This window comes from Falco peregrinus, chromosome 3 (genome assembly GCF_023634155.1).
Source record: "Falco peregrinus isolate bFalPer1 chromosome 3, bFalPer1.pri, whole genome shotgun sequence".
Classification (NCBI taxonomy): domain Eukaryota; kingdom Metazoa; phylum Chordata; class Aves; order Falconiformes; family Falconidae; genus Falco; species Falco peregrinus.
In genome coordinates, this window is record NC_073723.1 from 40,812,846 (window position 1) to 41,101,203 (window position 288,358).

General features: G+C 40.2%; 3 protein-coding genes and 1 long non-coding RNA gene across 9 annotated transcripts; 3 read left to right on the forward strand and 1 right to left on the reverse strand.

Annotated features, from left to right (window-relative positions):
• The first annotated feature begins 11,837 nt into the window (after positions 1 to 11,837).
• STAU2 (staufen double-stranded RNA binding protein 2) lies at positions 11,838 to 189,063 on the forward strand. Of its 5 annotated transcripts, none has more exons than XM_005229883.4 (15): positions 11,838 to 11,980; positions 32,294 to 32,501; positions 33,612 to 33,742; positions 38,073 to 38,232; positions 40,536 to 40,671; positions 70,469 to 70,628; positions 75,668 to 75,775; positions 81,692 to 81,904; positions 85,526 to 85,663; positions 88,890 to 89,021; positions 93,093 to 93,153; positions 106,534 to 106,841; positions 125,679 to 125,792; positions 187,017 to 187,105; positions 187,953 to 189,063. In XM_005229883.4, the coding sequence occupies exons 2-15, from the start codon at positions 32,303 to 32,305 to the stop codon at positions 188,044 to 188,046; spliced, it is 2,043 nt and encodes a 680-aa protein (XP_005229940.1). In that variant the 5' UTR covers positions 11,838 to 11,980; positions 32,294 to 32,302; the 3' UTR covers positions 188,047 to 189,063. The 5 variants fall into 5 exon arrangements, with proteins under 5 accessions (XP_005229940.1, XP_055656838.1, XP_055656836.1 ...); XM_055800861.1 differs by lacking the exon at positions 11,838 to 11,980 and adding an exon at positions 12,596 to 12,708; XM_055800863.1 differs by lacking the exons at positions 187,017 to 187,105; positions 187,953 to 189,063 and adding an exon at positions 127,972 to 131,761.
• A 5,327-nt stretch (positions 189,064 to 194,390) lies between these two features.
• LOC129784229 (uncharacterized) lies at positions 194,391 to 208,917 on the forward strand. Its single transcript, XR_008746695.1, has 3 exons — positions 194,391 to 197,858; positions 202,361 to 206,097; positions 206,885 to 208,917. It is a non-coding gene; the product is annotated as an uncharacterized LOC129784229 (long non-coding RNA).
• A 19,010-nt stretch (positions 208,918 to 227,927) lies between these two features.
• On the reverse strand, positions 227,928 to 254,967 carry RDH10 (retinol dehydrogenase 10). 2 transcript variants are annotated; one of them, XM_055800814.1, is made up of 7 exons: positions 254,246 to 254,967; positions 253,486 to 253,718; positions 233,229 to 233,327; positions 231,699 to 231,844; positions 231,240 to 231,371; positions 229,177 to 229,329; positions 227,928 to 228,380 (listed from the first exon to the last, which is right to left on the reverse strand). In XM_055800814.1, exons 1-6 carry the CDS (start codon positions 254,532 to 254,534, stop codon positions 229,206 to 229,208), a joined length of 1,023 nt encoding a protein of 340 aa, XP_055656789.1. In that variant the 5' UTR covers positions 254,535 to 254,967; the 3' UTR covers positions 227,928 to 228,380; positions 229,177 to 229,205. The 2 variants fall into 2 exon arrangements, with proteins under 2 accessions (XP_055656789.1, XP_055656788.1); XM_055800813.1 differs by having other exon boundaries at positions 227,928 to 229,329; positions 254,246 to 254,964.
• Positions 254,968 to 256,558: 1,591 nt separating this feature from the next.
• On the forward strand, positions 256,559 to 263,788 carry RPL7 (ribosomal protein L7). The gene is made up of 7 exons (XM_055800816.1): positions 256,559 to 256,714; positions 257,595 to 257,697; positions 258,173 to 258,339; positions 258,957 to 259,094; positions 259,454 to 259,563; positions 260,674 to 260,884; positions 263,726 to 263,788. The coding sequence occupies exons 1-6, from the start codon at positions 256,701 to 256,703 to the stop codon at positions 260,880 to 260,882; spliced, it is 741 nt and encodes a 246-aa protein (XP_055656791.1). The 5' UTR covers positions 256,559 to 256,700; the 3' UTR covers positions 260,883 to 260,884; positions 263,726 to 263,788.
• The last annotated feature ends 24,570 nt before the right edge of the window (positions 263,789 to 288,358 follow it).

The following is a 288,358-nucleotide window of genomic DNA, read 5'->3' on the forward strand; positions in this document are numbered from 1 at the left end:
AAACTAGTTACTTTTAATCCAGATCACTCAATCCAGTTTGGATTTGCTTTCATAAGTAGTGGGACCTGAACAGCTGAGTGTTGAACTGGATAAGGAGAATTAAGCTGCCTTGGTCATACTCGGTCTTCAGCTGCAGCTATACAGCAGGGTGGGGAGAGCGACTTGGGATTTGGTTTGTATGCCAAGTAGTTGTTGGCCTGGTGTTTCCAGGTTTTACATGAACTTTCCAAACCGTCAGGCTTTAAAGTACCTTAATAAAATTGGAAGAGTGGAAATATGAGCTGACTTTTACTATATTAAAATATAATTCAGAAATACAAATTTGAAAATACTTTGCCACTGCTTTTATTTCATTTTATTGATGATAAATGCAGGATGTTCTGTTCATTGGCCATATGTTTTTTCCTCCTGATTTTAAGTACTTTTAAAAGTAGCGTTGGAGGGGGTTTGAGCAATTGATTCAACTTAATAAATTCTTTCTGGAGCTACTTAAAGTGAGGCTTTTTAAAATTACAAAGCAAGAGCATTTTCAGTAACTTTGCAGTTTCAAAGTAATTGCTGTTATAAAGTGGCTTCCTTGAAACCGATGTGGGTTTCATTCAGATAATTATTTTGTATTTAAAAACCAAACTAAATGCACTATCAATTGACCAGGCAGTGTATGACATCGGTGTAGAGATCAGATTTATAAGCCTCTGTCCACAGTCTTTTTAGTATAATACTCCACAGGAGCATTTAAGACTTGTGTCAGTGATAGTAGGTTAGACTGTATTTAGCACCCTTAAATTTATAGATATATATGCTATCTGCAAGCGTGACTTTGTCTTTTGAAGTGTCGTTTTTCTCTTGACTTCTGCTCGTGGAAGAGCAGCTTACAAGAGACTGATTTTCTGGGATAGGAATCAGTGAAGAACCAAAACCAATAATGGTAGTCTCAAAGAAAGATGTAACAATCTGAAATCCCATTACACTGACCACAGTTGTTTCCCTTGTGCTGGTCTGCTTTTGGTATTTAAATCTCCACGATAAGATCTTAAAACTTAACGTCTTGCCCACAACAGGTAGGAACCTGTTCTCTTGGAGCCCTTTAGAGTGTTTTCTGCCAAGTAGGTCAGGGTTAAATCTGTTCAGGTGAACATTCTGGACCCTTCCTCATCCCTGGAGTGCTAATGTACTTCTCCAGGGCATTTTATCTTTGAAGATAAAATCAAGCAGGGTTCCTCCTGTTCAGCGTCTTCTCTTAGTTTACTGCTACTGAAAAGGAGGAATATGTACTCCTCCTTCCTTTTCAGCCTCATGATTCACATTCCTACCTTGCATCTAGTTTTATTAGCTTTATTGACTACACTGAGATGATTTAGCATGTTAAATCAGTAGGAAACTGTCTTGAGAAGAAAAAGTGAAAATATTTCTTAACCAGCAAATCAAGTCAACTTGCTGGATAATTAAGAGTTTCAGAGGTAGTGCAAGAAATGAAAAGGATTCTGCAGCTGGAGTTTGAGAGGTGATGGCTGAAACCTGATCTGTGTCTTTAGACTTTTCTGCATAATGTAGAGTGCTAGTAGAAACCTTGTTTTATGCAAAAGCTGCATTATGTGCTATAAGAAGCCTGGGAGCTGGAGGTCTGGACTCCCTATGACAGTCTCAGTAGGGGATTCTGTCTGTTGTAACTGTTTTCTAGTCAAAATTTTGAAGTTGTTCCAAAGCCTTGGAGTGATCTATTACCTCTCCATTTAGATGCCTTGAGTTTCTATGCCCAGAATATTTTTGGTTGACTTTTTGGGTATTGTTTCTTCAAAATAGCAAGGTTGCTAATCATTGCTCTGTGTGGATATTTTTGGTTAAGTTTTTATCAGACCAGCATTGTCAAACCTTCATCAAATACAGAGTTACAGAGTCGGTGAAGCTGCTCAGAAAATGCCCAGTTATTTTCCAAATGGCAGGCAATTATTATGCTACAAATCAAATATTCTTGAGATTAGATAGGAAGCCAAATGTGGTGCAGTCATCTTCTAATACAGAAAACACTTGAGACAAATCTCAGATACAGATCTCATTTGTGTGCGTAAAGAACAGGACCTTTGCACTGTGGTAGGAGGTTTTCAAGATAAAACCGCACTATTCCTTGTCTTACCCCTTCCTCTGAAGGGCTTGTTCAAAAGATGGATGAAATCTGGTGGTTTTGATCTCTGTTGTTTGTACTGAGTCAGTAAAGAGTGTGTGATAGCTGTCATTCTGACCGGTGATGAAGGATGAATAGCTCTTATTCATGTCTCCAGAAAACATCCTTACCTGTATTTCAACTGCACAAAATAAAGTACGTATGTAGACAATTTACTGAAGGTTAGTACTCTGAAAGTAGCAGTATAGGAAGTACAGATCACTAAGTAAACAAGTCACAAAGACTGATAAAGCACCCAATCTCCAGATGATTTAGAGTGTATTGAGCCTGAAGTCTTGATCTGCATAAGGATTTAAATTTAGGAGGAAAAAAGAAATTGGGGGCATCACCTTGCACTAATGTGTTCTGTATCACGCTGAGTTTTGGACTGTAACTCTTTTTCAGTCTCTTAAATATCTGTGCATTATCATATGCCTCATGGGGTAACTTCTGTCTCCAGCATCATGCTGGAGTAACAGACTAATTCAGCTTCCTTGAACAAGTAGTAGTCCGGGCAGTCCTGTGTTGGGAATGATCTTCCAAGCGCTCCTGCAAATTGTGTTGACTTAACACAGTGAGGATGCCATATGGAGATAAGCTATGGATATGGAGATATAACATATATGGAGATAATACAGTGGGGTGGGAGGGAGAAATGAAAGGGGGAGCCACTAGTTCTTGAGGGTAAGTCGACAGATTTCTGAAGATTCTCAGAGAATGGTGGTGCAGTGGGTTTTTTGTCGCTTTTTGTGTGTGTGTGTGTGTTTTTGTTTTTATGAAGAGCACATCAATAATTGCACTGAGCTGTAATTCTGATGTTACGAAGTTCCTCGAAAATGGAAGAGGGCAAATGCAGTGTAACTATGGTCATGATGCAACTGAACGATCAAGGTCCTGTATGAAAACCAGGGTCAGAGTTTGTTGGGATATGCTATACAAAGAAAAACCACTGGTCCAATCAGACTTTACAACTGAGAGGATGGATAGCCCTCTCCATGAGCTGAGGTAATAGGTTTCTTTTTGCCTTTGCAATAATGTTTCCAGAAGCCCTAGTAAACTCGGAGCAAAGCAGACTTCATACTGTGCCTGAAGAGGTTCTGAAGTCTTTCAGGTGAGAAATAGCCTTGGTATGGTACTTTGCTATGTGTCTCCGTAATTCTGAAAGTTCCTTCTGTGAGCTTCCTTGCTTTCCTTAGTCTGTAGGAATAGAAGAAATCATATCTGGATATTACTCGTATCATCTTGGTATGTCAGGTACTTGTAGGGAATGCTATATAGAAAAGCTTGTGATGCGTCTCCATAAAAACTTCTCTGAGTACTTACACTCATCTGAATGCCTCATCTACTTCTATACTTTCACCATCACCTACTTTTTAATGTTGGGTGTTTAAACTCATTTCTGTGCAACACTTTGAAAGTAAGCATTGTAAAGGCTTATCATTTGGATGTTGATACGAATCGCCATTTAATCTGGAAGGCAAGTTTCCTTATGTTAGTGACCGTAGCATGCAATATAGTAAGGTTTAGGTGTTCCTGAATAATTTCTGAGATATAAATCCATCTAAACGTTTTCTCCAGTATTGGGTGTACCTGGGTAAGTATGACAAGAGTTGTCTTGTGCTAGCCAGCCCAGTCTGGAGCATCCCTCACATTTAATGTCTCGGGATTCTATCTGATTGGAAAATCTGTGGTGATCTCTGCAGAAGCTGATTCCATACTGTGGTGTGAGATGGCTTTCTATGCTTTTCAAGGCAGATATTAATGTACCTTCCTTGATTTTGAGTGAAGGGTCCTGTCACTGTTAGGAGTTTGTTACAAGGTAAAGCTTTTTTTTTAATTGAATTTTTGATCTTAAATTTACAAAGTATTATTCCAGCATTTGGTCTCTGGAAAGGAGTCCTCCTGCATGGTCTGCACCAGAAAGCTGCTTCTGTCTTACAGCTTTATTTCTTGTTTTGGTCTCCATGATAGTTTTATGTGTAGGTACATACTAAAGATGGTTAATAAATCTTGCTTAGGCCATGCATTAATCAGGGTTGATTTTAGTGTACATCCACACTGATATGTATGTTCTATTTTTTACCATCCTTAATACAGTATTAAGGACATTATTATTTATAGCTTTTCATTTAAAATGCAGGTTTCCATCAACTTTTATGTTTTCATTCTTTGTTTTCTTAAAAGCAAAGATAATGCATTAAAAAATAATCTGGAGAAAAGGAAGTGAGATTTTTCTGCTGTGTGTCTTGAAGTGGAAATTTACAGGCAGCCTCCCTCCAAATTTGGAATTTATAAATTTATAATCTGTTTTTTTCTGTTTAATTTTTTCTTTTATCAACTGTGTATATGAAATAATAATATACTGAGTTCCGTAGTGAACTATGGGTGTAGTGAGGATGCTGATTAGAAAATCTTGGGATGATTTTCATTTATCTGTAAAGACTCAGTGCCTTGTAGATTGCTTATGTTTTTGTCTTAATATGGCTTTGAAGAATGAAAACTTTTTCAGACATGGGGATGTTTTGCTAAATTCTCTGAAGGCACTTGTGTACTGTACTTGTTTAAACTTCCAGAGAAATTGAACAATGTATCTGTCAATACACATTCCCTTTTTAAGAATTTTTAATTGTTGTTCAGGTAGTAGGTTGGTACTATTCTCTCATTAAATCAGCACTGAACGTCTCAAAATATGTGGGTGTTTATTCTTGCTTTAATTGTCAAATTTAGCAATTTTCAACTGTCACAAAAATAATGCTTTTGGCAAATTATTGGATGAGTGGGAAAAGTCTGGCTCATCGAAGTGCTATACAGTAACATTTCTGTAGAGACATCCAGTTAGTGCATTTGTGTTAATTCTCAAAATATTCTAGAACTCCTGTAACCCCCAAACTCCCATTGCCCTGGCATAGCTAGCACATAATTGCAAACTGATTTGGTGACGATGCAAGATAAGGTTGTGTTTGTTTTTTATTAATGAGATAATGTTGTGTTGACTGTTCATTTAAGAAAAAACTGTAGAAGTTTGAACTGCTGCAAAATGTACTGTTGATTTTATTACACCTTCATACAGTAATAAAATAGTCCAGCTGTTTTTGTCAATTACATACATGACAATATTTGTGCTTCATTACTGCCAGTTAATAATTTTATTAGCAGTCGTTGTTCCCCCCAATATTTACTAAGGGTTGGGGACTTAATTTTGACGGGATGGACAGTGAAATGATCTGAAGCCAAACAGCTTTAACCAGCTTCATCTAACAAGTATTATTTGTCTCTTTCAGAATACATTCTTATGCTATTATTTCACTGTCGTCCTGTGAAAAAGTTGCAGTGCTAATTGCTATAACATGCATAATATACAGCAAACTTCTTGCATGGTAGACTCACTTAGAAATGGCTACTTTATAGGTGAAACATAGTTAAATTGCATTTGGTATCAGTATAAAATGCATAGATTCTGTATTTTCAACTGATGGAATACCTACTGCTCACTCAGTAACACTTAACATGTTTTGAAGCTGTATGTTGCTGCTGTCCCTCAAATTGGCACGCACCTAGTTGCTCTAAGAGCTGTCACTTAGAAAATTGGGCAAACTGAGGCTGAAGCTAGTGTATGCTGGCAGGAGATAGTACTAATGGCAAATTGGAGGCATTGGTAATCCTCTAAAACAAACATCATTTGAGTGACAGTGCTGCTGGCTGTCCTTGGTTTTAGTGTTTCCATTCATGAGATTCTATATTTACAAGCACATTTAAGCAATGCTTTAGTGTTGTTCCTATTGACTATGATAAGCTCTTTATGTCGTTTACTGATTCGTGTTTACAGTACTAGTAACTTCTGAAGCTTTTTTTTTCAGGAGGTGGAAGGGGGGGGGCGGGGGTGAACCCTTTTTCTGTATGTAAAGCCTCCATAATGCTGTGTACAGAGAATTTCTTTCTCTTTTTCTGCTTGCTCTTTGACTTCATTTATATCCAAGATAGTTCTTGTTCAAAGAGAACAATCATTTAAAAGTGTAGTTATTTAATAAAGGTTTAATTTACTGTATAATTTTATAATCTTGCCCAATTGCCCTAAGTAATTTTTTTTACTTCTACAAAATGGTAGAAATACAAGTCCTTCCAACTTGTTGCATTTTTTCCACTATCCTGCAATAAAAGGATTATTTTAGGAGGATTAGGCTTTATTTGCCATGTATTCCCTACCACACCAGGGTAGTTAAGATAGTGAAGTACACAGCATGTTTTGTAGCAGTGTAACTTACATAGTTGAATGGAAAAGCAAATGAATTGTGCAGAATGGAAAACGCCTTTCTACTGATTTAATTCTCTCCAGACTGTGTCCTTTTACATCTACTTAACAGTATCGGGTACATTTAATGCCAGTACAAGAATGGGTTTGGCAATGAGTGAAATATTCAATTTTCATGTCCAACACTGGCCTTAAGTTACTTCAAGATTTAGAAGGCTTATCCCGCTTTCTCCCATGACTAGTCCATGTGACCTAGTCTGTTGCAGTCTGCTACTTGAAAAGTTGTCAATAGGTTTGATTAGGGACAATCTCTCACCAGCACAACTGTGCCCATAAATGTACCTGGTATCGACACCGAAGTAGAGACAGACCAGTGCTGTTGCTGGTATAGCTTCAGTTGTGTTCGAAGTGTGTTGCTGTAATCTGTGCCTGCAGCAAGAGGCACTAATGAGAATCCAAAGCATTTCAAGATAGGTGTGATGATCTGGTACAGTACTATCAATGAAAATAGAATCGTGTCTGGACTTGTTTGAAGGCCTTTCTATGTAGTCACACTGCTATCAGTAAAGCAAATCCCAAACAAAAAAAAACAAAAAACAAAACAAAACAAACCCAGGCTTGTAAACAGGAATTTAATCTTACAGAATCTATTGCTCCTTTGGACTGTAATTATACTTTGGCTTTCTCATATTTCTCTCTGGGGCAAAGCCAGTGTATTCTCATGAAGTAGCAAAGCCCAGTAATGCAGAAATGGGCCATTTCTAAATGTCTGTGTGCTTTGTAATGGAAAACCAATATGCCGTGCTCTTCAGGTTGGTAGTTCTGTTGTTATTCTTGCTAATTCATCAAACTGTAGTTAGACTTGCCTTCACTGCCTGTAGTAATGAGTTTTGAAGCCCTGATTGACCTGAATTGTCTGGGTTTTCTTCTAAAATTCTGTAATCTGTGTTCTGCAGGAGTAATCCAAACCTAGGTCTTTCTAAATCTGGAAAACGCGTAGGAAATAGGAGGAGTTTCCCGCATTCAACATAGATGATGAACTTGCATGTATTAACTGTGCATACACACACACACAGGTTTATACAGTTAACTATGCATGCAAACTAGATGGGCATAAATACGCATAATCACATTTTCTGTAGTTGTAAGGAGGCGGGATGACAGTACAGAAAGTTCTTACAGTTCCTTGTGTTGCAAATAAATAGAAAATCATGGAAATAGCTGACACACAACCAGTCATGTTGTTGTAACCCAAAACAAATGAAATGTGCAAATTAAAACTAGAGACTTATGGCTGGTTTTTGTGCGGTTTGCGATACAGGAACAAGGGTAATGAATAATACGGAGCTTCCTGAATGAGTAATGCAACTGCTAATATTTACTATAAAATAATATTAGTATAATTTTTAAATTTCACTAGTATTATTAAAAGAGTAAAGCCTTTATTTAGACAAGGCTTTACTATTTCCAGCACTGATGTATGAGAGCAATTGGAGCAGGGAAATAGTAATTCTACCTGCAAAGCAATCTGAATTTGGGTCAGTGGGCCACCAAATGAAGAAATGGCTTTGATACCTTGATAAGAGACCTAGATGTAAGCTGATAGTTGCAAAATCAGCATATCAGTTTGGTTGGATTCACTTTGGTGTTCTAAAAAAATTATACTTGCTAAAGGAGGCGAGGTCAATTATTAAACTCTTCTTATCTCAGCCCATGGTTTTACCTTTTTCCAATTCTCTTCCCCATCCCACCGGGGTATTTAGTTGCTGGCTGAGGTTAAACCACGACAAGGTTGCACAATGTCCTTATACTAACAGTAATTTGAAGTGACGGAAAAAGTGGAATGTATGCTGACAAGCGCAAATTCTAGTTCACTTCATCTAGATTCTTGAAGTGGTTGTGTGATTCACCTGGTTTAGGGAACTTATATTTTAGACATGAATCATGAAAGATAATGTGTTACATGACTTTTTAAAGTTCAGTGCTTGTGAATCTTCACTGGAGCATAAAGAATAAATGCGTTTCCATTACCTGAGAAAACTCAGGTTTGTTGTATCTTGGTTTGTTCTTGTCTCTCATTCTATATACTACATAAGGTGATGAATTGTTTTAGTCACTTGTATGACATGCTTGTAGTCAAAAATCTACTTTCATAGTCTTGGTTCTGCACCTGTAATTGGGGAGAGCAGTGGTCTGATTAGGCTTAGGCTTATTAATAATACTGGGTTTAATAAAATACAATCCCAAACTCCTGGCCTTTTGCTTTTCCAATAGCTTTTAGTTACCGGGAAAATACTATTTAAAAAATTAAGCAACCCACTCTTCTGGCATTAAGCTGTTAGAGGCTTTCATTCTGTGGACTATGACTAATGTAAGTAATGCATTATCCACTTGCTATTTGTATATTATGGACACTCTGTATTAGCTTAATTAGTCTTTCAACTTTAGTATCAAAATATCATCTAAGTTCTTTAATATACATTTTAAAAGCACAACAACTTTTTAAAACCCTTGGAACACATTGCTGGAAGAGGTAAAATCCCTGTCCTTGGAGATTTTCAAAAGTAGTCTGAGCAAGCTGCAAACTCTGAAGTCAGATCCAGCTTTAAATTTGGTCCTGCTTTGAGGGGGCAGGGAGGGTGGTAGAGCAGTTGGTCTTCAGAGGTCCTTTCCAACCAATTTTTCTGTTTCTAATATATTCATTTAAAGGCAGGGTCCTGGTTCTGTGGTTCTGTCAATCTCAGTCTTGCTAAATACATCGCTGTGCATTTTCTTTGAGGATTTTTTTTTTGTTTTGTTGCACTACTAGTGTGTATTGAAGGGTGGAAACTCATTTGAGGTTTTTTAAAAAAATGCAATTCTAATAATGTTTATCAGTAAAAACTAAAATACTTTGATTTTTCCAAGTCAACTTGAAAGTGCCCATTTTTTCTGACTCTGAGGTTAAACATGACAATGCCAAGTGTCTGCAAGTGTCCTGCACTCATGTATACAGATCAAATGGAATTACTCTGTATCCTTTCCCTCAGTTAAACATTTGTGCAGGCATTTAGGCATTAGTGTGGCTTTTTTTTCCCCCTTCCTCTTGTTTTCAGACAGCGTACTGAATTAACTAGTAACAACTTGCCCGACAATGTGGTTTCAGTGGGTAAGCCATGAAACTCCCATTGTGTACTAGGGGAGTAGAGTGGATGAGTATATACAAATTATTTATCTAATTTTCAAAATTTGAGAAGATTTTAGGTTCTATTAAATTGCTCTGGCTGGAGATACTGATTAGCCTTTATCCCATATCTCAACAGTAGGAGGAAAAAACCAAAACAAAGGTACAGTAAATGTAAAGAGTGGCTAGTAATGCAACTTAATTCTGCATATATGTAAAGCTCCAGCAGAACACTATCACAGACTTAAAATTATGATAAAATATTTGATCCTTTTTTTATACCTGAACAAAATTAGACCCAAAAGTCATCAGTGTATTTAAAATTATATGTATATACTAAGTTTTTGAACACAATTTGGTTTTTTGTATTCAGTTTTCTTTCAGCTATGTGCCTTCTGCCACGTAAAAGGTATATTAAGATACGAGATTCTTCTGAGTTGATACATAATACTTCAACATATGTTTTAAACTAAGATTTTTAGCTTTGTAGCAATAGCATTATTATAAAAATGCTAGGTATTGAAATAATAGGACAGACTAGAGGCTTGTTGGAATTATATTTATCTATTGCAGAAAGTTCGGAAAATCCCCCTTGTAACCTCATGCTGACACTCATTGAATGCATTTTTCTGCTGGGTACACTGACACTTAAGTATATGCTATACTGTGTGGTTGTTCTTCAAACTTCTAACAGTAAGTAAAGTAAAAATAAAATTTGATGTAAATAAAAAAAACCCCACAAACTTTTGTAGATGACATTATTGTGATTCAGCACTTGAATGAACTTTACTTACGCAAGAACTTGTAGTAGACTTACGAGAAGTACTTGCATTATTATCCATTGCTAAATTATATCAGAAGAATACATAAGAAATGGTGTACTTCTGTGCTCAGTTCTTAAAAAAAGTTCTTAAAAGGGGTAAGGAATCTCAGAAACAGAAAACTAAACAGAGGAGGAATGAGAAGGGGAAGATGACAAGCTACCACGGCTGAATACAGGGTATGTATAAAACTGTCTTAGCCAATGTTGGGTTTCCCGGAGTGTGTTTAAACAAGTTGTAAATGTCCTGTTAGTGTTCTGTTAGTATGAATAAAACCTTGCTATCACTTAGATACTCATGATACAGCAAACACTTCTGCAAAGTGTTGTTATCTGTGTTTGGGGTGTGAATTGTCTACAATATATAAGCTTACTACCAAAATTCACCTGGTTTATGTGCTGTACGAGTGTGTCTCTACCATGAGTGCTTGGGAATCCTGTTGAGCTACATCTTCATCTTTTTTTTGCTTAGTTTTCATATTGATCCACCGCTTGGTTTCAGGTCTTCGTTTTAAAAAAGACAAATCATCTCATGGTATAACAGATACTGGAGGAAATACGAGCTCTCAATTCCTTCTGATCTTGGCTTAAATAGCTGCTGTTTTTCGAATTACATTTGCTGTATCAAATGTTCTAACTCTCATAGCTATCATTAAAATACAATTGCCCTAGTAAAAAGATACAGGCATCTTTAAAGGAAATAAAAAAAAAATACCTGGTTTTGTTTCTAAGCCTGGGGAGTTTTGTTACTGCAGTCTTGCAAATCAGGTAGGGAATTGGTTGCTTCAGGTTCTGATGCTTCTACCTGGCTTTATCATGGATTTAGAAATTCCTGCTTTGTCTCACTTGGCAAATAATTAGTTGAGCCAATCAAAAAAGCAGATTTTTACAAACTAAATTAGGTGGCTTGTGGATTAAACTTGCAAGCCTTCTGTTTTTAATGACCAATAAAGTTTCTATTACTTTGAGATAAAGAACTTGAATATTCTTTTTAAAGCTAAAGATGATAAATTTGATATGTGCCCATTTTATTCTTTAAATTAGAAATTAAAAGGAAGACTTCACGAAACTATTTAGCCTTCAATCTCAGTTTGTGTATCCCCAAATCTAAGTGCTTTTATTTTTTTTTTTTAATTATTTTTTTTCTGTTGCCTAGCTCTGCCTTCTGTAGGGGACATGTAAAAAAAAACCTTGAAGAGGGCAAGGAGAAAAAGACCTTCCGCTGGCGGAACCCCGGGGGGTGTTGGGTGGGAGGGCACGGACTGGGGCTGTCCCAGCAGCGGGACCCCGGCCCCTCCGGGCGGGGGGTGGAGTGGGGGGGCGGCGCGGGCCCCCGGGGCTGCGGCCCCTGTGCCTGCGGCCTCGCCGGCTGCCTGCGGGGCAGCGCCCGGCCGCCGCGTCAGCTACCCGCCCGTCACCGCCCCGGGGGGAACGTGGTCTGACCGAACGCCTGCACTGGACGTTTTGCCATAAATCCCGAGGTTGTGCCCTGCTGCGGGAGCCGCCGTCTCAGAGGGGGAAGGAGCTGAGCTCGGAACTACGCCGGGGCGTTCCGGTGCGACGTAGAGCGAGATGAGCGACACTGGGGTGCGTGCGTGTGTGTGTGGGATAAATCCGGCTCTCTGTTATACTGTCTTGTTTACCCGCCTCTCCCTCTATTACTGCAAGCCTTTATTTTCTTTTTGCTTGCCTTAAGCCGCGCTGTTTCGCTCCTTCACGGCTTAATCTCTTTAGAGAGCAAGAACCGCCCGCCTCCAGCGCCGGCAGCGGCTGTCGGGAAACAGGCAGCAGCGGTTAGAAAACACGAGCAGCGCGGAGGCGAGAAGCTTGCCTGGCTGTTTCCAACACGCAGCAGCGCCGGGGCTCCCGTCGCGCCCAGCTGCCGGCAGCGCCCCGGCGGGGGAAGGGGAGCCCGGGGAGCCCCGGGCCCCGCTGGGGCGGCGGGCGGAGCGGGGGCCGCAGGGCCCCGCGTCGCCGCTGGGGGCGCTGCGCGCCGCCTCGCCGGGCCGGGAAAGGGACGCGGACGGGGCCATTCGTGCCGCGGGAGCGGGGGGGGAGCGAGGCCCAGGCGCGGCGCCGGGAGCCCTCCGCGGGCGGCGGGGCGCGGCGGGGGCGGCGGCGGAGAGGCGGGGGGGGGGCGGCGGGGGGCGGCGGGCGGCGCTGAGGCGGCGAGGAGGGGCGGCGGCGGCGGGAGGGCGCGGGGGGGGGGGCGGAGTGGTTGGGGCCGGCGGCGGCCGCGGCGGCGGCGGCGGGGGTCAGTTCTCTTTAGTGTTTGCCGATGTTGGAGGCGCCTCCAAAGTGTCCCCGGGAAGCAGGTAACCGGGCCCGCCGGGCGGCCCCGCGCCCCGCCGCCGGTCGGGGAGGTCGCGGGACGGGGGGAGCCGGCCGGAGGGGAGGGGGCTGCTTCAGCCATCATGTCCGAGTCCCCGTCCCGTCTTCCTCCTCCTCCCGCCGGTGCAGCGGCTCCCGGGGCGAGGGCTCCGCCGGCCCCTCGGCGCCCTCCACCTCCCCGGGGCCCGGCAGGCGCTTCTGCGCCACGGCACTGCCGGCTCGCTGGGCTCCGCTCCGGCGGGGGGCAGCGGTGCCAGAGGCATCGACCCCGCCATCCGGCCCGGGGCCGCCGCCCGCGCCCGGCCACCCGCCGAGGGGTGGAGGAGGCGGGTGGGGGCACAGGTGGGCCGCCCCAGCGCCGCCGCCTCCGGGGGCCGCGGAAGGCCCCCGCCGCCGCTCAGCTCCCCCCGCCCAACCCGAGTCTGGCCGCTGGCAGCGGCCGTTGCGCCAAGGCCGGGCCGCGGCCGTGCCGTGCCGTGCGGTGGGGCTGGGCTCGGCGGGGAGCGCGCCGGGCCTGCCCTGCCTCGGACCTCGGGAAGTAGTTGGGTGCGACCTGAACTTGCTCCTCGTCCTTTGGCCCGCCCCGGCCCGCCGTGCTGCCCCGGGCCCGGCGGCGGCGGGCAGAGGTGCGCGGCCTCGGGGGCGCTGGGTGGCAGCCGGCCGCCGCGGGGCGGGGGGCGCTGGGTATTCCTCGCCCGGCCCCCGGCGCGGACCTGGCAGCTCGGCCGCCGTCCTTTCCTGCGCCGTGGTTAGCCGCCCTCGCCATGCACGTCTTGTACAGCCCCCAGACTTCGGACAGGGCCCGAAACTTTGCCGGCAGGACCGGGCTCCCCCGCTCCCAAAATGGATGTCGGCGTCTCTTCCACAAAGCGATGGGCAGCGGGGCCGTTTGCCGGCCTTCGCCCGGCACGGGGGCGCCGGGGCTGGCGTCGAGGTGGGGGTGCGACCCGGGGGGGCACCGCTGTTAAATGGCGTAGCTCAGGCGGCAGGCAGCATTTTCCCAGTGTTCAGGTCTCTGCTAGGAGAAAGTTATCTCAGTCGCAGCCAGGCCTGGAAGTGTCGGCCATGCTCTCCTGGGAAAGCCGAGGCTGCTTGGGGTGTGCTGGGAGGGTGAATCCCACAGAGGAGCTGCTTGGCTGGTAGTGCTCAGGGTCCCACCTGCCAAGCCTGCGATACCCGAGTGAAAAATTTCCCCACAGTGCATCTGCCCGGTGTTGCCTTACGGCCAGCAAGTCGTTTCTGTGGATATCGAGACATAAGCTTCTCGGGCCCTGCATGGAATGCTCCCTGCGCAACTACCATGGTACTAAAAAAAAGTTCATGGTATGCAAAAGGGTAGATGAAGTGTTGCTGTTGCAGCCCTTCTCTGCGTGAAATGTTGTCTTGAACAGTAGTGAGGAGCATGCATGAATAACCGTGGCATTGCAAGGCACAAGTAAGACTATTTCCTCTGGCATTGAGCTGCTGTAAGCAAGCAAACCTTGCTGTATCTTGCTTACATTACTAGTAGCATCGAGCTATGCAGGAGTAAGGTCTTCCTGAGCTGTGCGGTAATTCCATGTTAGCAATCTACACCGGTGTAGTAATGTTAATGTATTTAAGCCACTTACTAAGTACAGGGAGGTTCTGTACAGGCTTTGTTGTGACATTGCTGCCTATATAAACAGTGTCAGGCTGACAGATTTCTGAATGACTTTTTTTTTCTAGAAAGCCAGCAGCAGCACGAGATTTCCCACTGCTGAACCTTGGCTTTGCCCTGAAAAAACTCCTGGAGACAGATTTCTGGCTTGCCTGTCATTGCTAAGATTCCTGTTGGTGGCAACTAGGAACAGGATTGACACCACCTGCTTGCTCATAGTTTTGAGGGGAAGGGACAGATCAGATTTTCTTTGCTTTGAAGAGAACTTTTCAGTAATGTTGCTTAGCTTTAGCAGAAGTCATATAGCTTGGGTTTGGTTCAGGCTGTAGTCTGGAGGCCAACATCTTTATATATCTTGTTGCCAGTTTAAGCTACCTCATTCTCCAAGAATTATGTCAAAACAATAATAAATTTGAATAATCTTACATCCTGAATTATGAAAGTAGGTTGTAAAGGAACTTCCTAAGTTTGCTTGCAGAAAAACCTGATCAGAAGTGTTTTAATGACTTGACCAAGTTTAAATAAACACTTAACTTGATCAGCCCCTTCCTTGTGGGCAAATATCAAGCTTGATTTTCCTACACAGTTATATAAACAAAGCTCCACTGTAATGCTCGTTCACGTTGGTGTGAATGTGGGAAGTGAATCAGATAGTCTTGTGTTTTATTTGTAAAGTGTCATGAAAAATGACCTTGGGAAGGTTAGGCAACAGGCTGTAGTAAGGCAGATCCTGTGATTCCAAGACTGCTTCTCCAACCACTAGGAAAGGTGCACCTGTCATGCTCTATCTAGACTGTTTTGACTTGCCCAAAATATGTGGCTATTGATTTGTCGGTCTTTGAAAAGACTGAAGAAACTCTCATCAATTATGTCCAGTCCTTCAGCCCAAAATACATCTTATAATACCATATCATTGGAGAGCGAGCCTTATAAAGTGTGCAGATTTTAGTGTCAGACTTCTTTGGTGTATACTTTGTAAATGCATGTATACGTGGGCACAGCTTTGCTCCCATTGGAGAGTCAAGTATCTCCTTCCTCACGTGGGTCACACTGATGTGGTGGGGCAGGACCTAACTGCTTTTTTCAGGATAACCTAACAATTTGACTTCTGTTAATAGGCTACTGAAGCTTCACTTCTCCTTCCCTTTTCCTTCCCTTGCTTACATTGATTTCCTATCAGCAGTAGCGAGATGTATAAGATAAGAGTTAGGCCTGTCTTTTGCCAGAACCAATTATTTTGCATTTCAGATCTTTGGGTCATGCATAGCCTGTATTTTTCACAACAGTTCTTCAATTTCTGTCTCTTTCCAAAAAGAGGAAGAGAAACAAGGGCAGAGAATGGCTCTCTTAAAGCTGCTGTAGGTACTGATGTCAAAATCTACATGGGAAACGGGGAATCCCTGCTACCCCTTTCTCCCTTCACACTTCTTGGCCGTTTCTGTTGCTGTTTTCACCATGTCAATGCTTGTGAATACACCCATGGAGGGGTCTGGGCTGCTGGAGGCCCTGCCTGGGGCTCTCACCCCACCACCCCTCTTTTGTCTGCTTGCTCTTCCTGACGGGTACCATACACGTGGTCTCTGAAACCTGCAGGTCGGAAGGATAAGGCAGGGGGTTCCATTTGGTTGACGGGCATATAAAGCATAAGTCTGGGGTCCTGCAAAGGCAGGTCAGGGAATGGGGCTCGCAGTTTTGCTCAGGGAGGAGAGGATATGTGTGGTGCAAGGCAGGGAAATAGAATTGGTGAGAGCACATGGCAAAGTCTGGGAAGAGAGGAAATGGAACCTGTGTATAACATAGCTTATATATATATGTATAAGTCAAAGGCTTTGTGTTTAGGAGGTCTGCTCATTGTCAGCAACCAGTCATGATCAGCATTATCCAAAGTATGTTTGCATTAAAAGATCAAGAGTTCAGTAAAAATCTGAGAGATGTCTTGTCAGGCGTTGTTCTGGAAACTATTTAGAATAAAAAAATGGCTTGTCACAACTCCTAATCTAAAAATGAATTTTGAAAAACCATCTGTGATAGTGTAATACTAAAGTCACATGCATGTCTGTAGCTGCTGAAGTTTGTTCATACTTCATCTCAACAGCAACTGTTTTGTCTTTTTTTTTTGTTTTGTTTTGTTTTTTTTTTTTTAAGCTGGTAGTATTTGGAAAGTTTCCCAGTAGTGAAATCTGTACTCCAGGGTCACAGTGTGCTCACCTGTGACATACTGCATCTTTCCTTTCGCTTTAGTCAACTATGCTTCTGCGTAGGTCATCACTAGTATGTTACAAATTTATTGACACTTAACCAAATAAAACCAGACTATGAATTCTAATTTTTTTTTCCTGACCAATAACACTTTTTTTCACACAGTAAATTATTTAATTTTGTGACTCCGCTATATTTCTGTATCCCCATAATCTTCTGATCTGGTGGCCATTAAACTGATGGGGGAGGGGGCTCTTTTTAGGTTAGTTAGACATCGGGGTTTGAGCACAGATTCCCATTGATGTTGGGGGAGGTCCCCAGTGATAGCCAGTGGCCAAGTATTATGGTGAGTATGGTTAACCTGCTATCTGTAGTTTCTGGGAAAGGGCAGCTTGCTAAGATGTTTACCATAGCACCACACACTCAAAGGGTATGTTTACAGTCTCATCTTATCCTGAAAACTTCCAAACAATCGTGCTGGCAGTGATCATGCTTCCAGTTTTGCTGCTTGCCAGCTTTGAGGAAGCTGTTTGCCTCCAAGCTGAAGGAAACTTTTTTTGAGCATAGGAGACCCGATTTTCTGGGGAAGTTTCTTGCAATGGAAATGGTCACCTGTTGGAACAAGAAGAGTTCTTTAAGAGTCAAATAACTTAATTTTTATTGCTATTCTTAGTTTCTTATTTTTGGCAGCTGCTACATACTTGTAGTTTCCAGTTTCTTATACAGTAACCCCAGTTAAAAAAATTAGTGTTATACAAATATAAGGAAATTTCAATATACTGAACATGCAGATTGATGTCAGTACCTGCAGTTCTCCGGGTAAGTAACTGGGTGTAAGCGACAGAGAACTTCTTCCATGTCACCCAGAGGACACATCCAAACAGCTGATACATGTTGAAGGGAAGAAATCAAGATACATTGTTCCTAAGGTGAAAATGCAGAGCTGATAGGAGCAATGTTGGGTCAATTTGTAGCATATCCAGTTGTAGCAATAGAAATAATGAAATAACAAAGTCTGTAGGAGCTTTGGCTTTGTTAGACAAGATAAGGACAAGAAATAATCTAAAATACCTTGTTGAAAAGGGATGTGTTCTTTTTTTATTTGTTTCAATTCTCGCCCCGCCCCCCCCCCCCCCCCCCCCCCCCCCGATCCTTTTTCAGTCCTAGATACTGGGTTGCAGGGCTTTTTCCTTTCCAGACTCTGGAAAATATTTTCTCTGCTTACTGTTTCAGTCTTCTGTACCTGATAGTACTTAAACCTGCCTGCTTCAGACTGTGTTTCATCTGTGGTGGCAATGTCCCTTGAATGGACATCGCCAGTGGGTATTTTGCTTAAGAGTATACACCCAAGAGACATTCCTTTTGTACCTGTTTAAGGCCTGGGAATCTTAATGAATGATTCTAGATGGATTTTCTTGAAAACCCTTCTGACCCTTTTATAGTTCAGTGCAGCACACTTACTAGTCTTTTATGAAATAGATATGCTTTCAGCTTCTGCATGGCAACTAAGGCTGTCTGTCCGTGCAAGGGGATGAGAAGCTTATCCTGGATCAGGAAGCAGGTAAAGCTCACCCTAGTTTCTCAGAGACATCTCTCAGCATTCTCTCTTAGCTGAATCCATGGGGTTAAATATGGGATTTGACCTCTTTGGAAAGAAGAATGATCTGCATCTTCTTTTCTTCGCCCCTCTTCAGCTGAATGGTCTTTTATCTCTTAGATCCTTAAACAAGTGAAAAGTCATTCAAGATTGCCAAGGCTGGATCCCATTTCCATGGACTTGATGGAGTTGTCATTCTGGATGTGGACATGCAGGCAACCATAGGTATTTGCCAGATCCCAGGAGGATAATTAATAAAGCACTTTTCTTCAGCTGTTATATTACAAGACTCTTCTGAAACTGACCATTCCACAAACTACTGTCAGTGGCAACTCACCAGAGAAGGTGGTTTTGGGGGGCCTTTTTCATGTGACCATTAAACTATACCTAAAACTTTGACTTTCTTTTTCTGGTTCTGTTCACATCCCACTGCAGTGGGAGCCCCGTGATACTTTGTAACATACACCTTCATTACAGGTAGATAGGAGAGCAAACTGCTGCTGTAGCTGGTGAAATGGATCTTGTAATACTATAGCTTTAATACCATGCTTCAAGTATTTTAAAAGACATGCAAGCAACCCATTCTGGATCTGATTTTTTTTTTTTTTTTTGTCACAGTAGTACTTTGAACCGTTTCAAGGCTTTTAAGCCAACTCTGCTCGTTAGGAATTTTGACATCTAGCACCAAAAAAGAGGCAGTTTTATTTGCTGTCATTGCAGATACTGCCTGGTACTGTTTACCTTTGCTGATGCACCCCATAGCTGACAGGAGCAAGGGAGACATAGTTACCATCAAAGTAATATGCCTGATATACCCACAAGATAAGGCACAGCAGAACACTGCAGGTGAACAGGCTTAGCCGAGACAGTTCTTGTTCCAGGGCCTGCTCTGCTTTTCAGATGTGGGTGTCTGCTATTGCATGGGATTGTAGACCTCTGCTCCACAGCTCTAGGGTCTGCACTTCTACCCAGATTTCTGCTGTGTGTCATCACAATTGAGATGTTGGGTGGCCTTTGGGCTAAGAGTACTATTTCCCTTCGTTAGTGAGGAGCATCCTTTTTTGCAGGAGGTGAGACTGTATTAGGTGTATATATGTAGCCAAATAGCACATGTTACGCTGGAGATCCTAGAAAATGGGGCTCTTCCCTTCTAAAGTGTTTTTTGTTTTTTTTATTTTAGATTTGAAGGTAGGGAATGGGAGTCTTAGCTCAGTAATGAACAGAAGTTCTAGCTCCCTGCAAGTTCAGAAGCAAGTTTGTTCTTTCACTCTAGTTTAGGGTGGTTCCAGTGTAAAAAAAATATCTGTATTCACCCTGCTGAAGCTAATGTCCTTGGAGTCCTAAAAGTACAGTAAATGATAAGAAAGACATTCCTTTAAATGGCAGCTCAGTGTGTCATCCATCCATATTGTCTCCAGGTAGTTGTGAGCTTATGCTGTTGCAAACAGTGTTGCAATTCCTCGTATATGCAAACATCTTTTTCACTTTCACTCATTTCTAGGTGCCGCTTTCTTTTATTTGAATCATTTCATGTTACCACTGAGTCAGATTGCACTTTTAGCCAGTTGTCCTTTGTTTTATTTCTGACTCTTTATCTGTGTAAAAATACTTGAAAGAATTCCAGATTTTACTTCAGTTTGTTTACATTTTTTGCTCTAGTAGTTATAACTCCCTTTGGTCTGGGGAAACAAGTTATTCTGAGTCATCAACTGTATGGATGAAGATCTCTTATTTGCTGTTTTATGATATATCCTGCTTGGTACTCCTAACCACTAGTACATAAGGAGTTGGAGGAAAAAGTCTGGTTTTGTCATGCTGGTTCTGTACCCTCGCAGCATGCTCAGTTTGAACCAAATCTCCTTTTACTAGTACTCTTCCTTTCTGTTGTTGGTTGTTAGTTTAGTGTCCTTGCTGATTCAACTCCAGAAATTAACCTTTTGCCATCCTACCAGATGCGTGTAGTCTCTCTGCTGCAGAGATGTGTGCTTAATGTGTGAAAATTTGTAATGTTTAGCTAATGTTTAGTACTGGTGATGGATCCAGTAGGTTTTCTTCAGTGCTTTCTGCTTTTGTTAACTCTGAAAGGATCTATAAGTATGCCACTAGGATTTTTTGCCTCTTCCTGGGTTGTCAAGATCTTCTATAATCTGTAGCTTCTTCCAAAGATAAATAATTTCTCTATGTTTCATCACACAACTTCATAATTTCTGTCCAAAGCATGGGCTTGCTGCAAGGAATCAATAGGCAATTACTGTCCTTTAGTACTTTGCTAAGTTGATGATTCTTTTCATTCTCAGGATACTTGAGGAGTGCCTTGATATGCTGCTAGCTGCATGTGGCTGGAATCAGTTAGCTCAGTTCCCTTTGGTGTTCTCTTCAACTCTTCCAGGTGCATGTCTCTTCCCATCTTGTTTGTTGGAGTCCAGTGTTAGTGGCCCCAGGTCACCACGGGCTACATATGATCTGTCTACTTCCTTAATTTTTGGAATCCTTGTTTTCATTGTTGTCGAGCTGGGCCCATGTCATCACTTTTGCACCAGTTCATGACCTTGCCCCCAAACATAACATCTCTAAACTGTTTTCTCCAGTTGAAAACATGGGTTTTGTGCTTTTCTTCAGTCAGAAAACTTGGTATGCCAAATCCAGTATTCAGTAATTATTTTGCCTTTATTTGTCAACTGAGAAGAGCTGCACTTAAAACAGGGAGGAGGCTCTTTCAACTTCTTGTGGAACTGATCTGACAAGGTGCTTTATGACTGTGGGCAGAGGTCCCATTCTGTCCCCCAATGAGCAGGGAGTTAGTCTCATGAGCTGTATGTCAAAACTGTCTTACATCTAAGCATCGTAAAACGTGTCTATGGGAGAGCTGAGAGAAGGGAGAACTCCAGGAGTGATTCATGAACAGGAGATGTTCATTTGACCCCAGCTGTGTCTGGGAACTGTAACTTCTTGGAAGCTGTATGAGACTTCAAGGTGGGCATTCATCACTCCAGCTGTGAAATACTGTTTTGTTTAAATACACTTGTGGAGAACAAACAAACAAAAAAAAAAAAGGTGCACAAAACAGAATTTTGTCAACTTCTAACAACAGAGCAGAACGCCCACTGCTTTGTCCACTGAAACCACCTTCTCTGAGGATCTGGTAGCTGTTAATGATAGGGGAGTGACTACAGTACGAGGAGGGGTAGTAGCAGGAGCTGTGACTTTGCAAAGAAAAAGGCATGTTTCTGCTACTTCACCAAACTCTGTTACTTGAAATGATACGAGAAGTAGTTTGTCACAGGCAGTCAAGGAAAACAGAGATAATTTTCTGAATTCCATTAATAATATGCAGTTTCTAGTTAGGGAATAGAATTACTAGTTGCTAGCACAAATTGAAAAAAATACAGCTTGTAGAAATATATATAAGACAAATTTTAATATACTAATTAAATAAGAAGCTGGACTCTTGGAAGGAGCTCTGATTAGAGTCCGATATCACAAATAAGGAACCAATTACAGCTTTGATGCAAACGAGTCTGTAGTGGCAGTGTGTCAAGTCTGAGTCATGTTTTTTTCATTTACTTACTTAATCCCTGTCTGCACTTTTAAGCAGATGATTGATTGTTAAACTAGTGGCTTAGGCTTCCCTTCTTTTCATCTACTTTTCTTCATGAAAAGCTTAGTAACTGATTTTTGTTTAACCTAAGGTGAATGTGGTTTACCTGCCTATCATCTGCAGTAAGATAGTACGGTAACCGCTGTATGCGATGGCAACCAATAACCATTTCAATATAACACTTCGAGTCTCAGTGGAATATTTTGCACTCAAATGACTTATGCCAGAAAGTAAAAAAAAAAAAAAAAAAAAAAAAAAATTTTCTAATAATTCATTCCACATTTTTCTAATCTCAGCTTCTGTGTTCACAGTTTCTGAAGTCACTAAATTAATTAGTTGTCTCCTTGAACCTTTCTGATATGTTTTGTGTGGGTAAATTTTGAGGTGGCCCTGGAAATTCAGCTCAATTTCTGTCAGTGTTGCAGAATCTCTCTTGGTTGTCCTACTCTCCTTTCTCTAAGGACTGGTGGACCAGGTGAGGTAATCTTGTCAAAAACATTAGATACAACTGTGTATCACAGAGTATCTGGGGAGATACAAGTTTTCAGTTTTCAAGAAGTCATAGATAGTTTGCAGTCACCATAAGGAAGAGGTCTAAAGAGTTACAATACTGGATAGCCAGCTTTTGTCCTTTGTTGTTGCTCCCAGTTGCAGTAAATGAGTACAAAGAAGGACATTACCCTCTTGTGTTAGGGATTGCCTGTGATGTCCTGCCACTGATCTGTAAGACTGTATAGACATCTGTAAGCAAGTTTTTTGGATACACCTCAAACCGTGATGGGTTTTGGATGTAGAAGGCCTTCCACAAAGAAGGCTCTAGTGACCACTTTGCCGTTTCACAGAGGAGTTTCACGTTTTCTTCTCTGCAGTAATTCAGGGTATCCTCGTGGGGTCAAACTGACGGTTGTGTCTGAACCAATGCTCTGTTGGATGGTTTGGAGTCTTTTCTGGGCATAAAATTTGTGGTAGTGTGAGAACTGGGTTAGCTCATATCAGCTGTTGGAAACTTCCACATGTCTTTTACCATTTTCTCTGTTTTCTGGACAGCAACAATAAATTGAGACAAACTTTCTGATGAGTTTATCTTTTTAAGGTAGCAAGCTTTTATATAAAACAGCCTAATTCCCCCCTCCCCCCCCTTGGGCTTTAGGTTATAAGTAGGTTGAAAAGTGTTGAGATGCCCAACTGGGTATTTCTGGTGCACCAGATTGGCTTTCCTTTTCTTTTATTTTTTTTTCTGGTATTGAAATCTTTGAGTTGATAATCTGATAGATCTCCTTTGTCATTTCAAATTGGAGTTTTGTAATTAAGCTTCCCAAACTGCCCTTGTGCCAAGCAGCTGTCCCCATGAAGTGTTTGCTCTGGTTGCAGACTGTCTTCTCTAAGGGATTTCTGTGTTTCCAATTGTTTTGTTTCAGCCTTTGCTTTAGTGATCTTTGGTGTCGGTGAAGTTGTTTTGTGAGAGTAGCAATCCTTTTTTCCATCATGGTTTAAGATTAGCAGTAATAAAGTTTCTCTGCTTAGGACCTCTGTTTCATGTCTGCCTGTGAAGTCTCCACTTAAGATTTCTAGCGGCTGCCCAGTGTACACAGGACCTGACTATAATTTCTCTGTTTGAAGAGAAAATTGGCTGTGTGTACAGGCTGGGATCATTCTGTTTTGCTGTACGTGGTAAGATACACTGTAGCCCAAGTTGATTCTTTCTCAGCTTTTTCATGTTGGCCTCGCTGTTGCCAGGGCTGCAAGGGAAGAGTTGCATTCCTGCCTGTCAATATGCTCCATTTTCTGTTAAGTTTCTCATTAAAAGTTTTTAGGCTCTTGCATATGCAAGAGTTTGATTCTGTAATTGTGTAGGTTTTAATAAGGTCCATGGTTGTTTATTTGTCTAAGACAGGTTTGGTGGTAGACTTTGGCTAGGCTTCAGTTGCCTGTATTACGGCATCCAGTGCGGTTTGTGACACTAAGTTATCCTGTCAAGTCTTCAGCTGCCATTCAGCTGCGTGGTTTAGCTAATCCTAAATTAGAAGCCTACTTGATCACCTTGAATAACTGCCTGGGTCCACTGGCTGTATTGACTAGTGGTGTAACACATTTGTTTTAACACATACATTATTGCCATTTCATTGCCTTTTCATGCTGGGGTTTATCTGACCCATCTGCCACATGCAGTGTCAGGTGTGGCATGGGTCTTCTGACAGAGGATTTCTGCTTGTTGGAGCAGCAGCTGATGGAATGTGCAGGTATCCAGATACGATACCTTAGGACATCTCAGATGGCACTGGTAAACCATGAGTAGACTACTGATGTCCATACTGTATTTCCTTTTACTTTGGTGGTAGTTTAGGCACCTTGCCTATATTTGGGAACCTAAACTATAGATGTCTAATCCTTACGTGAATCCTCATATCTTGCTGTACGGTGTATGGGTAACTGTTTTGGTGTGAGTACACTGTGCATGTAGATGGCCTTGTAGATCATGTTTTTCATATTAGTTACTTGTCTTTTGCTGTAGTGGCTTAAACAATTTACTACATCCAAAATACCTGCTTATTATATTTGCTGTGGGACATATGCAGTGTATTTCAAGTTGTATGAATCTTGATTGCATGGGGAAGCCTTTTCTGTCCTATCCCCCTTGCTAGCACATCATAATTAAACGGCAACAAAAATCCTCACTATTGGCCATTTTATTCATTGAGAAAATCTTAGGTTTTAGTCTTTGATTCCATAATTAGTTACCTTATTTGTCTGCTTTGGTTTTGTTTGGAAATTTTCCTTTCTTTTCAAAATTGCACAAAGCTATTGTAAAGAGAGTTGTTAGAGAAGGATGGGTGACAGATGTAAATAGTATGTAATGGTATTCTGGTCATTGATTCAGAGACTCATGCTTCGTGTAGCATCTCGGATCAACATAGTATTAGAAAATAGGGAACCAATACAGTTTCTTGCAAAAGAAGTCTGCAAGGTAAAGCAGTTTCTAGCTCAGCCTTCTGAGTCTTAAGTCCTTTTTTTACTTGTTTGTTTTAATGTGCTTGTCCTGTGTAGTAATTAAGAAGGGAAGCTGAGATGACTGCTGTTTGAAGAAGTGGCTGAAAAGTATTATGAGTGCAGATTTTTAATCTGTTCAATTTCCTACTTGATTTTTTTTTTCCTCAAAAATACCTTCCTGTCTGTCCTCAGAGACCTTACTGATTGTATATAGGAGTTTTACAAAGGCTGTTCCTCTCTGGATGATCATATCCTTACAAAAACAACATTTGTTTTCTGAAAGTGCGACGGCAATTAATGTTCTGACCTGGTGTTCACTGCAGCTGCCTGGCCCTGCCTTGCCTTCCCAGGGGTTGATCTGCAACACTGTCCTGACTGTCCTGCTCCAGTTCAAGAGCAGAGGAGGCCGCCTGTAAGGAGCTGTGGTTTTCAGTCAGTCCTCAGGTACTGGGTTTAGTGCTGAGCACGTAGGGAAACTTTTTTGTAAGCCTTGCAGCTACTTGGTTTTTGAGTATTAGTCATTAGTCCCTAATACTCTCTGTCAATTCACCTTCCTTTTTGTGTGCATTTTTGTCTTTGGTTGTAAATTATTTTATCAAAATAACCAAAATAGAGTTAATTATCATTTCCCCACCCCCATACTTCAGGAAAGTAAAATGCTTATAAGGCCTGACTTCAGACTTCACTTGCTTGTCATGTATTACTTTGGTGTTAATTAGCTGCTAGCTATGTCCAGATTTCCACTGAAATTAAGATACACTAGTATAAGGCACTGTAAAACAAACCCCAACAAAAAACAAACAAACAAACAAAAAAACCCCACCAAGCATGCCCAGAAACAGGCCACAGGTTTCTGAAGATGAGGGAGGGATGAGATGGTGAGTTTTGTGTGGAACTCTGCAGGAGCTGAACTTCAGCGTATGGTTTGACAGCGAAGCTAAGCTGGTTAACAGGAGTTGAAAGAGCTAATTCCTTGCACCCACTTCAGGTCAGGAGTTTATTGCCTTCCCTCTGCAGGCACGGATGCTTCTCTGATCTTCCCCCTTACCCACATGTGAGCTTGTTCAGTGAGGTAAATGGACAGAAAAATACTAGCTTTTTGCTGTAGGGGAGAAAGGACACAGGATTGTCCCTTGCTGTGGCAGTAAGTCATTATATTGGTTAAGGCTGTTGGCAAGCAACCCCCCTGGTAAGGCAAAGAGTAACAAAGTGATGGAGGAGAACTGGGGAGGACAAACAGTGGAGTCTAGCAGTACCATAGAATATATGTGGGTCCTGTGTGATTTCATGTGTAGTTTCTCAATTTTGCCTATATAAAATGTATAAACAAGATACATTTTGTTAATAATTCTAGATAACAGTCTGCTGACTGTTGCTTCAAGTCATGCTCTTGCTAAACTGCTACTGTGTGCTTATGTCATTACTTGATTTTGTAGAACAAAAAAGATTGAATTAACAGCTGCTCTAAAGGTAATGTAGATCTGTGTGTTTTCTGTCGTCCCTAAATAAGCTGCTAGAAATAACACAGTAAAAAGGAATTACAGAAAGCTTAGGACTTCTCTAGTACTTCTTATAATAATGTACATATGTATAAATACTTACCGTAAATGTGAGAACTGGCACACAAGAAATACATTTTACCTTCTGGCAGTTGTGTATGCTTATGTGTAACTGAGCGAGTGAAGTAATATCAGAATAGAAGGGGAATGGAGAGTTTAATGGAATTTTAAGGCTAAAGCTGAACCCAAACCTTCCATAGTTAGGAAGCTGTTAACTCTATTAGGGTTCTGTGACTTGAAACTTTTACAGAAGGATCGCATTAACAAGGTGCTAACAAAAGCAAGGGTTTGTCTGGAAGAAAACCTTGAGATGCTGCCTGCTTAGACCCTGCCCCCAGTCTATTGTAATGCTGTTCCTGAACCTTTCAATATTTTCATTAATGATGTGGATGAAACAGTACACTTATTAAATTTGTGGATGCTATAAAGCAGGCTTAGAGGAGACTAAATATTTTAGAACTAGAATTAGTCTTCAACGTGATCTTGAAAAATTGAAATTGTCTTTTAGCCTTTTTTTTTTTTAATAAGAGGATTCAAGGAAGGCAAGAACAAAGTCTCATTAGCTGCAGAACAGTCAGATTCACAAACAGCACAGGCTAGAAACTTGCTGGGTAGCAGTTCTGCAGAAAAGGAGCTGGGATCATTATGTGATACTGTTGTGAAAACCAGGCACTGATTAGAATGTATAAGCAGAAGTATTGGGTATATGAGATACAAAATATGTCAAGTAATTTTTCTCACTCAGCAGTGGCTGGCCTTCAGTTGTTAGCTTTGCAAAGCACTTCACAAATACGTAGTACTTGCTGTGTGTTGCGTACTTGTACACAGACTAGATTTGGTACGTTGGGTTGTATGACGGAGCAGTGTGAAAGTGTGGTAACACCCTCCTGCAGACAGACATTTTCATTTTCTGCACAGATGAAGTCTAGTCTTCTGTTTTGGCTGTTCAGGTCATTAGTTTCTCTGACTGTTGGTTTTTCATACAGCTACTTGTGTTTCAAGTCAGGTATTGCTTTTTAAATTTTTCCATGTTGTGAAAGTGTGTTTAACTTGAACGCTCGTTTGTTTTCCACATTCTGTGCTATCTTACCTACTTTATCTGTCTTTATTTATTCAATTACTGTGACATATTCTTAGAATCATTTCACCTGAGCATTTATTTCATATCTTATGTCGTAAAATCTAAGGACACAAAGTGATTCATGTTCCAGAAAAGTACAAGAAATTACAATAATCAGAAAAAACAAGAGTAATTCTTTACATTGTATGGTACTTTTTGGCATGACACAAGTGTTCTGCATCTGTGAAAACAACTAAATTAATGCTTGTGTTTGGTTTGCATGGCAAGGTTTTGGTGTCAGGGAGGCTACAGGGGTGGCTTCTATGAGAAGCTGCTAGAAGCTTCCCATATGCCTGATAGAGCCAGTGCCAGCCAGCTCCAAGGTGGACCCACAGCTGGCCAAGGCCAAGCCCATCAGCAGTGGTGGTAGTGCCTCTGGGATAATGTATTTAAGAAGGGGAAAAAGATACTGTGCAACAGCAACTGCAGCTGGAGAGAGGAGTGAGAACATGTGAGAGAAGCGACTCTGCAGACACCCAGGTCAGTGCAGAAGGAGGCAGGAGGGGCTCCAGGGCCAGAGCAGAGGTTCCCCTGCAGCCCATGGTGAAGCCCACGGTGAGGCAGGCTGTCCTGCAGCACATGGAGGACCCCACACCAGAGCAGGTGGATGCCTGAAGGAGGCTGTGACCTGTGGGGAGCCCAGGCTGGGGCAGGTTTGCTGGCCAGGCTTGTGGCCCTGTGGGTGACCACGCTGAATCTGTCCATTCCTGAAGGACTACATCCTGTGGAAGGGACCCACACTGGAGCAGTTCATGAAGAACTGCAGCCCATGGGAAGGACTCAGGTTGGAGAAGATTGTGGAGGACTGTCTCCATGGGAGGAAACCCATGCTGGAGCAGGGGGAAGTGTGAGGAGGAAGGAGCAGCAGAGACAGCGTGTGAGGGACTGACCGTAACCCCCATTCCCTGTCCCCCTGCGCTGCTGGTGGGGAGGAGGGGGAGAAATCGGGAGGGAAGTTGCGCCTGGGAAGAAGGGAGGGGTGGGGGGAAGGTGTGTTTAACATTTGGTTTTATTTCTCAGTATCCTACTCTGATTTGATTGCTAACAAATTAAACTAATTTCCCCAAGTTCAGTCTGTTTTGCCCATGACAGTAATAGCTGAGGGATCTCCCTGTCCTTATCTCGAGCCAGGAGCCTTTTGTTGTATTTTCTGTCCCCTGTCCAGCCGAGGAGGGGAGCGACAGAGCGGCTTTGGGGGCGCCTGGCATCCAGCCAGGGTCAGCTGATTACAGTGTTGTGTTTCTAGACTTAGAAGAAAAATGAATGCAATATTGGACAGCAATATTTTCACTTTGAAATGTGAGGCAGTTTTGTTCAGTTGTTTTAATAGGAGTTTGTTTTGTTTTGGTTATTTTTATTGAGAGGAAAATTCACAGCTTATACATAGTTTAAAAAGACAGTTAATACCTACTGTTTAATGAAACCCCTGTATGCCTATGTACAAATTGCTTTCAAAAGCAGAAGTGAAGTAAAATGCAATTATAGTATATTTACATCCTTTAAATGCCTGGTGTAGCATTTCTAATACAGCTGTGCGGTTTAGAGTAAGAGGTGAAAAAATAATGCAGCATTTCAGAAGGCGCCATAAGCTCTAGAATAGAACTACAGAAATGGCAGCACTGTGACTTGCAGGCTTTGACTGGGTAGACATGTATGTGATTAAGACTGCAAGAAATGTCATTGCTGTGGTGTCTCAGCATGGCAGCTGGCTGCTCAATAAAGACACAAAGCTGGCAGCCACAGCTGCGCAGTCCAGCTTTCTCGGAGAGATCTAAGCCTCTGTAACCTCTGCCGAGCGTCGAGGGAAACTCCTGCGGAGACACTGGGGTGCAGTGGATTCCTAGTTGTGAGATGGGTTAGCCACCTGAAATGAGGTGTGGGGGCTTTTCTAATTGTATTTGCCACATCCTAAATTAACAGTTCCTTTTGTAAATGCCAGATTTTTCAAGAACATCCATGTAGAAGATTTAAAAACATTTTGATTACATAACTGCATTTCATCTCTGACCAGCTTAGTGAAATCTCTCTCCCCCAAGTCCTACATTTGGTTGTGTAGTAGCAAACTGGTCTGTGCTCATGGCTGGAAGGCCGCGAAATGTTTTTGCTTCACTTATGTACCAGTAAGTTATACTATTATATATGTAAAAATGTAAAGAAAAGATGCATCATGTAGGTTTTGTCCCCTTTTTGTCATGACATCAAAGATTATTTGCTTGTTGGTGTGAAGATGACATCACAGCACTATATCAACTATATTCTCTCTGTTGTCTCTCTCTATTAGTTCATTTTTAGAACTGATTACAAATTTATTGTTCCGTATCTCATGTACTTAAGAGTTAGTCCCTACAAGTATAATTACCTCCTGGGCATCTTTGTTTATACAGATTAATTTACAAAATAGGTATAGTTTCCTGTAGGAGTTCTGCACCTTTAGATGTATAAGAAAACCCCAGTACCTAATGGGTGATGATTCTATTTTGATTTCACAGTTTAATTTCCTTTGTACTTTACTGTAGGACAAAGAGTGTCTTTGTTCTCCTAAATTTTATCTTGTTCATTTTTACAGTTCGTTGATACTAATATCAAACTGATTTTTTAATTCTTAATAGAAAAGGATCAATACTACAGTTTCTCCCTTTAGCACAGCAACACTATAGAACATATTTTATTTGCTTGTTAGGAAGTTCTGCTTTCTTGAAAAGAAGAATAAACTTTCAAAATACTGGAAGCTGAAAAGGATAATTCATAACTGGCAGGGTCTGAGAATAGGTGTTTGGTAGTACCTCATACAGTACTGTATGAGTGATGGCATTCCCGTACTCATATTTAACTGCTGAAATGTAAATACTCTAAGGATTTTCTTAAACTTTTAATTTTTGTGATGACTTTCTATATTGTCGGTTTAATTTTGAAGGTGTTTAATATATATGGCACGATTCTGCCATGTTTACGTGACTAATGTTTACAGTTAAGAAACTTTCTAAATTCATTCTGATATATACCAATATATTTACAATCAGTAGTATAGCAAAGAATTCTATAGTTACACACATTCTCAGTCTTTCAGATAGGCCCTTCTAACAATACTGCACTACTGTATGACATTTGCTGTTAAGTCACAGTAGGATTTTTAAAGTCTGAATTTAGTCCATATTTTTGAGCACATGAAGTACTGGAATACATCTCAGCTGATTGCATATGTATTTTTAAAATCTGTCACTATTAGCATTTTACTTATGATCCTTATGAAAAGGGCAAGTGATTGCATCTCAGCTTCATTTTTAATTTTTTTACATTTGCCTTTCCGGAGCTTTAAATCTGTTGTCTGTCTTTCCTCAGTAATAAAAACGGCATTCTAGTCTGAACCTTTTCTCCAAAGCACAGTCACAATAATAGGATTTATTATTTTCATTGTACTAGTGCAACTGTGCTAAAGTAGTTGCACTGTGTGGTGTACTGAGTAATTTGGGATCTCAATCCAACAATACTGTCCATCTGAGTAGAGATACTTGGATTTTTTTAACAGATCTGGGGAGGGGGGCGGGGCAGAAATACTGATGTAATCAGAATGTTTTATATTGTTGTACTTGTTTCAATAAGACCTTTGTTAGAAAGTTCTTCAGGTGTTGGATGGCATTTTTGCTTAGGAAGACAGAATTACCGCAGCAGAAGTAGCAAAGAGCTTACTAGTAAGGGTGCTGCTCGTGACGGAGGAGGGCTGGGCTCCTGTCCTCCTCTGCCTCAGCCAGAGGGACCAGAGATGCTGGTGAGAGAGATCCCAGTCCTCGGGCTGCTTGTTGACTGCTATGGTGTTTGCTTTTATCTGCTCTGTACAGATCATATCATGCCTATGAACCCTAAAAAATACAGTGTACGTTCATGTTACTGAATAAAATACATCACCCTGTTTGGTCCTGATGCTAAAAGGAGAAGCCCAAGACTTTTCCCTGGAGGACTGAGAATGACTTCCTCTTTGCTTATTTGAGTGGATTGCCTAGGGTGCTTGCTGGCCTCTGAACTGCTTCCACGTGGTTTTTGCGGGAGTTCTTTGTCAGTAGCCAAAACTTTGCCAAGGAGCATACTTTCAGTGAATAGTATGAAGGAGCTGTGCCCAGCCCCTGGTTTGTTTATGAGTGTAAACTTAGTCAGAGAACATGTATTGGTAATAAAGAAACTCATCTGGGCAGATGGAGAGAGATAATTAGTACCTAGCATATTCCAGGTAAATGCTTTAGGCACTGGGTTAGAAGCTGATTTAAGAAATTCTGGTACCTGTGCTAGTAATTTGTAGGATTGAAATGCTCCACCTGTTGACTGGATAAACAGTGATTTTTTCAGAACTTGTTATTTGGTGGGGTTTTTTAGTTGTTTGTTTTCTCATCTTACTTTTTCTCTTTTCTAGTTTGGTAGCAGGCAGAAAAAAGTAGGGATTTTCTCTTGTGGGCTTATTTGGTATTTTGTGTGCACTTTACTGAAAAACTATGGGAAAAGATTGCTGTGGCAGTTTGTTGCAAAGACATCCTCTGCTGAAGAAATTGGCAGGTGCTAATCTCATCTGCAGAATAATTATATGGAATTTTATTCTAGGATAATCATTCTTCCTGCTGTATTTCAGGCAGGGTCACCCCACAGCTGAGCAACAGAACTTGGAGTCAGGGCATGTGGATTTGCTCTGGTCATGTTCTTTGACTGTGAGCTCTGTTTCTCTGTGTATCTGTTTGGAAGTAATGTTTGCCAGGGGTGTGACTTCTGTGGGTAGTTTTGTGACCCAGGTCTAGGAGCAAAAATAAGATCTGTTGTTAATATCACTACCATCATTTGACATGCAAAATGCAAAGTTCCCTGCTTACAATATTTTGTTTATTGCAGTGATAGGCAATGGCACAAGTTAAGATGCAGACTACAGCAAACCTGTCTGGCCCTACCATGTCTCCTATGGTGCTACCCCTACCAGTTACAACTACAAATACGCTGGGTCTGCCGTCCTCAATGAATGGATCCATTTCGGAATCAGCTGCCAGCTGTAGCAGTCCTACGGCTGGCCTTGTAGATCCTGCGCCTTCTAGCAACTCACCGGGTAAGTTGGTCCAAGTATATTTTCTTTGGTCTTCAAATGAACCTTTTTGATGACTCATTAATTAAAAAAAAATTAAAAAAATTTGGCTTTAATGAGGATTAAAATAAACAAAAAAATCTCATAGAAAACTATTTTGGCTACATAGGCTGTTTACTAAGCTAAGTTTCTTTAACTGAGCTCAGACTTACAGTGAAGTGTTGGTCAATGATATAAAAGCTCAGAAAAGAACATGTCTGTTTTGTCAAATTCTGAGTGTATCTTTTACAGAGAAGTTTTAGTGGTGCAGGAAGGTCTCCAAGTGTATTTCTCTTCCCTAGAACAGAATGTCTTCAGACTGCTTGGCAGTATTTGGTGTTTCCTTTGTAGCCTAATAAATGCTGTAGTTCCTATGCTGAACTGGGTATAAAATACAGAAACGTTATCCTAAAAAATTAAGCACAAAATGACTGTGGTTTAGGGATAAATACAATTACATTGAAAAAGAAATAGCAGAAAGTTAAAAAATAGTAAAGCAGTATACATGAAGTAAGTTGTCTAAGAAAAGCAGAACAAAATCCTTAAAGGGGGAGAAAAGGTGTTTGGGAGCGCTCTGAGAGTGACTTCACTGTTGTGAGAAAAGTCCAAAACACTGGGAAGAAGCAGGGAGAGGCAAGTGGGGACCACAGGGTTTCATCTGCTATATTTATCTTACAACTCTTATACTATCCACTTCCTCAAAGTGTTGAGAAAGCATTCTGAAAGAGTAGTGAATTCCTGGTACCAGTGTATTCCTGATGAGTAAACTTTGGTGATGTAGAAAATGTAGCATATGTGTATGTCCTTCTACACTGTTATCTTTTATAGAGGCATTTTGGAAAGAAATAGTTGTATTTTTTTAAAATTGCATGTAATCAGAACGGTTTTGTTAACCATTTACAGTGGTTATTGTAAAATGCTTATTCTCATATGATTAATATATAAATGGTTTAAAACATTGTATTTAGCATGTGGAAAAATTATTTTTTAGCTGAAGTATTTTCTTTTCTAAGCATGCTGCTGCTTTTGCAAAGCTTTGCGAAGTGCTGAGGAATACATTTCTCCACAAAAACTTTACAGACTCTTTATTTACAGCTCCTCTCCAAGATAACATGGCAAACCCCAAAGAGAAAACTCCAATGTGTCTGGTAAATGAGTTAGCCCGTTTCAATAGAATTCAACCCCAGTATAAGCTTCTGAATGAAAGAGGGCCTGCTCATGCCAAGGTAAGGTCACAGTTCCAGGTGATGAGCCATACCTTAAATGCTGAACAGATAATGTCATGGTCTGGATGAGTGCGCTTGTCAAACACAGCCCCATTTCTAGTGTAAGGGGTTTCTCACTGTTCTTTATTTTGCTTGCTTTTTTTTTTTTTAACACTTTCAGAAAGTGTGTATTTATGTTGAAGCCCTTTAGATCATTTTGTACCTTACCTTGACTTCCACCTTTGAGTTGATATTTGTTGGCCTATATAAAGACCTTGTGACATTCTTTCCAGGGTATCACCACCCTTTTTTAATCATGATGGAGCATTTGCTTTTTAAGCTGCATGAAACCTTCTCCCCAGTCAGCATTCATCTGATAAACTCACCTCTGCATTTGTGTCATGGTAGTGCAGATGACAACAGAGCTAGTTTGTGTCATTTTTTTAAAGTACTTACTGATACAATTCTCTGTAAAGTTAATTGCATTGATACCGTATCTTTGGATCTTGCGTTATAGGGCACAAACTTCTATACTGTTCTTTCCTTTAAATTCTGTGCATCTTTAAGATTCATGGTGATACTAAGATTCCTGATACGATTATAGCATTAAAGTTTCTACTGAGCTGACAGTTAATTCTGGTCAGTTCTCATACCAATTTGGACATCCAACTTAATTTCATAAGTACAAATCAGGGTGCTTTTGGATGATGGGGAACACAGAGGGATATTCTCATAATAATTTTCAGACATAATTTTGAATTTCTTCTCTAGTTAGGAGCAATCTGGGGGAGGAGAAGAAAACATGAAAACTCAGAGAGAGGCAATGGCATAGTTAATAGCTGCTTTATACTCAGTATTTATAGAGTGGCAAAATTGCATAGGACAGTGGGGTCACGCTGCAGATCAGTAACAGTTTCAGCTAGTCATGGGCTGTGTCGCAGCCGTTGCCCCTTGTTTCTCAGTTGCACATTCTGTTGTGAGCTGGCACAGAGTTGATGCAAATCACTGACCTTCTGGTCTGGCTGGTGTTCATGCATCCTTTGTGCTGGTGGAAATGATGTCAGCAGGTGCAGGGCTGCTGAGAATCGGCAAGCTTTTAGGATCCCTCATTACAAATGGAAATTGAAGTGCTCTTCTTCCTGGAGGCGTTTGGCACCACAGGATACACTGGTTGGTGGGGTTTAGGTTGCGACATGTTACATCTGTTGTGCTTTCTGTAACTTTTCACTGTTGTGTTGTATATTTATTTTGCTACCTTTTTTCCATTATTGTGAGACAGGAAGTGCTTTGGTTGTACCAAAAGGTGTGGTTTTGGCTGCTCCTGTTCCTCAGCCATAAAGGGATTTGAGTTACACTGCATTCATACTATACATTAAATTCTAGCAGTACAAGAAATAGTTCACATATATTTGTTATTACTTTTAAAGGAATTAATGTAATTGAAATTACTTGAGCCTGTATTGGCTGCACTTTTGAAAGCCAGATTTTCAATGGATTTCTTAATTTTTCAGTTTTTCAATTTACCTCTTATTATTTTTAATTGCACTCATAGTGGTCAAAAAAAAGATACGTATGTGATCTGTGTACTCAGAAGAATATTAAATCTGATTTTGACCTGTGCAGCAAACGAGAAGAACAAAGGAGGGAAAAGGATGAAGAACAAGACCTATAAAAAGCAGAGAAATTATTACGATTGTTAGGAGTTTACTATTAATGTTTTCCTAGCAATATGATGACATACCTGATATAACTTATGGAACAGAGCTGAGTTTGTCCTAGAAAGCATGACCTGAAGGATGTAATGCTGCTGCTGCTGGTGGTGTTTGCTATTTAAGGATTATCGCGTGTTGCTTTCTTCCTATACATACTTGTTCCTGTCCACTAGTGGTTTTCGTGATTTTCAGAGACGTGCTCTACAAGACAGCTGTCTGTGTTGTGACCACAAATGCTAGTAAATTTCTATATCCTTTTTTCTAGTTGTCTCTGGAAAGTAAGTTTTGACAACTGGAGTGACATGGGAAACTAGGAACAGTGGAGCTAGGGGAGAATTGATGGCTCCTGACAGTGTAGTTAGGATTTCTAGGAGTCTGCCCTCCAGGTGCATTTTTTATCATAAGTAAAACCAGAAAGTCTTTGTTAGCATAAACTACGTTTTTGAGTACGTTAGTCAGATTGATTATTTCTTCTGTGCTTCTATGTCAATGGCATCTCAGGAGACAAGTTTAAAAGAAGCAGTGGCAAAAGAAAGTGGATGGTGGTACAGAGAAGAGGGAAAAGGGTAAGGGATATAGCACTTCAGAAGTCTGGGAAGGAGGAAAGTTCTACATGCAGAAAAAGTGAGGAGGAAAGACTTTCCAGAGCCAAGGGTGACTGACCTTATGAAGACAGCGGAGTGAAAACAAGCACAAAGTACAGTGGCCTTTGCATTTCTGCTCTCTAGCCATCAGGTAAATTAGGTTGGATGTAAGGAATAAAACATTGCTCGGAAAGTTGGTGAGAAATGCCTCTCATTCCATAGCAGAACTGGCAATCCGGTGTTGCAGATCTTGAGTACTTCATTGGCTGCTCCAGATTTTGGTTTAAGGCAGTTTTATTCCTTGAACTAAATTCCCACCTACTACTGTGTGTGGGTTTTGCAGGAGTTTTTTTTGTCAGGTGGGCAAAGTGAGAAGGTTAGAGCTCTGGCTATAGAAATTTATTGAGCAAGCCCTTTATTATCTTGAATTCCTGTTTATTGCTCTAAGTGCTAAGAGGACGGTTATAGGTAGATAAATAGCCGTTATTCATATTTTTATTTAAATTAATGATATTATTCTCCTATGAAAATACTACACTGATAACTGTCTTATAAAATATAATATATATAAACTTCAGATCCAGAAATCAAATTTCAGTTCTTCTAGTAATCAGGATGTATGTTTATAGATGATTTATATAATTACAGTTATTTAGCTCTAATACCCAGCTTAGCTTTCAGGTGGGGATAGGGTTTGACAAAGTGCTGTCTCTGAGGAAATTGTCATGACTGCTGTGGAAAAAACAACATGGCGATAGGAACTGTGATACGGGTACTTGGCACTGTACTTCTGAAAATTACAGTATTCCAAAACTCAAGCCTGTAATTGAGACACAAGTAAATATTTATAGCATTCAGTCCATATGCACTGTATGCGTGTGTATAGGGCTGAGTTGGGAGGCACATACATACTTGTGTTTAAAGGCTTGTTTGCCAGTACATGCTAAATGAAAATACACGTAAAGGCAAATTTAAAGTTTGCCCATCTCTAGATACCTGGTCCTGAATCTAGCTAGTTTAAATAATTTTAACAATTATAGAGCAAATAACTATCACAATAAAAATTTTACTTTATATGCTGCTCACACTAATATGTAGATTTCTTTATGTTGCCTCAAGTCAGTCAGTTTTCTGAGGTAGGTATATCTTAGTTTACGGTGCGCACCTGACTATTAAATCCTGCCTTATACGTATGGAATTGATATGGAAAAGACCTTGAGTTGTTACCCTTTCTCCTCTCATTCTTAGATGCTCAAATTTAAACAGAATGTGTATGTATCGTACAGAAGATAGACTCTAATATCTCAAATATGCATTGAGTTTTATCTTCACAAGTCACACAGCATGGATACTGCAGATTTGAAAATGTATATGGTTTTTATCAGTAGTCCATTTCTGACCTCTGAATTTTTACAGTTCTGTCTTCACTATAGAAGCCACATTAAAGAACTGCAGTTTCATTCAAAAAGATAATACTTCTTTTCTTTCTTACTTTGTATTTTTGAACATATGTGAGTTGTGACTCAGCCCTAACAATACACATAGTTTTCAGAAATTGGATTGTGTGAGAAGTTCTTGCACTGGGTAAAAGTATTTGGGCCAAATTCTCCACCTCCTTGAAGAGTGTGCAGTCATTTATAGCTGTTCAGAATTATTACAAAATTATCGGTTATTTTTAATAGCATTGTTTACCTGTTTTCTACAGTTAAACAAAGCGACTAAATGCATTCAAATGTGTGAGGAAATGAGGTCTTAACCGACCAGTATATAGTCTTCCAAGAGCAGAGGATCAGCTTACAGTTATTATTACTTGGTTTAAATATTATTCTGTTCTTTGGTAGTTGACGTTAACATTATGCTACTTTGTCACTTGTAAGGCCAGATATTGGCCACTGATAGACTCACTGATGTCTGTAAGGATCAGATGTGTTATCTGGGAGTTGAATATAATGAAAAGAGAGCATGGTTTCTCTTCAGCCCTGGAAGTTTCTATACAGGTTGGTCTAATCCACAGTGATAATTTTGCTAGGGTTTACCTGTTCTTTGTCTTTGAAGATGTTCACAGTGCAGCTGACTCTGGGAGAACAGACTTGGGAAGCTGAAGGAAGTAGTATTAAAAAGGCCCAGCATGCTGCTGCTAGCAAAGCATTGAATGAAACTACCCTTCCCAAACCAACGCCTAGACCACCCAAAAATAATGTTAACAATAATCCAGGTATGACATTTTCTTCTGTGTGTTAAATCTTGTTGAAGTATTGGAATATTATACCACTAATAAAGACATTTTAAAAGGTGTAAGTTAAGTTGGAGGATGAGAATCAACATAGCTGTCTTATAGGTATGATAGTATAATGAAGAACCCCTAGTGAGTTTGCTCGGGAGAATTTTTAACGTGAATACCAAAAATGGTTGAACTGTAACTTAATGTATTATTTAGATAAGGCTCAGATGTATACAAAGTGATTGGATGTGATCAACAGTGGAAAGATGGGACAAAACCAGATTGAACTGACCATTATTACCATAGTAAAGCATTTTTCCCAAAGAGTTATTTTAGCTAACTTTCTAGTGAAATTGGAAATTTTATCCAGTCCAATCCTGTGAAATCACATCTGTTATGTAAATAAAAGGTCAGGATTTGGCATGAGAACTTGTGCAGGTATTTCCTGCATCGTGAGTTTTCCTTCACAGCAACCTGTGCTTTTGAAAAGCTTTCAGATGGCTTTAGAAACTCTTGTTTGAATAATAGAATTTATATTGGTGTCTTTACATCCTTCATTTTGAGGTGTTACCTGTGAGTTCCCTTCTATGTGTGCAATACCTTTTGAGATACACACCTCAGCCATGTGCTCAGTGATCTGTTCTGTCTTGTTAAAATAAATAAAAAAGAATTCCTAACTGTATTTCAAACTAATATAAAAGAAAGCAAACAGTGAGAAAAAAGTAATCTTTTTCTTTTTTACACTTCTTTTCCCTTCTTCCCTTTTTATTTCCCTCTGCTCCTCCCCCCTCCCTTTTTAAAAAAAGTCATCTTTAGCCACTTTCTTAAAATAGAGTAATTTTGCAGTTAATCTTCTCTATGTTGGAAAAAAAACCTGGAGTAATTTTGCTTTAGAGCTTGTATTATCCTGAGCATTAGCCATTAAGGATTGTTGGAGAGGGGTGCGGTAGTATTCTCTTGCTCCTCTGGATATCAATACATTGCTTCTCCAGACCCAGGACACTGGTTTTGCCCTGTGTCCTTCACAGTCACTGTGACTTTGGCTGTTAAGAAAGCAGGAGGGTCAGACCTCTATATAAAGAGATGCTGGGTTTGATTTTTGTCATCGCAGAGAATCTCTCCACTTGTAGATTTTTTTTTTTTGGCTTTGAGCGTATTCTTAAAGGGAAAAGCTGATAACAAAAGAAATAAGCTTTAAGGGAATTCATTAAAAAATTGTGTCACTTAACACTGTAATTTTGCTCTAAGAAATGTGTATTGTATATGCACAGATGTTTCTCATCAAAATGGCATTTTGCATTTTTACTATATAGTTGAATTCATAGTCATTCTTTGCTGTGGAAAATATAAAAATTGATGTTGATAGAAGTTTTTGAGTAAGTATTGCATAAATTTTTTCGTCATTTGTTATATAAAACCTCAATGGCTGACTGGTAAATTCATCATAGCTGTTTTAAGGCTAGATTCATTTGAACCTCTTATGAAAATATTTTGAGAAAATATTAACTGCTTTTAATTGGAATGTACATTTAACTTATTTAGGATTTTCTTACAACAGTACGAGTGGGGAATACAGTAGCTGAACATTTTTATTTTAAAAACTAAAACAAAGTCATAGTGTAGCTTTTTATTTGGCATTTTGGAGACCATGCAAGTGGGCAAGTGCTGGCTGCTTTTCTATTTTTGTATTCTATCACCAGTAGACGGCTGTAGTGACACTGATTTCCAGTAGTATTTTCAGCTTTTTACATCATTCTTGTTAGATCATTAGTTTTTAGTCATGGTCTCAAGTTTTCAAGTCTTGCAAATAACACATTTTTTTCTGACTTGTTGTAAGATTACCACATGACTGCAGTAATGCCTATTACTGTTTGCTTGTTTCAGTGCCTCTTTGCTGTATTTGTGTTTTTATTAAATGGTATTCAGCAGGATGAGATATTCTTTTATCTTTATAATTTCAGTAAGCGTCATAACGTATTATAAGCAGTTTGGAAAGATGAAGAACCAACTTGATTATAGCACTAACTTTCTCTTTCATACGTGAAGACTAATCTACTGGAACTGTATAGAGAATGCATTGAGATAAAGTTTAAATGTTCTTTTTCATTGCTTGTGATTAAGTTGGCATCTGTATTCCTGTCTTTTAGAGAAAACGAAGTGTCATTCAAGTTGTTTATTTTTTATTTAAGGCAAAATAATACTATGCAGCACTCTCTTTGCTGCTTATCTCAGTCCTGCTTGTGTGTTTTGCAGTGTTTGTGGTTTAAGTGCCTTACATGTATTTTCGGTTTTTGCAGGCAGTATAACTCCAACAGTGGAGCTGAATGGTCTGGCTATGAAAAGAGGAGAGCCTGCCATCTACAGGCCATTAGATCCAAAACCAATTCCCAATTATAGAGCAAATTATAATTTCCGGGGCATGTACAATCAGAGGTTTGTACTTTTTCTATTCTTTGATGTTTATCCTTTGCTTATCAATGTGTTCTAAATCTTTATGAACTTCCTAGGTTATTTCAGGGTAAAATAAAACTAACATTTTTACAAAAGAGAGTCTCTGCAACCTTATTTAGAAACACACAGGATTTCCTTCTAAAAGAATACAGGTGCCCTAAGCATGTCACAAGGAATAAAGACATGTAAACCAACTGTTTCTATTTTTTTAATGTATATACTGGAGTTACAGTCTACAGCCGTGGCAGTGAGGAGGCAGAACATTTTAACTCCAGAGAGAGGTTTTGCTTTTCTATGCTGTGCTGTCATGTGATTTAGAATCTGTATCATTAAAAATGAAGCATTCTTTTCTAAGAAAAAAAATGGATATAAAATTAGGAAGGCTGCATTTTGAAAATTGGCTGGAAACCATTCTCAGGTTGCCATTTTTTTAACCATTCTGCCTGGTCAGCTTTCTGAATTCCTTAATCCTCAGTGTTTGGTTAGGAAAAATCCTTTATTTCACAGTTTATAAACCTATATGCAGAGAGCCCTCTATCAGTTCTGTCATTACTGTAGTAAGTTGGAGTAATTGTTGAGAAGATGGTATTCAAAATTTTGTTTGTAACAAGTTCTTAAAGATTAAAATAAATCAAAAATTTAAGTGGGTGGAACTGTTTTCTTAACTGACCATCCAAATACTTGATGCTTCAATTTGTTCTAAATTTTTGAAACATCTTCATCTTTGGTATTGTAGTACTTTGGTATTTGTAGTGCAGATAGAAAAACTGTTCTAGCTCATCCTGAATTAAATGTAATTTGTATCTAATGCAACAGTCTGAGATAAACTTAAGGTAATATATATATGTGTTAATTTGCAATCCCAAGAGCTTCTTTCTCCTTATTTTTTTCTCCATTTTTCCTTCTTTTTCTTGCAGAACAACTATATTAGAACAGGTCCTTTGGAGCTCCAAAAGTTATTGAGTGTAATCTGTAAAATAAGAAAAAAAAAAACCAAAACAAAACAAGTCAGGAATTTCTAACAGCATGTTTTTCTCCATGGAAAATGTTTACTTTTTTGTAAAGGTTTGATTAATGGATTTCCTATAAATTTTCATGCATCGCATAGTTATCAAAAAGAATGAGGTTATTAGCTTGGAAGAAGTGTTTTGGTTCAAAATTACTCTTCTATTAAAAATTGAATTTATAGCAATGTTTAAAAATTAAGGAGTTTGAAATGAAAATGCAGCATTTCAGTGTTGTATAAGGAAAGTTTCAGCCAATTTAATCTTACTTTCCTTTTCACCTGATTTTTAAATCATGATAATGTTAGAGTTTTAACATTTCATTCTGTTGTTTTTTAAATAGCAACAATACCTAGATCCGTAAAAGATAAACAAACATAACCTGAAAAAAGTCTTTCATTACTCTACAGAACAGTGCCTGTTTATTGTATACCTGTGTTATATTTCTAGTCACTGCTGACCTGAGTCTCTGCTTACCTCTGCCGTGGTTTAAACAGCTAAGTATGGCGCCTGAAATTATTTTTCTTAAAATTTAGAAATCCTACATTTATTTGATTTGTTTTTATAGTGAGATTAGTTCGACTAAGGTAAAAAGGCTAGGCTGGAAAAAGCGTAAGCTAGTAAAAACCATGAAATGGGGAAATCTGGAATCTGAACTTAGTTACTGAAACATACTTGTTGGAGTAAGTACCAAAATACTTAGCAGTTGCTAACTTCTAAGATTTTATTTATTTTCATACAAAATGTTTAGTACGTCTAGTGCAATTTTTACATTTGCTTCTTTGGGAGCTTGCTTTCATGGGACCCGTGCTCCCATGTTAGGGTAAAATGATACCTGAACTTTATTTCTCTGAGTGTATTAGGTAGTCAAGGGCATTTGATATTTCTGATCACAAAACAAAGAGGCGGGGTGGGCCAGAAGGCCAGAATCTGTGCTTGCCTGATTCATCGTGCTTATTTGAGTGAGCACAGCTGCCAGTGGAGGATGGCCAATAATACTGCAGCTAGTAAACAGATAAATAACTAAAACTAAGTAGTAAATAACTGGATATGCGTGTCTGTCTGCATAAACACATGCCCCCTGTGCATATAGCAGCTCACACACAAATTCCAGAGTAAAGAGGAAACAGAAGAATGATGCCATATAGTACTGGTTTGGGACTACTTTTGTTTTAGAAATAATTGTTCATCACCTTGTTTTGCATTGGGAGGTGCTGGTCTGTTATGATCCCAGTAAGAAAGGCACTTAGACTCTGCAAGGTATCATTTAAAATGCTACTTACTAGAGCTGACAGTGTAAGAAGAGAATAGCACAGACAATCTTCCACCCCTTCAGATGCTGGGAGCCCTGAGCAGTGTAGCATCGAACAGGACTACGACCATGTGCAGCGTGCCACGTAGACCTCGGCTGCAGCAGAGATTCTCCCCTTCTCAGTCATTCACAGTCTTACAGGATTTTCTTACAAGGAGACAGCTCTTGTTGCAGTGATCAGAACAGGAACGATGTTCACCTGAGACCTTGCTGCGCGGTTAGGTAAAGGCAGGGCCCCACGGGTGGCACGGCGCGGGAGCCGCTTGCAGCGGGTCAGTGCTGCAGCCAGGCAGTTCGTGCCGCTCAGCCCTGCCCTGCGAGCCGTGCTGGGCACAGGCCCCGCGGCACGCTGCAGCGCGGCTCACGCTGGCTCGCTGTGGGCCGCTGGCTCCTCAACGCAGGATCCTTCCCCTCTGCCAGCTGGGATCGCTGTGCACCTCCTACCCACCCTCACCTCACCGGAGGGAAGCCTGCGACCAGATTCTGGATCTGTTCTAATAGCGAGCGAAGTCCCAAGTATGAAGCACATACTGTAGTACTGTATTATTTTCCTGTGATATGTTACATTTATTATCTTCTACTGCCATGTTTTATTTAGCATTCATTTGCTGATTTTTAGCAGTTGGGCAGCAGAATAGAAGTGTTATTGGAATTCCGAAATAACTGTAGCCCACGTAGATTGTTTAAAAACAAGATTTGAAAAATAATGTAGGTAATATGCTGTAATCAGTATTTTTCATTTTCATCAGTTTCTGACTGTAGATTATTATCTGTTATTAAAACAGATCCAATTTACTTAACATATTTTGTAAGCTGTTTTTGTCTTTTATACTGTATCTAGATTTCCTTTACTGATCTTCATTTAAAAAAATGTACTTTTCAAATAGGTGAAGATACAGATTAAGATTAGGAGACTGTGTTTGGGAATTTTGGTTCTGGTAAAATGAATGGTTTGAGGAAACAATAAAGTGTTAAGTTCATCCTAGGGCATATCTTTAGACCAGTTGAGCCTAGTGTTTCAAGGGGCACAAAAGATCCTTTTCAGTAATTCAGGGAAGTCTGAGAGCTACTATTTGTATGCAAAGTTGAGGGCTAGCTTCCGTGTGGGCTAAGGTGATTTGTGTTGAGGTGGTGAAGTGATTCCTCCTTCCTTTGTCCCCAGCCTTTGTGTCCCTGCGAGTTTCCTGGCTCCAGCACTGGGAGTTGAGCAGCTCAGAAATGCATCAGTCCTGTGGAGGGGAGAGGAGGGAAGAAGTTAGTCCTAGACTTACAACTGTGCTTAAACACATCCTCCCCTAGTCACACAAGAGCTTGTGCCCTCACCAGAGAGGGGCCAGGAATGTGTGTTTGGAAGTTAAAGGCACTTCAGGTTGATCTAAGCCTGTGACGAGCTACACTCTCACATGCAGTAGAGCATATTTATACGGGCAGTGTGTTGCAGAGAGGATGTTGAAACAGGTTTACATGCAAGGTGCAAAGATCCATTTGCAACCTCTGCAGCTGATGGCGTAAATTGATACCGAGGGTGAAAATTACTTTCGTAGAAAAAAAAGAAAGCAAACAAGTGAGAGGGGAAAAAAGGGAAAGGGGAAATGTTTTCCCAGTGGCCAGCTTGGAAGGGAAGTGGTGGGGTCTTCCAGAGGAGTGTCCTCCTCTGAGTGTCCTTCCCCATGCAGCAAGTGTTCCCCACAACACCTTCCCATAGTAATTCTGTGGTTTTCATGAGGACCTGCTGAAGCTCCCTGTTGCTTGTTCCTGCTTATGGTGCTGGTAGTGCTGCACCAGGGCCAGTGTTGAACACTGGCTGTCTGTTGAGCTTTGTGCATGCATATTGTTGTGCTCAGTGATGTATATCAAAAGCTGCTGCCAAGGGACAGGGAAAGGACAGGAGAGAAGGGCTATGGTGCCGTACAGATGCAGTCCTGACAATGTGTTGGTATTTGCAGGTGAAGGGCCTTAAGGAGAACAGCGCGGGGAGAACACCAAGGGAAAAATACAGCAAGAGAAACTCTGGTAAACACTGGTCAGGCAGCTTAGGTGAAGGGTTACAGAGCTGCAAGTGGAAGGCAGGCACGAAATGCAAAACTGTTAGGCAGAGGTTAGGGCATTTAGGGCAGTGTCTAGTGCCAGGTACGCTTAACGATTAGCCTTGTAACTCTTCCTGTGCTAAGATAGGAGTGCAGGGCAAGTCTGCTCCCGCCTTGGGGGAGCTAGGTAGACAGTCCAGCCTGGGAGTGTGTGGGGTGTGGATGTATTAACTTGGCTCTTCACTCAAGTTAGCGAATGCAATACTTGCTAGATTGGTAACAGGGTTGGGTCATTGCCATTACAATGCATCTCAACCCGAGCTGAAAAACTGTGTGATGCTGAGCTGAATCATGTGCAGTTATCAGCTTAGATCTCTGGTACGTTGGGTATCTGTATACTGCTGTCCATTTCACAATATAGATCAGAACTTCAAACTTTTTTCATCATACTATGAGACAGCTTGGGAGTCCGCTCTGGATTTAATTATTCAAGTAAAATTTATGCAAGTTCGGTGCTAGGAATCTTGATGGCCTCTGGTAAGGCAGAGCATTTAAAAAACCCATCAGCCCTGAATTCAGCCATGTTAGACAACTTTTTTATTTAGGAAAGGTTTCTATATTACTACTAGGGATTATAATAAAGGAAAAAACCACCTGTTTTGGCACTTAAAATTTACCAGTTGTGTACTACTTATTTAAAGCCTCATAAGCTAGAGTTCTGAGCAATTTTGCAACAAAGGGATGTGAGGACCTTTCAGTTAAGAAAAGCTGGAAATGGTGAATGTTGCAATTTATATAGCTTTATTTATGTAAGAGCTTTACAGACTGACTCTGGGGAAGGAGGTGCTGATGCTTTCAGGGACTGTTTGCTAACTGATGTAGGTTTTGTGTTTGTCAGCACATTTGGCACAGTTCAGTAGAACTGGCACAATACTAAGAGGCTAAACCTTGGAACAGTGGGTCAGGTTTGAGAAAGATTGGCAGAGCTGCGTATGAAACATGCGTAGTACTCATATCTATAGCCAGTGCTAGAACCCCTACTCCCTCGTATACCTGAGTGTGCAGTTGGCTTAAATCATGTTTAAAAAAAATTTAAAAATGGCTGTTCAAATTAGAGCAACTAAACAATGAAATAAGGTAATGATTCTGACTACGGGGTCATCCAGCTTGCCTTGTTGCCATTGAATGCTGGTTTATTTTATTTTAATTTACGTTTTTTCTTCAGTTAGAATTGATGAGAATAATTCCTGAAGTTTAATTGTCCTGCAGTATTTTCAATTATAGAATGTCTGTAAGCCACAAAACAGAAATGGTATCTTGCAGACTTACCTAAACTAAGTGTTTTCAGCTAAGAAATAAAACTACTAGAGACTGAACAGCAGCTTTTGATGTTTTAGTATGGAAAGTAGTGTTTAAGAGATCACAAAACTCAACCTTTGTTTTTTGGGAGAATTCAGAAGTTATTTGCTTATTATAGAAAGTTCCTTAAAATGTCTCACCACAATCTAGAGAGCTTGAAAAACCTTTATTTTTTTTAAAAAAAAGCTTTCAAAATTAAAACCACTTGTGAAGTATAAGAACAAAGAAAATACAAAACAATGACAAGCTAGAAAAGGGAAATAAAGTAATTGAAGCAGTTTCTTGCTTGGTTTTGAGGAATTTGGATGGTGTCATGCAAAGTGGTAGTGTCCCTGGGATAACCTACTGCTTCTGTGCACTTCGACAGTTTCTGCTGCACTGAGCCTTCATGTTAATTTTGTGTATGGTTGCTTCTTCCTGCGTGCATATTGTATACTACCGACTAAGGAGAAAACTATCAATCACCTTGTTCTCAGTGCATGGGAGGAAAGTGCACAGACCATTCCTCCTTTTCTTTTTCTTCACAGCCCTGCCATTCTGAGCACATACTTCTTTGATGTTAGTGAATGCTTGTTTAGAGTGCTGTTTGCAAGACCAAACTCAGAGAAATAGAGAAGCAGCATATTCTTGCCTCTTCTGGAGCCAGCCAAGCTGCCTGGCCACAAAGCACAGGGCATCACCCTACGTGGGCATGTATTTCCTACTTATCGGGTAGGTAGCTCCCGTGCTGGGTACTGAGCTGATGCATGGACTGTTTGCTTATGTATATCAGCCCCGTGCACCAGTGCCCTAAATACTGAATGAGCCCTTTAGAGATGAGGTATAGTAAAAGGAAGTTTGTGGACCAGTCTTTGGCCAACTATATCTGCAACTGCCAGCTTCATAGTGGACTAACATGTTCTCCAATCTAATGATTGAAAAGAGAATAGACTGGTGCAATTATTAGATAAATTACTTAAATTGGCAGATCAGATTAATGAAAGATTGTATGGTGAAAGAATGGAATAAAATGAAAAGTTTGGGGTTTTTATGATTGCAGAGTTAAAGATTAAGTATGTGCATCAAAGGGATCAGATTTGAAGCTAGTGTTGACATGAGTGCTTAGCAATGTAATCAAAATCCTCACCCAATTTCATTTGTTTCAGAAAAGTTACATAGTTCTATGAGGAAAGAAAAGAAAATTACCAGAACAGCTATAGAAGCCAAATATTGAAGTGAATGGGTTGCATTGCAGGAAACAATGTAAAATCTGTTGAGACTGTCCCCAGAAGTACACCTACAATTATACAACCCAGTTACCTAATTTACAGAAAGAGAATGAAGTCTGAAAATGTCCTGGCCTTTAGAAGTCCTTCTGCGCTGCCTGAGCACCCTCTTTACCTTCTGGCAGGAGACCTCTGTCTGCATGGAGAACATCCATTTAAAGCACAAATACTACAGTGTGTCATGTAAAGGGTTGTTGGATCTGAAAGATTTTGATCTGGTATTGATTAGATCAGCTGTAGCCTGGAAAAGGTGAAGTCTTTCCATGACTCTAGGCACGTGATTAGCCTATTATTTGTTGCTGGATTCCAGTTATCAAGTCTTTCTGCAACAGAGGAGGATTTTATGCACAGCTGTGTACAAAGCAGATTTTTTTTTTTTTCCCCAAGCACGTGTACTGTGGCAGATGTGAGGAACATAAGTTGCCTAACCATAGGCCTCTAGTGCTGTTTGAGACATTGTAGGGTGTTTGAGACATGCACATGGGGCCGGTGGATTTGGTAGAAGACCTAGAGGAGACCTTTACTAGAGTCGCAGCTGAAGGGCAGGCAAGATACCCTAGAGAATTTCAAATGGCTCCATGTAGCTAAGTTTAGGCAGCTGAAGGAATCCCTAAAGGTGGGTTTCAATCATCATACCATTTCATGTAGTCCACCAAGACTCCATGGGAAACTTGTGCTTTTCATGGATCAGTCCTGTGTCACATCATGTGCGTGTCTTAGGTTCACGACTACATCTCAGATGGTGCAGTGTGCCTGTGTTTAGGCAGCTAGATGCTGCTCTTTATAGTGCTGATGGGATTCAAAGCCAAGCTCATGTGCCTCAGATAGCCTCTGCTAGTGCTCTAGAAGCCCAGTCTCCCATTATAACCAGTGGAATGTCTAGTCAGAGCAGGCACTGGTGCAGAGTGCTGTTTGTCATGTCATAAACATGTCGTAAACTAGGATGTTTACATTTTGTATGGATCTCTCCAGAGCTTCACTCTAATAGTAACTTAGCTTCTACACATTAACTACCTACCTATATTTAGGCATCTAAATCTGAGAGTTAATCCTAAGAATGTTGATTTGCAATAGTTTTATGAGTGCTATAGTGGGAGTCATCTGACTATTGCAGCGGGAGGACTGTAAAAAGAAAAATCTCTCCCTGGAGAGAGAGAGGGAGAGAAAAGTATCAGAAGAACAAACTCTTTAGGGACATATATTGATAGTCACAGTTCTACAGAGAGGCAGGCATGCAAGTACTGAAATGCTTTTGGTTGAACAAACGAGTATTTTGCTGCAGAAAGCTGTTAGGCTGTTGACACCAGTGCTCTCACGCCCCAGGTGAAGCAGGCCTTCAGTGAAGCCTGTTGCCTTAAGCTGAATTAGTCACAGCAGAATAAACCCCTTAGGAGCAGTGTGGGGTGGCACTGGGATTTTTACCTTGCTAACAGTTGTCAGCTTCAGACTTCAGCCATAGGGGTATGACGTCCGTCCCCTAAAAAGGCCATAAAGTCAGAGGTGCTTTGCCGGCATTTCCAGTCAGTGTTGCAAAGTTTTGTCCTTAAAATTTGCGTTGTATGGATTAAGAGGTGTAGTGATAAAATGCTTACTGGCTGACTTTGAGAAAACTCCTTTCTACATTCCTTGCCCTCCTCCCACCTTCTGGACAAATGGACAAAAACTCTTTTGAGAGAAATATAAAAACTACTTGGAAACAGAAATTAAGAGTTTGGTTAGAATAGGTTATATCTCCTTAAATATACTGTCATTGCATTCTGAACAACAGATGGATTTCAGAAAGTTAAAATTTTGGGAAAGAAAGAATAGTCCTAAGAGTAATGCAGATAATTGTTCAGATTAGCCATTTAGTTGTTCAGCTGGAAATGACTGTTTTAGACCATTAGATGGCAGCATGAATTTGTGTTTTGGTGCAAGAATTTCACAGCAGAAGCACACTTTCAAAAGTTGCCTTTTTCTATTCTGAAGCTTTTCATTGCTTCAAAGTGTTGTAATTCCAGCATAATTAATTTAAACCAGATTTGCTGCAATGTTTTGTCTCATCATTTTCTTCTCCTATAATGATCGAGGTTGTAACACAATAACTTCAACGGCTTTTTCCCTTTTTTATGTAAATCTAGTGCGAGTAAAAGGTGGCAGTTTGTCAGCAATGAAAATTGAAGTGTTTGGTTTATCCACACAAAGACAGCAAGAATTCTGCGTTTCACTATATTATTTCATTACTCAGGTTTGACTTAAAAGGCATTTCCTTAAAGGTAAGGCTTCAGCTTGGCCACCAAACCTGTTCATATTGATAAAGCTTTCTTATGATTTGAACAGTTGAAGGGATTGAGATTGCCAGCTGATGGTTGATTCAGTTTTGTACTTTACCAGTTGAGATAGGATTTAGATCATATCTTAAAGCAAGGTCTTGTATATCACACTGTTATTAGCCTGCTAGTGTGTCAACATTGTGGTGTAATAATCCATTCATGGGCTTTTAAATGAATTCTTTGTGTTCATCTTTTGCATGCTGCATTTCACTTCCCGTGGCCTGTTTGTTCCCACTCATTGTCTGCCTCCCACACAGGCATATTGTTATAAGGAAAGTGTTGAGTACAGCTGTGCTAGGATTTTTCTTAGCTAGTGTTTGTTTCTAGGAAAGGAAAAGGGAGAAAGTCAGTCCATTTCCTGTTGGTTTCAAACAGCAGAAACATCTGTTTGTCTTAAGATAGTTTTTCCCAAAAGAACAGTGGCAAGGGAGCTTGCAGGTGATGAGCTTTGCCATTGCCAGTAGCTATCAGTTTAGACAATAGTGATTAGTATGGTTGGCTTAAAAAAATATAAAAATTCCTTAAATGACAGAGGATATTTATTCCTGCAATAAAATTTTTGACAGCTAATGTTTAATTTCTACAGTGTTTTAAATCATAAAAGTACATAGAGCATCTGGGATAAGAATCTATAGACACCATTAAATTCTGTCCAGAATTGGTTTTTCTGCGGTCTTCTCACCCTGTTACAGTGAATTTCTACATTGCTCACAAAATGGTGTTAGGCAATATGTCCTGGTACAGCGTGCATGTAATCCTTCCAACAAATAAATCCTATTGCTACCACCCACTGCATTAATTGGTGCATTTAACCTATCGGGGATCAATGAAGTATATACTCTTAAGTGTATTTACAATATTACATTGAACAGCTGTTAAAATAATGTTAAGTAGACTAAAAATCAAGCTGTCAGAATAGAGAACAAGCTTTGTGGGTAGTATTCCCCAGACAGTGTCTGTTTGTTCTCCAAGTCAATGCACTTACCTGGTATCATAAAAGTCTTTTTAGCCTTAGCTATGGAGCATCTAGATGCTTCATCACTCTTCGTTCCTAAAATGTGATACATAAGGCATGACATTTTGCATTATTGTGGTGTTCTAAACTGTATTCACTCAAGACTGAGCAGTTTTATCATGGAACGTTTTGGGTTGGAAGGGACCTTAAAGTTGATCTAGTTCCAACTAAAAGCTGCTTTTATTTTAATCGTACAATGGTTTTGGTTGGAAGGGACATTACAGATCATCTAGTTCCACCCACCCTGCCATGGGCAGGGACACCTTCCACCAGACCAGGTTGCTCAAAGCCCCATCCAGCCTGGCCTTGAACACTTCCAGGGATGGGGCATCCACAGCTTCTCTGGGCAACCTGTTCCAGTGTCTAACCACACTCATAGTGAACAATTTCTTCTTTGTATGTAATCTAAATCTACCCTTTTGCAGTTTAAAGCTGTTACTTTTCTGTCCTATCACTACATGCCCTTGTAAAAAGTCCTTCTCCAGCTTTCTTGTAGGCCCCTGTTTAGGTACTGGAAGGCTGCTATATGGTCTCCCTGGAGACTTCTCAAGCCTGAACAACCCCAACTCTCAGCCTGTCTTTATAGGAGAGGTGCCCCAGCCCACGGCTCATCTTTGTGGCCCTCCTCTAGGCTCGATCCAACAAGTCCATGTCATTCTTTGGGGACCACAGACCTGAACGCAGTGGTGGGGTCTTATGAGAGTGGAGTAAAGGGGAAGAATTGCCTCCCTTGACCTGCTAGCCACACTTGTTTTGATGCAGCCCAGGATTCAGTTGGCTTTCTGGGCTGCAAGTGCTTGTTGCTGGGTCGTGTTGAGCTTTTCATCCACCAACACCCCCAAGCCCTTCTCCTCAGGGCTGCGCTTAGTCCATTCTCTGCTCAGCCTGTGTTTGTGCTTGGGATTGCCCAGACCCACGTGCAGGACCTTGCATTTGGCCTTGAACTTCATGAGGTTTGCACAGACCCATCTCTCAAGCCTGTCAAAGTCCCTCTAGATGGCATCCCTTCCCTCCAGTGTGTTGACCGCACCACACAGCTTGGTGTTGTCAGCAGACTGACCTTGTGGCCCTATTTATGGAGTAGCTCCTAAGCCCTAGTACTTTATTCTTCTCTTAATTCATATTTTTCTTAATTTTATTTCAGGATATAGTGACCTCCCCAGACCACTTGCTTTCTTGCTCTGTCTCCTAAGAGGATGGCTCTTTCCTTTGTGGTCCTTGGCTCACATTCTGGCTATTTCTTCTGAAGCTTCCTTTAGTGGACAGGGTTCTTTTTCTTTCAGTTTTCAATTTCCTCAGATCTGTCTCTGTTCTGGAGTGGGTACATCTGGCTCCAGATCTATCTCTCCAAGTTTCAGCCATGACTTCTTGTTTTCATTTAGGCCAAAAGCATATACATGTGAAATACAGATCCTCCTCATCTTTGGTTTCACAGCGTGTGTCTTTCAGCACTGCTCTTCCACTTGAGAGACTTTCTGTAAACCTTCTGATTCAAAGATCTTCAGAGGCAACAGCCTGCTGCAGCACCTTGAGAATCTTTTCAGTCTGTGGGCTTGGCAGCTCCCCAGGTGTCCTTTCTCTAGACAAGGCAGCTTGACTTTCAGGATATGGACAGAAGACTGGTGTTGCAGGAGCAAGAACATTTTGGATGCGTGTGTTTCTTTCCACAGTTAGCTTTTTATTCACCCTTATCTTTTTCCTGTACTTCTGCTAAACTGTGGATATTTCAGTTGAGAGCCCTGTGGGATAACGGGTCTAATGGAAGCAAGCCTGCGTGGCCTCCTTTCTTGTTATGACCTTTCTGCTGTGTCCAGAACCTGAACATCAGTTACCAGTAAAAATACATTCTCTTTCCTTTGCCTGCTTTTTTGGTAATGACACAGGTGAGCTGCTGTTAGAACTCAAAACATTAGTTTCAGAGGCTGTCATAATTTTCCTGAGGGAAGCAAGCAGAAAGGTTAGTGGCTAATTTTTAAAGTTTCTAAGTCAGTAAGATCTGACTGGAACGGTACTCTCTTCTAGTCCAAGTTCTTTGTCCCTTTTGAACTCAAAGTTCTGCCACAGATTGAGGAAGTATTAAAGTTTCTCAAGAAAATTTTTCAAGATTCTTCTTTGACAATATATGGAGTCTGAATGCAGACTCCATTTCTCACCAGCAACCACTGTATTATAGTTTCTCTTCAGGTCTTGTGTACAGTAGTGACTTCGGTGGCTGTTTGTGTTCTGTGAAAGAAAGTACAGTTAACATCTCTTCTGAAATGCTAACTCCCAGGACCTTCTGAAAACCTGTTTGCCATTTTTGATTATTTTAAAGAGCAGTGCCAGTTTAAGTTGGCTATTGTAACAGAAAGGATAGTTGCACTTACAGCATCAGATACTTTGGCACCATGATTTGTTTGAATGATTTGTTTCACTGAAATGGGGCTGAATCCTCCAGTGATCAAAAGGGAAATAATTTCTGGAAAAAAAAAACCCCAACCCAAAACCCTCTTAGCTTTGAGGCTTGTTTCCATGGCAGAAGAGGAGAAAGTGGAGTCTAATCACCTTACTGGTTTAGGTTCAAGCCTGATATTAGTGTTAGTGAAACAGAAATGGGAATTCTTAAGGAGGTGGACATCAGCAGCTAGCCTTAGTTCTGTTCGGTAAAGGTAATCTCTATACTGACCTTGTTTACTAAGTCAAAAGTCTTAATAACCATTTCAGATGGGCATACGATCAACAGAAAGAGATTAAATTCTTTAGAAGGGAGAGGCAAGGAGGGACAGGCAGTGGATAGCCTAACATAAAGGTTAGGGAGTGTTTTGACTGTCTAGAGCTTAATGATTGTGACGATAGATAGGGTTGAGTGTTTATGGGTGAGAATCAGAAGGAAGGCCAACAAGGCAAATATCATGGTGGGAGTCTGTTACAGACCACCCAACCAGGATGAAGAGGCAGATGAAATTTTCTACAATCAGCTGAGAGAAGTCTCACAATTGCTAGCCCTTGTTCTCATGGGGGACTTCAACTTACCAGATGTCTGCTGGAAATACAACACGGCAGAAACAGTCTCAGAGATTCCTGAAGCGTGTGGCAGATAACTTCCTGACACAGATGGTGGGTGAGCCAACCAGGGAAGGTGCCCCACTAGACCTGTTGTTTGTGAACAGAGAAGGAATTGTAGGTGATGTGATGGTTAGAGACCATCTTGGGCATAGCAATCACAAAATTATAGAGTTTTTGATTCTTGGACAAGTAAGGAGAGGGGGTGGCAGAACTGTCACCTTGGATTTGCAGAGGGCAGAGTTTGGCCTGCTTGGGAACCTGGTTGATGGAGTCCTTTGGGAGGCAGTTCTGAAGGGCAAAGGAGTCCAGGAAGGCTGGACATTCTTCAAGAAGGAAATCTGAAAGGCACAGGAGCAGGCTGTCCCCCCGTGCTGAAAGCCAAGCTGGTGGGAAATCAGGCAGCCCTGGCCGAACAGAGAGCTTTGGCTGGAACTCAGGAAGAGAGGGACAGTTTATGGCCTTTGGAGGAACGGGCAGGCCACTCGGAAGGACTACGGGGATGTCATGAGGTCATGCAGGGAGAAAATTAGAAGGGCCAAAGCCCAACTAGAGCTTAATTTGGCTACTGCTGTAGAGGACGATTAAAAATGTTTCTGTAAATAAATTAGCGACAGAAGGAGGGCTAAGGAGAATCTCCATCCTTTATTGGATGTGGGGTAAACACAGTGACAAAGGATGAGGAGAAGGCTGAGGCACTTAATGCTTCTTTGCCTCTGTTTTTTGTAGTAAGACCAGTTGTTTCTGGCATACCCATCCCCCTGGGCAGGAAGACAGGGATGGGGAGCAGAATGAAGCCCCACTAATCCAAGGGGAAATGGTCAGCAACCTGCAACACCACTTAGACACACACCAGTCTATGGGGCTGGATGGGATCCACTCAGGGGTACTGAGGGAGGAGGTGGAAGTGCTTCACCGAGCCACTTCCCATCATTTATCAGCAGTCCTAGCTCACTGGGGAGGTCCCAGTTGACTGGAGGTTAGCCAGTGTGACGCCCACCTACAAGAAAGCCCAGAAGGAGGCTCTGGGGAAGTACAGGCCTGTCAGCCTGATCTCAGTGCTGGGGAAGATTATGGAGCAGGTCATCTTGACTGCCATCATGCAACATGTACAGGTGATCAACAACCAGGAGATCAGGCCCAGCCAGCATGGGTTTATGAAAGGCCGGTCCTGACTGACTCACCTGATCTCCTTCTGTGACAAGGTGACCCGCCTAGTGGATGAGGGAAAGGCTGTGGATGTTGTCTACCTAGACTTTATTAAAGCCTTTGACACCGTTCCCCACAACATTCTCCTGGAGAAACTGGCTGCTCGTGGCTTGGATGGGTGTACTCTACGCTGGGTAAGAAAGCTGGCTGGATGGCCAAGCCCAGAGAGTGGTGGTGACTGGAGTCACATCCAGCTGGTGACCAGTCACGGGTGGTGTTCCCAGGGCCCAGTGTCGGGGCCAGTCCTGTTTAATATTTTTATCAATGATCTGGATGGGGGGATTGAGTGCACTCTCAACGAGTTTGCAGGTGACAGCAAGCTGGGTGGGAATGTCGATCTGCTTGAGGGCAGGAGGCTCTGCAGAGGGATCTGGACAGGCTGGACCGATGGGCCCAGGCCGAGTGTGTGAGGTTCAACCAGGCTCAGTGCCGGGTCCTGCACCTGGGTCACACCAACCCCACGCAGCGCTACAGGCTGGGGCAGAGCAGCTGGGAAGCTGCCCAGAGGAAAAGGACCTGGGGGTGCTGGTCGACAGCCGGCTGAACGTGAGCCAGCAGTGTGCCCAGGTGGCCAGGAAGGCCAACAGCCCCCTGGCTTGTGTCAGAAACCGTGTGGCCAGCAGGACCAGGGCAGTGACCGTCCCCCTGCACTGGGCACTGGTGAGGCCGCCCCTCGAATGCCGTGTTCAGGTTTGGGCCCCTCACTGCAGGAGGGACATTGAGGGGCTGGAGCGTGTCCAGAGATGGGCAGCGAAGCTGGTGGAGGGGCTGGAGCACAAGGCTTATGAGGGGCGGCTGGGGGGACTGGGGTTGTGTAGCCTGGAGAAAAGGAGGCTTGGGGGGGGACCTTGTTGCTCTCTACCACTGCATGAAAAGAGACTGTACAAAGTGGCTGTTGGTCTCTTTACTCAAGTAACAGGTTATAGGACAAGAGGAAACAGCCTCAAGTCACACCAGGGGAGGTTTACATGGCATGCTAGGAAAATTTTTTTCACTAAAAGGGCTGTCAAGCACTGGAACAGGCTGCCCAAGGAAGTGGTTGATTCACCATCCCTGGAGGTATTCAAAAGACGTGTAGATGTGGTGTTTAGGAACTTGGTTTAGTGGTGGACTTAGCAGTGCTAGGTTAATGGTTGGACTTGATCATCTAAGATGTCTTTTCCAATCTAAACAATTCTATTATTCTATTCTAACAGTCCTTGGTATCTCTATCCTCTAAGTATTTTTTTTAATTTTTTTTTTTTTTTTTTTAGTCTCTGCTTTCTGGAATAAAATTCCACACCACATTACAAACATTTCCTACCTTTTAGCAAGTCTACTACCTTATATTCTAGTATATTGATCTAACATGATCTTTTTTCTGTATGAATATTCAGTACTAAATTGTATTCAGTGGGCCAACTGAAACAAGTCGCTGTGCATTGGTGACCACTACTACTGCACTCTCATCGCCTCACTTATACATTTTTATTAGCAATTATTTTATATTTACTTGTCAGTCATTGGTGTAATTCCATTATGCCCGTTAACGTTTGAAAAGTGAAGAGTATTATGTTTGCTCTTCATGAATAAGCTTCCCAAGAAAATCTGTTCTTTTTATGGTTTCAAGTAGAAAGGAATCCGAGCGCTGAAAGACTTTACCACTCATCCTTTTGGTTTCTGACCTTTTTGCCTCTTCCAAACTTCACAATGATTGATTAACAGACGCCTTCCCTAGCCCTCACGGGTGTGGGTAAAGCTTCCGTTGTAAGACCATCCCTGTTGTTTTCATCATCCTGATAGGTACCGCACAGGGCAATACAAAATGCCCTCCCTTTCCGATTGACCAAGGTCTCATTATCTGACGTTTCATTTCTTTGCAAATCTGATGGCACAGGTGGGAAGATCTCTAGACAGAAGCTGTAGTATGTGATAGTACATTTTCAGAGGATGCAGGAATGATAACTGGTAAGGTAGGAGAGTGTGCATCCTCAGTTAACTGCACTCAGCTGCTGAGAGGTGGCTTGTTAAGACAGAATTAAGTGTGGTTTTTCAGTCATTTAATTGCCAAGTTTAAAACGATAGGTTACATTTTTTACTCAGGATAATGCAATTTAATGCTTGTATGTTTAGATTCCTCCAAGTGGGAGCAGAATGTAGCCCAATATACACTAGTTATTTCAATTTAAGTTAATTTGGATGGTGAGAATCGCTCTGTAAGCTTTCTTGGGCTGTTTTCCTTTGTGGACTTTTAGGTTAATTAAGTCATGTGATGTCCTAGGCCTGAGATGATTTTATTAGTAACATTTTTATTAGCATTATATTACCAGTATAAATATATGATAAAATTAAATGTGTGCAGTACTTCATTCCCATTTGCTTAGTCTCTGGGCTGGCAAGTGACATGATTTTTTTTTTTTTTTACATGAGTTTCTTGTGTAGAAAGAAAATGATATTGTAGTCAGATACGCAACATTGTTTATGTTCTTTTACTGTAATAGATATTTGGACGGCATTCTCAGTAACCACTCTGCATGCTTGTAAAGATTAGTGAGTAATACAGTTCATGGGAAATTTTATGAGCTGAAGTAGATAAGAGTTTGAGATGTTTGTTTTCTGGATGTCTGCTTTAACCTCTAAGTATACAGTGTACATCACAGCTTCATTATGTTTTCCCTTCTGTTCTTATTGTACTTGTTTTTATGTCACAGAAAAGAACATTTTCTTTTTCCTTGTATTTATCTTTTCCTCCCCCCTAGGCCCATCTCCATTTCAGCATTGTCCACTTGACATTTTCCAATGCCTTAAACTCTGGATGTAGTATTCCTGGTATGTTCTTGTATTAGTTATATGTTTTTGCGGTCAAGAATAAGTTGAAGTTCTGTTGACCATTTTCATTACTTAGTTGTTCAGTTGATAGATAAAAACATTTCTTCAGAGGTATGTAACATTTTGTTCTGTGCTCTCTTCTTGAATATGATTGTTGTTTTTCACTTGTTGTTTATACCTTAGTCTCTGACGTATTCCGATCCTTTAATTGCCAAGTTTAATTGCCAAGTTTAATTTCCAAGTACTTTGGAAGGTTCATCTTATAATCCTTTTTTCCCGAGGTTTTTTCCTTTTACTTCTTTGTAGCCCTCCCTTCCCCCCCATATCTCTTGCACTAGTTTTATTTTGTTTTAAAAAAAAGGTATTCAGGCTGGTTTTGAGACCCTTGTGGCACTTTGAAAAGTGCTTCTTCTAAACTTTAAGGTTTTAGACTGAAGGAGAGAGAGCGATAAAAGTGGAAGCAGAGATCTGAACTTACTATGCCTGGAAGCATCTCTCTGTAACTAGTATTACGTTGCTGGCCCAGTGTGTTTGCTGTATTACTTGTTAGCTTAATCCGTGACTGTTAAAGTATTTAACTTATAATGTCTGTAGCTTTCAGTTGGTTTCTTATAATTACTTTTGATGAGCAACTGTTTTTTACTTGTCAATGTACATATTTACTGCAAATAGTAAACAAAGTAGTGGTATGTGCAGGGAGTAAATAGTGAAGTATTTATTTCAGTCAAATGTCTGTATTGAGCAACTTGGAATTCAGACATACAATGATGTGGCAATATTATCGTCTTGTCATCACAAATTCTCCTGGGAAGATTCCATGTTAAATAATGTTACATTAAACCAAATCCCCCTCCCTTTTGTTTTTTACTCAGGAAAGTTTCAACTTGTGATCATGAAAACATGAGTCGATTTTTTTGATTAAGTTACTCATACTGCTTGAAGGAACTGCATAGTCTCTAGCCCGGGAAAAGAAGGGGAAAAAAAAACAGGGAATCATAATTAAACTTCATTAAATATTCACAGACTAAGCACAAAGTTTAAAAGAATGTATAAATAAAGAAATGAAGTAGAGAAGGATAAAAATTAACACAAAGTTACTCTGTACTAAAGGTAGATTGTTTCTAACTAATGTGTTAACCTTAAATGTTATGTGTCAACTTATTTTGTAGGTAAAGAGAGTAAAGCAGATGTTATATTTGTGTTATATTTGTTATATTTGTTATATTTTATAGCTTTAGATAAGGACACTGTTTTCATTAGGTAGGAAATAGGGATTTGTAAAAGAAATGCAAGGTGGGAAAGGAGAAAAAAATAGTCAGCGGTATTAAAGTCAAACTTGGAGGAAGATTATTAAGTACAGTTCTTTCAATCTTAGAATCAACTTTTAAAATTTTTTTTGTTAAAGGTGCTTGTACAAAATGTAGGGAAAAGTTCATGGGATGTAGAAGGTATCATCGCTACACAGGAAGATCAAAATATCCAGGAAGAGTTGGATGATCATGAGGACTGACACATTAGGAATGGGATGAGACTAGACTTTCCAGTATAAAATGTAAGACTTAAGACTGTAGGCACTAGTAGTACTGACTCTGTTGTCACCTGAGGGTTATTCAGTTGGAAATCACAGAACAGGAATGTTGTCTAATACTATTAATTATTTGCAAGGTAAACTAAGAACAGCTAATGTGATTGAACCAGAGGAGAGGCAAATGTGATTTTTTAGGTATGTTAAATGAGAAATTTCTGGTAAAGATATATAAATTGCTATTACACAGTACAATGTTAGCCTTTCATATGGTAAATTGTCTACCATTCTTAACTCTTACATTTAAGAGCAGGAGCAAGTGTAGGGAAAGGCTGTGAAGGATTGTGAGGATAGTGGGTAACCTTTTATACGGCAGACTTCGAAAATACTGTGACTTGTTCCCTTGCAGAGCAAAGGCTGAGAGGGAATGGGAAAGCTCACCTTGGAGGGTAAACATAACATAAAAGTAAATGAACTGTGTAAGTCAAAGGATAGTATTGACACAAAACAGATTGTAAAAGTATAGCCAAGCTGAACAGTAGGAGATTCTTAAGTATCAGCTCAGCTTCCTAGATCATCCTCCCAAAAGAACTGGAAGCAAGTACTCTGTTTTCTAATAGACCTCAACAGGTGAAGATGACTATGCAGTTGCCTCCTGGATCTTGTCTGTTTAATGCAGGATTTGCTCACATTCTTACATCTGATATAGAGAAGGTTTGGGGTTTCTGTGTCTTGAAATAAGAAGCAACTTTGTTACATTTTCTCATTTTTAAAAAAAAAAATTAACAGATGTTTTTGAATCCCTTTCTGTTAATATGTTTTCATCACATGGTTGTTCTTTACAGTTTTTCCATAGTCAATTAAACATTCTATTGCATAGGGGTTTCCTACAACTAGGTCAAAATTGGTTTAATAAACTGATCATAGCAAATGCTATATAGAGATAAAATATTGAATCATTCAGAATTAGTTAATTTTCAAATTTTAAAGATTTGGATTATAGTTTTAAACCATTTTTCAAATGAAGGATAACCTGGGACAAGTGTACATATTTTTTGTGGGTTTTAGGTCTCATCCTTGTAGCTGAGGGGAGGTCAACATTAGAAAGGTAAAAACAATAACAAGCTATATAAATAAGTCAGCTGAATAGAAATCTCAGAAAACTACGTGTCTAGTAAAGGATGTCTGTGATTAAAAAAATGTGACATAGTGCTTTGTCTTGCTTGTGTTACATTAAGAATGTTTTTGGAGGATGTGAAGGTAATCTAGAAGAGGACAGACAGACTGATTCAAAGGTAATGGACTACAGCTCTTAAAAGGAGTACTTGGAAAGGAGAGCCTCTTTGTTCCCAGGTGGTGTTGTGGACCTGCTGAAAGAAGCAGAAGGTGGACTGTATGAAGACAAAAGTGGCTATACTGGATGTTTCCTTCTTCAAAGCATAGAACTCACATCTGTTAGAAATGCACGTGGCTAATGGACTGCTTAGAAAAATAGGCCATGGCCTGGGAACAGCTGCATTAGACAACTTGCTCCCCTAGAGAAATTTCAAATGTTAGGAGAAAAAGTGTTCACAGCAAATGCTGTTTCCTACTCCCCTGCGTGGTCTGTGGCTCTATTCCTCCACTCGCAAAGCTCACAGCATTTTCCTGGTTAAGCAGTGTCAGCAGGGCTGCCAGTTTGACTGAGTTGATACGGAAAAGGAGCCGGAGGGAAGAAGTGCAGAGAAATGACCCTTTCAGCACAGAGCTGGCATCTGAAGAATTACTTTACTGTGCCATGTTGTATCTCATATTTTAGTTGTCTTCATCTTGGCCAAAACGGGCCCTGTTCCTCATCACTTTGTATTATGAAATGGGAATAGCGTAATACTTGCTCTAACATTTGTGTAGTGGGGAAGTAATTGGGTTGATTTGTTCTTTTTTTATGTAGGTGAAGAATACACTGGCCATTAGAATTTAGACAAAACCTCTCTGGAGTTTTTAACAGTGAAAAGGGGGCTAAATCTAAATAAACTTCTTGGTTTCCGTGAGCTGCAGCTTGCACTTGTTTTTTTCCCCCCTTCTATGAATAAAGTAACAATATTTATCAGAAACATTTATGCCATTGAGGAATCCAGAGAAATGTAGGATATGCAGTATGAACACATAACGTATGTACTAATACTTTATTTGTCTTTGTGTGTGTGGATTTGATGGCCAAAAAGGAAGAGGCCCCAAGGGCTCCTTAGTATGCAATTAATATTTTGGCTAGAAAAGCAGCAGATTGTTTCAGTATGCTTACATGTTATGACATCATATTCCAGTAAAATTATAATGAACAGAATTTTTGTTTGTCTCTGTGGCAAACCAAAATGAGTTTTCTAATTGTCAACAGACCTTGGTGATTTATTTAATTATAGTGGCGCCTGCTCACACCAACTTAGTTAAGGTCTGTCAGCATTTCTGTTATGAACCCCTATTTTCAGGGGTTTATAACTAGTTGTAAATATTTGCTCATTGCTGAAACTTGGCATTCAAGGTCACAGTCATAGAGCAAATACCCTTTTCCAGGTTGACTATTCTAAAGTGATATCAATAGCATTAACTAAAAAGTAGATTTCTGATGCTATGAAACTTAGAGGGAATAAAGAGAACCTGCTTTTCAGGCCTCTTATTTGAGGGATCTTCTTAAGAATCTCAAATGTCCAGAAGAGCCAGAGGAAAGTTGTTTTAATAGGTTATACATAACTAGTTGTTAAAGCATTACCCTTTATCACTTTTTTTTTCTTCCAGTTTCTTCACATGTCCTTTTGCTGTCTTCTGGTCTTGTAATCTGTCATTTGGCTGTGTCTTGTCAGCTTATGTTCTGAGGAGTGTGCCAGTATCATCTGGGAATCTTTTTTACATCTCAATTTTCTGCAAAGGAAAATCCTAGCCTTTGTAGCTGCTGTGTAGAATGCAGGGAGATGCATATTCTTTAAATGTAGGTATTTTTACAACTTTCAGAAAATTAATGAGTCGCTATGTGAAGCGTTGCTGTAGGAAGTCCTGACTTTATCAGTTCTGTGGCTGAACGGAGCAAGAGAGGGCTGAGGAGTGCAGGACTGACATGTAGGGGTTCTTGTGATGGAAAATATTGTGCTGATATGTTATTGCATAATAATCAGTAAATTCTATATAGATATTCCAAAGATTGTTAATGTGTTCAGTCCTTTTTAGTAACTCAAATGTGATATATTGAGAAAGTCTGTTAATGATGACTGGCAGATATATCATCTTAACTTTGTATGGGTTTGTTCCTTACACGAGTGTGCATCTTCAGGATGCAGAATAATTCCATATTAAAACTCAATGTAATGGTTGCACTGTAGTTTCAGACTGTAATATTATGATTACTTGTAAGGCTTTTGTTAATGCAGTCTCTGTCCTCACCACTGGAAAGAGGAGGATGTTTTCTTTCTCTTTGACACGCTCCATATTGTAGAAAAGCCAATATCCTCACAGATTTAGTCCATTTTCTGAGGATTTCAGGTGCTCCTTTGCATTTTCCTGGGAATGTTCACATTATCAGTACTCTGTTAAATCTGCTTGAGGCCAAGCAGAGCAAGAAAAGTTTAATCAAAACCATGTAAAAGTCTAATCATTGTGCCAATGCCAAAGACCCGCATGAGGCTCTAGAGCCACAGGCTGAATATCATTTTTCCATATTATCACATAAATAGTTCCCTAAACACTCTTTAAAAGAAAAGGTGGGGAGGGAAAATGTGAGGGCCTGTTGTGGGATCTGAGTTTATAAAGTGGATTAAGGTTCATGTGCTTTCTTCCTTTGCATGTAACAGAGAGAAAGATAGGTCTAACAACTCAACAAGAAGCGGGAACTTCTGATGGATGTTGTATTTTCCCTCAGTCTAGGTAGCTGCTAACAGCATTTCCACCTTTCTTTTTATTCAGAGGACTGTGAAGTAGTGAGCTGGGATGTGCTGTCAAGGTCCCTACTGCTTTTGCGTGACAGAGCTTATCCTGTGCTAAGTTGCAGCTAACACAAGCAGCCAACAGATGCAGTGATTTCCATGCTGTAGTTCTAGGTCTTCCAAGAACTTCTGGGGTGGGGGAAGGATTACTGGGAATTCTGAGGAACCTGAGGATGCCTGTTGCTGCGGGGAAAGGATGGGAGGCTGCAGCTTCTAGCAAGCTCTAGCAGCTGCCAACAAGCTCTGTCAGCTACTCCTGATCAAAAGCTGCACTGAGCTTTTCTTCCAGCTGTCTCCTGATTAGAAAGAGTCAAGCACCCTTTCAGCAGGTACTAAGGAGAAGCCTGTATAAGCGCAGGGCCTAGAGCACCGCTCCCAAAAGCAGCTAGAAGATGCAGCAGTTTGCACAGCAATTCATGCTGAAGGGAGCCAGAAACTGCTGAGGACAGCACATGTGCGCTCAGCAAGGGTGGTGATGTACCACATGGCACAGTTTCTAGCACCATCCAGAGCAGCTGTCCCTGGTACCTTGGAGACCTTGAGTCAGATCTAGATCCAGAGCTCTAGCTGGGATGGGGAGACCGTGGTCTTGTCTGCAGGAGATGTGCACTGTCAGAGAATCTGTGTTACCAAGTAAAGGAGATGTGGGAAGATGTCATCAAACTGTTGCTGAAATCACTGGAGCTGATGAGTAAGTGATCAATTGGATCTTCTCTGAGACCCTGCAGGTACCAGAGCCTGAATCTCCAGCCATACAGGGAGAGTCAGTGCTTATTGGGCTCTGAAGTGGGGAGTCCAATGACAGTGAAGGCTGGAAGCTTGTAATTTTGGGCACCAGGAGGACCCTAAAACTACAATTTCAGTGTTGTGGCATCAGATGAGGGCCTGGGAGCTCTCAAGGCATCCAATCCAGCCAACTCTGAGCCCTGCAGCAGCACCAGAAGGAACCAGCAAGTGGTAATAGTGGGCAACTTCCTACTGCAGGGGATGGCGACCACCATCTGTGAGCCTGACCTGCTGTGCAAGGAGGTTTGCTTCTCACTTAGGGCTTGGATTGGGACATGGTAGATAAACTGCCAAGGATTGTCTGTTCCTTAGACTGTTACCTACTGCTGATTTTCATTGTGGGTACCAGAGACACTGTAAGGGGACACATGGTGCATAACAGGCATGACTAAAGAGATTTGATTTTTACAACTGTGGCACTCGCTTTGAGGATCAATGCTTGGAAGAGACAGGATCCACCTGATCAAGTGGGGCAAGCGTCTTTATCAACAGGTTGGCCAATCTGGTCAAGAAAGCTCTGAATTGAAGGAGAGCGGAGTTGAGCAATAAACCAAGGGAGGAAGTTAGTAGGCAAAGACTTAAGGGTGGTGTTGACAAGAGATACCCTAAAACCAACAAAGCAGGGCTGAAGGGGTTCCACCCCAAGAGTATGCACACAAGTAAGGAAGAGCCTACAGGACAGCATGATGGGGGAAGTCCTTATACCCTTTCTGGGAAATCAGGACACTTGGGTTCCTATCTGAAGTGCCACTACACTAACACACTTAGCATGAAGAATGAACAGGAGGAATGAGAGGTCTGTGTGCAGCTGCTGCAGGGATACAACCTCACTGGGGTCGCAGAGGCATTTTAGTATAGCTCACACAAATGGAGTCCTGCAATCAATGTGTAGAGGATCTTTAGCAAGGCCCAGCCAGGATGGCAAGGACAGAGTGTCCTTTATGTGAGAGAGCAGTGGGAATGCACGGAGCTGTGCCTGGGGGTGAGTGATGAGGCAGCTAATAGCTTATGGGTCAGGGCTGGAGAGCATACCAATGCGGGCGATACTGCAATGAGTGTCTGCTGAATGATCAAGAAGTAGATGAAATCTTTTTTAGGTAACTGGAAGAAGGTTAATGGCCATGGCCCTGGTCCTCATGGCAGATTTTAACCACCCAAGTATGTGTTGGAGGGACATCACAGTAGGACACAAGCAGTCCAAGGATTCTGGAGTGCATGAGTGACAACTTTCTGACATAGGCAACTGAGGAATCAGTGAGGATGGGCATTCCTGCCACAGCTCACACTTTCAAACAAAGAGGAACTGATCAGAGATGTGAAGGTTGAACTCAGTGCAGTGACCGTGAGATAGTGGCAAGATCTTGAGAGGAGAGAACAAGGCAAATATCACAGATCACAAACTGGACTTCAGGATGTCAGTTTTGTGTCTCTTCAGAGACCTGCTTGGAAGAATCCTGGGGAATACAGTCCTGAAGAGAGGAGTCCAAGAGAGCTTGTCAAGGTTCACCTCCTCCAAGTTCAAGAATGGTTTAGCCATACATCCTGACGTGCAGGTGGTCAAGAAAATGCAGCAGGAAGCCTGCATGGATGAACAAAGAACTGGCTAAACTCAAAACAGGGTTTGTGATGCAGGTGAGGTGACCCAGGATGAATGTAGAGACACTGTACAAGCATGCAGGTATGGGGTTAGGAAAACTGAAGTCCGTATGGAGTTGAATCTTGGAAGGTATGTGATGGGCAACAAGATGGGCTTCTACAGCAGCAAAAGGAAGACCAGGGATCCACTGTTGAGTGGGGCAGAGGGCCATGGAAAAGATGGAGGTACTCAAAATGCTTTCATCTCAGTCTTTAATGATAAGGCTGGCCTTCAGGAATCCCAGGTCCCTGAGATCAGTAGAAAAGTCTGGAGCAGGTAGGACTTACCCTCGATGGAGAAGGATTAGGTTGGGAAGCATTTAAACAGACAGGACAGGTCCCTGAGGCCACAGGTGCTGAGGGAGCTGAATGATGTCATAGTGATGTCACTCTTCATTATCTTTGAAAGATTGCTGTGTTGGGGAGGTTTCTGAGGACTGGAAGAAACCAAATGTCACTCCTATTTTCATGAAGGGTAAGAATAAGGATCTGGGAAAATAGTAAGTCAGTCAGCCTCACTTCAGTCCTTGAGATGATGGTGGAAACTGTTTCTGATCATGTTAAGAGTGACAGGTGACTGTAAATAGTCAGCATGGATTTAAGAAGGTCAGATTGTGCCAGGCCAATCTGCTAGCTTTGTACAGTGAGACAACTAGCTTGGTGGATGAGAGTAGCGGATGTGGTTTATCTTGACTTTATCATGGCTTCTGACATTGTCTCATAACGTCCTCATTGACAAACTTGTGAAGTATGGCCGGAATAAATGGACAGTGAGACAGTTTGAAAACTGGTTGAACTAGTCTCAAAGGATTATGATCAGTGGCACAAAGTGTAGCTGGAGGCCAGTCACTGGTGGTGTACACCAGCGGTCCATACTGGGGCCAGTATTGTTTAATATCTTCATTAATGATCTGGGTGATGTGGCAGAGTGTACCCAAGGTGAATTTGCAGATGGTACAAACCTGGGAGGAGTGGCTGATGCACCAAAGGGTTGGCTCCTCTGCCATCCAGAGGGACCTCAACAGGTGGGAGAAGTGGGCGGACAGTAACATAAAGTTTAGCAAAGGGAAATGCAAATCCCTGGACCTGGGCAGGAATAACTCCATAGATCACTACACAGTGGAGGCCAACTGGCTGGAAAGCAGCTTTGCAGAAAAGGACCCGGGGGTCCTGGTGGACACCAAGTTAAACATGAGCTGGTAATATACCCTTGCAACAGAGGTGGCCAGCAGCATCCTGGGCTGCATTTACAAAAGTGTTGTCAACAGCTTGAGGGATGTCATCCTTCCCCTCTGCTCAGCCCTGGTGAAGGGACTACATCTGGAATGCTGGGTCTAGTTTTGGGCTCCCCAGTACAAGAGAGACATGGACGTACCAGCACAAATCCAGGGAAGCACCACTAGAGTGATTAAGGAACTGGAGCATCTCTCATCTGAGGAGACAGTGAGAGAGCTGGAACTGGTTAGCTAGAAGAGAAGGCTTGGGGGGATGTTTATCAATGCGTATAAAATCTGTGAAGGGGGTGAGTAAAGAAGGTGGAGCCAGGCTCTTTTTAGTGGTATCCGGTGAAAATGAGGCACAAACTGAAATACAAGAAATTCCATGTAATCATAAGAAAAGTAACGAATTTTTACTATGAGGGCAGTCAAACACCAGAGCAGATTGCCCGACAGGTTGTTGAATCAGCCACCCTCAGAGATACTCAAAACCCAACAAGAAGTGGCCCTGAGCAGTCTGCTTTAACTGACCTGCTTTGAGCAGCAGGGCTGGACTAGGGGATCTCCAGAGGTCACTTCCCACCTCAGCTATTCTGTTTCTATGATAAACTAGGGAAAGACTTTCAGAGGAATCACATTAGTAGTGTAGAGGAGCCAGGGACAGACAGCTTTAAGCTAGCTGTGGAAGAAGAGTTGATGGTGACTGTACTGATTGATGAAGCTTTTCATTGTTTTTCCCTTGATTTTAAATTAGTGTAATAATTTTCACTTTGGAAATACAGTTTGACCTATGATGTCAAAGGCCTGTTCCTGATTCTTAGATGTAAAATCTTTCAGCATATTATTTATATCTATTGCCTGCATATTCCCTAAATTTATTTTCTGTATTTCCTGAAACAATGTTGCAAACGAAATAAAACTAATAAATCAAGGGAAAATGCTGATACAGGAAATATTATATGTAAACTCATCAAGTGAAAGGAAACGGTGAAATTCTGCCTTTCACTTGAAAAACTGCCATTCTTTTTGAGGTAGATCTCAGTCTGAAGCCACTGTTTTTATTGTAGATTTTGTCATACTGATAGTGGCTTGGTATTATGTTTATACCTTCTAGAAGCAGAGGGAGGCAGAAGGTGAATGCTGCATGTCAGAAGCAATGAAGGACACTGTGGGGTGGGATAGAAATGAACGTTCTCGAAGTATCTGTTTCTTTGGTTTGACAGCTGCTTTGTGAACAAATTGCACCATGGTGTTTGGAATTCATTATGCATGTGGGACCTTTCTAATGTTCTTCCAGAAAGAGTGGTCAAATGCTGGAACGGTTTGCCCGGAGATGTTGTGGAATCTTCATCCCTGGAGATATCCACAATACCCTGGACAATGCCTGAAGAAGACGGTGTAAATTCAGAGCCTGACCCTGCTTTGGGTGCTGTGTTGGACTAGATAACCTCCAGGAGCCTTTCCAACCTGAGTTATTCTATAATTTTATGAAAATCTTACATCAGCCAATGCATTTCCAGACCTTAATAATTCCCTATAACTGTGTTAAACTGTAAACAGGAAAGCAAATACCCACTTTTTGCATGTCGTAAAGGCAACTTAGCTCACCCCTCCAAGGCCCTATAGCCAGAGGCTTGTTGGAGCCAGTGTTATGGTTTTGCCGTTTCCATATAAACGTATTTTTAGAATTAGGCACAAAGTTCAGGGACACTGAGACTGGAGTGCTTATTCACACTTGTTTGGGTTTGAAGTGTGCTGCTATCTGAAAAACTTTTTGTTTTGTAGTTGAAACAAATCAGTTACAATTATTAATGAAAAGTCAGAAAGTCTTCATACAAAAAAATCACCATCCCTATCAACAGATGAAAATAGAGAGAGCACACTCTAATAAAGATCCTTTAAGAGGAAGAAGGAAAATGTAGTATTCTGTTGTGTTTTTCAGTGATTCAAGTTTTGTTGCGATGGACCTAGCTTTTGGCCATGCTTTTGGATTGCTGGGCTTTTTTACATTGCTGTAACATAAGTACAAGTTATTTGTCATAAATGAGAAGCCATTTCTGATAGGTATATATTTTTCCAAGGACTACATCTCCAGCGTGTTAGAAAATCCTTTGTTTGAGGAAGGAGCACAGGCAGACTAGACCACAGAATTAAGAGTTTAAAGCAAATTCCTTCACCAGTGTAGAATATAATTAGAGGACCTTTTGGAAATGTTCTATTAAAAGATTATAATTTTAACAGTGATTGGAACTAATTATCTGTGCTGAATTGCTTTTTCTGGGTGTGTGAGTGTGTGTGGTGGAATATTTCTTTTCTGTAGAAATTCATTATAAGGACAAGCTCTTATGTTTGTAGTTGTCACCATGCTGTGACAGGACCTCCCAAACCTGAGAATGGCATTATGCCTCTTTCTTCATTCTCTGCTAGCAAGAGACACGTTCCAGGGTAGGGAGTATGGATTGGGTTAACTATTTTTATTACTGAAAATAGAGATGTGGAGCTGATATGGATAAAGATACTGCTTTCTTTGAGGAATAATAGCTGTGCCATTTCATAGGAAAATGTTACATTTTTTGCTTCATCTTTCTTTTGGGGCCTTTCAGACATACTCAGAAAAACAATCCCTGCCATTGTATTTGGTAATTTTTCTGTAGGAAGGAAAAAAAAAAAAAGGAAAACAATGTGGTGGTGATTGCTGCTTTTCTTTCAGTGCCCCGAAAATGTTTGGCTATTACAGTGTTGGAGGAGAGCTTCTACCTACCCTTCATTATGTTTTTGGAAGAGAACTCCTCGCTATCCTCTACAACAATTTCAATACTTGAACTTTAAAAAGAGGCTAGAAGTATGTTGTCCAGGTCCGTCACTTTCTGCCATCTGACTTTTTGTTGTTCCCAGGAGCTGAGCTATGCCAATAGGTTTCAAATGCGAGACCTATCGATCCTTCTTCCTCCGTGCCACTTTCCTGTGGGACAGGAGATGGCTCCCCAGCATGGTTTCCACTGGAGCTTTCTGTTCTTAGTTTAATCTTCTCAAGATGCAAACCAAGAATAGAGCAGAGCAGGGCTGTTGGGCTGAAGTGTAGCAGAGCTCTTTGCAGAGCCCTGCAAACATGAGTGAAGAGCTGGTTTGCACATAGGAGCTGCTGTCAGAGTTACTGATGGCTTTGCTGAGGCATAGTCCGTGTATTTGAGTCTTAGGTCTCACTCTGTGAGAAAATATAATGTTTTATCCCTAACTACTGCTCTATATTACAGAAAATTAATAGTTAAAAACTTGTAACTTGTATTGTTTTCTTTTTGTGACTTCTTTGTAGGTATCACTGCCCAGTGCCTAAAATTTTCTATGTCCAGTTAACTGTTGGCAACAGTGAGTTTTTTGGTGAAGGAAAGACTCGTCAAGCTGCTAGACATAATGCTGCAATGAAGGCCCTTCAAGCTCTCCAAAATGAGCCTATTCCAGAAAAATTACCTCAGGTTTGTGTTTCAGAAAACTGTTCCTAGTCTTCACGTTAAGATACCAAATCGAACAATTTAATTGCCAGTTTTTCAGTGTTTAATTTTTAGTGTTTTTTTCATACTAGCTTCAATAATTAAAGTTGTAATGGTAACAAATTGTTACTATTATTTCTTTATAACAGCACACCTAACACGGAGCTAGAGTTAAATAACAAAAATAAGTGGGCATTTTAAAGATGGGATTGTCAACAGTGATTAAGTAAAAAATAAAATCAGAATAAAATCAAATATTTCTGTTTGTACCAAAAGTGGAGAAAATGTCCATTGAATCAGTGGCTTCATGGAGAATGAATTATTAATCTTAAACGTGTGTTGTGCCATGAATGTGATCTTTACAGTTGAAATGACTTGTCCCCAGTGTACCAAAGAACCTGACGGAGCTCGCTGACAGCTACTGATCACCTCTCTGATGGTTTTGGCCACTTAGTACCCTTTTTAATGGCTAGCTTTCTCACTGCTATGTTTCTAAACGGTATATATTGCTACATAAAAATGAAAATGTTGTGTCATATGTTAAAAAATATTTAACATAACAATTATTCTCAGAATAATCTTTGCAAATTGAAAGGACAAATATAATAAAATTGTCCAGTCAAATAAGCCAAAATAAATGCATAGGAGACAATGTTTTTATTTTGCATACTCTTTCCGATGATGTCTGTTGAACTCCTGTGCACAGTACAAAACATTACTAATAGTACCTTCAGTGCCTTGTGTGGTAGTTTTGAGCTGCTTTTGAAGGCTGGAAACAATTTACTATATTAAAAAATAATCTTTGTTCTTTCTGCCTCACCCTGGATGTACATCCTCCTTTTGATCCAAAGAGAGTTTGACTCACCCTTTTGTTTTGCCGTATTATTTTTCTGGATCAGGAAATTATCTTCAAAATCATTCACTATAATTAATATTGATTTTTTAAAAAAAAACAGGAAAAGTATTAAAAAATAATAGATAAAGTCTTAGGAGGAATCCCTGTTCCTTCCTCATTGTGAATTTCCTTCTTTTCCCTTTTAGTTTACCGTCAAATATTTCGGTAATAATTAATCCTTAGCACAAACCTGAGTGGGAATCTCATATTATTGAAACATATTTTTAGGTCAGCATATTCTTAGGGTTTGAAAATGGTATGTTTCATATCATATTTTATCAAAAGAATCTTTGAATTCAAGATATCCATTAATCAGAATGGAAATCAAACCACTAAGTGTGCATAGGATAGTAGGTAGTAGGCAGAAGTAAATTGTATAGATAAGTAACATTGATATGTACCTGGTTTATATACTGAGTTTTCATAGCCATGTGCATACGTAATGTACCTAGCAAAAATAATAAAATCTTTAATTAATATTCTTGCCTAATTGGGTCTATTTAGTGTTTATTTACATCAGTGTCTCTTAGGTTGTTCAGACTTTTAGAAGATGTACTCATAGCAAATTGAGCTTCCTAAATTCTTGTGTTGCCTCTCTCATGAGCTAATGAAGTAATGTCACTCTTCTCTTCACCACCGTAAGCTGTAAACTTATTATTCCTGTAAACTGAATGAAATCTGCAGTTAGCTATGAGAAAAATAGGGAAGACTTGTCAGGAAACAAGATTGTAGAATAGCTGAGACATTCACATACTACTTGCAAGACCTGTGAGAGCACTGTGAGTTTCTGGTGCAGCAGTTGAAGACCGCTTGGGTGTAGGATCTCAGTAGCAGGTGTCTGTGAGTAGGAGACTAAATCGAGTCCTCAGTCAGGAAAACCTCTGTGGCTTGGTTATGCTGAGAGTAAAGGGCTAGTAAGGGTTGCAGGCTAGTCATGAAGAAACATCTCTGTCACTTCATGGAGTTGTAGGTGACTGGAGAAGGCTGGAGGTAATGCTGTGCCTAGGTCATAATGAAGTACAAAAAGCTCCATCATGTGGAGCTGAGTGTAGCTCCCCAGAGGACTGTAGTTTGGTTGAAGTAGAGTTTAAGGGCTTCATGGTGCCAAGGTTCAGGCCCCTCCCTGCTGCTGGTCACATGAAGTGCAGGCAGGGCTGCTGTGTGGTGGTAGGATGTGCCCTCACCGTGGGACCTGGTCCAGCTCAGTAAAACTCTGCTTCCTTCAGCAGAACTGATCTGCTTGGGTCAGCTATGGAAGGTGATCGATTCACCATTTCTCAGAACGTCATGCGTGGATCAGATCCAGTACACATGTAGAGTCTGGCTGGCCTCAGTTACATGGCTAGATTGAGCTGCTTTATTCCCCAGTCACTGCCACTGTGCTTCCAAGGAGAGCACAGAGGGGAGCGAGGACAGACCTGCTGGTACCAATCTAGCCTTGTATCCCATTAGTGACTCAGTGAATTTCACTGGAATAGGATCCATGGAATTTACCTTTTAGCTTTCATAACCCTGTTTGCTTAATGCAGCCTTCTATATATTCTTTCATTTCAAGATAGACTTTTTTTTTCCTTTTTTAAAAAAAGCAGTTAAGGATAAAATTTTTTATCCATACTAAACCACTGAAGAGGAGTATTGCTATCTTAATACTTCATTGCACAAATGTGTAGAAGAGCATAAGGTGAGCAGAAAGAAGAAGCAGTCAGCAAACAGGGCAGGGTTACAGGTTTCATAAAAGAGCTATTGTGTGTCTGCCAAAGCACGTCTTCTGTATCGTAGATGTGAGGCTAAGAAAGGCCTTACAATTAAAGTGTCAGTTGTGGAATGAGGATCAAATTTAAATCCAAAGTACTTGAGACACTCTGAACGTATTTTATCTTCCTTAGGGAAGTCATATGACTGAAGCCTGAAACATTATTGCTCCATACTAAGGTCTAAGTTTTAAAGTCTGCAATCCTCCCTATTCTGCACTCACAGTTAGTCTCTCTACTGTGTTTGGTGGAAAAATATGCAAAGAGCTAAATTGTGAGGGCAGAAGGGACAACCAGGGATTTTCTGGTCCAACGTGTTTGTACTAATCGTGAAATTTTAAGCAGTAATTTCTACGTTAGACTCTATATATCTGGTATAGCTGGAAAACCTAAACATTCTCGACCTAAAGGCTTGGTGGCAGTCCAGCGGGCTGTATATTATTTTATGTAAATTATGCCAGTGATTTATTATTCCCCATTTCAAAGATAATTTGCAAGGTATTTCTTCTTCACTCAGCTTCATTTTGTATCTAATTGGTATTTTCTTATCTTTGCTAAACGTGACAAGCAGGTATCAAAAATCTCTCCCCCTTATGCGTTTGCAGATTATGCTTAAGTAATTTTCAGTCTTTTTATAGAACTGATTGTTTCCACTGTCTCAGTGTAAAGTTGTTTCTTCTAATCAGTAGTTCATCCTTGTGGCTTTTTTTGTCAGTGTTTCGGATTATCAGTGTCCTTTATAAAACACAAACTTAATTGAATACTAAGATAGTCATTAAGGTTTTTTACAGAATAGTAGTACCCCACTCTGTATGAATGAAACTTTTTATATCCACAAAATATATTTTTACTTTTAAATATTGTGCTTTTAATTCTGTTCAGTTGATCTTTCTCAGTGAACCTAATCAGTGCTTTGCCTGTCTTATAACTAATGACCTACATCCTTGCTTTCAGTGTTACTTCACACTTCATTATATGAAATGAGCTAGAGGTCCTACATAATTTCATTCTAACTACCCTTGTTACTGCTTTGCACGGCACCCTTATTTTTTCCCAGCAGGTTCTACAAACTTTATACATTTTTATTTGTATTTAGCTCCAAATCAACACCAGGGATGTAAATTGCTTTTTTAGACTCAAAATTTTGCAACCATTTAATGAGAGTAGTTTGCATGCTGCAGCTGACTGCTGTATTTTTGGTCCTGTGTTATCTTAAAAATTGATACATTAAGAGTTAACAAACGGCAGGTAAAAGATTGATAAATGTCACTTTGTGTAACAAATGTTAATGTGAAGAACGTAGTGATTTTTTAATGTTATTTTATAACTTCGGTATCTGCATTTTGTAGCTATGCTGGTGGCTGAAGGTTTAGATCAGGCTTTGTTATGTGAGATGGGGACTCTGCAGGAATCCACCTAATCCAGCCCAAGTTTCTTTGATGTTTACCTACACTAATAAAAAATTAGGAGCCTGGCCAAGGTTACGTGGTTGTTGAGAGATCCCAGTTTGAAACATTTAGAGCCTTGCAGTGTGAACGTAGCTGAAAGTGAAACCTCTGAGAACTAAGGAAGATGTGGCCTGGGGGACAAACACCAACAGGTAGAGGTTGTAGAAGGTGGTAGCTCCTTGACTGATCCCTGTGCTGGTGGTTGTGAGAAAAGTAAGACTTACGTAAAGGGTAAAACAAAGCTGAATTGTAGGCAGGATAATGTTTGCATGTGCCTTGTGTTGTTTTATCTCTTAGCCTCTCTGTTTGTTATGTTCCTATGGATAAATAAATAATGTTCTGTGTTGAGCAAGCTGTTCTCTGTCACTACCTTTTCACACTGGTCATAACTCCCAGAGGGAAGTTGATGGAGGGGCCATTAACCAGCTGGACCTGCTGAGGACACCTGTAACCTGGTGACCCAGTCAAAGTGTGGGGGTGATTCACTAAATTTCTTCTGAGACAAGTACAGTCTTCTCTGCTTTCCAAGAAGCACAGAAAACTTCCTCCTTGCTTGGAAGGGGTACCCACAGAGAGACTGAGAAACAGGTCAAAAGATCTGTTTGATCCTCATGTTTGACACAAGAAGTGTGTATTCAGATGATTATTATCTATGTCATTAATAGGACTACAATCCATAGAAGTTATTTTGCCATCTATCATTTATTTATAAATTAATGTGTATGTCTTCCTTTATTATGAAGCATAAGTGTAGCATATATGGCTTCGTGGTCAGCAGGTGTCTGATAATGGGGTGCTGGGATGGATGTACAAACGCAGATTTACAACATGACAGGAGAACTCAAAAGTCTTTGAGAAATTGGGAGAGAAGCATATTTATTTTTTTATCTTCTAAAATTTGTAATGTGATTATGTATTCTTCATTTTCAGAATGGAGAAACAGGAAAAGAATCAGAAGAAGATAAAGATGCAAACAAGTCTGAGATCAGTGTAGTGTTTGAAGTTGCTCTGAAGCGCAATATACCTGTCAGTTTTGAGGTATGTGTTACATATTTATCTGTTTACTAAGAAGTTATTAAAAAAATGTCACTAAACCTCAACACAGTTAATAATATTAATATATTATGAATATGACATTTAAAGTAATGCAAATTATAAATAATATAATTGGTAGGGTATCAGTGTCTAAGACACTGAGTTTGTATTATTAAATTGGATGCTTTTTCAGAAATATTAGAGACCTTATATTTGGTTGCAAACAAGTGGATGGCAGAAAAGCAGTTCAGCCATCTTCTGTATAGTGCTGTGGGATTAGAATCAGTAGCCACACTCATTCTGATTTGAAATAATCTTCAAAACAGTTATCCAAAGTCTTTACTTCAACTGTAGGCATTCATACACTCTAAAATTCCCATTGAAGCATTTTGCATCTGATGTGCTGTTTTCAGAAAGTCATGAGTATCCTTTTAAGCTTCCATGCGGACTTCTTGTATATTTCTACTTAAGTCTTCATGATTATTTTTTTTCATCTCATATGATTTTATGTATGAACCTGCTTCTGACACCTTTGCTTACCTTAAATAGTAAAGAAAATTGTATTGGAATAGCTCTAATACTATCGATGAACTAAATACAGGAGAATGAGTGATAGGAAATTTTTTTCTGATGAGAAAGTTCTTACACAAACGGGTTGTAAATATCTAATATTATTGTGGTAGGAACCACCAGACTTTCAAGCTGTGGTTTTTTTCCTTTTTCCCTTTTTTTTTAAAAAAAATGCAGAAAATGTTAATGTAAGTGGCTCTTTAAAGTTTTATTTTTCTGCTTTCTGTTTTACATTTAAAATGAGTATATATGAAAGGCATGGGTATTGCCTATACTGGTGATGGCTGTTTTCTCCAATGCTTTTTCCTTTTGAAGTATAGGCACATTATTTGCATGCCAAACAAATAAATTATGCTATGGCATGCCTTACAGTGTGCTGTACGCGGTTTACTGACATGTTTGGCCCATATCCATGAATTGGCCAATGTCAAATGAACTATTTGGACTTCCTTGGAAATCTGAGAAGTCTCTCAGAAGGTGGGTAAGAGAGCCAAAGGCAAAGATTATTGTTTTGGACTAAGGAATTCCTCAGTATAACAAATGCGTATGTGCTTCATAGATACGTTCTATGTAATATGGACTAATTAGAAAGTTGAGAGAGTTTAAAATCTTAAGGGTAAAACTGGGGTGTCTGGGGGTGTTGGTGTATCAATTTGTAACTACATAGAAAGAACATAACTCTTACATAAGATCAGACATAATGGAAACACATGCTTGTGTTTCAAAAAGGAAGCTCATAATTAACATTTCAGTTTTCACACATCATTTTCTACCTTAAGTATTTTAAAGTATTTGAAATAGTTCCATACAAATCACTACCCTAAAATACAAAGAGATGTATGGTCATGGGTTACAGAGTAGCTTGGAGCTTGTTGGAAAGAGGGACAGTGCTTTGAATGTCTTCTTAACTTCATTCCTGTGTTTCAGCTCATTTAAGGAAGAGCTTTTGATAAGGAGATAGGGAAGGCAAAGATACTTACTACAGGAAAAGTCTAATGTGTCACTTGCCAAAGAATGTTAACAACATGGAAAAAAGACAATTTCTTGCTCTCCTGACAGGTTTTGTGTTATTTCCTGCCTTTTAAATCTAAGTATAGGTGACATTCTTAAACAGAATTTTGGTTGAACTTGGTACTGGCTTTTACTTCAATAAAACTGCTAAGCAATTATGGGTAATCCCCAGGATCTGATGTTTCTAATAGGATTTTATTTACAAATGGTTTTGTGTTATTCCAGGCAGGCATCAAAGCTTTCTTTCTCTAGCTTTTTGCATGTGAGAGCTATAAAACTTCTCTTTTCTTCATCTGATGAAGCTTTAGCCAATATTCCAACAGTGCTGTGTTATGCAACAAAGTAACGGTTGTAAAGATATGTAAAGCTCTATGTAAACATGTCCTCAGAATTGCACGAGGGGTGGAAAATAAGAAGAGCATGCAGAACCCTGTGGGTTTCTTCTGTCTATCCTGTTCCATGTAATATGGGTGGTTTTAATTGCCTAGGAACTTTAGGATGAGTTTTAAGGAATTATTATCTATTGAATAATTAACAAAAGTAAAAGCATTCAATTCTAACAAAGAACAAGCTTTAGTCCATACTTATCACTGGTGCATCCTTAACTAACCTTTATTCATCAACTTTTAAGTCAAAATACAACTCCTCTAAGGCATTTGTGGGACTCTCAATAAACAATTTTTAAGGAGGTATACAAACCTGATTGCTGTAGGAATTGTTAGAATAGCTGTAAAATGATCATAATGCTTCTTTTTCCCTCCTTGACAGTAGGCTAACATCTTGCTTCTTTCATTTTTTTTGCAAGATATATGTTTTTTATTTCCGACTTGTCAGTAAGGAGTTGGGTGAGCCTAGAAGACATAACTGAGGTCAACAGCTTCAGGTATTAGAACATGCTGGGGTCTTTCAGATTGCCATTTTATTTTCAGTATTTTTCTTTGGATTGGATTGTTCTTTCTTTAGAATAGCAAAACATTAATATATTTATTTTTTTCATTCTCGGTATCAGGAGTGGGAGGATAGGGTGCCTAAACAAGCAAATTTTCTGGCCCTCCATTCCCTACCAGTGTTCCACTAGGAAATAAGTTGCAGTTTCTTGTGTCCCAGTCATACCGCAGTGAGGCAGGGATTCTGTATTTTGAACCAGGAGCAGACCGTATTGCTGACTCTGGGAGACTGAGCAAGTTTTCAGCAGGAAGTTTCACACCCATCTGGCTCCTGCTTTCCTGGAGATTAAGGCTTTCAGACTGGATGATTGACATACTGAATAGCTCTCATTCAGGTTTCGCGTGAAAACATCCAGGCTATTTTTTAATTTTGGTTTTTGAACTGTAAAAATCTGGTATGTCTGCCTGCACACATGGAAATATATTGGTATTTTAAAACTTCTAAATAATTGTGGATGTAGCTGACATGTTTTTGTTGACCTACTTTTTGTCTCTCTCTTTTTTTTTTTTTTTTTTAAATGTCCATTTAATCTTGTCATAACCTTTTGAATTTTCTACCTGGAATCTCATTAATAATTGAAGCAGTGTTGCACTCTTATTGTAATTGTACTGCTGGTTTTCATTTGTCAGCGTGATTCATTAAGTTGAGCCAAATTCACTCTTGATGTAACTTGACCTTAGATGTGTTTTGGCCCCATGTGTTTTCTCTTGCTGGAGTTATTCTCTAAATCAGTGGAACAGAAAAAGAAAAGTGTATTGAACTGTCACCCTTAATCAAATTCTCAGCTTTAAATTAGCCATGATTTGGTCCATGGGTCGTATCTGTCAACCAAGGAAATAGTTTAATGTACTAATGCATATAGTATTCTTGGACAGCAAAGGCTGAACTTCTTTTTAGTGTTTTCTGTCCAAGGCTTATAGCACAACTGTTTGAAATCATGTGGAGTAAAAAGATCTAAAATCTGGGGCTAACCAAAAATGTTGTTAGGTAATTTTTTTTTTTTGCTAAATTACCAAATTTGGATGCGTAGCTTGATCTGAATCCCATCTGAATCCTATGGGGTTCATTCCATTGACAACACAAGACTTTTTTTCATTTACACACTAACAAAGAAATAGTTTCGAGTGTTTTCCAGGCAATTATTGACCTCGTGTCACATATTTAAAAGTTTAAAAGATAAAACCCACACCGAAATACATTAGTTTTATATTAAGAAATGTATTTTCATGTATATGAAAATATAATCTGGTTTTGTATTAGCATTCTTTTTCATATATATTTGTGTACATTTATATATATATATATGAGAAAACTTATATAAAACTAATATTTTAGGAACTCAGCAATCATATTTCTTAAGCAAGTTACTTTGTCCTTTTTCATCTGGTCAGTGTAGACATTCTTGTATATTTTATTAATGCATTATATTGCATCTAAGTAAAAACACCTATATAATGGTATTAGTAAGACCACAGAAAGATTAAGGACCTTAGTAAGGTTAATTTAGCCACATTTTACAGCCAGCGTGTTGTAATACTTGGATAGTACTGTACGGGGATGGATTAAGATATGCCTTTAGAACAGATGCGGTGTGAGGAAGGTGTTGAGCACGGACAGGAAGCCCAGCTGCGCCTGCGAGCAGGAGATCCTGGGGCTGGGACTGGTGCGGGCAGTGCAGCCTCTCGTGCCTCAGCGTGGGCCAGTGCCTCAAAAGCACCGCTGCCTTCTCACGTGCTGAAGCACTAGTGGGTGACTTTCAAGTGAGGTGAATCCTGAAAACAACTTCCGAAACTATTATCTGGAAACTTAGAGTGGGAACACTCCTGGACTACAACAGAAAAATCCCATGCTGGCACAGATGTTGTCTTGTTCTGGGAAAATGTGGACAAAGTTGTCAGTTAATTTTCATTTTGTGTTTTTTTATTGATATATACTGTGATAATTGTTTTTGCTGGGTGAAGTTGCCACAAAAGAGAGCTTAAAAAAGAAATACAAGCCTAAGGAGACCTCATTACAGTGTAACAGCAAAACTAAATAATGCAAGGGACATGACCTTGATAAAAAGAACTTTAATACAAAACATGTTGTAATAATATTAAGGTTGAAGGTTTCAGCCCATTAAAAATATAGTTATTGCACCAAGAAGGCCCTAGCACCTTTACCTCAGTTCCCTTGCACTCCGGCATGATACTTCTTCAAAAATGGTTTGATGTAATTGCACCTACTGAAAAAATAATGTGTATTTGTATTGATTTTGAAAATAATACAAAGAGGTGCCTGTCAGATGCTCTAATATCTCCTTATACACATGTAACAAAGATTAAATTAGGTAGCTGCTTCCTCCCATCAAACAAAATAACTGAACCCTTTCCCAAATGAGGTCTTTAATTCCTGATGGACATTGTCCAGACCAGTAAATGGCGCACACATGAAGAGATGACTATCTTAGCACTTGCAGTGCTGCGGGTTGTTGGTGAATGAATCCCAACAGTATAGCCTCCGAAATGGAGACGTGTGTGTAAAAATGAAGACAGAACAGCAGCTAAAGGAAGGTACAACTTTCAGAACTTCTTTTTTTTTTCCATATTATTGTAACTTTCAGTAGTGGAGATATACTTCAAGTGGGTTCTCTCGTTGTCATCTCGAATATGTTGGGAAGCGAATGAATAAATGAAACCTTTCAGAACTGATTGGCTTTTGTGTGAGTTATGGTGGCTTTTTTGATAACTGTTTTTGGTACTGTTGGGAGGGACAACTGAGTCCTGGAGGCAAGACCGTGGCAGCCTTTCAAATGTATGGAATGTCACTCTGAATTGTGTACTGTGGCAAGGTAAGAGTTGAGAGCAGGCATGCTGCCTGCAGCTAGGACAGTGTAAAAATACAGACCTTTAAGACTGAAGTTTGGGACCATACATGAACTTCCTACATTTTAAAATGATAATAGAAGAAAATTATGAATGGGTCGAAGTGATGCCATATAAATATAGTTTTCAATACGTTTTATGTAAATAAATGGCCAAAGCCCGGTGGACCTTCACGAATTGAATTCCTTTAGTATGTGAAGTACCTTGCAAGGGAAAAACCAGCGTGTTGGTTTAGATATGCACTGTTACTGTGTTTCGTGTCATTGTATAAATCTTTTTGAAAATATAGGTCTGCTGTATTTTCTTTGAAAGACTGAGTGCAATGGTTAGATGTCTTTTATCCAATTAGCTTTATTTTTCTGTCCTCAAACTCGGTATTGTCATTAATACTTGTCCAGATTTTATGAAAATCCATGTGACGCCTTCAGTTAGCAGGAAAACTGCATTAGTAGTAAGTACATTCCAGAGATACAAACACTAATATTCTTGTAGGGTGATCTGACTCAATGTTACTTTTGCTTAAAAGGTGATTAAAGAAAGTGGACCTCCTCACATGAAGAGCTTCGTTACACGAGTTACAGTGGGAGAATTCACTGCAGAAGGAGAAGGCAACAGTAAGAAACTCTCAAAGAAGCGTGCTGCAATGGCTGTCCTACAAGAACTTAAGAAACTTCCTCCTCTTCCTGTGATTGAAAAGCCAAAACTTTACTTTAAAAAACGCCCAAAAACAATATTGAAGGTATGCGTCCGCCTGTGACAGAATTAAGAATGTTTGCTCAGAAAGTAACAGAGTTACTTAAATTTAAAAGCAGTAAAGGCTTATTTGTCATTTTCTGTCAATATTGTTACTTTTTTGCCTATGCTAATATGTCTGTGCTTTTTTAAATTCTGAGAATGCTGTGAAATTCTCCAACATAATGGCTTGTAAAGTGCTCAGCTTAAGCACTGAGCTCACATCACTGAAGTCTTCGGGGGTTTGGTTCAAGTCTAAGGGAGGATGAAACTCCAAGCAGTTCTGTACAGCCCTGTGCATTTTTAGCATCATCTCCTCTGGGAGGCCCTACTAGCATATAGAAATATAGAATCATTTAGGTTGGAAAAGACCTTTAAGATCATTGGGTCCAACCATTAACCAAGGACTCCCAAGTTCTCTTCCTGGTTTCTCCCCCTTCCCCAGTTTGAAGAGGGAGAGAGATACGTGAAATAGTAGATGTATGGGGAAGTGGTACCCAGTCCAGCCTCCTCGCCTTGTGTAGCTAGATGTGGGAGTTTTGTGGCTTCAGCTTCAATTTGATATTTGAAAGATTTGAAAGAAGGCCAAGAGTTTGTTGACATCTCAGCCTAGCGTGTCACTTGTCAAGTGCCAAAGGACAATACTTTCTTTGTTTCATGTTCCTGTGTTAAGGTTGGCGTGTGTTTGATAATGCTCTTTAGCTTTCAGTTACAGATAGAAAATGCACTGGAGACCAACCCATGGAGGACTTGCAGACTTTGAACGTCCCTCTATGAAAACATGCCCTGTCTCAGAGGATATTAATATGCTTCTTGCTGCACTGATGAGGCTTCCTTTTAGAGGCTCTGCATTCTTGTGAGCTCAGGCTCCTTAAATGGTGCTTTTATGCTTGGTGGCAGTAGATTTATTGCTACTTCTACAGTTCAGTCAGTCTGTGGTGACTAGCTGTGGTGTTTTTACTCATCCCAAATTCTTACAAAACCAAAGGGTCATCTGAAGTAATTAGTCTTCCAAATGTTCTAATGAAAGCAGCCACAGTGTCCATATATTTTTTGTGAAGCATCACTACCTAGTCTCAGCAGTGAACAATTAATCAGATTAACTTGTCATTTGTTCAGTGCAGAAGATGAGGCCTCGCAAGTGACCAAAATCTGCTATTTTTAATTTTATCTTAGGAAGTATTACTTTTTGAGGAAGCAGTCAAACTCTTTGTACATGATTTTCTCGTCTGGCATGTTGGATAGTCATTCAGGCATGCATAAGGGCATAATAATAGCCTTTCATACTCATTTTAGGTCAGTCCAAATAATGGTGGAGAGTACTCACTTTCTCTCTGATGTACAGAGAAAGTCACCTTTGCCCCATACTATGCAGATCAGTAACATTGAGATTCAAATTGCAGGAAAAAACAGGAAACCTTCATGTCCAAAACTTGTGCTTCAGAATATAGTTTAGGACCTAAATTTCACCTCTTTTTCTGTATTTGCCTTTTGTTAGTTTTTAAAAAAAAAAAGTCTTCTGTTTTTCTGAATCATGTTATGTCCGCAGCTTGCATTATATTAGGCTGGATAACATTATACCAGTATAGCTTGAACTCAGTCCTCAGCAAATGTTATGTTGATAGATTGTAAAAATAAGTAAATCAGTACTTATTTTACTAAAGGTATTACTATCAGAAATCTGTATACTCAGTACACTGAGTGCAGAGTTCTGCAGGAGCAGCCAACCAAAAAGCCATTTCAAAAAAGCAAGTGCTTTGGAGAGTGCAAAACTGGGTTTGGAAAATGTACAAAGAACTTACTTCACCATCTTCTTTTAATTTCCCTTCAAAACAGAATGAGTCATTTTTCAAAAAAACCTGAGATTAATTAGATACCCATCTCCTACTGAAATTCCGGGGATCTAATTCTCAAAAACTTCTAAGATAAAATGGGCATAAAAAAGTATTTAATGGTAAACTATTAGCATTAATGCAGCTTTAAAGCGGCAAGAGCTGAAAGGCTATTGGCTCATTTTGGAAAGTTTTTCACAAGAAAGATGCTAAGGGTATAATAATGTAAAAATCTCTTCCATTACCAAATACAACTTACCATTACAATCTTAGATAGAATTATCCAAAGTTGGCCATGTTAGAGACATTAATATGTAGAAGGTTTTTATTTTTTGAATAACTAAGCTGCTGAAATTCTTTCAGTGTGCCCATTTCTTTCAATTTAATCTGCACGTTTTGAGTATCAAAAAAAGTGACAATAACTTATTTTTATTTGTATATGTATTTATGAGGCTATTTCTTATGGCCTGCACTTTATTTAGCCTGCTCTGCCTTTTATCTCTGCCTGGCTTCTTGCCCACACAGCTGCCTTTGTCCATGACTTTGTCTTAATTCTTCCACTTATATCTTCTCTAACAACTTGAGCAGTTACACTAAGTAGAATTCATTGCACAGCTTTCTTAATAAAATATCCCTCTCTGGTCTTTGCCTTCAGCTGCTGATCATCTCTTTAGCTTCTGGACCACTTGTTTGCTCTTATTTGAGAAGTTCAAACAAGCATGAGTGCTGATCTTCTTTTATCCTGCATATGAGTTCATGAAAAGGAAATCGCTGAATAACATAAAAACAATTCTACATTTAAATGCTGTTTACATTTGCAAGTTCATTCTTTGTGTTATGGTATATAAATCAGTTAAATATGAATTCAGATAATTTTGGGGGGTATTAATTTCTTCTCCCCAAGATCTACAAACAAATATTTTCATAGCTATTTGCTTTGAGAAAGCATTTGCCATGTGAGTAATAACATACTAAAAGGATTTCAGAACTAGGTTGTTAAGAACTGTTGTTTTTCACCTGCCTGTAATCTTGGACAGACCAGTCTCTCAGTCCTTTTGTTATCCCCCCATCAGATCAATTCCCCCACCAACCATATATTTTGACATGTTATTGTTTGGGTTATTGTCTGTTAAGCATTTGAAATACTTTGTGGGTGGCTCACAATATGCAACATTTCTAGCCATTGGAGACAGTCTTCCCTAGCTTCACTACATGAAAGTATTTTGAGGGTGAATTCCTATGACACACAAACAGAGTAAGCCTTGTACACCTTTAATTGCATTGTAGGACAGAAGGTAGGAGTGCTGAGAAGGAAGGCAGGAAGGCTGAGAGGCAGCTTCCTTGTAATATGGCAGACCTTGGTTTTCCCCGTGTAAATCCCACCTCTTCTTAGTGTACTGCATATTCCAGCGTTGTAACAACCTATTTTAAGGGGTTAGGGGGAAGGGTCATAGAAATAGGGCACTAAGATATAATTGGCTGATGAATCTGCTAGTTTTCATACATCCACATAGGACCTCCATAGATACATGAGGGTATTAGTAACTTACAGATGCTAGGTATGCACACTACCTGCAACAGTGGCAGAAAATAGGTGTATATTTCTTGCCACAGTTTTGCATTTGAAGATTCTTATCTTCTGTCTCATTGTCAGAAGACAGGAAAAAAATTACTTCTCATTCTCTCAAAGGGAGTATTAAAGAAGAGGTAACCCTAGTAAATGATTTATTGAAGCAGTATAATAGTTGTATGGAAATATGCTGAAATAATGGTTCTTTCTTTTAAACCTGTTTTAGACTGGACCAGAATATGGTCAAGGAATGAATCCCATCAGTCGTCTGGCTCAGATCCAGCAGGCCAAAAAGGAGAAGGAGCCAGAGTATGTTCTTCTTTCAGAGAGAGGAATGCCTCGCCGTCGAGAGTTTGTTATGCAGGTATCATCTGCTATCATGTTAGAGATAATACCCGTGCTATGTTATGTTAAAACTCAGGCAAAACGGTGGCATAATATGAAGTGGATCCTCCTGTGTTTAGCTTTTTGCTTTACAGTCAGTTGTACAAAAAGAGTATGAAATACTGTATCAGAAAGCCTGTTTGAACTTTCTTCTTTCTCTTGGTGAAACAAACGGCAATTAGGTTACGTGCCTTCTAGGTGCTTTTCTTGTAGTGGTTTTGCATTTTTTATACTCTTCTTATTTTTATTTCACCTGATGTTTTCTGTCTTTATCCCTGACAGTTCATGATTTATTTACTCATCTCTTTAAAAAAAAAAAAATTTTTTTGCTATTGTTGATCAGAAGATTGCAATACAAACAAGTATTCTGAAGTATGGATATTAATATCTCCATATTACCAAGAATTTTGGTTTACAAAATAGTGTTGTAGTCTTTTCAGATTTTCAGCTTCTTTGTGGCTTTGTTCATGTCTGAAATACCACAAGAAAAGCCTTCCATCACATGTTCTAGCCTGTCCAGTTAAGGGCTCTGGACCTAATACAGAAACAGTAGATCATTAATGTTTCTTTAATTTTTAAATTAAGAACATATACGAAGATTTGATATAATCATGATATTTTGTTAGATAGCACAACAGGAGGTTGAGAAAGATTAGGAACAGGAAAGAATTCTTGTGTTTTCACTCAGGGGCAATTTTGTGCTGGAACAATTCAGAACAGGCATACCTCAACGTGTTTTGACTTGTCTACAAACCACACCAAAATGCCACTTCTGATCACAAGCAGAGTTTATGATGTTCCAGCACCTCCTTCTCCAGAAAATTAATTACGTTTTCACTTAAAACTCTAAGTCCCTCCTTCGTGTCTATCAAGACAGGCTAGCAATCTTAATTTCCTTGGACCTCAGTGGTCTTTCCTGATGATTTAGTATTTTTCTCTCTGAAGTAAAAGAAGATATTGGGTTCCTTTTGTTGCAGAATCTGATTTATGAATATAAACTTGGATTTCCAACTTTTTATGCTACCTGAAAGTATTTGAAAAAGAGTGGTCTTATCACAGACAGTCCATTTTCCCATGCTCAGAGCCCCCTGGGACTGTTAAGAGATGGTTGTGTGAGGCATCGGAAGAGGACTGTGTAATGCAGTCCACTATTGGAAAGATGGGCTGGGAATTTGGTTTTCTAGTGGAGTAGTCTCAATAATGGCAAAATCTTTGGTTTGAATAAAAAAGAGAATCTTAAAAGTAGTGAATATGTAGAAGATTCCCTTATCTAAGAAGACTTGTGAAAGTCAAATAAATTCCACAGAACAGTTGCTTTATTATGAATACTTTTAAACAGCGTAGCTCCATTTTTCCCCTTTTGTAATATTTTCATACTAAACTCATGCTGCTGTTTCTCCCGCCTTCAGGAAGTCCCAGTGGATTCATTATGACATGCAAAAAACCTTATCAGAATAAAAAGCCTTTGTATAAACTACTTAAACAATGTTTTCATTTAATTTAATTGAATGTGGAAGTAAAATATCCAGAGATAATATGTTCATTTTTATCTGTCACACAAAGAGCAAGTTTAGATGTGATGAAATGGATCCAATTACTTGTCCTGACCACTAGATAAACAGAAGAAAACCTCTGATGACATTAGTTGCTGTTCTGTTCCCAAAGTTAATTTCAGAAAGCTCTTTCTCTTTGTAGTCAGACCTTTAATCCTTGATAGAGGTTATAATAATAGCTAAACCAGTTTTACAGGTCTGAGAAATAGCAACGCATTGATTGATTGTGAGCTATGTTATAAATTATCATTTTGACTTGTCCCATTAAGGTCTCTCAATTTTATTGCATATAAACTTGTAACAGATTGGCTATTTTCTAATTGTGATTACAGAACCACATAGAAAGTAAGGTTTCTATTTCAAGATTATTAATATTTCTGGTTCAGGTAGCCAAATCTTTTTGCTTAATTAGATATATATACTTTGAGGGAATATTAATGATCATTATTATTTATTTACATTCTCTTCGTTGTATTTAGAAGTAATAGGCATTCAGATAAAGAAAAATTAGAACTTTTATGAAAATACATATATGATGATTTGAGGAAAGTGAATAATAATTTAATAATATAAATTACTAAATAATATTAATTATTTATTTTTATATGTATTTTGTATGCCTCTTTCTACAACTTTTTTAAAGCTCCTTCCAGACTGTTTCAGGTCTTTGACCTCTAAGGTTTCTTCTGTTCAGATGATCTTGGCTATTTTACTGTTTTTATTCTGTATTAGTGTGCTTTTTTTAACACGCTTTCAAAATGATAAACTATTTTAAGAGAAAATTTGGCAAATGGCTTAAGGGACAGAATGAAATACACTTCTAAGAGCTGTGAATGTTGCATAAGAATAGCAGTGACAGCGCTAATATCACAAACCAGACACATACAGCTTCAGGAGTTTGAGAATGATATCAAAGTCAGGGCATAAGTTAGAGCCTCACTCTTGTGGCTATCTATTGTCTATAATTTGTCTTTGTTTTGAGGTTCTAATTTCTCCTGGGTTTATGAAAGGCATCTTGTTTGTTAGAAACCCTTTGTGCAGTACAGACCACAGGTCCAATGAGGAGCCTTCTTTCCAAAGACTACTTTAATAAAAGCTTGTCAGGTGTGTGGAAGAAGAAAGCAGCCTTAGCCGCCATCTTCCTTGCAGCACAACAAAGTGGGCGGAATACAAATATTGTTTTCATCTTCCCTTAGGAACCACTGTCATTTAAATATCCAGGTCATTGTTTTTCTCTCAGTTGGTCTGGATACTATCCCAGTGATGCTGGGGAGCTGCTGCAGGCAACAATCCTACAAGAAAGTGGAGGTATGGATCCTGTAGCGCTTCCTGCACTAAGAAAGAGTGAGGGAGATGTTCAGCAGGGAGAGTGGGGTTGACACACAGGCTGGTGGAAGAGAGAGACAATGTGTGTGCACAGAAATACAGAAAAATGGGGCTCTTTGGTACCAGTTTGGGGACATTCTGAAATATCTAAACAAGATCTTCTGTGTGAAGCAGTATTGTAGTCCCCTTTTACACTATTCTTACTTTTTCAAGATTGCGTCTTCATCAAAAGAGCTGACAGCTGTTTGTAGGTCAGCGAGGTTCTTACATGGTGATGTTAGGGTGTCTTGCATTTATTGTTTTTATGATCAATGTTTTCTTTTTAAGGTAAAAGTAGGCAATGAGATTACTACTGGAACAGGCCCAAACAAGAAAATAGCTAAAAGAAATGCAGCAGAAGCTATGTTGCTACAGCTGGGTTACAAAGCCTCTACTCCTCTTCAGGACCAGCCAGAAAAGGTGAGAACCAATCGTTAACGATGCCCACATTTTACCCTTGTCTAGATTTTTAGCATTATCAGCTAATCATTTAGTAAGAACAGGAGCTTAAACTTGCACACACCCCTCTTTTAGGGAATTGCTTGTCAGAGATCAGCCTTTGTTTAGCTACACCTAGTAGTTAGTGCAGCCTCTCCTCCTGTAAGAGTAATTAAGAACAGAAATGTAGTTCCATAGGGTAGTGTTTGTGCAAAAGTGTACCTGTGATGTGTGCACCTACTTCTACTCGCAAATCAGTATGAACGTGGCTCTTGCTTTTATTCCATTTTGGGCATCCATGCGAGTACTGAGAGGAGTGATAATTAGTAATTTTCATAAATGAAGTAGCCACAGTAGTCAATGTTTGTATTCCTGCTGCATATGCACTAGAGGCATTCCAGAAAAATAATGGCCTTTTCAGGTTTGATGGCAGAGAAGGAAAATGTGTCTTTTTTTGGTTTTTTTTTTTTTTTTATGGAGAAGGAATTACATTTTAACTTCATATATGTTCCAGGTATGTATTTCCATGTTAGTGATGTGCAACTTAGCACTCCTCTCTTGTCTTGAGTTTATTGATGGGAGGGTTTGTATCTAAAATTGGGTGTTAAGGTTTTGCCTTTTGTATCCTGAAAAGATACTTGGTAAGGTATTTGGCTAAGGGGTGGACTGTGAACAGCTTCTGTCATATGCAGAGCCACTGCATGTATATATTTTGATCATGGTTTAAATGTTTGCTGTCCCTGCATGAGCTAGCTCAGGTCAACAAAATGTTCTGCTGGGCTTTTCTAGGGACCACATGAAAAATCTGAATATAGTATATATCTATCTTCTGAAACACCCTTTCTTTTTCTTTAAAAAGTAAAATTATTTACATTTATGTGAAGATACACTGTTCTATACATTCTGTGCTCTTACCAGGAAAAGATAAATGCCATACTGGTTACTTGGCTCCACCTCCGTCTGTTTCCCTCTCCCTTGAAAGGAGCAGCCAGATCTGTGTATCCTCACAGATCACAGTGTATGTTCACACTCACCTTCACTATGTTCTTCACTATATATTTTAGTCATGTACAAGTGTGCAATGCTCTAAACAGAGTACTGGAAAGCTAGATGGTGTTCCTTGTAAGAACACACTAGAGAGTCTAGCCATTTTAAAAAAGGCTTATGACAGTCAAGTGATAATTAATTTTCATCAGAATGCTGAGACTTTTCTGCTGCACAAGATACTTTCTACCAGTTTCAACTTTTTCTTCATTGCTGATTTGGCCATCAGACTTTTTGAAAAACAAAGCAAACCAGGAAAGTCAACTTTTTTTTTTTTTTTCTAATAGGAAAACATAGGTTTTCATTCTTGGATTTCAAATTGGCTGAACTATTTTTACTCAGTAATTTTCAGAGATAAAGCCTGAAAAAATTCAGCCCACAACATAGCTGCTTTGGAGAGCTCTACACAGTGGAAACTTGTGGTTACATTGAAATCCTTAAAAAATCTGAGTGCCTAAAAAGGGGCACTGCTGCTTTGTTTCCCCGTGTTTATTAAACTATTGCTTGCAAGTGCATTGTCTTTAAAAAAAACAGTTTAATTATGTACTTGCAGACGTAGATATCTTGGAATTGATAGAGTAGCATACAGTGGCCTAATGTTATTCTGAACACAATGAGCCAACGTGATAGTATCCAAAAAATGTGAACTACTCAAATTTGATGTAGTGGCAGTATTCAAGATCATAGAGCAAATTTTTATAGCTTTGTTGGGGTTAAGGACATAAAATATCTAGAACATCTGGCTTTATCTTCTGTATATAACAGACTGAACATATTTGCAGATACACAAGTTAATTTGTGTAGATAAAAGCATTTTAATTCTCAAATTAAACTGTGCCGGAGAAGAGGGGAAATAGCCCTCAGATCTCTACCAATTTGAGCACTGCAAAATTCCTTCTGTATAAATTGCACAATAAAGATGTACCATTAGAAGATACTTGTTTCTCTCTTTGTATCCAAGATGGGGCCCAGTGTAGATTAGTTGATGTATCATGTTGGTGTCAAAATGGACAATTTTCATTTATATTGGGTTTTATGGTTTCAAAAAAGGCAACTTCTCTTTCCCCTGCACCCCTCCCTCCCCTGCCCCGAGTCCTTTCATCCCCTTCCTCCTCCCTTAAAAAAAAGGGAGCTTTTTCCTTAACTCCACTGCATAAAATGTGACTGTATTCATTGTTTTAATGAAGACCTAAGAGTGTTACAAGAGCCATGCATGGTGCTGATGGCAGCACAGGTAAACAGGTAATCCAGGTAATGTAAAAAAGTAAAGGCTCTGCTCTTTTCTGAGGTAATCCGAGTCCTGGAAGAAATCAGTAATGGTTGTGCAGAGCCCTGAGGAGAGCAATTTGAAAGTGTCCTGGGAGACTTTTTGCAGCTATCAGAATTTTAGCTTTATGGATGAGAACGGAGAGTTGTATGTCTTCATTTTTTCATGTTTCCATCTTTTCATTTCTTGTTGCCACTTTTATTGTCTTAGAGAGAGGAAAACCAGAGTAGATCGCATTCCTGTGAGACAGCAGCATTAAGGATAACTTACTGATGGATAAATTCTTGTTAAATTCCCCATCATGATCAAGTTAAACAGTAAAAAGAGAGGAATGAAGAGAGTTGGAAATGTTCTTCTCGTATTGTAACAGCATGCTCATACTGATTTTCCTATCGTGTTATGGATGCACAGCATGGATTCATGACAAAACCACACTGTTACAGACAGCAGTAAACGCAGACCTATTGTAAATTTCATATTGCTTATTAATTTGAAGAACTTCCATGTTTTCCAGTATACATATTATCTACTGCACAGTATGATTAAAAGGAGTTGTGTGAAATTAAAGTGCATGGAGGTAGGTGACCAGTTTTAGAGTCAGGTCTAATACCTATCCTCTGTTTCCACTAAGTGTCTCCCATTTTGATTGCATGTTGCCTAGGCTGTAAGCACATTGGGATGTACATGGTGAGGAAAGGCAGGGAAACAATCACTGGAAGAGCTGCTTAGCATAGTGTGCTCTTTCCTCCTCTTTCCCAAGGAAAACGTATCATCTCATAGTCTGCATTACAACATGATAGTAATCTAACCGGTGTTCGTACAGCCTCTGACATGCAAAGGCAGGTTTCAGCCGGCTGATCCTCCTTTGTGACTCTTCTGCTTTCCAGTCAGCCCCATCTTCCAGAGCGAATGGATATGACTTTGTCATGGCATATAGACTGCTTTGCTTTGAAGTTTTCTGTTTGTATAGAAAATCCCAGTGAAATCTAAAAAGTATCATTTGTTTCACATTCGTAGAGCTGGTTGTCAATAGCTCCTAGTTCATGAGGAAGCTTGGACTTGTTTATCCAAATTTACACATAAATCTAGAAAACTACCATGTTATTTGCTGTGTAGCCTTCAGGACTGGCCTAATTTTGAACTTCTGTGTTAATTGCTCCTCTTTTCTGTGTCACAGTAATACCTGGTGTTAAACGTAGAATTATTTTGAAGACAATTAGCTTCCTCAAAATAGCAGTAAAATATAGTAGTAAAGTAATTATAGTAAAATAGTGGAAAATTGCAATCTTTTCTTGCTTCCCCTTCAGTAACTAAATGGATTCCTAGCAAGTAAATATTTTAACATTACACCCAAAGTACTTTGTAGTGTTTATGCATTCTTTCATAGGCAGCTACTAGGATCTTCTTGTTTTAGAATGTAATTTCCCTGTTGTCTGTCTACGTTTCAGTGCTGCTTGAAACATTTGATTTTAAGTCTGATTTGGTATGAGTTGAGCCTAATCTTTGGGGGAACATTTATATTTCAGTGTTAGGCAATAGTTGTTAATGTTTATTTATGAAGGGTACATTCCTCAAATAACCTGTTTTAGACAAAAGTTAAGATGTATTAGCAAAGTTTTGTGAGCAGATGTGGCAATCCCAAGTCATCCTTTTCAGAGTCTTTCAACTAAATTTATAAACATGAATGTTCTGTTTAAGAGTAGTTTGCTCTTTACTTATCTGCCTTTTTCTACCTGTTTCAGCTTGGAGAAAACAAGAGTTGGAACGGCCAGAATGTTGGGTTTCCTGAGCCAACAAGTAACAGTAAGTATTGCTTTCTAAATTTATATTTATTCTTCTTTGTCTCTGTAGGATTTGGATTATTTGAGACAATTAAAATGGTTTTTGTAAATATTTTAAGGTTTTTTTGGCAATTAGATGAATTAACTCTTGAGTGTCCTGCGTGTGAGTGTAAGTATTGAATGAGTGCAGGAACAAGGAGATTTTTATTTACTCACTGAATCATTGAATCCTTCAGGTTGTAAGGGATTTTAGAAGGTTGTCTAAACTGCCTGCTCAAAACAAGGTTGGTATAGACTTCAGACAAGTTTGCATATGTCTTTTTTCCAGTTCTCCAAGGACAGAGATTCCATAGCTTCTCTGGGCAGCCTGTTCCAATGTTTAATTATCTTCACATTGATTTTTTTTCCTTTCGTACCAGTCAGAAGTTTATAAGTATCAACTCCTGTTCTTCTGCTACATACCTCAGTAATGTTCCTGGCTCCATCTTTTTGGCAACCTCTTCTTAGGTATTGGAAGGCTACTATTAGGTCCCCCAAAGCATACCACTGTCCTCTAAGCCTGATTATCCAAACAGATTTTCATCATCTAGTAATTCATCTACCTAGACTCTAACATCACAGCTTGGATACAAGGATGCTGTCAGGAAGCCTTGACATGATGTCAAAATATTTGCTAAAGCCAAAGTAAATTACATCCGCTACTCTCCCTTCATTCATAAATGCAGTCATTTTATCATAAAAGGCAGTTGAATATATCCTTGGTAAATTCGTGCTGATTGTTCCCACTGTTTTTTTTTTCTCCTTTGTGCACTCACAAATGGCTTTAAGAGGACTCACTGCATGATTTTCTCAGAGCTTAAGGTAAGGCTGACCAGCCTGCCTTTTTTTATGATGATGATGATGCCTTTCTCCAGGCATTGGAGACCTGTCCTGATTTCCATGGCTTTTTGAAGATTACTTAAGCCAGTTGACTCAGCATGCTAATTTTCATCCCATTTGGTCCAATGGACCTGTGTGTGTTGCACATTTCTCAAGACGTCCCTGACTCTGATCAGGTTCCACCACTGGTAGCTTCTCTCTTCCTTGAGCCATGTCTATAGACACAAAGGCCTGAGAGACCTCGTTGGTGAAGACTGACTTCAGTTTCACTGCAACAGGTAATGAACAGGACAGACCTTTGTGCCTTTATAACTAATTGCTTCCTTCCAGCCCTATCATCAATCCCCATCAATACTTCTAGAAGATTGCCGTTTGCATTGTCAAAATACCTAAGGGCATGGCCTGTGAAAAGTTTTCAGATCTTAACATCTTCAAATGTTAATGTATTGGACTTTGGGACAGCAGAATAAGACCTCTAGCTTTTCTCTCCTATCCTTGCAGTGTCTTGTAGCAAAGATATTTGTAGATGACATCACAACCATCTACTACACCAACAAGAAAAAAAATTGCTTTCTCAGGCTTCATCTGGCAAGTAAATCCAAATCTAGAAAGAGAACCAAAGACAAACTCACTCAACAGGAGACAAAATCAACAAAAATTGTATTTTAAACCTGTGCTGACCAGAAAACTTATTTTTCACAGATTGACCTGCTCACAGACCTTTTTGCAGCCACCACAGGCCACAATACAGAAAGAAGTTTTAATTCTGGGATGCTTTTCTAAGCACAAAAGACATTTCTAGATGCCTTCATTTCCATTCTTCTGATCTCCAAGTAAATTGTATGTCAAAGATGTAGCTATCATGTCAATAAACACAGAGCATTTATTTCTGATAGTGCTGTTCAGAGACCACTGTGCTTAATCCCCTAACTCACTTTTCAAGGGTTCCAGTCTAGAGGCCACATTTGTAATAATCAGTTGCTTAGAGTGTGTCATTTTTCACTGCAGAGGGACTGTGCTATCCTTTTGCAAAATAGGAAAGGTTTGAACCCAAAATGTTATCAACAGGCATGTATTTTTTTACTGATTTTTTTAACTCTTCACCTCATAGAGGGCCTTTCTCTTCTAGGATATTTTCTTTAAAACTTAGACTTTAACTGCGATAAAGGCATAAGAGGAGAATGAATATGTTGCAGTTGTGTAGAGGACAGACCAGTCTTTCTTCACCTTACAGTCTCACCCAGGATGCATGGAAGACCTAGAAATGAATTTTGCTTCTCTAAATGTGTTAATGTGGTATCACCTCTGGCTGAATGAATTGCTGACAGGTCTTTTTGCATTTCTGATTGAAACCTCTGTTGGTATTTCTAAACTAAAATGGCCTTTCTGATAGAGTTATGACTCTGCTGTACTGATTGGCACTCTATTAAAGTATATTTTTATATAGAAAACCACTGTAGTAGTTTCCATACTGCGGATCTTTCAACATATAAATATCACACCATTTGTTTGTAATGTATAGGAAGGAACCACAGATTCCTGTATAGGAAATGTGCAGAATGTTTTTGTGTGTTATTTAGGTAACCAGTAAGTTCAGTTAATACCTTCCTACTGAATAGCTCTGTGAACAGGCCTGGGTTTTAGGATGTGACTGAGGTTAGGAGATTGCCACATTTGGAGAACATCTACACAGTATCACATGATATTTCTCACCAGTTTTCCATAGATATGATTATTTGTTGGAATACTGTGCTAATATTTAGTAGGGGGGTGGTCTGCCAGTATATGTTTACCTATGAGCACTTTGCCTGCTCTGCTTCTGGTAGAATATTATGTGTTAGTTATCTACACAGGGAATGCATGAAAAATCCTGAAGAACTAGTATCAGTAAGAAGAGTTTTACCTGTGCACACCCATTGATCTTCTTCTAAGCCCCAGAGTCCAAGGTAACTTCAGAGCTTTGTAGTTAAGGAGAACAGAGGAAATTTGAAGTGTCTTCTTTTAAATAAAAGAAATCACTTGCATGCATAACTTCTCGTGCACTTGTGAAGTGCAGGGGTTTTTCAAGGCAGTTCCAAGCAAGTTCCACTGTTTGAGATAAAAAATGTCACATCCCTTCAGGTATGAATATGCTAGTTTATATTTAAGAACAAGTTGTTGGTAGGTGAGTCTACTCTTGCAGTGTTATCGTTACTGTAGGAAGTTTTTTAAAGAGGGCAAATGGAGCAACTTCCTCCTTTCTGTATCCTTGCTTATAAGATAAATGTACAGTTTGCATTTTTTGTTACCCTAATACCTAACTTTCAGTGGTCTTGAAAATCTGATGCTCTGAGATTGCTACATCTACCATTTGGCAGCTCTTACTCAGATTTCCAGTAATTTTATTCCAGGAAAACAATTGTGTCCTGCTAGGACAGCACGTTGTGCACCAGTTTCCTCTTGCAGGCAGGTACTCTTTTGTTGTGTGCATAATGCACCGTATTTCAATCTGAAACTGTGTGAAATAAAACTGGAATAGTAAAGTGAAGTTGTATACTTCAGTACAACAAAAACAAAAATCATAACAGTTACATTTGTTAGTACAGTTGAAGAACAGATTTCTTTGTACCCCTACTATGTAGTTTGCTTTTGCTGAGAAATATCCTGCAGTCCCTATCCTCCTTAATGCTCACTTAATGCATTTTTAGTGTTCCCCGTTAAATATACTTGAAAATTAACTTCTCCTGTTCCTCTCTATCATGTTACGTTTGCACTGGCAAAGCTTCTTCCCACAGGTTTATTTCTTTACCTTTCCTCTTCATTTCACAGTCTTAAAGATGAAACAAGAAGCTGTTGGATTCTTGCTTTGGGATATCTTAGGCATTTTTCACACGTTGAGTGTTTTTTTCCTGATACTTCTTGAAAAGACTGAGATACTGTACGCAGACCACAAGCATTTGTAGCCCATATAGGAGATGTTTACTGTCAACAGAATACTCATTTATTTCTCTGGATTTGACTTAAGTAGTTAGCAACAAAAACAAAACATGAAACAAACAATCCTAATGCAAAGTGCATTTTCTTGAGAACATGTTCTGGTTTTATATTTCTGGATGGGGTAATCATAAACATCATACAGTATGTGTTCTAGGAGAAGCTGTAGATGAGTTATGAAGAACAAAAATATATAAAAATAAAAGGAAAAAGTGACAGTGTTTTTATAGATTATATTTTTAACAAGGAAAAAATTACCCTAACTGTTTCTATATGTTCCCCACCCTCCATTTTCAAGAATATAAATTTCCTTCATCTATTTCAAGCAATTTTGGGAGTCACAAAGTAAAGTATTAAAAAACTAATAGTAAAAAAACCAAACTTTCGGAGCAATCCTACCTCTCTGTAAAGGACAGGCTCTTTGTTTTTCTTGCCTAACATTTTATTACTAGGGATTCGTTCATGACTTTGCAGTCTTTGTTCTTCAGAGTACATCTGCTCCTGCTGTTTGTTCACCACCTGAAATCATAATCATTTGTTTGTGACATCACAATTAGTTACTGTGAAGATTATTAGATTGTCACCAACAGATGATTATGATTTCAGATGGTAAATGAGCAGCAGGAGCAGATGATCTCCTAAGGAACAAAGATACTTGATCTCATGCAATTGTTCTCAGTCAAAGGAAAAAAGCAACGAGAAAAAAGCAAGTAGATATTCAGAAGAGTTTCTTAAATGGGTGATGAGGCAATCTGAACATTTTTCCATAAATAACATGTATTTCAGTGTTTTTTAAATCTACTTAAACAATAAGAGATTAAGAATATAAGAAATATAAAAAATGTGAAAATATATGGTGTTATTGTAAGCCCTAACTGTATGGTTACATTCAAATACTTCATTTAGATGTTTCTTTCCAGGTTTTGGGGATAAAACAGATGCAAAATAAATCATGTCGTTATGAAATTTTGCATACTAATACATCTTCACTTCAGAGAAAACAAAACTTATGTGAACTTTATGGTTCTGGCCCTTACTAGTTTCATGAAGAGGTTTTTTTATACTCTTCTACATGTTTATTTTTCAACAGAGGATTTTGGGGAAGACTTCCAGTAGATAATTAATACCCCTGTATTTCCATGAACAGTAACTGAAGCCTACAGTTTGGGAATAAAGTTTTTCTATTGTATTTCAGACATTTTAAATGGGAATTTGTGTGTGTCATATTTTGCTGAAATATGTAATTCTTTTGGATGTATTTCAAAGGTGATTTGCAGTGGATTGTATGCAATTTTGCTCACTAAGTGCTGCTGTTTCATTGGACTTCACTTTCGAATTGCTTCCAAATGTACTAAGCTTCATCAATTATAATACACTCTTGCTAGGAGTTAGAGTGATACATCCATAAACATTTGTTGAATTATTTCTCATTTTGAATAGAAACCACAGTAACAGGGGTTGACAACACCGCTTATTTGAGAAAGCACAGGCCACGGAACAGTAGTTTTCCACCTGTTTGTTTGGTTTGTTTTGTGGGTTTTTTAGCAAGCATACTGTCAGGTGAACATTATACCATCACTGTGTGTTTAAGGGAGCAGTTTCATCAGCTGAGCCACTTGTCTACACTGTATGTCTCACAACCTTGGCTAGAGTTGCTTATGGCAGTCCGTTATGTTTAAATAACACCTCTCCTATGTTGCTGCTGAATGGATGTGCTAATTTTCAACACAAAACCAACAAAAGGATTCATCCCTTCTTCTAGCAAGGGTCTGAGATAACTAGATTTTCTTTCTAAATGAAGACATAGGAATATTAAATTTAGAAGCAGGGGAGATTTGTCCAGCTTTGTTTCTTCCCTGAGTTATTGAAGCTAGGAAATCTCCGCTGTATTTGACATTATTAATAATGTGTTATTTTTCAGTTTCATCTAGCATTATGAATGAGTAACAATTTATCCAGAATAATACCAAATAAATACAACTTGCTTTTTTTTTTTTTTTTTTTTGGAAGTATTTGAAAAAAACTTCTAAAACACCTAATACTAAAAAACACCTCATATTAACAAAACTGGGAAGGGAGCGTGGTTATTTTTTCTTTGCAGTTTTGAAGACTAGTGGCAAGATCCAAAATAGCATTTTTGTGGGTGAGTGGGATTTGGACACATTTCAGGTGTGTAAGACCACAACTGCAATTGGTCCTGCCTTTCCCCATGTTTCCACTTTTGAACTGCTCAGTGAGGTGCTTAAAGTACTGCAAGTTTCACTTCTTCAGGTGTGATGCTTTCTTTCTGAGTTTAGGGTACAATGTGTATTTCTAAAGTATCTAGTATTTTAAACACATGCCCAGAAAGTTGGAAGATTTAGATTTCATTTCCTTCTTCACCAGAAGGAGAGTACTTATGGGGTGCAGAGTCGTCTGTATAATGACAGCTGGCTTTTGGAGATGTGTATCTAGTGTAATTATGATTTGCAGACAGAAAATAAAAAAAACCAGATGCTGTCAAAATCTAAGAAATCCACAAAGAAGGAGTGGTCTAAAGGAATCATGTCTATCTGTTGATTTGTGAAGGAAGGTGCAAATATGTGTTCTGGTGTTCCCTGACTGGTTTTACAGGTATTATATTCTGCAAATATTAGATACAAGTTAAAAAAAAAAAAAGTGTTGCAAGCAACCTGCTGCCTGGTTCTTGAATGGTATGGATTGTGCTTATGTAAGAAACATACACGTGGGCTGTGAGGCTTGTCATTTGTACGTCCTCAGGCTGAGAAGGATTCCAGGTCTGCTTTCTGACTGCTTAACTGTTAAGCACTTAATATATAAAATATATAAAGAGGGAACAGCCATCATGACATCAGTTAGCCAGCCCTGTGGATAGAGATAATTTCAGAGGAATTATCTTTTTGCTTTTCCTGGTCCCCTAAAATCCCTATATGAGTTACATTTGTTTAAGGTTGGTAGTTTATTCCTTTGAAAAAAACTGCATGTGAAAAAGCAACACAGAGCTCTTTGTGATGTTAACTCTCAAATTCATATTTATAATGTAATTATGCAAATTACCTGCATTTCGATTTCTGTCCTCAGCCAGGCAAATGGAGATGTACCATACAATTAACCTCAAGACTTGTTTCTCTAAATACATCCAGTTTTCTGGAAACTTTTCTCCTTCTCCTACTCCCTTCCCCACAACCTGGAACCCACCATGTACCTCACCCTTAGTCCAGGATAATAATGCCCTTGAAGAATCGAATCACTTGAACTAAGGCTTTATTACTGTCAGAATGAAGACTTAATTCTTTTCTCCATCCCCTTTCCTTTACATCAAACATATTATCCGTATGACTTCCACTCCCCCACCGCTTTCTCCTCCTCTGATTTCATCTTCACTTATGCTGTGCTTGTTGATGTTCCCCTTGACCTTCGTAGCTTCAGCAACCTCTCTATCTTTGTCTAGTAGACTTGCTCATTCTTTCATTTCTTCTATGTGTGGGTCATGCCTTTGTTTTCATCATCACCATTCTCATTCCCTCTTAATCTGTTAATGAATAGTCTTGCCTGCACAGGTCACCTCCAGTTACACTTAGGCACTCTCCTAATTGCTTTAGCCCCTCAAAAATCTCTTTCTTCAAGCTTTTGCAAGCACCTTGATCTGCCAGCTCACTAGCTTGATTTGCTTCTGCTCCAAATTTGCTGGTCCTCTTTACTAATAAGAATACAGTCCTTTCTTCTGCATGTAGATTGATTCTTTTCAGAACCTGCTTCATCCTAATGTTACATTATCTGGTACACCAGTAAATTGTTGGAAACTTATTATGGAGAAATTATCATGTAAAAATAATGGTGTAGGCATTACGTCTGTCTATTGGAATATTTCATTAGAATATCCTGTAGAAATTCCCCACTGCAAACACTTTTATTTTTACTAAAATCTTATGTTCCCAAACAGGAGTAAATCCGTGGGAGATTTCAAAGGACTTTACTCACATGAGTTAAACACCAAATGTTACAGAAATATATACAACTTCAGTCTCCTGTGATACTGCAATTTCCTTTTTAGCTGTGCAGAAAATGTTCCAGTGAAATTAAGGGTATCAGGACCTGACTTCATGAAGAACTAAATAGTATTTACCTCAGTGTTGTGGTTATCTTAAGGTTAAATAAACTAGTATTTTAATGAGTGACATTATATAACACCAGTTTGTTTAAGGTCATGTAGACGAGATCTTTTGATTGAAGGATATTGTGTAATGACAAAATATTTTTTCATGTCTGAATATTGCAGTAGCTGGTAACTTAGAAATACCACAGATAGCTGTGTTAAGTAGGTAATGATTGCATCTTGGTATTTCAAGCCAAGATTGTGTGTAGACTGTTGCGGAGAACATAATGGCTATACTGTTCGCCTGTTCAGTTATTTGGCTGACGTTTTCTGCCTTCCTGCTGAGGTAATAACAAAAATTGAAAATATTCTAGTTTATAAATAGGCTTTTTAAGTGAGTGGAGTGTAGAATGATAATTTCTTTTTATGATAATGTTTACATTTTTCAGTGTTGTTACTGAAATAGTTTCTCTTTTTTGCTCCTGGTGGATTTGTAATGGGCTGTATTCTAGGGCATGTTGAGAACCTGCCAGTTCTGTGAGGAAATTATTGCAGGTCTAAGTCCTCCATGCCTCTTAAGGTTTTGTCCATTTTAACTCACATGGTAGGAAAGTCAGGATTAGGTCTGGGTCTAACTTTTCCTGATTAATGCCTTACTGCAAGATTTTACCGTGTACTTTAAGCAGCACAGTATAAGAAGGCTCTATCCGATGTGAATACAGGTAGCATAATCTGAAAGAAAGCTTTTCAATGGTTACTTATCAAGTGTTTTATTCCGTTCTGAAAATACTGATTATCTCTATGAACGATCTTTTCTTCATCCCGTGATGGTTATTTCAAACATCAGGGTGTTAAATTTAATTTATGAGCATGTCATATACATAAGTATACAATGGTTTACTTTGCATTGTTACACAAGACAGGAAAGCAGTGCTTCAGTGCTTCAACACTGCATGTGCTCTTCAGCGGTGTCAGGGGAAGTCATACATCAGCTGACGCTGCTTCTGACACACCAACAAGTATAGCTTTCCTGTGGGACAGGTGAGAGCCTAGGGAGAAAACTGTAGTTCTCAAAGAAAGAATAAAGTTGTGGTTTAGGCCAAGTGTACTGATTGTCCATAAATGCAAAAAGTCAATGAGTGATCTCAAACCAGGAAAAGTCATTGAGTGAAGACAGAGGAAGAGTATCCCTACAGTGCTGATCAAGTAGAAAAGAGAAAATTAGCACATGCATGCAGATTGACAATACAACCTGATTCTGTAGGTGAAAAATCAGCTTTTCATGTTTTCTGATCTTCTTGACAGAAATAGAAGATTGAAAATGGGACACCAGCGGTACTGGTGTAGACACTAGTGCCTGTGAGTGTGGAAGCAACACTGTCATCACTGAATTTTTCTTAGCTTAGTAGCCCACTGCTGTGGGGTAACCTGAACTTGTCACTGTCCCTGTATTAGCAAATTCCATTTTGCAGAGTTTTATTACATTGAGGCTCATTTGGTCAAATTGTCAGTTGGTTTCCTTCCTCACCCCATTCCCCATGCAGAAAGTCCTTCCACTGACTAGTTTTGTTTTCCATGAACTCCAGAAGTTGTGAAGGTCCAGACAGTGGGGGACCCTTCTGTAGAAAGGTCTTCCTGTCTTCCCAGCCGAGGGGACCGTACAGAGAAAGGGTTAGGAATAAAAATAATACCACTCCAACAGATCTTTCAGAGATTGCCTTTATTACTGCTGCTATGAAAAGAAGTGGAATCAAAGCACTGAGATTACGCTTCAAGGGGAAGACTTGTGAAGGATAATTGGGCCTTTTTGTATCTTAATTGTACATTTGCCTTGGATTCTAAACTTTTTTGCAGTTGTGTAGTACATGAGAGAAAGTAGACAATGGAAGTTTGAGAAATTTAGTCTTAAATAAGAGACATCGTTGGTGTGGAGTTTTCGGAGATTTCAGAAGATTGTGAGAGACTGCTAGCAATTACTGCTGAAGATGAATAAGACATGTTTTTCAAATGTTACTGATTACATTGCATAGCTAGCCTGCATATTTCTGTAGCACATTTGCCCACAGGTTTAAGTAATATAAATGGAAATTATTTTAACATGTTTCATGAATGTACCTCTAAGTCAATGTCCAGCAGAAGGTACAATGTTGTTGGTCTAAATGGTAGTGTTATAGATCCTGTGACTCCTAATAATTATGATACTACCTTTGGAATATGGTGAAGTCATTATGGAATATTTAGTGGACATAAAATTCCAAATTTGTTTTAGATGAAAGACTAACAAAAATATGAAAATATTCACCAAGAGATGTTCTGAAATGCATGAAGTTGTTAGAGGATAGTATTTCTTTCTCCCATGTCTTCTATTAAAGTGCTTGTTTGAAGACTAATTAAGGTATTTTTGAAGAGTTCTTTTGTTCTTATACTTATTGCTCTGTTGATATCATACTCCTTGTCCTGTGATAACATCTTTACTAGTGTAACAAAACAGTTAAGTATATACTCTTCTACAATAGTGAGGAATGATATTTAAAAAATCCTCAATAATATAATAAAAATAGATCATGAATTACAATTAATATATACTTGATAGAAATTTTCAATGACAGCAAGTTTTTATTGGCTTTTAAACACAAGTTTGTAAGAAGCTTCGTGAAACATAGGCCCTGAATATAAAAAATTAATAGCTTGGAACTATATTAATGTAAAGTCTAGAATATTACATTACTTTGTTTTCAGAGGTAATCGATGATGGTAATATAATATCTGCCTCTCAGAGGCAATGTATGATTTAAATTAATTATTGCTTATAAAGCACTTTGAAGTCTTTAGCAGCAAGGTGTTGCATAAGTGTAAAAGTACTATTATTAATTTAACATCACCATTAAAGTCAGTACTTAGGAGCATTTGCTATACTCTGCCTAGTATCTTTTTATTCATCATATGCTGCATATTAGTTATTTTAACATTTAGAAAGCTTAGTAATCTGGAAGTATTCCAAACCATTGTTCCAGACAGCAGTTAGATATTTGGGTGGATCATGTAAAAACAGTGAAATGGCTGAGAAAGCATGTAAACTGTTTGTTTTAAGTAATATTACATCAATGGAACAGACATCTGCAGCACTGGACTTGATTTTAAACTTCTTTAAGCCTTTTTTAAGTTAACATTGTACTCTGTTTTTATAAAATTGATTTGGGGGAGCTATTATCATATTAGTTCTGAACAAGTATACTGTTTTATCTTTTGTTCAGTTTTCATTTCTGTATCTCAAATATTTGTAGGAAATTAGTTTTACAGTGGGCAGGTCTTAGGAGGTGGTGAACACCTGCCACTCAATATTATTGTTGCTGTTTGGCTTTGTAACCTAACATCAGCTATCAATATCTGTATTATCTATTTTAATTTTCATGTATGTTACCTCTTACATAAGACTATTTAAAAATATGAGCAGTGATAGTCTTGGAGGTTATAGCCTCAGAAGGAGGGTATAAAATCACTCTACTATACAGTGATTATGCACTATAAAATAATGTTGTGTGTTTACACAGTTGTTGTTATCTATAAGGTTATATTCTAAATTGTCCCAAATGCAGAAAAAGAAATTATAGGGACCCCATCCTCTATCTTTCCCGGTAGCATTTCTTGCATTTGTGCTTAGCTCTAGAGTTCAACTCAGGGTCCACTGGCTTTGGAACCAATTGTGAGACTGGGTAAAACACCTTTAAAGTCAAAGTTCAGGGTGCAGCCAGGCTCCCCAGCCCCGTGAAGGTAGGTGGGGAGAGGAATCAGATGAATAACAGATACATCTTTGTGAATAGTGTAAGGTTTCTGAAAGGAATATTAATTTAAAAGCTGAAAGTGTAAATCAATTAAAAGATTCACCTGTAAGCAGTTTGCTGAGTCAGCAGTGAGGAAGTTCAATTTTCACCGTGTAGTTGAAATGAGGGTATTAATTACTGGTAATATTTTTTGAGTCTTCTTGTGGTAGTCGTTTTATTTAAAATAGTACTTGCACTACTGGGATTAGAGGAATCCTTTCTAGGTAACTGGAAATTAATTTTCATCTCCTCTTTAATTTATTCTCCATTCTGAGATTAATTTAATATGTACTGCAAATGGATTAAGCATTGAACTCTTGATTTCTCTTGGGATTACTAAATCAGTTAACAAACAGGTTTATCATCCCTAGAATGGAATGCCATATGGCTCAGGTTCACCCATGTTGTTTTCAGATATATGCTAGAAGATTCAAGTATGCTATTAATGTGAAATTACACATTTCAAGCTCATTTTTCAATTTATTAATAATAAGAAAGAGGTTTTCCTTTTCTATCGGCAAACCAGGTACTCATGTTTCCAACAAATGCTTCATCGTATATGAGAACTAGCAAACTTCAGACTTAATTCTGCACATTTCCATGCACAGGAATATCAGCAAAAGTGATCAAATATGTATTTCTGTTTCCAAGCAGGTTTAGGATTAAGATGTTTTCTAAAAATATATTAAAAATTTTGAAATGTAGACAAATTGTCCCTAATTTACATGTCAGTGGAAATATTTACAAGTAATTCACATAAATAGATTTACGTATTTTTAATGTTTACCCTGACTCCTATTGATATTAATGATGATACGTACATGCTTTCCTTGTTCAGTATAAATGTTGTCCAAGGCAAGTAGCTGTTTGCAAACTATAGAATGCCATATATGCAGCTAAATAGATAAATAAATACATTCCACTGAAGAGCAATCAGTCACATAAGAGTCATTAGCACAGTAACCATGTGGCTGCAGGGCAATTTAAGGTTATTTAAGCACAGGCTGCCACTGTAATTATAAGCCATCACTTGAGGCAGTGCTGCTACTGCAAGAAGCTGTCCTGCCCTTCTTCTGCCTCCAGCATCTCCTTCTCGTGAGCATCACTGCACTGTCCTAGACGTGCTGGTGCTGGCGCACAAGCAATAGAGCGGCTGGAGGGTACAAACAGCAGCTGTAGGTAGGAGAGAAAAGAACTACTGGTGGTGACAGTTCTGACATGGGCTAGTTTAAATTATTTGTGAAATAACCACCTAAATTATTTTATCAGGTAGGAGTCAGAAGATTGTAGTGAAATAATGATTGTGCAATAACGATTGTGCTACTATTTTGAAGGAGCAGCTGTTCCTCGTGGTGTGTGGATCTCCAAAACTTATTTGTTCGTGTTCTGTATTCTGTGCCAGCCACAGTTTTGCAGTGCAGGTTTGTACCCACTTAGAAAGAGTGGGAGAAGAGGAGCACTTCAGATCTGCATCGTTTCTAAATAAAATATACAGTTTCATTTGCAGTTACAGTGGAAAAAAGATACTGCTTCTAAAGCCTTACTTTGTTTTCCACTGCAAAATATGTTAATGAAAATTGTCTACACGTCAAACATTCTAGAGTAATGAGAATGATCTTTTTTTTATTTTCAGCACCAAAGGGAATACTCCATCTCTCTCCTGATGTTTATCAAGAGATGGAAGCAAGCCGCAACAAATCAGCCCCTGGTACCACTGTAAGCTATTTGTCATCCAAAGAAATGAGCCAGACTTCTAGCTCTTTCTTCAGCATATCTCCTACAACAAATAGCACAGCTACGATTGCCAGGGAACTTCTCATGAATGGAACGTCCCCAACTGCCGAAGCCATAGGTCTAAAAGGAATATCTCCTGCTTCCCCCTGTTCTACAGTGCAGCCTTCAAAACAGCTGGAGTATTTGGCAAGGATTCAAGGCTTTCAGGTATGGGAGGGGGAAAATGAAGCTCTTCAGCCAGAATCATAGCATTGCCATCAAGGTTTCACTCTTGCCTTCTTGAATGTGGGCATGCATGTAACTTATCTTGTAAAATTAGCTGGTGTCCAAGGCAGTTTCTGGGTCCAGGAGATACAACCCTGCACCAATATACATGTCCCTCCTTCTCTTTTTTGTTCCTTCCTTCCATTCACCTTACTGCAGGCCATCCTTCTCTCCTTTGTTTATTCTCCTTAAATAATTACAGGCTTAAATTATGCTTTTTACTTGCACTTCTTTGAGAGTCTTCACCTCTTACCATTAGAAGCTTTACATACTGCTCTGGCGTTGGTTCCTCTCTTTGACTCTGATCCAGAAGGTACTAACGCACGACTTTAACTTTGCGTTTGTCTTCTGGGCCGGGTCGTTAAAGCTGTTACTCTGCTTCCCACCCTGTACCTCTTAGTTGCACCCTTAGAACAATGTTTTGATCAGAAGGTGCAGCCTAGGAGCAGACCTGGTGTCAGAGCAATGTAGAATGTTTTTGATGTCACAGTCAGTGCTAGAGAGTTTACGATGAACCACGCTGGGTCAGCACATGAGTCCTTCAGCACTGGTAACCTGTATCCAGCAATGGCAAATACCCTACATTTCATAGGACAGTGGCAGCCTCTGTAGCACATCCAGTCATTTCTGCAGTGTGGAAGATGGGAAAAGGAAGCCTCTTCCTGATCACCATTACATGCAAAATTACACATGCATATGGGTAGTAGCTCTTTTTACTCTGTTGCACCATCGGAGGACAGGACCAGCTCTGTAGAAATGCTTTTTCCTGTCATAGGTTTTTGGTTTGTTTTTTCTTTTTCCTTTTCAGAGTTGTGAATTTGTTTCGTTTGAAAAGTTGGTTTCGTATATTCTAGCACATGTAATCTGATCATGTAACCAAATTCTACAAATGGGAGGTTTCTGTTAGAATTTTTGCATGCCTGATAATGACTTTTTTTCATCAAAGCCCATGTAATTTACAAAGTATTCAGTTGTTGGAAGTGATTTAAAAGAGGCTGCTGGAATTCGAGAAATAGTGTCAGATGTTCTGTTGGCATAAGCAGCATAGTTAAATTACATTTGCATACATCAGATATCACCAGTTGTGGATTTGACCTAATGCTGTTTCTGTCTACAATGTACATTCTGCTCTCTTTTGGTCTTCATTTTTAAAATGTCATTTTTGATTCATTAGTTTGAATGTCTCTTAATGCAAGAAACGGTAAAAGCCTAAGCCTCACCGTAGTAGAGTTAAGCTGCTAATAGGAATTCAGTTTTCCTGAGTTCCATTTGTTACCTGCCTGCAGTAGAAATAGATGAATTCTGATGAAAAGAAATTCAGTCTGTGAAGTTTTCACTGCTCACTTTCACATCTTGTCAGACTGCTTGTGTCTACTACTAACACTTTATTTTCATAGAACTGATGCACAATTTATGTTACTGTTTTGATTCTTACTTGCCTCCAGTATGTGGTTACTGTAAAATGATTAGTTGTGTTTGTCCTGTTTTTTTTTTCTTGCTTTGATTCTAGATGCTTATGTAGAACTTGTTTTTAAAGGGTCTTACCTTGAGCCAAAACATATAGTCCGTTTTATCCGTACACTAGACTACTACTTTTTACTTGGCTCTGATACAAACCAAGGGGTTTGGTAGAGAATCTCTATTATTAACACCTGTCCACTGTGTATGTAATCGATGGTTTTACATCATCCTAGCATGCTTTTTAACACCTCGCTTGAATAAGCCTGGTATTGATGTGAAACTCTGCCGCTGCTGGGTGGCTGAGCTGAGGTGCAGCAGTAAACAGAATCTCTGTGGGAAATGGCTTGGTGGCCTGTCAGGTGCATATCACAGGTCTCTTCACCATTTCAGCCTAGAAAGCTCTTTGTGTTTTAAGAGTTTAAAAGCAGATTTCTTTACAGGTTAACTTTCTCAGGCATATTTACCAAGTAGAAAACTACTGCATTTGCAAACAGCTAGCTTGTTTCATGTTTCCTGAATGACCCAAAATGATTTTTAAACTGTTAGCATGTATTTGTATTCTGGTCCGGATGATAACCATAGTTTTGTCTTTCATTGAAGAACGTATACATTCTGTTCTGTTACAATGTATTTTTGAATTTTTTAAAAAATCAATAAATACTCATATGATGTTTCATTTGTAAATGTAAAAAATGTTATTTGCTTATTTGAATGGTTTTTTTGAACTTCTTTAGCTGCAGGGGACATGTCTTTAAAATGTGGTTATTTAATTTAAATTCTTCTAAACTGTTTCTGTATGATCTCAGCCATGTTCTATTGTAAGCCCTTAATATTAAGAGTTATTGGGACCAATGTATGGAAAAGTACTAAAAATTACATTTTTATGCTTTATGGCTTATTACTCTAAAGATACATATAATTGACAAGCAGCACCTCAGTGTCACTGAAAAACAGGTGTTTAGCTTGGATACTTTCAAGGCTCAGGCTTCAAATTACCAGTGATAATTAAACACAAATACTTCAAGCAAGCCTTTACAAACTCTGAATAAAGCATTTTTAGTGCTTGCTTCATATTTATGAATACGATCTACCAGTTAATTGCTTTGCAGACTTTGCCCGGAGATTGTTTAAAGGAAAATTCAGCTTTGGTAAAATTGTTTTTTTTAAGTAATTATGTGGTATTTTGGCCATTGTTTTGTAACTAGATTAGGAAAGTTACAGTTATTTTTACTGACCATTTAAGTGCAGTAAATTATTCAGAGAGTTTGTTTAAATGGAAACATTTTGAGAAGCTGTTTACACATGAATAATTTGAGCCTCCAGTTTTTACTGAGGCAGAACTCAAGTTGCAGGTAGTCCAGCAGGGAATTCCCCTGGGAGTTTCCATGAAGCAAAGATCATAAAAATTAAAAAGCCATGATTGAGTGCCTACAGTCAGTCCCGGTACGTGGCTCCAGCCATACTTGGCTTGCTGCGTTGGCAGGGCTCAGAGATCTTAACTTTTTCTCCGTGGTGGCTACATAATAAACCTCACACAGGATTTAGTTTCTCTATTATTAGTTTCTATATTTTTCTATATTTATTTCTCTATTCCTTTGATTGCAGTGTTTACACAATTCATATTCCCCCACTCCCCTCCCCACATTTGTTTAGTGGTTAACTGTTCCATTTTATACATTGATGGATTTAAATGTTTTATTGTTGGGCATTTCTAAATGTTTTTCGTTTCCCCAGCCGGTAGCAAAGGCACATGTTTCTGAGAGACGGCACACACAGGAGGAGTCCTGCTGGATGCTCTAGAGTCAGGATTACTTGTGGCTCACACATCCCAGTGCGTGGTTTTGAACTGTCAGCAGAGCTGGGCCTAAACTGAATTTCCATGGTTGTATTAGGGTTGACACTGAGCTCAAACCTTTCCCTACAGTGGCTTTAAACAAAACCAGCACTCGTTTTGCTTTGTTGGAGGGTGGATTGGGAAATCAAGTCTAGGAGTGCTTGGATCTCACTACTGAGATACACATGTAAGGAAAATTTCAGGGAAATTCAACCCTTGGTGAATTTCAAGGAAACAACTATAGTTTTGATCCGGTCTGTATGTAACTGCAAATTTCTTGGAGCAGGTCAGATTCTGAAAAGCACCTAAATACCATGTTCAAAATCAGTACAGGCACTGTGGATGCAAATAGCAAGTCATTTAAAGCTGTAAAATCATGTAAAAAGGTAGACGCTTCTTGGGACTTTCGTTAAACACCTATGCAGATTAGGTACCTGACTTGCCATTTGCTTGTAAGCCTGGGCACCCTGCGTGGTGTTTTGCAAATCTGGGCTATTGCCCCACACTGTGAACTCATTGCCTGAAGTCAGTCACACCTCTGAGACGCCTGTCTGGTGCCGTGTTGCCTGGTGCAGACACGTCCTCACGTGCTGTGCGGTGTCATTCTGCTGTGATTGATAATGGTACTTTCCTTGGTGTCTGCTCACTGCTTCTGTTGAAGGAAATAGTCACTGACAGAAAGAGTAAAAAGGGGGAAGTCTGGCTTCTTCAGACTTGGCGTAGTGTGTGAAGCAGCCATCAGTTGTAGGTCAGGCTGTGCTGTGACCATTTGGTGGTCTCTCTCGGATTTAGCTGTGGCTGCTAACGAGTGCAGCGCCACGGGGCTGGCGCCTGGCTTCCCAAGGAAAGGGCGGTGGGTGACCTTCGCATCTTCCTGCCTGAATTTGGGAAGGTTTGTGAATCCCCACCCTGTTTTACCTGAGATCTCTTTCTCTTTGACCAATATTAAATTTGCTGTCAGAACTTGATGACAGTGTTCATGATGGTTAAATAGTTCCTGCTCTTTTTAATAATGAAAAGTTTGGGCCTGGAAACTCTTTTCTCAAGCAAATCTAGACACAGCCATGAAAATCAGATTTGAGTTCAGTGGGAATTTCTAATACAAAAGGAATGAATAAGGGATTCAGGGTTCAGCCTGAAGGAAATAATTGGCACATAAATTATCCTCATCACATCAGAACTTTCATATCTTGAAATTTGATGCAATTGCCTTTATCTTCCTTCATTAACATTTTGCGTCCAAGTATGCCAACTCATTGATGATGGCTGAAATAACAATTTCAATTAATTGTTATTTTTCCAAAGCAGGTCACAATTAAGAAATGTTGCTTATTTAGATAAATTAAAGTTCATTGGACTTGCCTAGACGGAAGCAGCTTTCTTTTCATTAGTTCTTGTTTATTACATGACCCAGCAAAATATGAATACTGAATTTGCAAGAGCTCCCTGGAAGTCTTCACATTAGCTTTTTCCTTCCTCCTCTCTTACCCCTGATGCTGTTTTTTACCTCAATAAAAGCAACAGCTTATCCCTTTTCAGTTTCTCTCTTTCTCTTCCCACAGCAAGCAGGATCTTTTTGAACTGAAGTTTTGTTGCTCTTTGCCGTCACACCAGGATCTTTTTTCCGATCTTCAGTATAACTTAGGACTGGAAAACTAAGGCCAGAATGTTTACTTGTACAGTTGTATCTCTGAAGGCAACAGACTGACACACCATTTGTGGATTTGGGCACCAGGATTGCACTTCAAAATTTTCCATAAACTTGTCACATTCACAAAAAAAGCCATCATAAATAAGGAGAACGCTACAGTTAAGATATTTACCGGTGTCTTCAGCTCTTGAAAAGCATGAATCTCTGAATCAGCTTTGAAAATTGCAAGAATTCATTAGTACGGATCGCAAGGTTCAGGAGAAAAACGGGCAGGAAAGAAACCCCAAGCATTCCCCATTGACTTCAGATTCAAATAGCTGCAGTAAAGGGAATGATGAGAATTTTTTTTTTTATTGTTCCAGTGAGTAGAAGTAAGGTGAAATAATTTTGATAAATGCTCAGTATGATGTCTTGTTCTAACCAGAACCTCCCTGCTGAGGAGGCCAGTGGGAAGAAATTAAAACAGACTAACAAGGGTGCTGTGATTGAAGTGAAAGCTTCAATAGAGGGCTTTGAAGCAGCGTGTTAAAATGAAGCTTCTGTGGTTTTGCAGAAAATCAGTGGGCATTTCCTGTCTCTGGGTCTCTGATGGGCTATAGACTACCTTTCCATCCCTAATGTCCTGTCTCAGTTTTTACAACAGATGATCTTCTCGTTGTTTTCATTTCCATTCCTCTTTCAGGATAGAAAGCACAACTTCTCTTTGCTTCTTTCAGCCTTTCTGGTGGCTCACTGCTTTGTGTAAAGTGGCCCCCCACTATGTTGTTCACCTTCAGTCTGAGCCTACAGTACAAAAGTTTTAGTTAGAAGTTTAATTGTTTTGTGGTGATTGTGTTCAGGTGATCATTTATTTAGGGGTGAAATGGAGCTGAGCTGTGGTAAACTGAACAAAACCCAAACCATCTCTTATGAGTCATGAATGGCTGATGTGATTTTCCTCAGATTACCCCGAATCACTTTTTTTTTGGGGGGGGGGGGCAGGGGGGAACCCACAAGTAAAATTTTACTGTGTTTTGGAGGGAAGGGTTCTATGTACCAAATCTATTATAATGAATGTAGTTGTAATTATAGTTAGTTGTCAGAGTGTATTTTGAAAGTTCCCTGCAGATGAATTAATCAAAAGGTACATTTTAGCAAGTCTGCAGCTAAAGCCAATGATGGAGTGTAGCAAGTGCTAAAAACTAGAATGTAAACTGGGAAGATACTGTTCTGTCCTTGAATGTGTCAGCTGCAGAAAGGTTTGTGGCCACTGAGAGCTTGGGACTGGAATCCCAGCAAATGGGCTAGTTCTGAGGCATACAAAAGTCTTATCAGTCATTCAAATTAGAAAACCTGAACAAAAAAGAAACTTTTGAAATTACCTCAGGCTTCCTGGCATCATTAATATAAAACAAATTTGAAGGCTGTGTCGGCAAACTGTCTCTATATAAATGTTTCTTTGAAGATCCTATCTCCAGAAATCTGGAGAAGTATGATACTAAAAAATTAAGGTGTTTGTAGAATTATGTTAGAGAATACTTTGGAAATAAGGCTGTTAAAGCAAATATTGCTTCATCCACATTTGAGACCAAATCCCCTATAATTCTATGTATATAGCTGTGCATCTAGCCTCTCCCTCAAGCCATTGGAGACTTCAATCCTAGCAGGATTGACCAGACTGCAAATATTAGTGAAATTGTTCTAAAATAGCAGTGTACAGCCAGGCCCAGAGGGAACTGTGATGATTCACCATAATGTTAACACTCAAAAGGGTGGGGGGAATTAATGACATTTAAAAATAAGTACCCAAGAAACCCCTTGAAGTAGCTGGAGAGTGACTGTGCTGCCATCTATTACCAATACCTACTTCTGCAAAACAAGCTGTGGAATTTGGTTCCTTTTGGTTCCTCTCATGGTGCCTTGGGTCTCAGTCAAGTGTACTAGTGCTGTACTTGCTCATTGGTGAGATTGGTTTCTGTGGAACGATGTGTGGAATGATGTTGTGCTGTGTCATCACTGAAGGTATTGAAACCTGGCCGTTTACAGAACGGTATCATCTTCCTGTGTGTTTGTACTGTGCCATGCTCAATGGCCAGTACAATAATCTCAACAGCAATGGTTTTCTTCTTACCTGTAGGGAGTAGAAGCACCTTTAGAAATAGCTGTCAGAGTCCTCGTTATCTCAGTTTCTCTCTCTTCTTCATACTTTGTTTTTTCTAATGTGAAGCTTGCACTTTCACCAAATAACAAAGTATTGCCTGATGTTCCGATTACTATCGACTTCTGTTGTGGATTAACCCCGGTGGGTAGTTTAAGCCTCACACAGCTGCTCTCTCCCTCCTTCCTACTGGGATGAGGGAAAGAATCAGAAGGGCATGAGTGAGAAAATTCATGGGTTGAGATAAATACAAAAGCTGTGTGTGCAAGCAAAGCAAAATAAGGGATACATTCCTGCTTCCCATCAGCCGGCAGGTGTTCAGCCATCTCCAGGAAAGCAGAGCTCCATCACATGTTACAGTTACTTGGGAACACAGGTGCCTTAATGCTAAATATCCGCCTTTCCTCCTTCTTTCCCCAGCTTTTATTGCCAAGCTGGATGTCATAGGTGTAGGATATACCTTTGGTCAGTTGGGGTCAGCTGCCTCAGCTGTGTCCCCCTCCCAGCTCCTTGCCTGTCCCCAGCCTGCTTGCTGGTGGGGCAGTGTGAGAAGCAGAAAAGGCCTTGATGCTGTGCAAGCACTGTTCAGCAATAGCTAAAACATAGGTGTGTTATCAACGATGTTTTGGTCACAAATCTGTGAAGCTCCATCCCAGCCAAAACCAGTATAATTCCCACCCCTTATTCCATACCATTTATGTCATGCTCAGGTCCCACGCTATCCAATAGACCAGGGGTCTCAAACTTTTTATCCAGGGGGCCGGCGCGCGGATGCAGTGGCAGGCAGTCATCTGCGGCTGCTTGGTTTCCCCCCCAGCCCCGGCGGGGGGGGGGGGGGGGGCGGCGGGGCAGGCGGGTTCTGTAAATACCGGGGGCCAGATTGAGGACCCTGGGGAGGTGTATCCAGCCCACGGGCTGTAGTTTGAGGACCCCTGCAATAGATCCTCATTAACCAACCCCCCTTTCCCATCCTTTGATATATATGCAGATATCATTCCCTTAGACTAGGGGCCACCCTTTTAAAGTCTGCAAAATGTCCACTGAGTCCATTTAGTCCATGTTTACTCCATCTGTTATGGTAAATATTTAGAACAGGAGTTTGATGTTGTTACTGAGCACCAAAGTCAGCTCAGGTTGGGTCGCTGTTGCACTTTCACATCCTCTTGTGAGACTTGCCCTCTGTTGGTTCAGATGGTACCTGCTATACTTCCTGTAACATGCAACAAAAAATCTGGGTTACAACAGTTTAAAAGTATATACATTACAGTCTTCATCCCTTGTCCCTTTGGACTAGGCCATAGGGTTTAGCATTGCAGTGAACTCTTACCCTTGCCTCTTGTCCCAGCATGGGCTTAGCCACAGGCCCACAGTCAGGGCACATATGCTCCAGTGTGGGCTTGTCCACAGGCCACTGTCCCTTAGGGACACAGATGTACCTGCTCCAGCATGACCTTACCCATAGGCCGCGGTCCCTTCCAGGGAGTACCTGCTCTGGCATGGACTGCTCCACGGCCACATACACTTCTGAATGTGCCGGCTCCAGCATGCGCTTACCCACAGTTACAGTCCCCTAGTCTTGAGTTTCAGCCTGTCCAGTACAGCAGCATAGGAACAGCAGCAGCGCCCTGGCCACCTGCCAGCTCATTGCTGTTATCGGTGTGTTCCCAGGCAGAGCAGAACAGGGTGATAAGGAGGACGGGAAACAGCAGGAGCGAAAAACTGCCACTAACCAGCACTAGACTAATCTACAGTGAAGCCAGCCAGCCCCGTGGCAAGCCCAGGAGCCTGCCAATTAGTAGCTAAACAGCTATAAATTTGGTCTAGCATACTCTGATCAGATCTGTTATTTCAAACCCCTCATGCCCCACATTGGATGCCAGAAGGGACAGGTACGGGTGAACCCCAGGGACAGCTCAGCCTCACGCAGCAGCTCACTCATTCCCATCCCGTGGGATGGGGGAGAGAAGCAGAAGGGTAAATGTGAGAAAGATTGTGGGTTGAGATAAAGGCAGTTTAATAGGTAAAGCAAAGCTGTGTGCACAAGCAAAGCAAAATAAGGGATTCATTCACCACTTCCCACCGGCAGGCAGGTGTTCAGCCATTTCCTGAGAGCAGGGCTCTATCATGCGTAACGGTTCCTTGGGAAGACAAACTCTGTAACTCCAGACCTCCCCTTTTCTTCCTTCTTCCCCCGGCTTTATATGTTGAACATGACTTCACATGGTATGTGATATGCCTTTGGTCGGTTGGGGACAGCTGTCCCCGCTGTTTCCCCTCCCAACTCCTTGTGCACCCCCAGCCTGCTCACTGGTGGTGTGGGGTGAGGGGCAGAAAAGGCCTTGGCCCTGTGTAAGCACTGATCAGCAATAGCTAAAACCCATTTGTTTAAGACAACTACTATTTTTGTTGTCTTAAGAGGGAAAGAAGTTTCCTCCAAGGAAAAGCAGCAGATCGGTCAGGATTTTATTGATAATTTTAGTGGCATCTCTGATCTGCACAACACCAGGGTACCTATTAATTGAGAGTCCTTACCTGGGTCTCAGAAACTTGCAGGTATCCTGCTACACTGAAAATCAACTTTACACCTAATGGTTATGTTATGTGGGAAAGAGCTTCAAGGTCTCCAAATCCTAATTTATACATGAATAGCCAAAAGTAAGAAGACGCTGGGAATGTGAAATAGACGGAGAGATAAAACAGAACAAGCTGATAGCAAGAACTGTTCTTGAGAGAGAGTGCTTCATGTAAAGATCTAAGCACCTGGACTTCATTGCATTCTGGTTTATAGGGCTTTTTTAATCAACTGACTTCAGAGGGAAGGTAGACAGTACCACAGTTGATGGCAGTGACCTGGGGTAGATCTACAAGAAGTGATTTTATTAGTTTCCATTTATTTCAGAAATGTTTCTGTGGACTGTAGACCATCTAGTCCACATAATCCTATTTTTGACCTCAAAGGAAGTCAAAATACTGGTAGTCATTCTGCAAAAAAATAGCCATAAGCATCATTCTCATATCAGTTTCCATAAGGAAAGGTAAGCAAATTTGGAAACCTAGCATATTACTTCACTGAGACTACTGCAGGAGGTAATATTTGTTGCAGGAAGAATGTTTCTGAATTAATTCAAGAGTATGCAGAATTAGGAAAATAAATGAAATCTAGCTACAAGGGGCAGTACATTTTCTAACACAAAGTCTCCAACCACCTGGCTTCCAGCCCGAAATCTGTCCAAACTAGCTTTCTTCTATTCTGGCCGTTGTTACCTTTCTCCCTTTTACAAGGAAGAAGGCCCTTTATTCAAGTGCTGCTGAAGTTTTGCTCTTCTGGCCTCCAGAAACAGTCAGGTGCTTCTTTTTTTGTTTCAGTTTCTAAAAGGAAAGAAGGTAAACGGAGAATAACTGGCTAATGGCATTGCATGGGTCCCCAGGTGTGGTGTGGATGTCACCTTGGTAACATTTTAGCTTTTCTCCTTGGCATCGTGCAAATAACAATTTGAAATCCTCCCACGTATCCCTGCCCATAACTTAGTCTGTGGAAAGAATGTGAATTATATTTTCATAACCAGTTTTAGATTATAGGGGGTTTATGTATGAAAAAGTTTAAAAGCTATCAGGATCTCTCAAAATAATGCAGCCAGCACTAAACACACCAGGCTGCGTTCCCTGCCAGAATCTTTCTAAGTAAACCTTAATGGGACTTGATAACTTAGCTACGGACCTTGGCTTGGAATACTGCCCAAACTTTGAAAGACTGGAAGTTTCAGCTGGCAAAAATGTGAAGGTGTGGTGGTGAATTCACAGCAGACCAGGGTTTAGTTTTAGTTACAATAAGGTAACTCAGCTCTCAAGCAACAACACTTAAAAAGAGAAGCAACAAGAAAAGGCGAAGAAAGAGAAAAGAGACAAATCATAGATTATTCCTGTTTGTGACTGATGCCAAGGCTTTCAGAGACCCTTTTTTTGGCTGTCGCCTCCTTCAGTCTTGTTCAGAATTGGGAGCACAATGAAACAGGGTAATTTTCAGAAGTGAAATGGTTGTTTCTTGTCTAGATTAGGTGGTTCTTTGCGCATACTGCCCCGTATCTCGCTTAGTGCACAAAACCAGTGTCTGCACCAGTGTCAGACTTCCCAGCAAGCTCAGGCAGCTGGTTTTATACTCAAAATTTCACAGTGATCCTGTTCCCTCTTCATGAGTGCGGCATTTGGGGCTTTCACATGCAGTTCGTAAAAAGAGAATAGTTAATATTTGCTTCACTCTTCACTTCAGTGACAACCTTCATCATGAAAAAGAGTGTTAAGAGCATGTTTCCATTCATGCTGTTACTAGAAAGCTATTTTAAACCCAAACAATTTTCTTTCTCTAAACTAACCAAGTTCCTCTCTCATCTCAGTCAGTTGTTCAGGATGATGCCCGAGACAGAGGTTCCTCCACAAATGCTCTATACCATGCTTGTCCTCTGTGTATGTTATTAGCAGAATACAAACTCTTGCACCTCCCTCCTATTTTTTAGGCCGTGTGATGAAAGCAGGAGATCCCAGGGTTGCCAGTTTTTCATATTTCCTTTGACTGTGAATGATAAAATTAACTTCAGCTCCTCTCCCTGAAAATACAGTACTTACCTGAATAATTATGGGTTGAATGGATCAGAGGCAGACAAGTTGTTTCTGCCAAAAACATGGCAGCTATAGTTTACATTATTTTTTAGTGCTTTGCAGTGTTTTAATTTCTGAATAATTAGTTTATTAATTTTTATCATGGTTTTATTATTCATTTTTGGGATGGAATATTGTATTCAGTGTTTTAATTCACTGTAGTTAAACTACTGTCTACTAGGTCTACAAAAAATAAGTATCTTTCTTATAGAATAAAGGAAGTGAACAGGGTAGCAAGGTACTTTTCAGTGTTAAGTGTGTTTTTTTTATAGAAAGCCATGCCCCACCTTCTGATTTCAGCTTCCCTATCACAGGTCTGAAACAGGTCTCTTTGCACTTTTGAATGCCAGCCATTGGAAATAGGGTTGCCTGCTTTGCATGTGCTCCACAGGAACACTGTCTTTATAAATACATACCTGGGTTAAGTTTTAAGAGATGGAAGGTAAACAGTAAGCACCTTAAGTTTTAAGACATGGAAGGTAAACAGTAAGCACCTTACTGTACTATCCTGTACGCTGCTGCAACAGCAGTGATGTTAGCTAATTTTCTCTTAATTAGAACCAAACATCACATCCAGAGGTAGGACGGAGCTGGGTCTCCCTTGCTTGACTAAGCATAATACATGGCCAAACTTTCCAGATCTCCTGCACCACTGAAACAGGAGCTCTGAATTAAGAGGGTATCTAAATAGCATGAAAAAAAGGACATACAAACTTCTTTGGCTCAGATGATAAACAGATGATATTTAGCAGATATTTTATATATTCTCTTTGGGAACTGGATCAAGTAAGTTTTTTCACTCTCATTTGTACTTCACATGGTTTTATAGATGTCAGTGTCTGCCTTACTGTAGTCAGGACTGTAAAATACTACCACAGTAACCTGTGACAGTGCCTGTAGTCTGCTTGTTATGTATTTATGGTACAGTAATGGTTTATTTCTTAGTCTAAACCCTGGGACTGTATCTTAATGAAGATTTAAGACTATGATACAGCTGCTATTCAAACTCTGTAAGAGAAGCCTGTTGGAATAGCTCAAGATTTACTGCTGAACTGTCAGTCTTCAAGCTACCAAGTGTCTTTACCCTTCTGTGCAGTAGCTACGGTGGAAGCTTTGCCCACTGCTGTGAAGCAGACACAGCGATTAATGAACCTGAGGCGCACTAATCAAACATATGTTTTCTTGACACAATGATTGTGTTATATATCACATCCGTATGTACAGGCCTTTATCTTTCCTTAATGATCTAGCAAGGGGGCTTTTTTAAATGTGGGTGTTTTTCATGCACTCCTTAGATTTGTTCCACAGGGGGTGACCGTTAAAAACATCTGACGGGCATGCAGTTAGCCAGCTCCCTGCTGAGATTAGTAAAATACTATATTTAGTAATAGCACTACATCAAGGAACTCCAACATTGCAGGAAACAGTTTGATTCAACACTTTTTTTCTGATTTTTTGAAAATTTTTTTATTGTATGTCTTTTTTTTTAACTGGAACAAATTTTTTCATCTTGGTCTTGTTTTTTATATCTATGCTTCAACTTTTCATAAAAGACTTTGTTCATACAATGGGATTTTTTCATCAGTTTTATTTTATTGTTTTTACTGTATTCCTGTTCTGCTCTCACAAATGAAATATATGGAATTGTAAAGCAGGTAGTAAGAATGTGAAGTGGCATTTGGAATCTCTCTCATGCTGCTCCATGTCTGAAGAGACTAGTTATTATTTGTTAGGAAAGCTCGATGGATAATACAAGGATTCACACTTTTAAGTACTAGAATACTATGCCATGAAAGCTTCTGAGGAAATGGTTGAAACGAGCAAGTATAGTGAATTTATTTTCACACCAGGAGAGTTTCTTCAACAATAAATATGCATGGAACAGAGTTTGAGCTCAAACAGAATTGTTTCATTTCTTTTAGTCAGTGACGTGACCAACAGTAGATGGGCAACAGAAAGAGGAAGATAAAAGATCAATATGGAAAAGGCAAGAATTTCACTGGGAAGCTAAAGAAAGAAAAATGTTTTATGAGACTCTTGTCCAAGTCAAAATTAGTATTTTAACATCTGATTTTTGAACCCATTCTGGTTTGCTTGTCACTGTAAATCCAGAGCAACCTGTATAAAATCTTGGAAATTATTCTGTAAATTCAGGACTAAATAGGGTGCTTTCCCTTTAAAGGGCAAATTTAAAGGAATACCATCCTTTGTTCTAACAAAATAGTCTGGGCTTGTCAATCCATAAGATTTGTGCATTGCTGAACATAATGGCATTTTATTACCTAGTTTATTTCTGTCTAGCATTCTAAGACTCCTGCTGATGCTTTGACTCAGAGTAGTTTCTGGTCTGGAAACATGAACTCCAGTGTCACAGATGACTTCTTTCTTTTGGTAATTCATATTATTATTTTAAGTTATTAAATGTTCAAGAGAGAAAGCGTTTGGCCAGACGGAAGTTGTGTTTCAAACTGTGAACATCTAAGCAGCAGTGTGTGAAAATAGTAGCTTTTATTTTTGCTCCCCTCGGTCTCTTGGTAATGCACAGTTAGCTCATTTCTAACAGCAGTTGAGTCTATTGTAGTTAAGCTTAGCTACTATGTAGTAGTATAACAGGTTTCTCACCTTCCTTGGTTGTGATAGTAAACGACAGCCCTTGTTCGTACAAAAGGATGGATGCTCAGATTCCGCAGTCCCCACTGAAGACCAGCAGTCTATCATGTTTTTGAAGTCAGGGATGTTGTATTTACAGAGTAATTTATGCAGATTAACTATGGCCATTATCCGAAATGGCATATTGATCCAGTGTTTTTAAGTAGCTTATTGCAATATTTTTACAGTTTCTATCAGATCACTAGCACATAGAGAAGTGTATTAAAGCTAGATTCAAGAGACATTTTTATATAAATATGAAATAAATGGGAAATTTGGAGCAGCACTGTGATAGAATTAACTTTACATGTAATGTCTTATGTGGTGCGATTTAGTTTTTCCTTTATAAAATAACATACAAGGTTGAGAATTTTGACTATGCCATTCCACATTCAGTTGTAACATTGTAAACATTCATCATCGTATGTCTTCCTTTATATGAAGCTATAAATGTCCATCAAAATATTTGCATCTCTTCAGTAATTTAAAATATTAAAAACAAGGGCCAGATTTCAACATAGTTGTTGAATTGTTTCAGACCTTTGCATACATTTCTATATACATACACCAGTTAGTAGTACCCCTCCATACATATTCATACCATGCAGCTTGTTCTTGACTGAAGCAATCTGTGAAAAGGATATACAGTTGCATCTCATGCGAATATCGAACATGAAAGCATACATGTATGAGTAAATCTATGGCATGTGCTTGTGGCAAAACTTAATTCTACAATTTATTTCATTATTTTGATGCCTGAGATGCACTTTGCATTTTACACATGGAGGTTTCATGCCCTGCCCACACAGCACAATGGAGCGCTGTGCTTGGGATTCCTGAGCTGGTTATACATGATTTATCTCAGGTACTCCACGTATGTAGTTACCCAGGAGAAAAGCTAGCAATGCTGTATGCTTTTTCCAATAAATGAGCAGGCTCACTTAGAGTTATTGCCGGGATCTTGTTGTTGTGGTAGCACTTTGTGGTGTGAGACATACCTTGGAGGAGAATTACATGTAAATCACTCATAATAGTCTGAGGCTGGAGTCCTGCATTTTACTCAGAAACTTCCACAACCCTTAGTAGAAATGTCTGTTATGCTGGCCAGTATTTTCCAACCAGATCCTAATGCTGTTCTATAAAATCTCTGCTTATATGTTATCCAAATAAAATACTCTGAATTTTAATGAGTGAAATTTCATTGCTGTTTAATCCTTAAAATGCACTGAGCTGATTTGTGAGTGTCTCTTAATTACAAAAAATTAAAGCCTGAAAATTAGGTCCTGGACATAGATAGTAATTATTTTCGTAACTGTTTTATTTTTATCTTCATAATGTATGAAAAGGGAAAATGACCAATTGTGGGTAGGCCAGAGGCCGTAATGATGGGTTATAGTCCCAGCACTGCCATTCGCTCCTGCTGGTGCCAAGTGAATTTGGATGAGTCATTTAATGTCTGTCCACAAAGTGTCCTTACCTGCCTAACAGAGTTATTGTGGAGATGAGCTGTAGTTAAGCACTCTTGACTCTTAGGGCACTGAAGAACTTAGAGGTGTTATTGTCATTGTGAATCTCAGTAATGGCCACATAATCACCGTTGACCACTTGGCCAGTCTTCAGTCACCACTCCTTGGTCGCAGATACTGAATCAAGTATTTGCCATGCCTCCATGTTCCCCTGCCTAAGACGATATGATACTTTTAAATCATTTTTATAGACATTTAGGTTTCTCCTATACTTAGTCGTAATAACGTGGACATATAAACTGAAATATTTGCAATATACTGATGACCAAGAACCTAGAAGCATCTGCTGCTATTCAGACTATTTGATAACTATTCAGATACTACCATTGCTTTCTGAGTGCCTATTTTGGACATCCGGCTCAAATAGATAAATACCTAGCATTCTTGGTTGACAAAGGAAAAAAACAAAACAACCCCACAACTTTGGATCATAGATCAAATCTGAAGAAGAAAGGAATAAAATAGAGAGTTTGAGAATGTAGCAGCTGGACCAACAAATAACAAAACAGAATTACTGGGAAATTACACATACTCGTGTGAAATGTAAAAGAAATGGGAATGTTTCTGCTGACTGGACAACTCTGTAGACTAGAGATTTGATGGAAGGGCAAAGTTTGATTTTGTCACCCATTCAAAGCCCAGTCTTTTGGGTTTTATATCACTATTCATATAATTAACATATAAAGTGTTTATTTTGCTTCAACTGAAAATCTTCAACAGGGCAAGAGATAATCAGAGGACTGTTGTCTAAGAAATTACAAAGTAATGGCCTTGATATATTCAGATGAGGCGAAAAGTGCATCATGAAATTCATTCGGGAAAGTTAAGCCTAGAAAGATACCAAAATTCTGAATTTATTGCAATTTCTATGTGGGACTCTAAAGCGGATGTGGACCAAATCTGCTATTGCAGATAGCAGTGTCATGTAATACTAATTATAATTTTTCTCCAGATACCTCCTGTTCTTTCAACTTGTTAGCCTTGCTTTATTCCAGGGGACTTTAGTGAAGTGTAACCTTATTCATATTATTTGCATTAAAAATAAGCTTACAAATGTGCTATGCAGTTCAGAAAGTGCTTCTTTTCCATATCTCCGTATGTGCTTTAAGACATGTACTTTTCTCTGTCACCAGATTTTGCCCCTTTTGCTATGTCATATTTGCAGTACAGAAACATCCTCTTTTTCTGCCCCATTTCTCTGCATCGCATTCCCACAACACGTACTCAGCAGAATATCTAGCTTGCAACCAGATACCACAGTTGTGGAAGCTTGATAAGTCCTTGTCATAACAGTAGTCCCTGATGTTTAAAGAACTTCGGTTTATATTTGCAAGCCAAATTTCATACCTTCATACCTCTTTCAATTAATCAAAGTTAAACCATTGTATATGTGAAGGGGCCTCTTGTGGTTTCTAAGTAAGTAGTATGGCTTTTCTGGCAGAGAGCCACAAGCAATTTAGTAGGCACATATTGTGGGGGTTGAGAGGAAGAGAGACAAGGATAATACAGAAAGCTTTAAGAAGGGCTGAGTGAAATCAGTATTTCTATACACAGTACAAGAACTTTACATTCAGTATCTTAGTTTTGGCTACAACAAAACTGTTTTGATGCCTTGTCAGTAAAGTAATTCCGAAATCCAGCACCGACTTGGTTTCCCTCTCACTCAGCCAGTTTAGCACTGCTTTTGCTCTAGCTGAGGTATTCCCAATTTACACCTGTGGCAGAAAAGAGGCACAGGGGATTTAATATGGACAGTGTGCAATTAAGTATCATATGCGTCACTAAATCATTTCCACAGGAATAACTCTATACAGTTCCTAGTTGTCTTCAGAAATAATAAAGTTTGATTGTGTAGCCTAAATGTCAAGATGAGGCTTTATCATGTAACTTTTGCCTGAGAGCTATACAGTTGTAAATAGATACTAACATAAAAGGTCTGTCTCCAGCAGAGCTGATCTCTCTTTCCATTTCTGACAGGGGTCACATAGCCAATGTAAATTACCACCATAAACTAAATTCCACCTCTCCTGTAGAACAAAGTGCTTGATCTGCCTGTCTAGAAGCCAGAAGCTATGCAGAGAACTGTAATAGTTCAACAATTCAGCATGAGTGGCAACCTGTTCTCAATAACAAAACACTGGCAACGTTCACTTTCATTTTGTTTCAGCGTACTAAAATCCCCTTTCTTTAGGAGATTTAAGAACTATCTGAAGGGTACCTGAAGACAAGGAGAATAGTTCAAGTAGAAACACTACCTTCCTCTGTATTTCATGCAAGATTCTGGTTCAACATGCACATCTTGACATCAGTAGGGAACAAGTTGCTCTTAGAAAGGGATAGTCTAGACATCTCAAGAATAATGTGAATTCTTCTCCATTTTATCTGTCATTCAAATTCAAATATACAACATCAGCCACTTAAAAAGAATTAGTGGATTTTAGTAGAAATGGAATTACCATTGAAAAATTTAAACTATTAATGCCAAGTTTTGCAGGTAGAATGATTTACATGGATGTTTTATAACTAAGTTACACAATGCTATTAAAAATTACATCTAGGCTGGAAACTATAACTTGAAATTAGTTTCTTATATAGATACAACATCTTGAATTCAGTCTCAAAGGTCTCAGAAACTGAAGAACACAGCACTTGAAAAACTATCCAACAGACACATCACAGAAAATTTGGCCCCAGTTTAATATGTGACTACCTAGAATATTTTAGACACTCCTTGTTTTATATTAAAGATGAATTCAATGTAAATGTTCGGAATTCTTCTTACAAACTTGTTGAAAAGGGACAGTATTTTAGCATGACTCCCTTGTACAAACCTGGTGTTTAGCAGATTACGTATGTTATTCTGTTATAGGTACACTACAGTGATAGACAAAATGGCAAAGAGTGTATGACCTGTTTGACACTGTCTCCTGTGCAGATGACTTTCCAAGGTATCGGAAGCTCCATTGAAGCCAGCCATGACCAGGTATAATACCTTCACCCCACACTCTTGTAATTTTATTAATATCTAGTAAGGCCAGAATGTCAGCATTAGTAAATTTTAAATATCAGCACATCCTGTGCTTTTCATATGGCATGTTCTTCTCACTGGGATTTGCCTGTATTGCCATAGTAAAATCCTGATTAGATCTAAAGAGTGACCCAAAAAGGAGACAAAACTATACTGCCTTTTACATATTTTTAAGCCATGTTAGGAAAGCCTGAAGAGCTTGCTTTGCTTTTGAAGTCAGATGTAAGGTTTCTGCAAAGTTTTTGTTTGATTTTATGTATGTATCAGGTCTTGTCTGTCCTATTTTTACTAGAAGATTATGGGTCGCTGGGAAAGCTGAGAGATGAAGCCATCATCTCTAGATATCATCTGTCACAAGAAACTGGTATTTGAGAGAGGAAAGGGATTTTTAATCAGACTGTGTAATATTCCCGTTTTATTTGTCTGTTCCTAAAATGTTTAATTCAAGCTTTTGGCAAAAAGCCAGGAGAAAAAAACCAAAAAACCAAAACCCCCAAAACTCTCTGTTAATTACTTATCACCCTGCTGCTTCAGATGGGAACTGAGGGGGACTTCCATTCTAGTCTTCTTGTCCTCCAGCACTCTTATGTATAAAAGCTAGACAAGACTTTGATACTCCTAGAGTTTTAAAACCAAAAAGGAAACAAGTAGAAGAAAACATTAAACTGAAAGTACCTTGCACTTTTCAGATCTTCAGTAGATCGGAAAAAGTACCATTTTTACTTGCCTTTGCAGGCTATCTTTAGATTGTACTGTGTTCACATTTACCATACAATTTATCAGACGGTCTGAGATTCTCTAAGGAAAAAGGAAAAGTCGCCTTAAGAATTATCAGAATTAGTAACTTTTGGGGAAAAGTTTCAGGCACTCTTAGCCATATTTTTGATAGGTGTTTTCTTTATTGGCAGTTTCTAAGTTATTAACATAAGCTAAGCCCATTAGTTATTTACATGGTAACATGAGGATACTTCCTGTCCTCAAGTGTTTGGTGTTTTACAGTAATGGAGAGCTGTGGTAAGTGAGACCATACTTTGACATTCAATTCTCATTTCATCCAGCAACTCGTTTATGCTGTTCTAAAGTTGCTCCATTTTTCTTTCAGTAAAGATTGCCTTTTAAAATTTAGGTATAACTCAAATACAATATTTAGACTTTTCAATTAATTTAAGGTGATCCCTGTCAAACTGGTAACAGCTACATTCTGGGCTACCAGCCAGGTTGGCCTTTGTCTTAGCATTTATGTAAGCTAGAGTATGATATGTAAACAGAAAAAAGACTTTGTAAACAAAAAGCACATTTAAACCGTCTGAATAATTATATATTTAAGACATCTAAATTAAAAAGTGTTATTGAGCCTTCGAAGCCAAGCACCTAGAAATCAGGAAATTCCAGATTATGTGCAGCATTAGTTTGATCCCAGGTATACCCACCCATTCAGTGCTCCAAACGGGACATTCTTCTGGCAGGAAAAAAAAAATGCGTAAAGTCACATACATAAAGAATGTATCCTAGCATGTGTAGAAATAGGTAGAATTAAGTTTGCTTGGGCCATTATGTAGCTAGAATATCTTAATCTGGCTTCAATTTGAAGTTTAAAAAATGTTCATCATTGGTTTTAGTTAAGTCATTTTCCACAGGGTTCTTAAAAAAGGAAAGAAAAATGTTTTATTGTGTGATGGGGTACTGGTTGTGTTACTGAACCCACATCACTTGTGCAAAGATTTCATCTGAGCTGAGAGCAAAATAAAATAATCATCTAAAAGCCAAATGACAACCAGTGGGTAACAAAATAGATCCACATACTGGACACCATTCACAAATTTCTGCTTGTCCCCTTCCTAAATTTCAAAGGAATTCCACTTTCTGGGGAAGAGGGATGCTGTTAACTGGTTGTGTTTGATAAGGAAGGTGGCAGGACTGGATTGAAGCTTTATTTGCCATCACCTGAATAAACAGAGAAAAATTAATCAGCAAATAAACAGAAAGCTCACCAAGTGTTTGTCAGGCACTGGAATTAATTAGTATTAATATATATATAATTATATATAAATAAATAAATAATTAACTGGAAAAAATTAAAGCTCTTAATGGACTAACTAGAACAAAAATCCCCTTTTCTTTCTTGTTCCTGTAGGATTGGTATGGTTTTGCTTGGTTATCTACAATTCCCCATACAGAACTGCTGTACCTTTCTTAAGCTGAATTATCTACATCTTAAAGTTTCAAATGAAATAAGTACAAGATAGCCATATGCTATAAAACTTAGGTTCTAGAAACTCTTCTTTAACATATGCAATCTGTTGCTTTTAAATCATCTCTTTTGTAGTGTGTGGTAATTGGGACGGACTAGTCACCTCAAAGCCTGTGTTTTCATGGGAGGCATGTTGATTTGTGTCAGCTATGAAGCCTGACATAGTTTGACCTCAGGATCCGTCCACTTCTGTGCTTATGAAGATATTTTTCCTCATGTTCATTCTAAAATATAGATTTGATAATTTCTAGGTTTTTAAATGGAAAACTGTCTGAATGAGACTCTGGAGTAGTTTGTGGGTGGGAAAGTGATGGAATCTGTTGGGTGAGAATGTCTAAGAAAAAACCTGTATACCAGATTTGTCACTATATTGTAGCAGAAGAACCATAGCTGACCATATATACCTTGATCAAAAAAAAGAAACAGAAATAATATATATAGAAAAAAAGAAAAGAAAAGAAAAGAAAAAGAACAAGAGGTTCCCAATGGCATCTCCAGCACTATAGTCAACCTTTGAGATTGGGCTTGTCCTTTGTTATGTATCTCTCTACTCACATCCAGTGGGAGATTGTTACCCAGCAGATACCAGTGTGGTTACAATCCTACATAAATATATTATCTTGCTTTTTCAAATATGCCAAGACTTGACACAGCAGTTTTTCAAGTCACTTGGTCTTTTCCTATACTCTGTAGGGTGTTGTCATTCTTTAGATTGCTTTAGCTTGTGGTTTTAATGAGTTTAATTTTTTCCCCCACATACTTCATTTGAGCAGTTTCAGATTAAAATAAACATTTCATACTGTTACACTAATTAGAGTGTATTTCAAATGTGTGATTGACAAGGCATATCTCGTTTCATCATGAAGCGCTATTGTGGAACCAGTTGCTGGGTCTATCCTTTTTCTTTTGGCAAACAGTAAAAAAGGGAGAAGTTCATAAAGTACCACTGCATTCTAGCCTGCCACATGTTTTGTGGGGTTTTACATTCAGGTATGCCAACCTCTTTAGTAGAAATTTAATGGGGTTTAGAATATTTTTTTCCTCAGTGATTTCTTTTCTATTTTCTGTTTCCCAGTGCCTGACCATAGTTAGAAATATCTCTTTCCTTATGGCCACTATTCTTTGGGTTTTTTTCAGTAGAATGTAGCTACAAGAAGCTTTTAGTTAAAGTGGTCACCACTTTCTAGTGGCTTTCTCAAGCAAACTTGAGTTTGTCCTTAACAGTAATGAATCCTGGTACTTTTTGCCTTACTGTGGCCTGGAGAAAATGTATTCTCAGGGCTTCTGATGGACTTTATGCATGGAGTGTGAAGCTGAGGAATGAATTGAATGTGTGCAATACAAAGTAGTAGAAAGGAAGTCCAGATAGTTATTCTGTTTGCGTCACTAAGACAATTCAAGGTATGAGGAGTGGGAGACAAAAAAAGGGAAAATTCAAAGATAGAGGCTATATAAGCAAAAGCAGGTGGAATGGAGCAGAAAACTAAGAAAGTGCAGGTAAATGGGGCAGTAAATGTCTAAAGGCCACAGAAGTGGGATAAAGAGAGAAAGTCAGAGCTAAGTGGAAGTGGGTGCTCAAAAACCCCAGCAAAATGAATAAAGACATCTTCTCTCCTGCTTAGTCTGAAAGTCTTCGAGAGTTCTGCCTGCTTATCTTCTTAAATTATTGAACACTTAGCTGCTTGCTACCAATACAAATAAATATCTTTCAGCTTTAGTGAACTGGGTTATATGGACAGCTCTTTGAAGTCTTGAGCAAAGACATGCCAAGAACTTTTAGTTAGAAAATACAATGGTATCACAGCAAACTATTGGAGGAAATAGAGATTTCTATTTCCCATAAAGAGTCCTAGTCAATACCATAAAGTTGTTAGAGATGTACCTCACTCGGTACAAATTACTGGATTCCCTATAATGGTAGCTAACTTAAAATTTGATGGCCTGTGTCATACAAGATGTCCTGTGATGAAGTTTTGTTCTAAGAAGTGACACTTCTATTTCTGCTACATCTTGAACAAGCCAGTGCAAACTCAGCTTCCATGTTTGCATGTATAATTTGGAAACTTGTAATGTTACCGTCTTTAGTGGCTTTGTAATGATTGCTGTTTTTCTGAATGCTTCATCTCTAAGTGACTGTAGAGTTCTGCTTCAGGGGTATCATACCCCTATGGCTGTCATAACTGTGAAGAAAACCTTGGAAAAAACATCTTGGGTGCATTCTTAAAGCTTGCTGAACAGCAGCCAAATTGAAAGTATGAACATTCATTTTAAAATGAAATTAAATTCAGTCCTGGTGGTGAGGAAGAACAGATCTAGCCCATTTTGAGATTTTTGAATGCTTGCCATGGAGTACTCTGCCTGTACAACTGAATTTTTAACCCCCAGTAACTTGATGTTCATTGAGGGGTGACCAGTTTTCTACTTAAATTTCAGAAGACAGATCAAAGACCAGTGGATTTTCTTAAAGTCTCATTACTTCAATACTTTTTGATTATTTTGGATGTTTTAACTTATGTGTGGTTATTTGGAGCTGGCAATACTGCTCATTTGTTTATTATTGACTTCTGCTGTTTGCTTAACCCAACAGTCCCAATGAGATGTGCTGTTAAAGTGATGACAATGAATCTTTTATACTTATATTTTTAGTTCATGTTTTCTTAATCCCATCCATTATATTTGTGTTGTATATTAGACCATTGTTTTTAGAACTCTCCTACATGTTACAATGCATAAAATAGAATACTATTATTTTCTAGGACGGATAACAATTGTGTAATGTCGTATGTAATCTACCACTATTATCACTTTTATTCTCAAGTATAAAAATAGCTGGAATGAGAATAGGCAGGGGCGGAAATTATAGAAGTGGAAGAGCTACTGATGAGATAGACTTGATAAGAGATTCCAGCAGGGAGGGGCTGTACTGAAAGGAAGATGCCATGCTCAGCAGTTTCAGAAATCACTGATGGACAGCTTGACAGACAGCAGTGACAAGCGACCTGAAATATTGTATGAAGCAAACCATCACTGTTGACGGGCAAGCAGGCATTTCTGGGCAGGGTTAAGGGATTATAGTGATGCCCAGAGGTGAGCAGTTCCTGATGTCACTTGAATACAGCAAAGGTGGAAGTAGTTCTCTAGGGACAAAAGACCTCAGAGATGGGTGACAGGCTCGAGGGAGGGTGCTTGAAGCACGGAAACTCAAAGTTTAAGAAGAACTTTACCTTGTCACAGGAAATACATACTACATACAAAGGTCCACATCTCTGTATTTGTTACGGTCTGAGAATTGTTTGTAGAACATGCTCAGGAGGCAGCATCTAGGCAATTTATGCCAGCCAGTCACTGACTGACTTATCTGTAAGAAAAACAAGTGCCAAAAAAACTAATGGTGTAGTCAGTGAATGTGCAGAGGATGAGAATTTTTCCAATGCTGTAAGCAAAAAAGAGGATTGGGATTGGGGTTTTTTTTAGATACCTTTCCACATCAGAAAAAAAGTTTATTTACTGGACACTACATTAACTCCTTCTTAAAATTAATTGATCTAAGGCAAAATTAGTATTTTCTAGATGTTCAAAAAACACAGTGGCTGTTTGTGTCCTGGTCATAGCCAAAAAAATAAGAAAATGTTAAGACTTTCTTTAAAAAAATATATGTATTCCTTTTTTTTTGGCTGGTGTTATGTGCTTCACTTGTCAGCTCATTTCTACTTGATTTACTGTAAATGCAGTTCTCATTCCTTTGTGGTGGTTTCTTGAGTAAAATAAGAAAACTTTAGTTTGACTCAGTAAAAATCTAGCAGTTTTCTCCAAGCTTGGTGATTCCATCACTGTCCCTTCAGCATCAGGATTCCTACCTGATCTTGTAAAAACAACTCATGTAACTGGGTCTCCTTCTCCTGCCCGTGTGATCTGGCTGGCTGCTGCCTCCTCCTTGACAAGTCTGTAACCTTCAGGGTGGGTATGGCATGGCCACAGCTGAGTGCCTGGTGTTCCAAAAGAGGTGGTCCACATGGAACAGAAATATAAACTGCTTTTGATATATAGCTTGCTCTTCTCTTGTTATGTCGGGAAAGTTGCACCTCTAAGGCTGACGCTGTAGTCAGGAGTCATCCCATCAGGTTTTAGTTAGGCTCACCAGGTTGTTGTCTGCTATTTGGTACTTCTTCGCTGTCTGTTGTGCTCCCCACGACTGTGTGTGGAAGTGATGGTACATTCTCTCTGTATTCTTCACCTTCTGTTTTGCATTATCTCAGTCTGGCTGTACGTGACAGGACATTTGCTTTTCCCTGGCAGCTGCTGAAGTTTTCCTTGATGAGCCTGAGATCAAACGTTTGTATTTGTTCAGGATGTGTAATCTTTCATTTTCAAAAAGTGAGTTACTAATTAACTGCCAAATGGGAACAGAATGTAAACCAAGGCATGGCCATCTCCCTGCCAGACCTTTTCAGTGCTCTCATTCAGGGCTTCCTGAGTAGCTTCCCGATGTGACTGCCTCTTGCTGAAGATGCAGAATAGGATTTTTCAGTGCTCTGTGTATGCATGTTTGTTTACACAGTAATGTCAGCAGGGTATGAAATGCTACTGTTGCAGTCTCTGAGTGTTTTACATGCTTGGCATGTAAATGATGACAAACAGACCACATAAGTTTTGGGGACTGCTTCCTCCTCTGATGGAAAAAGAAGGTGGTGAAATATCCTTGTGACAACTATCAGTGAGGTTTCACAAGACTGGTGATGTTCAGAATGGCTGAGGTGTGAAGGGACCTCTGGAGATCATCTGGTCTAACTCCCCTGCTCAAGCACGGCCACCTAAAACAGGCTGCCCAGGTCTGTGTCCAGGCAGCTTTGGAATATTCTCAAGGTGGGAGACTCTGCCTTGGTTGTTCCTTCCAATTGACTTCATCTCCAATCCTGGCTGCTTCCTAAACCACTGAGCTGACAGAAACTAACTCAACTCGAGTTGAACTGATCCACTGGAGCTTAGATGAGTACCAGAGCTGAAACAAGTGAGATATCAGGACTGCCCAGCCAAGAGAAAAGGAGGGGGAGCCATCCTCTTCCACAGCAGCAAGCGGGTAGATCAGCTTACCCACCTTGTAAAATGTCACTTGAAGAGGATGAGGCAAAAATTAACTGTACAGAAAAGTGGTTTTCTTGTAGAAATGTTTGCCTTGTTTAGTACCCTTAAACCTGTTCACTGTATAGTAGCGTGATCTGGCATAAAGAACAGGGATGCACACAGGAGGGAGGAAAAGCAAAACCATAGCAGCCCTGACCTAGAGGAGTTTAGCTGTTTTGGGGCTGCACCTATAGTAGCTATTTGCATTAAAATGCCTTAGCAGGCTTTCAGTGTGATGTAGCATGTGGAAGTGAAAAGAAAGGCATTAAGAACATGCAATGAGCCAGCCTTCCATGGACCACAGGCCAGCTGTTTGCTATCCCTACTTTGCAATCTGTTTCTGTTTTGTTTTGTTTTGCTGTTACTTTAGGCTCAGCTGGCTGATGGTGAAATGTAAAAATCTTGAATTTTCACGCTGCTGTAGCTGTTAGGGAAAGGAAGCTTAAAAGGGAAAGGTATTAGAGAAGTTTGGAAGAGCTAAAAGTGTCAGTTTTCTGCCTTGTCACACTGCAGCAGGAAATTCAGCCCACTTGCAGCATCAAGAAATCTAACAGCTTTTCCCTGGCAGGAGAAAACAGAGGGAAGACAACAGAGGTAGGTTCTTCTCCTACTCAACAGTTAAAAATGGATAGACACACACCTACCAGACAAAAGATGGTGACAGAAATGGAGGCAAAATGAAGTGGAAAGAGACTTCTTTGGTAGCTTGTCTTGCAGTTCAGGTTGACAAAGATCTGGATTTTCCTCCCGACCCCTGATGAGCAGTATTTTCATTTTAATAGCTATGTTCATTTTAAGTTCTAGGACTGGTAAAGCCTTTCAAACCTTATGAATTAAAATTAACACTCAGTCAAAACCCAGCTGCCTATTTTGTAGGCACTTCCATTTTAGACAAAGGAAGTTATTAGCAAACCTTACAACTTTTTTGCCCACCCTGTACTTGCCAGAGTTATTCTGTGGCATTTTCCACACACTAATCAAGTAATGCTATGTCTGTTTGTTGATACGTGTTTAACCACTTGTCATTCAATGAAGTTGCTTAACATACTAATTATATAATTGTAATTTCAAAATACATTTCCTTAACCATTCTAAAAGACAAAATAATGATTTGCACATGTTGCATCTGAAGAACTGTGCTTTTGCCAGAATTGCATTTGCCACCTAATTTTTCCACTTCTCCTGAAATAATAGCACATGGCTGGCACTGTGCATTCGTCTAGTACAAATGAAGTTTCATAGGTTTTTGTTTGCATAATCATCATACAACCCCTGGTGCAAGTAGATACTACTGATGATGAGTTATTTTACCTACAAGCTCAGCAGTCCACACACTCACACAAGATGCAGAAGATGGAGATTTTATTATATGCTTATCCCTGCAGGAGCATGACTCCTCCGTAGGAACCCTCCTCATGCCACAGGGCAGCACAGCTGGGTAGCCACAGGAACACAGAGTGATAACCACAGAGCAGACATCTTTGACTCACTAAACAGTGTGCTCAGTAGAAACTAAATTTGACATCCTTCATCCCTTCATTTCAAGGATTCATTTCACGAAGCCAGGATCTCATAATAAATGTTCTGACAATGGACTTAAAGGGAAATGAAGGAGGTTGGGTTTTACAAGTAATTACAGGGGAATAACTGAGCTTATGTCCTATGGAATACAGTGGGATACCAAAAATGAGTGCTCCTCTCTGTCACCACTTTAGTTTCATCAAATTGGTACAATTTTCTTCTGAGTATCTGCTCATTTAAACTTTTCCTTCTTCTTTTTGAGATAGGTCTACACAACTTAACCAGACCTGCTGGTGGGCTAGTCTAAGCACTTCTGTAAACTTGGACTGTCTTCTGGCACCCCATTCCCACAGCAAGCTCCTGTCATCTGTTGTGTCTACATAACTTATGCACTCATCTGTATATAGTTTGGCCCATGGCTTTAGTGCTGAAGCACTTTTCTCAGTCTGTTGTAGGCAAACTCATGTCTGTTCTGGGCAGAGGTAGGATTATTGGAGGAACAAAGGAATAGTTTTGTCAAGTACTGGGAAGATTTATAAAAGTAGTCATGCATGCATGTTCAGTGCAAATTGTGGCAAGTTCCTGTACAATTTGAAGTTCGGTTCTAAAGTTACTTTCTTAGCTATGCTACCTGTAACATGGATCAATACATTAAAGGTCTGGATCTCTCCTTAGCATCAGGATATTGTGGAGGTATGTGTAGGACCACCAAGCTTAAATTCACTTCCTAGGCATCCATGGTACAACGACATCCTGCTTTCTTCCTTGGATGTTTTTTTTTTAAATACCCCATCAAGAAAGAGATGAAGACTTACCCTAGCTTGATCACTAATGGTTTATCTGAAAAAATTATTTCACTTTCCTTTTTTACATGATTGCCATTGATGCCCTGATGGAAAGTGTCAGGCATCTCCAAAGGAAAAGGTGCTTATGTTCTTTCCTATAACTCATTTAACATAGCTTCCAAGTCCCTCTCTTGTCTCCCAAACTCACTTCACATACAGATTTTTGTAGTTACACTGCGTTTCTCAGATCATCAAGTCAGAACATCGTACTGTTTGAGACAGGAAGGAGTCCCCAACTAACCTTCTCTTCAAAGCTTCAAATGTGCAATATCCTCACTTGGTACAGGAGTTCCTGTGTCCCCAGAAGCTCCGTATGTACTTGTGGCCTCCATTTTGTAGCCCTTGCAGACTGACTGTGTTCCAATACTAATGCTTCATTCCAGTAAGATCCTTCACATATGCTAAATGTAAGAGTCCTTCCAAGTAAATCACTCTCTCAAGAATACAGAAATCGAGATAATAAACACTGAATTGGAGGTATCAAGCAAAACAAAACCAGTGAATTCTTAAGTTAAACTTTAATTTTTATATGCATTTCTTCATATTCATTCTTTCTCTTTCCCATCATTAGAGAGACTGTGAGACCTAGTTTTCCACAGATCCTTACGGCTGTACAAATAATTGATTTTACAGTCCAAAATCTCTTCTATCATCCTTCATCCCCTCAAAAAAACAGTTCAGATTCGTCCAAAATAAAGACAAAAATGCTTTTAGCCAAAAAAAATAATTCATTTTGTACTTGGCCATTTGTGGTGGAACTAGGAAAATGGCTGAGATTCACAAAACTGGTGGGAAAGATGATGAATTATTTTACCTACAAGCTCAGAAGTCCACACACTCACACAAGATGCAGAAGATGGAGATTTTATTATATGTCTATCCCCGCAGGAGCATGACTCCTCCGTAGGAACCCTCCTCATGCCACGGGGCAGCACAGCTGGGTAGCCACAGGAACACAGAGTGATAACCACAGAGCAGTCATCTTCTTTGACTCACTAAACAGTGTGCTCAGTAGAGCTGCATGAGCAGAAGAGTTTGAGGGAATTCTTGTTTTGTAATACCCCATAAGATGGGCAGTTAGGGTGCTGTTCTGAAAAGGGAAAAGAAGGGTTTGGATCCTCTTGGGAGTCAAAGAGCCTCAAGCTATGATTTTTCATAGTCCAGTATCAACCACCAAAGTGAATCGTGCCCTTTGGTTTTTGCTACAAATGGCCAAAGCTAAGCAAACTATAACAGATGACTTCAACGTTTCTAAATTTATTTGCAGTTGAAATTGCAGAATACCTGTCACAAGTCTGGGAGCAGATTTAACCAAAACAAAACTGCTTTTTCAAATGTGTATATATTTTTCAGGAAGAATATGCTTACCTTGCTCTACAGCCAAACCCATCCCTGCCACCGGCACATACCCAGCTGGTGGCGGCATTGTTCAAACCTCCCAGCCTTGTGCTCCTCATGGCTGGAAGTTGCCACATGGACCCCAAGCAGAGACTGCTAGGTCAGGCTGCAAAGGCAATTTAAGGTAGTAAAACACGTTCAGCTGGAGTCACTGTGTTCCCTGGCTGTACCCACAAGGTCGTCATCTTCCTCCCTTTTGTAAATCTTCTAAGCATAACCTGCAGACAAAATGAGAGCTTCCCTTCCTCAGCATTCACCTATTCAGCTTTACATTTGCTACAGATTTTTTAAAACTTGGTTCTATGCCATGGATTCATAAAGGACTTTGGTTTATACCTCTGCCCCTGCTGAATCTCTTCTATTGGCAACTTGTTAGAGAAGTGCCAAAGGCTCAGTTCTTTGTGCACTGATAGCAGTGGGGCTCTGAGCAGTCCCTGTAGCTGTCATGCCTCAGCTATTTACATAAAAATCGCACCTTTTGCTGATACTGGCTACAAGGAAAAGATTTTAGCTAGTTTGTGAGATCATAGAAAGCCATTTTATGTTTAGCCATTACTTCAAAACATCAGGCTGTTTAGCGAGTCCGTCCTATTTCAGACTATGCCCTAAATATTTCATGCTCTAACATTGTTTTGAATAATTGGGGTAATTTTTTCTAGCTCAGCATGCTGTATGAAATTATGAATTGAGGAGATTTTTATGTTTTCATATTTGATTCAGTACCCCATTGTCACTTATGCAAAATGGTACAATAATACACTGTCAGTCATTTAGGGGACAGCTGGGTGTACATGAAGCTTTGTTCATGTGAGTAGGGCTTCCTAGGGTGCCTCAGTTCATCAAGGCAGATGATACCGCAGGACCTGGGGCTTGATTCTGGAGTGTGCCAGAAAACAGGATCATTTTTCAAATTGAATAAAAAATAAACAGGGATCAGCAGGTAGAACTTTTTTTGTCGTCATGTAGTGAGGAAAATAATAGAAAAGAAAAAAATTGGAAAGGAATGTTTGCTATAATTTGCTAAGCTGAAAAATAGTTAATCAAGAGGACATGGGTTTGAGAGGGACTTAAGGAAATTAAAAGGAGGCATCAGATATTGACTTGACCCCAAAAATGCTTAAAGCCCCATTTGCCCTTACAGAACAAAAGTGTTAGCACAGAAGTCTGACATGCTGGTAAATATGTAATTTAGACATGTCAAACTACTTTGAGAAAAATTGCAAAAAGCTGAGAATTTTTTGGCCCTCATTTAAATAAACTGGATCTTGTGGAGTTTTTTGGAACTCTCCTGATAAGTGATGCTTAAAAGCCTTTTGATCAAATACCCTTTCTCAGGCAATTACATGTTCTTAATTTAGAGGCCAATTCAAAAGATTGCTTGTTACCTTCATTTAGCAAAGGTTCAACTGTTGCAGTTTTCTGATCCTTTTAAAAAAGGCAAACAGGGAGAGTTTACACAATAAAAGTTCTTTTTTATTCTCAAATTAATTATTTTGAAATATCTTACAGATTACATCAGTTTCTTACTTGCATTCATGTTGCAAGATGGCGACTATTGTATGTTGCTAGTGATGCATTAAATTAGTTGTTTACATTATAAAATCTAAACATATTAGAATCCTTTGTGTTTGTCTTCAAAGATTCCTATTATAATAAAGCTTTCTGAAACAAGTAAGGTTGTCTTTTTTGTTTAGTTTATGCATCAGTGGAGAACCTAAAGATCTGTAGCCTCTAGCCATCCCTGTCTGTGTTTAGTAGAGTGTAAGGAAATTGTGTTTGGGAAGATATATATTTTCATTTAAAAGAGAAAGTTATACTTTTAAATGAAACATTTTGCATTTGGAAAAGGTAACACCTAAGATGAATGTAGGCCACAATTCATCCTTTTTTTTCAAAGACTCTGTTTTACTGTGACTTTTAATTGGAGTAAAAGAAGTATGTATAAGGTACTGAAAATCAAAATTTTGGCTGTATCTCTCCTATTTCTGATGGCTTTGTGTCAGTCTTCAGGTCAAAGTGTTTCTGAGAGTTAAGTAATGCAAGAACAACATTCAGTAAAGAACAGTATTTGGGATTTTAAAGAAATTGCAATTTGGACTCTCAGTTTTGCTTTTTAACAAATGTTTTAGAGATAATGAAAAGTGAAAAATAAAAGCAAAAGCTGCCTGCTTTACTACAGCTGGAGCTGCTCTGTGAAAATCTGCCTGCTTTACTACAGCTGGAGCTGCTCTGTGAAAATAACTTTCACTGCTGAGGGAAATTCATGAATACACTTTTAGCAGCAAAGGATCTTCTTGAAGAGTCTGCTGAGCAGCATGGCAATGAATATCCACACTTTCCCCTCAACACACTCCTTTTAAGTGCAATGTGTGTTAGTTCTTCAGCTAGAGAAATGACTGCTTTGATACACTTTATAGGTCATACTGCATCTGCCTTTTGAATCTGTGTTTTAATATGTTTAGATATACGTCTTCCTATCTTAACAGTGTTGGCAAGTCATAAGAAATGAGTAGGAATTTATTTACTGTCAAAAATCAAAATAACTTGCATTAAGCCAATGACCAAATAAAATTGTCACAGTTATACTTTCTATCAATGAATGTCACTGAAAGGAAGAGCGTCAGGCTAAGTGTTAACTTCAGAAGCAGATTATTTCTTGTGTACAAAATGCGCCTTTTAGGATAACAAGCCAAAAGTACTTTGTATCTAAATAGCCTCTAGGACATAAAGCAATATAACAAATGCTGAGTTATATTAAGTCTTGGGAAACGTGACAAAATAAGCAGTGGAATGAAGAGAACAGTACTGAAACCATTTGGAAAAATGGGAAGTGTAGAATTCTATGGAATTATGAAATATCTTAAGGAACATCTTGTTTCTGGTCATGACTAAACAGTGAGGAAAGTGATAAGGAGTAAACTAGCTATTTTCAATAAATCTTCAACTTTAGACAAAAAAAGCTAAGTGATTAAAAGGCACTGAAGACTGTTTTGATTGAAGAAAAAAAGTGCAGGATTAAAAAAATATATATACTTATTTGCTTGAAGGACTTTTAAAATGAACATTATTGTTTATTAAAAGCATAAGAAGGTATGAAACAGTCTGATGTAACAGCTCACCAGAAGTTGTTTCAAAGGCTATCACTTGCTGAGGTGCTTAGACAAGATGTGTTCCATCAGCAGCCTAAGGACAGTGCCATGTGTGACAGGATAGTAGCGCTCATGATGTCTGAACAGTTTTAGTGAAGTTAAAGGTTAATCGTGAAGCTTCAAAAATAATATGGACTGTGATCCAAAGTACAAATTAAAGCCTCGAGAGAAAAATTAAATGCTAACTTTCAAATATACCCTCTTATTCTGGACTTCTGATTTGAGATTCCTTAAACTACAGTATTCAGAAACAAAGAACACCTACAGCTTTTAAGTGGATGGATGCTTTGCCTTTTGCAGGAGCATTATCCATTTAGTTTATAATGATACCAGATGAGTATCCACACCATTAGTTCATTGAGAAATTCTGAACAAAATGTCTTGGTCCTGTAAACATTTTCATACTCATGTAGGTCTACGTATGAGTCATCCCATTAGATTACCTGATGATCAGTCTGTAGAAATGTACAAACAGTCAGAAATGCAAGTTCAACTGATGTGAATGGAGGTTTATCTGAGGAGAAATACCAAAGGTAGCTACATTGCCTGGGTTTAATATCCCATCTTTGTTTTGGCTGGTGTCTTGTCTAAGTGAACATGCAAAACATGTAACAGAGTAAAACATGGCATCTCTGAACACAGTCATACTAAGAACTGATTTTCCTACAGTTAGTTTTAGATGTCCAAACTGCATGAAAGCTGCAGTTCCCATCCATATCACAATTTCTATAGTAGAATAAATAATTTGTATTTTGAATTCCCTTTTGATATTTCTTTTACAAGTTATTGTAGCTGGTACATACATGCCCATTTCTTCCTGCTGGCCAAAATTGAGTGAAGGGGAAAATTTTGTTCACGGGTTCAGAAAAAAAGGTGAAGGGAACTACTGAAAAGTAGACTCATTGTTGGAGGCACAGGAATTCCTGGCCCTTGTCCTGAGAACAAGTACGTGTACTGGGTTGTATCTTGAAGAGCCACAGTGTCTAATAGGTTTCCTTTGGGGTACTTCTCTCCTAGATCTCCTTTCTAAAACCTTGTTCCAAATCACAAATCATTTCACAGCTGTGAGAGCAGCAGCCCAGGGTATCAAAGACTGGTATTTGACTGATGGTTTGAGTGTGGTTTTGACAGGGGTGGTCTTTATCAGGTGGAACAAGACTCTAGGACTATGTTATGTATTTCTGCATTCCCGATAAAAGGTAAGCAAGTCAAGTTGCCAGCTAAGAGTGGTATAACTAGGTGACATGCTTTCGTTTCTATTATACAAAGTCAGAAAAGTCTTTTCAGGTCTTGAAATGGACAGTGTGAGTGCGCTGATGTAGTGCATTGGCACTGGAAACTTGCTAAAGACGATGTTACAGGCTTTGCATTGAAGTTTCCATTCTGTTCCTTGTCTGGAAGAAGAAAGAAAAGGCTCAATATCACTCATCCTATTGTAGTCTGAAATAAATTATGTGCCTTGCTTCTTGTCTGATCTTCCTCTACCTTTTACAAGATCTTGGTTTTGTCTTTGTTACTTTTGAGACAGTTCCCTGCAAATCTCCCTCATTGTAGATACTGCAGGTCCACTGTTAGGTTTCTCACACTTTCTGTCATAAGCAGAGTAACTTAAGTTTCTTTGGTTTTTAAATACAGGGAAGATTTTACACACTCATTCTTCTAACTCTTTTTCAGAATCATCTAATATCTCAATGTGTGTTTTAAACTTTGAAGCTTAGAGCTAAGCGTGGTCAAGTTCTAGAATATCAGTGCTATCTCTACTGGTAGTAACACTTTCCTGTTTCTTCCTATCAGACTGTGTGTCTAAGGGTTTGCTGTTGTAGCCTTTGTATTACTTTTGCTAGTGTACTTTGTTCCATTTTTAAATTTTGTCCTTTTTTTTCTGGAATAAATGAGCTGCATCTGAAGGAGATGGAACTTGCATCATTGCAGATTACAAGTTGCAAGTTCCGTTTTTACAGTGGTTACATGTCAACATTAGGGGGTTGCTCCAAAATAACTGCTTTTTTCATCAGTTCTTGCTCTTTGTTGGGGAGAAAGCAGAGAATGCAGCAAGAATGTGTTATCTGTGTTGAAAGTAGGTCTTTACAGATAGAAAACAAGATTCAATTTCCCCTAAATTTCATTCTTTCATGCGTTGCATTCCTTGAGTACTGGGAGTAAAGTTCAAAATGTTAATATGCTGGTATGATTAAGATGCTTTTGATGAATGTGGTCTTTATGAGGGTGGACTCCTGTTCAGAATCAATCAATCAGTGCCCAGTGAGTTTTGTAAGTAAATGTCATTAAAGGTTGCATTTGTGGAGGATGTACTTGTGTTCTCTAAATAATCACCTGGTATATTCTCTGTAATATCCTTACATAGTGTCAAAAATTACAGAGAAAATAATTCTTAAAAAATGCAAGTCTTCTGTCTACAAATGCACAGGAAGCAGCGTACATCTGAGCAGTCCTGTGTAAATCAATTGATTAATCCAGTCTTATGTCAAAATACTTATACGATGTTGAATAAAATAAAATTAAGGCTGTGAGCAGAAACAAAATTCTTACAGATTATCTCAGAACAAGGAAACTATATTGACATGCTGTCTGTACAACATAGGAAGTAATGTATATATTTTATACTCATCCTTACAGAAATTACAAAAAATTATATGTCAAATTACAAAGCACTTATGCAAGTAGTTTAATTCACAAGGATTACATGTATGTAAAGTCACTCAGCTACACAGCATTTTCAAGACTTGGCCCAGACTATCTGGATCTATCAACATACTTAAACCAACTTGACACTATGATATAGCCTGTATAAATTAATAAACTCTGTATACATCAGATACACAATCAAATTATATTTCATATTTGAAATATATTTAAAATATTTTCTTTTAATATAAACTTCTTCAGTACGATGTTTTTTCTGCTGAAATCTGAGATGATCTCTTTAATTGTGTAGTGTTGTGTTTCAGTAATTCAAGTAATGGAGCAGGTGGTACATGCAGTTTACTGATGTTAGAGATAGTATTTAAACAACTCCACGCTCAGAGGTAGTATATCAAAAGTTTTTAAATTGAGGGTGACAGGAACTGGTGCTGCACTTTCATGTTATCCAGCAATGTGGAAGAATTTTGACATACAGCTGGAATGATCAAACTGCATCAGTTTTACTGTCTAACTTCATTTGACATGAATTTCAAAGGTATTTGGAAATTATTAGATTGTATGCTACATTTGGAGAGTTTACCTTCCTTAGGGAACTTTTTTATGAAGTCTGATACAAGGGGGGGGGGGTATGATCTCAAAACATTGCATAAAGCGGATATATTTTTTGGTAAGTCTCCTTTTATGTTTCATTTGCGAGTCATGCAGAAGCTCTAGTTTCTACAGGAGGTGTTACTATAAAAGTGAAGCATGCATGCTGCTACTAACCTGCCCACAATATTTTACAAACGTACTTCTTCTAATGATACAGGAAGAGACTGGCCTGAAAATACAAAAGATTACTTCAGCTCATCAGTATTTCGTGTACATATAATAGGTAAAATTAGAAAACAAAGGTAACAGCAGGAAGCCCAGAGTAGTTCAGTGATACAAAGTTACTTCTAGTTCACATCATAAATCATATAACTTGTGCAAGGTTAGTAAATGTAGGATATTTACTGGTTTGTTGCTTTTTGACAGAAAAGCCAAGAAAAAATTCTCTAAATCTTTTTGTTCTGTTGCTTAATACTGACGTGGCTCAAAGAACATCACTGTAAGAACAGAGTTAAACAGTTTTTTATAGGGTAAAAACTATATGTAACTTAAAATTTTCTGCTAATGCTTGTATTTCTTCAGGATTCTGACAGCTGTGATGCATAGGACAACTGACTTTTGTAGTTACATATATGTACAAGTCGTACAAAAGAAATGAGGATTTCAAAACATAACAAAAATAATCTATATTATAAACACAACAAAAAAATGCTATAAAAACTCATGAGTGAAAGTTAGTTATAAAAAAAACCCAAAAAACTTTTTGAAAATGCCTTCCTGGGTTTTTAATTTAAACTTCTTGGTTTTTATTTAGTTAATATGAAACTTTTACCTACATTTTTATTTACAGTAAGATCTTTTACGTCAATGATGCCTTTTTGTGTCCAAGTACCAAGTGATTACTGAACAGTGATTCACAAAAGGTACCTCAGTATAATAGAATTTCATAGTTATCTGACAAAAAAGCGGATGATCATTTGGTGTTGGCCATGCTTATCTGCAGCAATAACAAAGGATTAAATGCTTCCTCGCTCCTGTGTAACAGTTCTCATACTTTCCCTGCTAGCTCACATAGGCAAGAGATATGTTTGTACTTGGTTCAGTAGAGACTGTAGGAGGGAGTTGGTTATTAAGAAATCAATGTATGTCCCATACAAGAAAAAACAGTGTCCTGTGTGATAGTGATTTCTGTTAAACAGAAGCTTATGGGGGGAAGGATTATGGTGTGTGATTGAGACACCTGTTGAGAAAATAGGCAACTATTGACAAGTCTGATTCATGACTGAGTGACTGCTCTGCTAGTCTTCACATGATCCCCACCGAGAGTGAGCCTCGACCGCCTGCTAAACAAGGGCTGTTTGAAGTTTCTTTTTAACATTTCCAAGACGTTAATTCAGCAGGACATCTCCACTGGGGTTCTCGATGTCACCAAATCAGCAGCTGTTGAAATCCATTCACTTCAGCATGAAATGTTTGCATAAGTTTTTTTCTTTTTTTCTTTTATTTGTGACAACAGCAAAGTAAATAAAACCCTAAAAATCCTGCACTACTCAACTCGTATATGTGTGAGAACAGCTTCTGGTTGCAATTGTAGCTGCTACGGCAAAATGTTTATTTGTAGACCACAATGGCAATCGGAGTAGTTTATTATGATACACAAAAAATACTGATTTTAATAGACATTTCTGTGACATTTTTCCAGTGTAAACATTAGTTAATTTTTGTGCCAGCTGTCAAACTTGTCTGAAAAGTGTTTTGAAATGGAATTGTCTTTTTTTTCAAATTTCAAAAAATCTTAAAAGTCTAAAAGCAAATGCTTCCTATTTTTTCCAGTTAGTAAATGAAACGCTGTTTCTTGGGTAGGAAAACATTTCTATCTGACTCACATTTCCCTGGGAAAACAGCTTGTATCATAGAATTAGTTTAGTTTGAAGGGGAAACAGAACAAGGCAAGACATATAAACATATTACAAAGCTTACTTTGATATTTAAATGCTTTTTTTTCTTTTCCTGGCCATCTGAAAAAAGGTGTGGTGAATGTAGTCAATTGTAAATAGAAACTCTGTATTTTCAGTCAGCTTCATTGTTAAACCCGAGAACTGCTGACCACATATGAAGACTCCCGGTTTGAGCCATCCCTCCTCTGTTTATTAAATCTGTTAAGACTTAAGTGTATTTTTACAAGTTCATTAATGTATTCCATTCTCTCTGATGTATTTTTTCCCACTATTATCAGATTTCATTACAGGGGAGGAATTATCAGATCAACCCATTATACAGCCGAGCAGCGTTAAGTCTGATTGGAATTTGGGCTTCCCTTCATTTACAGGGGGAATATTGTGTAAATCAGACTCTCGGGTTTCAGTGGGAGGCACAGGGCTGCACAGCATCCATTTGTCAAGTTGATTGCACCTCAGCAAGGTTGCATTAGCTTGTCTTTGAACAGAAGTGAAATCCTATGCGAAGCTCCCCTTTCTGTCATTTACACTAACATCCATCCTCTTAAACCACGGCCTCAGAGAAAAAACAAAGTGATGGCACAATATAATCAGTCACTCAGGTTGTCTGTCATATGTTTTCTTAAGGAAATGACTTTTAAGTTAGTGGAGCAGAAAATTGAAGAAAATTAGCAGAAGGCTGTTGTAGAAGCAGAAGGAATTTTTAAAAATTACAGATGTACGTAGAGAAGCATGGCTGTGTATAGCAAATAGAAATGCAGTTGATTCTGGTTTTTAGTTTAGTGTTAATATAATGCCAGCGTACCCAATATGCAATAATGCAATGTATAATGAAACTTTATGCATAAACTTGAATTAGGCTGTAAACGCACAATAAAAAGCTGGTATGCACATTTTCAGCTTTTATATCAGTGACTGTGTTTTATGATGCTGAATACTCAAGTAATTTGCACTCTTTTCCATGCGTCAGGAAAGCTGCCTACGTATCTCAGAAATGTTAAGCTGCAAAGGCCATTGTAAACAGCTTTGTGAGGAGGCTTGTAAGTTTTTTGAAAATCAGGAAACTGATTTTTTACATCTGATGTAAAATGGCAGCAGTAAATAGCATTAATTGTTTAAACCAATGCACAATGAAACTTGTACAGTCGCAACAGTTGCTACAGGGTTAATGCTGTAAATGAAGAGGAGATAAAGATGTACATTTTGCACAAAGTAAAAAGCACATTTTAATATACTTCTTTTTCTCCCTTCTTCCTAAACTCTTATCCACTCTGGAAGTAGTTCGTTAATTACAGGTACTTTGGTTTAACTTCAAACAGTAAGAGAATTAGTTTTGTGTTGTGTATCTTAAGGGAACATTTCTCAGTGTGGTGTTTTTTTAAAGGAGGGTTGTGCATGGCTATTTTAAAGTTAGAGCAAAATAGCACATTCCTAGTTTAAAATAAAACCTGTGAGCTCTTGCAACAAACTGGTGTGAATTTTGAATTTATTTAGTTATTTTGGAATAGATACGCCTCCTAAGGGCTTTCCAGACATGCAGTAAGTGATGTTACTAGCATCTGTCAAATGTACTTCTTTCTTTTCTTTCTTTTCTCCCTTTTCATTCTGCCCAAGGGAAAATTGCACGTGGTCTTTATTTGTTTATATGATGCAGGTACAGTAGTCTAAATCTTACAGTGAAGTAAGAGAAATATTACTCATCTTGGGTGAGAAACCTCTTTTCTTATATTCCTTTTTCCCCATTTTTTTCTGCTAGAAATAGAGGCACAAAACCTCACAAGACAAGTCAGGTTATTAAATTGATGCATTTTAACATGCCTTGGAAACTTTGGATGGACTATGGTATGACAATATGAAATTCTGATACTGATTTATACCAATGTGCTAGTACATTGTCACTTGGAAAGAGAAAGGAAATGTGTAGGAAAAAGGTTACTCTTTAAATACTATACAAAATGTATTTTTGTAATTTTCATGCACAACTGTAGTTTGCAGCTAGTGTAATTTTTTAGTTAGTATTAGATTTTTTATGTGTCCCTTGAAGAAAACTTTAATCGGCTTCACAATGTTGAATACATTTAAATTTTAATACCTTTACTCAACAGAGACACTATATATATATATACACATACACTAAAGTCAGTCAGATATGTAAAGGTCTGCAGGGTCAGAGCATAAGTGAATGCATCTCTCTCCTCAAAAATAAATCTTAAAAGATTTCAGAAAGAAATTATTTTTAAATACAGCATGTGAAATTATATAAAAAAGTTACAGATTACAGAAATATCAAGTACACTGCTCATGGAATTCACATTTCATTAAGATATATATTACTTGAGGTTGTGATACGAAGATGATAATGGCTACATTTTGTGCTTCTTTTCCCTTTTATAACCTAATGTTAACATTTAGGAATTCGGAAACTTGAGAGCCCTAGTAGATCAATCTTGATTAGTTTATTTTTCTTTGTAAAGATTTTGATAGCCTGGTAATGCTTTTGTTTGAAAGAGTATTCTTTACTTCCTCTTGTGGGGGATGAAATATTGTTACACCCAGCTCTTCCTCTGAAATGGCGAAAAACAATTTAGGTAACTGAATCTTTGATGAGGAGACCTTAGATTGAAGTGTCTGGTGTTTAATTGCCCTTTTACTCATAATTCTTCTACATTTAACCTCAGAGGTGATTTTAAAAGTTACATCTTAATTGCATAGCCTCATTCAATCATTAGTACTTTGCCTTGCGGCAATTTATTACAACTTTATTTCCCTGAACTATCAATGAAGATGATGCTGAATTTTATATTAGCCAAATGTCCTTTTGAGATTAATGTGGTAATATAGATTTTATGCATGCTTTTCCTGCTTTAATATTTGTGTTATGGTTTGGGGTTATAGGTATAGCACAACCGCTGAAGTAGTTCAGAGAATGCTGCATGTATTGCCTCAAGAACTGATGCTGGAGATTTATTTGAAAATGTGCATCTGCAAGAGGAAATAATAGAAGGGCATTCTCTGATGTGCTTCTCTAGCTATTTTTACAGCTTACTCACACAGCGTTTTTCCCCTTTGAAGATAATAGTTGGAGTCCCGTTGTGAGGAAAGCACTGTAATCAGATGGGCTAGGAGAAGGGGATATGGGCACAAGGGTGCTGGGCCACAAATGCCACCATTAACACTGGGCAAGTCACTCTGTAAATTGTACTTCACTTTCACAGTGGTCTTTTGGAGGTTCCTACATTCTTAAAATTTTTAAGGGTTCCAGCTGCTAAGGCTATGGAATACCAAAACCCCCTTGTGTCAGTGCAGGATCAAGGTAGAATTCATCATGAGCACGTTTTCTGTTATGTTCTCTAATTTATTTGGAGAGATGTTTAAATATGGCAGGTAGAAAGCACTGACACCCCTAATGCTATCTATGTAACTGCCATAATTTAAAAAGTCACAGCCCTTCCATACCGTTCCTATCCAAATTCTCAGATTAGAACTGGCAGCTAGTGGCACCTACTATATAAGCATTTCTGCTTGCACAAAGCTCAGGGAGATTTCAATGGATGAAGCTAGTGTGACGAATACCTCCAGCCAGGTGTGCTGACCCCAGTGCCAAAAACATTGTCCTGCCTTTCCCCCACTCCCGGCTTCTCATTCCTGACCCTCTACCACACTTTTCTTTGAGCTATTGCAGCTGCTTATCCTGCAAGTATTGTGGGAGATGCAGCTGGGAGAGGACAGCACTGCTTCCTTCACTCACACCGCTGGCACTAGTGTTGGTTTGACTGCAGACTCTGGAGCCAGCTGATTTGGGTATGTAGGCAAACCAGAAGGGTCTCCACAGCTTTCCAAAAATGTGAATTTGAGGCATGCATGTTTGGGTGAAGTACCATGGAATTTGGTGAATGTTACATCCTTCCTTTAAGGAACAGGTAAGCTCATGCTAGCAGCAGTTCAAACAGTAGCAGCCTCCACCCTAATCTCAGGCATATTTCACCTCCTGAAATAAAAGCATATGTAGGGACACTCAGGCATTTGAATGTGGTCGAAGAAGGGTACGACTGGATATTAAATTAATCTTTATGGAGATTCCGTATCTGGAAGAGGACAAAAGCAAAAGAAACTAAAACAGAGAAAGCAGGAGAAAAAGTGTAGCAAAAGCCTCAAAGGAAGACAAGAAAGTGAAAGTAAGAATGAAAGAATTAGATATTTAGATATCTAGAAAGAATAGATAAAATTAAGAAAGAAAGAATCAGTCCCACAAAGGTCTGCATGCTGGCTGAAAAGCCTTCAGGAAGGGATGGCAGAAATTTGGTTTTGGTTGTTGTGTATCTCCTGCATTCAAGAAAACAGGAGTGAAGTTGGGGGTGTGTGGCTTTGGAGGTGTTTTTTTTAACTAGATATGCCTAAAAGATGCTTGACTTCATAATTTTCTCCTCCTAATAGAAACAACCCTCAGGGCCTCAAACTTTGGCTAATCATTTAGGTCAAAAGGGTAATAATAATGTAGAAGACCATGAATTAGAAGTGTACCCTGGGGAAAGCTTGACCCAATGCAGAAGTAGAAAATAACCATACAAAACTCTGTAACGGGATCCTCTGAAGCTGAATGGGAAAATGAGGGCTCGTACAAATATGCTCACCATCTAATATGAAACATAACTCCAGAAGTATGTATTTTTATTCCCTGTTACAAGAGTGAAACCACAGTGGAGTTACTGTAACACTGAGGCTGAACTAATCCCATCACAGGATCAGATCTTGGTAATAAATAGTTCCAGGTGCGATCCAAGGATTAGGAATGTTTAGATTTGTTTCAACTGAAAGGTGTGGAGTCTTTTCCAATCTTTCCATTGACGAGGGAGGGTTGTGTGAGGTGTGTAACTCCCTTCTCTTAAAAGAGAGACCTGCTTGTTGCATATCCCTTTTTACTGGTATATCTATCTCAAATACTTGACCAAGTAAGCTGGTATCATTCTGCTTATGTTACAGATAGGGAGGTGAAGGATGAGGATGCTCAGTGCCTTGCTAAAAATCAGCCACCGTGCCAGTGGCAAACCTGGAAGTATAAATGCTGGTGCTGTGCTCTACTTCGTGGGTTCTACTGCTTTCCAGGGCATCCTTACAGTTTGCCACTTTCTTTATCATGGAACTTTGGGTCTACTCTTCTGAATACGCCCATCTTGTGAGTGGCGTTAGTCAGAAATGGAATGAGCGTATATTTAAAGATTGTGCCATACTGAACATACATATAGGACCATGCTAAGGTTGGTAGGCAGTCTCATAGCCAGGCATCTATCTTTTTCAGTCTTCAGTTTTACAGTTTCATGGACTATGCCTAATCAAGTGCTTAAAGCTCTATGAAATAGGCTATACTTGTATATTTGGTTGCTAGCCTCAGTTCCCAGTTCCTTTCCACAGACTGTGGCTGTATTGGCAGCAGATAGATGACATAGCAGCAGACAGTTATCTCAGACACATAACTCAGATAAGTTTGTAGCTGAAAAAGGAGCTGTGCAGAGCTGGCTCCAAGGACGCACTAAGCATTTATTTCTATTTATGTACCATAGTCCCGGTTCACCATTTATACAACGGTATCAGAGCAACAGGTAGGTGGTGACTTCCACTCATAACCCAGAGTTTTCCATGTGTGCATCTCCCTTATGGGCAGGAACAAAACAGTTTGTGGCCTGCAGCATTTGCCTTTTCTGCCTAATCCATGTGTCCAGAGAGATCAGAATGGAAAGGGAAAGCATGGTGAAAGAGAAGGAGTCTGGAGAAGACTGCTCCTCTGCACCTACACTACACTTACAGGAAGAATGCAAGCAGGTGCTGTAGATCTATGCAAAGAAAATAATCACCAGTAGGCACCAACTACAGAGCCTCAGACTATGCTTTCCTTCAGTCTGTGCTGCTGAGCAGAGGCTCTGAGCCAGGGACAAAGTGTTCTGGGGCACGTCCTCTGTAATACTTCTAGATTTCTTGAATAATTCACAAAGCTTTTGGACCTCTTTTCCCCAAACACACAGAAAGCCAGTTGCACTGTAGAAGACAGTTTGAGCAACTCCAAAAGGAAAGCTGCTACTTCTTCAGCCTTTATATAGGCATTTTAAATCAGGTTTTATTATTCCCTATTTTCAGGGGATGATGAAGCTGACCACTTGTTTTTTGCAGAGTTAATACACTGTAGTGATGTACTTTTTGTCTCTTTATTGGGGCTTTATTGCCTTACTTACATTGTAACAGCAATAGTGATGTTTTGCATATAGTCATATTGCCTTTGATTTGGAACAATACCAAGAAACTGGAGTGCTTCATGATTTAATTATTTGTGTTCTTAGCAAGAATAATTAAAGGATCATGCCAAAATATTATCAGAGTACAAAAATTTAGCATGCCAAAGGCGAAGCTATTTAAGTGGCATAGCAATGATTTATTTGCTGATGAAGATTCACATTTAGAAACTCTCTCTTCACTGTTCACTGTTGGTAGTTAGAAGTGTAGAAAGTGTAGTTATCAAAAAACATTAGGAGGAAGAGAGAATAGATTTGCAAGTGACCTGTGATTGTAGATGCTTTGGTTTAAAAGGACAATCATCAGAGAAACTGATTTTTCAGAACCAAGCAAATATAACCAAGCCACAGGCAGGTATTCGAAAGTCAACCAGCACTGACTCAGCTATTCATGCTAATCCTCTTCTAAATTTTCACCATAAAGTTTCTGGGCTCTCGTTACTCATCTGGAACACCGCTTTAATCCGTAAGTATTAGCTTGTTTCAGAAGTGTTGCAGGTGAATAGGAAAAACTGGTGATTAAGTTGTTCTGAATAATTAAGCAATCTAAGACATTGTAAAATTACTGTAGTCCATGTATGTCTTATGAAATAGATCCTTTATTTACCATTAGATCTTTTTAAGCCACAAACATCTACCTGCTTATTTTTTCATAAGTATTTTCTCTATAAAATTAATTAATTAATTCCTAAACAATAGATTTAACTGTCCCCAGTACTATGCAGTTTTGCATGGTGCATATACCTTGACCTACAAAATTAATCCACAGCTTTTCTTGACGAATTCTTGTATGCTTACAAACACTGGTCTGTTGCAGGAGAGACTTAAAAGGATTTATCTGTAGGTGCTTGAGGGAACAATCATTTTACTATGATACTCAGATCTGCATATCACATTTAACATTTGAAATACATCGGTAGCACTAAGGCAGTTTGGATGTCTCAGCATCTGACTGGTCCTGGAAAGAATATCGGTGGTATCCCGCAAAGTGCTGATCTTCAACATTTTTAGTGCTTTGCAGAATTGATTTCTCAGTCCCAAGGCAATTGTCCATATCATGCAAGTGCTGCATACTATTATAGTCAGAAGCCTCTGTTTGAGAGTTATCCAAGAAAGAATACCAGTATTTTGTTTCCAAGTTCTTTTTGTGAAATATTTGGCTCCAATGCCTAGGTAATATTCATAAAGCTCTTTGAAAGTCTCTCTTTAGAAAAAGATGTATTTCTTCTATGGGCATAGTTCATTTTTAAACCAAATCTAGCTAAAAATTGCCACATAAGCTGTTTTTTCAACAGAGGGCCAATAGCCATATTTTTGTCTTCACACAGAAGGAATACATTTATGTATTTTAAAAGTATGCATTTGAGTAGTCCTATAAAATAAGCAACATAAAGGTGCCATATTGAATTAATTAAGATTTCTCTCTCGTGTGTAATCCCAAGTATCTAGATACTTATCATTTTATTGGCAGAGGGAGCAAGTACATGGCTTGGCATATCAGCTGGGCTATGAGTATCTGAACATTAACACACTTCCAAGCTCATGTTTTGGTTTGGGTTTCTGCCTTCAGCATTGGTTAAGAAGTCCCCACTGATGATGCTATCTCCAGACCATATTTAGCAGACAGATTTTGCCCATCCCATTATCACCCCTCCAAAGCCAGGAGATGGGAGTGTTCTCTGGTTCCTGGTCCCCTTGGCCATTCAATGCTCATCTTTCTTGCTGCTCTTTGTCCACTAGAGCATAACCACAGGCAAAATGAGACAGCACATCTGCTGGGCTGTGGAGGAGCCAGGCCCTAGAGAACCATGATTCCCATGGCTATTGCAGAAGGGCTCAAAGAAAACTAAAGGCAAAGGACAGGTCACTGGTTTGGTTGTCTTCTTTGATATAAATAATTATCAAGAAACAATATTTTTCACTTCATAACCAGAATCAGTACCATTTTTGTTTGACATAGTGATGTCTTATGTTGTTAAAAAGAGCTATTGATGGCTACTAGGGATTAGTAGGGGAAAATATTTCACTTGTAGGTCACCTGCATGAATCTGTCTGGGGACATGGGTGATTGACAGCTGTTCAAATGTGATGTCTGTAGGAGGCCCCCGTGAAGGAAGCTGCGAGTTTTGATCTGGGTAGGCAAGTGTCAGCACTACAGACCCACACTGCCATAATCAGCAGTCTCTGCCCTCAGTGCCATGCTGGCTGCTGGAGGGGGGACCACGTGGAAACCCAGCCTCAGGGTGGCAGGTGAGGATGCTGGTGGGACATGGGGGCTTTCTGCTGCCAGTGCTGTGCTTGTACAGGGAAGCAGAATAAATTCTGCATCCCATGCAAGCTCTCTCCTGGAGTAAGGTTATGCAACTGAAGCAGGAGCCTGTCCCAAACCACTTTGTACAGGCTATTCTTTTTAAGCGCATTACTGTGTGGTGTAGCCCATGAGAAAGCAGACGCCAAAGAAAGGATTTAATGCACTTCACTATTTCTGTCCCAGATTGTTTCCTGCAAACCTGCATTTCACCAGTCTTTTCTCTTACCACTTCAGCTCCTTGCTACATTTTCCCATGCAAGCTATTTTTCCCTTGTAAATGATGTGAAGCAAATACCTAATGTTATCTTTACTGCTGACGCAAGAAAATTAAAGGAGGTATATTACAGTTCTGTTCAGTATGCTTTCCAGAGAAAACTGCTGGTTAGGTCAATTTACTTGGCACTGTACACTGCTTTAATCTTAACTTGAGGCCCGCTGTAGATATACAGCAGCTGGGTCTAATGTCTTCATGCATGGTTGCAAGCAAGCCAGTTAATTTCTGTTTGTTGAGAGGTAGGAATCGAGCAATTTTTTCTCTGTTGAATGAAAACATTGTGGGGCTGGTAACAGGTGAATAAGCAATACTGGGTAATAAAACAACCTGGAATTACTGCCTGAACTTTGAAGGGCTGGATTCCACAACAGAGAAGTTACAGTTTCATCCCATTTATAATGGCAGTACTTTAGCCCCAAATCTTGGATTAGAAGAATTAAAAAAAAAACTGGCTTGACAGACCTTGTTCGGGAGAAAACATGTCACCAGTGAAGAAGCACTTAGCTTCAAGTCTACTTGCAGTGCTGCAAGCTGCTAACTGGGGTGGTGAGTGTATCGCTAGACCTATATGCAGACTAAAAAAGCTAAACAAGTTGTTCCCCCTGTCACACTGAGGTCTGCTCAGGCTCTCGACGACCTCTCAGGTTGTATCCATCAAGCTTGCTGTATGTCCATGGAGGCAGCACTGGCTATGCAGAGTGTTACTCATGTAACGGATGGCCCCAGTTCCTGCCACATTGTGTGTAGTCCTCGAAGACTGGGACTAAATTCACTGGATCTTTTGACTTTAAACAGGTATTTAGAGTTATAACCAGTCAAAAAGTTAACTACTTAAAAATAGGTGCTAATGAAACCTCCGATGTTCTGATTAAATATAAGATGCAAGAGCTATGGATCTGTACTTCTCCCTATAAACAATTAGGCTCCTATCATATTAATGGTAGCTTAATTCCAGATACGCCTTACTGTTATACCTTAAAATTATCCAAAGCTGTTCATATATTTAGGAAACAAAACTTTAGATTAAATAGACAACAAATCTTAAGACTAGAAAATGAAATCCTGGTCTTTCTTCTCCCATATGACCACCTACAGAGTCAGACAGCTGTCTCCTGTCATGCTGGGAACCTTAAGCTGTTGCCTGCACGGTGCTGCAGCCCCAGCGGGAGGAGTGGAGCACCCCCTCAGCTGAGGCAGTGATGTGGGCAAGGTGAGAAAGAGAGAGAAATAATCTGAGGGGACACAATCTTTTTTTTTTTCACCTCAATTTAATTATTTTTTTGTTATTGTTCCTGTGTCTGTATTCATAGAATGATAGAATTATCATAGAATCGTAGAATGGTTTGGGTTGGAACGACTTTAAAGGTCATCTAGTTCCACCCCCCCTGCCATGGGCAGGGACACCTTCCACTAGATCTAGGTATTCAGACTAGAAGAGCATGCTTCCAAACACCATAATATTTCATTACAAGACTTCCTTCATCTGTACAGCCTAGCTTCTCTCATTTAGTGCATAGGCAGTTACAAGAAGTGGGAAATCTCAGGCTAAGAGGGATGCCCAATCAGCCCTTCTTACTCTATAGCTGGTGTTACTGCCAAAGTCTGTATTATCAAACCACCAACTGGGAGAAGCTGCATTTCAGAAACCTTTTACCAAAGAATCTATAAAAGACTATAAAAAATGAAAACCTGCACAGGATAGAGACTAAACAGAATTAATCCTATATGTGTAATTTCCATAGAATGTATCTCCATTGTTAGCTAAAAAGACAGCTAAGATGCAAACTTTAGTGTGAAGTTTCCTCTCAAGCTTGACTGCTTAAAGCACTTTCCCGCAAAATTCTGTGTTTACCTAAGCCCTTAGGTGAAAAGCCACCTTCCCCTCCCCTACCTCTACTGGAACTAATGAGCCATGCCTGTTATCCTCCCAAAAGTCTCAGCTCAGCAGAAATTAATCCACTTTCTTTGCCCAGTTCTAACACATGCCACCACGTTAAAGCCAGGAGAATGAACCTTCTTACCCTTTTACGCTCACTGGAGGATTGACTGACAGACAGGTAGTACTTCTTTGTGTTTCATTAGTCATTATGTAGTTTGACACTAAAGCTAAACCAACTTAATTGCTAAGCTGCTACCAAAAAAGGCAGTTTCATCTCTTTCCTACCATCTTGCTCCCAACTGCATGGTTGCCCTGGCTCCTCTGAGCAGGCATCTGCCCCCACAGAGACTCAGTGCAGAGGTCTAGAGCTAGAAAAAATGAACCCTGCAAGAATATGTGATTTGATTTACAGCTGCCCTTGGGGGTCCAGGTGCCCATGATGGTGGAAGACTGGGGCAGGAGCATGTTCCTGGGATGGGGAGCAAGAGGTTGGATAACTAATTTTAGCAGTGACACGGTGTTAGATCAGCTTAGCCATCTTGCCAAACTAGCCTTGGTATTCTGTAGAGAATAGCACAATTGCACTATTCCACAATAAACCTGTGGTTTCTGTTGTGAGTCAGCCTATGTAACTGATTTAACTTTCCCAGTGATTCATGTTTCTAATGTAGTTCATTGGGCATGGTTGCACAAACCATCTGTTAGTGGTGACACTTAACATCTACGCCTGACGCACCACCCCTTGTCTTGATGCAACTCTTCAGGCCTGTAGGATGAATGAGATGGGAAAGCATAACTTCTTTTTTTCTGGTAAATTAGGTGTAGGCAAGTCACTGATACGTCCTGATAGACACCTGTAGCAGCATTATTAATGGACCAGCACAAAGGCTGCAGTGGTGATGGGGGGTGGAGAAGAACTGCTTAAGCAGTTGGCACCAAAAGAAATAGTTGTATAACCATTGCTGTAGTAGGGGTTTGGCAAAGGCTTTCCTTTATCTAAAGTGTAAGGGACATTCGCTTTTGGAGCAGAAGGTCTGAGTTTAACCATACTGCCAACATGCCACACTGTGGATCATTCTGACAATCTCAAAGATTAACGGGGTAATGCATTTGCTTCTTGTTGTCAGTCAAAGTGGGTGCGACTGAGCCCTGAGCATAGGGTAAGATAAAGCAGCTGTCTGACCAAAACTGTCAGTAAGTTAGTCGAGAAGGAGCTTCTAGGATTAGATAACATATTCAGGGCTGGTTGTTCATGCAGGATGAATGTGGGAAGAAGGGGCTGGTGACAAGAGAGGAGTTTCGCAGGTGTCACATCACCTGTTTGAAAGCATGCTCACCTTTCTGAAACTGCTAAGCTGGAGCAGACAGGCTGAGCAAATGACAGGACAAATCTGAACCTGCAAAATATTGTAATTGTATACATATGCCTTCGTTAGCATCTGAAGGAGTTACACTTACATCAGCATCTTCTAACTACAGCTCCCTGTTTTCTCTGCTACTATTTTTCAATAAATGCCATCTCATGAGCCGCTGCAGGGCCAATGCACTCTCAGATTCTCAGCAGGGGGTTACTGAAGTGGAAGAAGAATGACAGTAGGATCAGTCCCACAGCATGGCAGTAGTATTTTACAAACAGCTTTGAAGCATTTGGATATGTAAAGTTTTGCAGTTGCGTGTAAAGTTCTCTGATGTGTTTCAGAACAATTAAAGATCTTGCCATACACTCCAGCCTTCTTTTTGTGTGGCTGTTGGTTATGTGCAAATCTTTGAGCTGACTCCTAGAAATGTCGTGAGCATGTTGGATGCCTGCATGATTCAGGGTGCAGTTTGAAATGTGTTCAGCATCCCTCGCTGACTGCAGCCCATGGAACTGGAGTGCTCTCAACACCTCACCACAGCAGGCTCTTTAACAAGTGGACTGCATTACGTTAGCTTCCTTGGAAGGAAATCCAAGTACTGCTCTCTTAAAATCATTTCTGCCTTTCTTTCTGCCCAGATTTGTAGGGATTGACAAACTTTCTATCAAGTAATTCCTTAGTGCTACTTTGCTCTGCAGTGTGTGAAGGAGGATGTTTGTCACGCAGATCAGCCTGCAAGTCAGACCTGTAGGGCATGTCACTGGCACGTCAGCTTCTTACATGGAGGCTAAAACCAGTTTGTGTCAATGCTCCCCATTAGCCACCCTAATTTTCAGAAGGAAACTTGACTGTCACTTCAACTTAATTGCATCGTTTCCCAACATGCAATGATGTGCAGGTTTTGTTTTCCTAACTGTACCGTGTGTAAAGGCTTTATAAGGATACCTAAAATGTTGGTTGGTTTGTAAATGAAAGTTGGTATTTCGCATTCATCCTCTTTCTTATGACCCTTCAAAACAGAGACGGAGCTACCTATATACAATTTCATTGTTCTCCCTATTAAAAAAATGCATTCATTTCATGCTAATTGTGGGTAACCTTATAATCAGAACAGGATCAGTTGAAGTTATTTTAAAGTATGTCTAGCGAGTGTAGCTGCATACTGCGTAACATTAAAAACTTTGAATATTTCACATGTGTAAATATGCTTTATTACCAAAAGTTTACTTCATGTACTGTGAGCCCTGATCTTTATTTTAGGACTCTGTTTTACTTCTAGCTGTCTCTGTTACTAAATTTGAGGTATACAGCTCCAATTCGCAGCTCAGTCACCTTCTATCTAAAAAATATGTTTTGCTTGTTTCCCCTGAAAAATTCTGAATTTCTAATTATGAAAGGGAGCTGGTTATCGTTGTTTGAGGTGTTTGTTTGACAAGCAGTCATGCAGAAATAGTGCAATGTGTAGGCTTCCAGTATAAATAGAAGCAATCACGATCCAAACTGCGGATAAGTAATTAGAATAATAAGTAGAAATAAAGAAGCTTTGTTAGTTTGCATTCCTTTTTCTGAAGCAGCTAAGGGAAAGTGTAGAAACTGATCCTTATCTTGAGTTTTTTCCCCAAAAATAAGGATAAAATTGGATTTAAGAATAAGAGCTTACCATATGAATTTAGGTTTATGGAGGATGTACTCTAGACTGTCAAAAATAGTATGCCTAAGGCAGATTTGCTTCTAAAGAGAAGAATGCAATAAAGCTTAGGGTTATACTGAAACTGAACTGCAATATATTATGAAATAGTTTGGTTCAGTAATTCCTGGATTGTTGCATTCAGATTTTCAGCTACTACAGTTCTTTGTTTTTTTAAAAAATCCTCTGATAAATGCAAAGGACTAGTGAAGTTAAGGGTCTAACTTTTCTTTCTGTCTGAACCTTTCACAGCAAGGAGATAATAATTTACACTTACCAAGAACTGAATAGACCTGAAGCTATTAAATGTGTTTAAAAGAGGTGATTGAGAATAGTGACAATGAAGCTAGCTCAGCAAAAAGTGACTGTCACACCTATGTAATAGACCATAGTCCAAATCTAACTAAGAAAGCTCTGAAAAGTTGGTCTCCTTTCAGATATTTTTCACCCTCTGAACTAGGATGTGGAGGATGAAATCAAAGAAGACTGCACATGTATGGTCTGTACAGTCTCTAGCATGACTTAATCAGCCTCAATGCTGCTCTAATTTATAGCAGATCAAACTAGTCTTCTGATTCTTCGTTGTATAATCTACTGAACACAACAGTCTTTTTGGATTATTCTTTGCTACAGGTTTGTTAATGTTCTGGGAAAAAAAAAAAAAAAAAGCAGACGAAACCCTTTTTTTCTGGTACTGACAGTTCTTGTTTGTAGACTAGTTGTATAAATAACTCCAGGACATCTGACATCTTATTCATATAAAATGTGTTGGCAAAATTTGGCATGAGTTGGTTCCATTTCATCAACTTTCTTTTTGGTTCTCTTTTTTTTTTCTCTTTTCTGTGGGAGTATTTTTTTTTTTTTTATCATTTTGGAATCTGGAAGTTTATTCGTGTCTCCTTAAGTGTATAATAGTTCAAGGAACACATAATCCCTTTTAGGCAGCAGCTTTTACAACATGTGGTGGGTGCCTCTGAATCAGCATCAAATGTTGGCATCTCCACTTCCTCCTTCATCAGAAGTAGTGAAGTTTCATCAGAACTAGTGAGAAAAAAAGTATTTCAAGAGAACGTAAAGAAGTGGTGCTTCTTTCCTCAGAGAGGAAAAAAAACCCAAAACAGCTTTAATATTAAATGGAAGAACACAAAGGCACTTTTCAAAACCATCCTGTCTACTTCCTTCAAATTTAACAAGGAATTAAAAAAATCTCACTGAGAATGGACACTGTTAATAATAATGAGAATTGAATATGACAGAGCTCCTTTGCCTGCATATTTGTAATGTGATTTGATGGTTTTTTGTGTGTGGAAATCTTGGATTCAGAAATACCCTGTTTCTGGCAGGTCTAGAAAAGAGCAAAATTCAGAATAAAGTAATTTTCGATCTGTACAGTCAGATTAATAAAACACCTTACCACCTACTTTCTCCAGCTTTCTTATCCATTTGATAAAACTACTGGCAAAAATATTTGACCTTACTATTTAGAAAAATCACTTCTGAGCTTTTGAGCTCCTGAGGCTAGTATACACTCTGGCTGTCTCCCAGCTTCATACAGGGACAAGAAGCAGGTGCTTAGCAGCCCTCCCTCCTGGCTCCTCTCCACTCTGACTTTCTCCAGACATAATCCAAGCACTTGGGTTGGGAGAGGCATTGCAGCAAGACCCCTGGAGCAGGCAGCAGATACCTGCTACTTCGGCGTTCAGCGTATGTACCCTGGGAACTGCTCTGATGCAGACCCTGGGAGTAGTCAGCAAGGGAGTGAAATGTGCTGGGTCTTGCCCTGAAGAGTGCTGGAAGTCTGTGGAGCATGGCCATTCTCCTGCCTGATGTTCACATCTCAAATAATTCCAGTGTATCCAAATCTTCTTCCTCCAAACTTCAAATCCCATTGTTCAACATGCTGAACTCTGCAAGAAATAATTCAAAGAAATGCTTCAGGCAATGGAACATAAAACTTAGAAAGGGCCAAAGGTTTCTGCTTGTAATGGGATCCCAGTATCACTTAAATTCATGGATTACCTGACCCTTTTTTCTTCTTACATTTATAAGATAGAAAATCCACAATGTTTCAGCTTTCAGGAGCTTAGTGAGAAGAGCCTATTGTACTATAGGTAGGTATAACCCTCATCTCTCTTGCCAGCCTCCCTGGTTGGAATAACAGCCTGAGAACAGGTCACTTTATATAAAATAATAACTTTGGGAGATTCATGGCTTTGCTCTTCCCAGATTATGAGCCCAGACACAAAAGTCTGACCAAAGCAATGGAGCCTTTAGAAAACCTTTCCAGAGGAAAGGCTGGATGTCTAAGCTGTTTTCCCATCCCTACTCAAAGAATGATTTTTCTGGGATCATATATCAACAAATAAACTTTGAGCTAAGCTATGGGAACAAAACCAAGTGGTTTTGGCCAGTAATAACATCACAGTTGAGTGAGGATGATGCAGAAACCTGAATTTTCAGAACTTAATTTTGTCTCATATTTCTAATACTCTATTTGAAATTAATAGATGACATTCTATCTTATTTTTATTTTAACTTTATTTCACAATTAGATTTTTCATCAAAGCCACAACATTTCTCAATGTTGAAATGAATATTCTCTGATAACTTAATTCCATTTCTGGATGCAACAGACCTAGATTCCTTTCTACACTAAATGGAAACAGAGTGCAGGGTATTTAATATCCTGTCATTGAGACAGTGCAGGCTGCTACTATACAGTGAGTAGTATGTAAGTACATGAGTTTTAAGAATTAACATGAGCTGGTAAGTTAATAAAAGAGTAAGATGTAAGGATAGTCATTGTTTTTACATCTAAGTAAGACCACCCTAAATAATTTCAAGCAGTCTGAACATTTTGAACAGTCTTTTTTAGGATAATCTGTGCAACTAACTCTTCATAACATTAATACTTTGAAATAATTGATTTTCAAATACTGAAGCAAGCAGAGCATGAAGTTTAAGACTGTAAAGTAATAAAGACTAATCAGTTTCATGTAAAAACCTATTTTTAAAAATGCAGTACAAGTTCAGTGAAGCACAACTCAAGTTTTAAGAAAGCCTTTGTTCATCTCATGTGGAAAGAGCCCTTTCATTTATTATACAGATATCTTTTATTTTCTTGAAAGAAACACAGTATTGTTTAGAGGAGGTGGACATTCATAGCTATGTTAGTTATAACAATCTACAGTCTTAGGCTCTTGAATTCAGGATATACAGCTGTTTATGACTTTATATACTCTATAGCCAAGTAAGGTAAACACCCACATGGGCTAGAGCAGAACTGTTAGCAAGCTGACCACTTGCTTTCATCATCTGAATTCAGTACCTGTTATCGCTCCATTGTTGCCCAGTAGTATAATGAGTCTGGCTGGAATTGAATTAATTTTATTCATACTAGCTTCTGTGATGTTACAGTTTAGATTTGCGACAAAACCAGTGTTGGTAACACAGTGCTTGCACAGGGTCAGGGACTTCTCTGTTTCTCATTTTGCCCCAATGTAAGCAGCTGGGATGGGCAAGAGGCTGGGGGGACACACAGCTGTGACAACTGACCCTAACTGACCAAGGAGATATTCCATGCTGTATAACATTGTGTTCAACAATAAAACAGGGGGAGAGTTTTTCCAAGGTAACCATCACTTGGGGAGTAGCTGAGCATCAATCTGCTTGTGGGACATGGTGAGTGATTGCCTTTGCATCACTTGGTTTTATCTCCTTTTTCTTCACTTATTAAACTGTGTTTATGAATCCATGAGTTTTTTTCACTTTTGCCATTGCAGTTCTCTTCTGCATCCCCCTGGGGGACAGCGAGCAAGCAGCTGGGTGGGAGCTTAGCTGCCAGCCAGAGTCAACCCACCACAAGTAGGCAAAATGTCTTTGGACACTTTCAACTGTTTCAGTTCAGCAGAATATGGGGTTCTGTGTTAACAACGCGTATAGTACTGAAAGCTTGCGGCTTGGTTTGATAACTTACCTTGCTGGCAATATGCAACTTTATTCTCACATTGTACAAAGGTGTGGGCTAGGTATCCCTTCCTCTCTCCTCGCCTCTCCTCTCCTCTCCTCTCCTCTCCTCTCCTCTCCTCTCCTCTCCTCTCCTCTCCTCTCCTCTCCTCTCCTCTCCTCTCCTCTCCTCTCCTCTCCTCTCCTCTCCTCTCCTCTCCTCTCCTCTCTGTTGAGAATGCAGCAGATGAGTACCCACAGTTCAAGACTTTGATCCCATACGTATTCCTTAAGCCTAATCGGCCAAAGAAGTGTTAGAAGGCCATGGATTCTGAGTGTGCCATGTACTAGGCTCAAAAAGGAGGGTCCGTGTACCTAATCTGCACAGAAATCAGATAGCTGGACCTGCAGTGTCTTCTTGTCACATATAAATATCTTCACTTCAATCCTATCATTAGTTTATACTAAACTGGAGACTTGGGTAGAAAACGTGACCTGACCTTTTATTTTTATACAGCATTTCCTGATTTAATCCTGAGAAATGTGTCCAGTGCATGATAGAATCTGTTGCTTTTTCTCTACACTATGCAGAAATGAACACTTCAAAATTCAGTTTTAATTTTCAGTCTTGGGTTATATGCAGTATGTTCATCAGTGGTCTGGAAGTAAGCATGAAATCATCTCTTGGTAATGTTTGCTGATAGCACAACGACCAGCAGGGTGTTAAATGGTGGTAAATTGTAGAATACAATGCAGTAAGCCTAGCTGATTCAACAAAGTGCATCCTGACACAGCTGACTACACGATTATTCATCAAGGAACAAGAGATCAAAGCCATGCTGACAGAACGGAGAATTTTAGCCTAAAAGTAAGTAACCGATCAGCAGTCGTATAAGATGGGCAACAGAATAAAAGTTTCCGTTACAGTACTTCACCATGAATGTCAGAGGTAATAGTAAGTATGAGTTACAAGGTATGTCCTTGTATATGGCATTGGTCAAGCTGATGCTGGAAGAAATCATCTAGTCCTGATGTCAGCATTTTTAAAGGGATATGGAAACACTGAGGTAAGTTCAGAAAACAGCCACAAAAGAATTATTTGCTAGAGTAAGTAAGGGAAATGCCTTCTGGCGAGAGACTTGAAAGCTTGTTTGGTGTCATGTCTAAAGGAAAAAACTGACTTGACTCTGTCAGTACTTACAAAGAAAAAATTTTTGGTTCCTAAGGGACTCTTCAATCCAGCTGAGGAGGACATAATAAGAACCAATAGTAAAAATCTGAAGGTACCCAAATTCAGATGACAAAGAATGAGTTCTGAGCAGAAAAATGCTTTCCCATGAAAAGAAGCTGCTGTCTCTGACATTCTGTGAAGACAGGGTGTCTCTGGTCAACACACCAGGACAGCACTATCATAGTAGGGCCTACAGGAGGACAGACTAACGCCAACTCAGATTGCCTTCTGGCTTTATGAATTGATGAATCTATGTGGTCTATAACTATGGAACAGAAATCTTACTAACCTGTAACTTTCATCATTGGTCCAAGTGGCCCAGACCAAGAAAAGCAATGCACACTGTCAGAGAGGGAGAGGAGCTAATCTGAAGAAAGCGTACCTGGGCATGGGGCTAACATGCTTTCATAATGAGTTCTCAGGTAGGAATGAATTCTGCTACCTGAGGGTGCTTCTTTTTGAAATTGGTGATTTGGTCGGGTGTCTTTTTCACTTCTCTTTGGGGTTTTGAGTAGTGAATTCGTTGTGTTTGCATTGTGTTTTAGGCCTGTCTCCATCTTCTGTAGAAGCTGTTTCCAGCTATGATGAATTTCTCAAAATAGGAAAGGAAGCCTGGCATCCGGCCTCTGGTTAATACAAGCACAATTCAGAACTGCAGTTTTGTAAATGGTTTGAATCAACACAACCAGGCTCCTTATTTGGTTTGTTTGCTGTTGTTTTCTGAGGAGAAGGCAGGAAGGGTTGCTGTTTAAATTCTTACATGTAACTTAGTCTCTAGTCTCTATTCTTACCTCTTGTTCAATGCTGGGATTGAAGAACAGACCTCTGAGTGTCAAACATTGTGGGTCACTGGAGTTCTTTATCTGTCTAACAAGTTCCTTGAACACTGCTACTACTTTTTCAGCATTGGGTAGTTTTTTTCAATGAATCTTTTTTTCAATAAAAACATGATTAATACTTTCCTCTGGATACTGTGCCTTACTTACCAAGGCATATGTTTCCTTCTACAATATTTTTGTTTGTAGAGTAAGTCCACTTTTGCCCATGTTTTATAAGTGGGCAAATATTAAAAATATTTTTTTAATATTAAAATATTAAATAAAAGTTTTCAAAAGCATTTGGTGACTTAACTTGGGCTCCAAAGCTGTGGGTTCAGAGCCCTTCTTGGTTCTTGAACTGGCAAACAGTAACACTCAGTTTGAGTATTCCCTCTTAGATGCATCATTCAAATGAAAACACAGCCACGGTCTGTTTTTTTTATCTACTGGAGGAGTTCCCTCTTTCTAAAGATCCCCTTGTTCTCTAGAAAAAGATACATTATTTTCTACTGCGATCTTAAAGAGATGGATTTAGGGTAGGGGGTTACCCTGCATCATAGAGGAAATTCTTCTGAAGCCACAGAGTAGTGAAGTGTTTTTCAGCAGCCCCAGTGCAAGCTTTTCTTTTCTTCCCCACTTAATAACCAGAAGCCATTAACAAGGCTTAGCATATCCAGATTGATCTTCCTTAAGTCGTTATTGCTGTCTAGTTCCATTAGTGTGAAACAGGGTTCTGCAGTGTACAGGGGACACCCCACTCCAGCATCATCCCCTCCCTGCCATGGATCCTGCTTTTTTGTTCCATATAAAGAACTCCACAAGCTGATTTTTAGACATCTCAGACCACTCTGCAGAAATGGGCAGAAATTTTCACAACATGGACAGGTAATATTGTTCCATGATTTATAACTACTATGATTTATAACTGCTATGCTGGAGTTCTAATACCCGAAGCTTCCTCATAAACTATATAGTCACTAAAACATCTTGCATACCTTTCAGACACCTATCATGCTTCTAGGTTGGGCTAGTTTTATGCGTTTCTCTATAGTGAAAGTGCAGAGAGAAGCATTTCCAGAGGTTGATTCCTACCACCTATCTGTTTAGGACAGGATAAATCGTGCTCCAGAGATAACCTGTCTCCTCCTGCTCACAATAGACAATGAACTTTAACTATTCCTTTGGTGAGTTCAGGGTTAAGTGAGAATAGATCCATCCATTAATTACTAGCCTTCCATTTCTTCTCCAATCAACAGTTTATTAGGGAGTTTGTAAAAATAAAAGATACTACTAGTTATGAAACAATTAACTTTATAAATAAGGATAGTTCTAAGTTTTGCAAGAGCATCACCTGTAGTGATGCACTCTAGCATTTGCAGACATTTTTCAAAAAATGTTTACAGGAGAAAACACCTTTGAAAATTTGGTACATCTAGACCCGGGTAAGTGGTACGTGGTGTTAGGATCCTGCAGGATCAATTTTATGAATGGAGTTCTTGTTCTGAGCAGTCCGGTTCCCAGTAGTTATTCCTCTTCAAAGAAAGTCAGAGTTTTGTTTAGCTTGAGGCTGGGCACAGAAATCTAGCCATATTTAGCTCTAAGAGACTATGTATTTCACTGGTAGAGTAGCTATGAAGGATGACTTTAAACTAGCGAAAAAATGTTTCAAAGTGGAGGGACAATTTAAATTCTTTAACCTCCACTTGTATTAGCTACTTCTTGGCTTCTAGTGTATGAAAGCTTCTTGGTGTGTGCCCTTCCTGAGGTCGAGTAGGACGTGGGAGAGATTGCGCTTGGATGTCTGGAGTGCTACCACTTGGGGGGGAAAATGTGTAGCATTCCAACAGATATAATTAATGACAAGTGTTGTTGTCTTTCTGCTGTGCCATCCACCCAATAGCTGCCTGGTGCTGACCCCTTGCTGTCCTGCTGACCTCTCCAAAGTTTATTTTAAAAAGGCATCCTTGCTTTCCCAAACTTTTCAGCTAGGCTTCCCTTGGGCTTCTTGTTCAGTGCATGCCCAAAGACTATGCCTGTGTCCACTGCTCAGTGATCAGACACAAGTGTTTCCATTAGAGGGATGATTAATGGAAACTTCCTTGGGAATGGAAAAGGGAGAAGTGGGTAATGCAAGTCAAGAAATGTCTTAAAAATGAACAAAGGAACTTTGTTCCTTTGTTTCAAAAATAACTTCTGTTCCAAGGCTGCCACAAATTGCCCTTCCTCACTTGGGTCCTGCCCACATCAGTAAAATGCTACAGTTGTTTCCGCAGTGATGGGCTTGAGAGAAGTTTGTGCTTTCAACCCGCTTTGTAGTGAGTGACCACATCAAATAATTCCACCAGCTGAATTGGCTTCTATGTTGGCAGATTTAGTTGATATATGTTGTGTTGTTTAGTTGATTAATGCTGTGTGGTGCAGGTGCATGGAGTTTTCTACATCTAAATGCAAAGTAATAAAACAATGAACAGGACAATGAAGAGTGTACAGGAATCCAAACTGGCTATTTTGAGAGGACAGCTGTCAAGTAACTTCTGCCTGGTAGCATTCTCCAAAGAGAAGACTACATGACTGAAGTCCTTTATTTGCATGATGAGGATCACAGATCAATTTCTGTCTGATCTCAAGCCTCACCTCACCCTCTGCTTCCCAGGATGTTAAAGGCAAAACCTCATTTCTTCCATTTCCATTAGACCCTGTGCTCAGCTCTTTGGATGCCCAGGGATAGCACCCACCCTGTTAGCCAAGGCAACCTGCAGACTGAAATGGTGCAACAATGAAACGGGCACAATGACTGATTTTTCACTGCTGAGAGGAACTGGTGAAAAATGTGAATGAGGGACAGAGAGTAATAACCTTGGGAGGAGGCGAGGAGCTCTGTGCTGCCGCTTCCTTGGGAAAGCTACCAGGTCAGACCTTCCACAGTGCTTTATAAGGAAGAAGCTTCACTGTTTTCCAGGAGAAATCAGTGCTTTTTTTGCTTGCTCTTTTTCGTCTAACAGTGTATTAAGAGCTTTGTAGAGAAAACAATAGAAAATGTTACCTTCCCACAGGCCAGACAGCACGGGCAGCTCCTCTGCCTGCCAAACTTTTCTGCTCATCAGAAACAATCAAGCCTGGGTACTTGTTGTTATTGGGTGTGTGCATATTGTATTCTATATGGAGTCAACTTTTCAAGGCTAGAGCTTGACCCTGTTGCCACATCAGAAAAACTGGGCAGTGGCACCGTGGTACAACAGGGAGACTGGGGCATGGGGCTGGAGTGGCTCTTTTCTGCTCAGCAAACCGGGTCTAAAACTCCTTTGCCATCCGTACAAATAAATTAATTCCATCTTTTATTCATTAAACCAGATCTGCACATGCTCCTGCCCTCTTCCGTGGCCAAACCCCACCAGGCATGATGTGCTTGGGAAAGGCTGGCGCTGGCTGGGACCTCCATGTGCCTGCACAAAGAGAAGGCCAGCCCCTCCCCTGCATAGCAAAGGCATGCTGCTTTTGTGACATCTGGGCCACTGCAGCTGTTATAAGGAGGGGTTTGCTCTTTTTAGAAATTATTAGCAAAGTAAGCATGCTGTTTATTAAAATATGTGGTGTACATTGTGAACTTCTAACTGTGATACAAAAAATATCAGTATGCAATTCCAACAATTTATTGAAAACTCCTTCCTGCCCCTCCCCAGTGAAAAGTAGGCATCACATTTTATTGAACATGCAACTTAGATAAAATTTTTTTACCTTTCTGTTTTGCCTTTAGAATTCATAATAATTTGTATTCAATGATAAACATTGCAAGTTAAAATTGCATATTGACTATCATATCAAAATACTGGGAGAAATTATTTGACTTTAGCCCTTTTATATGACCAGCCTTGATGAAATCACTGCAATAGTTAAAACACAGGGGAGCTAGCGATCATGAAGAGCAGCTAGAAACTTTTTTCTTATGTTTCCTGAAAAGCACTGTTCATGTACAAGTGTGTCGTTAACTCAGTGTGCAGCTGCTGGTAACACTGATGCTGGTAGCACAGCTTTTAACCAGGCACAATACTGTAAGTAAGACTTAGAAAAGATCAAATGTTAGCAATATAGCAGTATAAGAAGCATATATGACTATATGAGGGAACAAACTGTGTAAATACTGCAGAAGATACCATCTTAAGAATAATAATTTTATTCATTTTAGCACAAATTTTTTTGCCATCTTAATAAATCTTCTTAATCACAGTCTGTTAAGTGTAATAATGATTAGATTTTTTTTCTTCAAGATTGTTGAGTTTTTGTCAGCTACCATTCTTATTTTATTTATATATAGAAGGTTTTTTTACTCCATTTGAATGATTGATACTCATTCACTGCATTGTTAATTGTTGCACCCTTACTGCAGAAGACTAACAAGCTTTGTCAGTTCATTACTGCTTCTTTTGTTTTCTTTTGTATTAGTAATACCTATTGTTGATACCAAATTACAGTTCAGTCAGTTGTGACTTAAAGACAAGAATGAGATTAATGCTAGGGAAATATAAATAATTAACCATTTTGTGGGGGTGGCTGATTTTAATGAAGTGAGTTTCCTTACTAAATACATGTTTGAATGATCGAATTCCTCTATGGCATAGCTAGAAAGAAATGCCACAACATTTGCAAAAGGGAATGTGGTTGTATCATACCATTAACTTCTTATTTGAGTAAAAAAAATTTCGGCCTTATAGGAGTTTAAATTGAGTAGAAACAGGCCAAAAAATGGATAGATCATAGACCCCACCTTCAGGGCAATTGGATTAGTCTCCTGCTTTAGCATCAATATTGTGTGCCTTACATCTCATGAAGCCTCACCTAAGAAGTAACAGAGGTTTACACTTTCAAGACAATCTATAGACAGAGATTTGGCCATACTCTTTTACGTCACTTTTAGATAGGCGCATGGGGTTTTTTTATATCTAGAATAATTTGCTTCTGGTGGCCAGGCAAGGAGAAAAACTATGGTTCTGAGTGAGAAATATGGTCTACAGAAACACTATTTTCCTGAAAGAACTGAAAGGTTTTCACCATTTGATCTTCTCTTTTTGTAATAAAAGAAAGAAGTTTGGCGTATGGATTTCTAAAGATTAGGGTGAATGTTCACATGTAACAAGTAATGAGGACAAAATGGGTTTCATAGAGGAGCAGGTTGAAATGCAATAGGCACTGGGGTGCATTAGTAAGCCTTCTTTTTTACTGTTGGTTCCAGGTTTAGTAAAGACACACAAGAGAGATATTGTCCTCAGTATGGGGATTAAGTTGTCTTCTTCTCCAAGTTTTTAAAAAATTATTCCTCGTTTAGGGGGAAAATAGTTAGATAAGCATGAAAGTATTCCTTACTGATGGCTGTTCCAGGAACTTGCTTTATATTTTGTTAGAACCATTGTAGTACTATCATTTGCAAACTGACATTGGTTTACATCGCAGTTTGGATGATCTTCTCCAGTTGTATAATCACAGACCAGCATGCAGAGTCTGTGGGTGGTTTTAAGAGTTTTTCTAGTTTTCTTTGTTTCAGGAGTTTGGTGTCCAGACATTATATGATTTGTTTATACTGATTTCATGGTGAAGGAAAGAATAAGTCTGATCTTCTCTTCTCTTTATTGTAACTTGATAGCTGGACACTTATCTCGAGCATGGTTTCAGTTAGGCCTTATTTGTGCTTGAAGAATATTGCTGTATAATATGCATGGTTATGAATGTATTTTCTCTGCTTCTGGTAGCAGCCTTAAAAAGCTAGTGTTCCTTTCATGCTATGATTGTATTGTTTATCCGACAGCTAAAAGTATTAAATTCTTAGAGCTAATTGAGACTGGACATAATGTTTTAGTCTCTACTGCCTTTTACATTACATTAGTATTTCTGCATTTATTGTGAGTATGTTGATTTTAAGTGACTTAATTTTACTCTATCATGGCAGAGTAAAACTGCCTGTAGCCTGATCCTGGAAACCCTCTCGCAGGGTTTGCATACATGAGCAGACTTACTGGAATAATTTTCATAAAGAGTGCTTGAGTAGTGAAGGATTATTATTATTATTTATCTTAATAAAATCTTTTATTAAGATAGAGCTGTATAATAATTAATATGCCTCATGTAGAAAAATATTATACAAAACAGCATCCTGATGACTTTTCTTAGCTGTGGTTGGAGCAGTCGCTAGCGGTTTCTGTGCTTTACACAGTAACATAGACTTACTCAGGAAACGCAAACTCAAACTCTGTTCCTTTCGCAGCCTTAAGGTATTAATAATGACATGCCACAGGAGACTGTCTAAATGCAAGTACAGCTATTTATCTACCTCCCCAGATAACCAGTCTCTGTATAATAAAATCTTAAAACACTCAGGATTGCATGAAGAAAGCATGAGAAGGAATATTATTGCATCCTACCTGTTAAGGAAGCCCCTGAAAAGCAGAAGTACTGGATTGCAGTTCCTGCTTTCATCACTTCTGAACTTAGTGTTCAGAAATATCAATTAGAAAAAGATCAGAAATTATCTAGGAAGTGTGGGGTGATCCTCAGGATACTTCAGTAACTGCTGTGATCATTAACCTATGGAGTCATGTTCTTCCTTGCAGTATCTTTTCTTTGACCCATGAATGCTGAGTTACTTTTTGTGCAACAGCAATCTTCCTTGTAACTGATCCTGGAGGTTAGATTGTCACCTAGGAGGTGGGATATGTGGTTTGTTTACCTAAAGCTAAGAAATTGAAAATCTGTATGTCTTGTATTCTGGACAAGTGTGCTCACATCCCTACTGTTGACAAAAAGGGGAGTCTCACCTCCACACGCTTCTTTGGTGGTCATCTCAGCGCAAATAGTGAGCTCTGCTCAGGCCTGTTGAAGAGCTGGAAGAGACAGCTGCCTTGAGGAGAGGATTGTGCATCTGTAGACACTAGCTGACCAAACTGCCACGTCCTCTGTGTGTGGTCCTGGCATCATGGCTGAACTCCAGAGAGGAGCAAGAGTTCACCTCTGGGCTTGGAGCACCTCATTGCCTGCAGGTAGCTCTGTAATCAGCCTGTAGCTTCCTCAGGTCATTCTTCAGAGAAACCTGGCATTCCTCTTAACATGGAATAAAGAAACTGAGCACTTAGCTTCAGGTCTTTGATTTTATTCCAGGGATGTGCTATTTAAAACTTTGTTCTTATAGTGCCTAATTTGTAAGCACCTGGATTCTTCATTGAAGCTAACCCTGACAGGTTATTTTGCAACTAGCAAGATTTTGAATAAGCTCTTTTTGACAGCTGTGGTTAATGGATTTTAATAATAGATGCTAGGATGAAATGATAAAATAACCATTAGCAGATTTTCCAGACTAAAAGCCAACTGTTCAGTAAAGTTGTTGGACATATATTTTTGATTGTAATGGTAAATTGAGGAAAAGCAGGTCCATGGTTGCACAGCTCAGTTAATCAGAGTCAAGGAGTGCCTAATCTGCATTGCTGAGCTGCCAGCTGGAGAGGTTCCTGAATTTAAGAAGTCATTCTTGAGGAAATCTGGTGCCTGCTTGCATATGCCTCACTTGAAGCAATTTTTGAACTAAATAGTACCCGATGAATGCCATTCTTCATAGAGGAGCAATGTCGGACGGCCTTCATGGTGGTGTCTGAAAGTGCCTGATCCATCCCACATCGTTCAGTACTCTTTTTATCTTTCCACCTGTGTTGCAGTAGCAGCCAGAAGTAGGAGTTAATGACTGTAGAGCAAATCCAGGTGCACACAGCCAGTTCCTACTGAAATCAACATATAAACAACAGTAGAAACTGAATCTGAGGGTAGATTTGGCCATTCCATTAAAAAGGAGAGCTGCAAGCAGTTGAAAATATAAAATAATCCAATAAAAAGTACATCTGCCACTTCACAAAATGAATAGGAAAGTAGCTGGTGCTGATCGTAAGTGAAGAGTAAACCTTTACCTCAAGATGCACAGGATAAAGAAATGGTTGAATTTGTGTGTAAAATAGCAACACTGGACTAGGCAGGGGAAAAATATTTATTACAGGAGTTTTTGGCAATGCTGTCATTTAACTTCATCACTGGAGTGATGAGTCACTGAAGGCAGATTAGTTTTTTATTTCACCTTTAGGAAATATCTGAATACCCTCACAGGATTTTGAGGTAAAAGGAGAAGCAATGAAATCATGATACTGCTCCTGTATTGCAAAAAAGCAGGTTAAAATATTCTACTTTAAAAAAATATTATTAAAAACATGAATATAAGCTTGAAAAGGGATGGGGGGGGACAAAAATAGTATAGCTTTGTTTTGTTGCTAGAAAACCAAGTTTTTTTCTTTCCTCCTTGCTGTATAATAAAGGCAGTTTCTGGGGCACTTGAAAGGTATTCTCATACCTGAGACAGAAAGCTGAGTCCAAGCATAAGGGTCAACCTCTCCACTCCCTTACCAAGGAGCCAGACAAAGTACAGCTTGCATTTTATCCACCGGATTCAGCAGCATCTTGCAGGTTTTCCAGATATTGTCAGAATCCTCAGATCCAAATGGTAAATTGGAATTTACACATCTAATCTAAACTTTTAAAAAATCTGTGGAAGAAGCCCACTTTCTAAAAATTAACCTTTTCAGCTGCTGCATTCTGTCAGAATACATGGCACTCTCCATACACTAGCTCTCCCTAAAAAGTGGTTTTATTTTGCAGTTCACCTCTAATTCCAAACACTGAGAGCTGGGATTGCTGGACGCTACAGGCTGGTAAGGAATGTATAGGAGCTTAACAGCAGGAGCAACAGACTCAGGTTAACAATTCAGTGACCAGGAACAAATGTGCCCTTTATTTCATCTCCCAGCTAAAATCCTAGATGCAGTTTATTGGCTTTAAACTTTTCTCATTTAGTAGAAAAATTAAAGCTTAGTGTTTCTTCTTTAAATGGGACATATATGGCTCTATAAATTAATCCAGCGCAGGGGTATTCTTTGTTTAAAAGACATGGAATTTGTTTGACAGTTAACTATTAAACTGTATTTAAAATACCTGAAATTTCCTCTGAAGAAGTCTATGCCTCTACTGAAAATTACAAAATCAAATTTACAGTGCAAGTGATGGAAATTATGGAAATGCTTGATGATTCCAAAGTCAGGAGCTAAGTATATGTCTGACAAATACTGTGCTGCAGTGGATCTCCAAGGTCACACAGCAGATTAGTGACAGAGTCACTGTCTTTTGAATGAAACAGATTTTCTATTCCACAAAACACGTCAAGAGTTCAAGTGTTTTCATTTACTTTGAAATGAACTAGAGACATCTTGAATTTTTTTCACACAGAAGAACCAACAAGTATATGTATGTGCTACACCAAGCATAGTCATTAGTCCAGTGGTTATGTGTGGCACTTGTCTGTGATACTGTTACTGAGGAGTCTATCCTGGACCTAGGAAAGCTTTTCTCAAAACTGGCATATTCTCATAAAAAGGTTTGTTTCCTGGTCTAGTGTTTTTCTGAGAAAGCATGCTGGCCAGCTCTCCTCCTGACTTTTAGTTCAGTGTCCTACCCAGCTGGTCATGTGTCCTCCCCAGCAAATATGTACAAGTCCCCTCTTTGAGGAGCAGCAAGATCTGCAGCATCTTCATAGTACTTATGATGTACTTCTCAAATTTTGGTTCTTGACATAAAAAGGCTGGAATGAAGGATATGGTGTTGTGCATACCCAAGTGAAGGCAGGGAGCCAACAAAATGCTGTTGTAATTACAAGTGAACATTCTTGTATCATAAAACTGCAAAGAAAAAGCTATAAATCAGAGCTGGCCTGGTGGTCCCTGGCAGCAAAGCACAGGAGATTTGAGCTCGTTCCCTGAGCTAGCCAAGAGTGGAATCCTCATGGAGGCAGCGGCTCATTCCAAGGGAAGGGCATTGCTCGTGTCTCCTGAGTGATGGTGATGAAGCACTGATTTTGGTGGGAGTCAGATCCAGCCTTCAGCCATGCAGGAGTAATACTCTGAAAAGTGCTGGCCATTGTGGAAAATAAAGCAAGCTGAGAACCAGAGGAATTTTATCAAGAACTCTTGTGTGTTTGTTTAGGGGCCTACAGCTTTCAGTGTTAGGTTTGTGCTATTGTCCAGATCCCTATTTGATCACTTCTTGTTGTACTTGAGTACGTAAGATTGTCCTTTGATTCAGGTGTCTCGTTTCATGTTTCCATACACCTGCCCATGACACTGAACCATGCTAAAACCTTTCTATGGGCATTAGAAGAAATGCAATGAAATTAACTATCCAAAATGCCCCTACTGAAGTTCCTGTCACTAATGAACATGGACTCAAACTTAATTTTCAGTTAGAAATGGGGTTTTCTTCTGTCCTGGAACATTTTTCCTTTTTTTCTTTCTGGTGTCTGGTGAGAATGTAGGTCTTTAAAAATCATTGATCTGCCTGAGTAATTTCCAGTTTAAAAAATAAGTAAGTTAGTAGGCAGAAGGGTAGGAAAGTATTAAAGCTTTTAGCATTGGGCAGTTTTCTAGAGACTTTTTAAATACAAGCTGGGGGTGGGGTGAGGGGTATTTCCTGTCCCTCTAAAAGATGTGGCTTGATCTGAGCCCACTTTTACAGTTCCAGAGGGGCAAAATAAGATATTCTACTGTTGTTAAAATAAAAATATCCTGAGTGTACAAATGATTACAGCAAAACAACCCCTAAACTGACAGCTGCACAAACAGCACTTGCCCAGCAGTGGTAGTCAGCTACTAGGAATGCCCAGTTTCCCATCAGATTGGTAAGAATTTATAATTAATAGCACATATGGGGACTCTTCTGTAATGAAATGACAATTTAATCTGCCAACCTGATTATGGAGGAGGTAAAGGAGAGAGCGCAGAAATTCAGAGTTTCACTTTGCCGAGCACATTACCTCCCTGTTGATAGTAGTACGAGACCAAGACAGACAGTGTTTTCCAGAATCAGCCCCTACATTGGTTTAAGAGCTGCAATCCTGAAATGTGAAGGGCTCTTTCTCAAACAGATGTGACCCCCTTCAACCCTGATAAACTTCCTGAAAAGATGAGGGAAATCTGTACTGCACAGGATTTGCTCAGCACATGGAGGGACTGAGTTAGTAATGTCCCTGATAATTGTGGATACCTCATTGTAGGAGTCAGTTTTTATTTAAATTTTTTTAATAGGAGTATACACATCTGTCTTTATACCCAGCAGCTTTTCTGGCCCACAAGAAGTCCTCTGTGAGTTTCCCCAACCGAGCTCAGTGGGATCTCTGTCAGCTGCAAGATTTATGTCATCTTTTTCAGTCCTGAGAACTGTTCCTTAAGCTTTTCACATCTGGATTTAATTGGAAAGACATTAAAAGACATTAAGTGTGCTGGAAAGGCATATTTTAGAGAAGATCTTTATAGACACTTCCATTAAAGGAGCTGATGGTTGTAGGTTAAAATGGGATGAGGACAAGCCATCAACAGTTAGCAAGGACAAAATTACATTACAAACTACTTCAGATGAGAAGTTCGGCCTGTAGCTCTCGGGCTTGACTCTGATCTCACTTAAATCAACTTCAATTAGGAGAAAAAATACCAGTTAATGCAGTGTAAAAATACTCTGAGATCAGAATCAAAAACTTCTGCCTTTTGGAAACACTCAAATTTCTAATTACATGCCATATATGCTAAATATAATGCTTTTAGATGTCAACCTAGATTTGGTACTTTGTTGGATGTACATGCACACTGGTAAAATGAGACCTGGAAAATGAAGAGGGGGATTGTCGTTTGGGCTCTGAGGGTGGAAGTGTCCTCCTGCAAATGCCAATGCGCAGGCCACAGGGGTAGAATGACACAAAAGCAGAGATACGATGCAATTTAGTACATGGGCTTCATTACAGACGGTGTAATGCAAGAATCTATAGCCCTAAACTCCCCCGTTGTTCCAGCTATAATGTGCTGCTTGAAGAAGCCAATGGACAGTCCTTTGCATTAAGTGTAATCTATTGGTTTTGTCTTTAAACCAATGTTTCTAGTCATGTTATACTGACATGCACTTACAATCTAAAGTAGTGGTCTTACTATGAGACATCAAACATTCTTTCACTTTAAAATTGCTAAAACTGAGCAACCTAATATTTAGGAAATTACCTCCATGTCTAAAGCAAAGTGTACGGTCTTTAGAAATAGAAACATGTTGAGCTTTAAAGGAAAAAATATGTATTTTTGTAAAACCTGGAGGGGAAAAAAGTACTCTTCAGAATATTTCAGCAGAACGAGTTTGTTAGAGGCTCTCACCTGTCCTCTTCTCCTAAACCCCAGTATGTCATGGAAAGTGTTTAGCATTAATGGGAAGATCATAGAATGTTGGATGACAGCGACAGGAAGGAGGCATTTGAACTAAAATTGTGGCTGTAGTGTAGACTCTTATTTTCTGTCATTAACCACCTTTTTTCAGAATCTCTCTCTGTCTGTCTTGGGCTATGATAAAATGTATGTAAACTAGTAAAACTGATTCTTACTTTTATTGCCTGACCTTGGGCCAGCCCTTTATGTGCTCATGCACTCTCTTTTCACTTCAGTTTTCTTCCCCTTAAAACCAGGGATAATAAAACTACCTCTGATCCTTAGTGTCGTTTTGTCTCATGAAGAAGAGGATATTTGCAATGAGAGGTGAAAGGTATTTAAGCACTAGTGAGTGTGTTTTATGAGTTTAATTTACTAAGTGGAAGAGTAACCACACCGAAGTAAGCATTGAGTAATATCTGATAGTTTGAATTTTATTGTGTACTAATTTTGGTGTGGATCTTTAAGAATTCATTAAAAAAAAATTAATATCCAGGTTTTTGACTACTCTGCCTAAGCAGTTGCCTAAGAAACCCACTTAAATAACAGAATAAATGCTTTTATCTTTTTTTAAATACAGCTCGGTTTAGGGCTCATTCATTTTATTAAGAGAGTTCTGGCTATATCTACACTACTAATGTGTAGGGCCCTTTGTCTGGTAGGAAATGACATGGTCTTTGCCTCATTTATGTACCGATAGCTATGCAGTGAAGGCTGTGGTAGTGATGTTAAAAACAGGATGGAACTGTGGAGGACAGGCAAATGAAGATGATTGCCTGTTGGAGCCGTTTTTAGAAGTCAGCCAAGAACCTCAATCCACTTATTTAAAATCAAGATCAAAATCTCCTGCAATACATATAGGGTTAATGACAGTGGACTTGCAAATCTATGGCTGTGATGTGGAGAAATGCCTATAAATAAATAATTAAATAAACCAAATTGTTCTGAGAACACAGCTGACAAGGATATTTTCCAGCCGTTAAGTGATGAAAGAGACAGTGATTCACGGCCTTTCTTCCGTGCTGGTGCAGGATTTTGCTGCTGTTCTCAGTTTTGGGTTGAAAGCCATGTTTCTTAAAATCTTCTGTGATTTTTGTCTGCAGCTTCTTAGCCATGCTAGTGTTGTCTCAATTGCATGATTTAAACCTCTACCTACCCACACAATAATTGGCCATCTAAGTGCTCTCATTTGGAAGTCTAATGAGTTAGATGTCTACCTCCTTCTGAAAGTTAGTGTTTAAGTAGCTTTTGTCTGAGGATACAAAATTAGAAGCAAGATTAATTTAAGATTAATTGCTGTCTGGAGAAATTCTGTTGTATATATGTAGTGTGAAAGCTTGGAAATTTAATTTTAAAATATGTTTCTTCATGTTCATAGCTAAGCTGTGATGACACATGATTCTTTCTTTGTTCTTTCCATTGCAACAATTGAGGGGGAAAAAATGAAGTTTTCAATCTAGAAATAAATTTACTTCAAATGGACTTCCCAATTTCTAGACTTCCCAATTTTCTAGACAACTTAAGAATGTACACTGAAAAGGTACTTAAATTATCTGATGAAAGAGGCTTGATTAGGATTTATTTTCACTGCTGATACTGGAGCTGAACTCTCACACTTCACCATTGCAGCATATAGACACACCTCAGTAGATAGGGCATTGAACCTGAAAGCTCTTTCAAGATGTTCATGAAAAAGTGCTAGCTTACTGGTTTCTAGCACAGACTGCCATGGAGGCAAAAGTTAGCATTTTAGTAACACTTGATAATATTGCTCTTCATTGTCGAAAATATGTGAAGAGGGAGGGGTCTGAGAAGATACAGACTTAAGAATAGTCCCACAGAGTCTGAGTCCTGTACAGATCTTTTAGCAATCCTTTCCTCTTATTCCCATCCACAAGTAAGAATGCAACCTCACCTTAGCAACCCGACTAGCCTCTCCATGCTGGATTAATCTCTTGCATTTTTTTGTGTTAATTTTTTGAAGTTTGACTTTCAGTATTATTTAGGAAATATTCTTCATACAAAAGCATACCTTTAAAATATTTTAAAAATTAAGATCTTTTCAGCGTGGTTTTCTCTCTTTGTGACTAGAAAATCTTGTATCACCATTATAGCAATACAACTGTCTCACCTCAGATGACCATGCAGCCCCTTCTTGGTCTGTGAGAGGATGCTTTGCCATTCACTGCTCCTGGAATTATTGCATAGTCCCAATAATAGTGGTCAGATATCTAGTGTGGTGGTTCACGTGCAAAAATAAGCCATACCTAAGTGACTCTACTGTTAACTCAAGCAGTCCCTTTACTTAAGTGGATTGTTAAAGATGAAATGCCATGGAAATAAAATTCCATGTTGAATAGGGTCTTTCACTCCATGTACTTCTTGGAATATTAAGAGGCGTGGAGGAATGAGTACACGTGTCTGATAAAACTAGATGGAAGAAGCTGACATGCATGCTGTTACTGATAAAAGCGTGGCTTAATATGTTGGAAAAATTGCTCAAGAACAGTTAATCCTCACTTTAGGATTACCCCAGAAAGCTGGCAAGGTCAGGCTGTACAGGGATTGTGTGTCATTTAAATTCGGGCTGCATGTCTTGCCTGGGGGTAGCATTAACTGCTACATGGGACTTGTTCTAAGCTACATCTGTAAATCATCATTCTTTGTTTGAAGATAGCACACTCCTTCTATCCTCCAAGCTCCTTCTCTTGACAGGTGCAGTCAGTACCCTTAATTGTAGTGCCTATCAGGTGACTGCCTTTGTGCAGAGATTAATCAGTTTGGAAAATGCTATTTCCATGTAAACTACATGAGTTAATCAGATTATAACCCTGTGTTTTTCATGCATATCATAAACTGTGTGAGGAAAGTGCTTAAAGTCATTTAATTAAGGTTTACATTGTGCAGTGTGAAAAGCCTTTCTGAGTTTAATTTTTAAACAGATGTTAACATTGGTTCACATGAAATCTAATCAGCTGGGGAGAACGGCACGTTGTGAGGAAAGTGGTGAAAACTCCTAGCAGAAGTTATTGCTTGCAATAGAGTAAATTTATTTACAACAGAAGCTGTGAGGAAAAGGGTTTTGTTTGCAATACTATCACCTGTTTTTTGCTTAGCTTGTACATAGCCAACCTGGTAAATCCAAAAGAATTATATGGATATGTTAAGAAGTGAAATTTTAGCTACTTTGTGTGTATGTATGTAAGTCTATACAAGCAAATATATCTTCCCTTTGTGCATTTCTTTATGCATGCAATTTTGGGTGTGGACAAGCTAAAGCCAGGTGGAAGCTTGGTCAAAAATGTCTTCATCAAGAGAAAGCAGAAAGAATCACCAAGAACAATAATTTTGAATACATACAAATTTAAATAGTTGCTCAGCTTTGGGACACTAAGTCCTCAAACTCACCTCTACAGCTGTGATATTGTTGGGTTTTTTTCAATAGCCTTTAAATGTGAAATTTAAATCCACATATTAAAAAGTCATGAAGTGCATCTCATTACTGATGCAGACAGCTTTGCCACAGTGATATTGCACAGATGATATTGTCCCTTGAAGCCTCAGTTGTCAGGGAGAGGGGAACAACCTCCCTCATTTGGGGGGCATTTTTTCTCTTGGCTTAAAAAACAAATTAACACTGATGGTAAATACACTTGCTACCGGTTTTAATTCATGCATTAACTCTGCTGTTGTCTAGGCTTCTGACTTGCAAGTGAAATTGAGGACTAGAGTTAGACCTGTCTATCATTTTGACCTGGCATGCAAGCATTTTCTCAAGCCTAAACTTGGGCGCAGCCTGAGACTTCTTCATCTACATGGCACGTGGCTACAGACACTATGACCACAACGAGTCATTTGAATGTGCAAACTCAACCTTAAACTAAGACCCAGCTACTAAAGCCAGTGAGATCTTGTCCTTCATGACCTTCTCTAGACCCTGACTTAGTTCAGTTTTACAGTGTATTTCTGCCCATAATTTTATGTCTTCAGAAAACACTGATTAAGGCCAAGCTGAATATGATTTTTTTGTGTACTTAGAAAACTGATGTTAGGAGACATACCACCAGTAAACTATCAGTATCAAGCACCGTGTTTATTAGGATTGTCTCAGACCTCCTTGGTAAAGTCAACTGGAAAGGCCTCAGAGAACAACAACCTTCTAGATTTTTCAGCTTCATGGAATAATCTGAAATGTAATATCGATTTAAGAGGAAAAACACAAACCACATACTGTGCTAAAACAAACGTGAAAATTTTATCGTGAGGATGTGTTCTTAAATGTACATGGGCTACTGTAGAGCCTGTCTGCTGTTCTTGCTAAAAGAATGATCTAATGTTACTAGATTGTCATTATAAGACACTTAATCCCCAGAGTGAGAAACAGGAAGAATATTCACGAGTTTCAATGCTATTTACTAATTGCCAATTGACTTGAGGAAAGCTAAAAAATTACTGGAAACATCCATCCCTATCCTGATACACACACAAACTAATAATGGAAATGGCAGCCAAGACAAACAGCTAGCAATGCGGTGCATCCTGTTGGCATCATATTTTTGGCACTGTTGTAGCTACACAGAAAACAAGTGATACAAGAAATGTGTAAGGACATCTGTTCTGTAACCTATGGGGCTTCACTCACAAAACAGTTGTAAAACCTTCTGGGGGAGAGAAAAATTTCTCTATATCTGTGCAGATGCTCTATTGTAAGAAAAATATCAATGGAAGGAAGTGTTGAGCCTTTAAAAGAGGAAATTGTTCACCAGATTCACTGTCAAATGTTCCATTCTTTTCTTTCCTTTTCATTTAACCTAAGTTATCTGCCATTCACAAATTATATTTAAGCCAAGTGGTGTAAATCTGTTGGGACTAATAGAACTGAATCATGGATTAAATTAGCCCAGTGTCTGCTTGTAACTCTTCTTTGCTTTGGATTACTTGGGCTCTGTGTCACTCTCCTGACTATTCAGGTCACAGCCTCTCAGCTACCAGCTTCCTTCCTGAATCCAGCATCTTCATGTCTATCTAAGGGGCATGACAGGGAGAGGAGAAACATTAAGGACATCTTCTAAGGTCCAAAGAATTGTTTACTTACCAGCTTCTCTCAACTTTGCTGATCCTTCCAAATGTAAGCAGGCTATGGGAGAAAGAAAAGGGGGAGGTTTTAAGACACTGCAAAGCTCACTCAACTGTTCAGCTACTGCCATTCGGTCATATCCCATGGATGGGCATTTTAAATGGAAAGAAACTTTCCCCAAATTCAAAAGTTGGGATATTAAGTAGTTAGGCTTACCCCACAAGTGTCTTATGGAGAGAAAGACATGGTTCCATGAAAAAAAAAAAAAAATCAGATCTCATATAAACCTGGAACACATTAGGAAACTGGAAGATAAAGAGGGACTGTGAGATGTAAGAGATGGGGAGGACTTGGGGAAGGAAAATTTAGCTCTGGGAGTAGCCGGGAGTCCTGGGTGAGAGAAAATTTAGGAGCGGGGGGGGGGGAAATGTAGGGCCCTGGGTAGGGTGAGATTTGTGAAGAAGTAGAAGTGATTGCCTCTGCTGTAAAAGAAGTCAGATTCTGGGGTGGACAGTAGGGAGGGGAAGACCAGGGGCACTGGAGTGGCTTGGGAAAGATGTGGGACTGAGGCAGATGTAGAGAGTGGCAACTCAGTACTGAGAAGCATAAGCTTTTGAAGAGATTGTCAGCTTCCAGAGCAGCAAAGGTGAGAGGCCTAGCAATGAGGGATGGTGCAAAGAACTGGCTCTTCAACAGAGCTCACACAAACACTCTGACACCTCTACTTGGAAGATCAAGGATACAGGTACAGGACTGCTTTCCTGCTGCTTCCCCGCTCTGATATTTTGTTTCAGAAATACAATAGATCTGAGATCTTGAATATTTTATACCACATTTCAGTTTAGGAAGTGCATGGCTTGAAGAAGGTCGAAATGGAGAAATGAGACTGTACTGCATTACAAGCGGTAGGATCTGGGTGTTGTATTTGTATTAAACTTGCTTATTATTAAACATCTTGAATTGTACTTTCATTTTATGTATCCTCTAATTGTTCCGTATTTACTTCCTTGACACCCATATAGTAATGACCAATTCTTACAGACAAAGGGTTCAATATTTTATATTGTAGTACTTATTCCCTTGCTGTTAGAAGAGATGACCTTGTGATCTGTTTCTATTGAGATAGTGGCCTCCTGGAAGTTCCAAAGCAGTTTTTCTGGAGAGCAACCCTGAAAGCTGCTCTGCAATGTTTGTGGTATGCCTTGCAATAGCCAGTTCTATGAATAAAACAGCAGTAACAGATGTACTCATATACAAAGCAGTTCTACAAAGTAATTAGGAAATTCAGGTTCATCTAATTAATATCTTCATGATTTGGGGATTTCAGTACCACTGATCAAGATCAGACTGTTCTACATAACATATGATAAACCTGTCACCTAATCTTGAATGAAACATTACTTGGCTCTACTTCTTACCAACTATGAACATGGCCTTTTCATCCAAGGCACTGTACAAACAAATAACCTGAACAAATAGTTCTTCCACAACAAGTTTACAATTCCACATCAGACCCAGAAGCTAAGAATGGATATAAAAAAGTAAACAAGGTGGGTTCAGAAACAGATGAGGTAGCAGTGAAACTGTTGTCATGGTTTAACCTGAGCCAGCAACAAAGTAGCACGCAGCTGCTAGATCGGTCCCCATCACACCCTGGTGGGAGAATCAGAAAAAGTTAAAACTCATCAGTTGAGATAAGAACAGGTTAATAATTGAAAAAGAGTAAAAATATTAATAATAATAATGACAATATAAATAATAATTGTAATGAAGAGGAGAGGGAGAGAGAGGAATAAAACCCAAGGGAAAAAGCAATCAAATGATGCACAATATAATTGCTCACCACCAGCTGATCGATGCCCAGCCAGTTCCCCAGCAGTGATCGGACACCCCTGGCCAACTCTCCCCTGTTTGTATACTGAGTATGATGTTCTGTGGCATGGAATATCCCTTTGGCTAGTTCAGGTCAGCTGTCCTGGCTATGCTCCCCCCCGGCTTCTTGTGCACCTCCTCACTGGCAGAGCATGGGAAACTGAAAAGTCCTTGAGTTAGTCTCAGCAACCACTAAAACATCAGTGTGTTATCAACATTATTCTCATACTACATCCAAAACACAGCACTGTATCAGCTACTAAGAAGAAAATTAACTCTATCCCAGCCGAAACGAGGACAACCGTGTAGGAAAAGCAGATGTCTCAGCATGCATCTCTCCTTGCAATGCTACCTGGTAATGTTTTTTGGAATATCATACATAAGAAGAAAGGAGATCCTGATTGTTTTGCTAATGTGCATCAGGAAAAATGGACATGAGAAGACAGGACATTCATGTGTGCCCTTCTCTACCAATTGAATTGTTTGGTTCTCATAGTTGCTAACCCACGACTGACTAAAGTACAATAGAGAAGCAGTCCTGTGCAAGGAATCACAGGCACTCCCCTTCCTCACGTGGTGAGTAGTGCTTGCTCTGAGATGAAAAGGACCCCAGGGAGAGAAGGAGAAGAGAGAAACTGGGATGAATAAATGTGTCAGGTTACTGGAACAAAGAAGTTGAGAGGAGAGTAGATGTTGCCACTGGGCAAAATTGTTTGGGTTGATTCAGAAACGGTGATTTTGCTGTGCAGTCAAGATGGAGGATGGAAAGGCAGATCATGATTAGAGCTTATAGGACTTGAGAATCTACATCTAAAACTACAAGGGATGCTATGAAGTCATAAAGAAAGAGCTGTCTTATAAAAAATGCAAATATATCAATATGTCAGGAAAACCAGAAGATATGAGGAAAGGGAGAATTCATTCACTGGAGAACTCAATGGGTGATAAAGGTGAAAGATCCAGTAATGGGAGAAATTGTTATTGAGGCTCAGCCTTTAGTCGTAGCATGGAAAAAAGATAAAAAGAAAGATGCAGGCAGCAGAGATTTTAAGATGAAGGGGGAAAATATGTCAATGAATAGGAAGGAGGAACAGATTAGCTGTCAGATATAGGGACCCCAGAACACATGGTAAAGGTAGAGTGTATGAGTAAATAACAGTGATAATCTGAGGTTTACCAAGACACATCATAAAATGTTTAGCTTTTTATTTGTTTGCTAGAGCAAAACCCGTAAAACTTCACAGACTAGAAAGATTCCAGCTTTATGGGTGAAGTACCTTGTACAGCCTTCTGAAGCTTTAGCAGCTAGTTATTACTATAGACATATCTGGGATACATGCCTCTTACTTTAGGGCAGCCTGGCAATTTTTGTGCTGTTATTCATCTCACCAAAATATACATCGTCTAATAATATTTAAATTGTATAAACATACCTTTCAAGGGAAGGAGCTGTTGAGAGAGTCCAGGCAAAGATTTAGTATGAAAGCAAATCCAGTACTTCATTACAATGACAACTCCTGTTCCGGACAGAGTCCTTGCTCTCTGAGAGGAATGGAAAATGGAGATAGAGACATGGATTCTTTCTGTCCTGACAATTAAGAAGAGAGCAACTTCCAATCTTTTAAACAGCAGTTGTTGCCTCACTGTGAAGAACAGTTCCATAGGGCCTGCAGTTAATTCAGTGTTTGAGGTGTTACCTTAGGTAACAGCGTCTGTGAAAAGTTACCTTTCGTTCCCCCTGTGATTAGTTCTGAATGTATCTTAGGTGGGAGTGAATAAAGAGAAAAATCCAGTTTTGAGTTCTGCCTTACATTTCATCTTCCAGACAGAACTGACCTCAACTGTTTTACTGGGCTGGGTGTGTTTTCAAAGTCAGCCACGTAGTGCCTGAGAGTTTCATAATCACCTTTTGCTAAATGAATTACAAAAAAATCACTTGTCTTTTACCAAAGCAGTTAGGGGGGAGAGAAGAACAATTTTGAGTCCTAAAGCAGGACTCATGAAGATGAGAGAGAAGCTGGGCAATAGAGAATGCACTTGTGAAGAAAAATATCAGCTGAAAATTGATCATTCTTCTATTGCTGATGCTTCATAATCATCCTGTATTGCCTCACCCTGTTTAGCACACTTCACTACCTTTATATAAGACATCAGTCTGGTCTGCTGTATTGTTTGATATCCAGCCTTGAGTGTCAATAGTATCCTATGACCCTCTTCCCATTGCACATATCTTACGCAATCATCTATAAGACAGGAGTTTGTCCACAGGAGCTCTGGAAAGCGTAGGCTCTGGGAAAACTAGTGAAGTTTTCTTCTCTGGGAAGCTAGTGAGACGTCACAGGCCAGAAAGGCAAGAATCCTACAAATATATCATGTTCTTCATGTAGGTGCTGAAGCTTTCATTAACACAACTGGAAGTCACTCATATACCCAGGGAGAAGATGACGTCCTCAAATCCATGCACAAGCACAGCTGTCTATCACGGAGCTGTTATGTACCCACTCTTGTTAGCTCTGTAGGCTAAATTGCTTCAATATACAGAAAATTATTTAAATCTAGAATCTCAAAATACAACCTTCCTTCACTTGGTGTTAATACAGTTGTGTCAGTGGGAGTTTTGACAACTAATTTTTTCTTTAGGCAGCATTAAGTGCCTTGAAACAGTTTTCAGAACAAGGACTGGATCCAGTGGAAGGGGCTATGAAAGTTGAAAACGGATCACATGAAATGTAAGTACCATTTAAATCCTCTGCATTTTAATGCCTGTGTGGTGTGATAGATAAGAAATGTTAATTAAGAGCTTAGTTGCCCTTTTAAACCTGTGCAAAACTATTTCCTCTGGAATTTATGTAGTTTGTGACAATTTGAGAGGATAAACAAGATTTCAGGTTTAGCATTACTGATAATGTTTACTAATGAGCTATAAGACAGTCAGTCCTCCTATGGAAATCCTAAAGAAAAGGATTTTCTTTTTATTGTATGGATTCTGTATAAGTAGCATAACACGATTTTTGTCAAGTATGTTGTAGCACGTGATACTGCCTGTAAATTAGGATAGCTATCTGCCAATAAGTCTTTATGTCTGCAAGAGGAATTTTACCCTAGAGAATTTAAAAGTTGAAATATCTTCCAGGTCTGAAAAAACTCTTATATGGAATATTAGCTTTAAGTAGTAGACAATATAACCAGGTTTCACACAGGATTTTCAATTATTTAAGAAAGCAGGATTGTCTGTCCAGTACAGATTTTTTTTCCAGCTGCTAGTCTGTTTACGTAAGAAGGTAGTCTTGTGTTACTAAATAAATTAGGAAGTAATAGAATAAAAGAAAGAAGACTAAAAGTGGCATTTGGAATTTTCAATGGATATATTGTGGCTATTTATAAACTAATTTAATCAGAAACATTTTTCCATATGATCTCATCAGCATAGTATTTGAACATAAATATTGTTGTTTCACTTTAAAATGTTACCTTCCACAGTGACCTTTGAATCTCATGTGCCATCTGGTAATAAACATGTCTTAAAGATGTGCAACCCTGGACCTTACCGCTCTTGTTAATGTATTAATCTTTCAGACAAGTCAAGCATCTGGGAGAGAAAGCAGACAATAAACAGACTAACTCAGGCACCATTGCTCAGGACTGCAAGGATTCAAAGGCTGTCGTCTAGGAGCTTCCCAGCACCCACGGCTGCCACTGCATCCTTATAAACCTGTCAACACGCAATAGGGTGTATGTGTACAAGGAAATGAATGACTAATACCATTATTTGAGTCTTATGTGAAGACAACACTATTCTAACACAAGAGATAGTATACATGGTACTGTTTATTCAACTGTGGAAAAAAATAAAATTGAACATTTCCCTTAGGACTCGAGATCAGAGCGTAACTCGATTGCCCAGAGGCAGAAGAAGTCTGATCATGTTACTGGAGGTTAAAATAACAACTAATTAACAAAAGCATTAGAAAAAAAAGGGAAACTTTAAAATTGATTAATATGGAGGAAAACAAGTCAGCATTGGTTCAGTTATACAATTTTTTCGTAGTGTAGTTTTAAGTTCGGCTTACTGTTTTTTAAATAATGCTTGAATATTTTAAAATTAACCAATGACAGTGCTGTGAGAATTGTAGTTGTTGTCTTCATATATAGTCATACAGCTTATCTTTTTATGCAGACATTATGCATTCTTCATTCTATATGAATATGTATGACTTTAAGATGCACTACTCAGAGTTGTATGCAAACAGAAGTTTAAATCATGACAAGTATTTGCTTAACACGAACAGATGTTAGCTATGATCAGTCTTGATATACTCCGGGAAAAAGCAGATACGGTATTTGATTTTCCTTGCCATAATCAATTAAAGAGGCGTCTTGCCTCCAAGCAACATTTTCCCCTTCGATTCTGCTCTCTGTTGTGTGAAGCACATCTACACCCCATTCCGTGTGTTGTACCAACCCACCATTTGCATCAACTGAGTGTTTTTAATCTCTGCATTTGGACCAAGAGCAAAAGGTAGGACTGCAACATTATCAACCCAAGGATGGAAAACTGTTGATGTAAAGATCATTCTTTTGTGAAAGGAGTGGCAGCAGAGATAAGACCTGTGGCTGCTCTGTACCAGCATATTTCTTTTAAGTGTATGGCCAAATGCAGTAAAACCACATCAGTTCATGTGTACAATGGCAGTGTCGTCTCTTTCTTTATCATTTATAGGTAGACAACTAAGAGAATGAAGTGAAAAAAAGCTCAATTACAAACTAATGAATGGCTACCGTGCGAAAGCCAGGGCTCAACCTACCTTCCCCCATGGCACCACCTTCTACAAACTCACTGTGTTAGACCAGTCATCCTGGCATTTAAGTCATTTATTTATCCAAAATAGAGACATTTTATTTTATGTAAACCTGATGCAATAAACATATAAAGCTTCAACTGACGGCATAACAGTCACGACAACATTGCACAAGATTTTGGAAGCATGTAAATCAGGGATCGCAACTGAAGTGACTCACACAGGAAAGCAGAGAAAGAGCAGTGTAAGGAAATAGTGCAAAGTACAGTGGCATTGATTGGGACAGGCTTTCAGGGTAGCACACATCATGCTCGTACAGAATCAGTGGTGACTAAAATTTTTTTAGTGTCCTTTCTTCTACTTCATGTTTCTTATGGGTATGATTCACTCCTCCCCCAGCAGATTAGGAACCTTTGTGCTAAAATTTGGCAGTTTTCTAGGGTCTGACTCCAAAAAAGAGTCAGGAATAAGCTGCACCTTTCCGTTCCCACAAAACTGGGAGATTTCCAGAGGCATTTGGCACCTGGCAGGCTGAAGTTATTCAGGCAGCAGCATACAAAAATAATTAGCTTTTGCACACCAGCTTTCTCAGGGATATGTTACCTGCCTAACTGGCAACAAGAGCAGAAATTCTACTGCTCCTTCACCTCAGCGGCCAGCTCAGAGAACTCAGAAACAGGCCCAGTCTGTACTTTAGCAGTACCTGCCAGTATGCAGAATGTGAATGGCATTACTATCCCCTCCCATGGAGAACGAGAACAAAAGGAAGAGGCAAATCCATTCCTTGACAACTCTGTCCTAAGGGCAAGAGGCTGAACTTGCTGGGGAGAATATGACAAGGAGACTGGCAGTGTTGTCTCCCTGGGATTAGAACCATCATGATGTGTTGTTCCCTGTCCTGTCACTACAGAGAAACCCTTTGTACTGGTTTGCTGAGAAGCTGAAGGTACAGCTTGATTCTTCATGCCATTCTGTAGGCACAGCCATAAAAATGTGCCCAGTAAACTTTAGATCAGTTGCTTTGTTGCAGGTGGCCTCTGCAGAGTGCCAGGCTTGCTCCAGTGTATGTGGAGAACAGCACAGTGATGCTCGCCTCGTTCTAAAAGAGCAAATTGCAGCCAAATGCCTGCAGCCAGCTATCCAGGCCCAAGGTGGCTCCTTCAGCCCCTCCAGTCAAGACAACAGTAAAGGATCATCTCTATGAAACTGTTATCATCTCAGGTCCTCTTGCTGGTCAGAAGCATCCTTGATTCTAACTCTGACAAAAAACAAAGCAACTACCTGAGTTGGGGGGCTTACTCTTTTTTTCTCACAACTATGGAAACACAGAGCAGATGGGGGAGGAGGGTCATACAGTAGCAGGATTTCTATTTTCTAAATGCAGGGTTGACAAATTAGTTGTCGTAATCACAAGTAAGAAAGCTCTGTGCAGCCTGAGGTAAAGTGCACACAGATGGCAGTTTTAAAGCACCTCCCAAGCCACAGGTTAAAAGCCTCACCTAAGAGGCTCCAATGAAGGCTAAACCAGAGCTTTTCCTGGCATAATCTGAAGATAGAGTTCCTTCTCCCTACAGGTACGGATGGGATCACGGAGGCCTCAGTATGGAACTCGGCACGATACCTCACCTGAGTTCCATGATGTTGTTTTGGTGTCACTAAGGCACTCCAAGGTTCCTGTCTCAATGAAGAGGTTTCAGTCTGTCCACCTGCATATCACACAGGAGAATTTTCTCAGAAAATCATGCAGTATTTACACACACATATACAGAAATGCACTTCAAATGTAGTCTGGCATTATCACTAGCAAACTCCAAAAAGCCTGAAGATAATTTTTGTATGAGAGGTGTTGCAGCAGCCAGTGGACTTGTCTCTGATCTTCAGTCTTGTTGGTTCACAGCTGTTCCGCTTAGTTCCTGAGCTGGCAGCATGTGGAAGCTGCTGGGGAGGGCTTAATTCCAATGATCTAAACTCCACTTTATTTTCCTTCAGTAACCTGATGTTTTTTCTGACTTTGCTTCCTAAAATTAGAGAAGAGTTTCTAAATAGGAGCATTTGGAGCTGAGCAAATGTTATATTTGGTTTTGTTTAATAATTAGCTAATGGTGGTCACTGGAAGAGTATCAATATGTTTGAATTTTATTATTCATTCTAAAAAGTTAAGTTTACTTTTATGACAGCAGTTAATACTTTTTTTTACTTTTATTTTTTAGAATATACTTTCTTTCAGATAAAGACTTTGTCAAACTTCTGTTTGCAAAGCACAGAGAACAGTTTAGTTCCCTGTTGAGCATGCATCCCATACCTCTCATCCTGGATCTCAGAGCACTTTCAGATGTGGATCTAAGGTGCAAACTGGTGCTTAGGAGTAAGACAGGAATAAGGAACAAGGTTTAGGATAGGCAGTCTGCCTATCTAGCAAACTACTGAAGGCACTGTGGTGAACACTGTGTTCAACTCTTTAAGGACTCAGAACTCAAATTGCCATCAGTTCTGGACTTATAGCACTCAATAACTGGAGAGAATTATGCTAAAGAGAAAATAGGACCTTTGGGAATCCTCTCAGAAAATCTTCTCAATGCCTTCCAGGGTTCAACAAACTCCAAACTTGCGAAGGAAAAGACTCATCACTGAGCAAATGGGCATATCTGATAGCACTCGAAGGACAAGAATTCACATAGTTAATTTTACATCTGAGTTATCGTCTCCAGTAGCATACTGGCCCACCAACAACTCAACACACTCTGGAAGTTTCTGTTCTCGCATTGACACATGTAGCACTGATTTCCAAAGGGACAGAAGTGCTGCTTCCAACTAATGCAAAACGCAGCAGCATCAGGGCCGTAGAGCTGGAGAAGGTAGTGCCGACTTCTGTCCCCAGCCATCCCAGCATTCACCTTCCGTTTACAGTGGAGCTGAACTTACCCCTCAGCTAGAGTCCCTGCTGAATTCAAGAGAGAATTATGCCAGAGTCCCTGCTGAATTCAAAAGAGAATTATGCCATCATATAATTTCCCCTGATCGAAGTCACAGGATTTAAAAGATTTAGCACTCAGCAGCAGCATTTTTAAAGGGTCTTTGGATAACGAGTAGTGAGGAACCTCAGGGGCTCTTTTTCCCTCTGCCATCTCTCCCTTCTGAAGCATGAGGAAAGGCCTGAGCCAGAACAGATTTTAAAAATCAGTAGGGGAGTAGTCAGCATGAATGACTGCAGGAATATGGAATCTCCTCCTTCTTGGCCTGAAGTGACAATGAAATTGAATCCTTCCTAAAGTGTATGCAAAGCCCTTGATCTCTCTGACAGTACTTTACTATGTGCATTTTATTGGTGGGTGGCTGCTTGTTGTTGTTCTCGTCTCTCTGGCCTGCTCCAATTCCCCACGAAACAGCAGAAAGTTTCCTATTTCCTGCAGCGAGTGTTGAGCAAAAAATTTAAGCTGGATTTGTTTTCCAGTTAATAGGCAGAGGGTTGCTTTTTTGTTTCTTGGTTGGTTTCAAAACACTATGTAAAAAAAAAATGTTTGGTAAAATTTCTTTATCCTCCCTCAGAAACACCCAGCATTTCCCCACTCCCAGATGCGCCCCATGAGCAGGTAAGATTTTCTTTGTTCAAATAAGTGACCTTTGCGACCCCTGAGAAAAGTCAGCAGAGGGTGGAAGGTTGTTTTTAATGATGGTGAAGACAGAGACTATGTTAGAGCCCTGAGTACAACATTGCATGGTGGTTTTTGTGTGCTCTGTGGGGACATCATTCTGGGACCAGCGAGAAGGGATAGTGACTGTCCTTCACCAGCCTCCCAGCTCAAACATGTCAAGTTATCCGCGTGTATATTTGGCATAGCTCCCCAAGGACATCTCCAGAAGGGCTGGAAGGAGAGAAACATGTCCTGAGTAACAGCTTACTCTGCCTTTCCCACAGCTAATGAACCTCCAGCTGAAGGGGTAAGGTGCTCTCAGGATGAGGCACAGGGAAATGCAGCTTCCCCCCTGGGTATTTACCTCTCCCGAAGGTCCCTCTCTGTAACTGCATTCCTGAGCCGTGATATGAGCTGAGCAAGTGTGTACGTCAGTAGATGAGATGTGTATGAAGTGTTGTGGTGGTATGATTTCTATTATTCCACATGAACGGCACTGGCTTTTGTTTTTGATCATACAGCTTGTTATTTGCTTTATGCAGTTAGTCATGGTTGGCTGTGCACTTTTGTGCTTGGTGTTTTAACTCCGTAGCACTTCAGTACAAAGGAAATCCAAAAAACAACAATGAAAATGTTTCTAATCTGTTCTTAATTAAATAGAACTCAATAATTGATTTATGAGAAGAGGGAAAGCAAAACAGAGTGGTTGCTAACCTGTAAATATAACTTATTTAAGAGCAAAACATTCTTTTATTTGTGATTACCATGATCTAGGGGAGCCTGAATATCCATGAAGTTTTAGCCAACAACACACAATAAATGAGAGGAAGATTAACCTGGATGAAACAGTTTATGCCTCGCACTACAATCATTAAAAATATCTTTGTGCATTGAAACAGATCACCTTAGCCTGCTTATTTACTTTTGTTTGTGATTATATGTGAGGCATAGATTTTCTTTTTTATAAGCCACTGGTACCTGTTAAAAATGTTCAAGGGCAAAAATAATAAAGTCTAATTCCTTGTTTTAAAATTGCCTGTTTCCACCCCCTGCCCCACCCCCAATTCACTGTAGTTGAACTGGGCTGGGGATAGATTTGGTTGCTTTTTTTTTTTTTTTTTTTTTTTTTTGGTTTAAAGGTAGGAGATCTTCATGTGTGGTTCAAAGCAAAGAAGACACATTTAAATACGGTAGGGAAAAAGAAATCAAAATGTGACATCCGTCTGTGGCGCGAAAATTGAATTATCCATTGCCTAAAATATACATGATTTTTTTGAAACTGAAAGACTGAGCTTCATCCAGGCTGTTCTGAAGACAGTAGATGTTTGTCCATTGATTTCAATAGAACCTGAATTTAATCCAATATTGTACCCCCAAGCCACGTAGCTAGCTAGGTCAAATACAAAAGTAATAACCCAAGTATTTAAACTGAGCTTTATTGCCTTGTATTATCATAAAATGACAATTTATTGCAAATCAAACTTTACTTCCTCCTATATGGAAACAAAATGTAAAGTAGAAGAGGTGCAGGAATTTTTTTCTTGTCAGGCAAGATGCACCAGTCCAGAGTGCAGCACACTAATAATACTCCAACCAGCTTTTACACTCAACCTTGTTAACCAAGGCACCAGTTGTCGTATCACTAGGGTTACTGGTGATCGAAAATTCAACCCTAATGATAACTCATAAAGTTGGGAATTGTTCACACATGCACTAGAAACAGTGTAGGTAGGTATCTGGTAAGCAAAGACTACAGTTCCCATGTACAATACCTGGTAGGAGTAAATAATTAAATGAGCACAGAAAAGAAATCATTCCTTACAAAAGAAAAGCCACCAGGCCTAAGGCTGTGCAGTCAACTTATGCAGCTCACTTCAACAAAGTTCCTCTTATTATTGTGAAATATTTGTTGCATGTGATCAACACAGCACAGAGAAAGATGTTGCTACTATTTCAATGTTTCTTTTAACTCATAGACAAAATAACCCAGGGCCAGAATGTTAATAGGACTGACCTAGTTCAAATATACCAGCAAGGATGAGATTTTCTGATGTCTTCTGAAAATCTGATCCCAACTGGGCACAATTATCATGAATATCTCCTTCGGAGTAATTCTGAAACTGCTTTTGAAATACCAGCAGATCTATCAGCCTATTGTGAAGACCTACAAAAGTAAGTGGCTTGTTGAGGAGGAAGGATGCTGTCAAGGCATTGACACCCTTGTGTACAAAATTTTGCAGCAGATTTTGCAGGCATCTGAAGGTAAGCACAGGAGACTTCTTTTCCTTCCCTTTGCATCAGTAGTACTCCTAACTGCTGTGTTTACACAAGAGATGATGCAGAAGATTACACATAGATTTCAAAAAGATTGTGAAAACATTTTCATGAAACAAAAGTTTATGAGAAATCAGAGACCTCATAACTTCCATGATTTTTTTTTTGCTGTTTTCTTTTAAATTTTAGTTTATCAAAAAATCCTAACAAAATTTTGCAAAAACCTAGAAAAAGGGAAAGCACTGGTTTTTTTGAATGGTGTTAAACATTTTCTCCATATATAGTATTTATATATTATGTCATTATATACACATACTATGCTTAAATATTATACATATATTTGTGTGTTTCTGTGTATGTGAAAGGATTCAGACTACATATATTGGGGGGGCATTTAAGTACATATATATACACAATGATCTATCTAACAATTTGAAAACTGAATGCTGTTTTAAGAAGCACCTACTTTCTAGATACACAAATGTTTAAGTGCCTTACTTGGGGGCAAACTAGGTATGAAAAAATCTCTGTGCACCCCAGATATAACACAAAACATCTTCCAGTCCACAGACAGCCAGCTTCTCAAAGCAGAAGATTGCCCATGTAAATCCCCATTTCTGGGCATGTTCAGAAGCACATGAACTATTTCCTACTCCAGACACTTTGGGACTCTGAAGCTGGATGCTCCCTTTTTCCTAAGTAGAAGATACCCTATCCTGTAAGACATTCAGGGATTCTTACCAGTTTGGGCAAGACAGAAAGTACTGATGAATGAGGAATTCCTGCTCATAAAAATCTGCTTTTTACTCAGTAGCTAAGACTGGAGATTAATTTTTTTCCTCTGCACCTTTCTTGAGAGAATGCCCTAAGCCACCAGGCTGTAGTGTCTGCTAAAGAAGGGTGTCATCCATCTCTCCAGCTGGTCCTCTTCACTTTGGACAGACCTATTCAGAAGCATTCACTAAATCAGTGAGAAAGGAGAAGTATTCCCAATACCTAGTGCTGAGGGTACTTACAGGGTAGGCTAGAAGGAGCCTGGTGTTCCCAGTTTTTTCCTAAAAATAGTGAAGTATCAATATTAGCTAATCGAGGCAGTTATTCAGGTTCACTTTTGTACTCTCTGAACTACTGAATATTAAACTATTCTGTATAAAATGGAATGGTTTCTATGGAGATGGAAAGTGGCCTGCTGAATTCCATGTTTTGATGGCTAAAGCATTCTTCGAAGGTGGAAAAGTATATCCTATCTGCTAATCAGACATTGTCAGTGCAACAAAAATTCATAGTCATCTCACCCTGTGCATCTTACAATTCAGTCTGGTCTGCAAAAGCACATGGGAAGTACAGCAGCTGAATATGATGTACATATGCCACCCTCCCCATAAGGAAACAGAAGTCTTTTTACTGAGAAGAAAACTACCTTCCCTTATGACTACCACACTGGAGTAATGAGCTTCCCTCTAAGCAACAGGTGATGTAAGCCCGAGAAATGTATGATCATGACATACTTGCTGTCTTTACAGAAAGGCTCATTCTCGTGGATTCTTGGAATAAGAAACCATCTATTGCATCTGAAGTCAAGAGGGAACTATGTTCTAACAAGTACCTGAGGTTTATTTTCCTTGTTAAATGTATTACAAACACTGAGAGTCCTTTGCTTTTTTCTTTAATCCAGAAGTTGTATTTTAACATCACCTAGAGCCTCAAGCTCCTTGGCTTCTCAGCAGTTTTTGCTTGCATATTTGCTTTCCTTGACTTAATCTTTTCTTTATTGATAACTTAGATCCATTCAGATTCATTCTGTCATATTTGAGAGAGAAAAGAGTGCAACAAAATTTGAGAACAAAAGGGATGAGTGCATTGGAAATAAAATCAGCAGTTTTATTTTAATGCTTAAGGCCTTTACAAAGGAACAATTTGTGCGACATTGCTGAAAGCCAAAGAAATCTTAATACAAAAAGAATCAATAGTTTGATAAAACCCAGACCTCCTGTGTTATGCAATTAAAGGTTAGAAGGGCGATAAGAGCTTTAATTTACTTTTGGGAGATATTAATCAGATTTCGGATTAACTTAAAATATGCTTCCTGTGCATTTCTTGCCAGGTGAAGGCCCTTCAATGTTTCCTCTGGTGCAGAGGAAGAGAAAACACCTTCCCAAAGTGAGGTGAACTCCACAAACCTAGATATGCTATCAGGAGGCTTTCTCCAAACTCTGTAATTGTGATTTTTCTTCCAGCGGCCAGGAAAGCCAGTGGTATGAATTCCCATATGTGCTAGTTTGATGTGAGCTCTGTTATTATTAATTATTTATACAGCACCATGCGTGTGCATGATTCTTTATAGACAAAAGATAATATCCCCCAAGAGCTTGCAAACCACATGGCCCAGTGGTACAAACACTTCTTTAGCTTTCCGAGGATGTTCTACCTGGAATAATCCACCGACGTCAGTGGGCTACTTAGGTGCTGGTAAGTGCTTTGCTGGGTGGGAAGTGTTTGCAGGATTAGGCTGCAGTTAAACCATGAAGTGATCATGGGTGATGAGGGAAGGGAGGGTGAGCGTTCCAGCAATAAGATCACGCTGTTGCTCTGGTTATAACGAAGGTGTCAAGGGGTTAGGGCATTTTTAGCGTTTTATGTTATTTGTGATCCTGTTACCAAGAAGGAAAAGCAACCCCTTTACAGGCCACACGGAAGAAGTGAGCTGCTGAGGAGGAAGACTTGCTTCAATCTGGGGGAGAGGCACAGCCCATTATGCGCGGGAGAGGACTCCAGAGGTACGGAGGAATGCGCAAGAGGAGATGCTGACCATATGCTGGGAGAGTCTCCATCCTTTGCTGCAGCTAGCACGTGTCCACTACATCCTTGAGAGCTTTTTTTTCTTTTCTTTTTTTTTTTTTTTTTTTTTTTTTTTTAATTGAGGGCATTTTCAGAAGTTTCCCAGTACATTTCCAGCTCTTGGCAAGACCCAGACACATCTGTGACATTTAGCTGATAGCCTCCTTAGTGAAGGGAAGGTTGCCAATGAATCCTTGTGCAACTGTTTATGCTACAAACCAAAATGTACAACTGCCAGTTTCACTCTTACAACACAGAGTGCATTTTTCCTCCTTAATTGAAAGTGTAGAACACAACAGAGCCTTTAAATACCAAGAAAACAACCAGCTGAAACAAGTAGTAAGAGAGACATCAAGGATGACAGGCAGTAGGCCCTCCGCCCAGTGAGACATGCAGCTAGGGCATGCTCTATTTTTAAAAGCAGCCCACAGACTTTAAGAAGAATATAGGATTTGGGGTGCAGGGGAGGAGTTGTTCCAGGATTGCAAGGCACTTCAGAGAAATACATCCATGGGGAAGGGATGCTGCCTTTGGAGTAAAGGCACAGACTAGCTATGGGCTTGGGATGAGGCCCCAGAGAAAGCCAGTGGTAGCAGAGAGGGCTTGCCTGGTCTCAGCAGAAATCTTTGCTGGGAGGCTTTTTCACGTGAAAACTTTTGCACAGAAGCAGCAGAAATGGTGCAAAGAGCAGCCTGGAGCATCAGCACCCCTCTACCCCACCAAAGGCTGTACAAATGGACTGAGTGGCTGGAGAAAAACCCTGCCTTTGCAGGGTTAGTGGAGTAAACTCTCTGCAGTTTTGCTTTTCTGACAGAGCCAAGACTTAAATTCTGTGAGAAAATAGTTTTAATTCTGAAAGTAACAAAATGAAGGAAACTAGCAAGGAAATTCAAGCAGGAGATTAGCTTTCAGCCACTTTCTGCAGCATGAACATTTTGAGTTCTCAGCATTTTGTGGGAACTGAATGGGTGCCACAATGGTGAAATGAGCTGAGAGACACCTCACCCCTACACTTGGGGTGAGGGGGGGGGGGGTGAGGATGGCACATGCACAGGAACAGACATCACCAACCCTCACTTTTCTGAATCCCCCCCCCAGACTTAATCCCTCTGTGATTTGTGAGACTCTTCTCCTTCCTGAGCTAGTCTGTGATACATGACTAAATTAGTTTCCATACATTTTTAAAAGTTTTTAAATAATTCTGACAGATCACAAAGAGCACTTGAAGCAAACATATGTGTAGGCAGATCCATAGATTATGGAACTGGGATACTCTAAATTTTCTCTGCCCTTTATGGTGTTTAACCTGTTCCAGACAGTATTACTGTTTTCTCTTACAGTTTTAAACTTGAATTTTTATACTTTATTAGTAACATGCTTTGAATTCTACATAAAAAGACCTGGTGATGTAAGCAGCCAGATCTTCCCGACTGACAAATCTTTTACATATGACAAATACAAAACTAACCAAGAGATGGTTTGGTTCTGAGCTTGTTTTCCTTACTGTATAGACAGCTTTTGATGTAAGAACCCTGTATATATTTACTCAATGCATCTGACACTTGAGATTAGGCTTTTATTGGTACAAGGTACTCCAGACTGTCAGTCACAGTGAAATGAGCCATTGTCCTCAGAGACAATTAGTATGCCTCTCCCCTTGTAAAGGCATGTTTTTAAAGTTGCTTCTGACCTCCAGCATGAATGGTGTCACACATACTTCAGCTGTAATGCATGCAAAATAACACTAAATGCACCACCAAGAAGCACTGAAACTCTCTCCTGTCTCCTGCTTGCAGGTGAAGATAGGGCTGATGCTTTACAGGTCTAACTGGTGGCTCCTAGTATTCGCTTACTCTCAACAGGCAGCTCTCGGTAGTACGTAGGTACTCGTCAAGTTTGAATCAATGCTGACCTAGTCTAGTATTTCATCAGTTGTGACCAGGTCCTCTGTAGTGGAGTGGAGTGGAGGGTCCAGAAAGATCAAGAGATGAAGTAACTCCGAGTGAGGAAGGGAATGGTCCTTCCAGCTCAGCAGATGGCTGTGGTGCTCCTGCCAACATCTCTGGGAGCATCACGGTCCCATGACACAGCCAGCAGCCAAGGGAAAAATTCACAGGGAACGAGTGTCCATCTTCTTCCTTCTGACTCTTGAGAATAAAAGTGACATGGGACATCACCTTAGATCAGGCAGATGCAGCCTCTAAGCATGTTTGTACTTCTTTTAACATCACTACCAGACTGTAGCTACAGAATTTTACATTGGCTTTTGTACTGAACTGCCAACAGAACTCCCAAGAGATTTGGTCTCAAAAGTATACTTAAAGAGGGAATATTGTCTGGATGTAATTTAGCTGCTGTTGCCCAGCAATTCCATAGATCCTTTTGACTTGTGACATTAAATATATGGAGCAAGCACATGAATGGATTAACATACACAGTCCTATAATTAGCTATGTTATTAAATTTGTGAAGTAGTTGAGGGGAAAGGGGCTTGTTTGCCATCTGTTTAAAAAGTATCTATCTTTCCACTGAAATCTGGATATAAAAAACCCCAGACATGTGGGCATGACTGCCTTACATACATTACTGGGATTATTTCCCTTGAGTTAACCAAAGACAAGCATGATTCATATATCGGTAGAATGTTGTGCAAAAATGTGCATAGCATTTTTTCACATAACTCTCTGTTTCCTTCCCATTGTAAATTATGAATCATGTAAACATCATGAATTACAGGGTTTGGCTGGTCTGGGGTTTTTATTTTTTCACAGTGACCCTAAAAACTATGTAATGGAAGAGTAATTGTACCAAGCAGTACGGTAAATTCCATGAAAATTATTTTTTAATCCTACTCTTGTCGCTATGTAACCACATAGTCATTTGCTTCAATTTCCCTGGAAAACTTGGAGTAATCAAACTATGATTTTAGAATCCAGATACACACACGCCAGTCAAATTTCCATTGACTTTGAACAGAAATCATGTTTGTACAGGAAGAAAGAAAAATTGTCATTGGTTAGAAAAGAGATCCATATTAAATACTTAATCATTAACCCCAGTTATATGGAAATTGTCTTAAAAATGTGAAAACAAACTGCATTCTAAATAGCTTAGAGTAAAACCTTAATTCAGAAACTCTTCACTAGAGCTCTGTCACTCACTCAGAAGTCTCATGAAAACTTGTGCTGTGAGAACACAAGAAAAAGACAGGATAAAAGAAAAAAATCACCCTAAACTGAGAGATTCCAGAGAATGGAAAATGCTCCAATACAGTAACTGAGCAGTACCATAAATTGATATTTTTATGTAGAGCCTTAATTTTAATGCCACATTTTTTTAGAGTGATGAGCAAGTATTTGTGATTTCCAATTAACCATTTAGCAACAGTTCCTGCAACATGCAGACCAAGTGTTTTAATAGCTTTTTTTTCGAAAAGTGCACATAATAGCAGTACAGAGGCATAGTTGAAAACAAGGGAACCTGGATCTGAGCAGTTTTTTCTATTTGCCTCATACCTAAAAGGATGTTCGGTTAAGTCAGAGGCAAAGAGACCCACTCCAATATTATAACTATGAGTTTGGGGTTCATTCTCATATCAGTAAGAATTAAAACTGAAAGTCACGATAAAGCAATGGAGAAGGCACAGCATAAACCAACAGAACATAAAGACGAGGGAGCTGTGAGGTACATTGACACATGTCTAACTTCAGCCTTCCCATAGAGTCATTGGAGAGGGTTAAGCTTTCAGCGTGGGTGCTCTGAGTCACTGCCTGGAGGAGCTCAAGGGGTGGTTATTTATACAGCATATTAACCACACAGGAGTATATAGGAGGTCTAAAGTTCAGGAGCTGAACATGAATACTCCCCAAAAGGTGTGGAGTTTGCATTTCATTCTATTTGCCACTATCCCCGTGGCCCCCGTGAGCTCCTCCAAGCCACATTATAGAAGACCAAGAAACTTTCTAATTTACACCAGCCAGAAACAGCTGCTATCAGTGATCCAGACTAAAGTTTCTCTGGCTATGACCTCCTCTCTGGCAGTGGTAAAAAACAAGCTATATGTTGGCTGTTTGTCCCTGCACAGAACAAAGTGGCCAAGATAAACTAGCTGGGTATTCTTTGCACGCGAAAAAGAAAACAAAATGAAAACCAGAAAAGAAACTCCCTACTAAGGACCCTCATCCATCTGTTTTTCTTTAGGGATGCTTTAACATTAGCTAAATATCACTTATTTACACCTGAAGAAGTTAAATGATCTTATTCCCATGAACTCTCTTACAAATGCTGTCCTGGCCTGTGATTTATATAAAAGTAGCTGTTCCCTTAATTTTATTCACAATAGCTTCATTCTTACCGTATGAACCTGCTTTGTCAGTATTCGCTTTGATTTATGGAAGATTTCAAACCACCAAAATAACTATCCCTTTTCTTTTCATTAAAGCTAATCCCCACAAAGACACTTTCATCTGCTGATTAGTCATGCTCCAGCAATCCTTGCTAACCAGAGGCTAAGTTATTGATGTGTTAAAGATGTAATCGCAGAGATTCAAGACCACTGAAGAAAATTCAACATGTTGTTTGACAGTGTCAGAATTTAACAGTGTCTTGCCTTATTGAACCAGCCTGGGTAGCACATGCTCAGCAGCACGGACAAATCTCTTCAGTTAGTCTACGGGCAAGAAAGGCTGTGTTGGAAAGGGTTTCAAGTCTACATGGACATGCTGCACTATGAAACATGAAGAGAGGGGGTGGGGTTTTCCCAAAAACTTCAGGGAAGTGGGGCCCCCACCTCATTCAGCAGGAACAAACCAAACTGTGGAGTTTCTCTAAATTGCACCCAAGTTTCTGAGCCAAAAGGAGCAACACATTTTCCATTATAACCCATACATGTAATTCTGAAAAATTCACTGTCATGGCTTGTATTTCCCAGGCCTTGTCTCAGCTGAATGCTTGTTTAGAAACTATTTGAGCAAACCCTTCTTGCACCTTTTCATGCTTAAACAATTCTGACCACTGTGAAACAAAACTTTCTTCCCGGCCATTGCTGTCTTTAAGTGCTTTTCCATTTAGATGATGACAAGCTATGATGAAGCTCATATACTAGCAGCAGTTTCCCATGAATTCACAAAGACGATAATCCCAAATGTTTACCTTAATAAATGTGATAAATGTGCTAAGGAGAATAAAGAATTGTGGAGCTCTACACCCTGGCTTAGAGCTAACGGGAGTCTTGAAGACTAATCCACCACCCAGCGAGGCAGCTTGTATTACGCTTCAGAAAAGGGAACGTGACAAGCCTGAACCTCCAGCTCCAGCAGTCAGCACCTCTCTGACACAGCTGTGATTAGCAGCTACATGACACATGTTTAAGTTAATCAGAATACATCCTTGTCACAGGTACATCACAACTCCCTCAGTTGCATGTGTATTCATGGTGATGCTTCACTATCTTGACCCTAACAGCTTTGTGCTGTTTAAGAAATTAAACATGAGTGAGACCTGCTCTAATTCCCAACTGACTGTACAACTGGCATGTAGAGGTCTTCAAGAAATCATGCGTAATCACTTTTTGGGGCATAAACATATATTCAGTTGCCACTACCCATAATTATCCAGTAATAAGACCCACTTCACTCAGGTCTTCTCCATCATCAGTGGACAATTGTAGATTAGTGGTTGCCACAGTCAGCCTGGGCCTGAAGATGGGTTAGCTGTTCTTGCATAGTATGAAGCCTGAACAGATGTGCCCTGCTGAGCCTGAGCTGGCCGCCTTCAGGGCTAGGCCAGGTGTCACTGCATCATGTCTCCAGACTGAAGGAGATGACAGCATAGAGATCCCTACACAGAGGCTCAAGAGGGTCCGAAAGCAGCTGATGGTGTTGTACTGGGACAGGAGCTGGGCTGGCTCTGTGCACCCACCGAAGCATCTCTGCAGAAGTTCTGAACCCTCTGTGTGCTGCTCCTCCTCCCACAACTGTGTTAAACAAATAGCCAGGCACTGACTGCACAAACTCAGGTGCCTGCTTTGTCCCATTTTCAAAACTGCTGCGTTATCACTCTCTCTGTTCAATGAGCTAAAAGATGCTCCAGGTTTGGACCCTCTGTTCCACAATCTTAACATTATTTATGTTTGACCTGGATCAGTACAGCCATATGCCTTTCCTGTCTTCTGTCATTCAATCTCAAGTGCTGTTCACTAATAGACTTGATCCTCATTTCCGGGCTTTACCCGTTCCTTTCATGTCTTGTGCTAAAAGACACTGATGATGCTTCTTCTGCCCCATCCAGCCTTGTACTCCTCTGTATCACTGATTTTTTTCCACATGGCTTGACGTTTCACCCATATTATGTCAGTGTCCCTTATTTTGCAGCACAAATGCATCATCTGTCCCTTCTGTTTAGTAAATCCATGAGCCAGATCAGAATCCCCCTTTCCTCATGGATATTAGACACAGAGCAATATGTACAGGGTTCATGGCAGCCAGCTTTCTGCCTTCTTACTAGCAGCTGCTTCTTCATCTGGTGTATTTCTGGACGGACAGTGTCCAGTTCCAGGGCAAATACTGGAACTCTTTAGGAATGTTCTTGGAATCCTCTGGCTGTGCTCCGTCTGAGAGCCCAAATCTACTGAGCACATATAAATTGGTCCATTGGTAATTTGTGCTGGAAAGCCCTGCTGAATATAGGAATATGCCAGGAACACAGAATTCTCAGATCCTCTTTTCAGATGAAATGGCTGCTTCTCACCCTGTTTACCTTTCAGCTTTGTCCTGGCCAGCTAAGACTGGTGACTGTTCCACACACCATACCAAAGATTTGGTCCATCTAGGCACAAATCATGCTTGCAAGGGCAGGGGAGCTGAACTCTGCACCACAATTGGAGCTGGTCCTGAAGATTGCCTGCGGGGTGATGCCCTCTGAGTCCTGTGCCAGCCATTTGTTTGGTGGTGTTATTACAGCAAAATAAGCCAAATGAACCTATTAGAATTTTATCCCTCATATACAGTAGGATTTTGTATTATCTGCAGCTGGGACAGTCTGACCTTAGGCTGTATGGCAAATGAAAAAAACAAATTTCTTTCAATGCCTGAACTGTATCAAGTCTGCTCTGATTTGTGTCAGGTCCAGCACTCATAACTCCTCTGTAATTGTACATTTAAGGCAATGGTTTAGTTCCTATATTTTGTGCAGCCTAAACGGAAGACTTAAGAATTGGACTTCCATTTTGAAATACCTTTATTTCTTCACTTTTGGAAAATGATTAATTACTGTGAGCAATTGATGAGATTAAAATGTACAAAATCACTCATAACCTGTATATGTCAAATTCCAGGGCAATTAGGCTATTACTAGTGAAGAAAGGCAGCACAGAGGAAAAACATGTTTTCACTGTGACCTGGCAGTTCACTGACTCAGAGATAGCCTATCTGTACCAGATCTGTGAAGCAATCCAGAATATTTCAGCCAGCTGGGATGGATAATGCTGACACACGCGAGACAGAGCCTGTAGTTTTATCTCACAGAGGCAGTAACAGCACTCCACGTAATTAACAGGTGTCACGTTGTTCCAGGGGTTTTGAATGATCCCACCCTGGTTTTATTCTAATGAACAGTTTAGTTTGCACCCACATTGACTGTCCCTAGGCCTCTGTGAGTAGGCAGGTACTGATTACACAGGTAATCAGTTTGTACAGCTCTTCGAGGGACTCCATCCCCATTGCTGCACCTGGACAATCACATGCATGAATGCGGTAAGGAGTGCACCTTGTTCCTTTACCCCAGGCAGTGTTGTTCACTCTCATTCGGAGGCGGCAAGCACCCAGCTCCTTCACTGTTATTTTGCAGATCTGGAGAACAAACCATTGCTTCTTTTTTAAAGGACATCCCATTAATCAGTTTGTGAATGCTGATGTATATCCCTTTGCCAATGGCTTAGCAATCCTTTCTCTTCTCGTTACCCAAGGTGATTTTACACACTTCCTGGTAAGATCCCGTTTCTTGATGACAGTATAACCAGAAAGGTACCCATTAATTGGCCTTCTCAGTCCTCCTCTTTTCTTCTTTCAGCTAGCTTCTCTTTATGGAGAGTTACCTTGGAGCAAGAGAGCTCTATCCTGTGGCACCTGAGAAAGCATGCCTGGGGACCCTCAGGCTCAGAGTAACCTTTGCCCGTCCCAGGTGGGCTGCTTTTTCTGTTGAGTGCTTGGGTGTGCTCTTTGTCCCCCTTTCTTTTTGTTGGTTTGTGATTTGGGGTTTTTTTTGCTCCCCAGAGGTATACCTCCTGTAGTCTTCAAAAACATGCTGGTTGTATGACTGATGAAGGAGGAGTGGGATTAGCAAAAATCATTTCACTTTTTCTGTCACCAGTAGCTGTATCTATACTAGTAACTCAGACTCTGCCAACCCTGAGACCTAGAGGCATGTTCTAGCCACATCCACACTCCTGAACTTTCTTGCCCACCAAAGCATGGGCTAGGCACATTCTCTCTACCTAATGGATCTGGCCCATAGCCTGTGCCATCTGACACACGCTGGGAAGATTTTAGGAGAATGCTACTTGGCATTAGCCAGAACTGTGCCAGGGACCCTAACAACAGTTTAACAACACAAACATGTTTTAGTGCCTGGCAACATTCTTTGGTACTACTTATTTTACGAACGCAGGAATAGCCAGTGTGTCCTGAACAGATCTCAGGTCTCATTTTATTCCTTCCATTATATTACCCAAAGAAACCTGAGCACTCTTAAACCCCTTTCCAGCCTAAGAACTCCTATATTCAAGATGTAATTACTCCAGGGCAGTAATTCCTGAATGGTAAAAACCCCCATATTTCTGGACAGCACTTCCGTGGGCATTTGCATTAGCACACTTGGTCTCATGCACACACACAGAAAGTGACCATATGTGAGAAAGGATTTGCAGAGAATCTGAGTGACAGCACAGAGATTTTTGTTTGTTTTTCAGGGCACATCCAGCACTTGGTGATATGACTGGAAACCATGACATTCTGCTCATGTTTGGAAGCCTATGGGACAGGAATTGCTGGTCTTACCTCTTGTTTGTAATCTTTGGCTATTCACGGCATTTAAATAGTGTCTAGCTGCTGTGCAGACTTATGGAGAAGGTAGAATGAATCATACTTGTAGCGTGAATGTGTCTTTTATGCTAGGATGTTCTTTCACTGGAGAAGTTCATAGCAGCTAGTTGGGTCTAATGGACCTGAATCTGATGCCATGCCGCCTGTATGATTTCTTCTGTAACCTATGAATTTACCTCCTTCACAGGCCTTGAAAAAGAACGGCTTAAATGATTTCAAGTGGGCATGTTGAAGCCTTGCTGGTGTAAGCTCTACAGGGTAATATAAGCCATCTCATACTTTGGCAATGGCAGAAGATCCTTAATGCTAATACAAATCCATGAATGGTAGCAGAGGTTTTGCCTGGTGCCACTTTATTAAAGTTAGTAGGATAGCTACAAGCTATGGTGTTTCTACCTCCTCTACTCTGATTATTGCTTAGAATCAAGTGCCAGACTAATTAGTTCACTGCTGAAGAACTCTGCATGGCTTTTGTAGCAGATTTCATATCCCATACAAGGCAACAATTCACAGCTCTGAGTCCAAGCACAAGAGGGCATTCCAGATGGGACTGGAAAAGAAAAAAGCATTAGTATCAGATAACTTTAAACCAGCTCATGTAGTGCATTTCCCTCACTAGTGCTCCACCACCCACCACCCCAGCTGGCTTCAGATTCATCTGTTGAATACCCAACTGAACGCACAGGACATGCAACACTCACAGTGTACATAGATGTGATAAAATTCAGTTCTTACCTCCTTGTCAAAGGGCCCTAGGCTGTGGATCACAAATGTAAATGAGTATAGCTGAATGCTTTTCCATTTTCGCTTTTGTTTTTACCATGGGGGTTTGAAGTGTCACATTCTGCAATATAACTTCCCTTTTCTAGTCACAAACAAATGACATCTGGCCACTTTCAATAATAAACTTGAGGAGAAGGGACATTTCCTTTCAGCTTGTTGGGCCCCTACTTAACCTTCAAATTCCTATGAGAGCTGGGGAGAAAAAAACCCTTTTTAAAAAAAAATCCCCTAATGATTAAACTCACTGATGAAAAAAACTTTCCTTTGAGCCTCTGAGTACCATTTGCTTCACACAATCTCAAACATCCCAACGCAGTTAATGTTTGAGGAGCTGTTTGATGCCCCCACTCTCGTTTTTACATTATACAGGAAACTCTTGCAGGAAATGAACGTTCCGTCAGCCGCCTTCTCCCTCAACACCTTGGGCTTACAAGTCTAATACAGAAAGCATACAAGGAAGAATTAAGGTTGGGGTAAGAGCACCAGAGAGGCAGGCCAGACATCAATAAATCACGCACCTTGATTTTCCTGCCTGGCATAACATTCAATTTTCTTTCCGGAGATGCTTCTGGGTTTCACTGAGCAAGAAGGTTTCAGTACCTGTCCCACAGTGGGGCTCATCATTCAGGTTTTTGTGGGCTGAGTCTGCTTTGTGTCTGTGTCATTTCAGTGGGCATTTTCAAAGGAACACAAAGAAATTCAATACCTCTCTTCCATTTCACATGAAAGAACGGGCTCCTGGCCCTTTATGTATCCCCAGCCTGAATATTCTTGTCACTGTAACAATGTGGTGCACCTCTTTGTTCGGATGGAAAGAGCCCAGTTTCAACCAGACTCACCCAACAGGGAGCAAAAAATGGCTGAGGTTATCAAGATGAATAAAAATTGGGGAAGGCATTGTGAGCAGGGGTAATGAAAAGCTCTTTTCTTCAGTTCTTAGTCAACAGAAATAGCAGACACATTATTTTAAAGATTAGATTGTTCAGGCCAAACCACTGCCAATGATGCAATGTGTAGTAAGTCCAGAAAAGGCAATTCAGTGACTGTATAAGGAAGTGCATGACCTCCTCCTCATGACCTACAAGAGCTTCTTTTAGAACTGATCCAGGACAAGGGAAAGATTTCTTATAGTTCCTACGGCCTGGACAGTGGCACCATCCCTGCCACCCAGCTGGTTAAAAGTTTTCCAGATAAATGTGGTTTTTTTCTTTCTGTTGAAAACACAAATATACTGAAAATTATTTCTGTTGAAAATACTGAAATGCTAGGTGGAAATGTACCAGTTCTGACTCCATTTTTGCCTGTCTGCCCAGCCAGCTGCCTGCTCAGCTTGGTTGCAGCTCCCTTGGCAGGTGTAGGACTTCTGTCTTGCAAAATGCTTGGGAAAGCACCTTTCGGTTTCAATACACTAGGAAGTGCCACAGCAAGAGCTGTCTGGTTTTGTCAAAGCAAATGGGCAGCTTGACAAATTAAACCTAGTGAGGACTGTGGGAGCCGTAGATTCAAACTTCTGGGCTGTCATCATCACAGTCTGAAACAAGAACATTTATTTAAAAGAATGCATTACACTTTGCCATGGACCCACAGAACAGTAACAGTCCCTCAGAGTTTCTGTGGAAGAAGAGGTCAGTTAGTGCTTTTCCTGCTAAAGGGCGCTGGCAGGCCACACCAGCCCAGGTGAGTTCGCCAGCACACATCTGCTTCCTCCTCAGGCTGCAACAGGCACAGCACTTTTGCTGTGCCACAGTGGAGTGCAGCATCTTCCAGATCCCTTTAAATGCAGCCCTCTCCTTTTGAGGCTGGGAGCATGTTTATGTTTGGGAAAATGCAAGTGAACCTCTTGCAGTGCATGAAGAAATCCTCTGCATTGATTCCGTCGTGTCCAACAGAGACAGCAAGCTTTTACCTTTGCCATCCTAGGCTCAAAGGCCGTTACAGGCTCTCCTGTGATTAGCAGTGTGGCTATGCTGGTTTGGGAAGTTCTTAAATAGTCTGAAACACCCACTGTAGAAGGCAGTGAGCTGGCAGGTCTGCTGATGCTAACATCACCAAGTCACATTTCAGCCCTCTTGCACACCCATCCTTCTCTTGCAATAGTCCTTTAGGAAGGGAAACAGCCTTTTTTTTTTTTAAAAAAAAGGGGGGCAACAAAAACAAACAGCAAGAGTAACAGAGTCATGTGCTGCAGCATCCGGGGTGTTTAAGGAACACAACAGCTATGGCATGAATCACAGAGCTATCTCAGGGATTGTAACACCAGGAAGAAGTTTATACACAGCTCAACATGGAACTCTGCAAAGCAATGACGAATTGTCAGTGCCATTGTGCAGCCTGCAAGATTTTACCTGGTAATAGATGACATGAAAAATCTAATGTGGGTGGTGTTGCTCCCTGGCTGCCCTCGCTTACAAGGTTTGTCCTTTGGCACGTAACCAGCCACACGACGCTCTGCCAAAGAGCAGCCAGATGGCCTCTGCACCAGCCCCACAAATGCCATTGCTGTGCTGTGGAGGCAAGCACATGGCATTTAGAAATGAGAAAATAAGATGTTTTTAAATATCTGTGTCCATCTACAGAAAGGTCTGCAGCAGACACAAGGCAACAGGGCTGGTGAGCCTACTGCTGCTGCGAGGCTCGCACAGTCGCGCTTCAGAAAATGCCACAAGATTTAAACAATTACTATAATGGACTGGTCTCTTCCTCTGTTGTCTTCTGAGGTGATCCTCCAAGGCTTGTGCTTCTCACAGCTTCTCTGCCACAAGGGCTTCTAGGAAAAATAGTACGGGATCTCCCAGGATGAGTCACAGCATGAGACCACACTGACTTCTATGCTGAGATGAAGAAAAACACAACAGCGCTGGTTAAAAACAGATAACTCTAACCTCCTGTCTCTGCCTGGGGACACAGGAGCTCAGGCCATGTCACTGAATGTGGGTTGCTGACTTAAGAGCCGGTGGCTGTGTACTATTCCCATCTCCAGTTCAGAGGGGGTGCTCTGGGAGTCAATTTTCTAGTCCGTGAGAAGTTCACCCACAGTTTACATTTTTCAATATTTTCATGGTGACTTACAGTGTTATTGAACTCTGAGGACAATCTTTCTGGCCCTGGATGACCAGCTTGTTTTACAGGTCCCAGCCTTGCCTCTAGCTCTCTATGCTTGCAGCCTGTTGTCCAAATACTTCCTTTGTCTCTGAAACCCTGTGTTCCAGTGCTCTGCAGCCTCTCCCATATCGCCCTGACCTGCTACAAAACCTCTTTCCAAAAGCTATCATTTATCAGTATGTTCCTGATGAGAACAGTTGATCAAAGCAAAAATGTGGCTTGTTGGACTTGCATGTATCAGTGAACCCTACAGCGCATCTGATGTGAGCACCCATCTTCACGGCAGCTGAGCTAACTGGAACCATGATTAGCTGCACATTGCCTCAAAAAAAAGGGCTTGGCTGTGGCTGGCAAGTTAGCTGGGGTCACTGTGGGGGGAAAAGGCTGGCCTTGTGTGAGAGTGAATGAACGCCAAGCTGACCCCAGCATTTCTGAAGCCTCTGAGAAGAGCCCAGAGCAGAGAGAGCGTGTGAGCACACGTGTGGGGTCCCCTCCAATCTGCTCACAGTACGCAGGTGGCAGAAACATTGCCTGGCTTGGAAAGTCATGGTGCCTGACTGGCACAGAGAAGTTCCTGTGTTTATGGTAAAATGACCAAAAACAAGGCCTGAGAGGATTTTTTAGTAATCAAGATCATTTTCTATCCTGCAAGCAGGAAAACAGAGGGGCATTGCAAGACAGAAAGATTTTGTTAAGCGGATTAACATATTAACTAAAAATAAAGATTGGACATACTTGGAAATCTAGGATAATCTTGTTTTTCTGGTGTCAACAGAAACCACTCAAGCCTCTCTCCTCTGTTTTCTGTAGCATTCAAATTTGTACTATCTGGCAAATTTATGAGTTAATCTATATTGTACGTAAAAGATAGAGCCCATGCTGACTTTTGGGTCCAGATGATCTAGTGATTGGCATGTTTGGATTCAGCAACCACATGCTAAATAGTTTACCAGAAGGTTTATTTTTAAATACAGAATTGGTCTTTTTTGACTTAATTAATTCACATTTTTTTCAGCATCTCCCTATCGTTTTCTCCATCCATACTTGTGAACCTGATCAGGGAGGGTTTTTTTTAAAACCTTCTGTAGTCTCCACTTAGCCTGAAATGTCAAACCTCACTGCCCTCCCAACAGCAGTCCTGATGTGTGCCCGAGCCTGGCCAGAGTCCATAGCAGTCCGAGTGGTGGAGACATCCCTTGGGGATAATGGTGTCCACCCTGGGCTGTGCTGTCTCGGTGTGGCCAGTTGAAACTCATTTCAGCTGCTTGGGTACCTACTGGTGTGCTGTGACCTGCATGGTGTTCACCATACAATGTGCAGGCCCATGCAGGCTTTTTTGCCTTTCCTCATGCTCACGGCTCCTGTTTGGCTTTTTCTGCTGCAAACACGTTTGGCTAAGCTAGCTGATACATGGACCTTCAGTTGCTCTGGGCTCCTTAGCGTGGCCCCCTCCCTTGCATTAAGCAGAACAATCTCACAGGTGGCTGGAGGATCACCCCAGGACCTTGGTCTAGGTGATTATCTATTATGGCATCCTTTTAGGAAAGTGCCCAGAAAGCCAATAGCTCTGCAGGGATACAGGGGCTCGGTGCCTTCACTGCCTGTGTTATGTCTAAATTGTGTTAATGAAGGTAGTGGATTTATTTTCCCATCTGTCAGCCCCAAGGGGACCCTCTTGGTGTACATACTCAATGTACACTTGGTGACCAGTTATACCACTGCAGCTCAAAGTCTCGGGAGTCTGAGAACCCCCTCCCCCAATCCATTAGAAAGCACAAGGACTCCCGTGGGGGAATATTTTGGCTGCCCACCAGTGGCACAGCCTGGGCGCAGCGTGTCTGCTAGCCAGCAAGCGACCATTTACCTTCACATTGGGGTAGATCTATCCCGTGACTCCTATCTACCCTACTCTCTTGCAACTTAAAAATTATTTCTTCTTTTAAGCTGCAAAAGCAGCTGAAATCTCGCAAGAATTAATGAAAAATTAATGTCATAGCATTCTTCTGAGGAACCTTCCAATGGGTTTATATGCATATGTGTATGCATTTATGTACATACACATGCACACAAGACTGCACCATTTCAGCAGGGAACTTTCTATTTTACATTCTACTCGGGCTAACACTTGCACTTTAATACCAGATATCACTGCGAGACATAATGAGGGTCATTAAATGTATTTATTAGCTTATTAAACTGAACTGCCTTCACTGTTGCAGCTGGCCTGTGTTTTATAGAAACCCCAGCAAATCCCCAAAGTCACACAACAGGAGCCCAACACACTTTAGCTGATGACAGTGTAAATATCGAATTTACTAGGGCTAGCAAGTGGCAAACACAGTTCTGGTATGTTATTTAAAAACCTGCCATGAGGCATAGTACGTAATTCTCAACTCATAAGGTTAGAGTTGCTTTGGAAGCAAATATGAGAAGAATTTGTCAGGATTTAGTGATATTTTCAGGGATACAGTTGAATTAGAAGCACTCAGGAAGCTCTTCCAATACTAGCTGCTGCTCTGACCCAATGACCACTGAAGTGAAAGACTTAAACTGGTTATATGGGTTGGTCTAACATGGGTTTTAATAATAATACATGAGACAGATATACTTGAAGTGCCCACATCTTTATCAAAGTCTTTATCAAAAAATGGACAGTAAGTTTATATTTTTAGCTAAGTTCAGGCAGGAAGAGGGAGAACCCAGTGGGTGCTGGTTGTCTCAGTGGGGTCTATCTGTGTGTGTGCAGGTAAATGCATGTGTGCTTTTTCACTAATCAGCATGTCTTTCTCATAGGCTGTTGTCCGCAATGCATCTTTTTCTCTGACTTTTAAGACATGAACATTTCTTCTTTTGCACTGAGGCTCCTTATCCATTATTTACAATGTTTGGGGGACTACAATAACGGGGTCTTCTCAGTGCCCTAAGCATGGGTGAAGGCAAGCATGGTGCCAACGCAGGATGGGGTTCTGCTGCTCACCACCTCCTCCCAAAGGTTTGGCTGGGGGGAAACACTGCTAAGGAGCCCAGCTGCAGCCAAGCCCCACAACTGTGGGGACCAAGCCGGGAGCTCTTCCCCCAGCAAAACCCCAGGAGGACTGGGCTCAATCTCCCAGCCCCACAAATGTCACAAGGGTTGGGATCCTGGAATTGTGCCAGGGTGGTGCCACTCTTTGACCCTCACTTTCCCGCAGTCCCACATGTGTGAGGATGATGGGAAAGGCTCCAACCCTCTCAGACATTTCTGGAGCTATTCCTCCAGGGCAAAGGCAAATGGGCAAGTCCCTGGAGAGATCGGTAGATGCAGTATCAGCCACACTTTCAGCCAGAGATGGCTCTGCATCACCAGAAAGAAATCAGAAAGGGATTAGTAACAAGGAAGTACGCTTTGTTTTTAAAAGCTGCTCTCATCCAAACAGCCCTCTCAAACCTGGTCATGAGGAGAGTGTCCCAAGGCACTGGATGAGCAATGCAGCCAGGTGAAGATAGAAAAGCTGCTCAGCTGCCGCCAGATAGCTATGACTAAGAATGATGACCTCACAAAACCGCTGTCTGCCTTAACAAAAAAAAATAAATCCTGTGTCTCTTTTCACTCCTGTTACAATGAACTCATGAATGGTTTTGCATCATTTTCCATAAAGCAGAAGGAAAACCCCTGCTGAGGTATTTTTACTCTCACTCTATCTCACTGTCCTGCTCTAACACCCACAGTTCTCCTGAAGATACAGTCACTGCTTATTCAAAGTTCAAGTGTAGGGGGACCTTGAACTGTTCTGCCAAAAGCTTTCCCCTTCCCCCACCACCCCCGCCTGAATCACTGGCTCAAACATAATGGCAAAGGGTGTCACATTCTTCTTACTGTAATTCTGTAAAGCAGACTGGGATATTTTCCGAGATTTCTTGTAAAGCTGGATGCAAGCAAGTCTCTGTGTGTGTGTATGTATGCATACACCCAGCTGCCAGTAAATCATCTTAAACATGTGTGTTTGGAAAATTAATGGCCAATTTGGCTGTTTTCTCATAATGAAGAGTGTGTATTCAAATTATAATTGAAGATTTACTCCAGGCTTTGTTCTTACAAGCTCTTTGTTAAATTTCATACGAGCAACACAAAAGCGTATCCCAGATAGATGAAAGGCATGAATTATAAGTACCCACACCCCTGTATACACATTTTTATAATGGCTTAGACTGGCATGAGCCAGGAAATTCAGAGTTTGGACTCACATGGCCTTAATTTGTACCTTTGAACACACAAACTCTTCTCTTTCTAGGGGTATATTTTAAAAATAACCAGTGGGACTTAACCCCAAATCTCTGTGCAGCCCTGATCATATTGGCTCTTCCTTTTCCAGCTTTATCTTTTACAGCCTTTCTTGCACATTTGTCAAAAGATAACACTTAGAAAGAGGAATTGGGAAAGGATCAATTAGTTTTCTATAAGACCTATGTTATTTTGGAAGCACTGGAGCATTTTTTTCATTGTAATCTATATCTTAAGCATATATAAGTTTTATATGTTCTTATAAACACAGTGAAAAATATTGTAATTAAGTGATCCAAGGACTCAACAGTTATGAAATGCTAGAATAAGTTGCTTGCAGAAGCCCATTCACTTTTCTTATGCTTATATATAAGGAGATGGCTTCCTCTTAAGGTCAATCCTTGTTCACTCTGGCGCTTGCCCTTATCAGCTCCCTCTGCCCTTCCTGTCCTCCTGGGTCCCTGTCACCCTGGCCAGCCAAGCCCAGTCCTCCAAAGCAGTCATCAGATCACAACCTTTCACCCCTCTTACCCTGTTTTTCCACCTTGCTCCTAAGCTCCTGCCCCACAAAAGCCAGAGCCATCTTCCAGCTCTCCTATCAAAGCATGTTCCTCACTGAAGAGTCTGGCACATCACGGTGGAGGGAAATCGGCTGTAGATCATGCATTTATTTCACACGTACACAAACACACCTTCTTTCAGCACGTCTCCAACACACTTCACCTGCCATCTGTCCAGGTCAGTAGGATAGAAATAGTACCAGTTTGCAGATGAAGGCAAGGAAAGCACATGGGGGTTGAAGATATGAGAGAGTTTAAAGCCAGCCTGGCAGTATGGGGCATCTGCTTGAGCTGAGCATCCTGGACCCACAGGACACCCTATGCCTGCACAGACCTGACTGTTCATGTGCAGCAAGGGGTGCTGACGTGTTGCAACAGCAATTTCTCAGGGAGCTGCGGACATCTGGTTACCTGAGCTGCTCAACATTTGGAAGATGGAAGATCTCTGGTCTCACAGAGGAAAAGGCTGATGGGTCTGGCAGGCCTGACTTAGGCAAAAAGCATGAAATCAAACCTGCAAGCCGCTCTGCCCAGCCACTTTTCTCCACAGGCATAAAGATGCACTTGTCCCCTCCCAGCTTGCTTTGTATGTTCATTTGGCCCTTAGGCCAAGAAAAGGAAGAAGAAAACTGGATCCCTGACAAAGAGCGGGGTTTTCTTCTAGGAAATGAACCTGAAAGGTTTTGACTGAAGAGGGAAGCAGTAGTCCAGGCTGTGCCACCCTTGCATGCAAAAAGTCCTTTCTCACCACGCAGCTTCCCAGAACCTTCCTTAGTTGAAGCTGAGCCAGAAGAGAGCAAAGCAGCAGGGATAGGATGACTGCTCCACAGCTGAATGTTGTGGGACTTGTCTGGAAAGCAGCTGAATTCTTGTCTCTTCTCCTGTATCTTCTTTTTTAACTCAGTGACCAGCCAGTTTAAAAAATGCCTTATCAAGGCTCCCCCAAAAGAGGCTGTGGTGTCATGGCCCTTCCTATGCTGCCTGGGTGGCTCCTGCATCGCGGAATTTGTTCAGGGATTTGATTCTGAGAAAAGCCTGGGGAGAGGCAGTACCCTGAACAGAGCGCTGGCTGACAGCAACGTGAAACAGGGAGCAAAAGGACTGTCACCTGCAGCTTGAGACCTCCAGGGAAAGCATAGTTTCTGATTTTTTTTGTAAGTAAACAGGATTGTCTCAGAGAGACAGCTGACTCCATCTTCAGTTTCCCGTGTAACACCTGCAGCTCCACACATTTGGCTAAAGTTTGGGTCAAAAAAAGGGTAACATTAATATAATCAAAAGTAATGTAATGAATTTAACTGAGTGAATGGTTTCTAAACAGCCCAAGGTCTTTTGGGCTGTGGACTGCTGGGATTCTGGACCTGAAACTTGTTAGTCTTTTCCAGAAATGCCAGCGGGCATTAGAAAGGATATTGAGTATATTCTCGCTGACAGCTTGATTGACCTTGTGTTCCCAGGGAGCCTAGAAAGGCTTCCACCCACATGGAGACATTTCCAGTGCCCTCAAGGTGTGCTTTAGGGTTTCGGCTCTGGTTGCCTCCCTCTCTCCCATTTCCTACTGGGGAGAATGGGACTAGTGCAGAAGACCACAGTCCTGGCATCGCCCACTGTACAACTGAACATAAAGAGCATGGAAGATTCACACCCTGAAGAGAAATATCTCTGAAATCATATCCTGAGTATTCCCTTAGCTCTGTATCATCTTACTTTGTCCAGTTCTTTAAGATGCATTTTTATTCCCAGCTTTGCTCACGGCATCTTCCAGAGCTCTGCCAGTTCCTCTCCACCGATCTGTTCCTTAGTTTACATCTCTCGATACAGATCTTCTCTGTGGCTGAAAGGATGTACCCTCCCCCAAAACCCCCACACCTCCTCATAAATCTTTGAAAAACCCCTGATGATAAAAAGGAGCTTGTTGGTTATTCTCACTGCACTGACAGGTAAATCAGCCTGGAGGAACAAGGAGCTTTCTGCCCTCACACCAATGGCGGCACAGCCTCCCCTCCACTGCTGCCAGTGGTCTTCAAGAGTACAGAATAACAAAACAAGTACCTCTAAAAAGCGTAGAAAATGAGACACTCTGTGTGAATTCTGGTAAAAGGTTTCTTTACACTAGTCGCTTTGTGTGGTCAGGAACACCAATGGGGTAGAGAAGCTGTGGAAGCTGTTTTCTTGCCTTTCGACAGAGGCAGCATCATTTGGCTGGGTTTAATATAGTACCACTTATGACAAAATACTGCTGCAAGCAGTAGAAAATTGCTTGCCACGTGGACAGATTTCACACAGAATAAGCCATGTGGTTTGGTTGCAGATTCAGGGTATTGAATGAGAGGAGGTGAGGATGAGAGTTTCATGACACGCATCTGTGTGTCCATACACAGTATCTCTCTCTACAAAGCCCACACTATAAGCTGCATCATTGCAAACCCAAGAAGAATGCTGTAAGATGTTGTAAGAAACAACTGATATGTGCAGGAAATAACAGATTTAAAACCTGAAATCTTTTTTATTCTTTACTTCTAGTCCACTCAAGTTTCAATTGTTTCAAAGGGCTTTCCTAAAAGAAAAAAAAAAAAAAAAAAAAGAAAACAAAGCCAAAAAAAGCCTGAGCAGCAATTTGAGCTTATGCTTTGTGTAGAACTCTCAAGCTTGAGCTTGTGAAAGTATTTTGATTCAAGACACAAGCTGCTCAGTTCACTAACACATCTCAGAGCCTACAAGTAATCACATGGTTTGCTTCTGTAACCCAGGCAGTTAGCTGAAGGATCCATCCCACTAAGCTATTTTTATTATCCTGGCATTTTTTTGTTTATCTCCCAGTTGAAGAACTTTCTTAAACTCATTGATATACTTTTTGGGTATCAGCCGTTGGGACACTGGGTGCACAGGTGCTCTGAAAGATGTGCAGTATTAGGTTACAGAATAGCCCTGATGTGGTCTTTTGACTTTTGGGTCTGATTGTTCAAAAAAATAAAGAAGAAAAAACAGCAATTGACTACATTTCATTAAAGCTTTCCATCCAGCAAACAGGCCAGGAGAATTTCTTAATCCTATCTGTTTCATTTGGGGACCTTATGTGTAATATCAAACAGATTAAATGAATTGCATCACTCCCTGATTCAGCACATGCAGACCCTTGCCATTGAAGTTTCCCAGTCAATCCATCCTCTTCCCCCCGACATAAATAAAGTCAGGAGTGGAGGATCCCCTTCAAGGAAATTTATCTCTTTGACAGTCAAACAGGTGGCGAAGTTAATGTGAAGTCTCAAGAGAACTTGGTTGGTAAGAATGGCCCTGCAATAACTAACCGCAATGATTTACAAGGGACTAAATTGCCAGATTAGGCCTTGATAATTTTTCAACTCTTGACTTCATTATTACCTTGTGGATCTGGATCTTACATCACCTCTAGGAATGCCTGGGATCAAATTAAAGTGGAAACACCTGGTTGAAAGTCAGTTCAACATACAGATTTAAGAACTAGGGGGCTTTTTTCCTGTGCTGGATCTGCTTTTCATGCATGGTAGACAGCTATAAAATTCTGTTTTGCTGTGTTTGAGCTTTGTTTTAAAATACCAGTTTGCCTTGTGTCTGCACTTGCTAATAACCACTGCTCTTTGCAAGTACACTCGCTGCTTAGACGTCTATAGATCTGACATGTGAAGCAGACTTAGTAGTTAAATGAAGTGTCCAAGTGAAGTAAACTGCAAACTCAAAGACTTAAACCAGGATGAAAATCTGTGGTTTGATCTAACATAGCATGACTATCTAGGGATAAAGGCAGAGGTACTCATGCAGCCAGGATTTGCAGAGAAGCAAGATGATCCAGTACTTAAGCTGATACGCAAAGCATTTCTTTTCAGTAACGTGTGAGATCCACATAATTTTTGCCAGGAATTTGTAGCCTGAACAACCCAGTGGAAAGCTCAGAGGCACAGTGGGCAGTGAGATTTAGCAGTTGGAGACACAGTGATGCTACACAGCACTGCCTGAGGAGTGTCTCCTGCAAGCCTTTATGCCTTCCTTTTTGCACCTCAGTTGTTCTTCTCCAGCTCTTCCGCGCAGATGGGAGGCTGCAGCCTGAACCCATGGCTGGGTTACCACGAGCCAGGGACTTCAGCACTGGCACAGGACAGGCAAAGCCTAATGACATAACAGCAGCAGGTCCCTTTCACAGGACACCAGGTGGAAAGTCAACAATTTGTCTAGTCCAAACTGCTGCCAAGCCGCCTAATGAGAAGATGGTTATTTATAAAGTAAAAAAGAAATTCTTTGGGTTTGTTCTGCTGCTGCTTCCAAACAAGCAGTGACTGTTTCAACAGAGAAAGCCTCCACCTCCCAATGTGTCCCAGTAATTTTAATGGGAGACTGCCTGGATGGCTTCAAGTGACAGATTTGGCCTAACAACCTTGATCCTTGAAAAGTAAGCAGTTCAACCACGGGCGCCATATAGAACAGCTTAACTCGATCTGGAGCCACTCCTTGAGGGTACCACTGCACATGGCTGGCAGCACCCGTGGGCACCACACGGCAGTCAGAAGCCAGGGTACTGGTGAGTCCGGGAAGGGCTTGTCACCACGTTTCAGCAACTGATGCATTGCTTTGTCCTTTTCAAGGAGTGAGGTGTGCACCCATGTGCGGTGCCTTTCTGTTTGAAAAAGTTGCATGTGCAACTGGCTCCCGCCTGAGGAGAAATCAAAAGTGCTTGAGAGAAAGCAACTGCCTACAGGGGCACTGGAGATACCTGCAGACACTGCTCTGCCTGAGGGGTCAGAGTTTCCTAACCATCTATGCAGACTCCTGTTCATGCACATACATTCTCACACTGTCTTTTTCTGCCAGCTGAAATAGGTGTTAGGAAATGTGTTCTCCGCCTATGGCTTTGTGTTTTATTTTACCGGGGCTAGAGATGCTTTCATAGGGCTGTAAGTGGACAGTGCAGCACCGTGGCTCAAAGGGCAACTTCTCCAGCCCAGAAGGTTTGGCTGGCCCCGTGCATGGGTCAGCCTGCAAGTAGTAACTCTCTCTGCTGTTCCATTGCGGGCACTTGAAGCTTCCCAGTGTAGGCTGGGAGAGAAGCAAAAGCATGAAGATGATAGTAAATAACTTCCCTTTTCCCTTGTGAGAATAACACAACAGATGGGAAGCTCTCGCACTGCCCATGTGGTTTGGTTCCTGGCACCCCCCCAGGGCCAAACCCATCATTCCCAGCATGGAGAGGAGGCAAGGATGCAGCACCTCAGCAGGTGAGAAGCCTCAGAGTCCTGACCATGATGCTGGAATTGTCTTCAGGGAGTGGGACTCAAGGAAAAACTCCAGACAGTGACAGAACAGGAAGTTACAGCAGCTGTAGGAGCTGTGGTTAATGAATTTCCCAGTGGGGCTTTAGCTTTTGCTCTGCCTTGCTCCCTCTGGCCCAGAGTGCCGTATTAGTTTCTCCGCTTCCCAGCCATCCCAGTCCCACAAGCTGTTTCGTGTAAGAATTTTCAAGGCAGCAGATTGTGTTATGAGTCCCCAGTGAGAGAATAATTTTAGGTCCGATTCCAAATATCCAGTAACAAAGGCTCGGCTTCCCAAGGTGAATCCCAGGACCACTGACAGCATCTCCCCATCTGATCATTCAAGCATCAGGAGGAAGGCAAAAATGAAAATATGTGATTTTTTTGAGAAAACAAGAAACTTGGGTCCCACAAGCTCAAAGTTTGTGGAATTTCATGTACAGTTTTGCCCTTTGAATAAAAAGGGGCTACCTTGGCTGACCTGACTGCTCTTATTAGATGCTCTAGGTCTTCAGACAAGAACCTTCACAGGGGACTGCAAATATTTATACCATCAAAAGCCCAAAGAAAGTTAAAAGATGCTTGTTGGATACTCTGGGAACACTTTACCTCCAAGTCTATTGTATTTGCTAATTCCAGCTAAATTCTGGAATCTTTTCCAGGAATGGAGAACTTGGGCAAAATTTTTCTTCCAGTTCCTGTCCCAGTCCCAGTCCCAACCTGAGTTGGACAGTGGCTTGGTGAAAGTTACTACTGCTCAGTTTCAGAAAGAGACAAATAAATTATTTCCTTGAGAAAACACCATCTCACCAACAGCTGTGGCTCAGAACTGCTCTGCCTATAATTAAAGATTCCATATTGGAGTATAGTTCAAATTATTTTTAAAAACTTACTCCCAAAGCTTCTAACTTCTTCGTAGACCTGGCATTACTGCGGAGAGCTCAGTTTGTTCCTCATCTAGTAAGGACAATTAAACATCTTCTAATTGCTTGATTTGCTGTAGTTTGCTACACAAAATAAAAATGTGGAAGAATGCTAAACCAGACTGAACTACCACTTGAGCAACCTGCATTTTCAGAACCACGCTAGTATTCTTCAGAAATTTCCAGTTTAGCCCTGGGACTAACAAAGTGCCTTGTTTCACGTATGCCAACAGATGTATTATGTGAGTCGCATGTTATTTTTAAATGTCGAAATTTTTAGTTTAACAACCAGAGAAGTAGTCACTTCTGTAAGTTCAGAAATAAAATATGGAGAGCAATTGTTTAAATGATTTTTATTTTGAGCCACTGCAGGCAGAGAAAAGCTGGCATTTCTTGCCAGGTTGTTTGGATTGTGGCTACAAGTGACAGATGAAAAAATCCATGTATCAGTGTTTTTGCTGGACTGTTCTAGTTTATGCTCCCTCCGCTGGAAGCCTTGGTCTCATCTGCTTCATGCTTATTTCCCACCACTGTGAGCACTTGCTGGACGAGAAGCTGGCAAACCTCAGCATGTCAAGCACTGCAGTTCATGGACAAGCCCTGGGAAAGCAGAGGCCTTGAGGAAACACTGGTCCCTTAGAGCTGTATCTGCATTAGGGCTCCCACTGTTGCTACCAGAAGTGAGGTTGAACTAGTAGGAGTAACAAGACAAGACCTGGTGATGAAGCCTCTGTGCAGACACCCATAAAATGAAGAGCACTGATGCTAGCTTGATTTGGGGATATTTGGGAGATCTTAATTCCACCCTCTCTTCCGATCCTGCTGTTGACATGAAGCTCCTTAACTTACATGCCAGAGGTTTAACCAGCCAGGAGCTCCTTTCTAGAGCAGCTGGAAAGGTCAATATTTCTGGCTTTCAGCATGGCAGAGAGACCTCACATCCTACTCACCCTGGCATGCTTCCACCTGCCCATTAACTACTGACGTATGTAAAAACCTAACTTGTATCGTGTAAGGTTTGTTCTAAACAGTGGCTCAAAATGTTCTTGCCTGTTAAGAAAACAGAAAAGGTTTAAACTAACCTTGCTTATCAGTAATTTAAGCAGATGTGTCCCAATGAAAGTTTGTAATTATCTTCTAAGGCCTTGTTTAGACATGACAGTTGATGTAGAAGACAGTACAACAAGAATCCAAAATGCATCGGCTAGCCCTGAATGAGTCCCAGAGCACTGAACTTCTTACTCCAGACCATTGCTCTTGTTTAAGTTAGGCTGAAACAATTTAGGCTTATTGCAGATTATAAGGGTACACACACACACACACAAACAGAGGCACACACTTGAGCACAGTTGTTCCAGGATAACTTCTGAGCAGGGATGTGCGTAGACGAGCCCTAGCAGTTTTGCCGAGGGCTGTGGCTGCCTGCAGCTGCAGTGAGAAGGGAGGGCTGCATGTCAGCACACGAGTGGGACACCCTGCACGCACACACTGCAACAGAAACTGCTAGTATGGGGCATGGAGGGGAGATCCCTAGAGCCATCTTTGCACCCCATTCTTCCTCTCCTGCTGAAAACCTGTCCCAAGACAGAGCTACTAGCTTTCCTAATGGCTCAGCTCTAGTTATTCCCCACAGTTTACTGCCACAGCAGCTTTTATCGGTAATTGGATTAGGAAAGAAAGGCTACAGTTATCCCAGTGCCATAGACACTGGCCCAGGCACATTGTTTGCTGAAATGTTTTCAGTCAGAACAGGTAACATTTTGAAGGCAGTTTGGTCAGCCTGTATGGACAGGGATGTGTTTAAAGGATTCATTTTTTCAATATATATTGTGGCTCCTTGGCTAAGAGCTGCAATCGTCCTGCTTAGGAAGAGAGAAACACACATCCTGCCAATTTAACTTCAGCACAAACACACGCACAAACACTTATCCTGACTTCTGCACATTCATCATTTAGCTCAAAAGCTTTTTTTGTGTGGAAGAAATGGATTGTTTGTGTATTGTCAGCATTAAGCAGATAGATAAGTATGTAAGCTGGAATGTTATTTCTAAAGTTATTTTAAATATTTGGGTTGTCCACTTAAACTTTGTTTAAATAAAGTTAGTATGAATTGATGACATGATAAAGCCATACTTTCTGTCATTACACACATCGGTATTTAATGGCCAGGCTGAAACATAACAGGCTAATTAGGACACCAGGTTTTTGGGCTTTATGTAACTACGTTTCTAACTTTGTCAGGGACTGTCCCTAGACTTCCCAGCTCTTTTTGCAAGGGAGGGGAGCAGCTGTGTGACTAAACACCTGGAATTTAGGGTTAGGAGCTTCATGACAAAGTAAGCCTTAAATCAGTTGCCCTCATCCACCAGTTCAGCCTAACCTGTGTTTCAGGGGCTGTTAGAAGACCTTGTCTCTGTCATAGACAGTTTTATTTCCTGTTTGTGGGGTATGAACTTGGCAGCAATGGAAAACTGAGCAGAGCCCCAAAGCTTCTGTACTTGGAAAACTTGGGTTTAAAGTATTAACAGGCAGAAACAGACTCTGAATACTTACCAGATTACCATTTGCATTATGATCATCTGTTTTTGTTCAACAGGTGCTTAGGACTACTCTACTCAGAGACACGGAGAAAAATTAGAAATCAGATTCAGAGGTTAAGTTAATGCTTTTATATACATTAAATTCTTGCACAGGTGCACACTTTTAGAACCATAGTGGTCCATAACTTAATCCTTTTATTTATGTGTGTTCACTACACAGCTTTGATTCCTCTGAATTTTCCGGAGTTGCTCCTGAAGATAAGGTTCATCAAAGTTTGTCTACACACAAAAGTTACAACAGACTATGACGGTGTTTGAATGTAAAGAATAATGCTTGCTCCTGAATTATTTATTCATTATGAAGAAAAGGGGTATTGTTCCTGATCAGCTTACCTCACTTAGAGGTCTTCTGGACAGGTCATCCTGATGCAAGCTAAAGTACACACTTGCTGTGTGCTAACAGCTCTACGTACACCACCCGAACCGGCCTAACGGGGTGAGGGGAAAGAACAATTTATACTATATTGGACATCTAGCTTAGGTGCTCCAAGCTGCAACTACATTAATACATAAAATAACCAACAAGTACATAGTCCAGGAAACTCCTAATACCAAAAGCAAAGATACTTGAAGCCCAGACTTGTCTTATCTCACACCGGTTACTTAATGGGTACACGCAGTGTAGACACCTGGCAATCCCAGATTCCTTTTAAAGACTGGGGGATGGAAGAGAAGGAAGACTTACTTTAAAAACAGCTTAGATTTTACGGAGATAAGTTTGTTTCCCCAGACACCTCTGTTATATGAAACAGAGGTAAAGTCTATGTTTATAGGCTCCTACTTAGCTATATAATGAGATTAATCCAGGCTCTACCACCTGTTGGAACTGTCCATATACGAGGTTGACATAGAAGATACGAATTCAGATTACTCTACATTTCCTTCCTATGCATTCTAGCTGTTAAAGAGATGCTAATTCACTTTCGTAGTGTGCCTGCTTTTCTTAATCACACAATCACAGAATGGCTGAAGTGGGAAGAGACCTCTGGATGTCATCTGGTCCAACTTCCCTGCTCAAGCAGGGCCACCTAAAGCCAGCTGCCCAGGACCGTGTCCAGGTGGCTTTTGAGTATCTCCAAGGATAGAGACTCCACAGCCTCTCCGGGCAACCTGTGTCGGTGCTCAGTCACCACCACAGTGAAAACCTGTTTCCTGACATACAGAGGGATCCTGCTGTGTTTCGTTGTGTGCCCATTGCCTCTGGTCCAGTCACTGAGCACCACTGGGAAAAGCCTGGCTCTAAAAGACTGTGTAGACGTTTCCTTGGGAACTACACAGACAAATCCTCGAAGTGTAAGCCCGGGAGTAAGCTACCACAGGGTAAGTCTGGTTGTGAACACACTTCTGATAGACCAGTTATATTGCCTGTGCATGTATATTTACCACAGGGCAAGCGTGAAGAATTTTATTCCTCAGAAAAGAAAAAGTTATCTCACACCTTCTGAGCTTTGGAACATACGTAAACCCTTAAGGTGCCATTCCTGTGACCAAGCACAGGTGGTAACATCTGAACTAGTCATCCAGATACCTTCTGTAGCGAGGAAGCAGCCAGCTCCTGTGTTGTGCAAGTATCTAATCATCAGATAGGAACACAACTAAAACTTGCCAAAAACCCCCAAGTCCATAAATCAGGTAGCTCCTACTTCTCTCCACTGACTGTTAACCCTAGAGCACCACTGCAGACGCATCAAGGGTGTGATTTATCCTGCTTGCTGGGAAGTACAGTGCCATAAAACAATCTTCAAGCATCTTGTTTACATGACTATCCCACCTGGTTGTTACAGCAAGAGAGACGGGAAGATACCAAGAGGTGCACCTATACTGGCTCATCTGGGTTCAACAGTGAACTTTTGTGGCATCATTCTACAGAATGAAGGAAAACATTCCTACACCATGTTACTGGTTTAAAGTATTGATTTAAAACTTTCACCTGAGCTAATCAACCTACATTGGCTTTGTGCTGAAATAACGCAGTGCTATCGGTTAGCCATAACCCTGAAGAGACACCCTAATTCTCATAGTTTCTGATCATAGTGTTAAAGGAAGCTCACAGCATCATGTGGTCTATGCAGCAGTTTAGGTCAATTTAAATAGGGGAAACCCCAGTTCCCACTCCATCCTCAGTCACAAGTCTCCTCTTCCTACTTTGCAGTAGTCACCCATGCAACTGGGAAGCCATCAAGTCAACAGAAAACTCTCTTGGACAGGTGACCACCTTCTTTATGTGTTGTTTTTTTAAGGTGTGACTAGAAGTGACAGAAGTTACTTGACAATTTAGAATAACATAAAATTAGCCTCAAAGATCCTCCCCACAAGGACTTAAGCAATTTTCACCAGATCTACAAGGTATCTGTATCACCTTTCTCTATATGTATCTAACTTACTTTTTTATAGAAGATTAAAAGTTAAGGGTCTGAACAAGTTTTAGAAATATGCTCGCAGAGCATACCAGTCACAAGCTGCATCCCTCAGCCACACATTTCAAGAACTCAGATGAATCATGATGTTTCTGGAATGGTAGTAAATTCAGAGCAACCAGGATGACAACATATACAATGATTGAAGTAGAATTCTATAAGCCCTGAAAGTTTCTTTTTAAGTAAGTCTGCAACCCTTGTACATCGGCATGATGCTTTATAGAAACTTGGTATTAGGCCAGCTTATTTTTCCTTTTTCTGTCATGCTAATAAGTATCTTGAGTATCAATATATCAAACTTTAAAAGTTGCTTTTTACTCTGAGCAATATAGATTGCAACAAAGCATTATAGATTCAGACTTCTTAGAAAAACAAATATGCATTAAAATGATGTGTAATAGAATGAAATTTGCTGTACTTGCCTTAGTGACTTTGCTAGAAGAACATGCGAGTTAATTTGGCCCTGGGGATGTCATTAAGAGGATTTTTCAAAAGAGCATGGAATTCGAAGTAAGGGTTCATGTAAACAATTTCTTCTACTTTAGATTAATTTCTAAACAGGCTCAGTTAACACCACTATTCTCCACAAAGATATTTTTTTATTATTTTATACATATGTGCTATATATATGTAAATGCAGTGATAACTACAGCTGTACTGAAACTACATTTGCTTTTTATTTCACTAAAACTTCACCCACACCAGGTCATTTTCATGTAGATCTAAATGAAGCTCCATGGAAAACAGAAATGAATATTCTTCAAAAGCTCTTTCACCAGTTACTTCATCGATGAGTTTAGAAACTAGAGAAACAATATTTACTGATAGACTTGAGAGATAGATTACACTGTAAACCATGTAGCTGACAAAGTGGATACAGGAATTGAGCAATAACTAGTGAAACTGTGTTGATACCAGAGAGCTATGGAACAGGCATAATTAGTTTGCATTAGTTTAGTCTTTAAAGGAAGAATTCCAATCAGTGTTTTAAGGAAAAGGTGGCTCGCTTTAATAACCACAGCATTGGTCACTATTTAACAAGACATTCTAAAAAAGTAATCACAATTTGTCTGATAGTAGTTTACAAGTGGATGGTGTACATTAAGATACAGAGGTAGTAGTTCACTTTTACAATGCTTCACTAATACAGATTACCAAATTCAAGGCACAAAATTGTTCGCTTTACAAAAAATACTGTAAAAAGGTCATCTGCTGTTCTACAATGTGAGTACAACTCAAAAAAATCTTTACACCCTTCCATATTCTGCATGTAGAGTTAGTTGCATTAGGCATTGTTCTATTTTTCCTTTGCTAATAACTGGCATATGACCGGCACTTACATAAACAGTTTGTATCTCAGCTGAGTTGCTTTGTCTTTTAGGCACAAGTCCAGTTGCAGAAATTTAATACAACAGCTTCCTTGGGGGGTGGGAGAAGTCTGTCAGAAGTAAGAACGAGGAGGAAGAAAAGAAACATATAGTCATAAAAGTAGATTGGACTCTGATATAGAGGGAAACAGAACAGAGCATATTTCAAATCAAGTGACTTGAAAAAAGTCAGTTTAAATCATTGACTGCATTCCTAGAAAACCAGATGCCCAGTAGAAGTTTGCTCTGAGAGTATTTGAGACATTCACTTGACTTTGAATTGGCAGAGATTTGCAAATTTCTTTTTATCTTTGTTTAAATAGAACACACACAGTTGCTACAAAACAGAATTACACCACAATTTGGCCATGTGTCCTTCAGAGAGCTTGGGTGAACAAGTGAAGAGATGCATTCAGAAACTGTCCTTGAATTTGCTAAAAGGTCATGAGCAGTAGCTTAAATTGCAAGATTACCCTTGCTCCCCTTCCCAAATAACATAGGGAAAGACAAACAATTTCTGAAACATTTCACCTTCTAGTTGGGAGACAGCTCTTGTAAGCCTTGGCAGGCTGAGGAAGAGATATCACACAGTGCATCCCTACAAGTAGTATGACTAGTTTACTGTACATACAGTGATATTCTAAAGGACAATCGTGGCAGCTACATTGTAAATTCACTTTGCTTACCTATCACATTTTCCAAGTACTCTAGTCAGTTTTATTTACAGTATATAAAAAAACCATTGATTTTTAGAGTTCAATACACAGGTTTAGGACCCAAGAGAATGCCACAGTAAGATGTTGACATTTGCATCTGTTAGATGCAAGTGCACTTCGCAATTCAGTCATGTAACATTATCGCATTCACCTATAAATGTTAGTCCATCACAAACAGCGTTAAATTCCATTTTTTGCTTCATTGTTGTTTGTAGCCTGTTTCCTTTGAGCGATGAAAGGGTACATACACTTGTCTGCTCCCAAAAATCGGTACATGCATACAACTGCTTCAAAGGGCAGAATACTGTGAAAAAGAGATTATAAAATCGTTAGAAGACAGCATAAACCAAAACCTATGCTTACACTATGTATTTGGTCACCTTAAAAGCACCATACTAGCTACTGGAGAGGCTTCTAAGACTCTAAAAGCATTTTTAATTCACAGGGATACTTACAGAGTGAATGGAAACTCCAGAGCCCCAACCACACCGGCAAGCAAAAAGGAGGAAGCAGCTACTTATTTGCATGCCTCCAGCTTACACCAGATTTTCTGCTGCTTCCTCATAAGCAGTGTGATAGCTTGTTTTAAAGAGGTGGGGGGCAAGGGCATCACAGAAGGCCTAAAAGCAAAGCATCTGTTCAAAGCCACATCAGCAGAGGTCATCAGACATTTAAGATATTCTTTAATGTGGGATTAGTGTTAGTTAATGCCATTCTTTGATCACCAGATGTCTAGCAACCTTGATTTATATTCTAAACTCAATCATCCATCCTCAAAAAGAGAGGTCCGGAGTAAAGAGAGCAATTTCCTTTTTCCCCTCCAGATAAAATTCCAAGAGATGACTATGTGATGGATACCTGGCTACAGACCCCTCCCCTCCTTCCCACGTTTACAAAACGTTACTTTTATTTCAAGTGTAGTACTCAGGGGCTCTAGTGAAGGCCTACGATGGGATTTCCTCAGACCCTGGAAACAGTGGCAAGCACTCACTCAGTGGAAAGCAGTGCACAGAACCTAGCCATTAGGAGTTATGACCACTGAAGCACTGAGAAGTAGATGTCACTGGTACAGGTGTCCTCACTGCCAGAAGTACTGCTTGTGCAGTAGTGACTGGAGGGCCTTTGATCTAAGTCCTGCTGCCTGGGGCATGGATTATGCCGAACCTTTGATCTCCCTGTTGGAAGCTGAAGTGTTGAACCAAGAAAACTGGGAGGGCCTTTGATGTGACTTGCAGCACAAGGCACTGCTTGTGCAGAGAGCACTGAAGCATCCTCTGAGCTTCTGGTTGAAGAAGCTAGTTCTTAAAGATGCTGACAATGGCCTTGGTTTGTTGGCAGAAGAGACACGTATCCAAGAAAGAGGTGAGCGGTGAAGGCTCCGCTAGTCTTTGGTGAGCCTGTCCACCATAAAAACTTGTGGCAGAGGAGAACCACTGACTTGCAAGTGGAATAAAAGTCACCAAGGTCCTCAGTTCCAAACCATCCCTTGCAGAACAAAAATAAGAAAATGCTGTATTTTAAAGGCTCCTGCTACACACTACAGATTTAAAACAAAAACACAGACAGCTGTGAAGCTGTTCTCTGTAAACTAGAATGCAAGTGATGTTGCATTAGTGGAATTGAGCCAACTTCTGTATTACTCTGCATCACTGAATCGTCAGTTTGGTAACAGATTAAACAGGGTTCCCATCCAAAAACTGCAGTGTGTTAGACAGAACAAAGGAGGTAATTCCTTTAAATAGCACTTTCTCCAAACTTCGACTCTGAAAATTGGTTCTAAACACACAGATTTTCGGTTTATCTACCATATCTATGCAAGTCCTAGAGAATGTGCAGGAGTGCCTCCTACGTGCTGGTTCTAGAGACAAACAGCTAGATGTTCCTTTGCTGGAAGCTATCTCATGCCCCATTTCTAAGTGGGAACCTAAACAATGAAATAAAAGTCTGTTGAAGAGAAAATAGGAAATTCAGGAGAATAGGAGATACCAGAATTGTAAAAGAAGGATGCATAATAAATGGAATCTCAGTTTTACAGAGCTTCCCAAGCAAACAACCTACATTCATGCAAGCCAAGAGAGACATGAATTCTAACAAAACAGCACCTATGGTCTGCATGGGTGGGAGGGTGTTTACATCCAGAAAGTAGACATGCTTATGTATTTCAGTAGTATTTTGCAGATTGTATTGCCAACTAACTGGCACTTCTGCTCTTACCTTTTCATGAAGGTGACCATATACATGAGGCGAGGCGTGCAGATCATTGGCTGGTCTGTAAGGATAGCTCTCATAGCCTGCTTCACACAGTATTCTGGCTTCAAGGGTGGAAGGAAAGGCTCAATTTCTTTTCTGAAATATTTGATTAAGACCGATTAATAAGATACATAAAGGACCGCAGATCTCAGTGAAGAGTTCATTCACTCACTTTCTTTGGAATGCCTCAGCAGGGACAATTTTTTATATTCACTGTTAAGTTACAAAGATCATAGCTCAAACTTGTGTTGCCCAAGTACAAAAGAAGACAATGAATTTAGATAGTCTCTTTTTTGAGTCTCACACTAACATATATTAAAGCAGATACAATACATATTTTAATATTTTTATGGTAACAGTTTCATTACCTTCAAGTACTTTTATGACAGTACAAACACAGAGCAGAACGGAAATTTTACTCACCTGATCCTGCACCCTCTAAACATTCCTGTATCTACAAGATAAGGGCAGACTAAAGTTGTTTTGATTCCATCCTTTTCAGCAGCCTTCAATTCATGGCTCAAAGACTCGTGGAAACCTACAGCTCCAAATTTGCTGGCACAATAATCCTGTGTTGGCAATGAACAAAGAAAAAAAAAAAGGCAACTTAAAAAGGACAGATACAAATCATGTCCAAAGCCAAAGCATATCTGAGGTGATTCTGCACAGATTTTCAAAACAACAACAAAAGACACCCACTGAATGATGTGAACTCATTTATCATCATACTTTTAAGGCAATTAGCATAGAATCATGAAAGCAGGAAAGCCGAATGTAGGAGGATATTACCTTGGAATCAAGTCTTTGAATCAGGCAGGCTCACATGGCAAGTTACTCTGATTACCAGTTTGCTTAATATTAAACGTTACAACAAAAGACTGAGATACCTAATACTACCTTGGGTCACATTTGAAAAAGCTTGGAGAGTTGGCAGGGCATAGGTGTAACACAGTTAAATACTTTAGTTTTAAAGATAGTTTCAACAGAAGATATAATGGAGATTTGAGTGTGTTATTTAATTTTCAGCAGAGGATATAGCTTTTATATCTCATAAAAATACTAAGTTCAGCAACGTTTAAAAAATAATTGCATAGGCAGCAGCAGCATTTGAGTTTTCTGTTGGATGTGTCCACCTCTGCTGGTGGTCACACCCACAGTCTAGGAAATTCTTTGTAGTTTTCTCAAGACAGTAAATACTCTAAAAAGCCTTAAGTTACACCAGATCCATTCATTTCTGTTATGAAACGCTGCAGTTTAAGGTCCTGGACTGAGTCTTACCTATATAGAAAGAAACCTGTACTAACAGGGTAATATGACCATTATTCCGTTACACACATTAATTTTCACTAACTGAATACCTTTTGTTCAACACTTGCGTTTGTGCTAATGACCTCAAAAGCAAGATAATAGGCTCTAATCCTAACCTAGTTTTATATACCAAACAAGACTCACAAACTGGTGTTCTCAGCTGCTAGCCACTAGACAACCTAATGGTTATAACTAGGAGCCTATTAAACCAGGTGAGCCATATATTCTAGAAGGAATGCTGGCAGCCGTTTCCTCACAGAAGCGGCAGACTGAAAGCAATACTTTTGAAAACCATTGCCTTTGGCTTCAAGCTTAAGACTGAAGATCTTGACAGGAGTCGGTAGGTGGGCACCTTTAAGGTTCCTAAATTTATCAGGTAATTCAAAGATATTTAGCATTCTGAAATCCTTAGCCATCCCAGGCTTTCACGCTAAGTGGCAAGTCCACCTGCAAAGCAGGTGAATACAGTGGCTGCCTGAGTCCTGTGGATCCCACCCACAGGGAGCCATGCCTTGATATGGTACTCAGCACCATAGTTTCCAAGTATCTTTGAAAAGTTGACTTTATTTTCTCTAGCTGATAATACAAAAGATCTTATCTTAAGCCAGAAGTGCTAAATTTATTGTTAGCTGTACTTTAACAAACCTCCACTCCAGCAGTACTGAACAATCCCAAGGAACTTGCAACTGTCACGATGTGTCCATGATTCATTTCCAGCATCTTGGGAAGGAACGCTTTAGTGGTCTATAAAGTAAAAAAGAAAAAAGTAAGCCAACAAAACCCCTCAAAATAAAAAAAAAAAATCCCACACCGCAAACATACTACATTAGTGACAATTGTTCAAAACCTCTATCTCAGTTTATTATCAAGAATTTAGAGTACGAACACTGCACGGATTTTTAACTTCTCAGTTAGTGAAAAATGCCAACAGAAAATCTACACCTTGTTTGTGAATTCAGACAGCAAGGCAGCAAGGACTGTATCTCCAGAAATCCTAAGGTTAAAGGATCAATTGAGCTCAGACATGTTTATTTTTCTGCAAGAGACTAGTTATCAGAAAGAGATAATTTGACCCTAAAATGGAAGTCACATTTTTTTAAGACAAAAAAAGGAATGCAAAGTGTTTAATTACACCATCCAGCACATCTGTGTTAAGACCAGTGCCTATTATCAGTTTTAATTATTGACAGTGTTTTTAAGTTAGATATGAGCTAGTTTTATCCAATTAACTTATCTTGGGCATTTTACATTAAAGAAATACTTCAGGCAGAGCTTTTGCTGATGTTACTTTTATATATAATACAGTAAACATCTGCTAATGTAAATTACTTTCCAACTGTATTAGTATCCATCATCATTGCTTTAAATAAAAATACAAACCCCACATTTTCTATTATCAATTCCTTATTTTAAGAGTTTCAAAATAAAACAAAGTAAAATAAACCAAAAGCAAGTCTCAAGATGAAATTTTGATTTTAACCTTCAATTTTTATGCTTCTGTTATAACAAAGTTAATTTCTGTTTTAAAAACCCAAGTCAGAGTTAACACCTTTAAAATATTAAATTTTAAGCAATAAATTGAAGCGGGTTGCTAGAAGATCACCCCTGCTAGAATGAATACCTACCTTGTCATGCCTGTTTTCTGAAGCTGACTCAACACTCATTTCTTAAATAAGTGCTAAGCTGACCACCATATATGCTTAAAAAAAAAAAAAAAATGAAAGAGTAAAATGGTATGTGTAGTTATGATTTACTTCAGCTTCTAGGCTGTCAGTATACTATGAGATCACTTTCAAATTGCCAAAGATCTTCAGACAACACTTTTTAATCATAAACAACCCTAGTTAAAATATAAATCTATTAATGACAGTGCTATTATTCTATTCTAATTTAGTCAGTACCACAAGTGCTTAATCCTCCCAGAAACCTGGTCTTCCTGTGTAATTTGGATCCAAACTCAGGACATGCAAACACCCCTTAAATATTTGCTACTTGCCTAATTGTTGGTTTGAGTTGTGTCAGCTGCATTCTTAAAACGACATGCAAACTACAGCTGAATCCATCTAATTCCATTCTTATGCTGTCTGCATTTTCCAATCACAGACGTCAGGACAGTTTTGCTCTAATGATTTTCACATGTTCTTGTACAACATTTTTGCCTGCAGGTGTTAAATGACTAATCCAGACCTCCTAACATCACACAAAAGAGTGTTTTCACTGGACAGCTGGCAGATGATAGAAGATTAACAGACCTCCTGACTCCTTGCCTTTTCTACTGTTGATTCATACAACTCCTAGATTTTGTCATAACTGCATAACGAAGCTAATTATAAAAAATAATCTGTGAGCAAGCTGCCTTGCATTTCTTTCTTTCCTCATGGCAGGGATCTCTAAACCTCTTATATAGAGCCTCAGACAAGAATTTAGTTTGCTGTTCAAACTAATCTGTGCCAGGCACACAAAGTTTCAGCCTCTCTTCCCATGTTGCATGGCAACAAAGCCCAGCCATCACAGGGCAGCGCAGTCTGAAAAGGTAAGAGGCTTCACTTGGGCAGCACTGAAGTTTTACAGTATGTTATTAATCTGTAGCCTGCCTTATGCACCCCAACACCGACGGTGCGTATGCTAGCCCTGATGCTCCGTGATATCCCTGTAAGAGATCCATGCTCCCAACTCCGTCCTGCTAACAATTTAGTTCCCTCCAGAGCATTAGTCAGCTCCGTCAGCAGTTTCCACTTACGTCTCAGTTATCTGTCCACATCACATTGGAATGACTGATTGCCACCTCACATTGCCAGAAAGCTTGATAATGCAGACTGAAGCTCTGCCTGCAAACCACAGCAACTACAGAAATGAAGGGGCACTCGCCTTGGAGTTTGTCTTGGGGGAAAGAAAGAAGGGAAAGTAGTAGTAATAGATTTTTTTTTTTCCCCTACCACTTTCAAGGCATGAATCAATGTTTTCTTCCAAGAGATAAACAACAGCCAAGTGCACCAGGCTTTGTTTCTATTATCTTTACTATGGCACTGCTTTTTTTCCCCTTTTCTCTTTTTTTAAACATGATGAACTATAACAAGGTGTCCATAAGCATCTATATCTATGGCTGAAGAAGAGAATTTTCACAGGCAGATAGATAGACAGATAGATATGGGAAATAACCAGAACAACTGCAGAGCAGTAAATTTCAGAAAGCCTGCTCAACTAAGCAACACTACTTCAAAGCGTAAAGATTACAAAGACTGAATTTTCAGAGCTTGTGGCTAAAGTAACTCATTTCCAACCAAGAGGAAATTGGCAGATGACGAATAAACCCTGCTGAGGACACTTTTGGGTGACGTCTTCAGGAATTCAAGTGAAGACCAAACAACTCCAGCAGCAGAACTACAGTCACTTCATGTAAGTCATCTCTTAAAAGGCCATTTATGGCCACATAGGAAAAAACACAGCTCCTCTGCTCTGAAGACAATTAGCAATTCATGGAAATCTTTGCGCGAGACCTTGTTCTGAAACAGCCTGTTCAGAGCAGGCCCCTGTATGTCATCATGGGACATCATCCTGCAAATCCATTTAAAACCTGAAGCTGAGGCAGTCTATAAAGACAGCACAACCATCACACGTTGAAAACTCAGCAGTCAACTATCAACATCTCAGCTAAATGGATATCTGAGAAAGTCATCTCGGTTGCTGCCATCCTCCAGCCATCTGCAACAGCTGGGAGTCAGTACTTGAAAACAAGCACTGTCAGAGGCAGACACACCCTATGGGGGGACACATTTCCAGTCTCAGAGTAAAGGCTTGCCCACTGCTCCTCCCAGCCTTCTCTTGCTGGGAAAAACAATCCCAAAGTGAAGTTATTCTCTTTCGTGGTATAAGCAATCCCCAAATAAATCAGTGTTCTTACTGAGCTTTTGGCACAGCTCACTTCCTTCATCAAAGCAGCTTCCTCCATACTCTGGTCCCCGTTTTTTCTGCCTGTTACATAAACCAGATCAACCTAGTTTCTTGTTTCTAGTTTCTTTCAGCTTCAGCTACATCTGCCTACCAGACCTGAAGTCTTCTGTGTGCTGTTTGTGCTGCTGAGAAACTAGTTAAGAGCTTGACTGGTTCAGGGCAAGATGCTTCCTGGGTGGCCTTCCCATCTGGAGTTTGTCTGAACAGGTAGCACAGCCTTCCAAGGTGATGCATGGACATGATAATCCTCCATTTAAAAACCCAAAAGTATTAGAAGATACCAAGAAATACGTTTTGACCATGACATTAGAGGTCATGAACCAGGCCCCCAAAAATAATTCAAATCAAGTGATTTAATCAAACTATCTGCCTTCTGGTATGATCCTTTAGGTTTCAGTTTTACCTCTCACAGCTGCAGAGGAAGACATTTAACCAAAATTTTTAAGTACTTAAAGTCAGAACTAGGTCTTTTATTAATGACAAACATTAACAGTTTTCAACGCTGAGGAGAAACCGTTAAGTAGAATATAGTGGATGAAAAGAATTGTGTTCTGATGCAGAGTGAGGAATCAGGGAAGTTATGCAGTGTTCAACATCAAGAAATGTAAGTTATGCATCTTCTTTACTCAGAATTAGCTTTTTCTTTCTTTCTTTTTTTCTTTAGAAAAAATGAAAGACCCCAAAGGCCTAGTACAAATATGCATTTTCTAACCTGCAGTATGGTTTAGCTACAGCAACTAGACAGGATAGGTAGAACACACAAAAGTGTTCTGAATAGAGAGTAGAGCTAGTTTTTTGAGCTAGTATAATCTTTAAGCTTTTTGGAGTCTAGAGATCAATCCCTAATCTTCTAAGCATTTTCCTCTATGCTTCTGAATATACCAGTAAGAACAAACTATTCCCAGTAGCTGTAATCAAACATCTATTTCATGTGCACACAGCTTTGATGACTTATTTCTCACAAGTGTGAAACTGAACAAGCATTTACATGTCACTTCATAGCTTTTGTAATCTGTTCTCAACATTTTGGTTTACGGCAAATTAACTTCTAACAGTCTAGCACTTCTTCCCTCCCCTTCCCCAAATTCTTTAGTTCCATTCTTAATGAAACTCAAAAGATTGTGCAACACAAAGAACAGCACAGCTGCAATGTCAAGACAAATTAGTCTAAATACAGCAAATGAGAATATGAAGAAACACTGTGTTTGGGAAAGTGATTTTTTTAATTAAATTTTGGATTAATTATTCTTAAAGAAGAAAGCAAGCATCCATAGAAAACAATGTTAGCTGTATGCAGCTCAAGACAATGGATACTGAATGCAGAAAGCACACCACAGTAGAAAAGTGCTTGCTACCTCATGTTTAGAGAGTTGTCTTTATATCAAAGACGGAAATAAAGCACGTACCAACATGTAAGGTCCTTTAAGTATGTATTTTTCACTACAGTAATTTTTTTCATACCTTCTACCTTCTGTCAATGTTCAACAGCTCTTTTAAACTATTTTGATGGTGTAAACAAGCTGCTTTACTGTAAGGCAGAAATTCCTTTATGCCCAAGAACAACTCATTTTCCATACAGGCCCTTCAGGTAAGGAGAATGGAGCATGGTTATTTTTTGCTATAGTTACCCACAGCAGTGGTGTACTGGTATAACAGATACGACATTTCCTCCCAAGCCACAGCTACTCCTGACTGCCAGCACAGCTGCATAACAGTGCAAACAAGTGCAGCATTTGGGTATTGTTTCATCTTCATGTTAAACACTATTCAGTCAGACCCAAGAAGCAAAACTGGTGTGATTAGTTAAGGACTCATCCAGCCAACTCTGGGAACTAAGGTACCAGAGATAATTAACAGCCTGCTGCCATGTGTGTTAGCTAATCTTATAACTACTATCACGAAGCAACAGAGCTGGTGACAAGAAAATGTTGCCCCAAGTTTTCATCTAAAATACACATTACACCCTCTCTCTCCCTCAGCATGGATGTTCAGCCTTTTTTTCTTCCCACTATTCACAGACCACATCAGGACATGCTGCAGGTTCTCCTACTCCTGTGTAGGACAGCATGTGAGCACTCACTCCACCACGGAATGAAATACAGATTTCCACATGCCCCGGTTTCTCTTTCCAATCCAGTAACTGAGAAGGAATGCACGAAGGTCTGACAGAAGCGCACTTCTTAACTCTTCTGCAGACAGGCTATGGCAGCCTTGCTTTAAAATAGGTTTGTCCAAAGTTGGTAGTATAGCACTAATGCACTACTTTATGTTAAAAGGGAAAGAGGTGCCTGAAAGGCAGAAAAACCCCACGGCAAGCTTATCAGTAAATATACTGAAGTTATTTTCAGCTAGAGCCGTACAGCTCAGCTTATTCAGAAAACAGCTACTTTAAATACATTTTAAAACACAGGGTAAAACTTCACTGACAGGATTACAGTGAAAGCCATTGCCAAACAGTTTTAGAAGAGGCCTTGAAAATACACCCTAGAACTCTCAAAGGAGAATTTATTCAAGTTAAAGGCTATAATATTCAAAATTCCTTCTCATGCATCAAACCATTCAGTTACAAGCCTGCGTTTAACCATTTATTTTCCTCCTAGCTTTTTTACTTGGTTTCAATGAGAACTGAGAATAATTGCTTGTCATTTGCACTGTCATTTCAATAACTTTCCCCACATTATCTCCACATCCTTCTTAAATTCCATTATACAAACATCTCCAAAATAACAGCTTAAGGTAAGATTAGAAACTGTGCTAAGGCTACATGAAAATGCCAAGTTTGAAGACTAGGGAGACCACACAGCACAAAGGACACGGCTTTGCCAGTAACAGGCTGAATGCAGAAGGTAGACAGAAGTCTACAACTACTGTTGACCTTGCTAACATAAGGGACCAAAGCCATACTTTAAAGGATCTCAGATGTTTCTGCTGACTGTTTTCAAGAAGTGCTGGGTCCCTTTTGGATAATCAGCCACTGTCTAAGTAAATATTTGAATAGCTGTGGAAATTAGTACTATTTTTGATCTTCAGTTTCTATTCTCAAGAAGCGATAATGAAAAATAGGCCAGAATTACCCAGTCTTCCTAAAGTAATGAATTAAAAGTCACACATTTCTCTGGATTTTTGATGGGTCTACCCAGATCCTTTTGGAGCAAAAAGGATCATGATATAAACGTGATGTCCTCAAGCCAAGCTTCCATAGTCAGCTGGATTCAAAGCACGAAAGGAAACTATTCAAGGATTGCCCTCAAGTGTGGCTTGAACAGGCCCTCTGCTCAAAACAAAAAAGCTAGACCTTCCAATATTTCATCTCAAAAGGAGTCCCTTAGTTATTTAGCTCCTGGCAGGCAACACAATCTTCAATTTCCCACTAAAGCTTTATTTGTCCTTCACATAAAAACCCACTGTTTTGGGGCCATGGGGATTCCTTTAATATTGAACTGCAACAGCAGTTAATGCTTAACATACATGCACAGTAATAATGTTACAGTTGCCTTGCAACCAGAAGCTCATGAAAGAACAAGATAGACTTAAACAGAAGTCTGTAATGATGACAAGTAACAAGGAAGCAAAGCCACCCCCCCACCCCCACCCACTTTGGATAGCCTACATTTGCAGAGTGAAACTACAGATAAGATCTACCCAGGTTAAGAGGTGAAGGTAACAAAATAAATAATACCATGAAGAATTAAGCCACAATGAAAAGCAACAAAGTTAATTTAAAACTGTATTTGATTTACAGAGAAATAAGCATCTTTTTTCCTTTCTTCAGCTCTGTATGAAATACTGCTTTGAAGTACATGAAGTCTTAGCTTAGTAAAAACAAACTATTACTTGAATCACTTGGTTTTTTTAATTCATTATTAATTCATGTCAGTAATTAACATTCCTGTTTTTTCCACCCTCATGACTGATCCATAAAAATAAAATGCCCTGCTTCTCAACAGACATATTTAATCAGCTGAGAAGCACCAAAGTTGTGCAAAACTAGGTTAAATCTTACTAGTTTTTGAAGTTTGAACTTACTGGTTACTGAAGTTTGTAAGTGGGTTTATTAATAATAACAAACATCTGTCATGCCATTTGCTAAAGAACAAGTATGCTACAGTCCACATTTACTTTACTACCTTGTTTAGCATTTGTAGTTATTTAGGGTCCAGTTCAAAAATTCCTTCAATTTTCAAAGCCAATAGTTAACTGTTTGCTGTGAATGGTTCAGTTATTGTAGTGGTTCCTCTTACGTGGAGTCAACCCATGTTGAGTATATCAGCAGAAAACTGAAACTGAATTAAGTAGTTTCCTTAATCAGAACTTAGTGCCACAAAGCTGTTTACAATGGGTAGACAGTAAAGATAAGATAACTAATGCTATTTAAAAAAAAAAAAATAATCACAGGAAACTAATACCACTAGTTATCTCTCAAACATTAATCATTGATTTCCACTCTTCACTACTAGAACTAATTATGCCATGCCTAGGGCAACTGAACATTGCCTGGCTAAATTGCCTTTTGTATAGTTTGTTAACAAGGCTTAGTTGAAAAAGGGTTGTGCCCACAGAGAGTGAGATACGAAAAGTGCTTCGGGAAGGACATTGCAACAGAAACTTTTCTTACTGTTGCTTTATCATGTCACTACATTGTCTCCCCCCTTCCCTTTCTCTTAAATGCTTCGTTTCCTGTTATTTTACCCCAAATTGGGTAACTAGGACTGGAAGAGAAAGCAGCTCTGTTCTTCTCATCTGAAGTGTAGGTTAAGTACTCAAGAATGCTACCTAAACTAATACAATTCCTGCTTCAGATAATTTCTTGAGAATCAAGGTGGGAAAGGTATTATTACCTAAGCTTTACAGGGGCCTGCTGCTAATTAAACTCCAGGTCTTTTACACAGAGCTTTTCTGCATCCCCCACCAGTGCATCACTCTAGAGCAGGGGTCCTCAAACTACAGCCCGTGGGCCAGATACGGCCCCCCAGGGTCCTCAATCCGGCCCCCGGTATTTACAGAACCCCCCTGCCCCCCCCCCCCCCTCCCCGGGGGCTGGGGGGGGAAACCAAGCAGCCGCAGATGACTGCCTGCCACTGCATCCTTGCGCCGGCCCCCTGGATAAACAGTTTGAGGACCCCTGGTCCAGATTTTGAGATTTGAGCTTTACCTAGGGCAGGGGTTTAGATTCATATAACAAAGCCAAAGGTGGCCCTGATTTGTCCTTAAGAACATTTCACTTCTGCTTAGAGAATCCACTACTTTATGCTTTTGGGGCATGAAAGAAGTTCAGGTATTCAAGCTGAACTACCCTTGTGACTTCTATACCAGCAAATGGAAACTAAAGCCTTTATGTTATTGGTATGCAGTCTCCATCTTTGTGCTCCCTTTTATGTTCTTTCTTCATAAGAGGAAAAAGATTTTAGATTTACGCAGTTTTAAAATTATTTCCACCCTCAAACATCAGGCCTGTCCTGTAAAGTGTCTGATACTTCTAATGACCATAGGCCACCAGTCATTTCTGTGGAAGCATCCAGCTGCTTTTAATGGACATGCTTGCATATATACTGCCACAAACGCACACCAACTTTTCTACTTTCATCTGTACTTGCAGACATTACCTTGTTGATGTACAACTGCTTCATACATATGCAGCAGTATGTATCACTGTTTAAATCACCTATTGTATATTTAGACCTCTTCCCTCCAGAGTCTGCAAATCTTTGATCTTATATGGCTATGAAAAATGAAGCACATTCTCATAGCTTGACCAGAGAAGCTGTGAAAATCTCCATCCTCGGAGATATTCAAAAGCTGTTGGGACATAGTCCTGAGCCACCGGCTCTAGGTAGCCGTGCTTGAGCAGGAGCATTGGACCAGATGACCTCCAGAGGTCCAATCCAACCTCAGCCATTCTGTGATTCTCCACTTCAGTATACCAACTCCCTGCTCAACAGCCCATTCCTCTTTCATGCACAGAGGAAGAAGTTCCTAAGCCAGCACAGACCTTGCAGTCTTTGTCCTTATGTCCTTATCAACACAGAATCTTAACGGGAAAGGATGCTGATTCTTCTGCCCTATCTTTCCTGTATCTCCCCTACAGAAGCTCTTGCCTGTAGTAAATTATCCTGCTCTGTCTGAAACTGTCTGTTTTACTTCCACTTCTCCTTCGGTCTCAAGTCCTTTCAACTGGAGAGAGTCCAATGAAGCCATGCAGAGCACCTAGATGAACTTCTTGTGGGATTAACATTTTTCAGCTGAGTTCAGAACATACACATACCATGCTGTTTTCAAAAACTAATGATGTCCCCCCAGCTATTAGATGCCACCCAATAACTACACTACCTTGTCCGCTTAAGGATATTCTGAGCCCTCACAGACAATTCTGCCTGCCCTGAATTTTAACGGTTTTTAAAGCTTGGACAGAGCAATCATACTGGATTCTCGACAGCTAGCAATGAACAGGGAGAAAGACAGTATCTCTGCTTGAACAGTGTATAAGCGCAGCACACAAGTTGCCAATGATGTCTGTTGTGGATTTCAAATGCCAAACTAATCTAAAAACTCATAAGGATTACTAAGAGGTAAGATGACATGGTAAGAGGGCTGTTGGAGGTTCAGCTATGAGTTTAGCCTGCCTTATGCTGCAAAAGAAGCAAGACACAAGTTTAGACTGAAGTGCATCTTGGGAACAAATGTATACACGCAGATTTCTCCAGCCAGCACAAATTTAAGGCATAATAAAGCATGAGAACTGAAGCTTTCAAAGTATTCATGCTCAAAAGCTGATCTCTTCCCTCCTGCCCAAAGGCATCTTATTAGACAAGTTGATATTTATTCTCTGTAAATATTAATCTCATGCTACACTCAGACTATCATAGCTACGAAACCACAACTGCTATTAAATTTAAAGCAAGTATTACACAGTTGGCAGCAGCCACTGAAAAGTAACAGGCAGTTTAAAGAAAGTGAATCCTTCTGCTCAGATCTACCATGTCAGCATTTGAGCTTTCCATGTACCCAAGACCAACACAGAGCTCCAACATAGCCATGACAGCTCAGTTACACTCCTGTAAATTCAGGAACTTAAGTTACAATCCCAGTAGGCAGCACCACCAACTGTACTCTTCCACAGGCAGATCTATCAGTGAAGATGACCTAACCTGCATTTATTCAAATGCCAAATTTGAAGTTACTTTATAGAGTTTGCTGGTCAAGATCTTGTATCTTGCTGATTCAAGAAGTTAACACTTGGCTACCCCTTTCCACAAAAGCTGGTTTAATCCCTGTTGAAGTCAAGTGACTAGAAATTCTGCTTTGTTTATATACTGACAAATGGCCGTGTCAAAGGATTTGTAGTGTTTCAGAGCTATGTTGACATTAGTGTAACAAACACATTAGTCCTTCACCTTCATTAGCACAAGTTTGCAGCAAATGTCCAGCCATTTGGAGAGCCGTTATTTATTGCTAGCTATTTGATAATCTTGACAAAAATGAAAACATGTCCCTATGAGTCAGTGAAAAAGCCACAAAACAAATTAATTTTAGAACAATTATTAGATAACGAGCTCAGAATATTCTGTTCAGTGAACAAGAACCCAATCCAACTTTTAAATACACATTTTTCTTCAGCTTGCCATAAGCTTAGTCATCCTCTGGAATATTTAGCAAAAGCTGGTATTTTAGACTGCATGCTTCCAAAAAATTACTAGAAAACAGTACTGTCAGAACTACTTATGGAAAATATGAAGTCATCATTCATGTTTTACGATTTATATAACAGACTTTTCAAGAAGTGGCTAAAGAGAAAAAGAATGTCTAATGTTTTATGGATACCTTAAGGCCAGTACCTCCATAGCACTGCAATTGCTATAGTACATGCATGCAGATGACAGCTGAGTCACTTTACTCCCCAACTCAGTCACTAAGTAATTTTTTTGAATCAATTACTTTATAAAAAGAAAGCGATTATGCCATAACTGAGCATCTCACAAGAGCAACAAGATTAGAAGGAAAGCTTTCCTTTTTACATAACCATCTTTCTTAGCAGAAACAAAAATAAAGAAAATATTATAGCTGAATGGAAAGGTAGCTTCAAATTTTAGTTAGGAAACAGTAAGACCCTAAAAGGCTCCAACTTCTTATGTAACTCCTTGAATGAGAAATAACATTTTCAGGATGCATTGAGCTTAGAGGTTTTTAAAAAACAAGGTGTTTCTGTTTCATACTTATCCCTACCCTCCCAAAAAAAGGGTGTACAGAAAATAAATAGACTTAGGAGGTAAATTTTTGCTTCATAAGCCAACAAAGGCTAAAATGACAAAACCCTCCAGCAAATACAGCTAAACAGCAACTAATACAATTTTCAAGAATTCTACTTGCACAGGCATTTTAACCAAACACCAGCAAACTGCTCGCTTTCTTAGGGGGTGAGTTTTCAAAGACAGAGAGGTACTTCCTTCCTGTGCCTGCCTGTAGAATCTATGCTCATTTCCCACAAGCTGAAACGTGGCTCTGGCCTGGTTTTTCCACATTCAAACCACGTTAGTACAACTGATTTCCAGAGAAGTTGCACAGTGCAGTAGGCACAGAGATAGTTACTCTTGATGGTACATAACAGCAATCATAGTAATAGTGCAAGGCAAAGAAGCTAGAGCTGTTAACACAACGTTATCTGATGTGTTCAGAAAACTTACCTTTATCTAAGGGTTTTTAATAGTGTGTAATTAAAATATTGCAGTCTCTTTATTAGTCAAGTTGTTACATTCAGACTGTTAAGCCAGTGTCAGATTTACTAGACCTTGGACCCATTTATGACTACTTAACTATCTAGAGCCTGTAAATTCTATTCCAGAAAAATGTCTCCAAGAATGACATTTCATTAGACAGCCGCAGATATCCTGTGTACACAGCTACATGGTTTTATCCTATCCCTCCTCACCCTTTCCCCAAACACCTCACACACACACTGCCTAGTCCAAGTCTGAAATGTTGATGCAGTGATTCTAGTCTTTAAATGAAAAAACTAGTCAACTTGGGCAAGCAAATGAACAGCTTTCCTCCCTGCCCTCCAGACAAGTTAGTGAGCTGAACTGGCTCACCCGAGGATCCGAGGAATACCAACCCTAGTGCAAAGTAAGATGCAGATTCAACGGGTGGTCCCACATGGCAGCTTGCCACCACTAAGCTGCCTTATAGTTTCATCCTAAGTCAACAGAAGTTTTGGTCAAGTTACTTCTCAGCCTATGCTCAAGCACTTTTCCAAGCCAAGGCTGAAAAGGGAGTGCTCAAGAAGCTGTCACACAAGTTCAAACAGATGGCAGAAGTGACCAGCACCAGGGCACATTTAGGTGTAGAATTCAACAGCCAAACAAACTTGAATTTCAAAAGGCTCACACCAAGCCAGCCACCTTGGCTCCACAGTTGTTCTGGCATTCCTTGGCCTACCATGCCCTCCCATTCCAGTTGTGATAATTCACTCGTGTCAAGTGTTAATTTGACTGGGCTGGCATATAAATCATTACACTAATATAATTATTTACAAGAACAGACTATTCATTCAGAAGTGTAAGCACAGATGTAAATCTCTCCCCGGTTTGTGACATCTTCTTTCAAACTAACCCCTCAGAAACTGAGATGTTACCAGTCTCAAAATCTATGCCTACTCAACTACACTGTATTTGCATTTTGAAAAATTTTTAAACAGACTAAGAAGTCTAAGACCACAGAAAAAAGCATAGAGCATCACACATAAATCAGCTTCACTTTGCCTTGGCAGAAAGACCTCTACCATTTTTCACAGAAGACAGACAGGTATCAGTAACTCAGTTTTACCATCAGTGTGAATAGCCAGAAAACCTCAAAGGTCAAGGGAGCAAGATTTATCAAGAGAGTGATGCTCTGGCTTTTACATACAGAGGACTGTGGAAAGGTTTAGTACTAGAGATACATAACAAAATCCTTCCCTCCTCCCCCCAAAAAAAACCCTGAAGTGAAATCAAAGCACGACAAGCATTGGGAAAGAATAATAGTTTGCAGCTGATACAGATAAAAGTAGAAAAGTTTTTAAAAGTTCAGTGCTAAAGTGGAAGGGATGGTGCTAGAAAACATTCCATTCATCCTTCCTCAACTTGTCTAGTCAGAGTAATTGATGACACTGAGAGCTACAGAAAAGGATTGCTTACCCACACAGATCAGTCAAGACAGGTCTTAGGCAGTGATGCAAACGCTGGGTTAGCAGGACACTTAGCCACACCATAATTAGGCTTGCTTTTCTCCACCATTCAGCACGTGAACATTCCTGTCTTCTAGAAGTCTGCTATTGTTGCTTGGTTATTACAGAAATTTAATAACATAATGAGATTTCATTAATTTAGCTGCTTTTCATAAGATTACTTCTAGAAAGAAGAATCTGGAACTTTATGGAACTTTAAACTCCATTGCTCTCTTAACCTCCACAGGACAAGAAAGGCATACATGCAATCTTTTAGACTATTTCACTGAAACAGAGAAGAGCCGCTCTCTCCACTTCTAGCAAGGTTAGGCCCTGTGCTGGCAAAGACTATCATTCCATTCAAGGTTTGCCTGCGTCCCCAAATCCTTCACAAGTATCAACATAATATCAGACGAAAGTCAGTCTTCGAAGTCTGCTTTTTCAGCTGACCTGCCCCATTCTATAAGAAGGGGGAATTAAATCATTGCACTAATAGCTCATCCAAGACCATTTCTTCGGAGTAGATTAGCAATCCTGAAAGCGTTCATACAGTTTGCTGAGAAGTCTCCAACCCTCAGAAACAGTCACAGAAGACTGAAGAGTGAGATTATCCCAGAGTCTTACCTCTGTGAGCTATACTGCAACGCCAGCTTTATTTTAGATGGCAACAGAATTGCAAGCCACTAAAATCTGACTGATACTTCAAATATGTTTCAAGTAGTTTGAGAAGTCCTGGCATGGTCTCTTCAGGACAACTTTCCTTTTCCTTAATGGAACTTTCACATTGCTTTTCTGTTAAATATATTACTGTTTTCACCTAAACTCTTCCAGTTTCATACAGTTTAGTACATGGAAGTAACTAGCTGATCACACCTTATGCTACCATCTTGGACACCAATCTACAGGCACAAACAATCCACAGGTCACAATCTGAGAATCTCTATTTTCTATCGTTTCAGAGTCTAAGATCCATCCACCTTTCCAATAGTGTAGCAAATTAATTTGCAAAGTATGCCTACGAGAAGCTGTCACAAAAGCACTGATGTGACCGAAGCAGTTTAAGGGAATGGTCATTTCATATTTAACTGACTGGGATGAAACCCAAATACTTTATATCATTAAAGAGAAGGAAGGGAAATGCATGAATTCAGATGCTGTTTGATCAAGAAGTCAGCATTCTTCACCACACAAATAAGATGCTGTAGCACAGAAAGTATGTGTAGGAAGGCTGGTGTTCTAACATTTTCAAAGGATCTTTGATATGATTTTCCCACTGCCCTGATGGAAGTGTTGCTAATTAAACAAGAATACTGTAAGTTGTTTTGCTCAGACTCCTTGATACGTAACTACTCATTTATCATCATGATACAGTAGACAATGGAGAACCACAACTGAAGAACCTCAATAGACCTCGTGGACAAGCACTGAGTAACCTGTAGAACAGCTACAGTTCAGAGGGCAGCACTCTGGAATCCCAGTTATAGGTACCTGAACTCATGTGATTCCTACACAAGGCAAATGAAAGGGCGTTTTGCTTAAGACAGACCCTCCTACCACCCCATCCCAACTTGCCGACTCTTCAGGTGAGTACATTGTCTGAAGAATCATTTTTATCTTCACCCATGTCTACTCTGAAACTGATATAAGATCATCACTTCTACAGCCAAAGCTTAGACCGGGGTCCTCAAACCCTGCCCCCCCCCAACCCAAGGGGTTGGGGGGGGGAAACCAAGCAGCTGCAGATGACTGCCTGCCACTTCATTCATGCCGGCCCCCTGGTTAAAAAGTTTGAGGACCCCTGGCTTAGACATTCAGATACCTAACTAAATTGTTTTAAATGGTTTGCATTGGTGGCCCACCCTCCCCACCCCCCAAAGAAGGATCAGAAAACTGGAAAATTTCCAATATTTTGGTTTTTTGTTTTTGTTTTTTTTTTTTTTTTAAATTATCACAGCAACTAAAATGTGACTACAAGGCTAGATTACAGATTGCAAGATACAGGTTACAAGATTGTATGCTAGTGATAACAGTGCTGGACACGAGCTCCTGGTAGACCACAGAATAAATCTGTGAGGAAAGCTCTGGGCCAGTAGTCCTAGGCCCACTCAAGCTCCAGAAATATATATCTCCACCCATTTGTTTCCTAAAACTTGTGTTAAGTACATTTCTTTATCAAATGTGAAAGTGCAGTTTTCTAGAGCATGCATCTGGAAGACAGTATTTTCTCAATTGATAGATTCCCTCTATTTTCTTAAGAAATGAACCCAAGAACATACCAACTGCAGAACCATACTAAAGCACTTACAAGTTTTAAGCACAACTAATATGACTATTTCCATAGCTAAGAGTATGACTGCTTTTTCCTTCATATCCACTACCCAGCATGGTACCACAGTATATGAAACACATGTGCTGTCCAGGGTAATTTACTAGTTGCATGTAGTTGGAATCATTTTGCAAGGGAAGAGTTAGTTTTGATGACACTTTTTGAATTACATGCACATGTTCTTCCTGAATCTGATCCAACTCATTTTTCAAAAGTCAAGAAAGTTGTAGATTAAACTTTCAAGTAAACTTCTGCATCTTCAGATACATTATAAATTTTTTTAAAAAAATAATAAATTAAAGCAGGTAATTCCATTCATGCAAAATGCTAAATATAGCTAGCTACCCTGTCAGTGAAATAGTGTCTATATTTGATCATAGATGTTAGAATCCTAAAAACGAAGACAAAAATGAAACTGCTATGCCAACAAGCCACAAGACTCAGCATGGTAGTTTCAAACAACATGACTTAAGCAGTCTTTTCATCTGCAGAAAGTTCTGTGTGCACACTAAGTGCAATACTTCCATATTTAAACTAAACAAACTATAGGCATGAGTGAGCTTTATTTAATACCAGGGAGCTTGAAGAGACCAGAACAACAATGTATAAGTATTGATAAAATATAGATACCTATAAACTACTGTTATTTTCCAAGGCTTTAGCAGCTGCATAAATAGGCATTTGACTTATTAACTCTGAATTAACTTTCTTTCCAAGGTACATTTAAGTTTTAGCCTGTTTACGAATGCCCTAATTACCAGAGTAATATTTCCCTCTTTACTCAGTATTTATTTCTTCCTGTACCAATGTCAGGCCACCTAAAAGATTTATTCAATTCTTACAAAGACAAATATGCCCACATAACATCAAAAATCAAGTTTAAGCAAATTAAAATAATTACTTTGGTTAAGTTATCAGTTCACAAGTCTTCAAACTCTTGGCCCTAGTCTCTTACTATGTGGACTTTTTTTTATTTTAATAAATATGCAGAACTGGAGCTGAATGCTTTTGCTTCCCCCTTTTGGTAAGTTGAAGAGAACTCTAGGAGAGCTTTAAGCTGAAAGTTTTGTGGAGGATCCACACAACGGGGAAACATCACTGTTCCCAGAGCTTAATACTGAAAGTCTGTCCTACAGAAGGGCCTTCATGTCACACAACCTCACAGATCCTGATCATTGCCTTGTCCCTGTCCCTCCATGAGTCCCATTCAATGGCCAAATCTAAAAGGATTTCCCAGGTACTATGCTGATGTACAATAATACCCATTTCACCAGCAACAGCTTTATTCTTCCAGTAAAAAAGAAAAAAGGCTTAGCATAGGTACAAAAATCCAAAATTATCCTGAAATATCCAAAATTATCCTGAGTTCGCACAGTAGTTTTATTAAATACACTTCTACAGTTTAAAACACAGTATTTTGATACTTCACTTAAGCTTTATTGTAAAACCACAAGAAAGAAAAACTGTTATTCCTATATTTGCTTAAAACTGATTAAACAGCTTTATCTTACACTGTGGTTTAATGTTTTTCAAATCTGAATCGTGACATACCACAAGAAAATTTCCTTGCCTGCAGAAGTTCTGTTCCAGTAATTGACAATTGCAGCCAAGTAAGTTATTATTCTCACAACAGACTGGCAGGAAAGATAGTGTTACACTCCTGGTACAGCTTTATGCATCTGCAAATTATAGTAAACCAGAGCTGGCTTGTTTCAAACCAGGAATGGATTTTGTCCCTGTGTTTTCAATATCAGAAGCATTCAAGTTATCACAGCATGAAATAACAGGTTTTTAATACTGCAGTGGATTTTATGCTGTGGAAATTGCTACATGATGCAGTGGTGACATGTTTATATAGAACACTCGCAGGAAGGATTATACAAATCATGAATGTCAGCAAAATGGAAAGCATCTGTTTAGGCTGTGGCATGCTGCTAAGGCTCTCCTGACTGCCAGTTTGTGATATGGTACACAGCCCAGTTGGGGTCACAACAGAAAACCAGTGACAAGACTCCCACGTCACTGCCTGCTACAGAAGTTAGGCAGCCCTCAGATCATAGTCACTAGCAAAGCAAGTTCAGATCACCTGCATTCTGCATGGACAGCAGGCAATCAATCTTATTTCAGATGTTTCAATGAGACAGTACTAGAGCCCCATTTTTTGTTTTTATATAGAAGCACCTTGAGGCTTGATTAACAATCAAGGGCTGAGGATGAATTTCCCCTGTAACACATTAAAAAACCAACCCCCAACAAAACCCCAGAAAGTACAGACACTTAACTACTGAAGCAATATTACATGGAAGATCCATGTCTTTATAAAATCCATTTACAGCTTTTTGGACGAAACACCCTCCAAGAATAGTTAAAAGCCTACATAATGCTCCAGAGTATTAGCTTTGCTTTTGGACCACCAGTTTAGCTGACATGGAAAAGACTAGCTGCATAAGACTTCACACATCTAGACACATTGTTCTATTTAAGTTAGCATTGACTTGCATCAAAAAAGTTGGCTTCAAATCAGCTGATTCAGATGATATCTTATGAATTAAGTACTATTACTTTTAACAGAAGTCCACCCACTGTTGGTCAAGCCAATCTTTTCTGGGATCATGAAGGGGAAGACAAGGAAAAAAGCTTCGCCAACAGCAAAAAATAAGAGAAGCAAAGCAGGACACAGGATCTGCAGGAAGCATACATATGAACAGATCCTCAGTTAAATATAAAGGGTGTTGACTGCTCCTTAGAAGCTTAAGCCAAGATCTCAAGTTCCACAGTTCAGATCTAACTATACCTTCTTGGAGTCTTTTTTTTTTTATTTTAAAGTCACTTCACAATGTAACATTTAAAGATGAATGAAACTGTTATGGAAACCAAATCACAGCAATACTAGACTCTAAGTATAGCTTTCTATTACTGTAAGAGACTCTGAACACACAGAGGGTGCTTTAAAAAGGTCTCTGAAACAATTTTATAAATAATTGTATGACTTGGGCCTGAAGGAAGAACAGCTGGAGGATTTAGGATCCTCCCATATTTTAATTCATGGTGATGTCATAATTTAGAGTTCTTGGAAACTTTGTCAATTCAGCATTTAAACCACATCAATAACAGTCATTAAATCTAGTGCACATCTCTTGTTTGCTTAAGCGTCAGTTTAACTTTTATGAAGGGGAACATGCAGAGCTCTTAGTTGTAAGAAGCTGTATGAACTTTCTCGGAACTTTTCAAATTGCCTGAAAAAAATACTTTTGGAGTTTAAAAGAGTTTCTAAACACACCGTCCCATGTGCACTTAAGTTTAAGCACTCTCTCTGCAAGCTTTACTATACATTGGGAAAAGACTGCTCTGCCATTAAGTGTTTCACAGCGCAGACTTGAAGGGGCTCCTTTAGGGTTATGAAACAGCATTTCGCTTCCATATTAAAAAAGTTAGGTTTGGGAGGGCCTCCTAAGTTTTGAGGATGAAGCATTTTACAAAATTTTGTTATGAAAAGGTAAGACTAGCCAAAAAGGGCTTAAGTTGAAGTATATTTCGGATTGCTTAATCCTTTGATTGTTATGCAAGTGTATTTCATAACCTTATTTGAAGGACCAAAGAAGTTTTAATACTAACAATGGGCTCAGTCTGACAGCTAATGCTAACCCAAGTGTGCATCATGCCCTCCTTCAACACTCAAATTTATGTAACTTCATACTATCGTGGGTTTAAAAATAAATCATACAGTGAAACAAGATTTAGATAGACAAAGAGAATAATATCACAGTTTGTTCTCCTTTATTAGGATCTGCTAGTTATGGAGACAATATCACCCCGGAAACCACATTAAAGATTTTCTTACTTCTACCAGCAGCTCCCAGAGAAAGCTATGAGGACAAATACACAAGATTCCTGAAAAAGTGTTCTTGGCTTGATTTCTTGAGAAATCTTTTTTGCCTTTCCTCCCAGCCCTCAAAAGGAACAATTTGCCTCCAAGGCAATTCAAACAACATTTCCAGCAGGGGTTTTCAGTATTTTTTTTTCCCCCAGAAATGTGAAAGTTTGCTATTGTAACCATCATTAAAACAGCATCTTAAGGCTGCTAACACACTGGCAGAAAACTATGGCAGGAAGGCTGAAAAGGCGTTCATTAACAGTAACAACCTTTAAGCAGATTCAGAGGTTATGCTTGCAAAGGATTTCATATCCAAGGCTACAGAAAAGAGCACAAGACTTAGAACTCAGGATATAGTTGATTTGAGACTATTTGTTAATCATTTTAATACCCACCATTCCTGTTAGAACAGTAACTTAAAAATAAGAAACCCCTAAAGTGGTGAGCTTGCAAATGAAAGGAAGTGCAAAACTCAAGGAGACAGGAGTTAAGCAACAGCAGCTAATTTTTCAAGGTTAACTAACAAAAAGGGCAGCAGAAAGCAGTTTATAGTTACCCAGAAGTGTGCGTGACAGTTGACCATCATGGTCCTCTCAATAAGCTCATCAGGACACTCCAGCAGATGGTGCCCAGAGACCACACCAGCGTTGTTAACCAGGACAGACACCTCACCAACCTCCTTGCGGACCCTCTCAGCTGTCGAGTAGACATTCTCTCTTTTGCCCACATCACAGGTGTATGTGTAGACCTGCAAGCTGCAAGGGGGCAGCGCATCTTTTTCTCCATCTCCTAGGGAATACAGACAAGAGAACAGGGACGGGGAGGGGGAAGATAAAGTTCTTACTTGTACTTTGACACTCAGGCAAGTAGTCGAGTGGGAGCAGCACACGCACTCCCGTTACAGAAAACTTTTCTTTACTTCGGTATCACCACAGTACACAAGGACTCATCTATTTACTACTGCTGCCAAAGCGCTGTAAGAAGAGCTGCAGGTTTCAGAGCCGCTGCCGGGTCCCGGGCCAGTCTCTGCTCCGCACCGCGGGGCCCGGGCCCCAGGCCGCCCCGGCTGGCGGGGGCACCGGCGGCACGTCTGCCGACCCCACGCCCGCCGGGCTCCGCTCCGGAGCCGCTCCCACCTGCCCTGCCCGCCGCAGGTGAGCGCGGCTACGGGCTGGAGCCGCCGGGCACGCCGCCCCGGCTAACTGCTCCCCGCCCCGGGCCGGGGCAAGGCCGGCGGCTGGGCAGGTGGGAGGCGGGGGGCAGCGCCCGGGCCGCGGGACAGCGCGGGGAACCCGCTCCGGCAGGTCGCCGCTTACCTCTGGGGGCGGCGGCGGCCGCCTCGGCCATCTCCCGGTAGATGTGGCGCACCATGCCCGCCGTCTCCTCGTTGCTCTGCGTGTTGATGTCCCACAGCACCAGCAGCGCCCGGCGCCGGGCAAACTCCAGGGCGAAGAGGCGGCCCAGGCCGCTGCCCGCCCCGGTGATCAGGCACACCTGCCCCGCCACGCTCTTCTCCTTGGGCCGCACCAGCCACTTGGCCGCGGCCAGCACGAAAGCCCACAGCACTCTGAAAGTCACCACGAAGAGCTCCAGCAGGATGTTCATGCTGCCGGACCCCAGCGCCGCGGGGTGACCCACGCGTCCCGGCACGGCCGCCCGCGGAGCCGCAGGGCACGGACGGACGCTGGCGGCGCGGACACTCTACGCGGCCGAGACGGCTCCTCCTCACCGCCACCCGGCTCCCCCACCTGGGGCCGCCCCTGTTCGGGACCCTCCCGCTGCAGGCGAGGAGCGCGACTCCGCTCCCGTCGCTGAGGGTCCCACCGCACCGCCCGGGGCCGGGCTCCCCCTCTCCGCGCCGCTCGCACTCGGACCAGGCGCCACCGCGGTCCCGCGCCCTGCCTCAGCCACACACACCAAGGAAGGAGCCCGGACACTGCGCCGTACCGCCGGCCGCCGCCTCCCGCTCCCCTACCCCCCGCGGCCCCGCTACTGGCAGTGAGCATCTTGCTCGCTCGGCCCCCTATATAGGGCGGGCCGGGCAGCTGAGCCCCTCCTCCGGGCTCCCCAGCCCTCCCCCGGCCCGGCCCGGCCCGCCCCACATTCCCGGGACCCCCCGCTCCTCCCTGCCCCGCTCCGCCCCGCCGCCGGGGGCGGGTCCCGCGGCAGCGCCAGGCCCTCGCCCGGCCGGAACAGGCCCGGCCGGTTCTCCGCGCCGCTCGGGTGCGGGCGCCCCGGCAACTGCCAGCGGCCGGGGCTCGGCAGACGCCCGCCCCCCGCGGCGGGACGCGGGGACTACACGTCCCAGGGTGCGCAGCGCCCCGCGGGCCCCCGCCGTAGCGCCATCTCGAGGCAGCGACCGTGCCAGCGGGCGGTTCGGCCGGGGCCGGGGAGGAGCGGCGGTGGCTGGTGGGGGGGAAACGGCGTGTCAGGCAGGCCCGCGGCGGCCCTTACGGCGCCGGAGCGTGGGTGAAAAGAGTACGAACGAACGTAAAGGGCTCGCGCTCACGGCTAGAGACGCACGGAAGCGGCGAGCTGCCGGGGTCCCCGCGGGTTCCGTGGAGGCCTGGTGGCCTAGGGTTTCCCTGCTGTGCAACGAGGAGCCGCTTAACAAAACCCCAGTGTTTTGGTTGTTGGTTTTGGGGGGGGAGGGGAACGTCAGTCAGCCAAATACAGACACTATTAATGTCTAACCAGCCACCGAGTGAAATGGGGACTCTGGGGTGCCGGCACGCAGAAAGCGTTATCTCCCGTCAGACAACAGCTGCCGCTTCCTGCATACAATATATACACACCAGCGGGCAGGGGGGGCCGGGAGCGGCGGGGGCCGGGCGCTCGCAGCCGGAGGGGCTTCGCCAGACGCAGGCGGGCAGGACTCACCCCGCCGGCAGGCATGTACCGGAGCGCTGCGCTGCGCGTCCTTCTCTGCGCGGCCGCCACTTTTCAGAAAAGCTGCTGGGACTTTGTATTTGCGAACGCTGCCTCTGCGATTTAGCAGAAATTGGCGCGCAAAAGTTTCGGGAGAACGCGCAAGCGACTTTTTCCTTCAGCAGGTGTCCCGTCGCACGTTTCCGTGCTGACTTTAGTTGCTTTCTTTTGTAATAGGTCTAACGAAATCAAGCGATACTTTAATGAGATCGGAAACTGCGCCCGCGGTTCCCAATCCCCGGTGCGCCCCGCTGCGTGGTGCTGCAGGCGCGGCGTGCCCGGTGCGGGGCCGGACACACCGCCCGGGAAACCCGGGGCCTCCCGCTGGAAGCTCTTCGGGGCCCGGGGTCGAGCGCAGTTACAAATCACGAGCGGGGCCCGGCCTTGCTTCGGTCTTGCCCCCACTTCCCTGGCTCTCCGCGCTGCCAGCTTGCCGGTGTGGAGGCGGCCGAGGAGCGGGGCGGCGGGAGCGGCACTTCCCTGGCGTCAGCCTCCATCCCCGCCTCGGTGCTGACAGCGCGGGGCGGGAGGTGGCGTCCCACACGCTTTCGATGCAGGCTGGAAGGCTGGAATAGGGGGAAACCCTGCGCTGCACGGTTAGGCGGCGGAGCCGCTCCCCGCCCGGCCCCGGATACAGCCAGTGCCGGCCCGGCCGGGCGGGGGGCGGCTCCCGGGTGCTCTTACGTCAGGCGCTCGCCGGACAGCCCGGCGCCGCACCGCGGGCGGGCACCGCAGCGGACGCACAAACGCGGGGTCCTGCCGGCACTAGGGCCCAGCCCGCGCAGGCCGATGGGTTAAGTCGGCTCTGCGCATGCGCCCGCCCTTTCCCTTCCGGCGTTGATCATGGCGGAGAAGGAGTAAGTGGCCGTCCCGCCCCGTGATAATCCGCCGCCATCGGCGGCTGTGGTGGTGCTAGCTCTCTGCTTCCGCCGCTGGGACGCGGCGCGCAGCCCCTCTGTCGCTAGGCCTCCGCCGGTGGCGCGGGAGGAAGCATAAATGGCCTGGGGCTGGCAGCGGTGGGGGGATAGGGCCCGGCCCGGCGGGGATGCAGGCGCCGACGGTCCTGTACTGTCCTGTCCGTCCCGCAGGCGGGGGTTGCTGCCCCGCCGGCCCTCGGTGAGGCGGGGAAGGAGAGCTGGCCGCCCGGCGCCGCTTTCCTGGGGGGCCGTGGGGCGGCCCTTCTCCCTGGCTGGGCGGTCAGTGCCGCGCTGCGGTGCGCGAAGTGGTGCGTGTCGTGCGTTAGGGAGGCGTACCCGGGTAGGCTGAGGGTAAGAGCTCGACCGGGTATTTGTGGCTCTGTAAACACCGATCTTGGTAGTTTTGTCACGTCTAAGAGTTTAAGTAAGTGTGAAGTCTTGCAGAAGAAATTTCAGAATATTGCCAAACTAGTTTTTCGGTCAAAGTATCCGTTTAAACGTGTATTAACCTAAAACAGATGTGCTTGAAACGTTAGATTGTAGCGAAGTAGGGTAAAAACTTCCTCTCCCTCAAGTGGTCTCCGTTTTTATTGTTGTGTATGTAGAGTGTGTGCAGCTCAACAGCTAGTCTGTCAGATTTCCTCGTGTAAAAGATGATCTGCTCAGGCTGGGTCAAGTCCTGGGAAATGTGGGAACAAGGAAGATGCCTCAATGAACTGGCTCGAGGCAATGTTAAGAGCTTGCATTGATCGTCATGTGTAACTTTAAAGTACGGTTTCTACATATCAGCTAAAAAGGGTTTTTTTCTCTTTTTGTTTAGAGCAAAGAAGGTGCCATCTGTACCGGAAAGCCTGCTGAAAAAGCGGCAGGCTTATGCAGCTATAAAAGTCAAACGTCAGAAGAAGATGTTGGCTATTAAAAAGGTGAGTGTTTCACAAGTCCTTAACTAGGATTGCTTATCTGTTGTTCTATCAGCTGTTAGTGCTGATCTAATGCAGTACATAAATTTACAGTGTTTAGGTTTAGCACCTTAATATTTCTTTAATTTTTTGGATTCATGTGCTTTATTTCTTTTGGTCAATAAGAAGCCACTTCTGGACAGAGTAAGGGCAAGGTATGGAGTTATCTGTAAGATGAAAGTTAGTCCTCTACAAGGCAAGGGTTATGGCCTTTGAGGGTAAGCTTGATGCAAGATAACGTTGTTAAAGCAGCACTGATTTGTTGAGTCTTCCCTGACTCAGTATCCCCCAGAGTGATTCTTAGCTCTGTGATGTGGGCAGTTGTTCCTTTAATCTGTGTTACTTGTGGGAAGTTCTAGAACATGTTACATTATTTGAAGGTGATTTTCACGTGTTAAAAAGCATTGTATAATCTTAAGTAATTTTCAATTGATTTCAGCACCGTAAAGCACAAAGAAAACTCATCTATGCAAGAGCCCAAGCTTACCACAAGGAGTACAGGCACATGTATAGGCAGGAGATCCGTATGGCCAGGATGGCCCGAAAAGCTGGCAATTACTATGTTCCAGCGGAACCAAAACTGGCATTCGTGATCAGGATAAGAGGGTAAGATTAAGTACAGATGTAAACAGTTCTACGTACATTTCTGTCTGTTTTGAGGGCTTAAGTATGTAAATAAAATCAAGCCTTCCTCTTGTGGCTTGAAAAGTTGTTGGCAGTATGTTGTACATGCACTAAAGGCTTATTTAATTAAATGTAAAATCATTATGCTGGCTGTGTCTATGATCTTCAGGCATCCCTGAATTTTAAGAAGGCAAGGCTACAAATACGTGCAGATAGTTCTGTTTCACCTTAATGTCGAAAAATTACATGCCAGTATTCCCTAACATTCTGCTAAGCTTTGTTTGAAGTGTTTCAAGTCTCCTTTGGTAAAGTGTTACAAAAAACTAACAAGGTGTGACTGAAAGAATTATGTTCAGGAGAGCACAAGATAGTTCTAAATTGTTTCAGTAGAATGTGTATTTCGGTTTTCATGGAAGGTATGTTTTACCTTCATACTGAAATATATAGAGATAGTGCATAATTTACTAAGCTTGGTTTGTGTGATTGGTAAAATAGTGATGCATTCCATACGGAAACAATGCTATTGTGGGGTTTTTTAACCTAATACTTAGTATCTTCTGGGATGTAGATAACTGAGGCTTTTTTCTTACGTTCTCTAGCACCAATGGTGTCAGCCCTAAGGTCCGCAAGGTATTGCAACTTCTTCGCCTGCGTCAGATTTTTAATGGCACGTTTGTAAAACTCAACAAAGCTTCTATCAACATGTTGCGGATTGTTGAACCCTATATTGCATGGGGGTGAGTTAAGTGGCCACTTCTAGCAAATCAGCATGCAAATGTTGAGTGCCTTTTGCATTTTGCTATGCTAGATTTGCAGGTTTCCCGTGTATTTAAAATCTTTTTATATAGCCTGCATACTCTGCCTGCTTTGAATTGAAAATGTGATTTAAGGCAGTGCTTTAAAAGGTAGCGCCTGCTAGATATGTTTACACTGTCATACTAGTGTTCCTGGGAACTTGGTATAAGGAAGACTTGCTCCTCTGTTGCCTTTGTATTTACTTTTGGGACATGCTGAAATGATCTTAAATGGGGGGATGGTGACTTGGAATGTGGCTCGGAAAGACTTAAGGTGTTTTTTTTTTCATGACTGTTTTCAGTTATCCCAATCTGAAGTCTGTGCATGAATTGATCTACAAGCGTGGTTATGGCAAGATCAACAAGCAGCGCATTGCTCTTACTGATAATTCCCTGATTCAGAAACGCCTTGGTAAATACCGGTTCACTTAACAAGAAACAAACTTGTTGCATTTGGGTGATTAATGCAGAGCTGGACGCTATCTCTGGAGAACAGTAGCGATTGATTAATAATATCTACTTCTGTCTTAACAGCTTAATACAAAGCAAGCTGGAAGTAAATTTTGTTAGGAAATATTGAAAACCAGTGTAAAGAATCAAATACTAGCATTTTGAATTTGTAATTGTAAATGCAAACTCCTTGACCTTTAGTGGGTGGGTAGATCTTCCAGTAAGGAAGAGGGTCTGCAGCAGGAAAAATACTATACAAAGCTTTGAAGTTTCAGACTTCAGTATTGGATGTTATTTGTGTCTTAGACCTTCATGATCTGCTAAGCAGACTTTTTAAACTTCTTGTCAGAAGAACTAGCTAGTAAAAGTGATTAGTGTGTTTAGTAAAAACGAAGTGTGGCTGTCATTTGTCAGGAAGTAGACTGAAGTAGGAGGCTTCTTATTTTCCAGTCATGCCATGAATGAAAGCAAACACTGATGTCATTTGATTTGTGTATCACTTCAAATTGGACTGTCATGTTTGTTCCTGTTGCAGTGCAATAGACAATTAGATTATAAAGCTACAAGTATTATACTATAATTACTTGCCTTTTTAGCATTATATTTTCTGAGCAGTTAACTTGAAACATGTCACTGAGGACTCTGGAAAGGTGTTAAGAAAACATGCTATTGCATTATTCAACAGTGTGAGTAGTTCAGTGAATTTCCCTTGAGCTACACAGAACTACGGTTTAAGTGTATGTAATCTAGCTTTTCTTCTAAGAACAGAGTCTCTTTTCCTAAGATTCACGAAGTGAGGTTTGAATTTTTTTGTTCATTTCTGGCTACAAATATTCAGCCCTTAAAACTGATACCTCTTCCACATGGAACAATAATGTTGAGTTGGCTGCAGCTAATCAGTTTTAACTGGAAAAGTCAGTCATTAGGTGTTGTGGTAGAGCAGGTGCTTTCTGACTTCTTGAAGTTTATCAAAATAAATAGGTATGACAATAATAAATTGATAAATTTTTGCTTGTTATTGACCAGTGGCTCTGTAACCCTACTTTTTGAAAATGATATTTCTGAATTTTAGGAAAGCTTGGCATCATTTGCATGGAAGATGTGATCCATGAAATTTACACTGTTGGCAAGAACTTCAAAGTTGTGAACAACTTCCTTTGGCCCTTCAAGTTATCCTCTCCTCGGGGTGGAATGAAGAAGAAAACAATCCACTTCGTGGAAGGTGGGGATGCTGGTAACAGAGAAGACCAGATCAACAGACTCATAAGGAGAATGAACTAATGGTGAGATACTACCAAAGGTTAATACTAACCACTGTTCCATCTCTGCTGTGTAGGTTGCTGCCATAATTGGTTGAACATTCAGATTTAGTATATATTCACTCATGTTTGTGTGGCAACTACAGTATAAAGCTTCTTGGACAATACAGTATTCTGATTTTATCTTTTAAATCTTAATAAAGCATAAACATTTGTGAAGAAATTAGGTATTCATTATAGGAGATATGTTTAGAAAGTATAAGCATTACCAATAACTTTTTCATTTACCAATAACTTGTTTTAAAACCTTATTTGAGTTTTTTGATGGGAAGCCTTGAGATCTTGCCTAAAAATTTCAGCCCTCATTAATGAATTTGTGTTATGATCAAAGTCTTGCAATTGCAAGTACAGTGTTCTTTCAGATTGTGCGATTTCTGCTATAAGAGCCTGTTTAGGACTAGGAGAAATTAAATTATCAATTGACACCATTTTAGTCTTCTAAATTTTCAGCTTGTTCAAGCTTAAAAATGATTCAGTTTAAGCTTTCATGTTAACATGTCCAGGGTGTTAATTTTGAGAGACTAATTTGCCCATTTGAATAGTCTTGTCATTTAGAAGTAGGAAGGTTTATTAACACTTAAAGCAGTTTAACAGTGACAGCTGAGTCCTGAAGTTATAGTATCTAGCTCAAACAATCTGTCATACCATTATTGTTGTCACTCTGCTTTTCCTGCTTTGATGAGAACTCTTTTGCCATTCAGAGCCAAAAGCCAAAACTGTGTTTTCAGAATTCTTGTACTTCCACCTTTTTTACACACTAAACTAGCTTTGATGTTACCCATCGCTTATTGTCAGTCAAAGATAAAATGACTTTTTGGTGTGATGAATATGCTGGAATTTAGGAAAACTTCATTTGTTAGGATGCTTGGAAAGAATAACAAGCAGGGACCCAGTGTTTCTGAAACTGATTCCTCCAAAGACAAGAAGTTTTTTTGATTGTTATGTTTGGGTTTGGTTTTTTTAGACATCAGATGTGCAGTTTACTTGGGAATTTCTAACTTCCAGAGGTTGGTTAATAAAAAAAATAGTGGGTAGTGTTGTGACTTTAAAGCTTAAAATGGGAGCAGTTGCGGTTTGGATGAGTTCTCAGAATTTTTTCTGAAGGGAGGTAGGTCTTTTTTTGTTGTTTTGGTTTGTTTGTTTAAGCCTTTTATGCCTTGTTGGCTGTGAAAATATTTCTAGAAAGTTGAGCTCATAGAGGTCTGCCATCTGTCCAAGGAACTAAAGGAGACCTATGAAATACCTTTCCATGTGATAGCTTTTTTTTTCTTGAAGCTTTTTTGTTCATCCTCAGTTTCTGCTCCCTCAGGCTGCTTGCATGTTGCTTTGCTGTCTCCATCTGCAAAGCAGCAGTTCTAAAGCACTAGTTACATAGCATGTGGAGACTTGAGCTTTAGGAAAACAATTGCTTCCTGGGGAAAGTGTTATTGTAAAGCTTTTTGGTTCAACTGTGGGAGGAAGTTTTGCTGCTGGTGGTACAAACTTAAAAGTTCAGTACTGGCAGATGTTTCACTTAATTAGTGCATGAGGCTTCATAACCAAGATTGAGCAAAACTACTTTCACTTTGTGAAACTGGTTTCTGAGCAAAAGATGGAAGCTGCTATTTTTAATCAAAACCCTGCAGCTTTTCTGTCAGTGTAGATCCTTTCCCCATCTTCTCTGACAGACATCAGACGTATACTGGTGGTCTTGTTTTCAGGAGCTTTCCTACAGGAAGGAAGCTTCTAGTACTGTTGCGGTGGCTGTGCATGCCTGAGGAGCAGTATATTGGCACGAAAACGAGGGATATTCAGCTGGTTGCTTGTGGTTTTCAGTGGACTTCTAGCTCAGCATCCGATGTAAATAGCAGACATCAGGTTTTACGCCATCTTTCAATTTAGGAAGTGACCATGCAGTTCCTTTTTTACGGTTGTAAACAGTTAGTTCTGCTTGGACACCAAACATACTTGCCGCTGATGTAAAGCTGAGATAACTGATTGTTATCATCTCCTGCACTTCCTATTCCTGCTCTTCTCCTACTGTTTTGAATAGAGTGCATGTTGAAAATGCAAGTAATGTACATGTAGAAAATAGATGAATGTTGTAGTTTCTAGAGCAACTAGAGCAGTAGGTTCAGATGAGATACCTGGCCTTTCTGAATGACAATACTTGTATCTGAAGATGAGCATTTATTCCGCTTCCCTATATGTAAATGGTTTCCTGCTATTTGTCTTTTTACTTCAGTGGTAGTCTCAAAATTAAGACTTTCAGTACCGATTTCTTCATACAGACTGGGGGAAAAGAGCATAGTACTTGATACTGAATTTAGACAGTTCAGTATTGGCAAGATACTGAGTTTCACTAGCTCTCAAGCAGCTTTAGAGGACCTGGTCTCAAGTCTGCTTTTTGCTTTCATTTTTGTATGTAAACAGCCCTTGAAATGTGCTGAAGATAGTTACTGTGGCAAAAGTTAGAATGTCCGCAATGCCTCAGTGTGATTCCTCCCTGCTATGCTTTTACACATACAGTAAATCAGGTACTAGTAGTTCAAGGTAGAAATGTTTATATTGTTAGTTCTGGCACTTGAAATCTGTTTTGAGTGAGGAGATGTTAATCTAGGAGTTAGTTGTGGTGTGCAAGACTATTGTAGTCTTAAATCCAGTGTAATAAAATTAGTATTTTCAGCCTAAATTACAAGCTGAATATGTATTAGCTTATACCAAAGCTAATGTATATACCAAAGAAATAAATTAATTCTTTGGGTGGCCAAAGTAGATTCAGATCTACATCTTTCTAATGATAACTTTTTTTTCTTCCCCTTCCAGATTCAGATGCCCAGCTGCAATCTTTCAAACTCTGGTCTGTTAATAAAACCATCTTGCACAAAACAGTGTGTTCTCTCAAATGGTCTCTCTTCATGATCGTCTTCTCTAGTGGGTAGTGGTTGCTAAGTTAACTTTGGTGTAACCTTTTTCAAAAAGCCATGTGTAGTTTGAATTCGCAGTACATAGATAATACAGTTTCACCGCCTTCTGGAGGAAGAAGGTTTGGAAGGATTTGTGAAGGTAATGGATTGTTTTTTGAGTGGCAAGAATTATTTATTTTGTTTGTAATTAAAGGTACAGTAAATGACAAACTGAGCTGGATGCTGTTGGACAGGATTTCTACTTAGTTGTAGTGCACCAGAAAGCTTTGTGAGAAAATTCTTCTATGTAAAGAAGGGGAAAGGCTAAATCAGTTCTTAACATGTAAAGATCCTGATTTTAATGTTATTATAATTACTTCCAGCTCTGAACACCTTCAGATGATTTATTTTTACCAATGGAAACATGGAATACTTAAATCAAAAATTATTTTCTACATTCTAGATAATTAGCTTTACATAGTTGGTTCGCAGTGTTTTATTTCAGATACTATAGAAGCGGAGACCAGAATTAATGAGGATGTGAACAGCTTTTGATAATGCGTAAGTCTAGTAGAGGAGAGATTAGAAACCCGGGATTAAAGTGCCTAATTCTGCTTACATTCAAAACTGACTTGTCTCTTGCAAGCAGTTCACTGAAGGAGCCTTAGCCTGCTGAGACATTTGGTAGGACAGATCAAGTCGTGTCTGCTCCAACTGAAATGCTTTTGTCAGCTACAGGTGGGTTGTATTTACATCAACTAAAATTCAGTGGCATTGATTTTGTTTTCCTAATTTGTGCAAAAGCTGATTTATGCACTTTCAGTAAAACTCTTTAACAGCAATGCTAGTTTATTAAAGCTTGTCAAAATCTAGTTTTGTTTTTAAATAACTTGGGGAATTAGTGGCTTAACTGAAGTAGTTGTCTGCTTTTGTTTGTTAATGTGTTAAACATTGGCAAAAGAGCTGCGTGTCAGATTGATCAGTGTAACCAGATACTTGAACAACTGAGTTCTAAAACCTAAAGTGACAATTCCCCTGTTGTGAGACAAGCTCCAAAATCTTGAAATACAGCTTCTTGTGTCTAAATATGAAAATACCAACACCTTTGTCCATTTAAGCTAGTAACTGCACTAAATCAGAAGAGCTTAACAATTCCTTACAGATACTCAGTGCAAGTAATTAGACTACTGATACATGCTTGAAATGGGTTTAATAAGTTGATGAGGTGAAAACCATGGAAGTTTAAGCATCATGATAAGCAGTATGATTTACAAGGAAAAAAACATTTTCTTAAAGTTGCTGGATGAAGGGAAAAAGTCTTGTGAAAATTAATCACTTGCACTGTTAATGGGAAACCTCTGTTCTCATCTTGATCAGTCTCAATCTGGCTCCTTTCAGTTTAAAACTGCACCATTGGGCAATGACCCCAGGGGATATACCTGAGGAGAGTTTTGTTGACTTCAGCATCCTTGTTTCTTCCTGTCAATTGTAGTTAATCTGTGACTTTGCTACAAGGTTTTCAATTACTTCCCTTTGACGGTATGCGTGCTGTAGTATATTCTTAACAGAAAAGCTTTTCGTGGATGTAATGAAGCCATACAAATGAATAGCAAACTTTGGATGATAAGTATAGAGGATAAAATATAAACTAATGAAGTTAATCAGAGCTGTAGGACTTTGTCTGATAAGAATGGCCTGTGGGTCCCAAACTTTGCTTAAGAAATACCTACACTAAAGCATTAGTGAGGAGAAAGCTAATTTGGTTTGCCTTGTACTCCAGCAACTCAATTTTTATTACCTGCCTCTGAAATGCACTTTCAGATAACAGCTGCAAAATGTTAATGCACCGTGTGGGAACCAAATATTAAAGCATAGCTGTGTTTAAGCCGGTAATCCTGTGTAGTTGGTCGCCTTTCAAGCTTTCAAGATTTTTAGTGTTGCTCTTCAGGCATGTCCCATAGTAGGCAATTACAGAAACAACTCATGATCTAATAGTAAGGTCAGGATTTGCGCTGGAAATGAAGCATGATCCACTTACCGAGTGCATGAATAGTGCATTTCAGAGCATTTGAGTTGAAAACGTAGTTGATAAAGACAGTCACTCAGTCCCTAAACAATAAGTAATGCAGATCCTTTGTCAACATTCTATGATAAAGTTCAGGTTCTTGCAAACATGCTGTTATTTTCTCACTGTCTGTAAGTGCCAGCTGCTAACACATTCTGGAATAAAATTTCTGTTAATTCGTCCTCTTTCAGAATGACCAACATCTTCCTTTTTTTTTCCTCAGAACTGAAGCCAGATGCTTTACTTAATAGCTGTTGGAGAAGCAACAGGATACTGTTTGAAATGCTAACAATTCACAGTTTTTTCAGGCATGGTAAGGTTTATAGGCTCTACAGTTAATTGATACACTTTTTTTTTTTCTGGTGTCCAGCTCACAGCCTGTTTCACTATCACCAAGTATAAAGTCATACATCTGGAAACAGAATGGGAGCCCATCCCAAGAATCAGTCTTTTGAGAGAAAGTTGGGAGATGTGATGGATAGTCAGCTGAACATAAGCTCCCACTTGGCCAAATGCAATTCTTGGATGCATTCAAAAGGGAATATCAGATGGTATGGAGGAGGTAGTACTACTTTTGTTCCAGTAGTGCTTACACTAGTGCCAAATGCAGTATCCAGCTCTTGTGCCAAAAATCAAGCACATGCTTTACAATACTCCGAAGTAAGCTCTCAAAGGCCGACGTGGTTAGTCAGTGAGCATCTACCTATAATTACCTTCATGGAGAAAAGTAGTTTGATAATAGAGAATTCTTTGATCTAAAAAAGCTATAATAGGATGAAATGTCTTGAAATTGAAGCCAGATAAATTTTAGCTTTAAGCGAACAATTTTAATGGAACATAATTAGACACTGCAAAGCTTAACCAGTGGTCTGCCAGATTCTTTGTCACTGGTCGTTTCTAAATTGAGATTTGGGTGGTTTTTTTCTTCCTTTAAAGTACATGCTATGCTTCTAAGAGATTTGTTCAGGGCACTCCCAGAGCTTCTCTTACTCACAGAGGTTACTAAATGTAGGCTCTTCAGGTACCGAGGGATACAAGTTAGAGCCTTGTTGTAAGATGTCTGGCCACCCAGAGTGAAATTCAGAATGATGGTGGTGGGTGTTACACGCTTCACAAGGGAACTTGGGAATAATGCAATGTGTGAAGTAGCAAGTTACCCACACCTTAGCATAAATAGTGCTCAGGAGAGGTATGGTAGGATGTCATGTACCTTTTATGGCTTTGCTGCTTCTGCCCATTTGGAACCTAGATCTCGGCTCTCTCCTGAGGACTGGGACCCATGTGTGTTAAGAGAATTAAGCAGGGCTTGTCAGTTCTGAGTTCCCCAGCAAAGTGGTTCCCCTGCTTCATAAAACTGATTTGCTCACACTTAGAAAACTAGATGCATGGATTTTGTTTAAACATTCCTTCCATCTCCCAGTTTCCACAAGACTGTCCTTTCCACAGGACTGTACGTGAGAAAATAACTGTGTTGCACCTTATTGAAGCTGTGCCAAAGTCTAAAGTGGGGAGAAGATCATGGATTTTAGCTTACATTAGGAAACTGCATTGCAGACTGAGTTACAAATCTGAAAACACACTAGCTTGAAAGGGAACAAAATTTTATTGTCCCAAATCCCAGGAGAAATGTTCTACTCAGCTAGTTTTGTTAGGTGTAAGTTGTAGTGGGAATTTCTTTGTCTTCTGGGATCTTTAATGTGATTGTGCCAAGGTCTCTTTTGTGAAGTTCACGTTCTTGGCATACTTGTTTTTTCTAAAAGCTTTTGTACCATACCAGACTACTTCAGGCATCTAGGGTGCCAAAAATGTATTTGCCCTGCCTAAATACAGGTTTAGATATAAGCAGGATCTTACATGGTGCCATTTTTCATGACTGAAAAGTCTGACAAATTGAGTACTGAGCTCATGACTTGCAAGTACAAAGAAAAATAAGGATGTTCAGAAATTATTTTCTACACAAAGCTTAGATCATTTTTCAGTCTGTATGTGATCACATCTGTCATTTCTAGCCTGATCCATGAAAACGAGGAGTACTTGTGACCTTAGTCATGGTGCAAGTAAAAGCAAATTTTCAAACTTTAGAGCTGTAAGCAATTTTCCCTTAATTATTTTTCTAAAGATAAAAAAAACTCCACAAAAGCAGGTTTTATCTGCTAAGTATTTCTTTATATAAACTACTCATTGTACCAAATATCTTTCATTATTTAATGAGTAGGTACTTGGTTGGAGGAAAACAATAAGAAATAAGGGAGTGTACAGTCACAGGGCCATAGAATATATATAGGGAAGAAGCCACATGAAAAAATCTAGGGCAGAGGAGGAAAAGGGAGCAGAGGGAGGTGTAAGCAGCAGTATTACTCTTTGCTTGCTTAGTACTGTTTTGGCAGTGCAAGGAGGCTGTGAATCCAGTTTAACTAGCCAGCATGCCACATGCTTTACATGTTTCCCGTCCCGAGTTGTGCTGGCAGTCAGAGGTGTTTTGTACGACTTAACTAGTCTTTGGAGCCTGGCTGGAGCACCAGCCGTCTCATGCTGAATGTGTGCTGCCCAGGCCCTGCAGTGGTGTCATGAAGCTCTACTCACGGCACATTTCCACTCCTGCTGCACTTTGTTAGGAGTTTTGCAAGGATTACTGCACCCGGCCATATCTGATGGCTTCTGTTATCCACAATATTATGCTCTTTTTTTTTTTTTTTTCATTGCACAATAAAATCCAATTGAAGTTTTCAAGTCCTGATCACTGAATATCTTGTGTATAGAATAACACAGTAGCACCTAATAATTTCAGCACAATGCATGTTTAAATTTTTGATACTAATACTGTATATTGCACATCATTATAACAAGATTTCCATGATAGAAAAAAATAAGATACAGTGAGCTAAAACAATTAGGAAAATGGCATTCAAGGAAGTCTCTAAACATCTCTAGTTTTAGTTTGAAAGACAGACTTTTTTTTTTCTTTAACTTTTTGCCAGTTTTTACGTAACACAACTGAACTGTAAGAGAACAAGTTTAACTTAATACTGTAATACTGGCACTTTGTGCCAATCCCAGTCTTATAATTTTAACTATTTTTAACCTGAAATTAATTCTTTGTGGGTTTTTCCTGTTCCTTCCGGCTATGAAATAAATTAATTTTTTTTGTTTGTGAAAGGAGAAAGAAAAATTGGTTGAGGCTTTTCTTCATACAAATGGTCTACTAATACACACACACACATGCACCCCTTTGTGGGAAAAGCTGTCAGGATTGAAGGCAGCATAAACAGTGGGTGACAGTTCAGTTGGGTTTAGTTAGGCATAGGAAGTGTTAATTGTGTTAAGAAGAAATTAAACTAATTAAATGGTAGTGTCTATGTAACATTCTTTACTCTAGAAGACAAAAGGAGCCAGGATATAAATGTTGCATTTGTAACCCAAATTGTTGAAGGTAAGGGGGTTTAGCTCAACCTGAGTACAGTGTTAACTGGTAGATGATGTTACTTTTATTATTATTATTATTGTGGTTTATTTCAGTTTAGAGCCTGGTGGTTCTTTGAAGCTTCTACATGATCTTTGCTCTTCCACTTTTTATGACTATCTCAAGTAAGTGTTTTGAGGACATGAAACTTGGTAGACAAAAGTTCTGGAAAAAAAACCACAATACTCCTTTAATCCTTTTATTTGCTTTTACTTACTGTGTAAAGCTAAAAATTAGCTGGCTCAATGTAGAATGAAGTGAGTGACTCCAGAGAATATGTATTTTAAACTGTACTTCCAGTCTAGCTTGTATCGGATACCTTATGAAGGACTGAGTTAATTACCTTCTAGCCTCACAGTACTAACATCTGGCTTTCTGTCACGGTATTCATTTCTGTTCTGCTGGATCGCAGTCCCTGGCTTTCCCAAATGAAGGGTAAATATTTCTAACTACTGTTCTACAGCTTCCATTTCTAAAGGTTTAGTGTGACAGCATTCTTAGTAGACTTTGAAGTACTTCACCATTGACATCAGTGCTACACTTTTCTTTCTGCTGGAAGAACAGACCTACGGAGACATGACGTGCCAAGGTTTACCTAGCAAACTGGTAGCTGAGCCAAGACTCAGCCCACAGGAACAGGAGGGGAATCTACAGCCTGGAAGGAAGCCTCTGAGCGGTGTCGGGAGCCAGTGGCTGTGGCTGGGAATGGGATTTGTGCCAGCCACTGTACTGTGACCAGGTAGGGCTCTGAAGCCAGGTCTTTGTGATCACAAATTGGGGAAGGTGTACCTGAGAAACTACCATTATAAAACCGTGATTGCTGTCGTCCTCCCCACAACTCCCCAGCTGAGCGATCCTTGCAGACAGGCTTGGGACTTACCCTCCAGAATCCTGTCCTGGATTTAGTCCTCCTGAACTTGAATCCCTGACTCGGGAAAGGTGGTAATGCTCATTGCTCTTGTTAGCAGATTAGTCTAGCACACTTACCTCTAAAGAGGTTGCCTGTGTGTACTCAGTAATTTTTGGTGACACAGACAGGTTCAAATTCATGTATATCAGTCTGCAGCAAAAATGGCAACCTACACTTCTTAGAAATTGAGTTTTTCTGAGTAATGGCTACGCTTTCTTTTGAACTCTGCATGACATATGGTCTGAGTTATCCTACTGGCTCGAGTATCTTTTAATCTATATACATCTATCATGGATGTTAAATAAATCTAGACTTGATATAATTACAGAGATTTCTTTGCCCTGCCAAAATGTTCATTACTCTGGACAGCCACAGTAGGAAAATTTTAGGAGACAGTTTTGGCTCCTGCAGGACTAAGCTTGTAGGCACACTTTAAATACCAGTTCAGGTACCTATCTGCAAAGGGAACTGGGTCCAGAGCCAGGTCTTGAACCAGCAGTTTTCAGCTGGAGTGAGGGCTGGGCTGGGCGGTCAGAGGGGCAATATCCTTGGACTACTCCCTTAGGTCTGCTCTTTTTCATGTATTCAAATGAGCAAGGCCTTCTTCTGAAAGTCACTCACTACTTGCTTCTTTTCTTACCATATTTACCCTTGGGTGCTGTGAAAGCTTAAGCTGTGAAAAAACAGGGAATGGGAATGCAATAACACTTTAATTTCTATCTCTTCCCTTAGTGTGCTGCTTTTCACCAAGCCCATTCATTCTCCACTACACAAGCAATCTAGATTAGTAATTGGTTGTGTTGGAGTAGCAAGCCAAGACCTGAGATAAATTTGCAGAGTTTTTGTTCTGGATGCTGTACTAGCACTTCGCAGAAGACTTTTGTTGTACTGAGGAAACTATAAACTAAAATGAATGAAGTTTGTAATTCAAGTGATGGTATATACATGTGATCTTTCAAATATGATCTCAGTGAATCATGTTACATTAAAAACACTGATATATAGTTAAATTTAAATTCACTTTTTGTTAAATGCCTAAATTATTACTGGGGTTTTTTGTTCACTTGTTGCTTTTTTGCCTTCTCTCACAAAACATGCATGCTTGAGCAAAAGGGGCTATTTCTGCCTGAGTTATGCTTTTCAGAATGCAGATCTTGATTCTAGTATTTAGTTTCTTACCATGTTTTCAATCTGAGTGTTCCAAACCAAGATTTTGCAATGGGAATAAACTTCTCTTAACTTTTGCTCAGAAGCTGAGCTTCTGACGTGAATATAATACTTTTTTTTTAACGATAAGCTGACAATTCTGAAAAAAACAGTAAAAATACTAAATTTTTCTTCCTATTTGTTATATGACATGTTTTAACAGTATAAGTGTGTGGGTTACAGTTGGTATGCATGGGAAATGGAAGGAAATCTGTAGGAAAAGTCTGTGTATCCCTGAAGAAAAGCAGGACTTTTCTCCAGCTACGAATCAGGATGATGTTCTCCCTCCACAGAAAGAGAACTCCTTTTTCCCAAGGACTCCTGTTACTTGACCATTTGCAATGTCTCTTCTTGAGATTCTGAGCTTAAACCTGTATATTTGTAGTACGGAAGTACCATTAGTAGCTTTTGGGTCTTTAGGACCTTCAGATCCTATTGAGATGCCTAATTTAATGGTGCTGACAGCTCTATCAGACAGAAAGGCTCCTTTTGCAGTAACATCCTGTGGAAATGTTCCTCCTGGTAACGTCCCTTTACAAAGCTACACATAGCTGAAGGCTATAGAGAGGCAATTGCTCTAGTGTGTTGAAGCTATTTTGTTTCAAGCAATTGTGCTTAGACTGGAACCCAACAATACTACTATTAGTTACATGAAATTTCATTAAAATTACATCCAGAGCAGGCTTTGGTTGGGAAGAAAAAATAGCCCCCAGTCCAAAAGCTGCCCATTATCTAGCTGGAGCCTTCACAAGTGAAGTACAGTTCCTGTAATCAATGTATGGTTTTGCATGCTGCTGAATACCTATGAGGTAGGATGTATCAGAGCACATGTCAAGCTATAACCTCTGCAAAAAGTTTTGGTCACTTTCTGAAAGTTCGCTTAGGCAAAGAGAGGCCTTTTAAGCATGCACGTTTCGTGGGGTCCACATCCTAGGAATGGCTGGGAAAGACGGGACATGGTTTACAACCAGTGGTAATTAAGCATTACAAATAGTTGTAGGTACTCAACTCCATGCACTTTTTGGTCTCTTAAACAAAGCCTGTAGGGACATGGCAGGTCAATTTGTAAATGAATCTCTAGATGGAGCCAAAACAGATCTAATGTATGAGTTTTCCAGACAAAGAAATGACCTTAGGATTTTCTACTGAAGGCCTACAGCTCTGAGAAGACATCTAATTCCAAAACAGGTTTTTATATCCACCTCAAAAATACTGAGGTTTCTTACTGATCTTTTTAGGATTTAAAGTCTAAAGAGTTGCAGTGCTTGTAGTCTAAATAATTGCGTATCAGGGCATTTTACTACACATTAATGGCTAATGTAATGCTCGAATCCATTAATCTCACAGTAATTCTGCACCTATGCATCAATTACTTTACAAAATCAGTATGACAATCTCGTGGTGTGTCCTCCAGTATCTGCCTCCACGTTAATGATTTCCTGAATTGTCAGCACTGATAAGTGCCTGTCACACATGTTCCCTTTTGGTGCTGTATTTGTGGTGTGATGTCTGGTTTGCCAGTCATTTACTTGCCAACTGCTCTAGAGAAGCATTTACCAGCCATGTTGTATGCACAGGCTTAAGAATCCTAACTGTTGTTGCCTGAAGTGCCTATTGGTAGTTTAGGATAGACCAATGCTTGAAATCCTTCTTGTCATTGAGAAAAAAATTTGCAGAGTGAAATGTAACCCTAAGTAAAAATAACCCTTGGTTAGTTTTATATATTACTTTTTATTATTTCCATAATGTAGACCATATCAGAATAAAGAGACTGTTTGAAGTTGCTTTTGCTTTCTTTTTTCCCGCATACATTTTTTTTCATTTTGCTTTCATTTTTCCTGTTTATAGGAAAGCGTGGTTTCACAGGCTCTCAGTGGTAACTGCTATACCTGGAAGAGTAGGAAAGCATGTATGTTAAAAGTGACCAAATTATAACCAGCTTTGTGAGTTATCAAGGTCCTTTTTGGCACAGAACATCCTCTATCCTGCTGTCTCACTGGAGCCGAAGTTAGCTGCACCATGGGACAGCACGTTTCCAGACAATCTTGTAACAAAACATGGTGAGTTTGTGCCATATTATGTGAAGACTAGGAGAAAACTACATCTGAGTTTTCTGCACTGTTCTCCCTGAACAGCTGCTTAGACTACATGATCTTGGGTGGATGTTCCCAGCATCGCGATTGCTTTCTACCTTGGCAAAAAAATAAGATCCCAGCAGTGACTGTGCTCACAGATGCTGCAGAATATGCAGTGAAGCAAGGTGAGAACCATGAGCATTGTGTGGCATGGAACTCAGCTGGTACTAGTTCACAGTAATTGCCTGTGGATGTTGCAACTGGTCCTCAGCAAGAGCTCTTACAAAGACTGCAAGTAACCCTTAGTTGCTCAGCTAAAAGTTCCACGCCACCTCATTTTATTTTTGATTTCACTGAATGAGATAACTCTCTTTTCAGACAGCAACACTCATATGTTGAGTGACCCAGAAACTTTTTGCACCATTTAGTAGATGATCTTTACTCAAACCATGTGACTGGTGGAAGAACCGCAAGTGCATCCATCTCTCTGTGGACTCAGTTGCAGGGAAGTACCTGCCTTTGCTCAGTGTGTTGTTGATGAAGGGTGTCCATTAGACAAAAAATGTGAAAGCAACTATGGGAACTTTGTCAAGGTAATAAAACCACTCTGGCTTTGTTAAGGTAATAAAACCACACTCTGTTTTCAGTGATTTACTCTTTTCCTAGTGACCTGCAAAGAGAGAATGATGTAGATCTGGTTAATGTATGTAGAAAACATCTTTGCCACTATCTGCTGTTGAATGTGGATAGCTACACGAGGTGATATGGCAGTATAGTTCTAGCACGATATTCCTCTGTGATCCCTGGCAAAGCACCAAGAGCCAGATAAACATTCATAGTGAAATGTCAAAATAGTAGAACTGTATCTCTAGCCCCAGAGCAACAACGAAATGTGATTTATGTGAACAGAAAAGTGTGCTCTGTTGTGACAAGGAGCTAGCTTTGAAGTAAATGAGAACTTTGGTAAGAGAGATGAATCATGAAAAAAACCAGGTTAGAAGGAAGATCTTGAAGTCAGTCACCTGCTTAAAGTACCCTAACTTCAAAGTTAGGTTGGGTTGCTCAGAGCAGCAGTTGCTCAGTCCCTTGAGTTTTGAAATTCTACAGGGCTGGAGATGCTACAGTCATTTCTCCGTGATACCTAATTACTCTTATGTAACTAATTTTCTCTCTTGGAGATTATGGCAGTTGCCTCTTGTTCCTTTTGCTGTGTGCCTCCATGATGATGGAGTCAGGTTCTATTCTCTGTAACCTCCATTTAGGTAATTCAAGACTGCAGTTAAGAGTCCCCTTCTCTCTTGTCCTTTAGCCTTCTGTTCTTTCTCTGGGCTAAACAAACCCAGTTCCTTCAGCCTCTCATCATGTATATCCCTTCTCCCTGAACACCTTAATAGCCCTCTAGATTTTGTGTTTTGTTGACATATCTCTTGGAAAGCCCCAAACTGGACACAGTATGCCAGATGTAGGTTTACCAGTGCTAGGTAGAGCTTATCATGCTCTAGCTAACATAGGTCAGTATGCAATTAGCCTTTACCGTTGCAAGGCCACATTGACGGGCTTATGTCTACCAGGATCCTCACATCTTTTTCTGAAGAAATGCTTCTTAAATCCAGTTTAAAGCCCTCCTCGATTGGTTAGCCCATCTGTTGGCAAATATGCCTTTGCCTTACTTTTTCAGATGGATCCTGTCTTTCCTTGGCATTTCTCATTCTTCAGACTCCCATGCTCATAGAGGCCAAATTCCTTCTGATGACGCTAAACAAGCAGATGGATACTGAGCTGTACTTTTACTTGGGCCTGAACTGTTCCCCTTGATCAGCAGGGTTGCAAGGAATACCATCTGGAGCTCCATACCCTTCACCCTTGTCCCCAGAGGACTGCAGTAGTCTTCTCAAGGCCTGCACTAGTAGTATAGTACCGTTAGTGCCCATGTAGAAGAACATCGAAGACTAGATTTACTCAGCAATTTACCCACAGTGTCCCAAATCCAGGCCCTGGGCAAGCAGCAACTCTCTTAGAGACAGCAGCTTCATGCAACAGATGGGTGCTTCTGTCTCCCACAGAAGCACTATCATCCATTGCTTCCATTTTTAGCCCTGGTTCCCATCTGCCAGTCAGGCATGGCTGGCCTGGATGCCCCTTCTGCCAGACATTGCTCCTCCTCTTGTCAGGGCCCTGTCATTGCTCTCCAGCTGAATAGCTGCAGTTGGAAAAAGAGCTCTATCTGGTTGTGGAAGTCACCAGTATCCATCCTGTCTTCTACTAGAAGCATGGCGAATCCTAGAATCATTTAGGTAGGAAAAGACCTTTAAGATCATTGAGTACAGCCACTAACCCAGCACTGCCAAGTCCACCACTAAACCATGTCCCTAAGTGCCACATCTTCACATCTTTTAAATACCTCCAGGGATGGTGACACAACCGCTTCCCTGGGCAGCCTGTTCCAGTGCTTGACAGCCCTTTTGGTGAAGAATTTTTTCCCCAATACCCACTCTAAACCTCCCCTGATGTGACTTGAGGCTGTTTCCTCTTGTGCTATCACCTGTTACTTGGGAGAAGAGACCAACACCACTTTGTACAGTCACCTTGCAGGTAGTTGTAGAGAGCGAAAAGGTCTCCCCTCGACCTTCATTTCTCCAGGCTAAACACCCCCAGTTCCCCCAGCCGCCCCTCATAAGCCTTGTGCTCCAGCCCCTCCACCAGCTTCGCTGCCCGTCTCTGGACACGCTCCAGCCCCTCAATGTCCCTCCTGCAGTGAGGGGCCCAAACCTGAACACGGCATTCAAGGGGCGGCCTCACCAGTGCCCAGTGCAGGGGGATGGTCACTGCCCTGGTCCTGCTGGCCACACGGTTTCTGACACAAGCCAGGGGGCTGTTGGCCTTCCTGGCCACCTGGGCACACTGCTGGCTCACGTTCAGCCGGCTGCCGACCAGCACCCCCAGGTCCTTTTCCTCTGGGCAGCTTCCCAGCCGCTCTGCCCCAGCCTGTAGCGCTGCGTGGGGTTGGTGTGACCCAAGTGCAGGACCCGGCACTGAGCCTTGTTGAACCTCACACACTCGGCCTCGGCCCATCGGTCCAGCCTGTCCAGATCCCTCTGCAGAGCCTCCTGCCCTCAAGCAGATCGACATTCCCACCCAGCTTGGTGTCACCTGCAAACTCGTTGAGAGTGCACTCAATCCCCCCATCCAGATCATTGATAAAAATATTAAACAGGACTGGCCCCGACACTGGGCCCTGGGAACACCACCTGTGACTGGTCACCAGCTGGATGTGACTCCAGTCACCACCACTCTCTGGGCTTGGCCATCCAGCCAGCTTTCTTACCCAGCGTAGAGTACACCCATCCAAGCCACGAGCAGCCAGTTTCTCCAGGAGAATGTTGTGGGGAACGGTGTCAAAGGCTTTAATAAAGTCTAGGTAGACAACATCCACAGCCTTTCCCTCATCCACTAGGCGGGTCACCTTGTCATAGAAGGAGATCAGGTGAGTCAATTAGAGCCTGCCTTTCATAAACCCATGCTGGCTGGGCCTGACCACCTGGTTTTCTTGTATGTGCTGCTTGATGGAACTCATGATGATCTGCTCCATAAAACCCCTTGTAGGTGGGCATCACAGTGGCAAACATCTAGTCAACAGGGGCTTCCCCAGTGAGCCAGGACTGTTGATAAATGATGGGAAGTTGCTCGATGAGCACTTCCCCCGGCTCCCTCAGCACCCTTGGGTGGATCCTATCTGGCTCCATAGACTTCTGTGTGTCTAAGTGGTGTAGCAGGTCGCTGACCATTTCCCCTTGGATTACTGGGGCTTCATTCTTCTTGTCCCTGTCTTCCTGCTCAGGAGGCTGGGTACCCAAAGAACAACTGGTCTTACTGTTCCTCCTCATGCACACTGTGGAGCTTGGGCTCTTGTCTCTCTCTGCAAAGGTCCCATCTTCTCTTCATCCTCTCTGATACTACTGAATGCTCAGCTCCTCTGTTGTTCCTTCAACTGCTTGCTTACCTGGTGACTTGACCAGGGCCCATTTCCAGCAGGTGACACTGCTGTAGCCCCACCTATGTTCTCAGGGAGGAGCACCCAGCACTACATGCAGTGGCTTGCCATTGTGTGTCAAAGGGACCTCAGATTTCTGCTGTGTGGCCTCCTGCTCTTTTTCCTCATGTCTTCTCTTCTCATCCTTCTATTTTGTTCTAAGCCCTAGCCCTTGCCTCTAGGAATGAATCAAGTTTGTGTAGACAAAGAGAATTTTGTTTTCAGAATCACTATGTGGTTTATTGCTGAAGCTTAATGACAATGAGTGAGATAAGGGGATGCTGGGAGAAGAGAGGTTCATACTACTGTGAATAATTGAATTCCACTGCATTTAAATGGTTGCAACTGTATGTTTCCCAATTTTCTGTGCCTGGCCAGAAATCTCAGTCTATTACTTGCAAAAGCCTTGAGAACTCACAGTAAGAGCAGTGGGATTTGCATTTTTGTATATGAAGTGTTATTCATTAGAAGTACCTTGAACAAACCAGATCCAGAACGCCTCAGATAAGGCAACCAAAATCAGCAAGTGTTTTGAAATGTACTCTCTGTGTGGAGCAGCCCGTCTTCTACAACAACAGTAAAATAACTTGCTTTGTGAAACTTTTTGAGATGTGTGCACTGTATTGAGGAAAACTCCTAAGAGAATTCATAGCTCTGGCTTCAGAATAATATGTAATACATCATCTTGAGGGCCACACACTGAATAACAAAGGGAAAACAATACTGAACTGTTGTTCGTTAAGTGAGCATCATTCATCTGATGCACCAAAGGAGGCAGGGGGGCTGCTGAATAAAAAGTCCGTTGACTATATAATGATGCTACAGCTTATTCTAAGGGTCAGTGAAGGAAGAGCATGACTTCTGTGGTATGAACTCTAGTATTAGCACATTATGGAGAGCTTAAGCTAGACATGAACTTCCCATCACAGTTACCATCAGGAAACGGTTTACCTTTTTGCTGAATGCAGACCAACCTCATAATGTCTCATACCACCTACTCTATATACAGCGCAACAATACTCTGCACTGTCACTTTTTTAGTTATCATTTCAGAGTTACATCACTAATTGTTTACCAGCCTCCCCAGCTCACCACCATTTCCCCATTTGTTTTTCCAGCCTTCATGCTTTAGTCACCTTAATTTGTCTGAGGAAGATGATGACAGTGATGAAAACATAACTATTCAAAAGGAGGCAGTGAGATTATCAGGCTTGTCAGCTGGAGGAGATGCTGGCTTTTTGGGGGCTAGCATCTGTGGCTTTGTGTCTGTCAAATTTGGTCGCTTCATGAGGCCGAAAGCCTGACCTTAATCCTTTCTGCCTTCTTGCTGCCTATTTCTGAATGATTATATTTTCATCATTGTCATAATCTTTCTCTAACTTGAATGAATTTGAGTTTTCTATCAAGGATGAAGGGTGGAGAAAGGAGGTAATGATGACAGTTGGCAATCTGTGACAGATCATACTGAAACATCTCAGCTGTCAAACAGCCAGCATCTCCCTCAGTTGATGGTCCAGCTTCTGACTCTTCACCTTCCATACCATATACACTGTACTCATGTATTTAAATTGCACTTACTCCTTGTATGCATCTCCCTTCTATTACATTCATTCTTACGGGAAAAACTGCTTTGCTGTCCGCTGATTTGCTAATCACTGCACTTTTTAGGAATGCAGCCTTCATGGATGGAGGCATAATGTTGTATCAAAGTACCCACAAAGGTAACTGCTGTGTGACATTGCATGGTAGATTAAAATAGTGTTACACTAGTATATGTTGATGCCAAACCGGCACAGAGTAACTGCTCAGAGACCAATTTTGTCTTTAAGCAGCAAAGGTATTCATTTCGCGCAGCGTTGGGGAGCTAGCCGATTCGCACCGGACAAACTAGCTCCAAAGTTTCAGTGAAAAGTCAGGTATTTTATACAGTTTTCGGGAGAGGTTACACAACATCTTTACATACATGCTCATTTGATTTTGACACCTAATCATTCCATTCACAATAGGGGGGATCTAGGTGGGGTAGACCTTTCAATTTTCTTTGTTCAATGATTTCCTGACTTAATGGTCTCCTTATCTCCTTCAGGTGCCCACCTTATCTTTTCTAATTATTCAGAGTCCATTCAGTGGAACCTTTTCTAATTATTCAGAGTATATTCCTTTCTCAACACAAACAGAGCATCACTCAGAGCATTGTACCAAAGTCATCCTGACTAATCTTTTTTTTTTTTTTTTTTTAAGACCTTGTTCTGTTTCATTCCCCCCTTTTCTTAAGACTTATGAATTCTTCCGTCAAATTTCAAAGACAGAGGGCTTTGGTAGACATGTGTCATTGTCCATATTATTTGTGTTCTTTTAACTATGGCATTTAGTTTATACCACAGATAGACGTTCAAGAGGGATAATAGGATCATTCCTCCCAATGTGATTAGTATGGGATGTATTAAATAGTGGAATACTTGTGTTGCTTTAGGGCAATGTCCTGCGAAGATGCCCCACCAATAATGTTCTTTTACTTGTTCTACATTGGCTACGATAGATTTTTTTTATTTCAGAGTCACATTTTACCTGCCAAAGCATGCATTGAGCTGTTCTGTTTACTTCTTGGACCAGTTTTTCTATGTCAGGGTGTCTGAGCATTACTTTAAAGAGACTAATGTTCATGCCTATCTGTAATTTAGGTACATCATGATACAGGGTATAATCAGCTTCAATTAACTGTCTAGTAGTTACAGGAACAACATAATCAGTCACGGCCTACAATTCTAGTAAAATTACATACACAAAAATTAGTACCTTTGGCTTTTTCATGATAATTATCAATAGTAATGTTAACACAAGAAGTTCTAACACATGCACATCCATTTCCTACGTAAAACACTTGTGATTGGGCTTCAATATGTGGAAACATTTCAAAAGTACACGTACCCTTTTTAATTTCTAGACATGGATCTTCATTCTCTATTACTGCATTTTCACAGTTGTATCCCAGTTGTTCTCTGGGGATACATGCCTCAGTGCTAATTGATTGCCATTTGCCTTTGGTCTGATCATAACTTGCCCAAACATTATGGTCCATGGGTCTGACAATGACTTTTTGGTGTATGGCTCCTAATGTCAATACAGGAAAGATTGTCTGTTCTTTTGCTGCACTAATTGTGAGCACATACGCCTCAATTTGTTCATGTTGTGGGTTGTAGGTGAAGTAGGATTCAATAGTAGCTTTTGCTCATAAGGTCCAATGAAGGTTAGATTATGGATAATTTCACGTCTTATTACATGTAATGAGTTGTAGGTGTGTCAGTTGTCCCAATAAATGGTTTGACAGTTGTTTTAATAGGTGGCTTAGTAGTAGGACTTTCTTTCAGTTTAATGATAATTGAAACTGATTGATCTAGCAATAGTTTAAGCTCACACTGGGCTTTGTTTAAACTGGTCCTTCCCTTTTTTGCCAAACATTATTGTCTATATCTTCCATATGACTAAATGTAAGTGACCGGTTCTTCATAGATGTTACTATTAAATGCTTGACATGTTTTGTCTTTTGTCCTATTAAATTAACACCTTTACACCCCGCCTGAATCTCATCTTCCATTTTTCCTATTATGGTATTTAATGTATTCTAAGTCTTATTCCAGTCTTGTTGCATATATGATTTGTTATTAGATAAAACATAAATGGCTAGACCTGGGTTAGGCTCTAGGTTCATTGAGAGCAGCGTGCCAACTCATGGAAGTGATTCGATAATTTGTGCATCAGACCACGGCCATTCTAAAATGGGAGCTTGAGATGAAGTTATACTTATCAAAAGTCCAAGAATCATCATTGGGAAGGCTTGAGAGCAGGTGCTCCTCATTCAGAAGTCCATGGTTTCTCAGGAGCCTTCTTGGCTCAGGAATAGTGAATCCAAGTGAGTCACTCTTTTATCCGTACTGCTGTGAAGGTAGTCAGTAACACCTGGAAGGGTCCGTCCCACTTTTCTTGCAGAGGGTCTCCTGAAAAATTCTTAATATATACCAAATCACCAGGACTAAATGGATGTATTTTATAATCAGGTTGCTTAGGCTGGTGTTCTAATACTACTGTAGCATTTTTATTTAATTGTTTCCCTACAGTTACAACATAATCATACACATACTGGTTAGCTATATGATCTAGAACTTCACTATTTATAACTTGTATCACATAGGGTCTGCCATACAAGATTTCAAATGGGCTTAGCTTCTCTTTTGATCTTGGTTTGACCCTCAGTCTGACTAGAGCAATAGGTAAAGCTTGATACCAATATAAATTTGTTTCTTGGCATATTTTGGCAATTTGTTGTTTTAATAAGATGGTTCATTTTTTCTACTTGCCCACTTGCTTGGGGTCTGTAGGGTGTATGCAGTTGCCAATTATTTTTAATGCTTTACTTATTGCTCGTACAACTTGTGCACAAAAATGTGAGCCCCTGTCTGAAGAGATGCTCTTAGGTACCCCAAATTGTGGTATGATTTTGTTCAACAGAACTTTAATGACTTCCCTTGACTTATTTGGAAAGCTTCAGGCCATCCAGAAAATGTATCAGTTAAAACCAAGGGATAACGGTACCCCCCTTTTCTTGGAAGTTCAGAGAAATCAATTTGCCAAATTTCACCTGTGAGTTGTCCCTTGCTTATTGCCCCTTGTTGTATTTTGGTTCCAATATTTGGGTTATTTTTCAGACAGAGTTCGCATCGAGATGTGACCTGTTTAGTTGTGGTAAATGGGTTTGGTCCTGCCACTCTGACTCTTAAATGCTGATAAAGTGGGTCTAAGCCCCAATGAGTCTTATCGTGTTCTGCTTTTACAAATTGCCATACTAGTTTTCCTGGCAATACTAATTGTCCCGTTTTCAGTTGACCCCACCCATTGTCCAATAGCTTACCTTCATTTTCACGTATCCACTTATAGTCTGTTTCTTGATATTCTGGCTGGAAATTTATGTCTAGTTTTTTCTGGTACTAGAGCTGCTATTGATAATTCTTTGCTTCTTGCAGCAGCTAGTTTACCTTCTCCATCAGCTTTCCTGTTACCTATTTCTGGAATGGTGTTACCCTTCAGGTGACCCTTACAATGCATTATAGCCACTTGCGTTGGGAGTTGGACGGCTTCTAACAACTGTAGGATTTCCTTTGCATGTTTTATAGCTTTTCCTTGGGCAGTCAATAGTCCTCATTCTTTCCAGATTGCTTCATGGGCATGGATGATAGTGAAGGCATACTTGGAATCAGTCCATATATTTATTTGTCTTCCCTTTGCCAGTTCAAGAGCTCGGGTGAGGGCTATCAGTTCTTCTTTCTGAGCTGAAGTCCCAGGAGGCAAAGGATTTTATTCAATTACCTGTTTGGTGGTGGTTACAGCGTAGCCAGCCATCCTTATACCTTGTCTTACAAAGCTGCTGCTATCTGAGAACCAGTTGTCTGTATCCTTGAATGGTTCTTCTTTAAGGTGTGGGTGCCTGGAGTATACTGCTTCAATGGTCTCCAAGCAGTCATGGACAACCGGTTTAGCTGGAATTCTTCCTTCTAGGAATGAAGCTGGTTTGACAATGTTAGTTACCTGTATGGTCACGTCATCTGATTAGGAACCGGGAAGGTGACAACCAGTGGTTGCCTTTTTGCTCCAATACTGCTGATACAGTATGGGACACCAATACAGTCATTTTCTGTCCCATCGTAAGTTCCCTAGCTTCTTCTATATTCTTTACTACTGCAGCCACTGCCCTTCGGCAGGTAGGCCATCCTTTGCTTACTTCATCCAACTGCATGGAGAAGTATGCTACGGCTCTTTTGTATGGTCCTAATTGCAAATGCCATCAACTGTCATTCCTAGAAAGGTTCGTAGATCTCTCACCATTTCTGGTCTGGGTGTCTGGCAGATAGCTTCCTTCCTTCTCATTCCCAGGGAATGTTGTCCACCAGAGACTTCATATCCCAGGTATACCACTTTTTCTTGCACCAGTTGTGCTTTCTGTTGGGAGACTCTATAACCACTTAAACCCAAGAAGTTTAAAAGAGAGATTGTTCATTGTACACATTCTTCTTCTGTTTCGGTTGCTATTAAGTCATCTACATATTGTAGAAGAATGCCATGTCCCAATAGTTGTTCCCATTGTTCCAATTCTTTGGCTAGTTGGTTACCAAACAAAGTGGGACTATTTTTAAACCCCTGTGGTAAAACCATCCAGCTTAGTTGCATCTTTCTTCCTCTATTGACAGATTCCCATTCAAAAGCAAAAATCTTTTGACTTTCCTGAGCTAGGGGTAGACAGAAAAAGGCATCTTTTAAGTCTAACACTGTAAACCAAATCAAGTTATCCCTTCGTTTTGTTAAAAGCCTGTATGTGTTTGCTGCTATGGAGTGCAAAGTTTTAGTTATTTCATTTACTGCCCTTAAATCTTGGACTAGTCTATAAGTTCCATTTCTTTTTGTTTGTTTGGTTTTTTTTTTTTGACCAGGAGAATTGGGGTGTTAAAGTCTGATTCACATTCTAAGTCCCAATTTCAAGAAGTTTTCAATTATTGGTTCAATTCCTTTTCTATCTTCTAACCTCAATGGATATTGTTTCTTGGCCACTGGCTTTGCTCCTGGTTAATTTCCTTTTCCAATTGTCCCAGTTGATTCACTCCCTACAATTTTGTCAGTCTAAATATTTATACTATGACTCAGTGCCCCAGTGGGTCTTATAATGTTCTTCCTTCCTGGATGACCCTCTTATAACAGAGGGGGTCATTCCTCACATCAAGGTCTGGCATGGCATATGTTCCCACCGCTCAACACCTACTGGGCTGCAGCCAACAGCAGAGCTGAAGATTCTTCTTGGTGGCAAACACAGAGGCCAACCCAGTCTTGCCCTTGACTATGGTAGGAGGCACTTGACCATTATTCCTTGTACTTCGTTGTCAATGCAGAGTTTCATCTGTGCATCCCATAACAAGTCACTGTCATGGCAAAACACAGATTTACATTAGTAGTAGAACTACTACAGAGTTTTTGTGCCAATATCCCCCACAGCCCTGCTGACCAAGGGATATTGTTTTATCCAAACTAGGCAGGCCTCCCCCTTTTCATTTTTACTGTAACAGGCAAAGCAACTCGAACCTTTATCTAGTCTTATTAGATCATCCTGATAGTCTTTCACAACCAACTTCCAAGCATCTAAATTTCCCCATCAAAGATGTCTGACCCCCGGCCCCATTGCCTGCCCTAAAGGGGCCAGTTACCTGTCCTGTTGTACTGCAAATTCGTGCAGCAATTGGGGTGATATTTTCAGGTCCTTCTGTTCCATTGTCAGCAACAGCAACCCCCTCCTCCTCACCACCAGAAGGATTCAGGGCAGGAGATGCTCTTCCTGCTCTGCTGGTTACAAATGCCTGCCTCTGCAACAGCACTTCTGCTTTAACTCTTTCTTACCCTGAATGCAAATCTGCTACTTGTTGCTTTAAGCCTGTGCTCTTGCATATGATGCCTTTGCAGGCAACCAGCAAACACCCTGCCGTCCGTCCAGCAGGACCCAGTCGCACTTCGAGCGGGTGCGGGGTTTGTACAAACTCACCCCAATACTTTCACACTTTCACAGGGTCCTTGACTCCCAGCCCTCCGCTTCAGGTCCTACATTAGTGCAAGTTTTTGTCTTACAACGTGCTTCATTCTGGTTGCTCCACAGGAGGAACCACAACCTCAGCTCTTTTTTTTTTACAATACATAGCAATCATACATTACACAAAAATTTCAACAAGAACATCTTTCTAGTTTAGGTCTCAGTTTTCCCCTATCCTTTTCTAGAGCCATAATCAAAGGATCAGGTGGTGTTAATCCCTCACTCCTTCTGCCACACAAACATATCTGCACACATTACTTCATCCCACTTTTGTTCTCTACAGAGAAACCGCATAAGCTGTAAAATTGTGTTGTAACTAAGACTTCCTTCGGGCAGCCACCTTTTTCACCATCACCTAATGTATACAGAGGCCACCAAATCTGACAATATTTTAAAAATGTCTTTTTGTTCAAAATTCCACTGGTAATTCTGCCAAATTCTTTTCAATGCTTCAAAATACATCCCAGGGGTGTTTAGGTATTTATTTCTTTGCTCGGTCCACCCCCCCATCTCCCTAATAAGTCTGTTATTTTTGTCTACAATGTTATTACTGGAGACACCGTACTTATATCAGAACATACACCACAGTTCAAGACCTCGATTTAACCTTATTTCTTGGTCTTTTTGTTTTTTGTTTGGGGTTGTGGGTTTTTGGGTTTTTTTTTTTGGGGGGGGTGAGAAAGGAGATAATATATCTTAGACACTTGCCACCCTTTGCTTGAATACACAGACAGCACCTATGACACTAAGGGCAGAGGCTAGTTCATGCTTTTCCCAAATGATGTTAGTTCTAATGGTTTGTCCACAGTCTCCCACTCTAATTTCTAATTACGCATTCCAACACTTCATAAATGGATTTTTCAATCACTCCGTCCGTCTCTGGCTGGCCCCTCGCGGGGAACACGGACACGCAGAGCGGGGCTCCCCACTCTTGGCAGTGACACCGCGTCTCTCAGACCCACCGCACCCTCCGGGCAGCCCCCGGTCACAGGTGGTGTTACACGGTACCGTGCACTTACGTACAGCTCTAGTAACGCTGACAGTTCGTGTTATCACACAAAGTACGTATTTCAATGAACAATTGCCAAAACCCAAATTCTAATTTTTTTCTGGCCTTAAGCAGCATGTTAAGTTTTCAGTTATTTGCCTAGAATTACCAGAATATTTTTTTCTCTCTTTTTTTTTTTACACACGATTCACAACTCTTAATTTTGAATATGTAACAAGACAACACATAAAACAAACAAGACACAGAGCGCTATTTCAGTTGTTACGTTCTAGGAATTCCCCAAATCTTAAGACACCCTAAAGGAAGTTTTTGGCTTCCCAAATCTTAAGACAATCAAAAAGGGCTATTACCCTTTTCAGAAGATGTCCCTTCTCTCAGCCCTGCAAGACGGGTCCCATGTTTTGTCTTATGGGGTAAAACCAAATCTTAAGACACCCTAAAGGAAGTTTTTGGCTTCCCAAATCTTAAGACAATCAAATATTCAAACCAGAGAATAAATATAAATACCTTTTATGTTGTACAGAAGTCCCTGTCCACCTGTGTGCGAAGCCGAGGGGCAGGCGAGTCTCACCGACAGAAGATCCAGTCGGTGGCCCCGAGGGTCCCCAGGCCCCTGGATTCCAGCACCGGAGGAGAGTTCTCCTGCCTGGCTCGCCGAATTGATGCCAAACCGGCACAGAGTAACTGCTCAGAGACCAATTCTGTCTTCAAGCAGCAAAGGTATTCACTTCGCGCAGCGTTGGGGAGCTAGCCGATTCACACCGGACAAACTAGCTCCAAAGTTTCAGTGAAAAGTCAGGTATTTTATACAGTTTTCGGGAGAGGTTACGCAACATCTTTACATACGTGCTCATTTGATTTTGACACCTAATCATTCCATTCACAATAGGGGGGATCTAGGTGGGGTAGACCTTTCAATTTTCTTTGTTCAATGATTTCCTGACTTAATGGTCTCCTTATCTCCTTCAGGTGCCCACCTTATCTTTTCTAATTATTCAGAGTCCATTCAGTGGAACCTTTTCTAATTATTCAGAGTACATTCCTTTCTCAACACAAACAGAGCATCACTCAGAGCATTGTACCAAACTCATCCTGACTAATCTTTTTTTTTTAAGACCTTGTTCTTTTTCCATGTCATCAACCTAAGTCTGCTGATGCAAGGAAGCATGTAATCAATCCTTTATCACTTCAAGCAAAGTGGACCAGTTCAGTTTAATCTGTCAGTGGTGGTGGTTTCAACTAACCTACTTAAGTTTGCCAGGGGAATAGGGCTTACACTTACTTTTGCAGGAACCTGTAGAGGTAGTAACCTTCAGATGGTGGTCAATGATGCACCAAAGGGCACTACCACTAGAGCTGAAAATGGGCATTTTTCTAAGGATTTATAGCAATGATCTTTTAAAGATGGCCCTTTCTACTGGTAGGAAGCAGAATAAACTGTACAGGGAATAGAAAACCAGTTTAGACTGTATGTTCTTTCTTAATGGATTCATAACAATCCAAAGACAGGAACTGAATGCATTTACCTGCTAATGTCAGGTATCCAGCTACTATAGTGAGTGTTACAAAGACTCATGAATCCAGGTTTCCTTTAGCACTCAGGATCACAGTGCTGTGGGGTTTCTGCTGGCTCCCTGTCCTATGGATAAAGGAATAATATACATTGTAATTGTCTTTTTCTAAAACCTAGTATTTTGGGGCACACAATTGCAAGTAAGAGGAGCCACTTCCCATCATCTTACACCACATGCTCCTGGAGATCTCAGTATTTGTAAACATTTTTTTCCCTTATCCATATTTACACAGAAGAAATTTAATTAGAAGTTAGGATAAAGAAGGCTCTAGCAAGCAAAACAATCCAGCAAAACCTTAGAGCTAACTTTGGTAATTCTTGCTGTATTTCCTGTTCCAAGAAATAAACAACTGATTCTTTACTGATGTTGCACCACAGGAAGAGTGCAAGAGCAACAACAGAGATCTTGGGCTGATGTCAGTGTTTCCCATGACAATAGTTTTCTTGAGGTAGTCTTTCTAGCAGTCAGGTCTTGTTGCAAGATTTCATCTATTACTGGTAAGAAAGAAAAGAGAACACCCACAGTCAGTCTCTTCTGGGAAGTGGGCAAAATCTTGGTCTGGTTTTCATCCAGCAAATAAACTAACAGCAGCTAGATTTCAGT

Coding starts and splice junctions, on each gene's coding strand:
- STAU2 (XM_005229883.4), top strand. CDS start 32,303: ATGGCACAAGTTAAGATGCAGACTACAGCAAACCTGTCTGGCCCTACC. Junction 81,905..85,525: donor GCCCAAAAACAATATTGAAG/GTATGCGTCCGC, acceptor AACCTGTTTTAG/ACTGGACCAGAATATGGTCA. Junction 89,022..93,092: donor TTCAGGACCAGCCAGAAAAG/GTGAGAACCAAT, acceptor TACCTGTTTCAG/CTTGGAGAAAACAAGAGTTG.
- RDH10 (XM_055800814.1), bottom strand. CDS start 254,534: ATGAACATCCTGCTGGAGCTCTTCGTGGTGACTTTCAGAGTGCTGTGG. Junction 231,845..233,228: donor TCAGTACTGCTGGAGTGGAG/GTTTGTTAAAGT, acceptor TTGCCAACACAG/GATTATTGTGCCAGCAAATT. Junction 229,330..231,239: donor ATGGTCACCTTCATGAAAAG/GTAAGAGCAGAA, acceptor TCTTTTTCACAG/TATTCTGCCCTTTGAAGCAG.
- RPL7 (XM_055800816.1), top strand. Junction 257,698..258,172: donor AGATGTTGGCTATTAAAAAG/GTGAGTGTTTCA, acceptor AATTGATTTCAG/CACCGTAAAGCACAAAGAAA. Junction 259,095..259,453: donor GAACCCTATATTGCATGGGG/GTGAGTTAAGTG, acceptor GACTGTTTTCAG/TTATCCCAATCTGAAGTCTG.